The sequence below is a fragment of the Balearica regulorum genome, chromosome 19 (genome assembly GCF_011004875.1).
Source record: "Balearica regulorum gibbericeps isolate bBalReg1 chromosome 19, bBalReg1.pri, whole genome shotgun sequence".
Lineage (NCBI taxonomy): Eukaryota > Metazoa > Chordata > Aves > Gruiformes > Gruidae > Balearica > Balearica regulorum.
Window position 1 is genome coordinate 9,004,101 of NC_046202.1, and position 246,958 is coordinate 9,251,058.

The window sequence follows — 246,958 nt, forward strand, 5'->3', positions numbered from 1 at the left end:
TGCAGTTTCCTAGGAGAGTGGCTGGTTGTGCTGAGCGATGCGAGAGGACTGGAGCTGGTCCCCTGCCCTGCACCATCTCTGTCCCCCTGCAAGCCACTGGGGCCACACCGCTGAGCCCTGGGGCTGCCCTGATCCCAGACAGCAGCCGAGTTGCACAGGGAAAAATAAAACGAAAAATAATAAATTAAAAAAAAATTAATAAAATAATAAAAAAATCTAAAACATTTTTAAAATAATTTAAAAAAATAAATAAAAAGCAGCGGGGGGAGGGGGCGGCCCCATGCACTGGCCAGCAGGACGCCCTCCTCCAGCGGAGGAAGGGAGCCGGGACGTGCCAGCTGCAGCTCTTCGGCAGCGGAGATCCCACCCCAGCCATCGCATCCCGACCCCGACGTGGGTCGCCAGGACGGAAAATAAAACCCGTGCACAGCCCTGAGCCGAGCCGTGCAGGGCAGTGAGCGTCCCTCCTTCCTCTGGGCTCTTTCCTGCCTCCAAACCACCCAAAATGTGCCAAAAGGGGACATTTGGTGGCATGTTTTCAGCGGCGAGGCTTGGGGAAGTGACCTTTAGCGAGGACGGGAACCCCGGCCCAGCCAGCCCTGCTATTTTTAACCCAGTATCAGGCCGAGCGATGCCGAGTTTCCTTCCTCTTTCTCTTTCGTGAGCACTGAACAAAGGAAAACCAGATAAACCTCCACAAATGCTCCACTTTGAGGCAAGAAAGCCCACGAAGAAAGAAAAAAAAAAAAAAGGTAACCCAGCGTATTTCTGTAGAGCGTCGGGATGGACCGTTCAGGCTGCGAATTTCTCTGTCACTCGGGAAAATACAGCAGCGACTCTACTGATGCTTTTTCAGCAAAGAAAAAAAATGCAACCAGAGGTAAGAGGGATTGGTTTGACTGGGGAGTCAAGCTGGAAGGAACAGGGGAAAATTAAAAATCAGCAGGATTATTTTTTTCCAAAAGTCCCAGGACCTTGTTCCAGCACTTCCTAAACAAAGAAAATGGGATTTATTTTTTTTTTTCCCCTTTAAAGTGACATAGATTTAGCTCTATTTAAGAAGGGGAGGAATCCAAAGCAATAAAAATGAAAGGTTTCATTTGTTGTAGCTCCCTTTCCCAAAGTTTTTACTTTATTCTTTGTCTTGAAAGCAGAAGCCAAATCACCACCACCCCAATCTGATGCCTGCACCAAGACGATTTCTGACACCTCCTGAAAATTTGTCATGGATTTGTCACACATATGGATTTGCTCCAGGATACCTTATTCTTCTCGGTGCATCGATACCCTGAAACGTATGGACCACATCCCTGCCTGCAGGATGGGCAAGGCAGGACCGACCCCCTCGTCTTTCCCAGGAAAACACAAAAACGTTTTGCATCAAAAAGCTCTAGAGAATTGGCTGTCAGTCGGCGGTATAATGACTGTATTTACAGCTTCTTATAGTGTCTGTGTTTTGCAGGTAGTCTGCAAAAAAGTGGAAACATTATGTGGAGTGAGATATATATGTATTTAGCTACATATAGCTCACAAATATATCGAGCACTACCAACGTGCAACATAAAAGAAATTGTTTGCCAAATACTTAACATGCTGCTGTTGGTTTCTCTGATTCTCTTCCCTGGAAAAAAAAAAAAAATCCTACATTAATCAGAGAGCAAATATATAGCATGACAGGAACAGCTTTTGGCTCCACAAAGGAAGAACATGTGCGATTGCTCAGTTTGTTTTGGTTTGGATGCCGAGCCCAGAAATGCTGACGGCTGCTCACGCCGAAGGCGGTGGCCTTTGCAGGAGATGTAAAGCTTTTTTTCCCCCCCACCATTTTTTGCCTGGTTTTTTCCCAGTTTGAGGAATCGGTGATGGTTTCCTGGCTCGGACATCACGCCTGAGCATCCCTTCAAATCATGGCATTTTAGCTCTTCTTACCTTCTCGCTGCGCTTGGACCAAACGGGTTCAGGCTGTGCCTGCGCCCAGAAACCAGGGGCTAAGGAGGTCAAAATAAAGAAAAACAACCCAAAAAAATGAACCCTTTGAAATTCTCCTCTTTGCATTGCTCCAGGGACCGGGGCTTTGGGAGCAAACACGTTCCCGAGATGTACGGTAAAGGTGTGAGCAACGGCTCGGAGCCCAGCTGGGCTGACCCCGGGGCGCCGGAGGGGACTTGCCAGCTTCCCGCAGCACGAGCCCCGTCCCGGCTCTGTCCGTGCGGGTCCAGCCTGGGTCCCCAGCCAGGGCTGGTGCTCGCCATCCCGCAGCCTCCCTGCGGACCCCAAACCTCATGCAAAGCTGCTGTGGCTTCACCAAGGGGAAACACCACGTCTCATTCTCCTCAGGCCATGGGCCAACTCTGCCTGTTTTTATTCTTTTCATATTTTTCAACAAAAGGCATGGCTTGCTTTGCGCTCCTCTCGCTCGCCTGAGCACAGAGGCTGGTGCAGCAGCTCCATCCCAGCAGGCTGCTTCCATCCCCGGGCATTCCCAAAAAACAGCTTCCGTTTGCACACAATTCCCCACCCTGGCAGGTGGCTCCCAGGGATCTCTGCAGCGCCGCAGCCGCTGGGGCCGCGCACGGATGAAAGCAGGGAGCCGGCATCCGAAAGGCAAAGGCGCCCACATTCCCCTGGGCGATCAAGGGTCTGCAAAGCACATCAGTCCCCGGCACGTTGGGCAAGGGCGAGCAGGGGCTCTGGGACGGCAGTGGGATGGAGCCAGGCTTCTCTCCTCACCCCCGGCACCGGCACGGCGGAGGCTGCCCTCGGCATGGCGTCACTGCGGTCGGGATGTCGGGAACAACCTTGCCACAAAAATTGAAGCCGGGAATCTGAAAATAAAAATATCACACATGATTTCAGGCTTGCTGAAAGCATGATTGACTGTTTTAATTCCCCCCCACACACATACTCCTTTCCTCCTAACCGGTGTGACTCAGCCCTGGCACGGCCGTGGAGGCTTCTCCTGCCTCCTGCCCTCGCCGCGAGAGCAGAAAACGTACCCTCTCGTAAACGCCGGCAGCGATAATCAAGCCCAGGGCTCGTGGGGCCAATCGACTACCGCCAATTAAAACAGAGCCAGTGGCGCTCTCCCACGCTCAGTCCGGGCGGCAAAAGTACCCGCTGCAGAGAAAACTCTCTCCATCGCCCCGGGCCGCCGCCGCTCCTGCTCAACTGCAAACCACAAGTTCCTTGGCTTGAGGATGCCGAGCGGCTCCGCTGCTGGGCACGGGCGCGCGAGGCACAGGCAGCCGCCTGCGGGACCTGCTGGGGTGGGAAAGCCAAAACCGATCCCGCTTAAAATGCCACCTGGCCAGAGCGTTGCTGCCGTGGGACAGCCTCTGCTCTCAGCCGTGGCCGTGGGAAACGCTCCCCATCAGCCCAGGGCTGCGCTGGGCTCAGCACTTGGCAGGACCGGGCATGCGGAGGAGAATAAACCCCAGAGCTCAAGGGAAAAAATAAGAGACCTGTGGGATAACTCATCGCCCAAAGTCGCTTTTTCCACTCCTGTGCAAAGCTGCAAAGAGGAAAAGCAAGTCAACAATGTGAAAAGCATCGGTCCCGCACCGAGGAACTAGAAAAATACTGCAAAAGGAAAAGGGGCTCCCGTGGGGCCGGCTGGATGCAGGGCTGCCTGCCCCCATCGGGGCCGGGATGGTTTTGGGTTGCTTTGATTATTTTTACTATTTTTAAGTCTTCATCATTTACTAAGCAAAAGTAGCCCACTACAGGTAGGGAAATAAACCCTCGACTGGCCCGGCTCCTCTCCCGGGCAGCGAGGAGCAGTCAGAGATTTTAAAGTTCACTTTTTGCCGATGGCCTCACTGCTCCCAAGCGCAACCCCAGCGACCAGAGCCGGCTCCATCCTCATCCCGCTGCATTTACACCTCCCAGGTGCCATTTCCCTATTCCATCTCTGCTCCCCAGCTCATCCCGGGGCCGGACAGGAGGAGGGCAGAGGGATGCGCTCTGCCCACGGCCACCACTGCGTTTCCTCGCTTTCGCCACTTTGTGCGTCTCCCCCCGTGCCGTGGCTGGTGGGGTGGGATCCCCCCGGTTCCCCAGCAGCTCCCTCGGCGTTTTGGGGCTGTGCTGTGTCCCCTGCGGGGGTGATGAGTGGCTCCGTGCCAGTCGTAGTGCGCTGCGTACACGCCTGCCTCTTCTCCTGGAAGCCTCTCACACCAATCTTGGCTTTCACATTATTTTTACACTCCAAGCTTCTAGCTGTAGACATGCGATGAGTGCTCTCCAAATGCAAAACCCAGAATCTATGCATTTAGAATCCAGGATTTATTTAAAAAACCCCAAATTCATTGCTCTATGGGCCCAACTCACAGCTCTGGAGGGAGGACCACATAGGGTATCTCCTCTTACCGCTGGGATGCGGCCGTAGGACTTGGATTCCTTGACCCCCCTGAACAGCAGCGCCTGGCGGGATGCTCGGCTGTGCTGGAAGTTCCCGCGGGTCGGGGGGCCGCCGGGACCCTGACCTCGACCGCTCTCAGCTCTACGCAGCGGCAGCATGAAGCCGGGCTGGCAGAGACCCTGTGAGTACGGCAGAGGTTTTCCCACCACAGGTGGATTTTCCCTGGGGAGAGTTAATGCAGCAGGGAGACGTTTGCTCGGCCCTGGCAGAGCTGGTGCTCTCCGCGGGCATCCAAAGGCAGATGATTCTGCACAACAAGACACCCCCAAAACCGGAAAGCAAAGGTCGTGGCATTTCCTTTCTGCTCTCCCAGCCTGTAAAATGACACTTGCCTATTTTCAAGCTTCCCTATGAGGCCAGAAGCTCCCTCCCCCCAGTCAACCTGATCACGCAAGACCATGAGTCCTGAAGAGCACTTTCAGTGAAATAAAAAGCCAAATTTACTTTTAAAACATCAGCACCCAAAGACGCACAAAGCCTAAGAGGGTTTGCAAGCGACCCAGCCTTCATCTCTCTGAAGACGGAGTGGAGCTGAGCCCTTGTCTCCCACATCAGAAGCAGCCTGTGATAAAAAGAAAAAAAAAAAAATCACAAGAACATTTGCTGCTGGAAACTGCTCACGGGAAGGGCGCTGTCTGGAAGGAGCCTGTGCACACAAGGCACGCCAAGGAAGGGGACGAGATCTGACGTCTCCGCATCCATGCGTGGTACAAGATGCAAAGAGCATCCCCCAGTTTGGGGCCACCCAGGGCGGACGGACACCACGGTGCCCACCACGAGCACCCTGCACGCCGGCCCCGGAGAAGCACAAACCAAACAGTTAAGTAAATTTAATTTTAACACGGTGAGGAGGCGGCTCTCTGCAGATGGCATCAATGCCAGCTTCACTGCCAGCTCCACGGTGTGTCATCGGTTCTGCTCGGCCTTAAGTGATGCAAATATAGAAAACAATGTCATTGTTGCTAGGATTTTCAGGCTCTGGCTGCCTGGCCAGGCTAAGAACGCACGGCAATGCTGGGGAAGGACGGCCATGAGGAATGGTGTTATTTCAGATGAAGAGAAAGATGAGTAACTTTTCCAAAGGCCGAGTCCTTCCAGTGCACAAATGCATTTTTTAAAGGGCTCAGCTCTCCATTATCAATAACACTTTCTGCTCCCGTGGGCCTCAAGAGCGTCAAAGCGTGCGTTTGCCGTGGGTTTTGGGACGGTGGTGCAAGCCACCCCAAGTGACATGATGTCCCAGGTTTGCTCAGCCCCAGCCCTGAGCTCTGAACTCACAGAAACGTCTCAACGTCAATGAGCCAAGTGACCAAAAATCGGTATTTATACACCACCAGACATCTCTATTTACCCCTGAAACTCTCCCCCAGCGCCAGACCAACCACAACATCAGGGCAGCAATGAGGGGCGAAGCCCTGTTAAACCCCATCACGTCTCCCCACTGCATCCCACCGCACGGCCAACGCACGAGACACGGCACAAGGCAAACGCTGCAGCAGCAGTGACCCCGTCCCAGGATGGTGACAGCGGCTTCGCCATCGCCTGCCCACGCACCCGCCCCAGCCTTGCCCCCCAGACCAGCATCGCTCGCGGCGCAGGAGCCGGCCCCTGCCCGAGCTTCCCCTGGGTGTCTGTGCAGGCACGGCCGCGGGTTCTCACCTCCGCAGGCAAACGCACCTGCAGTGAAGGATTTTGACTATTTTGGTCAAAAAAAGCCATCAGTTTCCCCCACGTCTTCCAAATCCAGACACGCGCAGCCGGCTGGAGAGCTCTTTGCTCTCCTCCTTGCTGCCCCACCGCAGCTACCAGCAGGCCTTGCTGGAATACGACAGGCAGCCTTGGAACTCCCGTACCCTGCAAACCGGCCGTGAACACATCCCCGCACCCTGCAAAGCCGTCGCACGGCCCGGGGCTCCAGGCACACCGAGGAGCAGAGCTCCAGGGCCATTCAAACAGCCACGAGACTCTCACCGCGCTCATGGTGCTCCATCTTTAAGCATCTAAAGCACCTGCACAGGATCCACGGGAGGTCTGCAATTTTTTTGGAGTCTGACCCAGACTCTTTCCAGTCCCTGTTTTGCAGGGGGGAGTTGTAGGCAACACCACCGCTCCACTCAGAAATGGGATTTCTCTCGTAAAAGCTCTGCGCCCAACGACTGCCGGTGCTGAACCCATCTGGGGGAGCACACATCTCCCGGAGGCGATGCACCCTCCTCGCACACCCCACGCTGTCCATGGCAGAGCCCCTCTCTCTGCAGGGAGATGCCAGAAAAATTAATTTCCACCTAATTAACCGATGATCCCCCTGCGCAGCCTGGGAAGAGCGATCAGAGGCTACTTTGGCTGGGAACCACAAACCATCTCACTCCGTCCACCGGCAGCGGGATGCAGGGCGTCCCTGGCATGGGGCCGAGAGGATGGGGATGGGAAAGGCGAGGGGAACGGCCCCGCACAGGAAAGCCTGCGAGCTCTCGGCCGTCCAAACATCTGACATCCAGCCCCAGCCCAACCAGCTTCTTGTCCCTGAAAATACACAACCGTGACCTACTTCCAGGGAATGCAAGCGCCCGTTTAAACAAATCCCTGATAAATGAAGGCAAGAAACCATTTCCGCCCTATTTCCTTCCATTAGAAATGAAACACTGCCATTAATCACCAATAAAGAAATAAACCCCCTAACGATCTGCTAGTGACTGCATGAGTCAGGTCCCTCTCCTCCAGCTCACCGCAGACCTGACCCCAGGCACCGCGGGGCTAATTCTGGCCCCGCTGAGCCAAACCATTGCTCTCTCCTACCTTCACTACGTCAAAAAAAAATAATTAAAAAAAACGAGGATATGTAGTTGTTGTCCCAGGCACGCCATGTGCCGGGGTTAGCTGATGCTCAGCCCTGTACGCACTCCCTGTTTTATTACTCCAATTCATTTAATTTTTTACTCCAATTAATTATTTTTTTTTCCCTCCAGGAAAGCTTGCGTGCAAAAGCCCTTTAGGAAAATCGGGCCCTGCATCAGACATTAAGGTCTTTTAACAAGAGCTGTTGTTTCACAAGCCCTTCTGCAGCCTCCAGCCGCAGTGACCATTTCAGCCTGCTCCCCCTGAAAAGCAAATCCCACCTCCGAGACGGCAGCGAGCGACTGTCTGGGTGGCCGTGACTAACGGCCTGGAGGAAGCAGCCGGTCCCTGGGACACCCCGTCCTGGCCAAGCGATGCCAGGAGCAGCTTGCTGGTAGACGGAGCAATTATCTCTGGCAAGGTGGAGGGAAGACGCTGTTTTTCAGAGGGTGCAGGAATTTTTCCTGCATTTGCAGACTTGGCTTGCAGAGATAACTTTGGGCTGGTTTGCTTTTTCTGAGCCAGCTTAGGATCTTTCTTGTGGACCACGCGTGGGGCTGTTTACCAAACGCTGTTGGCACAACACAGCCCACCACAAACCTCAGCGGTGGCTGCGCTGGATGCGTGCAGCTCCCAACGCCGGCTGCGAGAGAGGGTGCGATGCCTCGCTCTGCCGTCAGCACCGGAGCCAGCTGGGGCAGAGGGGCCTTCTGCACCCCAGAAAGCACCAGGCGTTAGGAAATCACTCAAGCCCTGTGCACAGAGTGCAACACATGCCCCTTCCCCAGGCAGACTGGCTGTTCAGAGCGATGCTGGGGATGCCGAGCACATGGAGATGTCTGTATTTCTGTATCTGGTCAGAGCGATGCCCCCATTCCCCTGCAAAATGGGGGGGACTTGTCTCGCTGGGGTGAGTGCGGCACAGACCTCAGGTGCTCGTGCCGTGACAGTCACGTCGTACCAGCGGGGTCACAGCCGGGATGGTTACGCGGCCGTGGGACGGGGATGGTGGCAGGTGCTGCCCTGCCTCCTCCTGCTGCATCCTCCGGTCCCGCCATACCCGTGCTGGGACTGTCCGCAGGAGGGGACCGTTCAGAAAAGCAGGAGACAAACCCCAGGAATGTCCCCATCATAACCATCCCACCGGCCAGGAGCTCGGGTGCTGCCCTTGGGCTTGCCGCCCCAGCTCCCCCCACGCTGGGGAGCCAAAATTCACCCTAGCCCAGCACGGAGCGAGCTGCTTCCTGCTCCAGCGCTTATCTCCATGGCCAGGCGGCCTTGAGGAAGCCGAACACCCTCGTGCTGTTGCTCGGTGGCCGCTGGCCAAGGGTGCACTTGTGTTTCGCACAAACACGGCGGGACCGGTCGCTCCGGCTGCGCACAAGGCACGCAGGGTTCGGTCGGCAGCGTCCCACGACAGCGGCGTGCCCCCACATGCAGAACAGACCGAAGATAAATATTTTTGACCCGATCTCACTCTTACATCATGCAAACCTGCCTCCTCACTGTGCACCGGGTGATCCCAGCCCCGTGGATCCCGATGCTCCCCGGGGAAAGCCTTTGGGGGGGACACGCTGCAGGGCATTGTGGGTCTCGTAGTTCAGCAGAGGCAGCGTCGCGTCCCCACGCCTGTCGCGTCCCCACGCCCCGGTCACCTCCTCGTGAGCGCTCCAGGGGATGCCAGCAACGTCCAGGGGTACAGATCAAGCATGAACTGCCACCGCTGTGTCCTGGGGGGTGTGTGTGTGGGGGGCAGTAGGGTCCCGGGGCAGGGGATGGGGTCGCCAGAGATACCCTCACCCGCGGCACGTGCAAAGCCCTAAACACCCCCAGGTATTAAACCTCTCGCTGATGTGCCCAGCACAGCTCCCGCTTTGCTCCTGCGTGAGAGCTCTCAAGGGGCAGAAGGCAACCCAGACCATGCCGTGTCCCTCGTCCCCCACCACCCACCTCGTGAAGGTCCAGCAGTGTGACCCAAACCTCGGGCAGCTCACGGGACACGTGCCCGCAGCGCTTGCTGTGACCCACGGACGGACTCTTTCCCTGCTCCTGAAAAAGAGAGGCTCGCTCTCTTGGCACAGGAGACACTCACCTGCCGTAAACATCCAACCAGGGCCCAAAAACTTTCCTGGGAGCTCAGCTTAGTATTGCTCGAGCAGGCAGCAGCGCTTGGCCATGATACTAAACTCACTTTGGAAGAAAGACAGACCGTGCCTCTGACGGCCGGGGTGAATCCTGGCGCGTTTGGTCCTGTCTCATAGCATTGGGTGACCCTGGGGTGGGATGGCTTCCTGCGGAGGCCAGCAGACCCTGACATATGCTGCTGAGGTCTTTCTCAAGGACATCTTTGGGGACAAGGCACCAGAGCAGCCATCCCTGCCTGCACACCCACTGCGAGGCATCTTTGTATCGACTCCTGCACGTATTTTTGCAGACATGCTAAGAGGCAGGGTGGGAATGGCAGGAAGAGACGTGCTGAAGGCAAACCCTGTGTTCTGTACATGAAATCTGACATTCCAGGTCCCCAGGCGTCCCCAGGCTGTGCGAGCAATGCAGGGATGCGTCCCAAGCTGCTGCAAAGCCTTCAGCAACCAACAAGCACGAGCCGCTCGGCAGACCTCAGCTGACAACCCACAAACAGAAATAGTGGGGAATTTGCTAAATAAATTGTGCTGGGAGTCGCTTATCTCCAAGAAAATACCCGCCCCTGCACAGGGGATGCATCCCTACAAGGGGCCAGCGGCACTTTCAGCACCGCGGCCCCTTACCCTGGTGCCGCCGGCATTTTCCACCGTGCAGCCGCCCTGGGGACGTGAAGAAATGCCAAGAGCATGCAAAACCTCGATAAGGTTGGCGGGTAGGAAACGCAGCCGAAATCCTTGAGTTTTGTAAGGGGGTTTGACAATAGCCCGGGGAGCTGCCAACTTTCCTTTCATACACCGAGCGACAAGTGCGCCCGGAAACTTCAGGCTCTCTGCAAAGAAAAAGGGCTGAGAAGAAAAGAAGTTTGGCTGGAGGAGGAAGTTTTGGCCTCGTTTTCTGAATTTCATCACGATTTGCTGCAAGGTGGTGAGAAATGTCCCCTCCAGTGCCACCCAGCCGGGGGCTGCCCTTGCTCATCCCCAGCCCAGGAAGGAGCAAAGGAAATAAGTATCATGAAATTCAAGAGCAGAGGGAACACACAAATTTTCTGCATAAATATTTAGGCTTTGCTATAAACTCTCTGCTGCAATGTCACCCATCGCACCGGGGCACTTTTTGCATTTCAAAGTTGGGATTTTCAATGCAAATGCTGCTGAGCAGCCAAAGTCGGGCTCTGCCGTGGTCCAGGGGACGGCGGGCATACGGGCACCCTCGGCTCCGCTGGCCACCAGCCACGGGTTTTGCTCGTGGGGAAATCCTCGGTCCTGCTGGAACGTGAGATGGAGGTGAAAATCCTCTGAGGAACTTGCTCGGGCAAAGCCATTTCTTGTCCCTAAGGGAGATGGGGAGCTCTGACGGTTGGCGAGGTGATCGCACCATGCTGTTGGGGAAAAGGCAGCTTTTAAACCAAGAGTCTTCATCTAGCAGCAGCAAAAGAAGTATATTTGGGAGCTGAGCTCTGCAGCAGGTTTGTGCCCTAATAGGAGACCCAGCCAAAAGGCTCAGTGAAACATTCGAGGCCCTGGGAGGACGCACGGGTCCCAAAATCCTCCCCGAGCTCCCTCGCTGGAAGCTGGGCACCTGGCACGACCTGGATTTTGGGCAGAGCCACGGGGCCGTACTGCCCCGTCACCCCTGGCACACACAGGGGTTCCATCCTGCCCCTTCCCGGGGCGGCAAACAGCATCCCCAGCCCCGGCAATTAACATCTGCACGGGTCGCTGGGTTTGCAAAGGGTTCGGGATTTGCATTTGATTAAAATTAAGTGCTAGGAAAATAAAAGCATGCCAGTTCCTTATTGCAGCCGGGCCAGGGCGAGGTCTGACGGCACAAGGGAAAGAGCGGGGCTGGGGAGGACAAAACCCCTGAATTTGATGTGAAAGGGGCGAGGGCAGGAGCTGCGACCCGGGGAGGCTGAACGCCAGCCAAAGCGAGCACGCCCGGCGCTGGGAACGACTCACAGAGCTTCTTGGGCTTTGTCCTCTCCGCTTCGGCGCAGAATTTGTATATGGAAAAAACATGCCAGGCGCGCGACAACAGCCCCGCTCCATCTGGATAAATAGTTAACCAAGCAGTCAAAATAGCTGGGGCTACAAAACAGCTGCTGGGACAGGAGACAGCGGCAGAGAAGCATCGCTGGAAAAACGGAACGGGAGGAAGGAAGCGCTGGAGCGAGGGCATGTGCCGGAGGGGAGGGGGGAACAGGCAGCGGCAGACGGCCCTGCGTGAGACAAGGCTCCCCCCCCCCGGCATTGCCAGGGCACCTCGGCCTCCCCCCACCCGCCTCCCCTGGGATTTGCTGAGCCTCTTCCCTGGAGCATCCCCAAAGGGGTGCCGGAGCCCCTGCCCCCAGCGCTGGTGCCCAACTCACACCACAGGGCCAGGACGTGGGGGTGCCCCACAGCAACATGGGGGGCACGGTGGGGCCCCCTGTTCACTCACTGTCCCCCCCAGCAGCTCAGCAGTGTGGGGCTCCCAGGGGGATTGGCGCCGGCTGCAGCTGCACCCACAACCCCAGCGTCCGCGTCTGGAGGGCTCAGACTGGGGCAGCATCCCAAAAAGATCCCCAAAAAAGATCCAGAGGTCTGGAAAACCTGCTCACCAGGAGAGCTGGAAGCGAGGGATGCGGGGCGGGAGGCAACCCTGGAGCCCCTGGAAGCAGAGGGATTGCTCGCAGGAGCAGCGCTGCACATCCCCCCTGAGGCAGGACATCACCGGGGACGTGGGCTCCCTGCAAAGGGCCCTTAAAGGAGGGAGCGGCCCTTTTCCACCCCTACTGATTAGGCAGGGCTCAGCCCTAACCCAGACACCTGAACCGGCTGCCTACACCTGCAAACTTGGATTAGCTTCCCCACACCTGATGCCCAAAGCACACGTTTTTATCAAAAGGGCAGTTTTCCAGCAGAAAGCTGATGGACAGAGAGCTGCCTGTCCCCAAACCCACACCCTGGCCCCCACACAAAACCCACAGCCCTGGGCTAGGTGTGACCTGGGAGCCGGTGATGTCCGTCGGGGCCGGAGCGGGGGACGGTCTCGCCGGCTGGAGCAGCGAGCAGCCGAGGGGCTTCCGCAGGAACCAGGCAGCCGTGGGGGGCGCGGGGCCACCCCGGCCGCGACACCCAACCATGCGCCCTGTTCACAGTGGGACAGGCCCAGCACCCCAACGGCTTTTCTCAAGCATGTGCCTGGGGACAGGCAGGTTTACGCTGCTGAGAAGGGGCTGGAGCCTTGGCATCGGCTGCCCAGACCTCCCGCAGGAAAGCTCCCCATGGGAACAGCTCTGCAGGACGAAAGGGACGGAGCTTCTCCTCATCCAGCGCGCCGGGATGTGTTGCAACACGCTTCGGTCGCAGCAGGAAAGATGTTGGGATCGGAGGAGTTTGGGTGCACAGGAGCCAAGAGAAATTTTGGGAAGGAGAGGCACGACAAGCATTGCAACCCCGGAGCCGCTGCCCTGGGGACAGGTGGGGCATCACAAATTTTGGGATGCAAAACACTCGTGTCCACCTCGCTGCAACCCGCAGAAGGGTTACAGGGCCAGTCACTTCAGCGGGTCTGAAATCCACCTCCCGAAGGAAAACCCCAAGCTGAAACTGGATTTTGCCATGATGCGATACCACGCGGATGGCTACGAGCCGTCACTGAGCCTGCAGCCCGCCCGCGACCTCTCCCATCCTTCACCTCTCATCTACTGCTCCACGAGAAATACGGAGCGTAGTCCCACCGCGGGCAGGGACGCGGCCCCGCAGCCCTCGTCTGGCCCTGTTAATTATGGTCGTATTCCCAGCACTAACTACCCAAATCACTCCCTCCCTCTCCAGTGCGGGGAAAATAACCGCTGTGATCCACACACCTGGAAGGACATTCCAGCATCCGCCCGGGGGCAAAACGCACCCGCGCTCGCCCGGCAAGAGATGGTTTTGCAATAGGAAAAGATTTTCTTTTCAGATGGTGCTTACAAGGTCTATAGGTGCTACCTGCAGCGCTCGTTTATTGATGATGTCTAATGACTTAATTACAGCAGTGCCACCGACAGGAGCAGCAGATGCTCCGGGTGGGTTTGAGCACGGCAGTAGGAAGCGTCGCAGATGGCTCCGGTCCCGGGAACCAGGCAGTGCAAGCGCCTGATGGATGCTGAGGATTGATTAAAAAATTATTAAAAGATTTATTAGCCCTTCAAGAATTATTCTTCTATGATATAGCTGGACAAACGGGGACGAGCTGTCGCTCTGAAATTTCCGAGTTGGAAAAGGTCCCAAAATGTCAACATTCCCAGGGAAAATTAGGAAAAAAAACCCCAAAAACCAAACCAAAAAGTCGTTCTGCTTTGGCCAAAACATTGTATTTCTGCAAAATCACTTTGTTTTTCTTTGTGATTTTTCAAAGTGTGGCAACAGAGTGCAATATAAAACAAATTATTTCCAAACAAGAGTAACTAGAAAATGAAAAAATGTAAATATTTGTCCTGACAGAGTGAAAAGGGCTGCTCCAACATTGTCAAGATCTTCCCTCAGCCCTGGTCCCCCGCCCAGTGTGTTTTGCGTTAGTTTTTATGAGAAATCAACAGTTGGAGAAAGGTTTTGGATTTTCCAATGGAAAAGAGCTGGAGGGACGCTTTTTCTACAAGTTCCGCCAATTAGCGCCTGGCTCCCCAGCCAGCAGCTGCTGTGAATTTTCCATTGCTGGAAATCTTAAATATCAAAACTGGATGTTTTTCTAAAAGACAAATCCAACTGCGGGGCAGGTCAGCAGCCGCTGCCACGCCGCACGCCGCGCTCCCTGCAGCCCTCCCGACAGAAACCTTCAACCCAGCGTCACCGATTTCTCCTGAAAAGCTGCTTTTCCACCCAACAGCAGCTTGGTTTTGTCTGACCGCAGGGTGATGAGCCGGAACATCGCTAAAACACTCCGGCTGCTCCCCCGGCCCTTCCTGCTTACGCACCCCAACACCGCTCCATCCCTCCTGGAGCAGCTGCCCAGATGTGCCGGTGCTCCAGATGTGCAGTGCTGCCTTCCTGCATGCCCCCACAGAGCTGGCATCGGGGACGCGGCTTGTTTTACAGCAGATCCTAACTAGCACGAATTCCGGGGAAGCTTTGACAGATGCGATGCGGTGCTCGGGGTCAGCGTGTGCACGGGGGCCGGATGAGGTCCGAGACCTTAATAGCGTTGCTAAATCCAGCCTTCTTTTATGAAGATCATTTAGTTTTGGTGGTTTTTTTTCAAATGGCAACACACGTACCAAATACATTACATGAATCAAAAATACAATTTCCAACACATTAAATATTTAGAAGTGATGCCAAAGCAGCAGGACAATAAATAGCAATAACGTTCAGGTGAAATAAGGGTTCGTTTAATTATTTCATTGCCTGCTTGTGGCAAAAGTAAGGTCAAATCCTGTAAACCTGCTCCCTGCCTCCAGCCCATGCTTGTCACTGGGACCATCACGACTTTGTGCCCGTACGGGCTGCGTGTCCCCCAAGGCTTCTCCCCCCTCCTTTTCAGCATCGCTTTGGGTCCCAGCGGAAAGGGCTGGAGCTCCGGCGCTGCGGGATTGAACCTCACAGCCCGGGGGTGGATTTCTCTGCCTGGCTCCGGAGGTTTCTCAGCGATCTCGGCACAGCGGTGAGTCAGCCGGCAGCGGAGAGCATGACTCAGCCACGGCCGAGGTTCGGTGCACGGAGCAGGGAAAGCAAATACCGGCAGCACGGCCATGCCGAAACGGTGGATCCCACGGCCCCGGTGCCAGGGACAAACCTCAGCTGCATCTGGCGGGGGGAAGAAATGAAACACAGGAAGAGAAAAGCAGGATCTTTATGGTCAGGTTGCCCCAGTAAAGATCAAGATAAGCTCTCTTTGCTCATGGAAATGCTTTTGATATCCATCGCAAACCGCCGTCCTGAACCTGGTGCAGGAGAAGCACCTTGCGCAGGGCAAGGTTTGCAAATGAAGGGAAATCCCCCCCAGATCGTTTCTACCTCTGGGTGCTTTTCTCTGGGCACGCAGCAGCCACAACTCACGAAGCTGGTGCATACGTTGGTTTTGGTTTTTTAATGTCCCTGCAGGGTGACGCAACCCCCTGGGAAGGCTCCTGGTGCTGGGGACTGTGCAGGGTGCTCTGGGGGGAGAACCCGTGCTCCCCGCCGGGCTGCAGCCTGGGAGCCAGGGCCATCCCTGTTGCTGGAGCAGCCGCCCAAGGCCAATATCCCCAAAGCACTAATTCTTTGGGGGTTTATGCGGGGGGGGGGGGGGATGAAAAAAGTATTCAGCGAGAAAATCCCAGGGTGTATCTGCAAAATTCCTGTTGACGGGCTATGGGGCCATCACCGTCCCCTGCCCATCCCATGGCGTCTGCTTTGCCTGGGGGCCACGCCGCAAAGCACGCTGTTCCCAGCCCCGCTCCACCACGAGCACAACCAGTTTCAGGGTAAAAGGCAGAAAAACAAAGCCGTACCAAGGGGCCCTAGCTGAGCAGGCTGCTTTGAGGCCGCTGCCTGCAGAAAACCAGTCCCGGGGGAGCGAGGAGTTTCCTTAATCGGGAAGGGTGACGAGGGCGCAGGACCAGGGCAGGGCTTTTCTCAGTATTTTTATTTAGGTGGCAGAGAAATGTGACGGCAACAGAAAGGAGCTGGAAAAACAAACAGGTGTGTCCGGCAGCAAAGGGGCCGTAGCTATAGCAATGGGACAGGCCCTGTTGACAAAAGGCTGCACAAAGGACCTTCTTTAGAGATTAAAAGTGGTTTATTAGCTGGCAGGGCTCCCTGGGAAGGTGCTGGGGTTGCCACCGCAGCTACGGGAAACAGTAGCTGAAAAAAGCAGGAGAGGGGGAACGCGCACAGGGCACAAACCTGCCGCCTCTGGCATCCCCCCAGGGCCTGAGCCGGGGTGGGATTCCTCGGTGGTCCGTGGAAGTGGGCTGGACGTGCACGGGGCTGCTCCCAGCACCACAGTGGGGTCCTGGCTCTGCGGCAGGCACCCCAAAGGGAATGGTTTATTTTGAGGATCCCCCAGCTCTACTCACCAGGAGGCTGCTCATCCACCGTCACCATTTGCAGTTGCAGCCTGGGGCTAATGCGTGCTGGCTTTTAGAGGTCTCCAAAGGTTGGGTGGGGACTTTAAGTGCCCTGCCTGGTGCCTTGGCTGGACGCTACGCTGGGGTCTCCCTCCTTCCGCTCCCAGGCACTGCAATGGGAGAGGAGAAACGCTCTGGCCGGGACATGCCGCTGCTCAGGATGCCCGGGCGGCAGCGCCCAACGCAGGACCGTGAACAACAAGTCAATTCCTGAGCCCTCACGCCGCATGCACGGTGCAGCACCCCCGGGGGGTGCAATGCCCCTGGGGGGGTGCAGCCCCCTCTCCTGCCTATCTCCTCCCACGGGCCCTGCAGAGCGGGGGGCTCCGGCTCCGCACAGCCCGCCTTTGGCTGCATCAGATGTGCCAGGGGCAGGTCTGAGCCGGGAGTTTGGCTCTGCCACCAGAAGAGATCCAAGGGCCAAGCTGCACCGAGGCGAGGGCAGAGCAAGGCCTGGGGAGCCAGCGGCTTGCTGCCGGGGGGCAGGCGGTGGGACACCAGAACCAGCCTGTGCCCAGAGAGGTTCACGCTCAGGTCGAGTTCTGCCACAGATGAGGGTTCCTGAATTCCGAACTCAGCTGGGGCTGAGCTGCCGTTGTGTGTTTTGACAGACTCCGCGTACAGCCGCTCAACACCGCATGAACGTGCCTGCGGCTCGTGGCAGCCCAGGGTAAGAGGAGCCCTGACCTCACTGGCAAGCAAATTGTCTGTTTTGGGGCTACTGTGGGAGCCTGAGGGATATCTGAGAGAACAAGCAAGTGGTGATGCCTCTCCCTTCGGGATCTGGCAGCCGGAGGGCTGCCCGGAGCACAGCGGCGCTTTGCACCAGAAGACGCTACACGGGCAAGCACAGGAATGTCGTGGGAATGAAAGGGAAACCGCAGGGAGCTTTATGGGTGCAGCAGGGACCTGTCTCCTTCCCCGGGGAGCCTCCCAATGGCCTTTTGCAAAGAGTGGTGTGAAAAATCAGAAGCCAGAAGTAGAGTTAAGACGGTCACCAGCAGCTTATGCCTGCGCAAGCAAAGGGATTGCCCCTTTCTGGTCTCCATTAGCTCAACCTGGGCTGAAGTCTTGCTGAACCAGGTGAGGCTCTGCCATTTTCTGAAATCCTCAGCGGAGGAAAAGTCTTAAAGGAAAAAAAGGCAAAGGCTGCCTGAGGCAGACGACAGATTGCAGGCATCGGCAGCCTGCAGCGGCTTCGCGGCTATGTCCATCGGGGCAACAAAATGGCTGGTGGGTCGCTCGTGTGCCGGGAGCCACGTCCTGAGGGGACAAACTTGACACGAGCCCAGCTAAGGCCAGCACTGCCATGCAGGGTACAGCACCCCGGGGCGAGGTGAGGAGTAGCAGGCTCCTTTCTGGGGGAAATGGAGAGCAGGACTTTCCCCCAGGGAAAGCGAGCTCCTCCTGCTTGGGAGCCCAGGAATAAAACGCACGTTGCAAAGGGCAGAGCTGTCGCAGCAGTGACATGCATTAGGTTTGCAACTCAGAAAAGCTGCAGAATCTGGTGCATCTCCAGCTGCCCCATGCTCGGACCCCCAGGAGCCCAGGCAGGCACCTAGGTTTCCCCGTGGTGGTCCATGGCTGCCGGAGCCGGGCAGAGCTGGCAGCATGCACCCAGTGCCGCGGGCAGCCGCTCCGGGGGCGGGCAGCCCTGCCAAGGCCGTATGCCACCGTTGTCGCCGTACCAAGAACAGGCGCTTCCCGGTCCCCGTGACGGGACATGCTGTTCCCAGGCGGCGAGCGCCAGCGCTCGGCTGCCTGGCGAGGGCTCTCAGCGTGCTTGAGGCAACGAGCTGGGAAGTAAACGTGTGATTTTTTTTTGCCGAAGAAACCCTCTAACAGCAGCAGCCGCTCACCCTACGGCAGGTGGTAATACCAATGGCTCTTGCACTGCGTGCAGCTGCCCTGCAACCTCCACTCACCCGCGGGCACGAAAGTGCGTTGAGCATCAGAAAGCAAGCAGGCAAAAACCCCCAAGGAACTGGGGGGATCTTTCTCCCACCCTTCTAATGCTGATTTTGGCTGGGAGGAGACCTCATGGAGCAGAGTAGTATCTCTAATTCCTATGGTGCATGGCCAGCCCAAGCCCGGGGGACAGGCAGTGGGACCTCCTGGACATCAGTCCACGGTCCTCATCCATGGATTCCCCCCTCTCGCCTCTGCATGGACTTAATTAAGAAAAGCTATGATGTCTCAGCAGCAGGCTCTGCTGGTTTTAAGCATTATTAATGCAAAATTCAGGAGGGATTTGCTTTATTCTCAGAGAGCCTTTCAGTTTCTGGTAAATAAAGCAACTATTTTCAGCTCCCCAGGTCCTACCTCCACGGGAGGTTTGCCTCCCTCGACCGAATGAAAATGCAGAAGCTGCAGCAGCGAGCCGACGCGCTGGGGAAGGCGGTGAGCGAAAAGCACACCCTCCGAGATGCCGTCAGCTTCGAAGAAGCTGAGACATCTTTCTGCAGAAAAATAAGGTGCCAAAAGATCAAACGCATCACGGTGTATTTTGAGACTGGTGAACGAGTGGAGGAAAATGCAATTTTTCAGAGCAATGCAAGGACAATTATTGAAGGCAAAGAGATGTTGTTTCAAATCCAGCAGTGTATCCAAAATCGACCCCACAGAGGATGAAACACTCTTTTCTCTTTAAATATTAACACTTAAGAGTATGAAGGAACAAAAACGTTTTTTAAAAAAAATACAAAAATATAATTGGTGGGGAGAAAAAAGCCCAACCTGCTACTCCAAGGAACATAAAACCCAAGGTGTGAGTGTGGGGGGGTGGATTTCTGTGAAACCATTGACATTTTTGATTAACGAGTTTTCTGTGGGTGGTTTATGTAAAGGAGAAGGGTAAGAAATGCAGACATGACTTATTCTCAAGCTGATGAGACTAAAGGGCTCCTGACTCAAGAATTCATCTTTTTATTTATCTCCAGTGAAAGCTGGAGAGGGACTGGTGACAAGGGCAGGGAGTGACAGGACAAGGGGGAATAGCCTGGAGCTGGAAGGAGGGGAGATTGAGGTGAGATCTGAGGAAGAAATTCTTCCCTGTGAGGGTGCTGAGGCCCTGGCACAGGTTGCCCAGAGAAGCTGTGGCTGCCCCTGGCTCCCTGGCAGTGTTCAAGGCCAGGTTGGATGGGGCTTTGGGCAACCTGGGCTAGTGGAGGGTGTCCCTGCCCATGGCAGGGGTGGCACTGGATGGGCTGTGAGGTCCCTTCCCACCCAGACCAGTCTGGGATTCTATGATTTCCTGCCTTTAAAGATTTTGCTGGATGCAAGAGAAACCCATACAACTTGTGAACTTCGTATCAATGGTGTGGTCTGTTTAGGCTTCAAGGCAACAAAACCATTTTAAAGCCTACCTTTAAACTCTTAACTAGATGTGCTTAAGATTACACCTTAATTCCATGTTTAATTTAATCTAAGATAAGCACGGTGATGAACTGAAGCCCTAATAAATGTCTAGCTACATATGCATATTGAAGTCCTCCTATTATGTGTTACACCACAGGAGACAACTTACTGGAGAGAAAAAAAATGTGTAGAAGATGCTTTTACTGATTAGAAAATCTGAAGTCATAAGGGGAAGCATTTCCTGCGATTCCTCAGGCATTAACACGGGATCTGTCACCCAGAAATTCAGACCAAGCTCCAACAACCTGTGGTTGCTGGCGTACCTGCACTACAACCCGTACTTGCACGGCCCCACAACGCTCAGCAGCTATCCATCAGCACAGAAATAACTCTGGCGTGCAGTCTGAGGAAACTTACTGGGTCTGGCTAAAAACACATGGGGAATATATTTAAATAAAATATTTACCAAAAAGCGCTGCCCATCACTTTGCCTCTTTTCACTTTGTTTCGCATTTGTCCACGCTCCTGCTGCGGCAGCAAAGGCACTACATGAACAGAGCAGCAGCTCCTTTGGAGTCCAAAAAGGTGTTTTGTTGGTTCCTAGAAATTACACGTGGTCGAGGAGGTTAAAACCTTCAGGTGCCTGAAAGGCAGCGAGGTGAAAGCTGAGCTCCAAGCCAGAGGTGCGTTGAAGGGGAAGGACTCAATACAAAGAGAGAAAAGAATTTTGCGTGTCAGATACTAGGCACGGAGTAGTAAGGAGGTGCGATGTTTAGTACCAACTTTACCCACAGCCCCTGGAAGAGAGTAAACACCATCTGAGAAACGCAAAGGGCTGTCTTCAGAAAAGCATCAGTAGGAGAAGGTCCTCAGCAAACTGCCTAGCAGTTATAGGCGGAAAGACCGTCTCCAAGACAGTCTGGTTATCCTTTCTCCACTTCTTTTCCCGTGTTCCCTAAATCCAAACGTTCTCAGCCTCTGAATATAAAAAGAACAAACCTCTAAATGCTAAAGACCACTACAAAACTGTCTGAGATTTCAATCTACTCATCAGGAATGCTTGTTGATGTTTCCAGTTGGAGGAAATAAGGTTTTTAGAGGGTTTTTAAGTGTTTATTCCTCCTTAGATTGCATACCCATTTATGAGTCCCACCACAACATTGCAGCCTGGGTTTGAGCTCGGTATCAACTTTTTACTGTTTGTGCTTTCTTAGGTATAATTCAGGAAAGATTATTGCAGAATAGACCTGATTAAATTAGAGCCGACAGTCATGGAAAGAATGAGTTTTAATCTTACTTCCTTCACCTCTTACTCAATTCCTTCCCTATTCACAGTGGATTTCTCTCTTATTCGCTTGAATTGGAATTGACTTCTTTGCTTTAAATCCAGAGGTGGGCCAGATTTCTGTTTTCCCCCACAGCTCCTGTTTTTCCAGGCCTTTTTACCAATGTACATTCTTTGTTCCAGTTATTATCCAGCCTGACCTCTTATAGACTAACTGGCCAAGCATTGAAAAGCATCCTCTTTGCACACATTAATCTGTTTTCCAACACTCTAGTAGCTTTACCTAAAGACCAGGTCAAACTTTATATAGGCTCCCATGGCTGGGGTGGTTGCGTGTCCCATGAAAATAAGGTGTGATGCTTGTGCCGATGGCTTCCCCGCCACCGCGGGGCGTTGGGCCAGTTCTGCTTTAAACACACTGTAGCCTTCTCCTAAAATTAGGTTAAAAAAAGATCACCCACCTGTAAGTTAGCTTCCAAGAGATCAAAATTAGGCTGTAAGAAAAATAGTCTTAATTAACTTGATCTGAAGAACAGCAGTTCCCAAACATTATGGTTGTGATCTGTTACATTCCAGTGCCTGGGACCACATGACATTTAATAGCAGATTAAACTCCATTTGTTAGCTTTATCACCCTGAGGCTGAAACCTCAAATCTGATTGTCTCAGGGAACAGTCCCCGCTCCCCCACAACTTCACAGTTCATGCCATTTATTTGTATTTAATAAAAGCACCCATCAAGACCATTCTCTGAGCACGTGGAACCAGTGGAAACAACCTACAGCTTTGGGTAAATACAAAAAGACGTCGACATCCTCACGCTACCCTGAACAAGCCTTTCCTCAAGCCAAAACCAAGGTAAATAAGCTTTTAAACTAGGTACGAGACTAGGTAGGTACAAGCACCTTCGCTGATAAACACCACTAATTAGAATCAAGAGGTAGGAAGGCAAACCTCAGCTTTACATGAGACATCTGGGGCCCCAGATGTGTGTTTCAGGTCTGAAAGTAAATAAGCACAGGAACTGACACCGATGGGTATCCATGGGAAAACGTCGGGTTTAGGATAAGGCTGCTGGAATGTAAACAGCAGGGCTGGGATTCAAGAGACGACTCCAGTAGTACGTATCCTGCACAGTTCGATGCAGTATCAGATCAATACTAACCGCCAAAGGAAAAGCACGTTTGCTTACAGGCACTGAAGATTCCTAAGAAGAACCCTGCATCTCACTGTAAATTCAAGCATTTAACATTCAGTGAGGAGAGGAGAAAAGCAAACAAAAAACAGACACTGTGTTGTACTTTTTCGTTTTTATAGAATTTTTACAATATATTTATCTTCATTTGCATATTTTACCCACATCTATAGCTTTCTTTTTACATGTTGAACTGAAGTGGAATAAATCTAAAGGTCTGATATATTTTAAACAACTGATAAAAATTGCGAAGTAGTAAACCCGTACGAAAAGAAATTATAAAACTCTCTTTTAAGTGTTTAATGAAAGCAAGTCAAATGCATCATTAGGAACATTATGGTTTGTTTTAAACACATCATAGGTGATTCAGGCAGGACAACTTTTTTGTTGTTTTTTTTGTGTTTGCGCTTTTTTTTTTTATATTAGGCACATTTTTTTCAGCATACCTGTTTTCCAGACAGTTTTATACTATTCAATGGTATCATCCGCATCCACTTGGAACTGCTGCAGGACTTTCAAAATGTGACTGATCATGAATATTGATTATTGGTATTCTCTTCCTCTTGCTTTAAAACTATCCGAAGGAAAAAAAAATTAAAAAAAAAAATCAGTGTTTCTCTTAAAAAATCCATAATGAATGATTGAGTTGTAAGGCAGCAACAGATTCAGTGTCAACTCAGGTCACAGTCCTTCAGTTCCATCTAGTGGGTAGAAATTATATTTAGTGGACACTGTTCCTACACAGTCCCTTCAGGGCAAGGTGACTGACTCACAAGGCCAGTTACTGCTGGTAGAGTAAGTGAAGCGGTATGCCTAGTAAGGAACACTGGCCACTCCTGCGTCATCCTTGCAGCCTCACGTCTTCATACAGAAAGCAAAAAGACAGTCCAACGGAAAAAAAATGTGAATATGACAGAGCCATGGCAGGTTCTCTGAATGGTTTATTTACAGTCTTCATCCCTGATGTGAAAAAAGAAAAGAGCCTTCTTTGACTATACCAGGCAGATCTCAGCAGCATGCTACACGCCTTAGCAAATCAGCCCATTGCACATCCTCGACCTCTTAGCCATGGATTCACACTGAGGCAGTGAATAGAAAGTCCTACTGCTCAAGAAGAGCAATTTCAAAACGCTCACCTGTCCCATCGATACGACTCCCTAAGGTACACTTTAAGAACATCTTGTTTTGGTGGAGCAACTCCCCGTTCCCAGAATCCGTTCATGCTGTTGGAAAGTGTGAAACAGTTGGTTCCTCGGGGATCTCTCAGACACCCCTGCAGTGAGACTGCAAACTCAAATATGTGACTCAGATGTGGGAACAAAACGATCCATGAGTTAAAGATACGCCACAATTTTGATAATTCCCTTCCCATCGCGATCTCATTCTGGAAGGAAGGAGGGCTTCGACCTTCAACTACAGTATACCTGAGGAGGTGTTTCAGAGCACTATCTCTCCGCCTCCTTTCAGTCTTTGATAAACAGTATGTTTTTCCTGAATTCTGGCATTCTCATTTGCTAAGAGGGCCACTCCATTCCTGAAGGCAATGGCTTCAGCATAGTGCTTCTTGGTCTTCGGTTTTAAGTCTTTCAGGTAGATTCAACCTCATCCCCTGAAGAAGCGTTCACTTTGCACTCACCTGGCTGAACAGAGGTCAGAACATCTTTAACTACAGCACTAGAGGCCATCCAAAAAAAGGGGATGTATTACTACACGTTTCCCTCTCAGAGGGAGATTGGACCACCCTTAAAATTCCAGCCCCAGCTGAGAAGAGCATGAATTCGGAGGCCATGCCCAAAGCGGTGCTCCTGTGCACATTGTTATTTAGGCACCACTCACCTTTTGGACAAGCAAGGTCAGTAAGCATATTCCCTTCTGACAGAGCCACTGCCTTTAGTTACTTCTGAAGCTTTTGGTTGCCTTTTTTTTTTTTTTGTATTTTAATGTTGAGGTGAGGAAGGGAAGAAGAATATAATTAGCATAAAAAGTTCTCTAAATTCATACTTGACAAGACCAGCTCTACGTACTGTATAATGTATACAAAACACACCCCCAAATTCTTTTATGTTCTTTTTAACTCTCTGGAAAGGGAATAGCCAGTGTAGCTGAGCAGGAAGAAAGCCAATTTATTTCAGCATAGAAGGCCTGCAATTCATTCCATGTTCACTAAGAGTAATGCAGTTATTGCTCTATAAGATAAGACTGGATTGATCATTAACCCCCACCCTGAGTGCTGAGAGTCCGGGTTCCCAACATTGCCAAGAGGGACCTCCTCAGCCACTAGTGTCACAATAATTAAAAAAAAAAAAAAAAAAAAAAAAAAAAAAGCCTTGTGAATAGTATCTTGTAAAGATGTGATCTTCAAGAAACAAGTAAGTTCCTCAATTCTTCATATTACCACTGCTTTGTGAATGGAGGCCAGCCTTTGCTCTCTGCGCTAGAATAACGTATTATTTAGAATAACACATTGGAGATAAATTAAGGTAAGAATAGAAGATCCAGCTGATTGAATCGGAGAACAGGAGAAACATTAACCTCTTGGATGAGGATGCTCTGAAACTGGAATCCTTTAACTGCTATGTGAATCAGAATTTGTTTTACAACCTGTAGTTTAGTAAAAATTAAAGTTCTTTTCCTTGGGTAGTAGCCTTCAAAGCAAAAGTAAACATGACAGGATTCAAGTGTGGACCATTTCTGTATCAGCCCGCCAGATTCCGGTTTGCCTATTTCACTTCAATGATATAGAATAGATGCTGCTGACGGCATCACTCCGAGCTCAGCGATATTTTCAAAGCTGTCACGTTCCATCAATCAAGTTTCCTTGGGAGCAGATGATACGAACGCGGGGGCCTTCATTCTCATACTTCAGCTACCTTCTTTTGTTTACTTCCTCTCAATAAAAAAAAAATATTGTTCTGTTTACTCTAACATGCTACAATATGTGCATACATAACTGTAGGCGACGCATGAGTTACTTCAAGATGTGCTTTGTCATTGAAGTGCGCTTTTACTTTTACAAATTCTACATCAAGGTGGAAGGAAGGAAGGCTGCAGAGTGCTCATATACTGAAGCTGAAGGAACTTTTCCTGAACGGAGTTAAGATGTTTGTTCCAAGGTTCCTATGGACAAACTACTCTATCCCATGCACTCCGGCCTGAGCCAGTATTAAACATTCCAGAAACTTGTTGATTTGTTCGGATAGTTAATGGCAAGGCTGATAGCAGCAATGTTTTTCAGGGCCTAGAAGAGAGAAGGAAAAAAAACCAGAATCACATCAGAGATTCTCCCCAGTCCCAAACTGTACAGAAATCCTTGTATGAAATTAAAGAGGAAGAGGTAAATAACCATCCTGTTTCTACCAGTAATTGTCATGCACCTAGGCAGGCGCAGCAAGGCAACTGCATTTCCAGTTGCTGAAAGACCAGCTGCCTTCCCTGTTTCCATGTTTTGGCAGTTGAGAGGTCAGCTCGCTAAAACAGATACACCTGATACACCCCACAGCCAGTTTGTGGCACATCGTCCGACTGTTGAAGGAGAACAGCGTTTGCGTATAGTTCGTTCACAAATTTCAAAGGCCTGTCATGGCCTTTGAGTTGTAAAGCTCAAGTACCTTTACAACTACTTCATAAAACTCCACTGGGCAATCAGAAATCATTCATTATCTCTGTCTGCCAGAAAAATACCACAAAACCACGCATCTCTGGGGTTGTGCAATCTCATTACCTGTGCTGTGCAGCGATGAAGATGATCTTCAGTATTTAAGGCAAGCAAATACTCCTGTAGAGATCCAAGCTCCTGCAACCAGAAAGCATTCAATGAACACCAACGTTTCTACCAAAGATATAATCCTAGTAATTAACATTAAAATGCTGATCATTGTAGCAGTGCCCAAGAATCGGAGGTACCAGAACTACACACAAGACTCTCCTGGACACAGTTTGCGCCCACAGGAATCAGTTCATTAGGGACTGTTCAGATGTAATGTTCAAAATCAACTCAAGCAGAACCACATTCAAATACCTTGAAATTAATTATTAAATCAGCATTCCTCCCAGAATAAAGAGTGGCTTTAGGGCCTACTGCCTTCATTGCACAAGGAAGAGTCATGACTATTACTTAAGGTCCCACGATGGATAAGGCAACAGTATGTCCCTCCATTAGAACTACCAGACTCCACAAGAGGAAGTTGTTAATGTTTCTGAAGCATTTAATGTTTCTAAAGCTCTGATGAACTTTGCCAAGATAAAGGAAAACTGCATTTAGTTTATCATTCCCAGCACTGGGGAGAGGAGGGATACAAATACAGGAACTGCTTACAGTAACTCTGTTTTCTGTAACGAAGAAGAGTTCTGCAAGTGCACGATGAAGAGGAAGGAGAATACCAGGCTTGGTCATGTCATGACACAAGTTGTTTTCCATATGGGTGAAAAGCTGCCAAAGCGGCTTCAACAAGGTGAGGTCACAGTCCCTGAAAAAAAAGTAATTTAAATGAAATAATGAGTAACCATGATTTTATGCCCATTTGTGGAAGAAAAACAAAAAACTCCAACAAATTTAAGAGAACAAAACCATACAGTTTTGACAGATGTATAAATAAAGGAAGAAACACAAGAAGCCTTTTCAGAATTAAATTCAGTCAGGTGTTTCAGCACAATGAATTTCATTCAGAATCAGTGGAGAAAACCTCATATCCCTGAGTATGCCTAAATGACTTTTCTAAAACTGAGCGGCCTCCTGAAATGAGGACTTTAAAATAACTATATACATCACTTTGCTAAATGCTCTAGGCTCCACTGCTTGAAATTATGCAATACCAAACCACAGCACTGGGCAGGTGATGTTCTTGTTTCAGGCAAACAGACAAAAATGGATATATAGCTTTGCAAACATTTCCAACCCTGTCTCCCTCCTACTCCTGAGTTAAAGCTAGCTAACCCAAAAGTCACTTATCGGACAGATAGGATGACAAATACCTATCAGTAGGGGGGAAAAAGGGGGAAACTCAATTTCAGAACCTGTGTCATCAGATAAACACAAGAAAAATGTAAATATTCTCAGTACAACAGAGACTTGATCTTTTAGCAATTAAATTTGTTGTCCACACGACAAATCAGACATTTTCTGATGAAAAAAACTAAAGGAACTTCAAAAGATAATAAATCATTGATTAAAAGGAACACCAAAATCAGTTTTTCAGATTTGGATGCAGATCGGTGTACTTAATATTTACAGAGAGCCAAGCAATGGTTCTATGTAATTGTCTATTTTTATTACTATATGTGAATATACTTTTTGATCTATCAAAATAAGCTAGTAGGACACTTATTTTCATGATTTTGCTTGTCAGCACTGTTGTGTCTCTTTCCAGCACTTCTGTTGAGTTAATGTGACTATACACATTTGCATGACACTATAAAAACTCAACATTTTTTTCAAAAAGTATTTTCATAAGAAATACCCGTGCCATACATACTTAAGCATTAGCACACCTATCCCTTCTGAAACTCAATTACAGGCTTTGCAGTGGTACAACAAAAAATAATATTTTTAAAGTTATTTACTACATAAGAGAATCAGATCATCATTTCACCAGTTTATTAGTCAATCCTCACCTTAATTCTGAAGTACAATGAATACAAAGAGAATAAATTTCTAGAAAATTGGAATCTATTTTTTTGCCCTGTTTCGGGGTGATATTTATTTATTTATTTATTTTTAACAACAACATTTGAATTCACTGGACCTTTTTAAAAGCCAAGAAGAGAAAATGTTTTCCGAAACAAAAATCTTGTAAGAAGTTTCTGCTATCAAAGCACTGTGAAATCCATTTGAAAGGCAAATTAAGAATTCCTCCTTTCCATAACGGTTTCTGGCTTTGGAATAATATTGGCTTAGGTGCTTTCTTCTCCTGCCCTTTGCCTTTCAGCATGCAAGGCAGAACCTTGTGCTTACCTCTGGGCGCTGCACTGCACTATCTTCAAGAGCAAGTGGATTGCCTTCAAACGCTGGTGACCAGTCTGACGGCATGCTACCCCGACCTGCCATTCCCAGATTTTGGCCAGTGGGAGGTGAGGAACTACCCTTTCCTCAGACAGCATCTGCTTTAGAATTTCAAACCCTGGGGAAAAAAAAAAAATTCAAACAGCTGTTACTTTTGTTGGGTCTCATTCCGTTCAAACACTCAGTTTTCTCTTCTCCATATACTAAGTTTTGCTCCAGCAAGGCAGAAATATCAAAGAAAAATATCAAAGAAAAATACCAAACAAAAATCTGAGATAATTGTAGATTACATCCTGACATTGCAAGTATTTTCTGGGGCAAAACTTAGATAAAAATTAGAAAGAATCCTATCTGAAAATAAAGTTTTGCCTGAATAAGGCAAACAAAACACAGGCCCCCACTATTATGTGACATGCAGTAGAGTTTTGCCGATTGCAAATCATCCACCAGCCTCAATTTCATCAAAAATATTTAAACTCTGAAATAAACTAACAAACCCTTTCATGCTATATCAAGAAATTAAATGCAGAACCAGCCTATTTTAATGGATAAGTAATTTTTAAAAACACAATTACAATTATTTCTGTTTCCAATTACGGCACCTTGGAACGTTTACTAAATCCTGTGTGTAATTATTGTCATATAATGAGATTTTGAATACAAATAACATTATTATAATTGTAATCTCCAAGCCTCTGAAGATTTGGTATTTCTAGCATGAAGTCACAGCAAATAAGAGACACTAGTCAAGTTTCAACTTGAACAAAACTAATCACATTATTTCCAAAACACTGGAGAAAGCAAATTCTAAGTCAAAAAAGGGATAACCACAAGTCTGTCAAAACTCAGCAAAATAACTCCAAAGTTCCTATCAGATACATGCTGAGCAGTGCTTACCTGTCTGGAACCTTCCAAGATGACCAGCTGTCACTGTAAACTTATAACCCCACTCAGTGTTACTCATGTCAGAGGTAAATCGGTAATAGAGTGTGTCTCCTGTGTACAAGGGAAGAAAATCCCCATGAAAACCTTCTGAGTTAGTTTTGCTATCACAAATGCAATTAAAATGAAAAGTTTGTCATTAAAATAAATTAACCCTGGATATTGTCATTCAGGAGAGGTGATCTTTTACTGTTTCATAATTATTAAATGCACAAAACAGTATGATAGAATTATAGAATCATTTAGGCTGCAAAAGACCTTTAGGATCATCAAGTCCAACCGTTAACTCAGCACTGCCAAGCCCACCACCGAACCATGTCCCCCCAGGCACCACGTCTACACATCTTTTAAATACCCCCAGGGCTGCTGACTCCACCATTTTCCCGGGCAGCCTGTTCCAGGGCTTGACAACTCTTTCAGTGAAGAAATTTTTCCTAATCTCCAATCTAAACCTCCCCTGGCACAACTTGAGGCCGTTTGCTCTTGTCCTGTCGCTTGTTACTTGGGAGAAGAAACCAACCCCCTGGCTACAACCTCCTTCCAGGTAGTTGTAGAGAGCAATCAGGTCCCCCCTCAGCCTCCTGTTCTCCAGGCTAAACAACCACAGTTCCCTCAGAACGGTTTCCGCTGTACAAAGATACTTGCAAGGATATCGTCTCTTACATTTTTGTCAACTACACGGAAGAGGGAGTTAAAGAAACCCTATACTGTACACAGTTAAACTTCACTTCTCCAATTGTGTTAGAGATCAGTTATGAATTATGAAAAAAAGAACCTCTACATAGGCAGCCAAGTTCACAGTCCATTATGCAAAAGGTGAAAAAATTGTGAAACTAAAGTTACACTGCTCTTACAGGTCAGAAAATTAAATTGCAGAATTAAACAATTAACAAAATTGTTAAACTTAACCTCTTCCTCTAAGTGGAAGAACTATCAAAACGTTTAATCATTTTACAATCAGGCAGTGGAACGTTCAAGAAATTCTTGTCACCTTAGCAGCTACGGCTTCACAAATGCTGGTAGTTATCTGTAATGCTAAGCAAAACATATCCTTTCCTATTGCGCTCTGTAATATTAGATCAGGTTAAAACTTAGAATTTCCTTCTGTTCCATGAAAAATCTTATCACTCTGGGACAAGCATGCTGGTTTTCATTGGGAAGCAGAATTTTCAAAGTTTCAAGTGGAAGAAAAATTCTGAAAATATATATTCTGAAAAAACAAAACCACAAAACAAAAAAAACCCAAAACCAAAAGCCTGTTCCCCTTCTCATCATGAAATAGAGTCATAGCTCTCTCCCACTCCTAGGAGTCTTGCGAAAAGCCCTACCATCAAATGAAAAGCCCAGAAGGCTTAAAATGCCTGGTTTCAGCTAAAGCCTGCTGAGGGAAATCACATGCCTTAATCCAGACAACCTTGGCTGGAAATGAAGTTTCACAAGGTGAAACTCAAGTTTCACAGCCAAGGCGGCTCCAAAACAATGGGCCTCAAAGTTCAGTTTCTTGGCAAAACCGCTGCAACTATTTGGGAGGAAAAGGAGGACAGAAAGAAGTTCATAATCCAAAATATTTCTACAAAGCACGCATTGATTTCTATCTAGCATGCTGTAATCTAAACTGCTTTGCTAAGAAAGTTCCTAAATCTATTTACAGCCACTGACAGCACTCGAAGTCAAAAGCTTCCTGCAGTGCCACCGAGTTCAGTGGGTTAAAACAACTTAACATAAGAAGCATGGGACCATGCAGTCCTTCAGCGCACCAGCATTTAGTACTACGTTATCAAAAATGTGATTAAAGAATACAGACTGAAGTTGTCAGTCAAATTACTGATTTTTTTTTTTTTTTTTTTTTTACAGCTATGCTCCGTGGCAACAACTGGAGACAAGGCATTGGCACACACTATTTGCTTTGAGCACTAGTACAGCACAGAGACGAGAGATAAGCCTATCTTTTTTGTTGATTTTTTTTTTTTAATGTGCTTCCTGTGGAAAGTAAGACAAGGCAGAAACAATGTAAGTGAATATCGTGCAGAACAAGGACTGTGTTGGAACAGAATCAAGATTAAAATTTGTTTCCAGTAGCTAAGTGCATACTTTGACTGAGGTGTGGAAAAAAAAGGTCAAGCAGCAGAACAACAGATAAGCCTACTTTTAAGAAACGAATGCAAGAGCAGCACGTCAGAGCAAACAGATCAGGACAAGAAAAGGATTCCCGCCCCATATCTCAGGAACATCTGCATTTAACTGTTATCTTTCAGTAGTTTCTCTCAAGAGTCCTGGATACCGGCAATACTCTATACATTTGCACTGTAAAACACTGCGTATTCACCTGGAAGCTCAAAATCATTCCATTTCTGCGGAGATCCACTGAAGCTGTGCCGATCCTGCTGGAAATCACTGCTGCTAGACATGAGCAACTCATCACAGCCTTCTTCTGTATTACACTGAGAGTCAAATTTGATTGAGAGGTAGATAGCACCGGGAATGTGAACTTTATCCTGAGAAATAAACACACCATCTTTGTATACTCTAACGCTATATTACTGAGAAGCCACTTAATAGAAGTATTACAGCATCTCCATGGGAAAATAAAATAAATAAATTTTTTTTTAAAAAAAAGTCTGTTATTTTTATTGGGAGCTAATTTAATAAATGTAATGCATGGTCTATTGTTTGCATTAACTGTTAAGAGTGTAAAAATTGCTAGCAGTGCTTCAGTTTTTTTTTTTAAAAAGCTGTAATCGTTGCTGACATTGATCTCATTGCCAGAACCTAAAGGTTTATATGCATTTTAAGAATAAAAATCAGAAGCGTCAGAGCTGCAGTGAAGTTAAAAATCCCAAGACTGCCCAGAGGCAATAATTACTTAGCAAACTATAGTGGAAAAATGCTTTCAAACAATACCAAGAAAAGAAAAATCAGAAACTGTGTCAGGAGAAGATAGTCTAAAATGAGAAATACAGGAGGGAAAAAAAAAAAAAAAAAAAAAGACTCCAGTCCTAGCTTTTGCCTAAGAGCACAAGGAAGTAACAGGCCAAGTGAAACAGACCTTTGGATGAAAGGGTAGAAATATTTGCTCATTAAGGCCCTGAAACCATTTAAGTATATGATCTCCTTCAAACACACACATAGTAAAACCATTTCAGTTATGCGCTTTTCACGTGATTGAATTAGGACTACGTTAAAGTGCCTCACTGAACGTATTTCTTACTGAGCAAGGCCTCAGTCATTTGGCATCAGCCTCTTCGAAAGCAAGACGGAGGAGGACATTTCGCAGGAGCTTCAGGCACAGAAGTACAGGTACACACATGGTACACTAATATTTTTCCACTAGTCTTCAAGTCATGCAAATCCACTGCACTGTAATACATGTATAACTTACCTCAAAATTAGTATTGTTGTTGTAAGGATGTTTAGATTCACGTGTTTGGACTGCCATTCCAGGCTCCTCCATGAACTGGCAAGCTGTCAATGCCATTGTTCCTAGCATGCTCTCACTGCACCCATGCAGTACTTTCTGTAGAATCTGGGGAGAAGCAACACGTCACGTAAATACAGTTTGCTATCAAAACAACATTTACAAACTTAGATGCTGATGATTGACACAAGACTCATTTTAGAAGAAAGAGTTGAGCTACTGGCAAGAAACTAGACAAATTCACAAATGATGTCTAAAAGCGTCATCATCATAAGTGCAGAAGATTTTACTCTGTCCTCTGTTTCAGATCTTTCAGTCTTTATCTGACAAAAACAATTGAGAGCTATTAGCTACATCTCTTTTCACAAATCCCTAAAGTAATTAATAGTAAACTAAAGCTGTAAACAGGGAAGATAAAGTTTGTTAACATACTAAACAGACACCTCTACCTTCTATACCTACAGGTTTTGATTTGAACAGAACGCGTCATATGTTTTAGCCTGGAAAATGTACAACTCCATGTATAAAAAGGAACAATTAAGTATCAGTTAAGTGGCTGCAGTGTTTGAAAGCACTACGTGCAAGAGCTGCATCTTTAAAAATACAAATAAATGCCATTTAATCTATCAGGACACAGTAGATGATAATTCAGAACAACCTTGATCTCCACTTTTTCTTAGTTTTTCAAAAGCACACAAAAGCTCTTAATGAGGAGTACTGCTACTCAAGGCCCTTTACAGATCATTATAGCAACCTATTCCATCTCCTCATCTGAATTTTCTAACTCCTATAAAACACGAAGCAAGCTCAGGCCAAATGGTTCATCTCCACATCAGCCAGAAATAGATTTCTTGGGGGAAAGGGGCTTAAACACCAAAAGGCAGCATGTAGCATAATTCCCTGAATGTATTCTTTGCCTCTACACACTTGCAGAATAGCCCGAGACAAAGGCTATGTCTTTGTATTTAATATGCCTTAGCAGATTTTTATTACATCAGTTCATCCTGTCATTTTCTGAACCTATATAAACACCATGTGGCAACAATTTCCATGACATACTGTGTCAAGAACCAGTTCTTTCAGTTTGTTTTGGATCTGCCACTTACTACCTTAATCTGACACTCCTTTGTTTCCTTACTGGGAGGGCCAGTGAATAATACTTGGTGTTTAACTTTTGGATGCTGCTTACTGTTTCAAAACTACAGAGAAGGAGGAACAGACTTTTTCATTATTCCTCCTTCCCCCAGGCCCCCACAGGGCAAAGATCCGGGATGAAGAAAACTAGTTGGCTCCTCATACTGACATTATTCCATGGTTATAACTCCTGCCACTTTTCTCCAGACCTCTTCCAGTTGTACTGCATTATTTTTTTATTTTTTTAAAGAGATGAGGGAGTCAGGTCACATACTGTAGTCCAGATGAGAGCGTACTATTGGTTCAGTGGCATATCAATGCCTTCTGTTTTCTTTTTAATTCCCACTTTGAAAATACCCAGCACTTGATTTGCTTCGACTGCTGTGAAGCATTGAGCTGACATTTTCATTACAACATTCTATTATAATCTCAAGATCACTTCCACCACAGCAGCAGTCAGCTCATCAACGGAGTAGCAGGTATTACAATATACACATTGAGATCTAACAAAAAGCAGCTTTCAAAACGGACTGCCTATTTCACCAATTTCTCTGTAAGATTTATTTTCCCACATAGCTCTTTTATAACTCAAAGACTTGTCTCCACAGAGCTAGTTTTTCCATTTTCTGTTAACAAAATCAGTACATTAAGACACTGACAGATTCCAACTGCTTTTTCAGGACTAATTTAAATTTTAGAGTTTCAATTTAGTTTAAAAAAGGAACTGCAAGTATTTTTGTTAGTCAGAGCCTCGTGGCATGTAGGCACAGGGCTTATTCGCATGCATAAGTGAAATCCACTTACTTTTTCCCATAATTGCTTTTCCTCTAGCTGCATAAGCATGTCCAGTATGTATGTCATATGGGCTGGGCCACTAAGATCAAGGATTTCCTCATTTATTGCCACATCATCTGGCCACTCGGCTAACAATGATGCCAGCACATGCCTGGCATAAAGAACAGCAGTTGCCTCATTTACACGATACAGGTAGTCCCTCACAGCCTTTTTACTTCTGGAGTCCAGCTCCTTGTGCAAGAGTATTGAACTCTTCGTGCGGCGTTGCTTGGCGTAACTAAGCTGTAGATCACTCTCTGTGTTGGTTATCAGTTTCTGGGCAACTGGATTGGTTTCTTCTGTTGCTTTATCACAGAGCGCAGGCTTTGACTGCAAAAAAGAAATGCAAGTTTGAAAATAGGCTCTCAACAATTTACTTCCTTATGTTTGGTTATCTGATCAGAACATCAGACAGCAAGCTGAATTTACAAATGAATTTGTCTTTCACATACTGAAAATCAAATGCGAACACAAAAGCGTGATCTCTCACGTACCTACAGGGACAGAATTCCTCAAAAAGACTGTTTATGTTAACAGACTTCACTATACACCAATGCATTCATGACTCTACACATGAGCAGAAACAGCAGTTAGAATTCTAACCAGAAGCCTTAATTTAAGCTGACCTACAGAGGTAAAGCACCAAAATGCTATGCTATTTCTGACACAGAATGAGGCAAGTTGGGAGTGACTTTTGGAGATCATTCAGTCCAAATCTGACTTAAAACTGAGCCAACTCCAAAATCAAGGTTTTGTCCAGTTAAGTTTTGAGAATTTCCAGGGGTGGATATTTCACAGCATCTGTATGAGTGTTGTAAGGCTTTTTTTTTTTTTTTTTTTTTTTTATAATAAAACTACTTCAGGAAGCCCTTGATGCAGTTTGCTATGCAACTGATACACAACTGTGCTGGTGATACCACACAGACAGGAGTCTGCACCCAAAATAAATCAGAGCTGTGGGACCATGCTATTGAATGCAAAACCTCAAACTTGCAAGTATAGTGTCTACTTTACAAGACAAATTCATTACTTCCTTGTTCTGCTAAAATTACTGTAAGATAACAATAATATGCTAAACCAGTAACACCTAGGCATAAGCTTACAGTAATTAGATACAATCTCTCTTGTACAAGGAGAGGAAATTGCAGCCCACAATCACAATTTGTTCTCCTGACTCGAGAATCAAGTTCTCTTACTTCCTTAAGGAAGAAATTACGAGGAAGAAATACTTCCTTCTTGTTCATTTTGACATAAAACATTAACAACAGATTATTTTAGATGTTTAAAAAAGAGTATCAGGTTTGAAGTTACTAAGCAAAAAAAAAAAAGTTATTCAATGCCAAAATTCATTATTTCACAACTACTCCTTTTTGTGGAGATGCACGTACCAAACAGGGTAAGATGATCATATCTGTATCTACTGCTTTTGAACTCTGCTCCTCCAACCTCAGACGCTTGCTGGGTTGCCATTTCTGAGCCAGCGTTCGGATCCTCTCATCTGTTGTAATTACATCCCCATCAAACCTTGAAAGACGCAAAAGAACAACAACAAAAAAACCCCCACAAACGTGTTTAGAAAGTAATGCAAACTAAATTAGTGCAATTAAATGCAAATTAATCTTCTTACCTTCTGCTTTAGAAAGATTCATTAAACTCTACCTATTTTTATCATTTTACGTTAACTAGCTTTCCTATTCTAACAGGTCAAAGATTTTCCACGTTACAAAATCACTCATCTCTGAGAACATGGTGGCTCCACGACCTTGATTACTAGAAGCCACGGGTAAGCTGTCCATTCTTCCTCAATCTGGATAATTTAGAGACATAGTAGATCTTCATACAAGAGTTAGATTGAAAAGAACGTGCAACATATTTCACAAGATGGTGACTCATTTCCATAAATACAACTTAGTAGTAGTTTATTTCTTTGCATTGTCACACATGAAAACCAAGTCGTATCCTTGGCATAATTTCTATTTGATATCTATTAGATTTTAGGTTACCACCCACACCTAGTAACTTTGTTTTTCTGCTGGACCCAGTCTTTCACATACCTCTTTTGAACTTCCAGGAAAAAAGAATCTGTTCTTTTCATTTGCAACTCATACATGGCTCGAAGAATATGGAGAGGGGCATTAAGTGCATCATGTGTCATCTAAGTAAGGAGGGGGAAAATAAAAGAAGAAAAAAAAGAAAGAAAAAGATAACTTTACAGGGGAAAAAGAAAGATGACCTAGGTATTTCCTTTCTTTAAAGATGACTAAGTATTATTTTCCCACTTATCATATAGGTAGAGAATTAATGAACTTAATAATATCTGGATTAGTAAAAATGAAAAGTAATTTAGCAAAAAGCTTTATAATGATTTTGTAGTGTTCATTACTGAAGTCCTAGTAGGAAGTTTTGTTTCCTTTAGATAACGATACATTGAAATCATAGACCCATATTCTGTAAATTTAGAAGAAAAACAGCTATATAAACTACCAAATATTTTATGCAACTAGGAAATTCACAGGAGGTAAAAATAAGTTTAAGTACCAAGAAGCATATTTTGGTGGCTTCATCCAAACCCTCCAGAGGATCAAGTTTGTTCTGCTCTAAATCAACAGGACCGACAATGGGTTGCTCCACATCTTGATCTTGTTCCCTTTCTTCCAGTTCAGTATCCTCACGTTCAGCTAAGGAACTGATCTCTTTCTTTGAGGAATACAGCATGATTGACAAAATCTACACAGAAAGATAGCATATGGTGTGACAGCTGTAGATATTATTAGTGTATCTGCAATCAGCATTTTATAAGAACATTAGAAGATTTGGACAGTGCTTAAACACATGCTATTCTAAAAAGAAGCAGCACCTAAAAATAAGAAAGAAAAAACCCCCAAAAAACAAAACATAAAACCATACCATTTCCTACTTCACAAATGAGTTACACCTTCCAGGATGCTACACAGTCAACTTAAGTGATTAGTCAAAAGCGTAAAAAATTGAGAAAATAATTATTTAACCATTTCAGTACATCAAAGTTTTGAGGATTCTTAGACAAGAACAGAGCAGAGGTGACTATCACCAAAAAGCCAGTGATGCCCCTACACACGCTTCTCCTTTGAAAATGTACCGTTGGCTTCGGCACAGCCAACACCACTTGTACTCAGAGCAGGAAGAAAATAGTGTTACGCACTTCCTTAGTCCTCCAACTTGCGTCAGCCTCAGTTCCAAGGAATAATGCAGGCAGAACTATGGTGAGACATTTCAGTGCTCAGGGCAGAGCATTCGTTTGGTACAATGCTGCCCAAAGGGGAGGAAAGTGGGACACCTCTGAATCAGGGCTGGTTCTCTGGCTGTAGGTCAGAAGACAGCAAGGTCCCACAGTCCAGATCTGATTCTACAGTATTTCTAACCAGCCACTTGGGGCAACTTTTCAGAGGAATGCCAGGGCTTTACTCTCTCTCTTGTTGCTACCATCTAAAGTACAAATTAACACAACTCTTGCCTATGATAAAACATAACTGACAGCTGAATCACACTTACCTTCCAGCAATTAATGAACATTCAGAAAGAACGTGCCCACATGCAAATTGATCTCCCCATATTGCACTGCGATAGTATCTTGTAAAGTCTGTGACTAGTGCAAGTAATGTTTTTCTTTGAGATTGATTATTATTTTTTTTAGATTGAAGAATGGAATTTTCAAGAACAGTCTAAGTAAAATTCATAAAAGAAACTGAGTAGGTGATTAATGCCTCACCTTCAAAATGTCTTTCAAATATGATCAGATTAATTAAAATCAGGTCCTGCTTTAAAGAAGTTAGTCTATTACCTATACAATTACGATGGACAGAGGAAGGCAGATTCAGGGACACAGCTAAGTGAACATTTTTATAAAGACTGATTAGAAATACTCTTGAGGCTTTCTTCACAAGAGGGAAGTGCAATGCCGTGACCTTCCGTGCCTCTGTGTGAAGCCTGACTGTTTACAAAATGTAATTTATTTTCTTACCTCCAAGTCTCTGAGAAGCCAGGTCTTACTGAAGCCAGTTCCTTTGCTACATTTCTTCACTAGAAGCTTGAGTAAACCAGACTGAAGAAAGGCAGCTTGGATCTCCTTAAAACCATGAATCTACACAGACAGATGCAAGTAAATAAATAAATAGGGAACAATACATCACAAAGCTTGAAAGGCCTTATCACATGGCCTCACATAAAATTCCTGCCCAGATGAACTATGGTAGGGATTTTCTTCTTTCATTTCCCTAAAAAAAAAAAACAAACCACCACCCCAAAGCATAAATCCCTACATCAAATGCCTTAAGAGTATTATCTATGACACACACAGAATAATAACTGGATGTCTGTTTTGTTCTGACAGTCCAGAAAAATACAGATCCCCTCTTCAATTACTTCAGGAGTAAGAAAAGGGGCAAGTAAGCTTCACTCCATGAAGTGTTATCCCTATAAATATCTTCCTCAGCTTTCATGAATGGTCAGCCCCCACAAAGGAAAAGCGATCCAACTTTCAACTTAGACTCACGAATGCCATTTAAAGCCTTACGACATTTTCAGCCCCCTACAGACAGGGGATAAAAGGAGCCAGCTGTGAGGGAAACCAACTTGTGTTAGTTCCCCAATGTGCTTGGTCAATATCCAAGTTCCTGTAGTGCAAAGCAGAATACAAACTTTTATTTATCTATTATATTCTGCGCGTCAGGCAAAAGATACCTTAAGTGTTCTGTAAAGCCCCTTTAGAGCGAGTGACAAGACCCAAGTTGCTTCCACTGCCTCAGCATAGCTACTGTCCATGCTGGTTTGCAGGAGGTGCGTGGATATAAGAACGAAGTGCTGGAGGTACTGTCTCAGCTGGGTCTGGGGATCACTGCCTTCTTGTCCGCACTTCTGAATCAACTGGTAGTCTTTCACTACAAGAGAGAAAACACATAATTCACTAGGTTCATCTTAAAACGTTGTGAAATCATCTCCTACCAATAGATATGAGTAGGCCCAGACATGAACATGATCCATACATGAAGTACCTTCTAATAAACACAGTCATATTAAAGAGACTGTCAAAGAACTCCCTATCTGCTCTTGTACTGAAGTTATCTCAGATTCACTGAATAGTCAAGAAAATAATTCATTTTTCAGTGCAGGTTAAAAAAATCCCTAGGTAACTTCTGGCAACAGCTGATTGTCTGCACATATTTGCACATGAACAGTCCAGCATACAAAGCAGCATGTGTTGTATTTTACAGTTAAAATAGGGAACATTCTGACCTGCAATTGGTATGACAATAAATCTTGCAGATCTTACTGTTTAAAATGTGAACAGTAAAAAAAAAAAAAAACCCCAACCCAAAACCCAAAAAACTTTAACATTCAAATCTTTCTTCAATATCAAAAAGCGGCTTAGTCTGTTGATTTTTCCAAGTGTCTTTTAAACAACTTCAATAGTCAAATCTTAGGACAACCTTTGCTTTATTATCTTCTCAATATTAGGTCACGTATGCCAAAGCTGAAAGCCCCCGTTCCTAGAAATCCAACTGATTTGTTATGTGTTAAATGTTTAGTTTGACTGAACTCTTAAAAGTGACATATAGGAAGAAAATTCTCTCTGGTACAAGAAATGGGACCCAGGAGGCAGTGTCTAGCTTTGGGGTTTTGTTGTTGGGGTTTTTTTAATAGCCTTTAGACACCATAAAAGCCACCACACTCTACTGATATGCCCTAGAACGAACTATTCCAAAATACCCAGACACATTCCCTGAAGTATACTCTAAGTCATGCTGTATAACACTTTTTTACATTTCTGTCTCAAATTTTAGGGGTATTCAAACTGTTTTGAAAAGTTCTTCCAGTCAGGGGGAAAGAAGAGAAGATAAGACTCCTGACATCTTATAAAGCACATGATTAAAGAAGTTAGGCCTGTCCTCATGGTATGCTTTTTTACAGGGCCAAACAGTCAACACAGCATCATTTCAGAAGCAGCCAGTCAATATTGGGTATGTTTGCATTTGTTCTTAATTGTCATTTGCTAGTAGGTAGCACATCTTGCCCACAGTGGAAACAGGCACTTCACAAAAATGCAGAGTATTTCTGGAGCAACAAAATGGACTATCCCAAAAACATGCAGGCTCTGAGTACCTTTCCTTTATACACAGCACCTAACTACACAGAGGCAGCATGTGCATTTTTTAAATTTGCAACCATTTTAAAACATTAAGTACGTGTTTGCAAAGGATAAGACACAAGCAGTAAGCAAATCTCAAAACAGAAACAATTGCTTAATCAAAAGCCTATTTCTGAGATTTCTCAATTAATAAAATGCTCTCAACAGTTTCCTGAATCCTTTTCTGAAAAGAAAAAAAAAAAAAAAAGTCAGAGTTTTAAAAAAAAAAAAGAGTCTCCACAACCTTTATTGCAGAAGCTTCACAATTTGGTTTAACCTACGAGCAGAAAATCAGGTGACTTACTAATAACGGAATTCAAACTCTGCAGACCTACACAAAGTGGTCTAGTTAAGATATGCTTTTGGGTATCCATAAGAAACTGTACAAAAATACTCTGTGATTCTTTGATAAAATAAAAGTGTCGCAGAACCTGTTTTTCTCTTTCGGGTTTTGATGTCTACTACAACTGCCCTGTTTTTCTCTGTGAAATGCTTCAGGATGATCACGTTATGAGGCTCATTAGCATTATCCATGTACACAGAACGAGTCCCCATACACAGCACCTGAAATTGCAGCAAAAGTTTCAGTTATGGTTTGGAATACTTACTTGTAAATACATAGCCATCTTTTATATTGGTTACATTTGCTTATGCTTGGTACTGAATTTTTTTAGCTGAATAATCTGCTCGCTGCCAGGTGTTTGCTGATCTTTAGAAAATGGCAGTTCACTTCTATAAAAAAATGCCCACAACAACCAACGCAATGCTACATAGGCAATATATCAGAGTTATGACTATCAAGAGTGAGATTGGATTGTTTCGCTTGTATAAAAAGCCCTTTTCGATACTCAAACATACTAAGCTGGTTTTCTCATGACAGTTAAAAATAGCACTCAAAGAAATACAAGGCAAAACCAGCTACCTTATTCTTCATTAGACAAACATTAATTGTGCGCAAGTGGAAAGATGTGAACTCTGACATACACCGTGTTTTGACAGTTTATAATGGATGTCCCCAATTGATGAAATCCGTAGTATTTAGAAATAGAAACCTAAAAGCTCTAACCAATTTTGTTTCCTTTAGTATCAATAGGCCACTTACCTCAGGAAACCCAACCAGCACCAATAAAGTGAAGATATTGGTGTGCTTTAGCTGGAAGGGCAGTTGCTTAATGCAATGGTCAGTGAAAGCAGCGATCACATTATGCCACTGCGCAGAAGAGTTCAAAGATCGAAGAATATCTGCCATGGAGCTTGCCCAGTCCAGACCTACACGACTGGAAAGCAAGAGCAGTCTGAATTAGGAGGGCTGACTACAGACTTACCTGACACTATTTTTCCTCAAGACAGCATATCACTGTTTATCTGTCATAGCTATGGCTTTCATATCCTTATATAACTGTTCTTCCAAATATTTGAAGCTTTCACGTCAGCTAACACATGAATTCTGTTTTGGTTTTCATCATTAGAGCACAAATACTACTCTGTTTTCTTAAAGGGTTTACAGTCCCAAATCAAAGTGTGCATGAACTTTGTCACCTTTAATTTCTAATTTTAGTTTAGAGCTGAGGAGTTCTTCTTTGCACAACAGCAAGTAGTTTATTTCCCACATACATGACTACCTGCTCTCTTTGTGGACTACACAAATAATCTGATGAGACTGGCATCCTTGCTCTAAAACTCCTTTGCCTCAGCTGATCTTGTGGATATTCTGCCTTTAAATTTCACATGCTTTTCTATTTGCTTATGGACCTTCCCTGTGAAACATAGCTACAATGAAAAATAACACTATCAGATTTAAGGATGATATTAATGTTAGAATGCTTGAGCACTCTCTCAAGATCTTCAAAATGGAACATCTGCCCTGCCTCTCCTTGCTGTTTCCAGTGCAGTTTTACTATACAGAAATCTCTCTTTCTAATACTCTTACATAAAAGGGCCAGATCCAGAACTCAGAACTGGTGATAGTTCTCACATGACACACACTCCTCCTTTCCCAAGTTACACAAGAGATAGGTAACTCCATGGGAGAAAATTAGTGTCACACAAAAAATATAAGACTGTATTTTGGTTTTCCTCCAGGTTTCAAACCTTACTTCTTCCACGATAACATGCTGTGTAGGTAAGTACAGAAAATTAAGTCACCCTTCAACAGACAGCCTTCTTTTGGAAGGAAATTAAGAGATTCTCACTGCAACAAGGGCTGCAGATGCCATGATCAGGGTACAGGTTTAATTGACTTTCTATTAAAAAGCCCCTATGCATGAGGCAAACATGAAAGAAAATTAGTATTAGTCATCAGAGAGCAACTAATAGGTTTAAAATAAAAGGCACCTGTCTAAACACACAGCTCCCAGACTGAACAGAAGATGAGTTGTCTTCCAGCCTTCTGGCACTGTAGACCCATCTCCCGCAGCAAACAGATTATGTTTGGCTGAAAGGACTTTAGCCACTGCAGCATCCACTTCTGCAGGCCTAAGTCTCAGGATTAACTGGCCCAGAAGTCCCAATGTTAAATGATAAGTTTCATTTAGGTGGCCCGCGTTTGAGATTACGACCTGAAACATCAGTGGAAGTATTTGTTCCAGGTTAATCAAAGACATTGTGGAGCCCTAAGGAAAAAGAAAAATCTCAGTAAGGCAGGGAAAGAAAACAAGACTTTTAGTCAAAGCTATAGCATACACAAAAATCTTCTGTTCTAATGTTCTTTCAAATGGGACAAGAGGAAATGAGAAACTAGGTTCCTACTTCTGTTGTTGACCTGTTATGCTGATGGGACACATAAACCCGAGCTGATGGTTTAAACTCTGCAGATGTTGAACAGTTAAGATAGACTGCTTTACAGATAAGCTAAATTTGCCTTCCCTCTTCCCCCCATGCAAGAACGAGCCCTTATATTCCTTAGTAATGCAAAATGTCTTAAGACATTTGATTTGCATTTGATAACATGTAAGCAACGAGAGCCCATCTCCCACATTTAATTGCTACGAATTTTATTCACGTTATTTGTGATATCTACAAAACTACACAGATTGAAAGTAAGAAGGCCTAACCGATTTGAAAGGTGGTAACATAGCCGCCAGCAATCCTAGAATCCTCTTCTGAGAGCATTCAGCAAAAACTTGCTCCTGGCTAGGTATTAAAACCTTCTCTGCTTGTTTCTGGGCTGAATCCTCCAAGAGGCAGTCATCTCCTTTTTAAATTAAAACAAAAGAAGAAAATCCCCAAAATAACATTAAAAAAAAAAACCAACAACAACTAATAGCTTAATTTTTATAATTACAATCTAAGGATAGAATCCCTTTTTAAAAAGTGTTATTAAAATTTGAAAAGTAAGTCTTTATAAATGTGTATAAAAGATAGTAAGTAAAGAGATTTACAACATCTATTCAAAAGCATAAAGGACAATACTATGAACAGATCCATTTTACTAGCATAATTCTAACAATACCAGTCTTTAATAGAATAAGACACTTAACTTCTGGTTCCAAGTACGTAAGAATTCACAAGTATTGTGTTAGACCGCCAGGACCTATAATCTCTATACATGGATACAGATCAGTGGAATTCTACTACCATTTCTAGAATCCTTTAAGCCGATTGCAAGGTAGCAGTTGTTCCAAGCAGTATGCTTGGCAGGTTTTTACAGAGCAGACAGCTCACTTGCATTGAAGACATTTGCAAATACACAAAAATGGGTTAGGAACAAAAAATACAGCTGTTTGCTTTGCATATGAATGGATATTTCTGTGACAGGGAAAATGAGAAATAATCTCTTACCTGTTGGAGAAAGATTATCATCCACAGACAAGTCTGACTCTTGTCTCAAAACAGCTTTCTTTGCAGAGACAGCTTTGCTTTCACTTCCTTGTTTTCCTCCTTTATCTTCTGCAGGAGACTGGATTTCATTGCGAGCATCTCCTTTCCCCTAAAAATAAAATGAAGGCACTAAAAGATTAAAACAGAACTTAATACCTGCAGAAACAGCCATGGAAAGAAGGTGCCAGTCATCTGCATTTGACAAACGTTTTTCCTCAAATATCAAAACCTTTTATTGGTTAAGAACTTCTTGATATATACATGTCATAAGCTTCCATACAGTGAAAATACATTTTTCTATTTTGCTTGTATCTCCATGCATTAATCTATTACAGTGTAATAGTTTAATACACTGTATAAAAACTGTAGGAAACTCATTCTCCTACCTAAACAGTGCTAACAACTACAGGAAACGACAACCCTTTCAGAAAGAACGTCCTTTGCCCCTTCCCTCCAACGCCTTTGTGAAGCAGTTGCCTGTGAGAACATAAGGTGATGCCTTCATCTTTGATCAGTTGGATCTAATAAAAAAAATGAACCTACTAATAACTGTTCCCTTGCCCCCCAACTTTTACCTACAAATGAAATCACGACTATCCATTATTTCAGTTACATATCCAGAATAGGATGGTTAAGCTTCTGAAGAACACACATCATCTAATTGATATCAGGGGTTCTGTAAATAACAGGTACTTACATTACAATGCATAGAAGAGCCTGTGCTTGGTTTCTCATCTCTTCCCTTCACTGCTTTATCACCAGTATGACTTTTTGGAGCACCATCTGTTGGAGGACTGACTGAAACAGTGTCGTTCTCTGAGAAGGATTCACCTTCTGGTAACATGCAGAGGAGAGCTAAATTTTTCAGACCTGAAAGCAAGAAAGTTATAAAAGCTATTTAGCTGTTGAGTTGCAAGACAGGCAAAAAGCAGAACTGAAACATTTTGAAAGAGAACTGCAAACTTCCCCTCACACACTTCTTTTGAATATCAATTCCATCAAAAAGATGTTCCCCATCATGTTCACTTAATTATGTAGTTCCATTAAATAACACTGTGATGAACAGGTGGTGACATTTTCCACCTCACAGAGACACCATCAGGGCAGAAGTCTTAATTAATTTAAGTAGTGTTAGAGATACCTCCCAACAGTGTAAATTATGAAATGTAAATGAAATTTGTCTTAGCTTTTATTTAATCTTCTGACCACTTAAATATTTATACACCAAAACTGTACATTAATACCAAACAGATTAAATAATGGGTATGCATAAGTATTTGGTAGTGATGGTGGTATTTCAGCTGTATTAGAGCTGCTCAAGAAACACACCAGTAAACTTATTTGAATTTGAGTCTAGAATTTTTGATACATTCAACATGGCCTCTATTGTATCACCCTATTTTCTGTAGTAGGTCTCAGTTCACAGAAATCCTCGTTTCCAGACAAAGGGACATCATCCTCAGAAACCTATCTCATACCACAAATAAGGTTAAAAGAAATCTCTTGCCAAGAGATGCAGAACAAAAAACATTTTCCACAAAGTTATTTGCTTTCCTTCAAGTCCTTCAGTTGTCACTAACTCATTACTAACAGAACATGAAGCTATACTGATTGATCCCTTTACAACATCTAAGATGGAAAAAAACCCCAGAAGAGCTGCCAAGTTGTCTTGAATATTTATGTAAGTATAAAATTAATTTTCTCAAGCACCCTATTTTCCACGTTCCAATGACCCTGAACGACACTTGTTCTACATTTGCTTTCTACATAAACAGTTATTCTCAGCGAAGTACACAGTAGCTTCCCCTTTCCTTTGGAAACTTCAAAGTGAGTAATCACAGACTTTTCTGACACCTGCTAGAAACCATTGTTTCAGTGAAGGAGGAGCTGACTCACCTTTTCCGTGCTGTGCTTTCATCAAGCAGTCTCCGATGAGCTGTATGCACTGATGTTGCAGAACTCTGGCATGACTGAGGACCTGTGAATCTAGTTTCTCCCCTTCTACTTCCTCCCCATTTGCCAGATCTGCACTGTAGAGAGTCAAAGCTGCAAACAACAGCCAGGAATAATTGTGGACATATGGCTGGATGAGCCTCTGTCGGTCACTGATTCGAATAGTCACCATCGGGTACACTGTGATGCTGTGAGTGGGCAAGTGACTGAAAGAAGAAGGTACATAATTTTGAAATACGGCTGCTCTCTTGCCAACCAATGTAGTTAGTAACACACGACACCTTTACAGGAAGCTACAAAAAACCCAACGCGTTCCAGAGTTTCAAACTCTAGACCTGGGTTTTTTTTACGATCTTTGGTGTCAAGCACTGAAAGTGATGTTGTCTAACCACAGCAGTGTTCATTTCTTCTATCCTTTCATTCAGGGTTGGTAACTCTCCTTCGACAACTTTCGGAGCCATGGCTAGGAAACAATTGCTGCTAATTACTACAGATTGGGGCAGGTTTCCAAACCGTAGAAGTTTTTGCTGAACTGGTCCTATATTTGCTATGTTTCCCTGAAGGACACCCACTAGATGTTCTGATGTCAGGTGCAACCTTGCAGGAAGCACCATGAGAATGACTGATTGTACTTAGCTGCTAATTATCGCTTTCCTACCAAGTGAAGTGGGAGAAATAAAAATCACATATTTAATACCTGTCAGAGTATTTCTTTGCAGCATAGCATCCATAGCAAAGGTCAAAGTCATCACACACGTTGCAGTTCATTCTCCGACCTATGATAACTCCTTGACAGTGATCACAGGCATACTCCATGTTAACCATTTCATGGTCATCCTCGTGTCCTTCGGGTTTAACTCCACCTGTAAAGAAACATTTTAAGATTTCCTCATAAGTCCTTTTTGAGAAAGGATCTTTCTGAATTTCAAGTTATGTTCAGATTAGGAAAAGAAAGCTTAACACTTCTAACATATCCAGAAGAACAGTCTTTTGCTTTATGTATAATTTAGAAGACACTATTTTGCCTTTGAGTACAGGGTTTTGAGGTGTTGGGTTTTTTTAAGTGATTCTTACCAAGAAAACAAGTTTTACACAGATCCATGTCATTACATTGCAGACAGCGGTAGCGATGCCACGGTGCAATTTCATCACAGCCATCACAGGATATGTCCACATTTAAGAGGTCACAGTAACGAGCAACAAACATGTGCATCTAGAGCAATAAATGGACACAATTTACTTGAGTATTATTTTCCTGACTTTGAGAAAGCCCTTTTTAGACAGAAAGCAGAACACTTCCTCTGCCAAAAAAGGATGGGGATTGTTTCATCATTTTAGACTTTTGAAGGCCTACAGGGAGCCAGGGATTCAACTCATGAAAACTCAGTTTAAGCCAGATTCCTTTCTCTCCTTTAGGCTTTTAAAAGTCTCCTCTTTACCCCTTCTGCAGATAAATAAGCAAATCATAAAGTCACCTTTCTCTGCTTCTCTGGGTCAGCTTGAGCTATCTTTTCATACCAGGTCTCAAACATTACATCCTGACATTCATCCATCCACTCACAGTTTTGCTTGTAGTCTGCAATTTCGTCTTCTTCACTCCACTGACTAAAAGAAAAGCAAGCTCAAAATTAAGTTTGAATACAATCGGGCTTCCCTCTAATAAAACTCTGGATACTTTTTTTTTTTTTTAAAGAACAAAGTGCTACAACATGCTAATTGCGAGAACTCCAGTTCACTTGGTTAACAATAACCATACAGACATCTGTCTCTTGCCTCTGTGACAAGTTTTTAAATGCATATGGGGGACTATAATGCAAAATCAGAAAATCCATACTGCTTTTGGCAATGCTGGTAGATCAGATGAGACGTTTTAAAAGCTTTTTGGCCTTCATATTTGCTCATTTGTAAGAAGTACAACTACTATAAAATTGCAACATGTGGATGTTAAAAACATTTGATATTAATTAAGACAAGAAACAGCATTATCTACCTCCTGCTACGCTGTTAAACAAGTGAAGTGTTCCAGCAGTAATCAAGTTAAAGATAAAATGTTAATAGTTTTTGCACTAGCAATGCTGCAAAAACTTTCAAATACTTCAGTTAGGCCCTTGGACACTGGCCAAAATTTTGCCTTACTTGTTAATAGTACTTATACTGCTTGTTGCAGCACAAAGTTCAGGAGACTTTCTTGGTAAAAATAGCATCAATGGTCAGTATCACGTGAAAGTTGCGTTCTTCCCGACTCACCAAATCACACTGTCATGAATACTTATGTTTTCTTGTGATGTAGCCATAAGAAGATGGGGTAACTGAATCTCAACAAAGAAGGAAAGGTCACTTGGTTCCCAACTCATATCCAAAAGGTGAAGGAGAGTCGTCTGCACACATGATAAGGCAGGAAGCAATGATCTAAATAAAGACACAAGACAATAAAACATGACAGCTCTAACCTAAAGTTGAAATGGCATATTTGGGGAGCATGGACGAACAATCACTGTACACTGATTTCCAGGCTTTACTCTGCATTAAATTAACTATGTGGCAGAAACTCAGGTTTACTAATGCATAAACTCACAGAATTTAGTAAGAAGCGTAGCCCAAACAATTCGAAATAAAGACGCTATCCTCTATGGATCCAGCTGAAACAGAGCTTATGCTGTACCCTGAGTATTAGCAAGAGGGTCTGTCTCTCCTCTGCAGTACATTTTCTTGATATTTGCAGGAACTTGTTCTCTTTGAAACCTTTGCCTTGTTCAGTTGAAACCGCACAGTTTCTTGGAAGTTATTAGCAGGGAAACAAACATTATAGTCACAAAACTCTCATTTCTTTAGGATGCTTGGCTATAAATCCCAACAATTCTAACCAGAATGTTACCAAAACATGAGCTTCAACATTAAAGCATGGTTGCAGAATTGTGTTATTTATTGTGGCATTACTCTTGCCAAAGTATTCCACAATAAATTTGTAATTTCTATTATTTTACTACTAAGCTTGAAAAATTATTGCAAAATTATAACTACAAAATGCAATAAGTCAAGGTTTTAACATTGATGAATTTATTGTCCTTTCCTGAATAGTATTAATAAAAAGATATCTTGGCATTTTTGATCACAAGATCAAGGGTCCTTATTTAGTTCTGTAAATAATGCAAAGTATAGTCAAACTTCATTAAGGCATTAAACAATAAATGACAAATGACATGGGAAGAGGTGAAGAAGAACAGGGGGGGAAAAAAATAAGTCTCACATAAGTAATGCAAACAATGTACTGTACCTGTCATTAATGGTACTAAATCCCTTCACAGAATTTACCAGGAACAAAACAAGCTGGTAGTAGGACTCTCGAATCTCTTTGTGTAGCTCAGCACCACAACCTTCCAAGTTTCCAAAATAGCTAGAAATTGAACACTCAGTTTAGTAGTCTAGAATTCACTGGTACATTTTAGGTAGCAGGCTTTGTGCAAATTTTACAAACAGCCAATTTTCTGAACACTCCCCACAAGTGGAAGGATGCTAGTTTTGTTTAAAATGCAGTCTACCACTTTCAAAGAAAAAGAAAATAATCCTGTACCAGGAATCAGAAGAGACAAAACAGACAAAGAGAATGTTCTTGTGGCACTGGCAATAGAATATTCCTTCAAATTAAAAAGGTGCTTTACAAAAACCTGATCAAGATCTTAAAGGAAATCAGTGCACTGCCAGATGACCATAAAAAGCTCTTGACAAGCAAGAAGACAACTGACAGAGTTCAGACAGCACTGTCCAAACATCTGATAGAAATCTGACCTAAATTCACATGAACCAGAACAGCAGAGTATTAGCTCCTGCTTTAAGATAACACTTTGTAGTTGTATGTGAAACTTAAAAAAAACTTCCAGATTATCTTGCCTTACTTAGAACGACAATTGCATATAAGTATGATCTTTCTGCCTCTTTTTTATCTGTGTATGTGCATGCCCTACAACTGGAACACAGCACTTGCAGGCCTTGGCTGGTACATCCATCGCTTTTCACTCACGTGCCAGAAGCTAATATACCATTCCACAAGAAAATTTGTCTTGTACAGGTATCACATCCAAAGTTAGAAACATTCATGCACATGCAAATGCTTGACTAACAAGATATAGCATGTGCCATTCTTGGACACTAGTTCTTCTATAGTTTGTAAATCAAGATAATACCTAAGTTCATAAAAATTATAAAGATGCAAAGCTATATAAGTAATTAAGTGAGTTAGATCACTGCAGCTTTACTGGACAAGAAACCAATCCAGCATTAGACAGGAACTTAAGCTAAAGCAATAACTACATTCTTTTTGAGTTAGTTGTGTTCTGGTTGGAACTGTAAAGATGTTTCTAGGTATCCACGCTGTGATTCAACTGTGTGATACCTACCAGCATGAATAGCTGTACAACTAAGTCTCACTTGAAAATAATTTATTATTTTTTTTTAAATTAAGCATGCAAGATATGCATAGTAGCCTAAAAACTAATCCTCAAGTCATATTTTTATTATCCACATGGATTAAAAACCAGTAAGTTTCTACTGTTTTCAATACACATGACTGGAAAAACACAAGGACTAAGACATATTATATCACATGGCTGAGATTTGTCTAAATAATTACTTACTTTGTAAAATCTTTCTGACAGGCTAGAAGTTCTAACAGAAATAGTACACATGGTGGATGAAAACAGTGTGGTTGCCCAAGCGAGTCAAGGCACTGGCGGATTGTCTTCAGCACTTCCATAATACTTTGCCCTTGGGATTTTCTCAAAGCAAGAACCTTTAAAACACTAAAAGCAGCAAAAAACATTTATGAAGACTTCCAAATGTTGTGCTTAACACAAATAAATCACAATTCAAGAAGTGCTTGACTAATTAAACACAAGATTGGTATCTAAATTTTCAGCTGTGTTTCAGCAGTGGTATATTGCAGTTGGAGTGAGTGATAAACCTTCCAACAGAATGCAGCACTTCCTGCACCAGTCCAAGTTTTAAAGCCTAAAATAGACAAGCTGAGAATTGGAAGTCTCTCTTTTGATTTACATTTTCAGAATGCAAGGTAATTTAGTGAGAGAGATGCAACTATTCTATATTTGGTATCGAGGATTGCTAGTAGTGATATACCACATCTTCAACTGTTTGTAGATAAAAATTAAAATGCCACTACAAACAGATCTCAGGAAGCAAGACAATAAATCGCCAAGTAATTGGTTTTTTGCATTCTGAAATTCTACATGATAGAAGTGAATCAAAGGAAACAGTACTTTCAATGAGCCCCTACATGGTTGCGAATAACCAAAATTTGATACATGAATCTGACAACTATTCATGTACAAAATGTTTTTCAATACTATCTTGCAGCTAAAATATGTTTTATTCCATCTGAAGAGCAATAAACCTCAAGTTTCTCTATTTTATAGCTGGCAACATTTTCAATTTGCGTACCTTTCATGTGAAAGTGATTGATCCTTAATGAAGTCTAATATGTTTTTCAATATAGGATATTTCTCCTTCACAGTAGGCACAGCTCTTGGCTCTTCCATTGATCTGAAAGACAGCAGCCTTAGTCTTCCACGGCTGAACTGAGATTTTCGTGTAGGAGTGGAAGGAGGTGATGATATATCTTCTTGCTGTGAAGCTGTATTCTCAACAGGCTTACTATGAAATGCAGATGCTTCTTCTGTTTTGAGGGGATCTGGAACTTGTTTAATCTTCGTATCAGATTGTGTCATTTGGCCCCCCTCTTTTGAAACAGGATGAGTTACTCCATTGGAAGGCAATGAATGTGCTGCCTGGAAGTCTGTGTCCACAACAGAACCTTTTCTTTGGCATTTATCACTGACATACTGTTGGATATCATCAATGTCTTGGGCTTCCAAACTGCCTGAAGCAGAAACTTTCGTCTTTGCTCTTACAGGCAAAAAATTCAGTAACAGAAGGCTCTTCTGCATACAAAGTTTTGCTGCAGCATAAAAATTGGAAGAGTTAAGGTCTTGACAATACAACGCCAAACTTGCTATCTTCTGCTTAGGAAGAAAGTGATTTATCTTATTCTATCTGAGCCAAGATAGCTAGAAAATACTGTTTTTCTTGTTATATTGATCATGACGCTATCAGTTACTTAATTCTAGATTTCCAAATGCTAAATTGGAATAATCACACTGAACCACATGAAGCATACAGTAGTCAATGAGAACACATTTTATTCTTGTAACAATCAGCTGCTATTCTAACACCAGTTAATTGTGGTAACAAGTATCTACAAAAAATAGATGAACATAAGTTCAGATCCGGGTGACCCAAGCGAGAGGTCACTCCCCGTAGAATTTTCTCATGTACTATTTTCTGCAAAGAACAGCAGAACACAATCTCAGATAGTTCACATAACATACTCTAGTTTACCTCCTAAGGCATTAAAAAGTAACCCCGGTTGCTAACTTACCTTTTACAGCAAAAATAATGTCTAAGACTTACAAGGCAATGCTTTACTGAACTACTTGGAATGCTTATACATTTGGAAAAGCAACACTTACCAAGAGTTTCTGGGTTCACCTCACTCGCTTCTGCGTTCTGCTTCTCCTCAGTATCATTTCCTCTACCCATCAGGGATTTCTGCTTCATTTCCAACTGTAGACAGGATGTTAATATAGTTAAAATATGACTCCACCTGTATATCTATACAGCAAGGCAGCGTGAAGACTGCGTCACATTAAAGGAATTTAATCTCAGGAGCAGATGACAGTATTTACTATTCCTTACTGCAGAACAAAACACCCAGAAGTCTGAATGTGCAATACCTAAACTATCAGAGCAGGTAACACAGCCTCATATGGAGATGCTCAAGGTGTGTAGGCTGAGACCCCTCCCTGTCTTGCGATTGGATGCGCATCAGCCTTCCAAGAAAAAAGAAGGCTTCCCCTTTACCCCCACCACTCAGGTAAAAATATACATCTAGTCATGGGATAAGATTCTCCAACAGCATCATGTCATCTAACTAGTGAGTACTGTCAGGTGCAAACATCACCCATCACACAACGGGTACAATGCAATTACTCATCTTAACGTGCATCTGCACATATAGCATCTCTAGTGTATCAAGCTACCAGGAATTCTTGCAGGCAGGAAAGAGGAGGGAGGAGGTCACAAGATACTGCAACAGTTAATTTGGCTGGCCCACATCTGACGGGCTCACAAAAGTAGCAGAAAAGCAGGCCATAGACTGAAGTAGCTGTTCTCTAGGCCATACAGCTGTTAACAGTTAGAATTTCCTGCAGACCAGTGAAATCTAAGTGAATTTTGGTGCTCTACAGCTGCAGGTGATGACGCAGACTCCTCTCACCAGGTTGTGAGCTGATGACACCAGCTCTTGACATAAGACTTATGTTTCAAGGAAAATTACGCACAAAAAACATACTCTCAACTGAAGCCAGTTACTTGCTTGTCAAAGAAGCAATTATTTCCTTTTCTGTTAGCACTGCATTACTGCGAGAATGATGTCTAAGACAGATTTCTTTCTATGCTATACCTCAAAAGAACTCCAACTGCTATGTAAGAATCTTCCTAACTAACAACACCCATTCTTGCTGAAAAATAACGCAAATATAATTGATTTTGTGTCAAATTCTGTCCTAAATTCTCATGATGACACATCTGGGGCTGAGGGAAGGAGAGGAATGTAAGAATGCATTTAAATGTTTAAGTTTGAAGTTTAGAAGTGAATATATGTTCTTCCTAAGTGAAAACAGTTGATCTAGAAACACTGAAGGAAAAAATGGTTTCACCCTACTCCTTAACATCGCATTGCAAAATATTAAGGTAAACGACATTAACACATATCCTCCTGAGTGATCTTACCATCCATATTCTAATTGAATCAGCCAGGGAATATACTTGTGCAAACTCATCACTCAAAGGCACCTTGCCTCCACTGTTGACTGGAAATGAAAGAAAGAAGTCCTGTTTATTTACAGCTCCATTTTTACACAACTTGACTACTTAACAAAAATTATGCTAGAGCCTTCCCTTCATCTCTTAGTCAATACTTGGAATTCTGCCTGTAGGACAAACATGGTATAAAAACTGCCAAATTTCACATGCCTTAAATACATAAGCTGCACCTTGACCGAGTTATTTGGAAAGTTAAACGATGAGTATCTTTCTCATCTCTTCCCAAAATTGACCATGGAAAATAAAAACCTCTCTGTATTAGCAAATATTACTAATTAGCAAATACCACTAATGCAAATTGATATCAGAATCATCAAGAAATGCTTAGTGTTAACTTAAGGTTCTATAGATGTATTTCGTTATCAATTTTTTCCCCTTTTGTTTTATGCTATGAATTTCTGGAATGGACTTTCAAGACCAATTTACAAAAACTAAAGACCTGACAAAACAGTTTCCATCAAAACTGGCCTAACAATGACTATGGAGAAAAAGACATTCCTATTCAGGGTCTTCTCTCTCCCATTCCCCCTTTTTATTTTTTTTTTCCTCCTTTTCAGCACCACTTGTACATCACATGGCATAGGTGATCATGGGTCCTGAAATTAGTCTGCCCCGGCAAGACCGACAGATGAAGCTATTAACTAATAGTAGGATGGATATCTTACCCACTCATCAATATTTTCCTGAGCTCCCGGAGTGCTCAATCTTACTCAGAAAATTAGATGAATTGTCAGACATAGACAAAATGACTAAAGGCAATAACAACTTTAGTCATCGAGTCAGTCTTTCTGTCAATCATTTTTACCCATAATTTATAGCTCAGAATAGAAGATGTTTAGCTTCAAAATTGTGACAGAAAGTGAAAGCCTAAAATGAAACCCTTCAAAACCAAGTAACACCTTATCATCCAATACTTCAAACATATCAATAAGCTTCATGGAAGGATGGTGCAAGTCAAAAAGTTGTTCATTTTACCTACTGAAAATATATAAATTGTAATACAATGGATATTATATAAGTTAAAAGCAAAACATCACCTTTTATTTTAAAAAAGTAAAAAATATATTTAAAACCAATATTTATTTTGAGGATGCCAAAGTTAGTTTCCTCAGTATAACATTTGGGAGGTAATTCTCACCTCCTCCCTCCCCATTTTTAAAAACATATATAAGTTGGTGCTTGCTTTTTAGAAAAAATACAGTGAGAGTGGAAAGTGATGGAAGAACCTCTAATCACTTGGAGCCACACTGTTCTGAATTAAAACCCCGGAGGACATCACTACTCCCTTTGGGTATATCCTTATAAGGCTTAATCAGTAGCTTATGATGGTTATTAATATTTAGACAGAGCTCTGAAGATAAAATCATATATTAATAAAAAAGAAACACTCTAGAGACAAGGCTTACCTAGTCTACCTAAACAATGACTTCTTTATACAGAATTTTTTTTAAAAATCACACTAAACTGATTTTTCAAAAGTTTACAAACTGAACTATAAGACAGCATTTTACAAACTTTAAGTCTTCATTATTAAGATAGTCTAATATTAGAGTTACCATATTTTTGAAGCTTCTCATATAAATCTGGAGTCAGATACACCAAAGCAGCAAATGTCGAGTTCACAGCTTGATCAACAGTTGAACCAGCAACTATATCTGTCTTTGGGGCCTGTTTTTTACATGCCTGTATAAATCCTTTGAAAAGTTCAGATTTTTGCCCGCTGAAGTCCTGGGCAGGATCTGATTTCGCAAAGTCAATAAGAAAGTTACGGCAGTCATCTTGGTGACAGCTCCTAGCCTGGAAAGAATGTTAGAAAACATTTATTTTAATGTTATCTGAAAAAATCATTGCGGTTCTTTTCTACAACGAAGTTAACTTGCAGTATATCTGCTGCACTTGAGCAACCTGATCTAATGAAAGATGGCTCTGCACAAGGTGGGGGGACGACGACGTGTGAATTAGACTGTCTTTGAAGGTCCCTCCCAACCATTCTATGAAAATAGAAACTAATAAAGGGCATAGAACAACAGTTTCTTTCCTCCTTGGTATTTGAATTAAACAGCGCAAGTGATGACAACTTTAGCACAATAGCATATGCTTAAGGACGTACGAACTAATTAAGCCTGGATGAAACAGTGTGAAAACATCAGCATTTCAGGCCAATGAAACACAAGTAGCGGTGTAAGTACCTCTTTTTTATCTTGGTGCAGTCTACGGCTCTGACTGGTTCCCGGGAGTGTCTCAGGACACATCTGGTGCCTGAAGACAGGTTTCCACAGAGGAGAATTAAGAACTGATGTTACTTTCAAAGGAGGCAAGTCTGCATCACTACCTAGTTCTGCAAGAAATTCAGAACAGACATGTCCATTACTAAATACTTTTGTTCATTTTTACAGATTAATGAAAATAAGAAATGTTAAACATCCAGTAAGGGAAAAAAAAATGCAAATAGACTGAACAAGTAATATAACAACATTCTCTAACTTCTGTTTCGCTAATGTGGTGCGGAAAAACTACGTACCCTTTCTTTAATGATAGCATCAATATCTTACAGTGACAGCACCAATATCTTACAGTGACAGCATCAATATCTTACAGTGACAGCATGTTACATTATGGAAGTAAACATTTTTGCTGCACTTATATCCATAGAAATTCCTGAACAATTTGCAACAGAGTTTAAAAGCTTCTTCTCCTATAAAAGACATGATAATTTGCTATATGTAAAGAAGTTCATACTAAGGAGAAAAACATTCTATGACAAGAACATTTCAATTAGTTCCCTAAATCCACAGGTAAGTACCTGTCTAATTTTCCAAGGTAAGTACTGACCACCTGATTGCAGCAAGAACTCTTTAACTTTGCTTAATTTCTCCAAAGTGGTGAATGAATTCAGATTTAGTAAGCTAGCTAGAAGTGTTCTTGTTTTGAAATTAAACAATAAACAACTCTTTTTTTTTTTTTTTTCCTTATGGCACCCATCTCACATTTTGTATTTTACTTCTCTTCAGTGGCCCAAACCTTAAGTGTGCTTAACTTTGGGAATTAGCCAAACTTAATTTGGGCAAACTCTGAAATTGCTTCAAAAATGTAATTCAGCTTAGTATGATTACTTTCAGGTCCCATTTCTTCTTAATATTGGCTTCTGACTATTAGAAAAATCAGTGATCCCTGGGACATTTTCAGAGTAGTCCTGCAGAAGAGCGATCAAGCTTGCTGCACAGAGGCCACAAAAAACGGATACAGCTCAACGGCCAAATGCCGTTACGCAGCAATGCAACAAGCCTTCCATTGTCAGTCAAGAAGGACACAGAAGGAACTTTATTTTCACAGGGGATTTGAAACATAAGGTCCTCGTATCTTCTATTTATATGGCAGCACAATTTCTGGAGCTGTTAAGTGCACTCACCTCGTAGAGATTTCAGCGCCATACTTCGGGAAGCCAAGCGCCCCATCAACCGGGATACAAGAAGCTGTAAATCCAAGCCCCAAGAAACGGCAACATCTGGTAGGCCATAAGCAGTGACGGAAAACTTGTAGCCCCACTCATTATTACTGCTGTCAGAGTGAAAGAGAAACTGCAGCCGTGGGCCAGCCTTAAAGGTCACTTTCTACAGAGCAACAAAACAGTCATTTTGCCAAATGTACATGACAGGAAGACGTTTCAGGGTAATGAATTTCCTTCAGCAACTGTGGTTTTTTAGTATTACATTCTGTCCATAACAGATCTAATTTCCCCCACCATCTGAATGAGAAACCCACAATACTAAGCAGATAAAATTTCTATTCAGTAGCTTAATGAGAAATTTCATAGCTGATTGAGCTTTAGAAGTCAGAGCCATAAAGCAATAGAGGAACATCCCATTTGAGTAGGTGTCATTGAAGAAGGCGTAACTGTGGGAAGCACTATGCTTGTCTCACGATGTAAAACAATTGTGAGGACAGAGTGTCAATAAGTTTTACCCATGTAGTTCCTGGCAGTTAAACATGATTATTATTTTTCATTTTGACTAACTGCTCCTTTGATAACAGCAACAAAGAGGAATTCTTTACTCATTCACTCCTTTTATTTGCATCATTGCAGACTTTCTTCCCCACCTCCTGCCCCCCCACCTTTGAGAGGGAATAAACACACACACATGGAAGCACACATGCTTTCCGAGAACAGTTTTTCCACAATAACCATAAGAATTTCATAAGACTGGATATATCACTTGGTTCAGAATTTTAAAAGGTGCTCACCTTAGGCCACTTCTCAGTGCCAACCTTTGTATCGTAACGAGTTTTAGCACCTCTGGCATCGGTAAACTCCAGGTAATCATACCTGTGAAAATTGCAATTCATTACCTCCAAATTTACTTTTTAAGTTTTTGGGGAAAATGTCTGCTTTTGGATTTTCACAAGTGCTGCATCTCAGAGTGCTCTGTCACATCTTTCTGAACCACACCTGCATTGCTTCATGTGACCGTTAAGGAATTTATTTCATGTTTCAATACAATAGTCCCAGCAAACACAGACCTGCTTTCCTGCAGAACTTTCCCAACCCTTCAGAATTGGTAATGGGTGCTAATTTTAGCATCTGGCATATGCTTTAACTAAGCAGTAGCTTGGTATGTTACGAAGAGAAACCAAGCCAGTAGTTTTGCCTAAAGAGGGCAAAATAAATACCACAAACACAAACTGTGGTGGTCACAGCAGTGTTACAAAACAGATCAAGGCCAAAGGAAACAAAGTTCATACCAACAGCATGTCTGTACATTTGCCAGGAGAAGTGGCTTTCAGCACCAGGAGTCATTCAAAGTAATAGACTGAATACTATGCAGGACAATGAAGAAATTGAAATGGCATGCTTGGAGTGCAAGAAGTATTCCTTGCAGATTGAAACATGAATCGCTCCTCTGCAAATAGATATTGGAATCTAACACAGCACAAGATTGAATTACCTCCTTTCGGTTTCACATTTCTCATCAAACTCCACCTCAAAGTAAGTTGCCCCATGACATAGGAAGACTGAGACCTCATGGCAATTATTTTCATAATTATGAGGCGATTCCATTGTCCACGTTCGCAATACTACAGGCTGCTCTTGCTGCCAGCTTTCCATTTCCATCTGTAGAACAAAAATACACACTTCAGATACAAATGTAAAGCATTTAAAAAAATAAAAGTTACCACACTAGATTGTCATGTCTATACTTTCAGTTTGCCAGATGTACGTACAAAGTGGCATTTAAAAGGCTACAGCATTGGTTTACACCTAAACTAGTTATAAAGACCCCCTTGATAACCATGGTAAGGAAGCACTTCTAAAGCAAAATTAATCTAGTCTACTGGAGGAGGAGACAGTCTCACCCTTGAAGTGCCTACAAGTCTCCAGTGATCACAAAGAGAGTCTAGATGACAAATACAGATTTAAACATCTACACTACAGACATACAGACTTCATTTGCATCACCACAAGCAACAAAGCTAAAGATGTTAAGTGCATACTATTTTTAATTTATTTTCCTCTTCATCCTCAGAATCCCTCCTTCCTATCTACCTTCTAAGGTTCTCAATCCAGTTGCACTTTCTGGTCACTTTGCTCACCTTCCATATCAGTACAGATATATTTCTAGTTCTTCACTGAACATTTCATTACACACCCCATGCTTTTAGAAGTTTTCGAGCTCCTTTCAAACACTCTTGAATAGAATCACCCAAGTTTTCTATGCCTTTCTTGCAATTTTGCTTTTGTTTCACTGTACTTAACAGCACCTAGATCTTTAGTTACCTTATGAGGCTCACTACAAAGGCTTTTCAATGGTTCTATCAAAGTGCTGAATCCCTGTAGCAGAGTACAGTATGGAATGTCTAAAGTGCAAAAATCCAACAAGATGACGACCTAGGAGAAAACACAGGTCTCATGAAAATGCAAGTAACCACAGCCATGCTACCAGGGAATAGTACAAAATCCCAATGTTCACTTACCAGCTGACGAGTTGCCATAGCAAAGACAGAGTTACTTATTTTTTCTACTATTGTTTTGCCACTATATTGAGATAAAAGTGACTGCAAAATCGTTCTGATATTTGACAGGAACTGGCCCACATCTAAAGAGAAAAAAAACCCTTAATAGCCACCTTAAGGATTTGCTACCACAACCTGCTTTATCAAACACTTAAGTGCATGGTGATGTGCACAAGACGACAGCAGGAAAGGCATCTGCTGTCCCAAGGCAGTGACACTCAAAAGTGAAAACAGTTCAGAGGAGTTTTCTGTGATATGTCAATTGTGGAAACAAGTAATGCTTATCAATAATATTTAAAAAAAAAAAAAAAAAAAGATGAGTGACAAGTAATTTAATCAAACACCCCAAGATTGTTTCAACAATCTCAGTGTATCCAGTAGGCTCCCTCCACAACTAAGAAATGCGGCTTAAGTAACAAGTGAGGCTAGTAATTTTTATCTATAGCCTTACTCTGTTTTTAAATGTAAGAAAGGGACACAACAAAAACTTATTTATACACAAATAACATAAATATGAAGTAATTTTACATAAAATTACATCTCTGTCAAATACTTGACCCAATTAACTACTCAGCTACTGAGCTGCTGCATTAAAAAACCCCAACCAATCAACCACTGTAGCAAAACACCCCCTAGAAATGTCCAGCTTCTTAAGTTCCTTTCTTCTTGCTATCACAAACATCTAGAAAAAATACATATCACTACACAGGAGCTTATCAAAATAAGGGCCATTTAAAGAAACCAAAATGTTCACATGAAAGTCTGTAACTGTTTGTTGTTTGGGTGTTTTGGGGTTTGGGTTTGGTGGGTTTTTTTCAGTATTTGACCCCAAAACTTAGTGAAATATTTTCTAAGATTCTCACAAGATAAAATCATCAGTATGGCTAAAATTCGAAGTTACTCAATATGCCTACAAATTCCTTCCTAGAGAGATCAGAAGTGCTATGACAGTTACGAGTATGCCTCAGGCAACCACAGGTACACCCTCATTACACTGCAATTCACAAAATCACATTTTAAACTCCCGTATTATACCACACTTAATTCCATATTCAATCCCAGCACTTACAGTTTTTAAGTATTTCTACAGCAAGATCCTTGGCTGAATTATCGCTACCCTTAAGTTGCAGGTAGCACCATGAAAGCAGGCTACCTTGAACAGACCAGAATAAGGAAGACAAGACTGTGCCACTCTCCTGCTGTGCAACATCCAGCATCATCATTTCACACTGAAAAATAAAGAATGTAACAAAAGGATATCCTCTTCTGCTGTAGGATGACACACAATATGCACTAAGTAAACTGTGATGGACATTATAATCCCCCTCGCCTCACAAAAAAGATCAACTGACAAGTAGCTTATAACACCATGAAGCAACTGATATATTTTGTTTTGATAAATCCCAATTTTAAGTAGGAATAGTTACATATGAGTCACTCAATGTTCTCAGCACATTTTTTCTGCATATGTAAATGACCCTCCTCCATTTACACCTCCCTTAGAGGCATGACCTAACCTCTCAATATGGAATGTTACTTCTGTTTCCTAGTGTCGATAGGGTGCCATGAAGTCTTTTCAGCACTATGGAATAATACCTCATCTTACACGTTACATACTCTGCTATTATGAAATGTTAATGCTTAAAGGAAAAGGCTTCAATTGGTTGGAAAACGTAATCCTACAGACATGAATAGCCATGAACAGTTTTATCCAGAAGGACAGGAAAGCTAGTTCTTTAGCACATGTCTCAGACGTGCAGCTTGTGTTTGAATGCATACAAAAATCCCGGCAAAGAAGTAGGAAGAGGAAGAGTGCAAAGACAGTTACCTCTCTTGCCGCCACTAGCAGAAGGGTATCCATGACTGATAGCACTTCACTTATGTCAAAATTTGCTGAATCTCCTTTCTCTGGTAATAACAGGAGTCCACCTGGATCCTGATCACTAAAACACAAGGATCTTCTTACTAACCAAGAAGTAGCACAGTTCCAAAACACACATTTAGTTAGCCTTGTGACAAATCTGTAGAGATCTTACTATATAATTACTATGAAAATCAAAAGTTTGGGTTCTGATGACTCCAGACTGATTAAATCAATACCCAACCATCACCACGGACAATCAATCACTTAAAAAACTGGATGACAGTCAAGGAGAAACCTAAGAGCAATATACTGTGATTTCAGCACCAACCTTGGACGTTGGTTTATATAAGCTATTCAGTTAATAAACATATGAAGTAGTAGTATTCTCCTTTATAAAGCAAAGTCAATTGATTATTTTGGAGAATTATTTTCCAGGGGAATAACATTTCTAAGAAGGATTAAATATGAACTTAGTAACAGATGTGGGGTATCAAACAATTATTTTCCATTTCAGGACCCCTTACCTGAAGTGGGTACACAAGGATCTGAAGGCAAGATGTACAGATTGCTTATGTTCTTGCTCTGTGATGTTTTTCTAGAAAAGGAAAAAGATTTATTTTTATGATATGTTGTTTCCCTCCTCTGTGAGAAAGAATTCTAATTTCTGTGTTCTACTATTCATTTTTGGTAAGAAAGGCAGGGTTAGCTCCTCTTTCTTTGGGTAAGCTGCAGAGAGAGAGAAGGGGGAGGGTAAGAAGAGGCAAAGAAAAAAAAAAAGAAGGTTTTTACTTTAATAGGACAAAGTATACATTATTGGACAACAAGAACTCAGATTTGTCCTCTTTTCTGCATAAAGAAAGCAGGTACTAAACAATCAATTTCTCATTTAGCGGTTTACCATCATGGTGAAGAGCTGGTGTCGCCTGGTCTGTCTATCTGGGAAAAAGATTGCTGCTCCGCTGAGTAAGGTGTTCTTAACTTCCTCTTTTAGCATTTTCATTGGCATGAAGTTACTGTCTCGCATATCCACTACTGCTCATAGAAAAAGGAAACAAAATTACAAGTTTAAATTAATACTCCATTTAATATGTTATGAGGCATAACTGAATTAAACGTGTTCTTTTACACAACTTCAAGCCCTTGCAATCCCATTAAACACACAGAAAATGAGGGGAAACTTTCTGACTTCCAGCAAGAAAGATTTTTCTAAGGATATATTTATTCAATGAATAAATTAATTTTAGGAACATTAAGACCTGACAACCATCGAAGCTAATAAAGCTTTCAAGATGTGACAGATTCTAAATAAACTGGTTTAACTCTAGCTTGCTTTTCAGGAGACTGTTAGGTAATTAACAGAAAAATTATACTTGAATAAAGAGAGTACTTCCAATGAAATCTAATGTGTAATTCCCGTTCTCTTCACTGGCTCCAGAACCTTCCCTGCGTTTCTGTAAACCTTACAGGCTCCTTGTAAGACCATTTATATTTATATGAAATATCAGAAATAAGTGAACCCCAGTAACATTACAGTTAAAGGATCCCATTCCCTGCCGGTCCAAGCAGGTGATGTGTTCAAAAGAAGTTTTCTGTTGCAGGTGTTTCCAGACCACATGTTATCGGAAAGTCTATAAAACCATTTCATAGGATCAAGGAAAGTTTCACTGATACACTAATTAACACACACTGACCTGAAGAAGAAACAAAGCAACAGTAGCTGACTTGGCCTTTCGGAATAAATACCTTTTCCCAAATTGTAACTATTGTAACGCACTTGTAAACCAGAACGGACAAAACAGTTAATATATTCAATATAAATTACCTTCACACAGATGTCTATAAAGCTCTTCCGCAGCTTCTGTGTGACCAGATGTTTTGCTCTGAGAAGTTTCTTGAGGTTTAGCAGTTTTATTGTCGCCAGTAAGTACAGAGAAGCAGCTCTGGAGAAGCTGCAATAGTAGTGTTTGAGCAAAGATGCATTCCTCCCTAGGGCTGTAAGAAAGCACAAACCAAACAGAAGCAAAAATCAGAAAAGAAGCTCTTTTGCACCAAAGAGATAATGCTATGAAAGTCACTGTCTCAGATGGATAAAAAACACTTAGTAGAGAGCACATAGCCAAAAAAAGTATTGCTATCAGCTAAATTAATCTACATCTCAAGCTTCTGCATAACATTATAGCTAAAAACACATATGGCAGCAGTAGGAAAATGTTATTTGTGTAAATGATGTAGTTTAGGAAGAAGAAACTGCTGTAACTAAACTAAACATACTTTATTTATACATACACAGAGATTAGTGCTTCATCACACAATAAAGAAGTGACTTACTTTTGGTGAAGTTTACTGTAAAAATTCCAGAACAGCTGCAAATCAAGGCCTGTGAAATCTAAAAATGACTTGTATTTTAATCCACTCTCCTTCTGTTGAACCTTAAAAAGGCAAAGAAAATGCAGGATTGGAAAATTAACTCTATACAGAACACAGTTGTAAGAAGTAAATCCCTGAGCGCCAGGCTTAAAGCAGCCTAGTTTCATATAAATTTGCAGCTAACAAGAATTCCAGTATAAGTTCTTTCACGGACATTCCAGTGTCTAAACGTGACAGGTCATGCTGAAACCTCCCCTTCACAGAGCTACTAATAAGGACTCTCTCTCCTCTTTCCAGATGCCTAGTCCCCCGTCCCTATCCTCCACCACCAAAAGACTTTACAACTTCAACTTCTTCATCTAAGTTGATGAAGGTAAGTAATGGCCAAAAGGAGACTGCCTGTGGTTCAGAACTGAAGTGGAAAAGGCACAGATGCATGCGCCGTATGAACAACACATGCTTTTGACATATATCCTCAGAATATCAGAACATCACGCTGACGTACATCAGCACACACCAGCCATATCTCTTAGCTGTATATGTCTCACCCTAGATATTTACAGAATTATTTCAGATAAAAAGAGGACATGTTATAATCTATGCAACTTTTCTAGCTACTTCTCTACCCACTTTCCCCCATGCCTGCTTCAGAAATAGCTACATTATCTATTAGACGGTAGAGCGTCCTCCTGTTGCATGTACTTCACCCAGCATCATAACCTGATGTTGAAAAATGGTTCTGAACGCTCTTCCAGACTCAAAGTGAGCATATTCCTAGTCAACTTCAGCAAACATACACAGAATGCTATTTTTCAGAAACCACTTTTTTCCCCCACAGCATGTTTTTAACAGTTACCAGCACTAGTAGCAAAACTTTTCTTTATCAATTCACACTTAATGTTAGCATAGCCTTATTGTTTTCAGCATGGTAAATACACACTTAAAAAAAAATAAGAAGTAAAAATACCAGGTCCTGTGCCAGCTGCTGGATGAAATGAAGTGTCTTCAGGAGAAGAGTTGTGCCACAAACAGTATCATCATCAGTTTTCCTGCACTGCAAACAGTTCATGCTCCTATTGGGCTCATCTCGCATAGGCCGAAGGTAGCCAAGAACATTCAGGCCTTGAACCCCGAGCCGTTCTGCTGTGTCTTGTCTCGTGCACAAGAACTTTATCATCAAGTACTAGAAGGATATAAACACAGCACAAGATTTAGTTTTAAAAGTTAGTACAAATTTAGCTTTTAAAAGGCATGAGTGCACATAGGTGAAGAGACTGCAGGTGGGGTGGGGGGGAGCAACCCTTATTCCCTGTCAATCACCCCCAGAAGTTTAAAATACTGAGCCTGAGATTGAAGCTAAGCTTGAACTCTCCCCATGTCCAAAAAGTCACAGTGATGGTTCTGTGACTTCTGTGAGCATCTGCAAAGTTAGTTAGTTCATTATCAGTTCTATTCATTCAGCATACTTTGTTCCCTGGCTCTATAGTTACAGCATTTTTGCAGGTTAAAAAAAATTATTAGCTGCATTTAAAAGCAAGCAGAGGAGCAACATGTAATATTTAAAACATACTTTCATGCAATCTGTCCACAGTGAGGTACAGAACGCAAAGCTGAAGGGAACAACAAGTTCTGCCATCCAAATGTACTTAGTAACTCCGCACACTCATAAGTCTCGGGGACTAGGGGTTACCGACAACAGCAGAACGTCTTAGCAAGCAGTGACGGTTTTAGAAAAACTCCCAGTTGACTTGTAACTGTGCCACCACTTCTGCTAACTTCCACAGTACAAAAAAGGATTGGGGAACTACGCAACAGCTGACTCCAGAAAGAAGAGAAATGCAGGGTCTGAAAAGCAAAGTTTCCTACGAAAGCACTACAAATGAAAACCTGTATTCTGCCACTCTTGAAACAGAAAAGTCCCACATTCCTCAAGGAAATCAACCTAACTGATGGAACTGCTTAGTAATTGTTTGTCCCTTAAAACAGGGGTTGAAGAACCTGGCTCTGAAAGAATAAGTGCAATAGCTATGCAATAGTTAATTCATCAGGATATTAGAATAAAGCAACAATCATATCATCCTTTTTAAAAATATTTCCTCGTGATAAAACCAGCAGTCTGAGCATTATCATGTAATTTTGCGTTAAATTTGATCCTGAAGCACCATTTAACTACAGCTATATATGTGTACATACAGAGAAAAAAAGAATAAAACTCAGAGGACAAGAGTCAAGTCATTCATTTAACTAAAAACTCACCAATTTTTACCTCTACCCAGAACAGTTCTCCTTGCACAAAAAAAGAGTTATGCGTATTTCGACTGACATTACCACAAAGTGCAGAGATGAGCCTCCGCTCACTCTGACCGGGCCAATGGATTTTCATGGTTTCTTACTTGGGAAATTCTGCATTGTTGCATTTTGACGTCAACTTCATCCCATTCTTCTTCCACTTCAAACCAGCCAATAGGATCATCATCCCCCAAATCATCACAGGAACAACTGCTTCTGTGTATAAAAGAATGTAACAAGCTTTGTAAAGAAAAAGTTTAAAGAAACTGCAAAGCTGTTGATACGCTACCAAAATATTATTTGCATGTTATGGCTATAAAGATGAGACACAGACAACAGAAATTTTCACAAAGCCAAACTCTAGCACATGCAAGGTAAAAAAATTAAGGAAATCTTTTTAGTCATGGTCCTTAACCTCCCCATACTCCTAAGCAACAGTTTTGAGAAAGTAAATTAATAAAGGTTAATTAACATATGATCTTCCTATAAATTGTTTCTGTTATCAGCAATCTGCACCTTAAGTAGAAAGTCTGTTATATCCCTTTTTTAAAAGGGCTTTAAATCAAGAGGCTGAAGACAACAGGTATATACATATTTCTTCAAACACATCAAATTGAGGCTCACTAAAATCAAACAAGTAACAATGAAGTGATGCATAATTTTTAAGTCATTTGGAACAATTCGCAGTAGTTCAAGTGGCATTGCAAAAAGATCTAATGTAACATTTACTTTCCATATATTCCTTACAAAAAGCCCAACAATACCTGTTTTTTAAAAATTGTTTGAATTCCCGCAGCTTCCATTTGTCATAGCTTTCAAATCTTTTGAAGTGTTCCTCTGCGTGGAACTTTTCCGAAGCACTATTATAAGCAAACACCAGCCCGCACTGGGCCCCAATGGCGCCTCTTCGGACCTAAAAGAGCAAATCCAGAGCAATATATTAAAAAGTTGACCATAAAAGAAGGTGTTGCTTTCACAGAAAAAAAAGTTATGGAAAGCAACTAAATACTGACAATACTGATCTCTGGAATTGCACAGAAAAATGACACACGTTTAGAGAAATGTTGCGTAAACTTTTGTAACCCACTGAACCACGATCATGGACATGGGGAATATTTGCTACATTAGAGTTCCATGTAATAATTCTCATTCTAATTTTGTATACTTTATTTTAAAAAAAATAAACAGAACTAAAATTATGTATCCTAGTATCGTTATACTGCAAAACAGCTCAGCTGCCTCTCCAGTTCCAATTAGAATTTACCTGTCAGAAATCCATCCATGTTTAATTCTCTTTGACACTGAAATATGCAGTAAACTACTGCTTTGCCTTAAAATAAATAAATAAATTCAGCTGCAGAAATCTCACTGAAGCTTCTCCTGGCCATGAGATTTAATCACAAGAGCTTGCTTTTAAACCAGATAAAAATCACACCAGGTGATCAAATTACACTGAGGTCTCTCAAAAGAATTTGAAAGACCCTACGTTTTATCTGAACTCACATGCTATATATCTTGAAACTATTCACAGAGTTGAAAAATTATTTTAAGTATAAGGTATATAATCCTACAAATAAATCCATACTCTTTGGAGAGAAACCATACACCTAAGGCTCACTGGCTTGAGTGTATGACAAGATATAGACAAAAGCAACAGAAAATAAATGTCTTTACTACTTGCTTGTGGTACCCTGAAACAATTTAAGACCTCCATTTCCTTAAGTTCCCTGTGACTTCCATAAAAGTAAAACCCCCAAATAACACTATTGCATGACTAATTTAAAGTTTCAGTTCATAAAAAAAAAAAAAAAAAAAATTAAATCTAATTTAACTGTACCATTAGGGAAAAAAGCAAGCCTTCTACTTGAAAAGCACAGAGGAACTACATACCTTTATTCTAATTTGTGTCACTTGAAATGAAGATTCAGTTCCAGTAGAAAGAATGATACTTGCTCTGGTCTTCCCAGTTTCAGTAAGAAAACCTAAAGCAGCAGTGGGAATGGAATGAGGTTGGAAGGACTGCTAGTGCAAGCTGTCTCAAAGAAAATACGACGATTGTGGACTAAAGGGGGGAAACAAAAGCACCATGCTTTTATGGTAAAATACTCATTAGGAAATGTTTCCAAATAAAAGAGTAAAAGACAGGAAAAAAAAAAAATTGTTTCACACTATTATGTGCTCCTACAGCAGACACTCAGGTGTCTCCAGCCAGTGTCTCTCCAGGGAATGCAACACCTACAGCTATTGCAAGAGCGTTTCCCCGCTGAAGTTTACTAGTAACTCCCAAATATTACTTTGACTTAGGGCTCTGTTCACTGATGGAACTCACTGTTCCTCAGTTCTATCCTAACAGCTTTCATTTACCAGTAGCACTCACTGCACAAGACAATACAAGATTTTTTTAAAAAAAAGATTAGGTCGAGAAACACAAATCTCTTTCTCTAGGTTCTATCCAGCACATAAAAACATTGCATTAACAAAGATAGGCTTTAAAGGAGAATTAATAGTAATGCGCAGTCTGTGAAAATTTCAGTGATTTCTACCATATCTCTCCATCAATATTTGGGAAATTAGCAGTGAATGATTCACAGTTTCAACTCACAAAACATGCTCTAGTATAATTTACTTTGTGACAGCTCATTGCTCACTACCATGTAGAACATAAATAATTCTCCCCAAAACTCAATCTTTTGTTTGTTTTGACAGTAAACTGGTTCTTGAGAAATTCACCTTGCTGTAAAATAGAATTTACATGTTATTTTGGTTTGGTTTTAATTAAAGATCTTCCATACCATAAAACTGTCAAGTAGTACCAAATACATATGCTACAGCACCTTGTTAGCAGCCTTTGTGTCTGGTTGAATATTCTGGATTTTAAGTCCTGGACTTACCATCCCCAGTCCATGGCTCTACAAGGAGGTTTTCAGGCCCTGATTTATCTTCTTTTCCCTTTACATCACATGCTTGCAAAGTTAGTCGTAATAGTTTTCCTAAGTAAGAAAATCAACAGGTTTATCGAATTCTTAAAATGGAAAGCCCATTTTCCAGTTTTAAGTTCTTCACACAGAAAACAAATGAAAACAATTACAACACTATGAGATTTTTAACATTGTCAAATAGAAAAAGGGGGAAGAAACTGAAGTATAAGACACACATTAATCTAAAATAGCTCGAGTTTTAGATACAGACAGAAGGACAATGAAAATCATGACGACTAATGTTCCATCAACTGTTTGCACACTTTGCAATTCACAATACATGAAATACCACTCTTGTCTTGCAAAAAGCAGCAGCTACTCTGGGAAAAATGAAGCAATTTTCAAAACATTTGAAACTAAATACTGATACCATAATTATAAAATAATGAATGTATTCTTTGGCACAACACAAGAAGCCCTGTCTTCCTGACAGACTAATGATAATCTCAGAAGTTGACACCCAAGAAAACAGATTTATCAAACAAGTCCAGTAGATACAGCAAAATCTTACTGCCTTATGTCAGACCATAAAGAGCTCTACGCTTCTGATGTACTCAGATTAATTTATAAAAGTGAACATAAAAGAGGTGTAAATTGATGCTAATGACATTACATTTGAAACATCTCAAATTTGTGCACGTGTCTGCAAAAGAGACCACTTACTGAGACTAAACATACAAAAAAAGTATATTATTGGAAGAATGAAAATACTGGATGTCATTTGCCTTTTATACAATACAAACACTATCACCATCTTGATCTAGGGGCCCAAAGTTACTATTTTCTCCCTCAAGATGATCTACCTGGTTTAATTCTTAGATCACAGAAAGCCAATCACCAACTTTTAGGGTAGTCCATCTTCACAGGCTGTATTAATTTAGAAGTCTTGTATAATTTTAAACCCCAGCAGAACAAGTAAAACAACTCAAAGCTGCATATTGTCTTAAGTACGTACATTAAAGGATCCAGCAATCATTCATTTACCGTATTTATACAGCAGGTTCTGTCTAACTGTTGCCATGGAAGCAATAAGGGATGAAGCCTTGTACGGAGTGTCCAGATGATCGGTGATTGTACAGAGGGAACTTATCACTTTAGCAACACTCCCCCTGGCCAAGGCAAAGGCCAAGAGTGTAAGTTCAACCTCCGGAGTAGTACAACAACTGGGGAGGGAAAAAACCAACAGTGTGAAAATAAAACTCAGGACAATTTGTTTTTAAATAAAGTCAAATAACACTCACACAGGAAAAGAAACCTAAGGTGCCTGTTTCTTAATGTCTTTGAATTTTTCAAGACACTAAAAAAGAGCAGGTGAGTAAAAATGAGATACGGTTGCTATACAAATTCTTCTAAACCATTCTGCACTACAACAAATTACCTCAACGCAATCTCACCTTGTTATTCTTATAAGGAAGCTATCAACTTCTTCCAAAACATTTGGAGATAAGAAGCTTGAAAACTCTGTAGAGCCCGGTGTTAGGGATAGAGGTGGCATGTGTTGCAGTGCTTTCCTAGTAAAATGGACAGGATATAACATCAGAAAACCAGACAGAATCAGAGAAAACAGCCTTCTAGAGTGAATTAGACATTTGAATGATCGTGCTTTTTATGAGTAGGTCTCTACAAATACATTCTGAATGCAGAAAATCTATTTACACAGAGAATCTGTTCAAAAGGTAAAAAAAACAGTATTGCATTCTAGGTGGGGAAAGTTCAACGACTGGGAGGTAATCTTGAATCTCAGTCTCATCATCTCAGATTTAATGAGACAAATAAATCAAGGGGTTTTGAATTAAATCTGTGACAGCACTAGAAATAGCTTAATGTGCAAGTACTGCTTCGTTTTAAATAGTTCTAGAATTGAGCAAAAGCCCATCAATAAAGGGAAAATTGCTTTTAAATTCCTTCAGAACAATTACAAAAACCAAGAGAGAAACTTGTTAGCTCAGGTCAGAATTTTTGTTTCATTTCCTAAGATAACATAATAACCTCTGAAAATAGGAATTCTGAAATGGTTTCATCAAAGTCATTCTATCCAATACTAGAGTTTGGGTTTTTGCTTTGTAATTCCAAACACTGAATTTATAATTCCTGAAAGCATATTTTTAGTCAAGATTTCTCCATTATCACTTGTTTAGGCTTTACTAGCTCAGTATTCATGTTGTATTTCTAAAAAATATCTAAATTGTAGCAAAACTGAATGCCCTCAGTTTTAGTAAAACTTGGAACTATGAACCCTCCTCAGACATAAGCACATAGAAAGTTACGTAAACTTTAAAGAGGTTTCACAGATGATACAAATTAAGATAGGCTTACAGGACTTTAACCTACAGTATTCATTAACCTAATGACAGCAGCACTCTTAAGCACGGTGGCATCATGCTAACTAAGCTCTATAAAAGTTGATGTGGGTGTGTGGCAATTTTATTAGGATTCCAGTCCTTCAAGTCATCAAGCAGAAGTGTTTGGCACTGAAACAAGGAAACGTTACACAGAAAACGGCCAACCACCACAAGCAGACATCTGCACAGAGGTACTGCACATACCCGACTACATCCCCACGTAACACATGACAAGGCCTTACACAAGCAAAAGTTTTCTGAAAATTAATCTAAATTAAACTCCAGTCATAAGTGGAAGGTGTCCAATATTTATAATCAATAAAATAATGAAAATTAATTAATTTTAGGTTTCCTGAAATTATTACAAGTCAAAGGATAAGTAAAAATGTGTTTTTCAGTGTCTGTTCAAATCTTGGTGTAACAACTAGATTAGATAAAACAGCTAGGAGAATTACACTTGTTTTGGTATGTGCAAATGGATAAAAGAGAAATATCAAAAATTTAATCAGTGTGACAGCTAAAAAGATGTTTAAACACTTTAATGGAGGGAGTGGAAACCAGTTACACAAGGTAGATCAGTTTACTAAAGCTGGAAGTACTAAAAAAATAATTAAAAATAAAATAAAGTCACACGTCCTGGAAGTTTGGTACTTACTGAGTATTTTGTAAAATAGTGTGAACGAATGCGGGATTTGTTTCCATGGAAGCTGTTACGAGGGAGGTCAGCAGAGACCAGTACCAGATAGCGGAAGCATCGCACACAGAGACGCCCACCTTCTTAACTCTTTGATAACCAACGGCCCTGAGTCCATGGATTCTAGTGTCACATCCATCACTAAGGCAACGCTTGATGTTTATCTGTACATCTGTCAAAACACAAAACAGATTTTTTTTTTCCCATTTCTTCTGCTGGATTAGATCTAGAAAAATCCAGATATTCAAAATAATAATTACCGTAAAACATCTCAGAAAAATAGCAGCAGAAATGTAACAGTACTCCCACGTATAGACAACTATACACATGTATTTCTTCACCATGCAACCCTACGATTTTGAAAATTTAGCCTTGAATGAATATGATCCATTACATATTGAACAGCTAGAAATTAGGAAAAAAGTAGTAAAAGACCCTCGAAGAGGAAAATATAGATTATTTCACCAATACCTTTTTACCTATGTACACAGGAAGTATCTTGGAAGAGGTAGTGGATAGGGAAAAAGAGTAAAGCCTAAAAGCAAATTTTTAAGTTACATAAAAATATTCTCATAAGTTCTTGACCATTTTGCATAGCTAACATTGTCCTAGTTACTTTTGAGGAATGACGTCTTTGCTGCCCGCTTCTGTTCAGCTTAGTGGAAAGTGCCTATTTGAAGTGAAGAGACAAAATTTCTGAAGCTGCACAAACCATCTTCGGAAGGAGCAGCTTTCTTCTGAGTGGTTTCAATATAGCACCCACAGATCTACCAGACTTAAAAATAACACTGCTTAAAAATCCTTAGCATAAAACTGACTTTACAAAAATCATCTGATCAACTTCAGAGTTTTGCTACTCAAAAAAAGAGTTGCTCAGAAGCACATTTTTTGCTAGATACTATTATCCAACATATGCTTTTGCTCTGCAAGCAAAGACATTTTATAATTGCCCAGTACCTTCAAACTGAGAGGCTAAAACTGCATCTTTGGTCATTCTAGCTCTTCAACCCTTAGCCCAAGTGAGATGACATGATAAAGACTCAGAAGACACTTTTAGGCTGGATATTACACTACTATTAAAACATTAAGGACAAAGTTAAAAGTTTCTGCTCTGATGACTGAAATTTAACACATCATTCTATGATCTATCCAACCTTTCACCTTCAAAAATGCAACAAAGCAATATACCAATGGTATCTTTATTGACTCACACATCTGACTAATGTTAGCGTTTTCCAACAGTGTTACGTAGCCAGTGATATTGCTGGGAATGTGAACGTCTCGGACCTCCTGAAGACTGCTGGCATTCCTTCCCACTGCCACCGTAACTTGCTGTGGCATGTAACTCTGGTCATTGGCTGCCACCGCAATGGACAGATGTCTCAAAACAACATCTGGTTTCATCTTTAAACTGCAAAGCAAAGAAGATAAAACACATCTTGCAAAGAGAAGTCAAGCACTTCACTTTCAGCTAAGCTTCACTCATTTTCCACTTCTACAAACACAAATAAACCCAGTGGAAATCAGCTAATGCTTCACAGGTGTTATCAACCCCGTATCATGGTGGACAAGTTAGAAAACTTGTAATTGACTTAAAAAGACAGTCACCTCGGATAGCGAGACTGTACAACTTTCTATTGTTAGCTTTTCAACTGAGAATTCATTCCTCAAGAATAAAAATGTAGTGTCAATAATGACCAAAATGAGATTTTTTTTTTTTTAAAGTAGACATTCTTAGATCTACTACCGAAAAAAACCACTAAACATTTCTGTTTCATGAAGCAGTAACTTTCTAGACACCGGCAAGGCGCTTCTATTCAAGTACTAGCCACTGCATCTGTCATTCAGTTGAGAAAGCTTAGCTACAAAACAAGGGCATGTGACAGCATGGAAGATGCATGCGTTTTACAGGTGAACGCTTTTAATTGGTGATTAGGCCTTTAAACCTCATGCAGAAATTAATGACTTCTGCTTTCAACTATATTCATCTGTCACTCATTAATGCACCAATTTTTTTCAGTTGCACCCCACTGGTTGTAAAACCTAAGGACTAACTGCCCCAAAACTCAGCTGTGCATTGCTGTGTCACTCACCGTATCCAATGTGAGCGAGCACTCCCATCCGACTGCCAGAAGGATGTGGTTTCTCCATTTGTCATCTTATCAATATCAGCGGAATTGGACGAGGTTTCTATGTGAGTGTAGCACTTTGTGACAGACTTCAGTTTGTCCAGCTCCTGATTACTATTCAAGTCACTGGGGTATTCTGCAAAGAAAAGAAATCACTCCTACTATTCTTCTTTTGCTTGTTTTGAGAATTGTTATACCTTTATAATAACTATCTCGTATAAAAAAAACTTGTTGGCACAGAACACAGCTCCCGAAGAAGTGTTTCTGCCAGAAACTAGAAACAGCAAAGTTTCATTCCAGATGAAATCACAATACTCTCAACCTACTACTTGCAGTAGGAAAACACCTACTTTGTCTGGAGTTCAATAGCCTTCATCTCCTCCTTTCATTACTGGCCTCATCAGTGCTTTATTATTATTATGCCAAAATACAAACAGATGAGAGGAAAAAGTAAGAAACCTCAATTCAGCTATTCTAGGGAAGGGACAAAGCAGACTGTTTCCCCAAGTAACTCGATCTGTTTCAACAGAAGTGCAGAGATCTCAAAATATCAAGTCAAGTTGTGAAGAAAAGGAGCCCTCCCTCTAGGGAGACCACCAGGACAGTCCCATCTCACATACAATGAAAGATTCACTACCTCCACCCCAAAACAATAAATTATTTTTTAATACTGAACACTCAGCTTCAGAAAACATTCACCTTCACATGGAAACTAAGTTTCCAGCAACTAGTAGAGATATTTGACTGAATAGAGAATATTGTAAATTAGTAAACATCATTCTGAAACAGGTCAGGAGAAAGATGAAAAACATCCCAGATTGCCAGGCAGTTAGGAAATCAATTTATGTGCCTCAGAAAAACCTCACATAAATATGCAGATCAACTTCAGATCAACTGTTAAAGATTGAACAGAAAAGAAAGTTTTTTATTTTATCTTCAAGCTATGGTTACGTTACCATCCTGAAAGAAAAAAGATACTACATACCTCTCTCTTTTAGAAGAAGTCGATCTAAAGAATCCTTCAGCACAGAAGACCGCATAGTACAGATATTGTTGAAGTACTCCAACACTGGGTAAGGGATGGCAGTACTAGAAATCCGATTCCGGTGCAAGAATCTCAGTATCATTGAGGCATGAAGACCAAGACGCTCTTTCGATTCAGAAAATATATCAATAAAACCTAGAAAGAGACATTATTTTTATCTTTGTTGCAACATCTGACTTGACCAAGCCATCATTTTCCCCCTGTACATCTTATTGCTAGGTGAATCCAAGTTAAACATGGGAGCCAATATTGGAACCACGTTCCACCATACGAAGCAGCTCAAGTTTGCAACCTTTACAGCAGGACTGTGAAAGGTGCAGCCAAATATTTTTGCCAGTTACTTGAAATGCCTGAAGGTGTTCAAAGCAATTACCAAAAATCTTAGTTCTTACGCTTATTTTGTTGTTCCAAAAGTTCCAAACTCTTACCTTTGATATCTAGGTGAAACAGATGCTGCTGGCTAGCGAGCCGATGTAATCACATCACTCACCTCCAGCTACGTTAAGAATCTCACTTTGGCATTGTGGATTATTCCCAAAGAGATGCCTAATGGATTCCACCAACTTCCTAAGAAATTTCAGCTCCTGAACAGCGGTACTCAGAGTCACAGTGCATTTAGATGCACAGAATACTACCCCATAAGTAATCTCCTCTGACTTACCTATTAGCTAATTCTAACACTTCTTGTCTGATCCTCTAAGGCAAATCCCCTTTAGCCACTTATCATCAAAAGCTTGGAAGGAAAGCCAGTAACTGATACTTATCCCAGAAATCAAATTCTGGGAGCTGACACTTTCCAAACTATATGCTGTAAAACATGAACTATGTTTTAGCAGGATTTCAAATGCTAAGTAACAATATAATAATAATAATAATAAAGTATATGACTCATCACCTGAAACAGACTCAATGGAGGATTTATTCCCCCAGTGACCAAGTACCAAACTGTATTAGGCACTCACCAAAGTTTTGCAAGGAACCGTTTTCTGTCTGTGAGATAAACCAAACAAGAAGCTCCCCAATCACACACAGAAGAAAATATTGGTTATTTACAAAAGTACGTTAGCTGGATGTAATTATGGGAAGTTTTTAATTTACAACAACCTCACTTGTTTGATACTAGAGAAGTGAGAATGACTTGGACTATGGTTTTGAGAAGATTAGGAGAGACAACACTGTTAAAGCAATTTATTGAAGCAGCACTCCTTATACGGGGGTAGGACTTGGGAAACCATTTGTGTTGTCACTCTGTTCTCATACCTGGAACTAGTGAACAAGCTTGCAGTTGCCTGATGACATGGCTAAGCTCCCCTTGAAGATTAGCTCCACTGGAATTCTTGAGAGCCTCCAGCATATTCTCCACATCTACTGTGCCATCTCCTTCAGCATCAAATTGTGCAAAGGCCTGAAGAGGAACAAAAAAAAGAAAATTTCAGCATATTTACTTCAAGCAAAAATTCAAGGTATTTCATAGAAACTGTAGCAGTAAACATTATAACACCATTAAATAAAAACCAAATGAATCCTTTTTGCACACTATTGAATTCATGATAACAGGAAACAGCCTGGCTGGAAATCTGCAGTCTTTAGCAAGTTTTAAGGCATTTGCACTGACTTCCTATGAAAGCCAACAGTAGTTATGCTTAGGTGGAGACAGCACATCATCTATACCAGTGCATCAGCAGTATCCATCCACCGACACCTGGGGCTGTGAGGAAGGTGCTCACAGAACACTAAAAAGTTCTTCCATTAAAGGGTGAGTTCGTTCTGAAGGCCATACCATCCGTGACTCATTACTGCTGCATCCATCCAAATTCTTTCAGGTTCTAAATATTTTCTTTATTTAAAAAAGCATCCTTAGAACCAGAATATTTTTTAAATGTGTTTCCTTCCATATACTGTCCCCCTTCACAAAATACCAGTTTAACATAGTTTGTCAAAATATTTGTGAGAACAATGGAGAGTTAGAAAAGATTTTTTTTCTTATTGAAGGGAACCATTGCCAGCTTTATTAACTTTGACCTTAATATAATTTTTTATTAGAGAAAGTTGTGTTCAGCATGTATAAAGTAACTCGCACAGCTACATATTTCACATCTTTGTACTAACAAAAGTACAAGATATTTTTATTCAGCTAAGCCTATAAACCAGAACCAAGCTCATAAACGTAAAATTTTTTAACTAGCCACTTCAGAGAACTCACGATCCAGCGACACACTACTATTAAAAAAACCCTAGCTATATTTTCACAATCATATTTAATTTTGAAACAAATTTCTGTTTAATTGCTAAAAAAAAAAAGTACCCCAAAAAGAAATGCAGTATGTCATCCCTTTTTTTTTTTTCCCCCCATACAAATTGGGAATATGCTTACAAAAGATATTTCTTAACAAGCAAGACTTCAGTCCCCCAGCCCTGAACTTGGTATTTCAAGTTCAGCTACATAGCCAAGGAAATTTGGCTCATTAGAACAGAACATTTCAGAGAGTCAAGAAATCACTGCTGTTTGGGAGGAAGCTTGTGCTTGAATCTCTTGGTTTGCTACCCGATATCAAACTTGATGTGCCATTCAAGGTACTATCCTAGAGAGAAATAATCTAGAATGACTAGATCAAAATAACCTGCCAATTAACCATGACATAATTACACCACTTAAATGAGAGCAAAGTCCTCAGAAGACAACAGAATGGAAATGCCGTACTTTAGCTGACTAAAGCTCCAACGGCACTTCTGCGGCACAGAGCTGGATTTTAGCTTAGCAGTTCTATAAACATTTGTTTATAAACGTTCGTACAGCTGAACCCATGCTAACAACGATCATCTTTAAAAAAAATTATTCTTAACAGCAAAGAGGACTGGTGCTGGGCATCCAGAAGGTACCACAGCCAGTACAGATGGGCGATGCTGGGCATCAGGTAGACACCCAAGCAAAATACTAAGACTTTTGCTTGAGGACAACACCACAAAGGGAATTAATTTTAACAAACTCAGTTGCGAAAACAACTCAATGTACAGTTTTGTACCACACCATTCTTGCCTTTATATGTAACTACTATATTATGAAGTGAGTAAGTTTTATGATGTTACTAGTGAAAACAAACCACACACAAGACTACAAGGCTGGATCTGCTGATAGATACATTAAAGTATAAGAAATTAGTTTAAAGTAAGGAGAGATTACCACAGATATGCTTTTTTTTGCATCTTAATGCAGTATTTTGTTGGTTTATTTTTAAACTATGATGTCAGGAGATTGCAGCGATCCTAGAAGTCTACACTTAATTTTTGACTGTTCAGTATAACTTAAACTCTGTATTTGACACAAAACATACACAATTTCCTCTGCTCAGACAAGCTGCCCTGTTCAACAGGGCTGTAAGCAAAAATAAAAAAAAATTAGTATGCAAACCTGTACTCAGAGCTTTTGAGTTGTGTTCACAACTGGGACATGATACAAATGCAGTAGCAGTTTTACCACAACCCAGCTCCATTCTGCTCCTTAATAAAAGCATCCACACACTTCCTACCCAGTTCAACCCTGAACACGCAGAAACATGAAAGAAACATCTCTCCTGGAAAATGACGACTAAGGTGATCGCTAGGAAACACAGCCCATGGAAAAATCACCCCTTATCTCAGAGCCAGCTCAGGGGCTGGACAGCATGACAGAACAGCTGAAGTGGGACTTGGGAAAATGCTGTATTTCATCCTGCGCGCCCAGTAGAACTGCAGCATTAATGTTTCAAGCGAAAGCTGGATATGTTACATGACAGCTGCTGAAGCACTAATGAATAAAAAAGGAGCCAGAGGTTCAGTTTATCTAGAAAATAGATTTTGCATTTAAACAGAGGTTCATTTAGTCCATAAAAAGTCCATGCAAAGTACGTGTGGGGTTCACAAGCCCCACACTGAGAACAGAAAAACTTCATGGACAGATCAAAACTTAGTCTATGTCAGACAGGATTCTGTAAACATTAAAAAGTGAAACCTGTTGACCTGCCACCCACAAACCAACTTCTCATCAGTGTATAACACACCCTGGAAATCTAAAATACTACAGCCCCTGGGCTAGTGCCAGTTATAGAAACAATGACATCAAGGTTTTCCACACAACTCCCACCATCTCGACTTTGCAGGAAAGACTAGATATGACCACATATCTGTACCATGATAAATCCTTTGACGAGTTTTTTCCCCCTGCTTTCAAGAGCAGGGGGGAAAAAAAAAAAACCCTCTTCATGCTGAGGAGGATGTGCCATACAGACAATCCTCAAAATATTTCTGCAGCCTGCAAAGCTCAGTTGCTTGTATTAACAGAAAGAACCCTGAAGTACTAATTTCACTCTTACTGTAGATAGAAATGAAGAAGTGTTCTTTATTGGCTCTTGTAAAGGAACTAGAAACGGAGGCAGCATTTTAGCAAGCTACTTAAAACAGTCCAGTATAAACATACCTACTGGTACAACAAAATTAACCTCTTTCCAGTTTCCCGGAGTTTTGTTAACATGGCAGCACTGACTTCAAGGAGCGTATGCGTGATTTAACAGCTTACCAAGTTATTCTACTACTCCGGAGCAACACAAAGGCAGAAGGAGGTCACTGGTGAGGCTGAGCAACTGCATGCAGTAAGCGATTCAGACACAACCACTTTCTCAACCGAGTGTGAAATTCCCAACAGGGTATTCTACTGCATTTTAAATGCTAGCTAGAGAGTAAAGCTAAAGCTCAAACGTTCTAGATGTTAAGTTCTCCACATCCCTTCCCACAGCAGAAAGAAAACGGTACTCTCTTCTACCCTTAAAACCTTGCCTTAAGGCCTTCTGTCTGTGGAGGGGGAACTCTGTTACACTACTTTCTCACAAGTTTTCCAAAACTCTTACTTTACAATACCTAACGCGACATCAGTGAGATACTTGACAACTTCACTGCTGATTTGGAAAAGCAACAATAAAATTAAGTCTGGTGAAGTTAGACTTGCTGATACCATTAAGAAGTCTCCCAGAGGAATTATTTGCACAGAATTTCCTATCTGTGCTAGCTGCGCTACCGGTGGCAACACCAGAAATATTGTTCTAAATAACCATTTTAGTCACAAGCGGCTGCTGAGCACAACCGCTGAAAACAGGCATAAATTAAAAAAAAAAAAAAAAAAAAAAGATACCTGTAAGCTGACAGCCCGCCTATCAGTGGCGGCAGCCACGTTTCTAACCGGGCTGCAGAACCCTCCGGCCTGGCCCTGCCCCAGGGACCAGCACGGGGTGACCGCGGTCCCCACGGTCGTGTCAGCGGCCGCGCCGCTCGGCCCCCGTACCACGACCCCGGGGCCCACACCGAGGGCCCGGGAAGGCCCCTCCCCGGCTCAGGGACACCCACCTCCAGCAGCACCCCGGGGGGGGGGGGGGGCTCCACCGCCCCCTCCCCGCTGACCCCGCTCCCCTCAGCCGGGCGGGCCCATTTCCTGCCCCGTACCCCGCCCAGCGCCACCCCCCCCCCCCCCCGGCCCGGGCAGAGGCCTGACCCCGCCGGCCGCCCCCTCACCTCCTCGCTCTCGCCCCGGGAGCCGGCGGCCAGGCGGGAGACGCTCTCCAGCACCTCGCAGAACTGCTCCAGGCTGACGGCCTCGTCGCCGCGGCTGAGGCGCTCCTCCAGCCAGCGCACCAGCGTGCTGTGGTGCCGCGACACCAGCGACTCGGGCAGCGCCGCCTCCCGCAGCCGCGCCGTGGCTTCCCGCAGCCGGGCCTGGTCCAGCAGCACCTCGGCCGGGGGCAGCGGCGGCGCCGGGCTGGCGGCGGCGCCGGACGGGAAGGGAGCGCCGGGCTGAGACGCGACGGCCGCCCCCTCCATGCCTTCCTCGGCGCCCTCCTCCTCCTCCTCGCTGCTGTGGCTCGCCGCCGTCCCCATGAGCCCCTCGGAAGCGCCGACGCTCGGCAGAGCCGCTTCTCCTTCCCTCTCCTCCGGCCGCCGCCGCCCCGGCTCCGCCCGGCCCGGCCCGGCTTAGTCAGCAACTTCCCGGCCCGCCGCACCTGTCAGCTCCCGGCCGGCGGCGGCCGCGCCACACTGCCGCCAAGCGACACCCGGCGCCGCAAAGTCCCGCCCCGGAAAGGCACGGTGCGACCGCGCCGGGCGACACTCGCCGTAAAGCGAAGCCGTGGGACGGATCGTCCCGCTCACACGCGTACACCGTGCTGGCCACGCTGCCGTCGGCCGGCGCCACGCTGCCGTGCGGCGAGGAAAGTATCGTGAAGGGGTCGGACACGTGACCCGCCCGGCAGAGTGGCGCGGCCCCATGCGGCGGGGCGCGGCGGTGGCGGCGCTGCTGTGCCTGGGGGCCGCCTGCCTCCTGGGCCGCGGGTTCGATCCCCGCGCCTGGCTGCTGCCGCCCCGCGGCCGCCTGCTGAGCGCCGCCGAGCTGGCCCGGTACCGGGGGGCGGCGGGCGAGCCCGGGCTCTACCTCGCCGTGCTGGGCCGCGTCTTCGACGTGGAGCGCGGCCGCAGGCACTACGGTCCCGGTGGCACCTACAGCGGCCTCGCAGGTACCTCCAGCGGGGCGGGGAAGGCCTCCGGGGCCCCGGGCCTGGGCCTGGCGGGGGGCTCGGGGGGCGGGCTGGCAGGGCCCGGCTGGGGCTCACGGCCTGCCCGGGGCTCACGGCCTGCCCATGGCCTGCCCACCCCGCAGGGAGAGATGCCACCAGAGCGTTTGCCACCGGCGACTTCACCCAGGCGGGGCTGGTGGACGACATCTCGGCGCTGTCGCCGGGCGAGATGCTCGCCATCCAGAGCTGGCTCTCCTTCTACCGCCACAGCTACCATCCCGTGGGTAGGTGGTTCTGGCCGGGGTGACCGCACGCGTGCGGAGGAGAGCGGGAGGGCGAGGGTCAGCCTGCAGCTGGGTGACGGAAGGTCGGGCATGTTTTCCCTGTGCATAATTCGTCTGCAGCGTGTCCGCCTCGACGAGTGTCGTCCCCCCGTGCTGCAGGTGGCTGCCGGAGACCAGCGTGCTGAAACCTGCGAGCGATCAGCTGGAGCTGCTGCTGAACCAGACCTAGTTTGAGCTGCGCTTTCCTCTGAGGCGAAGCTTAACAATTTTCTCCCCTCGGGCTGTCAGCTGCAGCTTTCTGCCCTGATTTTCTTGGTCTCTGCTGAGCAAAAGGCATGTGGCCAGCGCTGGGAGCACTGAAATCAGCAGGGCTCAGGAGACTGCGGGAGCAGCAGCGCGGGGAAACTGTTTTGGGGAATGAGGTGCATGGATGGGAAAGACTTCTGGGTTCTGCAGCTGAAAGTGGCGTTGACTTTCTGATCTTTAATGAGTCTGCGCCTAAGCTTGTCCTGCGTCCTTGTCCTGGGATTTATTAATATGGGAAAATGACTGTGTGATCCAAGAATGGAAGTGATGTAAGCTCAGTTGGGTTTTAAAATTGAGCCATGCCAAGATCCTTCTTTTTCTGTCTTTAAATACCAAATTAAAAAAAAAAAAAAAAACCAAAAAACAAACACAAACACAAAACTATTTCTTTTCCTTGCCTGGAAACACTGCGGTCTTAATTGATCTTCTCTCCCAGGGAAGCTGGTGGGCAGATTCTATGATGAAAATGGGGCACCGACAGAAGCCTTAAGGCAGGCTGAGGCTGCCATTGAGGAAGCCCTGAAGCTCAAAGCAGAAAACGAGCAGAGGAAGCAGCAGTTCCCACCCTGCAACTCTGAGTGGAGCTCTGCTAAGGGCAGCCGATTCTGGTGCTCCAAACAGAGGTAAACTGCCTTCTTGCCATCATGCTTGGACCCTTTGGAGCAGAGCATTTCTGGCCTTTTTTTGGGATGCTCTGAGCTTTTTCGTTGCCTCTCCTAGCAGGAGTGGCTCCTGCAGCCACCACACTCCGTAGTCTGTAGGTGAGGTCTGGTGACTTCTCTGCAGAAGAGCATAGGTTTGTCCTAATGCGCCAAGTGCTGGCACAGCCAGAATACACCGGGCATGGTCCCTGCCCCTGTCTGCATTCCTCGGGCTGTGCTTTCGGACAGAGGCAGAGCCAACCGGCAAGGAGCAGCGGTGCTGTTCTCCGCTGTGCCAGGCTGAGCTGCCGCCACCGCTGCTGCTGCTGTGTGAATCAGAGTCCCTAGATTTTCTCTGCTGGCCCAGCAGCCGCTGATAGCCTCCACCCGGTCTGGAGTTGCACAGAGGTGTAGGTTGGGCACTTGGGTGAAAATGTTCTCCGGCATGAGGTAGCGGAGGGGAACTCTGCTTACTGACCTGGTGAGTGGGTAAAAGGAAAATAAAGTTTCATCCTGATCATTAATACTTTTAGGAATTTTATTTCTGAGGCAAAAACTCTTCTGTCACAGTGGAATCAAAATCAGGTTTCAGAATTTGCCATGTGTTCACGTGATCCTCCTGTTCTCAGAAAAACAGGACAGAAATCCCACTAGGACCGTTTACTGCATTTGAACAGGTTTTCTCACCTGTCAGGAATGCAAGGATTAGCTTGTGTTTTTCAGACAGTTTCACAGCCTGTCTCATAGGCTACTGCCACAACAGTTTTCACTTAAAACCACATAAAAATGAGGTTGACCTTTGAATAGTCATTTCCTACTTGCCCTACTTAGTTGTATTCCTCTCTCAGTTTAGGGACTATTTTGCTTGAAGATGAAATTATTTCACAGACCACATTTCCAAAGTGTTTAGGCTTCATTTCGGTACACTGGTAGCACCGCATACCTTGGGAGATCCGCTTCCAAGCGTGAATGAGCTTGGGTGCAGCCTTGGGAGATCTGCTTCTAAGCGTGAATGAGCTTGGGTGCAGCCTTGGGACTGGGTGTTGTGCGACAGTTGCTTGTGTAAGAGTTTACAGGCTTAAAAGATGCTGTAGTTAGGGGAACAGGCAGGATGTGGCCCATAGAGAGACACTATGAAGTAGTTGCAGAAGTATTTGAGACTTTTTTTTTTCTCATTTTGCCCTAGTTCTCAAAATCACTGTGTTCATCACTGCGCAGAAGGCAGCGTGTGGTTATCTGTGAGCAATCAGCTACCGCCAAAAAAGGCATTTTACTATTAGACAGGCTGTGCTACATAAGGCTGTGATTCCTTTTCCAGCAGTAGAAACGTGGGAAGCAGAAGTTGGTTGCTCCCAGCAGGGTGAGAGCATGTAGCAGCACTGATGAAACCAGGTTCAGGCCACAGGTTTCTGAAGCACAGCCAATAAAAAGGTAGCAGGAAGCTGTGGGAGCAAAGTCTACCTCAGTGAGTACATTGTTAGTTCTTACTCTCCCAAATTGTCTTGGGTTTTTATCTAATGATTCTCAATTCACTGGAAGCATTTTCATGGGTTTGAATTGTAATTTATTTTAATTTTCCATTCTTAGTGGGGGAGTGAACAGAGACTGGGCTGGAGTCCCCCGCAAGCTGTACCGACCTGGTTCGAGGGAGAGTCACTGTGTGTGTGTGAGGACTACTGGTCCCCCGTGGGGCCAGGTGGGCTCCTCCGAGCACAGCGACAGAGGCGATCTGGATAACCCTCACCTGGAGGAATATGATGGCTGCCATCCCCTGGCCCAGCAGTGTGCCCTAATGGTGTGATTCCGAGTGCTGGATCTGAGGGGGGCGTAGAGTCCTACAGCGAGATGTTAAACTCTGGGCAGTTGCAGCTCCAGCTCCATTCCCTTCTGCCTGTGCGAAGGGAGCAATAACAATTTCATGTTATTTGTGACTCTCTTTTAATGTGTGGAGATGGAGTTGAGAGGAGGAGGAAACACTTTTGCCAAGGTAGTGGCTAAAAAAAAAAAAATCAGCAACAAGATTCTTTCTTAGTGCTTTTTTTTCCTGTGGTATTTTCCCATCTGGCAACAAACTGTAAGATGCATAGCCTGAATGATATTTAAAACCTGATTTTTTTGTGCAGCCAGGAAAGAGACGCTTGCATGCATGGTGATGGGTGCAATGTGTTGTGTTTTAAGGCAGTGAGGTAGTGAGCGCAAGAACTGCTGCAGCATCCCTGCCCCGGCTTTAAGCAGAGTCTTCCAGTCATTTGAACTCTGCCTACTGCATTGTAGTGGTAATTAATGGTCCTTCCCAGTCACCTGGCTTATTCCAAAGAGTTTAAAGGTAGCAGGGAGAAGCCTGAATTTCTCCTACAATTAAGGTACGTAGTATCTAAGAACTTGTGCAGTTAAACCTAAGCTTTATCAAATTCTTGGAGTACAGAAGGCAAAGGTCATAGCTGTATTTCCTCATTTAGTGTTTGTATTAGATAGCATGCAAAGAAGATACCGGAAGCCACCTATGAGCATTGTTGTTTGTATTAACCTCACCACCCTGGTCCTCTGATTCACTGCTTTCAAACTCTGAAGATCAGAAAGCGGTAGTTTTAAATAGGCAGTAACTAAAGCTACATGGCAATGTGACCATGCCCCTGTAATCTGCCTCCTGTTCCTATTCTGGTGTATGACCTCCTCCCACCTGGTACGTGTCCACTGGGCCAGAATCTGAGGCTGGGTGTATCCTCACAAGACCCAGCTCCCTTAAACTCCCTATGTGTTTCATTATAGCTGGCAAAATTCAGTGATGCAAGGGACTCCCAGATCCGTGCTGAGCTGTGTTCCGTTCTTTCCCTTAAGGTGGCTGCCACCTATATATAAATGGCTGGAAGGTATTTATAAACTCAGTTTTGGGCTACTACTGCCTCTAAAGAAAGTCCTACAAATCTAAGTAATTAATGAATAACTAGTGAGAGTACAGGAGGCCTGGCACCATTGCTTCAAGCAAGACTAATGAGTTCATTGCAGTCAGAGCAGGATGGAGTGCAGCACTTTTCACCCATGTTTAAGTGATGCTACAGCTGCCACAGATGGGAGACATACCACAATTTAAGCCTGTAAAAAACCAAAATTATTGTAATAAATGTTTGGGGTTGTTTTTTTCCTTTCACCTGGTTCTGTTGTCTTTCTTTTCCACTCTAATCTCAGAGAGAAGTCCTCCAGACACTTTCAAGCAGCTGTCACAGCTCTGACCAGTCATCAGTGGAAGGTGGAGGTGTAGATGAGCAGCAGCGCCACCACACAGCAGTCAAGGGCTCAGTCACATTTTTAGAACTGAAACTCAGCCCCCCTGTGCCTTGTGCTGTCTTCAGGATGGGAGTGGGCTACTCCCACAGAACAGGCCTGTAGATGAAGCTGAGTAAAATCTGCAGTGCTGCATTGTCTCAACAACCTAGTGGGCATTGTGTCAGGATGGCATTTGCTTTTGGACACCTCTTCTTTAACAAGAATTGCATTTAGAGCTCCAACCATCCCAAAAAATGATTGGCAAGTGTCTTTAAGATAGCTTAAACAGTTGCAGCAAAGTCCACATTATTAATTACTGTAAAAAGTAGTTTGATGTCTCCTTACAATGTCACAAATTGGAGCTCTACTGAAGATGCATCAGCCAAGTAACTTCTGAGCAAGTTTCATCATGCTGTATGCTTGAGCACTATGCAAATAGTGCTGAAAGGCTGAGGGGATGGTTTTGATCATAAGAGCCACACAAAAATCAAACAAGCTGCTGCAGGAAGGCAAGAGGAGATAGAGTGTTTGAACTTAAAGTTAGTTGAAAACCACATTTACAGCTTATTCCTCAGTTTAGTGTTTGGAAACATGGAGGTGGGGGGAAGTTTGTCTTGCACTAGGACTAAGTCACCTATTAAAGCAAACAACTCCAACTCGGAGACTCCAAGCGCTCCATGGTTATCTCATTTCTTCTCCAATCCAAAAGCTGAGCTAGATTCTTCACTGGTAGAAGAGGGTGGGAAGAGAACAGTGACAGCTACACAGGGGTCAAATCAACATAGCACTCTAATAAAGCTCACCATTCATCTGTACTTTAGTAAGTTTTTTTATTAATAAAAGACTAATGTATCACAATCTCACCAAGATGTTTTGGTCAGTTTTGCTATCACTGCAGCGTTCCTGTTCCTGAAGTAAAGCTGCAGCAGTTAACGCTCTTGCAGGAGGCTGAGCTGCCTGAATGCACAGAAGTTGTTACTGTGAGGCAGCTCAGCTTGTCTGTTTAAATGCATCTGAGCCGAGAACTGATTGACTCTGTGAGCCAGCTCCGGCCTGCAGGAAGGTCAGATTGTTTCATAAGAATGACTACAGATAAGTCCAGTATAAGGCATTCAAGATGACTACATGGTGTAAGTTAGAACACCAGACCTTGTCAGCCAAAAGAACAGGTGTAGCAGTTCCACAACATTAAAACAAATACCTGGAATAATTTCAGAATAAAGTTGTCATGCCTAACTGAAGGTGACATCCCTAGTTTTCCTTGTGGCTTGTAAAGGATAGCTTGCAGAGGGACAGCTGTCTCTACAGGAGAAGATACTTTTTTTTATTAAGGTTTCCACCTCACGATGCATTATCTAGTTATGCATTTTATTACAAGTAGAATTATTACACAACAAAGTAATGCATATTGGAAAAATACATTTTTACAATGACTCCAGACAAACATTGCAGATAAAATGCCATTGTTCTAAGACTTCCTTTTCTATTTCACAGAGGGTATTAGAAGTTTCAGAGTTATTTTTGTCACTCATACAAGCTTTGATTTTTCTAGAGATGAGTTTGCTGCAGTACCCAACTCTGCTGATTACAGGAAAAAGAGGACTTGCCTATTAACATTTGATCTACAAACAAAAGAAATCCAGCCTTGGCCTCCCATATTGTTACATGTTAATTCATAAGCAGTATGCAAGAGGTTGTACAAGCCATTGATCTCCAGCACAGGAAGTCATTAAGGCATCAGCCAGCTTTTAGCCAGCAACTTGCTAAGCTCTGTTAGTACCTTCAACAGTGGTGTGAAACAGTGACTACACCTTTTTCAGATACAAATTAAAACTGAAGCCAGACCACATTTTGTGCTTGTGTAAGAGAGCTGGATGACTGCAGTCAAAAGGAATCCAGTCTAAGAACAGAGTGTTACAGTACAAACCACCACAGGCTTCCCGTGCAGCCCTGCTGAAGTGCCCGAAGCCTGGTTTGACAGCATCGCTCCCCAGGGACAGAAGTTTGTTTTCTGTATGCCTATTTGTTCAATGCTTGGCAGACTTGTGTATCAAGTTAATAGATACCACTTAACAACAGCAGGGGTAAGAGGGGTGGGGGTTTTGGTCACAACTGTAGTACGCTACAAAAAAAAAAAAAAAGGAAGAGCAGTCATGTATAGAGTTAGAAATGTGTTGACCACTACTACACTACCAAGTGCCTCCATTCACATTTGTACCCTGCAATGGAGCATTGCCAGCAAAACTCCTCCCCAAAAATCTGAGAGGTCAGACCAATAGTAGGCAGAGTGCATAAAGGACTGAGCCCCACCAGTTTTCTGGTGGGGTCAACCTCTTTACTTGAAGAACTAGAAGAGAACTAACTTGGGTTTTGGTTCAAGTTGTGAGCTTTTCCCCTTTTAACTCTGACAGAAAGCAATTTAGAGTTGGCTGGAAGGAAACTATCTCAAAGGCACTTTAAAATGATCAAATTTGCTGAATTTAATTGCTTTAAATTTAATGAACTCTTCTGGCTGTACACTACTTTATCAGTAACCTTAACTTTCCTTTCAGACCTCAGTGAGAAAGCTGGTACAGTACTGGCTGTAAAGAGCAAACTAGGAGCATTACATATGGTTTCCCAGATATTTCCCAGAGTTTCTGGCAGTTATAATTAATATTCTACTTTTAAAGAGAAAAACTAGCCAGCCTTAATCCTACCATTCAGTTAAGCTGAATTTTCACAAGACCTACATATTTCATCATTTAAAAGGATGCTTGTTCTGCTAGAACTGAGCTCCCTGTTCCTTTGCCCCTTCCATCAGAGAAGTCACTAAAAAAAAAAAAAAATCACACGTTGCAGTTTTCCAATTCAGTTGAAGTCCATGAGCTGTGGCTTTGGAAGAACACTCCTCTACCACTATCTTTCAGTGTTCTGAGCACACACTTACCACTCCACAGCACTGCAGCTCCAAACCAAGAAGGAATTCAACATGTTATCATGGGATGCACTATAGTCAAGACTTCTTTCACCAAATGTACTCTCTCGCCATCATTATCTTTCACTGCTAGAGACTTGCAACCAGTGATATTCTGAAGCCTCAGAAAGCTATGGACTAGAAGTACAATGTTTTCCATCATCTGTTTCACTCAAACAACCCGTAGCTTGCAGTTAAATGATTCAGACACCATTATTTTCCACCTCATTCACCTAAAATAGTATGCCAGAGATGCACCATTTGTATTAGTAACTGTGTTAGAGACCAGTGGTGTTACCCAGGGCATTCTGTTGGAACATGACAGCAGCAGACATTAAGCAGTGAGGCAAATTTGTATTATCATCCATTATTCCTCTCTTCTAGTGTTACAAGGGTGAGATTCCAGTTATAATATATGCATATTGGAAGATCAAAGTGCAGATCAAGTAAGACTTGATGTGAAATTCATCGTGCAAATGTCAGCAACTACACCCTCTCCCATCCTCTTCCTGTACAAGTTTGAGAAAAAACCTCAAGCAAGTCTCCTGTTAAAGCAGCAATCTGGTTTATCATCTCATCTCACTCTAAGACTGACAAGTCACTATTCCAAACAGGGCAATATGTCACCATCTTGTCCGTATTGTACACTGGAGATAACAGTCATTAAATAAATGCATACCAGTTCATGGAGTAGAGATGAGGAATGCCAAGTTGACTCTAAACTAGGTTCATATCTTGGGATGAAGACAGCCTTAACATTGCATGTAGTTTTGCTTAAGTACACACTTTTTTCTGACTGAAGCCTCTGCCAACCAAACCATAGCCTTGTCTATCAGCAAAGCTTTTTCCTGTTTACCTAGACAATGTGGTATTGGATTTTTACAGATTCAGCATGTTTAAGAGAGCACAACCAGCCTAGATTAAAATACTGCAGCTTAATCCCAAATGTCTGGCACCACACTGCCAGTTCAGAAGCTTTCCTTCAAGGCCAGAAGCTTAATATTAATAGGAAGCCTCCAAATACACTCCCACTCACCAGCAATCCTGCTGAAACTGGACCCAAATTTCTGTCTAGAGGTGCAGCACATTCTACACTGACTCTCCTGCAGCAGTTAACCAGGGTCTTTAAGCCAAAGGAAAGTGCTACTCTCCCTCATGGGATTCATAATGCACTTCAGCATTTATTGCTGTATTGCAAGTTAGACTACTTAACCAGTTTTAGTGTTTCTCCATTTAGCATATGCTTAGGCCTTTCAGCGCACTTATGTTCATTTATACATGTTTCATGAGTTGGAAGGACTAGCAATGTAAATATGAAAGTGCAACAAAGACTTTGACGGCTCTAGCAGGTATGATTAAGAGTATTTACTAGCTAAAACAATCCTGCACTTCTCTTGAACACGCTAAAGCTAATGAGTCATTTACTGAGGAGGTATCAAGATGTGGATCTGCAATTCTGACTGCTTTGCATCAGATGTTGTAAAGCTTTCTGTTGTAAGGCCACAATTCTTGAGCTATGCTTAGAACTACCCCCATTTTTGAAGAGTTTCTTGAAATGGAACGGTGGTTGCAACAGCTCAGTCTAGCTTCACGAGAAGTCTTCTCTAGAGAAAGGGAACATTTATCTTTAAGACAAAGCAAAGAAAGATACCTGGTTACCCTGAAACTTAATGCCATCTCTACTAAGCAGCCTGAAAGCCACAGGACTTAATAGAGTTGCTCAGTGCAAAGCACCATGTCAAGGACAGACCTGTGTTATGTCAATTCAAACATCAGCCTAACAATTTTAGCTTCCATACCCCACTGCAACTAGAAGAGGGTCTAATTCTTTTGTCACTTGGTTTCACCGATCCACTTGAATTCCTAGTGAAGTCTATCATAGCCCGATACATTTACAGTCATACAAAGTCATTTATACCAGAATATATCATAACAGGGTCCTTAATTAGTTCAGTCTATTGCAGAAGACATGTATAGGCCTCCTCTTCCCTATCCAGAGGGCTTGTAAGCAGAGCTGCTGTCAGGAACACTGACTGGGAATCCCTTTACTTCCACAGCATACTAGGAGACTCCTCCCAGAGTCAGGACATCAAAGCAGATGTTGCAAACTCGAACTGGCTTGTTCAGATCAAATTTTATGATAGGAATCTCCTTTGTTGAGCACTTATGGCAGAGCAGGCGTCCACAGTGTCGACTGTTGATAGAAGAGGGGTGGAAGAAAAAAAAAAAACAAAACACACCAATCTCACTCACAGCAAACACCAGGATTTTACTTGTTTGATATTCTTTATCAATGATAGTATCACTAAAAATCTACAGTAGCAATTGAAATGCTACATTTTTCTTGTATCTTTTCATATCTCTCAAGTAATAATTGAATACTAATGCCAAAAACCCACATGCTGCTTCTGTAAAGTCAGTCACCTAGTACTACTTCAATGGATGCATGTGCAAGTTTTGCAACACTGGGCAGTCTTACCTGTGCCAAGAGAAAAGCCTTAGCTTAACTTCCATCTAGCCCAGCATATTTTGTACAAGTTCAGACTAGTTAAAGAAAAGACAATGCATAGGTCCACGTGAACGACCCCTGTCAGCACCTTCAGTCATCTCCACATTACAAACACCACCCCTAACCCATGCTGGCAGTGCCTGCCCAAATCTGTTACCCCTTTCAGAGCACATCAGCCCCACTACTGAAAGCAGGCATCTAAATCCTCTGTTTCACTACTGGCACTTTGACATGATTTCTCATTTCCAACAAATCAGAATATTAAGTGCATAAAGTGCTTAAGATAGGATTTTAGTCAGACTAAAAGTTACTGATCTAACAACTAGGACAGGGTGGAATGTTTCAGCTGGATTACTGGTTATACACCTATGTTAACATGGAGCTTTCCTAAACCACTAGAAGGAACAAGCCTTAGCTACATTTAGAAGCAGAATCTATTTCCTTGTAAGCACAGCAAGATGTGTCATATTACCAGTGATGCTTTCTTGTCGTGACTCCAAATTTGGCAGTGCATTCATAGCAGTTGGAGCCATCACACCAGGGAGGTTCTTTTGTCAGCATATCTGTTAGAAGCAAAAGTGTAAAGGCAAAAACAGGCTCAGACACTTCCTGAGTGCACTGTAACGTTAAGGAGGCTTTAAGTTTTAGGTTACATCCAGTATTTAACTACTTGTGGAATAGCTGCGGTCTTGTTTGTAGACCACAGTGACTACACAGCACAAGTTAAAAAGCAGTATCTAAGTTTTAAGCTGCATTAGGCTATGCCACTAGCCAGGAACCTACATGTCTGTCCTTCCAGAAAGAGTAATATTAAAGTCTGACAGGTCTGCATTGGGCAACTTTTCAGTTGATCATGAGAAAAATTAGTATTTCTACCCCTCACTTAAAATAGTGGAATAATCACAAGTTCAGCCCCTCTGGAATTACTGTCATCTAAGTCAGATGTCCAGAGTTCTTTCCTTCACCAAAGGATCTCAGAAGCATAAGCTAAAAACACTTTCCACCTGTAGCAAGTAGTACTTACCCAGCAGTCTAAAGAGAAGCTGTTTTGTAGCAACCTGGTAGTTGAAGATATTGACTCCTTGATTATTGTTAACTCCAAGACGAGCCCCAGCTCTCACTATTGCACGACACAAGTTAGCGTTTCCCTTCATGTAAGCCAACAGAAGCACTGAAAAATAAAAGCCAGACACTTCCCTGCTAACAGAGTGGTAGGTCTGTGTTACACTGAAGCTTAAAAGAACTGAAGATCCTACTCTGGACTAAGTGTAACACTTGCATCTTACTGTAATGTACCACTGCCAATTATTCCAGCTTTACAAGCAACATATCATTAATATGACTTGAGTAACTTTCAAGTTTAATAGCTGTTAAATCTCACCTACCTGTGTTTCCTTCAGCATCAGGTTTGTCTAGAGGGTATTCTGGCATACACTCCAAGAAGAGGTCACAGATGGCTGCTGCATTATCTTTCCCATATTGTCCCAAAATATGCATTGGTGACTGGCCTCTGGGGAAAAAAGTTTGTTATCCTGATCAAAGTCTGCTTGCTACTACAGTTACTCATCCAACTCTCCTTGTTTTCAAGTTAGGTGCAGCATTGTTTAAGTCTGAACCAAACTCACTCAGTACATCAACCACCACTGCATACTTTAGGTTCCTTTTCTTAGTATACATAACTTCCACACAATTAGATACAGCATGCTCTGCAGCCTTCAGTGTAAAATTAGTGTAGAAATACTATAATCCAAGCCAAATCTTTGGATTTTTTATTCTAGTCATACCAACACATACACTACATTGCAGTTCTTTTAGTCTGTTAATATTACCTAATGTTAAAGGCTTCTGCATCTACATTGCACTCTGTGAGGAGGACCCGGATATTGTTTAGACGGCCATGCATCACTGCCAGATGAAGCGCTGAAAAGTAAAAGAGAAGCTTCAGAACACGAAGTAGTTAATGTCGGCAATAATTACAGCCTGATAAAAATAAGCACTCCCATTCCCCCCACCTTCCCTCTCCAAAACTCCTTCTACCAGCTTTGATTTCTTGGACTTTCATTCTTTTTCATCTTTGAAGAAAGAGCCCATTCAGTGGGCTATCTCCACCACTAGGAGACACTATTATTAACAGACCTACTGAAGTGTTCGCATCTACTTGTAGAACTTCAGAAGTTTACCATTATTTCCATTTTCATCTACAGCTGCAAAGTCTACTCCATTCTCCAGGAGGACTGAACAAATTGTAGGCAAATCTTGCTGGGCTGCTAAGTGAAGAGCAGTCTGACGATGCTTAGTCAGTTCATTCACTTGGGCACCTGCAAGCAGCTGTCAAGATGCAAGAAGGAACATGTTCAAAGATTTTTTCAGCGCTATTAGCCAACAATTTGTTTCTGTGAATAAAGCACACAGTACTCCACTGTACAGAGATACTTCTAGGCTTCCGGCATATATAAAATGCTATCGTTACTGAGGTGCTGCAACTTGGGTTCGTATTCAAACCTGCAGAAAGCACAAGGTAAGGTTCTTCCTTTAAATCGAGCCACACTACCTAGTGATTGCTGCAAATCTAACAGGCTCATACAAAGGCTACAGAGGCAGTTCAGCTAGCAGTACAAGCAAAGGGAACTTTATGCAAGTCTGAGTTCTGTTTCAGGAAAAGTGGTGTCACCTTCAACTGACTTCTCCAGCCTACAGCCAGCACACATTAAGGCAGAACATGCATTTTTAAGTAGAGGAAAAATGACTCTCCAGTACATACCAGATTACGCACAATGATCTCTGAGCCAGCTTGTACAGCCAGGTGGAGAGGTGTTAGTTTGGAGGCATCCTGGACCCGAGAGTTTACATTAGCCTGTACACTAATCAGGAACAGCACACTCTCAATATCTGAGTTCTGAACAGCTACATGGAGGAAATTCCGACCTTTATTATCAACCTGTGGCAGAAAGGGCACGTGAAATGAAATCCATTATTTCTGTAAAGCAGCAAGTTATGTAGTAGAACATATTTTTCACCAAGAGGTACTTGCTCCCTTTACTTGAGGGGAACTGTAGAGCCTCGTTCCTTTCACTGCTTGACATTAGAGACTTTGATAGATGTGACTATTAAATAAACTGAGAACTTACCAGTCACAACTGCTCACTCTAGTCTGCTTCAGACTACTTGATTTCTACTTTATAACCTTGTCATTTCCTGACCACACACTGGAGAGTATTATGACAGACAAAAGGTTAACAGCTGTTGTAGTAAGTACTGAGCAGCAGGTAATGATAAACTCTGTTAAATGAAACAAGCTTGAGCCACTCTGGCAGTTAACACTGGAGAAGCAACATGCAATCCTGCCACCCTGACACAAAGTGTATTAATTTTTTGGCTTAATACCAAGTGCATGTTGTTGTTCATCTTTGCCTTGAAGCTGATGTTAAAACATATTTAGAACTGGCTGTATTTGTAACCATGTTTTAAACATATTACAAGAGCTCACTAAGCACTCAAATACTTTACTAGTAATTAAACTTACATAGGGTAGGAAGAAACTCCTGAACAGCTGCCTGAAGTGTCATACCAGAAGCATGAAGACACAGGTGGAGGTTTTATGGTTCAGCAGTGCAGCATAACATCTATTATTCAGTTATTTTAGGTCAGGCTTTCTATCCTGGATGGCTTTAGGAGAGCTAGGTAATAGATTATTTTTGTGCTAGTCCAGCACAAGACAAGAGTAGTTAGAACTTTCTCCTTATGTATACACACATATTCCCATTCCTCAATTTAGTACTGACAAGATGAGATAAGTCTGATGAGACACTAACCCTTGATGTTCTTTTCACATATATCACATATACACCTACAGTTTCCTAATAAATCCTGCTACAGAAGACTGGCATCTGGCAAGTGTCATTGTATGTAAAGCCACAAAAGGATAAAGCAGAATTTGCTTGTGGAACACCTGTTAACATGAACTACTGCAGTAAGAAGAGCAGCATGCTTTGAATACTCCAAGTTTACCTGTTCAGCAGCTCCGGGTTCCCTCTTCAAGATTGCTTCAGCTGCTTTGTTATTTTTATAGGTCATAGCACATGCAAAGGGAGTCATTCCTTGCCTGTCACGTACATTTAGCTTAATATCTGGATGTGAAATCATAAGCTGAATGATAACATTATGTTGGTTGCTAATGGCAACATGGATTGGAGTTCTTCCTTCTGCATCCTAGAAGGAAACCAGGAAGTTTGTTATATGAAGATTCATTAATACATGAATCCTTCCTTCATTCTGAAAAGTCAAGGCAACTTATTAGTTTAGTTCTGCAGCATACCCAGCTGCCTTCAGCTGGGACACCAAACCATTGCAGTGGGAGCTCAAATCCACAGTGTAAGTGAAACAAATTGGTATTTGTTTCTCCAAATAGGCTGACCTCAATCCTGTGCTATATAGCCCTTTAAGTAGCTCAGAGTAACGTTTCCCATGTAGTCAGACATTTTGGGGGCAGAGATGAGCATTCAAATTTAAGTCTAACAAATTCAAATACAGCGTTTAATCACTTGTCTGTATCAAGCAGCAGTTCACAGCCATGGCTGCTCTGTGACTGTGTTCTGTCATTCATTTTGATGTCACTTTCAATAGCATCAGGACTTAAAAAGGTTATACATTCATTTCTTTTGTTGCTATTTGTCAAGCTTCTGTTTAAGGATTACAGTGTAATCAGATATGAACTGTAACTCATACTTACATCACTTCAGTTTACTCAGTTAACAGAAGACACTTCCCAAACATACTAACAGAGTAGGGTATTCTGGAGTTTTACACTCTAGCAGATCTAATGATTAACTGCAGCAGAATACAGCCCTACTCCTGCCTTTAAGTCACACTAAGGACAGAAGAGTTGAATTCCAATCATTACATCAGAAAACTAACACTAAGAAGTTTCCTGTCTCATTTTTTTCCTTTAGTATAACTTCCTGAATTAACCCATCATATTGGCAGATAAATGCTAGATCTGGTAACAAGGGAAAGGAAAGAGTACAACTGCAGTCATTCATAACAGAAGGATTTTTTTTCCTACCAAGCAAAATACACAACTGAGAGGGAAGTTTTCATTACATTAGAGGCAAAGAATCAACTTCAAAGAAACTGCAATTTCTCGACACACCTGAGCATTGACATTGGCACCAAACTCCAAAAGGCACTGGATCACCTCTTCTAGTCCCCAGCAGGCTGCCAAGTGTAGGGGTGTCTGTCCATCATGAGCCTCCTCTTCTCCTTCTCCATTTGGGCCTGGCTTTCTGGGACTGTTCACATCACAACCACTAAAACACAATACAGCCAGTTTATTACATTTAATCCAGATTTCAACTGTTCCAAACAAGGGTCAGAAAAGAGTTTACAAGAGCTGACCCAGCAACTGCTGATACATTCTACATAAGCACAAGTTTTTGGTTTTAGTTTGACTCTTGTCATCAAGAACACAATGTTAATATAGGTAACAGAATGTGTCTTTAAGACTTCCCTAAGTGCCACCCACCCACTCAAAGCATAATGAATCATATACCTGTTACTAGCTCAAAATAGCATTCAACTAATTTATGCCAGGAAAAAAGTGTACATGCACACTAGGTTTGTATTGTAGAAGGGAGTCTGACCTGCGAATAAGAAAGCATGCTATTTGTTCACTGTTTTCATCAATAGCTCTGTGAAGAAGAGTTTGTAAGCAGCCACTTGGTCCTGACCCCCAACAGGTTGAATCACAGCCATGCCTAACCTGGAAGGAGAAGCACAATGAGGCAGCGAAGTGTTTTGGTTGCTTGTTTTTTTTAATGTCTCCTACTACTTTACATGATCTTTGACTAATGCTTCTGAAACATTATTCCATAGAAGTAGAATTTGAGATGCCTTATCTATTCTTGTGACAGTCACTGAATTTCCAGAGGCCACTTTAGTCTCTTCCAAACCAATGTTTTATTGGTCTATACATAATACTTAATTAGGTAGTATTTACTAGCAATTCATATACTCTGAATAGACAAGTCTTAAGCCAGTTTGGGTCACAGTTCCCTCACTTTCACCAATAACAAGCAGCTAAAGTCAAGTAGCACCAGCAGACACTGCCTTTGAAGGTCTGGCCCATTTACTTGCTTTCCTATACATTCAGCTGATCAGAGATAGCAATACAGTTCCAGGAAAAAACTTAAATATTTGTATTTTTCTACTACAGAACTACTTACTTGAGCAATGTGGCACTTAAGACTTGTTCTGCTCCTCTTTACAAGCTATTTACAAGGTTTATACACGAGTAGTTTCAGTGCTGACCCCATGAAGATTCTTATTCAATACCAGCACAAATGGTCAAGTACAGTTACGAGATGTAATTCTCAGCTCATCGGCGTAGCTTTTAAGTAGTTGTCTCCAGCAGACAATAACTGGATATCAGAGACAAAGCTTTCAAGTGACTTCCTTATGAAGGAGAAGGAGGTCTACTTGCATCTCCTAAGAAGTCTCCTGCTGCATCACCTATGCCTGAAAGTAAAGGCTTATATCTATTACTAAGACTATTTAAAGGCCTTCTTCATGGAATTTTAAGATGCAACAAAAACCAGGACATATAAAACACACATATGGGTGTTTAGTTTTAATCGGGAAGCTGATCATTACACAAGTCTGGTATGCTACAGACTGATGTTTTTAGATGTCACTCTTTCCAGAATGAGGAATCCAGACAGCATATTCTATACTTTTATTACAGTGGCTGAAAGATATTTGGCTATGCAGACTACAGCATTTACAAAAGATTTCCCAATGAAAAGGAACTTCTGGTGAAAAAAGCTCTAGAAGTTAAATAGTGGTATAGGACTACTCCGTTCTTTTCATGCATTGAGTTTAGTTTTGCTGATGAGCCCTTTGTAGCTAGCAAGATGCACAAAAGTGAGACTAAATTAAGTCAGCTGACAGTCTTACCAGAGTTGATGCAATGTCTTCCAGGTTATTTTCTAAGGCAAGCCACAAAGGAGGATTTCCTTTCTCATCTGGCACAGACATGTCGGCTCCCCTGGTACAAATAGCATCAACCACAAGAGGGAGCTGGTTTTTTATGGCCAGCTGTAAGGCAGTTTCTCCATCCTGTGTTCTGTAACAGGTACAGTTTGAAGTGTGTTACTACTACATTATAATGTTAGGCCTTGTGTTACAGTAGTTTATTTGCAAAGCCAGGAATTGTGTCCTCACGTGTGTATTTTTGCTGTGCTAAGACCATATCTCCACAGCCAGGCAAATGCACCCTATTAGTAAACTACATAGCTGTGATGAAAAACTACCAAAGCAGGGGCAGGGGTATAAGTGATTGATTCCTGAAGTTTGAAAAGAACGTTAGTGTTCTTAGCTCAGAGACACCATCGCTGCCTTAAGCGCAGCCATTGTTTGAACAGAGTTCCTTCAGAGCAAGCCGACTGCCACAGAAGCAAATAGCTTTGTCTGCACTGTGGTAAACTTCAAGCAACAGTCAGAAATAACAACTGTTAAAAACCTGAAGTTAGAACAGCAATATTAGGCAGTTTTTACCCACAACATTCATTATAGTACAGCTCACCAAATTTCAAAAGACAGCCTGTCAGTCATGTAAGCAGGTAAGTGTTTGTTCAGTCTAATATCAATTTGTTTAGGAGGATACTCAGGAGGCAAGTTCTACTGAAATCTTGTTGCTGGACCTACATCTAATTAGTTTAGATGGTAGAAAACATGGAGCTACGTCTAATTAAGAAAACATGCAGCTCCAACAAACTGGCAAATAGATGAGACTATATAAGTTCAGTACCATATGTCTAAGACTTGAGAGTGTTACAGAGGATTCTCTTCTACCCAGAATTAAGTGGCAGCTCCCTTTGCAGCCTCAAGAGGAGGTACTGACCACCGGAGCTATATGTAGGTCCAAGTTCACATCTGTAACCCCTCAGCCGTAACTAGTGCCATAAAAAGCACCAAATGCATAACTATGCACAAATCACGATTTCAAACCAATTTCAAGCCATTATACAAAGGCAGTCATCACTACCTGCTCCTAAATACATATCCAATTGAGTGCTGTATCAGTTAAGATCTTACCTGACATTTATATCTGCCTGATGTTCCAGCAAGAAGAGTGCACTCTTACTGTCTTGTCTCTGTATGGCCATATGTAGTAGAGTCTGTCCATCTGACATTGTATCATTGATGGACGCCCCAGATCCAAGCAGCTGAGCTGCTATTGTGTGCATGCCTAAAGAGTTACAGCTCATTAGTATTTACCTTCAGTTCTATAAAACAGACATACTGAAAATTAATAAATACAGCTTCAAGCTTTTAATTTTCAGTAATTACAGGAAGGGATGCACTGAATCAATGCTAGAGCCTATTAAAATGTACATACATGAGCTAAACCAACTGACAGCTCCACCCAGCCTGAATATTCATTTACAGACTCACTGAAGATTGATTACTGAGTCCTTTTCATTTTGCTCAAAGACTAAGATATGGTCTTGTATACAGCAGAGTTTTCCCATTAGTTCTGCCAACCTAAATTTAGTAGAGTTCTCCTTAACCATACCTAGCCTAATCCTTCCTATCACTTCAGGCTTTTGTCCAAACATTAACTTTGGTATTATATTCCTAAGCTATTCCCATGAGTATTACTGTATTAGTGCTTAGCTTAGTTCCCCCCTCCTTTATCTCAGAAGCAGATAAGAGGATAGGTAGGGAGAAAGCTACAGTTTTGTTTCCTTTCATTGGAGAGGAAAGTGAAAAACCTGGAGTGTAAAGATGTCTGTTACATATGGATGACATCTAGCACTCCTGTACAGAGCAACATCACTAAGCATTCTGCCTCATCTCTTAAGTCCACAGTATGAGTAGTCATCCCCCATACAGCTGCTGTTTCCAGCTCAGTGAGACCATAGTTAAATTGATTCAGCAGTGACCACACCTCTTTTTTGATGATGTCCTGATACTGTTGAAATGTCACTTGGCTGCAAACAAAAAAAATCTAGTTTTTCCCAAACCATTCCCCTCCACATTTCAGACAATAAGGCATCTGATGAATCAGTATTTCAAGTTTCATTCCCCTTAGTAACTACTCAAAGTAGCTCATCTTCCCTTTGTAAAGATCAGTATTACAGTATTAACCAGCAGCTAAAACAGAGCTAACCATGAAGAGACAATATGGTGATTGGATATGAAAACTACCAGAAAGTTCAGTGGAACAATTCCACAGAACTGCAAGTATAGTTGTGGGCAAGAAGCTCTGGGCTATCTGCTAGTGAATGAGAGAAGCTGTAGGGCTAGCAATCAGCAAATCAAATATGAACATTCAGTTTTAGAAGCTGAAGAATCATCTAAAGCTCTCCTTGACAGCTTCTCACTAGCAGCACAAGCCAGGACATGAGCATACACCTGCTATTTTGTCTTAAAAATCTTACATCATAGCTTCCATATCTTTGTAAATTCTCATCTTGTTTTGAAGGCACATACCTGTCCAAAGAGCCAATCCCAGCACAGTCTGGTCTCTCGAGTCCTTTAGACTAAAGTCAGGAATAATTTGCAAGTTGTTGGTAGCATGAAGAGCATTAGCTAGAGAAAAGTGTAAGGAATTAGAGTATTCTGGTACTTGACCTGCAGTTGCACATTGAAAGCTGCAGGAGTAGCAATGTCACATTTTGAAGTAGGCTGTTGCTTTAGCAGTCAGTTTGAGAGATCTGAGCAAGATACCTTCAGGTTCCCAAATGCGATGCTGCTTAGGATTCGGGTAGCATTACCACTACTGCCTACTCTTAATACTTAAACACATTCAACTTTTTGGCTAAAAAGAGGCTTAACCTGCTCCCTACTACCTCCATGTCCAAATAGAGTGGCCTATATAAAGCTCTGAGAACAAGGAGTGGAGGCTGTACTGCAAGACAGTGGCAGCTTCCCTCCTTCTCAGCTCCCTGGGATGGAGGATATTCTCCCCAATTCACCTACTCTCTCTAAATGCTACTTATGGCAGGAGACAAAATAGGCCTTGCTTCACCTATTGAACTCCCTTCCTGCTCCTAGAAAGAAGCTGAACTAGTAGCATTTAATAAACCGTCATCTGCTAGTATTTCAGCACTCAAGTCTCAACTCTGCTACAATACTAGCATTACTCTGTACAAAATCTTCTTACTGAAGGAGATGAGGGAGGCAGAAGTCTCACCACAGAAAGATGCCTTTACCCATATTTGATTCCAGCATTTACCTGAACTAAATGCTTTGACAGGGAGAGAAAAAGGATTTGTTGTACAGCTAGAAAACAACCTGGGGCTAAGCGTTCAAGTCCATTATCTACAGTGGAGATTTTAGAAAGATTTATGGCCAAATTAGTTTTCTAGTCTTAACAAGCAGATGATTTGAGTTTAAGACCATGTTCAGCCAGTCATACTAATTACTCTACTTCAGTGTTTAAAGGAACACATGCTTTATTAGTAGTTTGTCAAAATACATTTTAGATGCCATCTTGACACACTGATCCACTACAGCATCAATACAGCCTAAACCAGAAAAAGCTTACCTTTTTGTTCCAGGATGACTGACACCACATCTGGGTGATTGTAAGCAATAGCCATGTGAAGGGGAGTTTGCAGATAAACATTCTCTGCTGTTGGAGAAGACATATCCTTCTGACCCAGCACTGCTTCTGCTGTCTGGATGTTTGGGTTGGCTCCTTGTTGCAGAAGTTCTGCTGTCAGGTTTGCTAGGCCATGCCTACAGGCTGTATGCAGTGGTGTTTCTCCCTTTAGTAAACAGAATACTTAGTTAACAGCTTGAGACATGAAACCCAGACAAGAAGTAGCTTTTAAACTGCTATACCCACAATTGGTCTGAAGAGCTTATGTTCTAGTAGTTGAAGCTCCTTAGAACTTTCAAGCTATGTGAGTTAGGCTATATTAAAGGCTTACTACACAGGCACTGAGGGAAGTGTTAAAAGCATATTAACAACTGGCGATGCTTTAAGAACAGTGCCATGAGAATGCAACAGTTGTCTGATCACTAGTAAGTATCTGAAGCATGCAAAAGGCTCAGCAGGTGTCCAAACTTGCTTTAAGCTATGGTTAGCAACAAGAGATCTCAGCTATCTTATTTCTGAAATAAGGAAACTTTCAGACTATAGTCTATAAGCTTCTGCTTTTACCCATTTGTTTTGGTGGTTGACTTTTGCTCCATGAGTTGCTAGGAAGAGAGAAGCTGCCTCATTTCCTGCACCAGCTGCCCTCTGAAGCAAGCAGTTTCCTAAAGAAAAGCCAGGAACACTGTTAGAGTGCTATTGCAACCACACTTTGATACTAATAAGTGTGCTAGCACCTTCCCCACTACCTTACAGCATTAAAACTTGAAACCAACAAGGAAAGTTCTACCTACTAGTTGCCTCGTTGCAATGCTGGACTGTCACATGCACTACCACTTAGCAATTACACGTTCCAAAACTGTAAAGGGGATGTTAGGACCTGGCAAAGACTCCAGACTTTCTGTCACTTCCTGCAAGTCAGGCTCAGCATGGGACCCATCAGTGTTCCAACTCTGGGCAAAGCTACCACCACCTACCATTTGTTATGCAGCAAATACTGTTGATACCTCATTCAGCTCCTCAGTGCAATTAGCATTAAGCAATTAACTTACAAGCCTTCCACCTACACAGAAATGCAAACCTCTATTTTACCTGTTACTGTGTCTGGAGCATCTGTATTGCTGCCTCGTTGGATCAACCTTGCTGCAAAACTGTTCTCATCAAATGAGGTTCCATTTACAACAGGTGCATCCTCAAAAGGGTTTACAGACTGATCAGACGATACAGTGATATACTGAACTGCAAGCCACAAAGCTGTGCTTCCTTCATGATCCTTCAGCTCCAAGTCTAGTCTGAAAATAAGAGTTAGTGTTCCCCAATTTATATCTTAAACAGTGGTTCCCCCATGCAGCTTGAAATTTCAAGTGTCTGAACAGCTCTACTAGTTTACCTAACACCTCACTGACAACTTTTGCTTGCCAAGATGACTACTATAGTGCCAGTTATTTCAGAGAATTTGTGAATACTCTGAAGCAAGACATCTTTTAGTGACTACTGGATTTAAGCTTGTTGCTCCTAGAAGCATGGCCCTGGTAGATTTAGGCTCCCACTAAGTATAATAGAGAGGCAAATACTCTGGTATTTGAATAGATTGTACCCAAGAACTGCAAATTCAACTACAGAGAAACCAAGTCAAATGAAATATTCTGCTTCATCACCCTAAGAAGCCACCTGTATTAGCTTTAAGCAGAACCCACATTGAGCTCAAGAATGTATTCAGACATTTTAAGACTCTTATTACTCCTTTTAGCAGCACTACAAATGAAGTTATTGCTACATTATTTCTCCTAGCCCTCTTTAAAAATTGCTGAGATGCACTTTGCTTTCTCTTTACAGTAGGGCAAAAACTTACTTGGCTTCTGGCATTGTTCTGGCATCTTAAGTTATTACTTTTGCATCCCAAGCCTACTGCTAGCCTTATAATAAGACAAAAAGGCATAGAAGAGTCATTAAACCAGTTTTCATATCTTCACTGTACAGGGTAACCTCAGTGTATTTTACATTTAAGTGAGACTTACTTTTTGCACTGGAGAAGCTGACTGAATACAGGTTCATTCCTGACCACAATTGACACATGTAGCGGTGTCCTGCAATTGGAGCAAAGTACAGTTACATTAATAATACACAAAATGCTTAAGATTTTGTCCATTGTCACCAACATGCCCCTACACATTTATGGGGTTAACTTTGGTGTCTGCTTTCAGAACAGTACAAGCACATCTTGGGGGGGGGGGGGGGGGAGAACAAACTACACTTTTAGTGGACATGATTCTAATTTAGTAGTAAGCAACTCTAAATTTAGACTAATGTAAGAGCTAATCTTCAAGGAAAAAGCACGAGAACTTGACCTTTTAGAACTGAGTAGTTGATATACTCCAAGTCTTCTATATCACTTTATGTACTTGTTTGCCAGCCCAAATTAACCTGTAAAGCAGTTTACAGGCCCTACACTCCAGATAAACACACTGCAGATACTGACTTTTTCAGATAATTTCAGTTTCAGTGACAGCTTCAGAGAGAAGTACCTTTCAGGAATACTATTGTCACCTTAGTTCACTTGCTTTACTGTTCAGTGATTCCATAAAGGTAAATTAATTGTGTGACGTGTTCCAACACAATTATCTCACCCCAGCTTTCTATAGCTGGGCTATGTTTAATTAGTCATGACAGGGTACCGTTCAGCCTGCACAGCTTTCTGCTTTGAGTGCTATCCACAGGTCTCAAGCTGGATGAATGAATTCACCTTTCCTGCTTCCACCAGTATCACCTGTGCTTTGCTGACAGACCTGAGCAGATTATTAGTGGGCTGCATCTAATCGCTACAGTATTATCTGTTACACCAGCAGCAGACTTTACCTCACCCAGTATTTACCTTCCTTTGCTGTCCTGCATATTTGGATTGGCTCCCGCCTGTAAGAGGGACTCTGCTATCTGTGCCATCTCTGCCATGACATCTGGCAAATACTTCTTGGGACTGTATGATGCCACGAGGTGCAGAGGAGTCTCCTGGTCTCCCAGTGTAGCAGCATTCACACGGGCACCATTTTTAATGAGAAAGTTTGCAGCAAATTTATCTCCTTTTGTGAAACAAAATAAGGTTATTTATGACATGCTGGAACCCTATATACCTTATACAAGTCCAGAAAATGGATACACATGATCTCCCTCTATACCATACAACCATTCCAATACAAGCATCTGCTTTTAGAATACCTTAGCAATAGGTAACTTCAAGAACACTTCACTGCAAGGTCAGGATCAAAATATTTTATAACCACCCATTGGAAAAAGCATCACAAGTAACCTCTGGGCAAAACAAGTTCACACACTAGTTTGTTATGGCAATACTGAGTTTGTGAGTTCCTCTATCAAGATAGATCCAATGTTGCTTTAATGTGTAATTGGACACGTTTGAGACTAAACATACAAGTAGTTTTTGAATAAAAGGTTCATCAGGGCATCAGTCAAAAGTACATAGCTGAAGTTAGTCATCATCTGCTCAGTATTGCTACATTAACAAGCAATAACACAGCCTTTGCTCTTGACAGCTTAGGCCCCATGACATGTAGGGTAAGGGTCTCAACAGTTAGGACCCACCACGCACGGCATTCCTAAGAACTCCCTCTTGAGAGCTTCTCAGAAGTCAGAACTTAGGCCCACTTCAGCACATGAAACTTTGGACTTGAAACACCAAGATGCAGACAACGACTTCATGATAACAGTAATTCCCCTGACTCCAAACCTACTTTGAATAGACTTATTCACAAGTTGCTTGTCCTGAATGCAACACTGGAGAAAAGACAACTGTTTGCCTGTATAAGCAATATAGATTGCTATATTATCTCTGCCCACAAAAAAACCAGAATCCCATTTTCTGGTTTCCACATCTGACATTCCTCAACTCTCCAATAATCATAAGAAATAAGAATCATGTGGCAAGTTAAGACAATTTGCTTTAGCTCAATTTCCAGAACATGTGATTGTTAACAGTAATTCACTGAAGCTGTGGCTACTGAAAAGGAAGCATTCATTCTCAGAGCTCTAGCTTAGACTGAAAGCAGACATTAGAACTAGAGGGCAAATGCTAGTATTAAGTATGAAGAGCAGCCTGCTGCAATCTTTCTAGAGCTTTATAGGGCTGCAGCCATCACAACACTGACCTATGCCTAGAAGGTCTCCTACTCCTGCTGCTGAAGTTTCATTCACAGGATCAGACACCAGCATTATCCTGTTTAGATATGTAAGAGATTAAAGGAAACAATTGGGAGCTGTATTTTGAGCTCACAAAACTTAAACTACTTCCAAGAGTCCAAAAGAGCTTGCTGTTAAAAATAAACTTACGCATTTAATTTGTAGCACTATAATACCCGTGAGGTCCAGTCACAGGTAAGGCTCCTGTTGTGCTTGGCCTTCTGAAACAGTGCTGCCAAAGGTATCATTACAGGCAACTAGTAGCTACAAGACAGTCACTACAGATTTTTACCGACTTCAGCTATAGGCCAAGATGTTGCTGCTCCAAAGCCTTAGGAGTACTGTGGCCACAGCAACCAAGTCCTGTTGCGCTCCACTTCTCATAAGATGGATTTCTCACTCTAAGGTGGAGAACAGCTCAAGATAATGTAGTTGTACTCAGACTCCACTGATACTATGCTACTGTTCACAGCGGCTCTGAAGATATTCAGTCTGGCATAGAAGCACCTCCACCTGCTCTTCATCTTCTTCCAGCCAGTTTTTCCTCCCCTAAGACTGCTGTCCAGTAGCAAGGATCCTTGCTGTTAACCATAATCACAAAGAAGCATAATGCTTCATTCAATCCATGTCTAGAAAAAGGCTTCACTTTTATTTGTGACTAGGCTGTTATACTTGATTCAACTATTTGACAGGAAGACATTATGTTATCAAATTAGAATATTCTCAGTATCTCCCTACATTTCTTCCTTTAGCAAACAATACTCTACTAGATTGCTTCTGGATGTCACATAGTATAAGCTAGTTCACCAGCCAGCAGGCTAGTTTTCAGATCCCAAGTAAAAGTTTGTTTTTAAGTTTAAGAAATAGGACAAAGTTCATCCTTGACTACAATTTTCCAACTGAGGTGTCAACAAAGTGACACAGGAATAGACTTTGGAATATATCTTTTACACTGGGAACAAACACAGTTAACAAGGCTTCCTATGCTATTTACTTACCTCTTTGGATGGCTTTATGTAATAGACTCCAGCCTTTCTTGTCTGCCCTATCTACATCTGCCTTGTAGTTGACCAATGTAGTTGCAATACTCTCCAATCTTTGGGCAAGGGCTAGATCCAAAGCAAGATCTCCATTGTGATCCAATTCATTAAGCTTCCCAGGAAGCTACAACAGAAGTTCAGTTAGAGGTATGCTCACCAGCCCAATAAAATATTTTAACAGCCTGTTCCACCTACCACAATATTAGACCTTCAGCTCTAATGCAAAATACTAGTGTTGCATTTAGCTAAGTACATCTTACACAGGAAAACGATCAGAAGACTAGCATCATAACATGCAAGTCTACCCAGAGGGCTGTTCAACGAGAAAACAGGAGTTCTGTTTGCAAGCCTTGTTTAACTCACAGGAAGCAAGACTAATACACTCTTAAAAGATGCTGTCTATATATAACATAGTACTAGGAAGAATTATTCAGTTGTTTCTTTAAGAAACTCAAATCCCAACTGGATTAGCACCTACAGGTGCTAAGTACTGCTCTAGTACCAGCTTCCAATCAGGATTTGAGGCATCTTAAAGGACTAATTGTTTAATTCTTGATAATTAATACTTGAATAATTCTTCCTTACCTCTTGTTGGGGGACAACTTATTTGCTAGCTGTTTAGAGTATTCATCCAAACAGAACAAATACCTGTTATTTCAAACATTCAATAGAACAGGAAAAGCATTTGTTCAAAGAAGTGATGCTTGCTGAACTGCCATGAAGCAGCAAAGATGACTATTATACCATTCAACCTTAAATGTCCATAGCAATATAGCAATATCAAGTACTGGATTTTATTAGCTATGATGTGTTGTATGCAAGATGTTTTAGAAGTGTTATGAATCACTTCTGAAATATGTCTTTATGGAGCCTTTACAACTAGACTTCGTTACATACACAGAAGTAGCTATGGCAATGATAAAACATCCAAGTAAGAATTAATGACAAAAATCAATAACAAGGTTCAGAGTGGTAGTTAGAAACTAGTTATTTGAAACACCAAATTCTAGAAGACAGATTAAGTCAGTCTCACTATACCTGTGAATCCATTTCAATAAGATACAAAAAGACAACATCTTCTCGCTCAACTTTAATAGCCTTATGCAAAGGATATTCTGTCTTTGACTTGAACATTTTATACAATAACTGAGCACTCATGCTACTGAAGTCTTCTTTACGCAAGTCATCCTAGAAGCAATACAAAGAAAAGGGTAAGCAACACTCCTATAAACAAGGCATTGCACAACGCAATTACGAAGCTCACAGAACAAGTTCAGTTAAAAGCTCCATCTTTAACAGCACAAGCAGGAACAATCCAAGATAGCTTTTTAACACTAGGAAGAAACACTTGGGAAGTGCTAAATCTTCCATTTCAGTTTCAAGATTAGAGGAATTTTTCTTTCCTTTTGTCTACACACATGGAAAACTAGCATTTTACCAGACACCGCAGTAAACTAACATTTAGTTTCTAAAACTAATTCTCTATCTGGACTTAAATCACAAATTAGTTTTTTTGACAAAAAGGTCTACAACTATTCTGACAACTCTATAGAACTTTGCTTTTATTCAGAGTTCTGCAAACAGAAACTCAGAATTAGAAAGACCTTATGTTTAAGTTAGTGCTCATTTGAGTAAACAGAAACATCCTCATTTCCAGATAGAGTACAGTGTCAAAAATTAGGAGCCAGAAGAAGGAAAAAGGTGAAATGGCTGACCTGCATGTTCAGATACATGAATCTTTTTTATATTCACACATCAAAGCACTCCACTCTGCTTCCGCATTGGTCATGCAAACAAACATGCACATCTGGATGATACATTCTAGATTTAGAGAAACCTAAATCCTCATGCACTAGCCTGCTGTTGACAAGTCTTATTTTAAAGGCTAATCCATTACACAGTTAATCGAACTTTCCTCAAAACAACAAATCAGAGCAAATGAAACTTCCAAGTAGGTTGCAAGACTCCTTGCCACTCGCTCCATTACAGAAGATGGACTCTTCCCTGGATTATTTTTAGAAGTAAACGCAGGCATGGGATTTGTGATCTGTATAGACAGAGACCAACTATGGATGAACTTCTAAACAGTTCAGAGTCCAGACCTGATAAACAACTCTTGCGTATTAGAATACAGTCCCTTTGGTTTGGCTCATGTTTAGGAAAGTAAGCTGCTTTTTATAGTGAGGTATTTCCAATGAACAGAACAACTCTTCAGGCTGTAAGCTACTTCCCCCCCGTCAAGCCATTCACATCAAGACAGACAAACATAATCTGTAAAGATAACAAAAAAATCCTGGAGAAGGAGCCATTTAATGTGCTTTATTTCAACATAATTATGAATTGGTATTGTAGCAAATACTAAGTAACACGCAGCATCAAAAGCACATATTATAAAAGATAACCAAAACAGCTGGGAAGGGAAAAGCTGAGGGGACATATTTATCAGGAATCCATGTAATCCTCACCCAAATTGTAATGCTTGAACACTAGCATACCAAGAGATACTCCTGAGGTTCAACAGTACAGTAAGCTAAGCAAAATTCTACTGATTAAGTTCCTATACTCTGCAAACATTTTTCTTCTTCCTTCTGACAGTACTTACCCAGTGACTAGCAATTATCTCAGCACAATAGTTCAGAAGAGTGCTAGCATTCAGCTCCTCAGCAGTCTGATAGAAACGAATGCAGTTCCTGACGTTAACTAATGACATAACTCCTTTTTCACATCTGTCAAAATAGGAAAGCCAGTGTTTAGTAATCAGTAAATGGCTTTACTGTAATCACCCTCCCATGCTGTAACAGGGTCCTATATGCTCCTTTTCCTACACACCAGTAGAAAATGGCTTGGCCTTGCTTTACTATAAGGCTAAGCATCATAAAGATAATTTAATCAGAAGCCCTGTAGGACAGTTTCCATAAGAGCAGACTCCTGCTAGAGTCCACCAAGCTAAGGTCCATAACACCACACACTGCAGGAGCCTGCAAGTGGAGACAGACACCCTAGTTCTCCCAGGGGAACAAACTTCAGTTCATTCACCATTACTAAGTAGGGAAGATATCTGTCTTTACCAGTACTACAGTGATCGCAAGCAGCTTTTGTGCCAAAGCTAGAAAAAGGCATGCCAAATACAGCTATTTAACAAAGAGAAAGGATAATCTTTAACGAGAGATCCACCTGATTAACACCAGATTAACACCTATAATCTTTATAGGTGCGAAGCTATTAGTTTGAGTTTATGGGAAGGAAATCCAAGTACCTCAAAATGAAGACGAAGTTAAATATGCCAGTGATCTCCAAGCAGATATTAAGACCAAAAAATGGAAATACTTGTCTTCAGGTGCAAATATACCAAGATATCTATAATTACTAATAGCACACTGTACGTGGACTTGTCACTAGACTACCATGACCAGACAACATTTGAGGAACATTTAGTTAGTACAACATGAAAACAGTTTTAGACTGGTACAAAGCTTGAAGGCAGTTTTAGCATTGGCCTTACAGATGTCAACTTGTTGGTTGGAAGAACTGACAGCATGGTTTGCTCCATGTTGAGTCAAACTTAAATCATAGATTATGAGTGCCATGTACCACTACAGCCCTAGACACTCCTTGGGCAACAGATTATTCTATCAAAGGATACTTTATTTTTCACTAAATTCAAGGCTTTCAAGTTTCGTACAACTTCAAGAGGTTTCAATTTGTACATTCAGGCTTTTCACTAACTCTAAATGGTTATTTAGAGAACTCTGTATGTTCAAGAGAACAACCTAGCCCCTTCTAGAATGGTGTAATCAATCTCCTCAAAATGGCAATGCATTGTACTGTTACATTAACCTTCTTTATGAAGAAAAGTTGCCACCAAGATACACAGAAGAACAGTTAAAGTTAAAATTTTTTTACCTATGATATTTTAATACTGCAAGCTACTTGCCATTGACTTTTCCTAGCAGTCTCTCTAACAATTCCTTTCTTGCAACTCTGCAGAGCTTGTTACTAATATACTGATCTCTACTTCCTCCTAATACCAAATTAGGGTTATTAGTTTGACTGGGAGAGGAACTGGAAAGTAAACATAAAAGCTATGAGAAAAACTGCTACAGTTTAACTGTAGTGCAAGGCTTCATTTCCTGTGATCAACTGAACATCATGCTGTATTACTGATAACCTCAAGACTTTGAAAAGCAAAATTTAATCCAATTGCCAGCAGCCATCATCTTACTTCTATTCAAACAAGGTTGAAGAGTTCAAGAAGATTCACTGTATTTACAAAGACTCACCTTTCTCTAAGCAGCTGGAGCTGAAATTTATTAGCTAGTTTCATGAGCTCTGTCAAGAAGATATCATCTTCTTTTAGCTCAAGTTCATCTGTGTAGATCCACCGCAGCATTGCCATGGTTACCTCTGGGTCAGCATCTGGTACAGGGAGCAACAGGGATTAATAAAATACCCAAAGAACAATCACCTATTCAAGTAGTTGCTAGTTCTCCAACTGTTAAAGTCACAGCTACCATAAAAAAAAAAGACAGTCTCATTGAAACTTTACTGCTTTAGTCCAATCAAAATGTCAAAGATGCAAAACTGGTCAGAAGTTGAAGCTAGTAACAATGCTGGCACCAAGCAGGAAAACTTTTTACCGTTGGAACACTGTGCAGAATGCAGAGAGCCCTACAACACCTCCTACCTGTTATACAAGTATTGCATATTCAGTGGTCAGTGATGGCCCTTTAAAGTCTTTGGTCCCTCACACACAGCTAAATCCACATCTACATTTGACAAGCCCAAATCCCCTTTTTGATTTAAGAATCCTCTCTCTTTTTATTACACCCATAGGCTACAAACTGTTGCTTTCCAGTAAAGGTACCTAGACCTTGGTAATGACTACAAAGTACTTAAGACTGCTAGGAACCATTTCTAGGAAAGGTACAAAAAAAAAGTCAGTTTAAGCTGGTTAGATTTCAGGTGTTTACAACCTGATCACAAGCCTGATGTTTTTAAACAGAAAGAAAACTAGAAACCCACACCACATGACATGATACACCCAAGCCCAATGGCCAGGGACCTTTGTCAGTCAGAAGTATGACAATTACTCCACAACACAAGATCAGACCAATTACAACAATGAAAAAAATAACATTCATTTAGAAAAATAACATTAGTCCCTTAAGCTGTTTTGTTTGGTTTTAAATGAAAACATGTATGTTTAAGACACTGAAATACCCATGCTAAAACATCTCCTTTACATGGAGGGTTGCTCCAGAGTATTTGCAGAGTACCAGACAGTACTTGGCATAGCATGCAGACTGCCTCCTAAGAAACAGGAGGTTTTAGTAATCCCAGTATCTTTTGCTGCACTTGAAGTAATCAGAAAACTGACTTGAGCTGTAATATCGGGTCTGCCTTGGCAGAGATAAGAGTTCATTTTCTCCCTCCCAACAAGAGAAGCTCTTCTATAGGAGTGGAAAATTCTGCAGATTACATGAACTCTGAAAACATTTGATTTTAAATGTCACATGTATTCTGAAGTTACAATTTAGACAATCTTAACTTGCAAGATCTTAAGAAAACCATGACTGTTTTTAGGAAACAGCTTGTTGCTTGCTATGACTATTTCACAACCTAACCCTTGTGTCTTGTAACAAATTTTCTAAAAAAAAAATTATTTTACACAGTGGAAAGTATCATTTACTAGCACTTATTTTAAGCCTCATTCTATAATAGTAAGTATTTGCATTGTTAAACATGCAAGACTGCATTTACATTCGAGATTCTCAGACTAGCTTAAATGTGGAGCTACAAATGCTATGGACTGCCACCTACAACAAAATTACAATTAATAAAAGAGCTTTGGGTAATAATCTTCTGATAGCATAGCACTCAATTTAAAAACTCCTTGGCATCTGTCTTCTTGCAGCTGCAGAAAGATCCATAAATCCTTTTACAAGAAAGCCTGTGCTGTCTCATAAAACTAGCTTGCTGTGACTTGCTTCCTTCCAGTCTGTCTGCACTTACGATTCATGATAAGATTAAGCTCAGAAAGTGAAACCAATGCTTAATATCCAACATGCCAGCCAGCAAACCTGCTTAACTTCATGCCTGTTTTTATTGCTCACAAATTAACTGTATAAGACTCTTCTATACTGTTAAGTACAGAAGAAAAGCCTGTCAAGAGGTTCAATCTGCAGAAATATTGCCCAGTGTAAGTACATGCAAGAAACAGCTAAAGCAGAACGAAACACCATCTCATAGAAGACAGCCTTTTAGAAAACTTTTCTTCCTCCCTATTTTGCAAAGGTATCAAAGTGCCAAAGCAAATAACTTTTTAATAACATATCAGTATTTGTATTCATTTCCCACACACACTAAGTTAACAAGAAGCAAGATATTTCCATGACACACACTGCAGAGAAATTATGCACACTACCTCAAAAAGCCCTGTCCTTAGAAAGGAAGAAGTCAAGCTCCTCCATATAGATTTGTTTTTCATTATGTTTAGTTGACTCTAGAAAAGACAAACAGGCCACCATTCTCAACCCCTGTTCATTGAAGAGAAAGAAGGTCGGTTATTGATTTAACTAGCACTAGCACAGAGCTCACAGGCGTACTGCCATGTTTCAGAGACAGAGCTCCATAATTAATGGATTAAGCACCACTTTTTGGGGATGGTAGAAGTCTGAAAGGTACCTCAGGAACCTTTTCCCAGCAGGCCCTTTCATCAGTCATCCTAAAGTCAACCTAAGCATCATACTGCTAAGCAATGACTGACCTGACAGATCCAGCTCCTCTGTTGAGGCAAGGTTGGCAAGACTCCAAGCATCACTGCGTGCCGCCAAGACAAATTTGTGAGCACTGATGTGTTTGTCCCCAACCTTTATCTTCAGATCACTGGTAAGAGAAAAAAAGCATATACATGTATAATGCAGGCTTCCCCTGTGCTTAGATATGCATGGATTCAGCATCTCTAGTATCTATGTCTGGTATCCACGCTTAGGTTCAAGTTGTTTGAGGCAAACTACATTTAGTTGGTTAAGTAGAACATGTCGCCAAATTACACAATTATTATTTTTCTAGGGAGAAGTGCAATGACACATTAATATTTGAAGTGTTTAGGTATTTGCTTGGGGTTTTTTAAAAATTTCTGAATAATCTGCAAGGGAACTATTGTAGAAGATAGGAAAATCCAACAATCTTGAGGTTAAATATTTATGTTGCAGTGTCCATACTAATACTGTCAGCTAAGCACCAATGGTTTCAGGCAAGACCAGCAAGAGAACAAATGGTGTTTGACAGTAGTTGAATACAAGGCAGACTCCAAGAACCCCCAGTTCCCAGGAGACCAGCTGTCAAGAACACTTCAATTTCATTCTGACCCCTTTAACACCAGGTTATCCTTTGTAGTTAGAAAGGACCTGCCCTGTTATTTTAAAATGCCATAGCTTGTAAATGTTCTGACTACGTAGGTGTCTTTTCCAGACCATTTTCTAAATCAAAGCAATGCTATAAACTAAAATGCAAAATACAGAGATGTTACTTAAACAGAACTTGCATTAGGACTTGCTTCCTTTCTCCTTTTATAACCAGATCGCTATTCTATGCCTTCAATTCTGTTCAGCTTTTGAGTTTTAAAGCAATCCAGCTGTTCTGACATATGTTACCTAACAAATCTTTTACACAACATGCTGTAGTAAGTTCTTGCCAGGCACAAAGCCTCTTCTCAGGGAGGGTCATGAGGAGATGTTAGGAGAAGGAAATTTTAATCAAAACTATATATTTTCCTCTTACGCGACTAAATTCCTTTACTATATTGGCACTGCTTTCAGTAATAGCAAAGAAATTGATAAGTGTCATTGTAGTCTCAGAACAAAATCAGTTAAGGGATTTAAAGTATTGAAGGTGATCCTTAAAGTGCCTATGCAAAAGAAACCATTAAACCTAATTTTGTGGTGAGATTCAAGGATACAATATCATTTATAGCACTAAGTGACACACATCACTAAGACCTGTTATATCATACCACCAGACAAGCCAATTTAATCAGGCTTCTTTACACACAAGAAAAGTACAGAATTGGTTTCAAGGACATATCCTTTCAAGAAAGGAGGGCTTTCCAGTTGACAGAAGATACATCATGTAATTAATCCATCAACTAGGTATACATCAGTTTAAAATTACTTCTGTTCAAGGGGAGCTTTGCTGTTGGCAGTGAAAACTGTCAGTTTTCCTTAAACGTATCTTAAATCGCAGTCTCAGATAAACTTCCGCTTAGAGCTCTCGATTCAAGAATTGAATTCAGTATGCTACCTGATCTTAGCATACTCTTCCACCTGCAATTGCAACTGAGGACCCTATTCATACCAGGCAATAGAGAAAAACTCGTACCTACTGCAGTCAGAGTCAAAGGTTCCTGTAATGCCCCTTTCCCCAAAGGGCAATTTCTTACCTGTACTGCTCCTGCTGATAGAGTTCAGCTACAATGGCAAGAAGTCGACTGATGAAGGTGTCACTGGCATTGTCTTGGTTAGCCTGGGCAGCCAGAAGATTGCATCTCCTTTCGGTATCAGCTAGTTTCTTCTGCAGCTTTACATACTCCTGGCGGAGAAGCATCAGGTGCTTTTCCAGCTTGGCCACCTCCTCTGCAGAGGCACACAGTGTTACTACAAGTTTGAAATGTGCACACCTTTGTTTTGCATCTGTAGGGTTAAGTTACCCTCAAGCACATTACCCATCTAGTTTAACCACAGAACACTCCAGTAAGAGTCTCTCCTCTTCCACACTACTTGAGCATCTCACCCCCAATATTAAACCTTATTTTATATCATTGCGAGCCATAAACACATCAAAAAATCATCAGAACACAGCAATAGAAGCCACTTACAAAGTCAGTCCCCAAATCCTGTCCAGTCAGGAATGCCATAAGCTTTCTAAAACCATGGGAGTCCGTGACTCTGTGAATTATGGTGGGACAGAGGACTAACTCTTTAGTTCCTACCCATTCGTTCAGTTTAGTTAAGATGCTGTTTGATGGCCGAGGCATCAGCCACAAGCAAGCATTAGAACAGTTGGCTGATGTACCATATTACCTCAGAGTACTTAACTGACCTGTTTAGAACTCCTCACACTGTCAGCTAAGAAACTCCTTAAGAAGTGGCCAGAGTGGAAAACAGATTCTCCCCAGAATCTATGCTTTAAAGGCCAGTCAAAAATATACAAAGCTCTACTTACTACTGGCGCACACACACATTCTTCCACTGGAGGCTCTGCCCTGACAAGGCATCACTACACAGGGTCAGGTCATGGTGGCTATTTCAATTCAGAAGTAGCACAGCAACAGTACCTGGAACTCTGATCCCTGACCAAGTACTTCCATCCCCTTTGCAGAACCCACCCTTGCACCACACTTAAATGGTCACTTTACAACATGCCGTGCTAAGTCAGTTCACCAAACTCAATCCAGGCCTCCTGTCTAAAAAGCCTCTACTGCACTGCTGGAAGGAAACATCTGTACAGGTACTTGTAAACAGTTCAACTTATGAACATTTATTTATGAATCAGCTGCCTAAGTTACATGTAGCTATCATTGTGCTTAATTGATTATTTCCCCCCTCTCCCATCATTAACTTGATTTACCAAATGAGGTATACATCAAAAGTCAGCCCTAAAATAAGAGGGGGCAGGGAGGAGAAATGTAGAAGGTAACCAATGATTTTAAGTGGGAAAGTTCTACCAGATTCCTCCCTATCAACCAGGAATTCATTGTTCAAGATTTTTCCCTCAAATATTTACTAAATGGAAATCACTACTACAAACAATGAGAAACCGAACTCTATTGACCAGTGTTTTCTTCTTGCTTCTGTAGGAAAGTTCAACAACATAGCTGACCTTGGCTTTGCTTCAACACAGGTCCCCAGAGCAAAGCATCCTTCTCTAGCTCAGCTGCAGACAGAATGCCTGGTTTAGTCCCTCCTCTACGCACTGCCGCAGCAAATGCTCCCTCATAAGTCTTTTAAGTTAGCTACTATAATGGATAAACAGAAGGTAATTTACCCTATTCTACTCTTTAGTTAATATTACTTAAGCAGGTTTGGCAGCGTACTTCCTTCAACGGCCTTTTATTTAGCTTCATCCTTTAAGAGTTAATAGATAACGTCTCCTTTGGGATACCTTCCTTATTCTATTCAAGCAAACTATGATTTCAGAATTGTGCTACTAATAACACAGCAACCCTCAAAGAGGATTTGAAATTCTGGTCTATTCCTTCTAAAGATAAATGCAGTGTCAGCGTTCCCAGAACTAGAGGGGCATGTCTCAAGCAACTGCTCCTGCATCGTTGATTCATAAGGAAGGTGTCAAGAGTAGCACAAAGCAAGCCCTACTGTTACAGCACAGAGAGCAGAAGTCTGGTAAGAGCCAGGAGTGATCACTGAAAGACACCGAGAACCATGCCAAAAATTAGTGTATGATCACCACCACTGTTCATACAGTGAGATTTTTAGGTGCCACACAAATTCAAAAGCTAGAAACAAGAAGTTGATTGCTGAACCTCATAGCATATATCATCTTAAAGAAATACTGTGTCTTCCAGCCAAGCAATGAGAGTGGGAGTAAAGAATCAGTACCAGAAGATAACATCTCAAATACTCTCATTTTAACAAAGTCAGCTTACTGGCTCCAAATTACTCTGAAGTCAATAGGACACGATGCAGAACTACCTTAAACCCTAACAGCATTACCTTAAGCTTTATGCATAACCAGCAGTCAAGCTTCTTACTGCTGCTGCCAGGGCAATCCAAGACAATCACTACAGGCAGTGAAAATACCTCAAAGAACTGAAGTTTTGAGGAATTCTGTTCAGATGGACAGCATATGCTTCCTGTAACCTCAGTAAGAGGAAACTGATAGGTATTTGCTTACTGTAAGGATTACAAGAGTTGCAAAATAAGAGTTTCTCTTATTCTATACAAGAACACGCACACCAGTTGTGTAGTAGGTACTACTACACACCTGCAGACAATGTTTGTTCTTACAGCACATTTCAGGTGCACATTCAAGACAGTCCTCAATGTCCATTAATCAACATTCACTGCAGAAAAGCAAAGCCTCAAGTTTTCTCTGTACACTGTTAATTTAAGTAGTTCATATTGCACTACTCCTTCAAAAGGAAAACCCACTCAAACTTGGGTAGAAGCATCACCTCTGTTCAAACAAGTGAACCTGGAGTTGTGGTGCTACTGTTTACAGTACTCAAATTTGGAAAGGAGTGGGGGATCATCATCACTTTTTTAAAATCAATGTAAAATGACTATTGTATCTCAGAGCTGACAATCATTTTGACAGAATGCATATTATTGCCAGTCCACATTATGTATGACCATTCACCTGACTGTCTCCCAAGTACAATGTACAATTACTGCATGCATACACACACACGTAATGAAGATCTCTGCATGAAGACACTAAAAAGACAGCCTTACTGGAAGATACCACTAAGTCTCCGGCTAAACATGAGTTCACATACATCAGTGAACAGGATGCCTGGGTTCAGCAGAGAGCTGTACACAAAATGACTCCTTTTCTGAACTTGTAGTCCAGGCATAGAGTTAACAGATGGCTAGACAAGTAAATAGATACAGTGTTTATTTATTAACAGATTTCTGGTAGCTAGACTAGCATCTCGTAAACTGGCAGAAGTCTATGTTCCATATCAGAGACTTTAAAGAGGACTTCAGAAAAGGCTACTGTCATTTTCTTAGATGAGAAGGTACAAAAGTGCTTAAGAGAAACTAGATAGCTGAATCCAAAGAGATAAGCAGGGAGGCAACAAGCAGTGGGGTAGCAGATAACATGTACCAAAAACTAGAAGGAGGGTGTAGTGGAACCCATTACACTGCCCACCTCACCCATCAAGAGCAGTCACAGAAGCAACATGGATAAGCTTTTGTTTACTTATGAAATGGATCCAAGGGAAATATTTTGGAAAAATATGTTATTTCCTTCCCCCCCCCCTCAAGTCAGGTCCTTTGTCCACTGCTCCATACTCTGACCCCCATATACCTACAGCTGTGCAAGTTACTGTTTTCTTGTTCCTCCTCACTTTTGCACACTTATGATCTTTACCCTGACAACAATCCCAAAGTACTATAGCATACTTCTGCTCTAGACTCAAACATTAATCCAACAATTTTTACCCATACCAGCAGGTAACCTAGTATCCTCTGGCATTGGTGACACACAACTCCTACAAAATCACAGAAGCAAGCTTGGCTCTTGTCTTTATAAACTGTTCAATCAATTTGTAGCTAATAATTGCAATAAATGTAATTCAGAACTTCTGCACACAGAAGCAACACTTCGTAAGAAAAAGCACTCAGCTTCTGACCACAGTTTACAAGCCTTCCTTAATAAGCCTTCACTTCTCAGTTGACTCTCCAATACCATCAGTTCTTACCTAGAAAAGTGTTGCTGCAGATAGGTACTCTGTTTGAAGGGACAAAATGAACCCTTCCACCCAGGCTTCGTAAGGAATTGATTAGGGAGAGCTACAACTCCAGCTTATTACTCCTGTTCATGTAGGATCACTCACTGATCACATGCTTTCTTTAGCCAAAAGATAAGAGAATTACTGGAATTAGGGAAGAATCTTTGAGAGGTAAGGATGTCTGAAACAGGAAACATCAACTACAGGTTCGTTCTGCAGAGCAGGACCCTGAACCAAAGCCTCAGATCTTAGAGAGCCTCAGTGGGGAAAGTTTCACCACCTCAAGACATCTTTGATATCTAATGCCCACCAAAGGGCAATAGGCTGGTCAGCTAAATATGAAACTGTGGTATTTCAGCACACACAGAGTTAGGAGGTGCTCTAAGGATTTTTTAAACCAGCTTGACTGCAGCATCTGCTACATCCTAGTTAATCCTCCACAAGTGGTTTTAAAATTCTACCCCTGCCTGAGAGTTGCAGTTCAAGAGTTGAAGGCTGTGCTTTTAAGACTGGAAGTTAGAGCCTTCGTTTCCTTTGAAACTTGGGGCATTTTAGCTCAGCTTGCCAACTCAGTTTCCTCCAGGGAGGAAAAGAGGAAGCTTCTCTCTCGCAGAAAGGAGTAGGACTGTAAAGATTCAAGGGTTGAGGTTTTTTTCAAATCCCATTACCTCAGTTAAATGAATTTTGAAATGGTGTACCTGATAGCCTCCAAGCAAAACAAAAGCAGCCTAGGAGTTCTGCAGATCTCATCAGAGCCCAATTCGACAAAAGGACTCCCAGCAGCCAGTGACCTGGACGCTGCAGCACAGCCTCTCCTCTGTTACTCCAGGAAAAGCCGCCGCCCGCAGCGGCCCCGGCAGGCCTCTCCGGGCTCTCCGCAGCCGGCAGCCCCGGGACAGGCGGCATCACCCACCGCAGCTCCCGCCGGACCGGCGAAGCGCGGGCAGGGGGTCAGCGGGATGTCCCAGCGAGCTCCGCACCACCCACAGCAGCCCGGAGCCACAGCTACCCAAAAATCCCCCTCCTGAGGGGCAAAGGCGCCCGTGCCACGCTCGTCCTACCCCCGGGGGTGCTAGCCCGCGGCTCTGGGCAGGGCAGAGCCCCCCCCCCGCCATTTCACGTTCACTTCGGGGGCGGCCTGCCCCACCCGCCGCGGGCAGGGCCGACCTAGTCCCACACAGGGGAGCAGCAGGAGCCCCACACGGGGGCTGCCCCCGGCCCCCTGCGAGCGGAGAAGCCACCCCGGCCGGCGACGCTCCCCGGCGGCCCCGCCCGACCCCTCGCCCGGGCTCCCCCCCTTACCTTCCGCCATGTTGGGTCCGGGCCCACAGCTCTCGCGAGAGCCCCCGCCCGCCCCACCGCCCGAGCCTGGCGCTCTCGCGAGACCAGCGCGGCGGCAGCGGCACCCCCAGCTCCAGCCGCCGCCTGCTCTCAGCGGGAACCCCGGGCACGCCGGGCCGGGCTCCGCACCGCGCCGCTTTATACCGGCGGCTCCTCCCCGCCTCGGCCAGGGAACGGCCCCCAGGGAGCCAGCTGACGGGACGGCCTCGCCCCGCCCGCTCCCCACCGCTGCCGGTGCTGCCCGTCCCGTCGGCAGGCGGTGGAGCCCACCGGCCCGCGGCTCTGCGCCTGAGGCGTTTCGGCGGGAGCGGCTGGAGGCGGCTGGTTTTAACCGCTCTGGGGTTTCTGTTCTCCCCCTTAGATGATCCCTGCTGGTGCCTCGTGTGGGCTGTGGAGCAGCGCGATGGCTGTGTTTGCAGCAAAACGCCGACAGAGCTGGAGGGCTGGGAAATGCTGGAGAAAACCCCCCAGCACTGAGGGAAAACGCACCCGCGGCCAGCGCACCGTCGCAGCCTTCGCTTCACCTCCCGTTCCACCTGCATCGAAAGCCACTGGCGCGCAGTGGCTTTAGCACAGCCCAAAAGCAATGTGTGCCTTCTCCCGCTCGTCCAGCTCCAGTACAGCTGATGGAAGTGCCAACGTGGGGTTTCAATCTGGCGGGTCTCTATCGCAAAGCTATTACTTGTGTCATTGTTACTTCACTTCCTGCACATAGCGCTTTTGTTTCAGAGTCAACAGTCCTGGCAACTGGATCTGTGCCTGGAGGATAAAAACTGTAGTTGAGAGCAGGGATCGGACACGATCAAGTAACGGTGTCATCTTCTCAAGCCTTGTGTACAACATAGCTCACCACTGTGCTCATTGCACACGATCCTTCCTAGACACAACAGAAATACCAAAAGATTCTATGATGATCCAACAGCAATTTTTTGTGTTTGAAGAGCACGTTTCAAATAACTGTTTGAACACATTATGCACGGTATTGCTTTACAGGCATAGTTTTTTCCTGACTTCACCATTAAGCGATCTTTGAAAAGTTGCTCTGCCTCCTATCTCAGTTTTCTGTGCCTGCTGGATAAACAGCGAAACCAGGACTGGGCCCAGACCCAGGACAGCCACAGACTGTCGTTTCTAGACATATCATGAACCAGGATCCGTCTCATTTTTCACAGCTCAATGACAAATGTGTACGACTTTGCTACAGAGCTTACACCACTGCTTTATGGGTGCTATTGATCACCTTGAGTAACTAGTTGAATTTCTGAACAACAGAGATCAGATTTCAAACTTCTGCTATGTTTTGCATCTGGAGAATCAGCAATCTCATCTTTTGTTGAGGATTTGCCTGGGCAGGAAGCCATCTTATTACAGCCTCTCTTTAAAACCCCAGCGCCTTCTGGTTTGGGTTGAAATCACTCGTACGTGCTTCTGAAGACACGCAGAAATTGTAAGACTTGTGGTGCTCCCTGTTTGCGTTGTGATGGCACCATACCAAGAGCAGTGCACCAGATGGTACAGACGCAATAGAAAGTCCACCCCCCATCGGCCTACCAAAAAGCAAAAATACACTTATAATCACTTCAGAATTAACGTTCTCCATTTATTGATCGTCTAGTTTCAATAAGCATTTTCTAGGCATCACAGCAGGAAAGAATTTCAGAATGACAGCTTAACAGCCCTTCTGATTTTTACAAAGACCTTCTCTGATGCATAAGGGGCAGCCTGAAGAAATATAAAAAAGGAATTAGGATGGCCGTACTACTTTGATATTTATTAAAATTCCACGCTTTTCTTTTCCTTTTCCCCCAGTGATGTGGTGTTATCTGGAAAGCAGGCCACCATGTGTTGGGGGAAAAAAACAGCACAAAAACTCAGCCATAATTACAAACCTCCAGAGAACTAGAAAAAGTATAACTGATCATCCAGTATGCTGACAGCCTACATAAACCAAACTATATACAAGATCTCAAGTACAAGTGAAACTGAGTAAGAATGCTGGTTTACATCATTGTTCAACAAGCGTTGTAGTACTACTTATATGTACTGCATCCCTTCAGTGGTGTTCCTATCTTGAGGCCAAGCAGATATTTCTGGTTATATTAGTAACTGTCACAGCCAGATCCCTTTCGCATGTGGGGCAAGAGCAAACAAAAAGCCAACTGCCATCACAGAAAAGTTAAATAGGCCCTTTCTGTGCCTGCCAGGGGCTTTCTACAACCTGGACATTTGGCACCAGACCCGTAGCTGCCACTTTGAGTCACTGGGCATTAGCCATACCTGCAGCTTGGATGTCTTACCAGTATCTCACAGCTACGCTCCTTCCTTTGAATATCTGGGTCATGTGAAATCACAAACCATCTGAGTAAGCCAAACAGAAGTGGGTTTATATCTGAATAATTTAGAAAGAAGGGAACCAACACTGCTGTGGAATTAACAGTTCTTCCATACCACCAATGCAAGACTAACATTTCCAGGCCTACCCCTTAAAGAACAAACAAGCAGTGCTTCTGCAGAGCAGATGAAAAAAGTTTTAAACTATTTTGTGAGGTTTACAGATGACTCAGTTGTGAAGGATATGTGTTACTTTGGAAGACAAAACAGAGAATACTGTTGCAGCAAGTACTGATTATCTTGAATTGCTGCCAGCTCTTTAGATACACTGTGGGAAGGGAAAAGGAAGGGCAGCCTGTGGGAAGAAGTCCTCTGCTAGGTTTAGGAAAAGTAGGTTCTTCCCAATGTTCTGTTTATTGAAAGAACAGCACCATGCCACTGAGATTCTGCACAGTCCCACCTCTTCAGTAAGTGAAAAAGGGCAGCCAGCTGGTGGGCAAGAAACCTCCTCTCATGCAATTTTAGACAAGCACTCAAACGGGAACTAAAATCACCTCTTGTGTCTGGGCACTAATAGCCCTGAAGTACTGCATACATCTGCCTGCCTGAGCAGGCTAGCCAATTAAAAGCAAATTTAACTAAGGATTTCTCAAAATAATTAGTTACAAAATATGTAAATGTGGACATTAAACACATGTATGTTTATCTAAACCACCTGTAGAAAGAAGTAATACCTTTACTTGTAAGTCACCTTACACTTAATAAATGGCTTTTTTTGTCCCCTATGGCTGTCTTGCCACTAATAACTGTCATCTCCTTCCACCCCAGCCCACCCCTCAGGAAATCTGTATTATATGTCTTTTAGTATATGCGTGTCATACAGCAACCTGAAACAGAGTGCAGCCAGCTAGCAACTGAGAGTCATCTCTTAAGAAGCCTTCAGTACTAACACTGGAACTCTTCATTTATTAGTGGGTTACTCTGTGCTGTTAAAAGCTGTGGTAAACCTGTGACAGAGCAGAGAACAGTCAAGTAGTTGCAAGTTCCTTTATAAAGTTTCTTTGGTAGAAAGGTATTTCACATAGGATTGGAAAACTTGTTACCAGATACTCTGAGATTAGTATTTGCTCACTGGAGGGCCAGAGATGCTTACAATAGGAAGAAAGGTGTGTGTTTTGTTTACTTTTTAATTATTTCAGGATTAAATACAGTCTGTCAAATTCAACAAATGGTTGCTGATGTATGTTGTTGAAGATGCTCAGGCAAGTTGTGCTCCAGCTGCAGTTACCCTTCCTATTTAGATACTCAAGACAGCCAGTTTGACACATTATTATTGGAAAAAATTATATTTTGGAAGAACTCACTACAGAAGGTGACAGAATTCCAAAAAAATCAAATTACATGAAAATATACATCGCAATTTTCTTTGTACATTAGGTGAGGAAAATTCTGAAGTAGAAGGCAAAGAATATGAAGGGCCACAGAAGAGAGAAAAGGGAAAAGGAGGGAAACTATTTTTGATAACAAACCCAGAAGTTAGTTATTTGAAAGCCTACAATGTGCATGCTTGAACTCAACCTTGAGAAAAAACAAGCCTCCCCCACACACACCCCACCCCACAAACAGGCAATGAAAAAGGCAAAAAAAAATAAAATAAAATCACCCATAAAAGCAGCTCATTCCTATCTTGGACTAACTTAGTCAACTGAACTTCCAAATTAAAGCGCTCAAGTCCCTTGGAAGTTCAAAATCCAGCAGGCTGCTCAAGGGTGCTCCATGGCCAGTTTTATTGCTATACCCAATTCAAGAATATGTGCAATTGGGTTAAAAAAAGGGGTGGGAAGAAAGGGGGGAGGGGGAAGCACCTTTGAGACTACAAAGGTCATCATAAAAGAAGACACAAGGAATTGAAAGCAAATCCTTTCAGGGTTTAATTAGGAAAATTTTAAGTTCTGATGAGGGAAATAAAAGGGAGCACATTTCCAAAAAACCAAAAAATACTAAACTTTAATAAGCAAGAGATTTTAATTAAGCCTCAGTGGGTCAAAGGAAGATTAAAAGTGGAGGTGGGGGGGGGAAAAAACAACTTTATCCTAATTGGTTTTAGTTTGACATGCTTCACAAGTTGTTGGTTTGTTTCTGTGGGGTTCTGTTTGTTTGTTTTAACCGATAGGAAACAATGAATAGGGAGAGAAAAACCTGCTAAAATCTTTAGAATTTACACGATTCTACTCCTAACTACAGACAGCATTATTTGGTACAATGTGTATTTGTGGATGTACATGAACAGTATATATATTATCCGGATCATGTTGTGCTATGTACACATCTTTACAATTCTTCCTGAAGGTTAAAGCAGTTCATTAGATTTCAAAATGCGTAATCATCTTGTGTTGGCACTTGTTAGGCTCTTGTCAGCATTGATAACTGGCATGTTTTATTGCAGCCCAGTTCCAGCCAGTGTTTGCCAACTTGTAACAACAGAAGTCCAGCAATAGTTGGGTAGAGTGCAGGAAAAGAAAAACAGTGCCATGTTTCTCAATTGGAGACCTACAAAGAAATCACAGTTATTAAAATAACACTCCTCATCAGCCTCAATTACTTTAAAGATGTTCAATAGTGTTTCAAGCTCAAGGAAGATAATCATTTCTTGAACAACAACTTTACATACCTCTAAACAGAAGAAGCATAAATCCAAAATCATCACCTAAGACCTGAGTTAGTTGAGCTTGGATACACAGTATGCTGAACTATCAGACTTTCAGGCTCCTGTTACTCATGTTGCTTATCAAGTATGCAGTATGTAAACCTTCAATTATTCACACACAGGGCTAAACATTTGTAGATACATCATTTAAACTTCTGTGCATCACTTTTGTGACTGATGGATCCTGCTTCAACAGTGAAGTGCAGTACAAAAATGGCACTGCAGTGCTTCATTAAGTAATACCACCACAGCTACCAAGTCACACTGCTTGTTTGAAACCAGCTATATGGCCCCTCCTCATCCAATTCATTGCCCATCACTTACTTAAGAGGAGTCACCAGGACTTAGAAAAGCTTTTGCCTTCCAAAAAAGCAACACAGCCAATTACTGAAATATTTGTCACGCGCATTGTTTCACTATAGCCAAGTTTAACATGGCAACAGAACTGAGGTTAGTTAAGGATACTCTGGAGCGTTACTCACAGTTACTCCCTTTCTCCAAGACAGGGAAAACTGTCAGCTGCATTAACAATTCTTACATTCTAGATATAAGCAGTTGTATAAAACATTGAGTTCCTTTGTTTAGTCTTTTGATCTGTACTAAGCATTTTCATGCTTTCTCTATACTAGAGAAGTTCCATTCAATCAAAGCATTTCTGCAGAGACAATATACTGCAGTACTAGTTTGTCACAGATGAAGCTTTCTCCCACCCCCAACATCCTTACAAAAGTGTTAAGAAAGGAAGTATCTCCTGTACAACCCTGGCGAAGAAAAACTAACTAGCATTTAGTAAGCTGTTCTAGTTGTTCAGACAGTACAACCTCTTCAAACAACACAGTATCGTATTTCCCCCCACCCCGAGTTTTGTATGCTGAAGCTAACTAGTACATATGGTTTTGGGCTTCTCCAGCCAAGCGGGTCAGAGGAGTTTATTTGCCAAACCAACCATTAAGAAAGAGCAGCTTCAACATGAAGCTCTGTTTTGCTTTGAAAAGCAAAAGTGGGAAATTATTATCTAGTTGAGGAAGTTCTTCCTTGGCATACAAGGATTAAAATGACCAAAGGCCAGGTATTTAAGGGCTACGTTTTAATAGGGAGCTTTCTACAAGAGCTTATTCTTTATAAAAAAGTCCCATTAAAACTAGGATGGGATTGTTCAAATCAGAGAAAGTATCTTGAGTCAGAAGCTCACTTTTAACAGGTTGGCATAAAGTGTAATATCACATCAGCTACTCTCAGGTCAAAACTTGTCCAGGCTCTCAGATACGCTACAGTTCAGCTTCCAAGCAGAATATAGCTGGTTTTCTGAAGCTATTCCTAAGCCTTCCCCAATAAAAAGAGTTTTTCAGGCTGCTGAAGAGAAAGCACTTTTCTTGATATTATTGATGGGTAATATCTCAACTTGATCTTTTCTGATACGCTACTAGATTTTCTATTAAAATTCCCTGTAGGTACCTGAAGCAATCCTTTTCTAATGGTTCCTAACAACCTCACTGAAGTCTTATTTAAAATCTACATGCAACATGCCACCAACATCTGCAAGATAAACTACATATATATATGAACTTAAGATAGCAAGACAGGATGCTTTTAAGATTCAAACAAGTGTTCTTGACAATAATGAACATGAATCATTACTCACGTCTATTACAGCTCCAGTAACCCCTAAGCACTCTTAATAAAGCAGGATGAATACTGATAAAGAGAATTTCAACTTCTGAACAGCACAAATGCAAGAGTACTAGAGAAGTTCCCCAATCTTGACAGAAGGGGCTGTTACTGCACTTGAAAATTCTTTTAGTCTTTAGTATCGCATCCAGCCAAAGAACTCCACTGAGACCATGCATCTGAGAAGAAAGGTTTGGGTTTTTTGGCTTTTGAGGGGAAAAAAATTAGTTCAGCAACACTTAGGCAGGAAATGCTCAACTTGAGTAACTGACTTGTCTGTAGAAGGATACTTACCCTGAAAAAAGTGAAGCTACTAGCTGCTGAATAAGTGTCACTCAAAAGCAGTTTCTTGGCTTTTTCTTACACAGCGGGCAACTTTTCTTTTAAATTCTCCATTTCTGTCTTCTCTCCATTCTTTCTGTAATTGAATAGACAGCTTTCAGATGTCAGTCCTACAACAAGGTACAAGTTCTTGGAAGACTCTTGGTGCTTATGTTTACAGACATTAGCCATCTAGTCAACACCTAAATTTGCTTACAATCATTGAGTCACTGAAAACCTGTGACATTCAGGACTTTTGAAAGCTTGCTCTAGGTTTCTATGCAAGCTGCTCACAAGACAGTGAGGACGCAACCCTTCCCCCTTGGATTTTAGGCATTCTCCAAGACTAACCTGGTGGCTGCTAATATTTCACAATGTCTAGCTTGAAATCTATTCACTTCAGCCTGCAAAGCAGCAGCAAACTCCAACTGTAGACCACAGAAAATGTCTTTAACCACAGTGATGAAAAACAGTACACTGCTACTGTGGAGCCAGTAGTTATTCTGCGATTTTTAGGTCAGTTTCAACTCCCTCTCAATCTAGCCAGGACACTCCAGGATACGAATACAGAAGTGACAGTGTTCAGAAGAGGCACAGCAGTATCCTTAGAAAGAAAACACCTCCTAGTTAGATATGGCTGCAAGATATTGGCTCCATACAGAAGACCTTAACAGAAGACTCAGCACACCTATGGGGATGGTCTCTGGAACAGGGATCTGACTTCAGAACTGCATAGACAAAGATAGAGATGAACAGGAAGACAGGCAAGAGGTAAGTTTGAACGTGGAGATGTGCACACCACAGTATCACCAAAACCCACAGAAAAAAGCGCAGCCAGTTTTAAGGTTTTTGTGCCAGCCTCATGATGAGCTCAGATGAAAGCATAGGAGCTTCATACACTGTGACTAAGGCTGACATGCTGGGTACTGGCAAAGAAGTGGTGCGAAAATATGAAGAACACCTTATTTAATGGAGTAAGTTCTACAGTTCCTAGTTTTTTATATAAGCAATGTATTCTTACTGCAGGGGTGAGGGAAGGCATTTAAAAAAAAAAAGCACAAACCCACACTGTTTTACCTGAAGCAACCTATCACAAACCACCTTTTCACCCCCTACTTGGCATGAAGGTTGTACCACATTTGAGTGGGAGAAAATTAGCATAACTGGCATATCCTAACATTCACCACCTCACAGCTCACCTAGCCAGTCAGCATGTTGGAAAGCCCAGCCTGTCTTATTTATGCTTTCACTGGAAAGATAAGACTAGTAATCAATTTGTTCTTTTTCAGCAATTAATACAGCAAGCATTTGGTTCCTTCAATTGGGACATAGGACAGCTTACACAAGATGGCTTAAGGCCAAGGAAAGCATTGAATTTGTGCCCTCTTATCTTCAGATTCTTAGTTTTTGGTTACTGCCTTTTATATTTGTAGTTCTAAGCAGCAAGTATTCAGAATTGAATAGCAAGCAAAGTTTCCAATTTGACAGCAACCTCTCATCATGAACTACTGTTCTATTTGCTTCTCACAACATCTATTCAGGCTCCTGTCCTTCATTTTTCTCCCACTCCAAGAGACAGTACTCCAGCACGCATGGTTCATTTTTCCAGGAAGCGGGTATATCCCCTGCTCCTACAAAACCGCAGCCTGCCTCTAACACTTTATTCCTCTAGACTCACTTAAACCTAGAAATTAATGAAAGCAGACAAAGTATCTTTTAATAACTGTCAAATACTGTTGCTGCAGTAAACTTGTACTTTATAAACCAAGTAGAAGATGCCTTGATAGCAGCTTGGAATAAAGCACACGAGCTGCTGATTCTTCATTACATCAGTGATGCCTCAGTAGCGTCTTCACAGTTGGATTTGGATTTAAGTTTTCATTCCTTCAAGCTGGGCTAGAAAATGCTGTGTTTCCTTAAGACATTTTCAACTTCTACTCTAAGGTTTAAGAAAACTATCAATTTGTTTACCATCTAAACCAAAAAAAAAACCCCACTCGCTCCTGAAGAGGCTGGCAGAGTGGGACACACTACAGAAAGATTAGCTTTTTAGCTTGTGAGACAATAGGGAATTGACAAGCATAGCTAAAAGTATAAGCTTTCTCCAGTGTTAAGTCAGCTACATTCAACAAACATGAGTCTGTAAACTGAGGAATTCTAATTGTACTTTTAGCATTTCACTAATAACTTGTTCCTTACAGTGAGCTCAGGTTTGCCAGCAAAAGACGTCCATGTGTCCTGGGTATTTGTTTCCACCAGTAACGTGGCTCAAGAAGGTGAGGTCTGACACTCAAGAGAATGTTAAATGGGGGAATTCTTCACTACAACATTTTGTGTTTGTTTTTCTTACCATTAAATTTGTTCCACATGAGACTATTCCCATGATGATTTTTCAGCAGAGCTCAACCACCTTTGGAAATGCTAACAGCATAGTAGATCAAAGGCTTCAAGAAAATAAACTCCCACCCACTTTGGGAAGGTATAGCTAGCTTGACAGAGCAGGTTAAGATGCAAAGTTTTCTAGAAGCATCTTCTGATTACCATCTCCCTTTTCCTCACTACTCCAGTTAAAGACCTAAAACTTCTCTTTTGGGAGAGGATATCACGTTTGTCACTGCTAAACTGCAATTCTAGAGTAATTAAAGTATGTTGGCATATCTCAGACAAATGGGACCTGAAGTCTGTTCCCCTGCTCCCCTCAGATCTGAGAATTTTTTCCCTCCCCACCACAAATAGTTATTAGTCTAATTGCTATTCTGCTATAAACGAACCTCTTCTAGAGAGCTGATAGCTGTGTTTATACACCCACGCAGAACAGGCCATGCTCCAGAAACACTATGCTGCATGAAACTCATATCACTTATGACAGAATCCTTACTGCAGATTAACCCTGGTCTTTGACTACAAACCAGGCCACTCCTCCTCACTCAGCCATTCTAGTCTGGGACAACACTTCCTCCAGAGCTGAAGGCCGGGTGCCCGGTGAAGCTTTCAAATCCACTCTCAAAGCACAGACCTACACAGTCAAACCTACTGCTTTAATCCATGATCTGGGAAGACTGCTGTAGAACAGCAGATGCAGAACATCCCAATATAATTATACTGAGGAACACCACCATGTTTTCCCCTTTCATTCAAATCAATACATCTGTTAACAATTTATATGATTTCCAAAACAAAAATTTTGGTGCATTATACTAATAACATATTAGGAACCAAAAAAGGTTCCAGAATACGTTAACTTGTGCAGCTAAACTTAATGGCAGTTTTAACTGCCATGTGTATATAGCCACACAGGATTTTACAGCCAGCTTCATTGAATTTTAAGACTAAAGGAGTTAAAGTTTATCCATTTAGTACCTCTGTGCACAAGTTATTTACTATAAAAGCATCATTGCATAGGAGAAATTAAACCACTGCCTATGAAATTTGACAGCATCTTTCCTTTGCAATCCAAGAAATTTCCCAAGGCTTAATTAGTAATTCTGTTTCACAACATGACTGCTTTTCCCAACAAAAAGGTAGCCTTAGCCTGTGATATAAAACATTCTTCCAAAAGTTATGTACTGTTTGTCAAACTAGAAGCAAAACTCCACTGCAAGTTTAGGTTTCTACACTGAAAACAATTGGTGGACCAAGAAAAATCTTACCGCTGCATCAACATTAGCAGGAGAATCACCATTGGGATCTGCCAGCATAGAAATAACACTAATCATTATAGTTTCCACTGTGTGAATGGGAAGCCAGCGTTCCTCAGGTTTTTCATAGCCATATTTGTCTTCTCCAGGCTCATGAAGAATTGAAATGCAGACATCGCCATTCTTGTCAACTACAAAATAGAACAAGGCATATTTCAGTAATGAACAACATGCTGGCATTTCCTCAGGATAGTTATGGAACCGTTCATCTTCACTCCAGCTAGTCTGAAAACACGTTAGTGAAGACATTTTATAAAAAGGAAAGTAATTAACTATTACAGAACTCAATCTGTAATAAATAGGGCTTGGTGGAAGTCTATTATTCTGCCTGGACTTCAGGCAGAGAGGGCACAGGGGGAGGAAGAACGTAATTCTAACATCATGCTGCAACTTTCAAGACTATTTAGATAGGCTTCCACTACAGCTTTTTCTGTTAAGTTCAGCAAACTAGAGTGATTTTTTTTTTTCCCCCACAACAACAGCATCAGCTGGATATTACTGCAATATATTGGAATATGATTTAAGCTGCTGGAATTAGAAACTGCCAGGCAAGTACTCTGATATTTCCACAGCTGAAACTGACACGGCATCAAAATATTCCTCTGTCCCTTATGATGGGAGCACGGTGCTGGTCTCCTCCCAGCTTTCAACCTCTACAATTACAATAACAACTTCAGAAACTGAAGAGCATTCCTCCTTCCCAGTAAGAAACTTCTTCCATTTTATTTACTTTCCATCTGTGTCCAGCAGTCCATAAGTAAATGAAACATTAGGAGTCATCTTTGGAGGGACTAAAATATGCTGTTATTTCCTTTCACGCTTCACCAGAGGAGGACAACCTTGGGCCTTCTGTATTGAACTGCCAAGTTAGTAATACTAAGATGAAATATTTGAAGGTATAACAAAAGGCAGCTATGGAAGGCAAGCTTCTCCTCAGATCAGAATTCCATGCTTCGGGAAAAAAAAAATCCCTGAACAGTTACCAAGAATTCAAGAAGCTACTTTCAGTAGCTTCTGAAAAATACTTTAGGAGCAGTCTCTCAGAGCAGCACTATTAAAAATTCTGCCATGGTTATTACTTCTTTATGAAGTAAAGATGGCAAAGTAAACACAGAGTTTCATATTTCTAACATGAACAGAAGTGTATTTATTTGTCTTCACTGCATTTTAGTTCTTAATTGCAAAATGAAATTGAAACTTTGACATTTCTTACCATTCGGATGCCAGATTTCTGTGATGAATTTCATTTTTGGCGGCCTCAGTGGATAGTCTTTTGGAAAAGTAAGATGAGCCTTGAAAACACCACCTTCACTGGGGAATCAAAAATATCTTAGTAGAGTTTCTTGTAAGCTTAAGCTGAAGATTGGAACTTACTGATATATCAAAAGCTCTAAGTTTACCCCTCACACAGCTTAACATCATGTTAGTAATTAACAGTACCATCATTTCCATACGCAATGCAAAGAGTTTCTACATTGAGAAGATCCTTTCACAGGATACTGCCAGTTCCCCAGTACTGTATCTTTTTTAGAATTAGGATGATGTTCCAGAGGGTAAAAAAACCCAACATACACACACAAAAAAGTAAAAAAAAATGCCAAGGAATTCACCATCTGGAATTACAGCTTACTTTTTTTCCTCCCAGTACATTTAGTAACAGCAGAAAGAGATATTGCCAGTAACTCCCTTTCTCAAGTACAGCCCAGTAGATACCTGTTTATCTTCCTCCTTTAGACACCTCAGTCCTAATTTCTTGATACCAGTCTGCAGCAGTGTACCTCAGTGAAAAGTTACACAAAGCTTTCTAAGTTGTGCCTACAGCATTACTTTGTAAAAAAGACTTCCAATACTACCTTTCAACACTAAGCTAAAGAACTCAGACATGAAAGTGAGGTGTTCTGCATTAGTTACCCACTAATCTGGAAAACAATAATAAACAAGACACACCCATTTTTATGTGGGGTTACAGGCCCATATATTAATTAATGTAACAGTTTGTTAGTTGGGTGGTTTTTTTTTTAAAAATAACTAGATTTCAATATCTGGGAATAGTCCCTTTTGAAAAATGTGAAGGCCTATATTAAATGGAAAGCCTTATGGATGAAATACTTCACTAATACAAGGGCAGTAACAGGGCAAACGTTACAGTAATTTCTTGTAATTGAAATTTGTAAAAAACTTGAAATTGCAAAGGCAGATACTACAAAAACTGGAACCTGACCTCCAAAAGGTGGCACGAGATGTGCAGTATGACAAGCTACTCCTCAGTAGCCATGCAGACAAAAGAGTTGGTGTAGAAAAGACAAAGCCATTCAGTGCAATTCCCCCCCTGCATTTGTAAAGGACTAGGAGCCAGTATCCAAAGCCTACAGGCTACTGAGAAAATAACAAGTTTTACCACCACTAACTAAAGATGTGCAATTCTAGCAAGTGTCTCAAGAAATCCCCAAACTCCAAAAGCACTAGATCTAAGCAACTAGGCTCTTAAAATAAAGCAGCTGAGGGGGTCTGAACCCACAGCATTTGTTTCCCACAAGTTTTTGAGAAGGCAGGCAGTTTTCAATGGATTCTTGATCCTGGGAAGGGTAAGAATTCCAGAAACACTGTCTATTTTAACATCCAACTCTCCTTTGCCTTGACTAGTATGGATTACATTTGTTGCTAGCCCCAAACCAGTTAACAAAACTTACTTTCGAAGTTCTTCTTTCCCTTCTTAAAGGAGCAGATCCTAAAGCTACTAGACAGTACGACATACCTGGATGCCCCTCGTCAACTATATATAAATACAGCTCTTTAATTGGATACACATTAGAAACCAGTTAATGAAGTACAGCTGTCAATTAAGGGAGGTCAGTGCCATTTTTAGCAATATTCCTGACAAAGGGGTCTCTGTCAGTAGAGTCATGCACTGAGTCCAAAGTCTTTTTAGATAAACTCAGAATAAAGTGCGACCAGGAATGAGACTAAAGCTTGAAAGTTTTGAACGGCCTGGTTAAATTAAACAATTATGTTCTACTGTCATCATAAAACAGACCGGGGAGGAAGGATTCAGTATAATACTACCTTGAAAAGCAGTAACTAGGGACTGGAACAGAAGAGCTTCTTATCTAAAAAGCCTCAAAACAAGCCCAGCACCTTATTAAAGTGGGGAAAAAAATGCTATTGCAATTTTTAACATATAATAAGAGGTTGAACTAGAAGCAGTATTTCTTTACTGACAGTATTGATAAGATGGCCATGAGAACTTAATGGAACTACAAGACTGTTCAAAAGAGGTCAACACAAGTTGGAGAATTCATCTCATGCAAGACTTGAGAATCACAATGTAGTGAGCTTGAGGAGAAGCAAAGCAACTTGATTACTGTCCTTAAGTACTTATTCAGAAGTCTGCAGACAGAGACATACAACAACTTCATGTTGGAACTAAAACTGACCTCAAGTAAATGTCACTAGGCTTTCTGTATCAGTAATTTATCACTGGAACAGCTTAATGAAGTAGAACAGAGTTCATCTTCAAGAGCTACACTTTAAACTGATCTCTTCTGGGCATAGAACCTTTTTCCAGGAGCTAGAGTATATGATCCTATATAACATCTATGAGAAAGAAATCTCTCTCACAATTAGCCAGAGTTTTTTAAAAAAAAAAACAACACACAAACAAAAAAATCCAACACCACCACATTGCATGTGCCAGAGTGCTTCAAGTATAAAGCAGTACAAAACCACAGTGAACTTAAAGTCTAGGAAAAGAAGTTACTGTATGAACTCCATAGTTTTGCATTCAAATGCCAATTAAAGAACCCAGTCCTTAGGATAAGGATACAACCTTTTTACAGTCCACGGTGCAAGGTTTGCCAACAATTCAAATTTGATCAACAATGAAGTACTCTAAGTCACACTAGGAAGTTCTCCCATCTCAGAGTGACAGGATTTGAGGCTAATTCTATGGCCTGCTGTAGTTTTCCTACAATCACCAGCATGAAGTTGTAATGGTTTAGAACTGTACTATCAGCTAAACTAGAGCCTCACAGCAGTAACAACAAATAATGGATTATTACCTGCCTTACTTAAATGCATAAGAAAACAGAAGCTGCCTCTAAGCATAGCCTATTCTCATTTCTACACAAGTACAAAGGGATCAGTGTTGCATTTTCCCAGGGAAGCAAAGCAGTTCAGAACTTCTATATAGCAAATTCAGCTATTTACAGGTATTTTACTAGCAACAGAACAGCATTACCTAACTTGGTCAGTATGAAGATTTAGGTTAACTTCTCACTTAGACCAAACTAGAACTAGTAAATCCAAGTTCACTTAAGTTTCTGTATAAGCATCAGTACTTACTATAGTGTATCTGGAGGACCAATAATAAGGACTTCCCATCGATAAAGATCATTGTCATCTATTAAGCCCGCTGAAAAGCCTTCCACTGGATTTTTGTTGAGCTCTGTGTAGGAAAAAGAATTTAAGAATGACTTTAGGTGTCTGATACACATTTGCTGTTTTTGCTCATGCCTCTATATGTGACCAAAAAACCCCCATGACTTTCAGTGATTTGGCACGTGCTGATGGACTTATGGCCTGGGTGCGTATCCTCAGCTCCCTACCGCACATAACAGCATGCTGCCAGAGATGAGACCCACACTCTGACTCTAAAACTAAGTACATCATGAGAAGAAGGGCCAAAATAACTCAGAACTGCAGAACATGGTCTCCTAATCTAGATACCAATAGGTGTATATACAAGTCAGAAAACAGATTTTTCTACTAATAAAAAAGCCATACTGCTTTATAAGAACCCTGAGGAGACAGATTAAAGTCTATCTTTAACTCTAGAAAATGTTAACAGAAGAACAAAGTCACACTATGCTTTTATTTGAAACTAACATCCTACTTCCCTTAAGTGATTTTTTTCAATCTGAAAGCATTTGAGACCTGTGCCCAGTGCATTCCAGAGATAATGATTTACTATGTTCTGAACTACTAGAAGAAAGCATAGAAGATAAGCTGTTATGCTGTTTAGGCTTGGGGTTTTTTTATTTTTTCCTTTTGTTTCAGTTTTATCCACTAGTGATAAGCAATAGAGGATTTTATGTTTATAGGCTACTTCATATAGTTACTGGCAGATAGAAGGCTTATCTGGAAATAGCTGTGCAGCAGTCCAACCTAGATGTAGACTCCACTGAGTTTCTGTTTTCAGCCTGCTCCAGGAAAAAGCATAAGAGTTGGAAATAAATACCTCAAATGAGTTCTGCCTAAAATTCAACTTGGGGGTGGGGGTGGCAGAGAACATCTCTTAAGCAATACCTTCAGGTCAAAACCTAATTTAAATGCCATATTGAAATTCCTGATTCAGCATTTCCAACAGTACATACAAAGTCCTGACAGATCTTGGGTATTTAGGACAGGGGAAAGGGAGAAAGAGTTATTCCTTCAACTGGTTGGTTACTTCCAGATTAAGTTAGGGATTTTTTTTGTTTTGTTTTACAATGACTACTGCACTTATTTTAAATCCTGTCAGACATTATACAGCCCTCATTATTATATTCTGCAGTACAGTTAATCTACATATTCCCTTATCTGTAAATCCAATAGCTGTATTTTGTGTTGATTTCTAGGCATTACAGACTTAAGCTCAGAGGTCTTTATAATGCCCTCAGGTACATGCAGAAGAACTTCAAGTGAGGGGCTTATACCTTTATTGAGAAAAGGCTACCATTAGGTCCAAACTGATTTGCCCATAAGCTTGCAGTCACTGTTTGCCAGTTAAGTTATTAACTATGAAAAGCATGGTTTAAAAAAAAAAAAAAAAACCAAGAAGAATCAATTCAAGTCCTACAAAGGAGAGTTTAAGTCCATATGAGGAAAAGAAAGCGTTCAGCTCACACGAAGGACCAACGTCCTGAAGAGCTAGATAGCAGGAATACCAACTTTGGCCATTGGTAATTCAGAGTCAAGTTTATCCGCATAGATGACTCAATGCTTAAATCTCAAGAAATGCGTTGGAAGGGATTTTCTTAGAAGCTACTCAGTAGGGGTTCAGTCAACAGATGAAGTCAACCATTCATTCTCCAAGTTGCAGGACAAAGACTTAGGTACTGAACCAAATCATGTTTTCTCAAGACAATGCCTGAAACTAGAGGTAATATCACAGGCTATTTAACCAAGACACAAGCTTCAAAACCGACAAACTACAGCATGGCCACACCTCCACTAAGCAGACTGGTTTCATAGATGCCAGAGGGCATCTATGAAACTTTGTGGCAACAGCTGCATGAGCTTGAGTAACAGTTCTATTTAATTTTAGGTGAAAAGGGCAGAGAGACTAGGTGTGCGTCTCACATGAAGTCAGGATTCACCAGTCCCCTACTACCTCCCTACCACAGATACTCCTCGGGCATCAGCTACTAAAAGTTCCAACACATTAGTAGTTGAATATACCTGCTTTTTCATGCAGGATTTTATAAAAATATCTATTGCTTGTGCAAAAGAGCCACCTCTGTTCAGAACACTTAAGTCATCCTTTTGGATATTGTATTAGTATTGTAATACAGAATATCCAGTATAACTACAGAAGTCAACAGAAAGAGCACAAATATTAAGTTTCAGTATCTTACCTTAAGACTTTCAAATCTGAATTTAAGCCTCCAGAACACAAGTTCCCTCATTTCTGCATTTCCACAGGGAAAAAACGGTTTATGCCAAGTTCGGTGTAAACTGCTATAACTCAAGCTACTCACATTTAGCTTCCTTATTGTTTGCTAGTTATCACTTCTCACTGATAAGACTAAATAAGCCTGCCAGAAGTTAAGACTCTGGCAAATTCAGCATGCTTCTCTCTAAATATGCCACGCTATTTTCAACCCAACATACACATTTTCTTCTCTATTTCTTAATTCATGCTATTTCCATTTATTTTTGCATCTGTCTCAGCCTCCAAATAACTTTTTTTATCCTTAATTCCTTTGAAACATTTTTCATGTACTTATTCCCAATGAAAGCCAGCTCTTACACTCTGACTCATACCTAAGACTTTGCAGCACTATATTGCAAGAGATCTTGTGAGAAGGAATAAGATTGCTGAATGCCAACTCTTGTAATGCAGAAAGCCTGTAAACTGTATGAAGGGGACAGTCATTGACAAAAATCTTCCAGCAGTTATGGAAATTTGCTCAGTGGATGTCTCCTATAAAGCAAATTATGATGTTACGTCTTTTAAAGGAGGTCTCTGCTTGTAAAAGGTTCTCATTTTCCTTCCACGGTAGCAATACTGAAGCATAGTTCTAATAGCTACTGCTTGCACAAGTACTTTGAGGTAAAACAATGGATATAAGCTCAGGCACCTTCTCCACTAGAGGTATTTAGAATTACCACAGGTGAGTTAAATAATCTGGATGGAAAAAGGTCATTTTATGATAAACTGAACATCAACTAATGGCTAGTTGACAGACAAAAAAGGAAATCTCAGCAAAGTTTTGCACTAGGACATGAAAAACATCATCCTTGGCTGCTTTACCATGGATAGCTAAGAGCTGCTTACTTGTTAAAACTTGCAAACACCGAAGCCTAGGGTTTGTTTGATTTGGTTCCCCCCCCCCCCATATAGCCAATGCTGCAGATCAGAAAAGTTAACTAGTGGTACCATCTATCTCTTCACGAGTTGAAACTCACACAGTAGCGAAATCCATGCACCAAAATCCCAAATGAATAGCAATGCTAATATAGCAAGAAAGCAGCGTGCGCACACATACACGCACTATGCTCACAGGAGTCAGCTGCTAGGCAGAGGGACTTCTGCCCACCAACCAGAGCCTCTAGTGACACTGACACTGCGCTCAAGAAAATGAGACACCTGTTCTCTGCATCTGTCATTTCTACCAACTACAGTAGTTAACTCCTTGTAGCCTGAACAGGAGTTTTCCCAAGATGAACACATGGATGGCAAGTATGCTTCATAAAGCAAAGGATTCAATTCCCTCCCCCAGGCAGGGAGAGGGAACAAGCCCTTTGTGCAGGTCCTCTACAAAGCCCTGTTGAAGAGCTAGCCTACAAGTCCTGGAAAAGCAGAGAAGTCAGACACCTCTGAAGAACTGAATCCCTCCATGTTATTTTTTCAAGACTTAGTTTTCCTTTGAGATTTCTTGTTTAGCTAAAGATATCCTGTACTTTTTAAATGCAAATGAGTATATTAACACATTTCTGTCATGTCCATGCCTAAATAAGTGCAATTTACTTGCTACTATATATTACACACCATGGTTCAGTATTTCTGCCAATATTTTTTGCATTTCTGATTTTTTTTTCCCCCCTAAGAAGAGAAATTTCTCTTATTAAACTAGTTCTTACATTGACTCTGGAAGCAGTTTCAGGTAGAGTCCTTTGCAGCTCAAGCAGCAGCTGACAGCCAAAGCAGCACAAACCTGGACAGCAGCCAAGGAGCAACATACCAGGAAAGAATCCTGTGGCTGCTTATAAATTAGACATTCAGTGCCTTTAATCCCAGTCCCAAATCAATATGTGACTTGGGAGATGAGGAAGACTACAGTCCCATAATCCAACAGAGCTGTTTAAGTCCAGAACTGACTTTAATGGCCAATGCCTTGTCTCCCGCATGATCTGCCAACACAACACAGTGCTCCTTTAGTGGTTTAGCTCTTACTAGAGCAGAACTAAGCTACCATTGCCTTAAACTTGAGCCAACACACTACCATAAGCTGTGCTTCCAGTTTCAGTGTTTAGTCGACACCAAGCTACTGATGTTCCCACACTCACTAAAACTGCCTTTATATAAGCCAAGAGACTTTCACCAATCCAAAAGCAATACGGCGTCAACAAAAATGACTAAGCAGAAACAGCCCCATGGCTACATGCAGCAGCTATGTACGGCATCTAAACTTTTCAGCTTGACGTTTTACCCAGCCAGCCACTGCATGTGAACACTTCAGAGTATTTTAAGCTACATTACAGAACAAAGCTTTCAAAAATATAAGCTTCTACATTATTTTTAATAGCAGCCTCTTCAGTAAGTTATACAGTGGTTGAGTTTTGTACAGTCAGTGGACTGAGTCCAGCACAAAAAAAAAAAAGAGACAGGACAGCCCAAATCCTAGTTAAGGCTTCTGGAGAAATCATCTAAGCTGACTTACATGCAGTTCCCAGAACAAACAGGTATGGGCCATATCAGAGCTTTACATTTGCTATGCATTAGGCTTGTTTTTCTTGGTTGCCTTTTGTGACTCTCAGCATTAGTTCAGGAGCTTCTAACGACTGTACAGACTGAAAATCCTTGTTCTAGACTCTACTTCTCCATACCCCAAACCATGACTTCCATGTAGTTTTATTACCTAACTGAGGTCAGTTAAGATGTCCAAGACTTTCCTTTCTGCCTGCATACCCAGCTGTAAGTCTATGATTCCAGAAGATTAGGGCTGAGATAATGGTGAGTTAACATGATCTCCTTGTAAAGATGCATTTGCAGAGCTCTCCATATTACCTACTTTCATCATGTTCTGTCTTACTCCACAAGCTCATCCAAAAAGTTCTGACAAAAGTTAATACAAGATATGCACACGCTCCTGGTAGCCACTTTGGCAGTGACAAATAAGATAGCAATTAAGACAAAGCAGTTTTAGCCTCAGAAGGACGCTGTAATTATTTTGGAGTGAGACTGAAGCAGTAAAGCCAAACCTGTCTTAGAGAGCTCTACCAGCCAGTTCAGTAACAGCTCTAGATTTGACTCCTAACTTTAGCCTGGCAACTAATTTCCAGTGTTCCATGCGTCACCCCCCGTTGATAAGGGCAGCATTACAGACTTCTACAAATCTAATTTTCTTCTCAGTTCAGAGAATTTGTAGGGAGGGTTGTATAATTAGCATTAACAGGCTCACAGAAATCATCTCAGTGCAGTGCTACACAGCTTCATCAACATGCTTCGCTTGCCGTCTCCTCAGCTACACCCATAGAGCCTTCCAAGGATTTGCACAGCACAGCAGGCTTTGGAAGGATGGAGGAGAAGGCTGGGGGCTTCTTGCTTAATTTTTAATTTTACTCCCATCAACTTCCTAGTCAGGGCCACAGGTCAGCTCTGCAAACAAGAGGACAGCAGCACTAGCCCAAAGTGAAGAGTCAGAAGCTCCTATAACTGCCACTATGGGTCTGGGGATTAAGGTTACAGTAGACTACAGTACAGAGAAATTTGACTAGATAGAGACTAAAATTCTTTTACTAGTAAGGTGTAACTATTTTAGACATAAGCTAAGAATCAGGTTTCTTGGTTGCTGTCCTGGTTTCAGTAAAACCATGACAGTTGTCTATGTTCTGTAGCTCCATGTTCACATGAGTTGCAGCATACCCAAAGACAGCTGAAAGTTCAGGTTAGCTATTTAGTTGAAAACTGACCCTTAACACACTAATCAGAAGCAAGTCTTTGGTACTGTCTTGGTTCTTAAGGGACTATGGGAACTCCTTAAGTCTGTTGAGATGGCCACTGATAGGTATTGTCAATACTCCTTTAGACATTGCTCTCAACTTAGAGGTCTCAAACTCAGCTCTCACGCAGTTTCAATTAGGCCACAGATAGCCAGCTACCAATCTGACCTGGCAACCCAGTTTACTTAGCCCACAATCTGCTCCCATGCACCATTTTACCTGATAGTTGTAGAGACAGGCAAGAATAGGGATGACCTATTTTGAGACATTTTCTTTCTGTACCACTCTTCGTAGAAGCCTTCTGTGTACACACACTCAAGCCAGTCCTTTTCCAACATCCCACACTTACCATACACAAGAGGAAGGTCTCTTTCCCCCTCCCCCTGCTGTGTTTGCCATTAAACAAGTGTCTGCAACTCTAACTTAAGTAACTGCCGAGTGCAGGGTGCATACTAAGCCCACAAGTCTTTTTTCTCAAGATGAATGTGGTGTTTGAGTTACTTTTGTGTCCCAATCAGCTGCCACAGAACACTGGAAACACAAAACATACTGATAAAAATATTTGAATTCCATAATATTGTTTAAACCTTTAAAATAGTTATGCTTCCAGAATTCATGTTCTAAGCTTACTGCTGAGAATCTATCTTCAAATTAGTATCACGTAATTTTGGTAGAAGTTGAGATAAACTGTCTCCTGAAGAGCCCTCTTTGGCTAGACTGCTTGAAGCATACAGTGCATCCCATCACATCAGAATCTAGCACAGATTAAAATCACCCAGATTAAAATGGAGACTGAATAGGTCTGTTAAAAAATCCTAGTAAGGCCTGAATTTTGGGGGAACTGGTATGAGTAAGGGAAGAACAAGGATAGTCAAAAGGATCAGAAGAACTTCAATTCTGAAGTCCACACCTGAAAGGAAGCAAGTATGTCACCAGGAAGCATTCAGTGGTTTGCCTATAAAGAGTCAACTGCAGCACAAGGCCATGTTCATCTATCACGCTCAGTATAACAGAAATGCCACCTTCATTTTGTCCTCAGTGTCCAATACATTTTTCCGCTCTTAAGAGTCAGACAAGCGTTAGGTGGGTACATGCATCTGCCTGTATTTGAGATTGTCACCCTCAGCAGCATTCAACAGAGATCTTATCAGGATAAGTAGTTCCTGAGGCTCCATTATTATCTCATCCCAAAGCAGATGTCAAAGACAGGTCAGATGAATCACACTCTACATCTACTTATTTCTCTCACCTACAAAGGAGCCGAAAGAGTTTCAGATGTCTAACTGCATACAACTGCAATAATTTGGCAAGACAAGTGTCATTCTAAGTGCCAGTCATATTAAGGTAGTTGAGTTTAACACGGACAGCAGGAAAAGTTAATTAATTTAACAGCTGTTTGCAAACCACCACCAGACTAAAGCTACAGAAAAATTCCATCCAAGTATCTTCTGAGCAGTCCTATACACATCAGTCATGAAACAGCACCACTGAACAGAGCCAAGAGCTCTAGGATTGTGTGGTTTATGTACAAGACTAGAACACGATTCTAGGAAATCCACTAGGAAGTCTGTATCACAAGACTATGCCATAGGGAGATGTTAACATCTGAAGAGTTCATCAGAAGCTTTCTTCATCATATGCATAAGTTGTTGTGCAAGTCAAGTACACTTTTCCAGCTTGTTTTCTCTCTTGCTTATAACATGTCTGCATACCCTAATTTGAGCTATATTGTTATTCAGAATTGTTTTAAAACATTTCTCTAAGTGATTCCTGACAGCATCATCTTTTAGATCAGCACCAAGTGCAAGCCAGCTAAAAAACCCAGCCAGTTTGACATACTAGGTATTGTGACGACTGCATGGAAATAGGTTTCCCTTAACAATTCACATACAGAAAGACTGTATGTGAAAGCCTTTACAAAAGGTTTCTATCAAAAAGTCTTTACTATTATTCTAAACCTGTACAAGCACCGTTAACATTCATGCCTAGCAGAGCAGTTATTTTTATGGAATCTTATTTCATTTAGATTGCTATACTTAGTGTTCTTAAAAGGTCTGGATATCTGATCTCTGTTCCAGCTGATATGCCCTGGCCCTAACAGTAAAAAAGAAAAGCAAATATGAACATTTACAGGATGGCCTGAAACTCAGACCTACTACATTCCGTAAGTGAAAGATCTTGCCAAGAGCAGTCTACTGACACATATCCACACACCACTGAAGTGAAGCACAGAGCAGGTGCAACATGGTGACAGCACAGGCCTGCATGTGAAGCATTACCCTGATTCTGTTCCCATACATTGGGACAAAACGCAGACAGTGCGAGTTTCAGGAGTCACGTGCCCTCTTCCTCACCCAAGCCACCTGCTCTTCTTTCTCCAGGCACCTAACTCTGCACACTCATTTTAATATTTGGTTAGTTCATACTTTCAGAACAGCAGCCACCTTTCAGTTCAGTTCTACTTCATTAGAACCTAATCTTTATGCTGGAAAAAATGCAGTATTTTATTTTTAATGCTTCCACCCTGTTCTATGCCAATACTTGAAGCTTACTTCTGCAGAATACCCCATATGCTTAAAGACATTCAAAAACCCCCAGACTGACAAGCGGCAAACAACAACATTTAGATCAAAACAGAGGTTGCATTAAACACATTAGAAGAAAATTTAGCAGAATGCCTATTTGAGGCAAACAAATTTTACCTACAAAGTTCACTTATTTTCAAAATGTGTAGAATAGGGCTTGGGGCGGGGGAGAGGGAACCCAATTTATACCAATACCAACCACAAAAGGGACCAAGTAATCCTACTGGGGTTGAATATGCATATACTATTCCAATTCTTCCTTGTGCTAAAAAAAAATAAATATCAGAGATACAGAAGAGTCAAGGCAGAATCAGTTATAATTACAACACGTGGTTTTATTTCACTCCACTTGATTTATCCCAGATCAGGTTTTTTTGTTTGTTTGTTTAAGAGAAAGACATTTATAGCAAATCAACAAATCCTTACAGTTTACATTTATGCGGCACATAGTTTTGGAATCACTATCAATCACACAAGGCAAGACATTTTAGTGGGATTTGGGCAATTTAACACCTCCAAATAAAGATCTTATCAATAAAGCAGGAATTGTTTTAATGAAAGTATTTTCTCAATAGGTAATATTGTAGGTAAATATTTTACAAGATCTCCAGCAGCATTCTCCCATTCCACCATTCTCTAACAGAACACATCCAGATATGTCCATACTTTGGTGTAACTTACTATGCCTTGTTTGGGGGTAGCAGAAAATGAAAGAACTCATCATTTATGGTAAGCTTGGTTATTTCCCTGAAAAATTAGTAAGCTGACCTAGCCAGAGCCAACTGGCTGTGACTACAGCTGCCCCATCAAGGGGTAAGCTTATGAAGCAGGTTGTTATTGCTTCACTCTGTTCAAGCAGAGTTGAGTCATCAAGCCCCTCTGTTCTGAGGTTTACTTAAACCTCACTTTCCAGAACTGACAGCATCCCTGAACTTTTGCTCTTGTAACTGCTTTCATAAATACTCTTTTCTTTGAAGAGGCAGAGTTCAGCTTATTTCTGCAAGAGGAACATTTAAAAAAAAACCAAAACAAAACTAATGTGTGCAGCTAGTAAAGTTTGGCACACCTCACATTATGTTATTTGCAGTGCAACAGAAATTCAGGCTACTTATACTGCTCAGACTCTAGTCACTGTAACAAGGCATGTGTTTTAGCAGTGATATTATCTATAAAGTCAGCATGAGCAATGTAGTTTTGACACTTCTGTCAACACATCCGTACAAGAAACAGGATTATCTTATCTGCTATAATAATGGACCCTACATCACAAGAGTGTCAAGGTGAGTGGTACACACATGCCATACCCAAGCATCCCAAAAAGCATCACAACAATGAAGATTGAATAGCATTTTAAGTGATACTGAAGTTAAGTTTGACATGTGCAGGCCCTTGGAGTTTTAACTATTCAGGATAATACAGAATATTACTGGTCATACAAACAACCCTCTCCAAGTGGGCCAATAGGCAGAGTAGCATTAATTCAATACTTCAAGATAATCACTTGAGTAGTACTGATCTGTAGACAAACCTACTGTAAACCAGTAAATAGCCAGTACTAAACTGTAAACAAAGGCTTCTTATACCACCAGCCACCCAAGAGATATGCCATCTCAGCTTCAATCTATAAAGTGATTTTAATTCCATAATTCCCTCAGAATTCACTACTCAAGTATTTTAAAAGTAAATCCTATGTAATTGCCAGAAAGTCACCTAGCTCAACATTACAAGATTTTTTTCACACAAGGAAGTAAAAATGGTTGAATTGTCACATTAAGCATTTAATACAGTTTTTCAACCTGTTAAATTTTAATTAGACATTTTTACTTTGAAACAGGAGCTGTATACACTTTAAATTGAAACAATGCCATGTTTCTCATGTTTGAGAAAAACATTAGTGTGATTTTTTTTTAATATCCTAAGTTGGAGAATATTTACAACACAATACAATTTCAGCCAACAAGGGCATGGTTATTCCCCCATTTTCAGTAATCCACGTTTATGTTAAAGAGGACTCGCACTTCTGGTTCCACTGTACACTACCAATTTAACTGCACCCTCCCTACATGATTTTGCTGGATGAACTAGACAAGTCCTGCCTACTCTAATAAGTCCCTGTGTCAGCAAGGATTTGGCAGAAAGAAGAAATAAAAGCAGTCAGAGAAATGCCCAAGTCTGCAAAACCCTTGGGCTTGACAGCTCTGGAGACCACAAGAGTAGCTTTACATTCAGTTGTCTCCTGCCTCCTTTTAGAGAGCATAAAGTTTTGGGGCTGTATAGGGAATACAGTTTATCCTCACCTCCCCTGGGGGGTGAACTCTGCTAATCCAGTGCTACACCAACCTACATACTTGCTATTGACTTTCTTTTGGAAGTTCAGAGGCACTTCATTCTTTTAGTTTTTCTTGCACCTTACTCATAAGAGGAAATGGACAGGTCATGGCTTCTATTTCACATTATTACCCATCCACCACAAAGTACCTTTCTGCAAGGAAAAAAAGATCTATAAGAAAAATATGTTTTCTGAATTTTAAGAGACTTCCAGAAGCTGCTAGAGTTTACAATTACATCGATTCATGAAGAAACAGCCATTTAGCTTCACAGATATCCACAGAAGAAAACCTCCCTTCAACTCAAGCTAGACTAGTCCTCTAACTGGCTTTAGTAGTCAAAGATCCCCACTCAGCAGTTCCTTTAAACACTTAAAAAACCCCAAAACCCACTACACACCAAATAAATAAAAGCTATTCAAAGTTCTGACTATCTTGATTTGAACTGTTCTTGTGCCTAAATGGGGGCAAGCACATGTCAATATAAAAACAGCTACTATACTAATCTGGTGATATAGCTCAGCACTTCATTAGCAAAGGCACTATGAAGCTCCTTAGTATCGGAGGGGACACCATCCAAAAAAGAAATATCAACCCACATCTAACTTGAAGTTATGTTTTGTGACTGTCATTGAACATCCCTTCTCCAAGAGCATTATCAGCATCCAGAACATGCCACTTAAGTTGTCAAGCATGTTGTATATATGGTGCTATGGTACTAGTTACCTGCTCAAGTTACAATACAAGCCAGCTTGCTCCAGAAAAAAATAGAAGTCGCTCTTCATACACTTATTGGAACAACCTGGGATTACGTTGTCAAGTTTCTTCTGTGTTTTGATAAGACCCTTGGTTTTAAGTTTCACTGACAACCAAGAAGACTTACCAGTTGACCTTCACTTTAACAAAGTCTTCAAGAACCAAAACAACTCATTTAAGTGCTACATGTCATAGACACCTATTTTCTTCCCATATGCTTTGGATCTTAATAAAGGCATTATGGAGAAAACAGGTAACCATTCTGAGAATGGTTTTACATTCCTTTGTCCTCCCGTCATTGTTTTTTCCTCTTGGCACTGAAAAGAGCTAGCCAGGGTCTCGCCCATTAAAGAATTTCTATATGCCTCAACTGCTCCATCATCATATGGGTTTCAGATTCCCCCTTCAACCTCCCTCCACTTCTGGATGTCTTGCTCCAAGTCTAACAGCTCCAACTTCAGATCTCTTGAATAATGCTAATTTAACGAGTGAGTGATCTAGAGCAATTTAAATTAGTCTAGATCATAGGACTCATATCCACTGCCTGTTCACTGTCCTCCAAAACCCAACCGCTAGACACAAACCAATGACTCACCACACTTGATATAAAGCAAAAGCTGCATGTAGCAGAAGGACTGAAGTATCAGCCCCACCTGGGGAAAGAATACCACAATGTTGATTTTTGTTTTGAGGTCGCACAAGTAGTGTGGGTGTAAACAAAGGGACACATTGGAGCAGCTGAGACTTGGAAGAAGACAGCCAGCAGTAGGGAAGGAAGATCAGACATCATGAAGCTCAGTCTCTGCATTGTGACTTCAAGTAGCCTGCCATCAGAAAAAGCAGTGTCAGAGTCTAGTTTCAGCTCAGTTCAGAGGTTGCTTAGGTTATCACATATGGAAGGAACTATTTTCTTTCTTAGGTCATTTACTCCAGATAGGCCTTTTGAAGAGTTCAAGACTTTTCTTCAGTACTCACCACACAATTAAGTATGCATACTCACAATCACTTTTAATATGGTTTCATTTTTTTTTAAAAGTACAGGTAAAAAGAATACCAAAGGCACTAATATTACTTAAAACATAAAAAGCCCACAGAAGAGTTGCATGTTACATGCAAATGGCTGCAATACAGAGTCAGCACAGTTGAATCAGTAGCAGTACTAGAGGTAACTGGAAAGGGTTACCAGTTTTTACCATTAGACATGAAGCCTTCAGAAAAGTTTGAGCAGAAAGGTAAATAGCAATTAACCCCCAAATCTAACAGTCTACAAGTCCATTTACATATCCAACCAGCCTGTGCTTACAGAAGTTCTCAAGACAAGAAGGAAAACCTACACAACAGAAGCTGACAGCTAAACGTCAAACTTTGTTTCATGGAGCAGAACTAGCTAGTTGAAAGAAAAATTCCAGACAGCCTAAGAACTATATTAAGTTACCAAAAGCTCATTTTTATCAAGTTAGAGAGCAGCTATTCTACACTATTGCTTCCCTAGAGGGATCATTTATAGGAAGGAGAAGCTTCGCATCAAATCCAGTCTGGAGCTCCTGTAGTAAGCCTATACCTAGTGTTATTAGCATATCCAAACATGCAGACACCTCGATGAATGTCAGTAACAACTTGAGTAGTTAACTAAGGCATTAAGAGGCGCATGCTTATGCTCAGGGGTGCAGCTGTGATATGTTTGAGGCTTTTTTTTTTTTAAAGAATGTCACCTTAAAGGGGTAAAAAAAAAAAATAATCCTGTGCTAGTAGTTAACTCTGTTAAAGTTTCTCAAACTTATCATCAACTAAACCCAGAAGATAGTGCTGGAGATGGAACAAACACACCAATTAGCTTGCTATACCTGGTTATGCAACTTCACCTCCTTACTGCTACCAATATTATTGTCCACCCTTACACTTTCAAAGACATTACTGAAGTCTCAGGCCAAAATCGTCCTCCAGGAATTCCTGTGTCACTCTGTTACCCCGTCCCTTGGTACGGCTACTCAGCAAACTTGAGCCAGCGCTGTATTTGCCCGAGTTTAGGTACACCTAGCACACATTTCCTTATCTGGGTATGAAGCAATTTTTACGTACGGGATAAAAAAGGCAATCGGATTCGCCCAAGGTGCCAGGCAGACCTGTACGTTTTCTCGAGGGGATTACTCTACCCCGGCCGCAAAACCCCAGAAGGCAGAAGATGCGGGGGAACATGTGCGAGTGGGGGAGGGAGAGGCGGCAGGCTCCTCACCGCACCGGGCCGCCGGCTCGTTTCTCTTTAAATCTGCCAGCAAGCGACACATGGAGCTGCATTGTGCGCCCCGCCGCCCGGGCGGCCCCGCGCATGCGCACGACCGGCGGGCCGGGCCAGGTCCCCTCGGCGGCGGCGGCCCAGCGCGCACGGCCGCCCGCCCGGGGACAAAGGGAGGGGGCGGGGGCGCGGCGACAACTCGCGACGCGGAGCCAAGCTGCCACCTCGCTCCCCTCAGCTGCGCTCCCCGCCTCAGCGACGGGGCCGAGCCCGGCGCTCCGGCCCTTCCTGTCCCCGAGCCCGGTCTCCAACTCCTCCTTCCCCGCACCCGTCCCGCCCTCTCGCCCCCGGCGGACCCCCTCGCCCCTCCCTGCGGGCTCCCCCCCCCCGCAGCACGCGGCGGGCAGCCCCGCTCACCCTCCTCAGGGCCAGGTCCCCCCACACCCCCTCCCCGCCCGGATCCCGGCGCTGCCCGGTCCTCTCTCCCCACCACCACCACCCCGTCAGTGCCTGCAGAACCCCCGGCTCTTCTCCTGACAACAAAGGGGGAAGCGGTCTCCCCCTCCCGATCCGCCCTCCCCGGCGCGGGGCACGGGAGGTGAGGGTGGGAGGCGGGACGGGGGCACCTCAGGTCCCCACAGGAAGGTGTGGGTAGTGGGGCGATTCACCCTGGGCCTAAAGTACCGTTTCCAGGGGGGGAACCTTCCCTCCTCCGCTTCTTTTCGGTGCCTGGCAAACATCCCCTCACACCACGGAGACTTCCTCGCACACATCCCCCCACGCTGCGGGGAGGAAAGCTCCGGCTCCTTTCTCTCCCCCCCCCCCCCCCCGCCCCAGGGAAACAGGGCCGCAAGAAAGATCGGGGAGGCTGCCAGGCGCGGGGCGGGGGGACAGGCGAGCAGGCCCGTCGCCAACCCCCACTTCCCTGACGGGACGGGGGCTGCGAAGGAAACGCTTCTCCCCGCCATGACGGCCCTCCGCACCCCTCCCCCCGGCTCCCCTGGCAGCGATCGCCAGGCAGGCTCCCCCTCCCCCCCTCGGCCTAGTTCCCTCAGCTCCCGGCTGGGCAGAGAGCGGCGGGGGGGCCGTAATCTCCCCTTCCCCCTCACACACACACCACCGGCCGCCCGCCCCCTCCCCCGAACCGGCACCCCTTCCCCCAGCGCAGGCCCCGGCCCCTCAGAGGCCGGCCGGCCTCCACTCCCCTCCCCGCTGCTCCCCCACCCCTCCCGCGGCGGATCGCCTTCCTCCCGCCGGCCCCCAGCCCAGCTACCTGCTAGTTGTCTCCGCAGTAGCAAGGCGGATTGGAGCTCCGTCATTCTCCCCCTCTCTGCCCGGGGAGGGAGTCCCAGCAGCGGCGGGGACGGCGCGGCTCCTGGTGCTGCGAGCGCCCGAGGCGGCGGCGAGTGGCCCTCAGCCCGCCCGCACCGCGCCCCCCGGGGGTCTGGCTCCGCGCCGGCCGCCGCCACAGCACGCAGGGTCCCTGGCAGGGGCGCGCGGCCGTGACTCCGTGCCGCCCTCCTCCACCTCCTCCTCCTCCTCCTCACCGCCGCCACCTCCTCTTCCCCCCGCCCGCCAGGAATTTCACTGCACTCCCGGCCGCGACGCGCAGGCGTACTCCGGCCCAGCCACCGGCCCTACCGCGCCGCCATCTTGAGAGGGGATGTGAGGCGGGGAGGCGGGGTGCGACGTCTTTCGGCCGCCATGTTGAGAGGGTCGCTTTCCCCCCCACCACCCCCCCTCTAGCCTGCAAGGAGGGAGGGAGCTACCGCTGAGGACGACTTTCCTCAGGGGGGGCGCAGCGCTCTGTCCTTCCACAGCACGGTGGTTGTGCTGCCGGCTGTTTTCCTGGCTGCCTCTGTTTGGCACCTCACTGAGGGCAGGGAGGTTTGTCTGAGGGGCAGCTGGCGGCTCCCTGTGAGAGACACGTCTTCCCTCAGTTACCACACTGCACAAGACTATTCTCGCCTACAAGGGCAGTAAGTAACAAAAGCTGTCTAGGCATTTTGTCCCTCCTCAGTCCCGCTTGCCCTCAGACTGCAGCTATCTCCCCAACCCAGTCAAATACATGAGGATTTGAGGAGGGGCTAAAAAGAGCAGCTAAAAAGAGCAGGCTAAAAAGAGTTAGCAGCTGCTAGATAAAAGTTGTGCATGCAGAATTGCTGCAAAATGTAGGAGATTTTTGTCTGTGGGTGTGATGAGGATGCTTGTGTGAGGGGGAGTGCACTGCTGCGCTGAAGATGAGAAAGAAAGAGTTATAAAAGGCCTAAGTCAAACCCCTTGTTGTGCTTGTGAGGTAAAGGGACTCTCCTGCCTTAGTTTATCTCTGAAGGACATAGGGTTGATTTTGGATCTTTGGCAAAAAGCCTTCAGTAAAAGAGCTTTTGGGAGATGACCACAAGTCTGAGGACAGGCACTGCTGAGAGGAAGAGCTAAAAATTAAGATAGTTTATGCCAAAGAATTAAGTAAATGGCCAGTGAAGCACTGACAAAAATGCAAATTGACTGTATATTCATGTGTTGACTGTGAAAAATATACTGTAAGAAACAGGTGTGTTTAAAATAAAAGCTATCGGCTGCTCTGCTCCTCTGCCATAGACTTTGAGCATCCTATTGGATTCTCTGATTTTACATTTTAATTCTCAAGGAAATGCTGTTTCTGGCTAAGTGGATGAACAATTATTACCAGTGACAGAAAGTAGGAAACTCCCTGCTCTGTTGCAGAAAGAAATTACTACAAAGGGATTTATCCTGTATCGGTTTGCCAAAATGTTCAAATCCTTTGAAAAAACAGCTCGCTCTCTTTCTTCTACTACAAGGGGTTTATTTTGTTTGGGAACACCAAACTTGGCTTGCAATAAAGGAAAGAGAACTAGCCCATAAGAGAGATGGTTTTAGTTGGCAATGCTGAAATCATTTCCCATGCTGTAATTTGGAAGGCCTAGCGTAGTCGGAGAATTTCAATACTGTGCTAGTACAATTAATCAGAATACTATTCCCAGATATTCTTGCAGTTCTGATTAAATCGGCGTCCTCTTTAATGATTAAACTAGGATGATACAAGACATCCCACGGTGTATGATACTATTACTGAAATTCATCTCATAAATAGTGTTCTTAGCCAAAGAAAGCCTTTGTGAAAGTCTTTCTCCTTTGTAGATTGACTCTAATTCCTAAATATATTTTGTATTTGTATTTTGTATTGCTCCAGTCAGATTCATTCAATCTTAAGAAGCAATCTATCCATTTAAACATAGAAGGCTATCATGTGCAAGTGCATTTCGTAAACTTATTATGCTAAGAGACAGTCACCCAGATTGGAATTCAGGCATGTTGATGGGAAGTGACTCTATTGTGAATGGTATTTCTCTTTCAGGAATAAAAAGTAGGCTTTGTTCACAATGTCCGTTAAGCCAGCGCTAAATTCACTCAACTTTCTGTACCTGATGTCAATTCAGGCATGAGTACACGTTTCTGACAGTTCTATTAATAGAGGACCTAACTACAGTGTTGAAGACTGAAAGGTTATATGAAACAATTCTATTTCTATTGCATTCTATTAATCAAAACAATCCAGAATTGTTCACCATTAGGTCACTCACTGGCAGTGATCTTAGTTAAGAAGGAAGTTTTCTGCGGTCTCCTGTGGCTTATGTATGATTTTCCTTGTAAGGAACATAGGAGGCTGTGCGTTGGGAAAGGATAGGCTTTAAGCTGGCACAGATGACCTGGATTCCTTTATTCTAGCAGCAGATTCAACCCTAGTTTATGAAAGTAATATGTGTTTCATTATAGGAAGCACTGGCAACTTGAAGTACTCTAACCTCGCTCTGTCAAATCACCTTGCATGCAGCTGCAAAACGTAGAACATGGCTACTGCTGGTGAGGGCAGGTGTGTGACCGAGACATAAACTAGTTTATTGTTTCCTTACAGCAATGAAGACTCCATGGAATCCTGTCATGAAAATGAAGCCATCATGCCACAGCAGAGTGGGAATTCTGTTGGCTCACAGTCCATGCTGCCTGTCCTTAACACAACAGGCTATCTGAAAAGAGATAAAAGCCTTTCCCTGGCTAGATGAAGTGATCTTCTGTTCTGTCAATGCCTACTTTCTGTACTCCCTATGCACAAACACCTTATCCTACTGTTTGCTGAGGCAACAAGCAGTACATTTCAGTAAAAGATCTCAAGATAGGAGAGATTGTTTCCTTAAATTTGTGTTACTGTCTCTGGCATGCAGCCTCTCTGCAACTGTCTCTCCCATCTCTGCATTAAAAGGAAGGGCAATAAGAATTTAGATTACTTTCTCTTTCCTGAGACCATTTCTTGTATAATGACTGTTCTGATCTTACAGTCATTTGCCGTGGTCCTTACTGTATTAATCTTTTCCCTCGGCAAGGGTATATTATCATAATTGTTCATCTTGTGGTTAGAATAGGAAATCCTGGAAGTTTTTCTGTCACCTTAAAAAGGATCAAGGTTTCACATTCAGCATCTTTCTTTGCTTGAACATGATGTCTTTCATTTTACTTTCTCCCCTAATTCCTCATTCACAACACAAATCACAGATTACACTAGTAGATAGTTTTTGCTCAATAAAGAGTCTTCCAGCTGGATTCACACTGTTAGCAACATCTGCTCCCCTACTTCAGCTTCTTGGCAAAAACGAAAAGCTGATGGTAAGATAGACATAGCTCCTTGTAACATGTTCTGCAATGTTCATCGAATTTTATATGCTGGAGTCAGTGAAGAGACATTTTAAATGGTAGCAATATGAGTTATCAGTTTTTAGGCTTAAAAAAGTTCTCATTAGGCAAATGGGGACCATTTATACATCCATCATAACATTTGCGGGCTTGAGTTTCTTGCAGTTTACATCTAGCAAACAAGTTGTTTTCTTACCAGTAAAGGCTAAGTATTTTTAAGGGCTTATATTCTGGATCCAAATTGTCACCAGGAAAAAGTATCAGTGTGCTAGCTGTGGTGTACCCGTTTACCCCCTTACACTTGCTTTTGCCGTGCATTTGCTGATATATAAGTAGTTTGCTCTAAGGAGTCTCTCTTTGAATAAGTCTTAACTGAGTTTGCTTGTGGGTAGTAAAATCCAAATTACTTCTTCATATATTGTATGCAAAGGTAACAGTTGGCCAGTATCATAAAGGCAAATGATCTGAAAATCCCTTGTTAAGAGAGAATTTGGGAAAAAGGAGACAGCAATTCACTGTATTTTGTCTTCACTTCATAGCTCCCTGCTGGCTTGAGTAAGAGCGTAACAAGGACTAAAAGCTGTTTTGTTTCCAATTAGGTATGACCTATAAATAAAGTAGGGGACTAAACCTGGGCTGAACACATCAGTCCAGCCAGAAGTATTTTGCCTATGTTGGAGGGTACTCCTGCATAACAGGTTCAAAAGTTTAACTGTTACTCAAATGTTGTTGGGCTCATGTTTCACTGGGAAGTGGGGGGGGGGGGGGGGGGGGGGGTGGGGGGGGGGGGTGAAGAAGCAGGGTTTCCTGGAAAAGATGGACCACTGAATCAGTAGCATGGCAAACAGAGAGAAACCTGGTATGGGAGCTGCTGCAGCTGCTACAACACATCTCTTCAGAACATACCTCCATGCAGAGTATGATGAAAATGTTTATAGTTGCTTGTATTGTAGCAATGTTTAGATTCTCCAGCTAAGATCAGAGTCCCACTGGGTTAACACTAATCCCTGAGGATCTCCTGTAGAGGTAAGACTCTCCATTCTTCCGTAAGAGTCCAAACAGTTAGGTTGGATGTGTGTGGCAGTCCATGGTGCTAAAATGTCTTGCCCAAGGTGCCAGAACAAGCCTGTACTGGAGCCAGAAACAGGACTTGATCCTGACTTCCATTCCCTGATACATGAAACCATAATGGCTTTAATGTTCAAACCTCACCATGTGTCTGTCTGTCATTCCTTAATAAATCCAGCAGTATTCCACCTAGGTCACTGACCAGAGATAAAGGTTTCAGTTGTGGCATGAAGATTGGAAAATGATTGCTTGAGCCAGGGAGAAGGTATGTAGATGTAGACTAAGTTGTTCGCTGAAGGGTGACACCTAAACAAAATGGTTTGATGTGACTTTTGGATAAGATTTCTGGTATGAATCATCCTTGACAGAATGGTCATGGTAAAACAGTCTCTGAACTGCAGGAAATCCTTATGGATTCTTACGGTGGTGTTTACTCAGACTTTTGGCAGGAAGGCACTGTTTAAGACTTCGGTAAACCGGAATGACCTTGTTCTAAACTTTATTTGTAAAAGCTTAAACTATTACTTAAACAGATAACATTCTCAGCTGGGAAACTGAGACTTTGTCTAGTCATCAATGTTAGGATCAGAGTAAAATCCTCACTTTTACACAACATGGACATAATTTCTTCAGAATACATTGGATTTCTTCCCTCATTATTAGTGAGAAACAGTTGACTTCAAAATAGAACAGCAAATGAAAGCAGCAGAAATTAAGGTAATGATGAAAGACTGGCTCAAATGCCAAAATAGTTATGGGAACAGTTAAGCTAAAATGAAAACTGCCATTTCTAGCTCATATTTCTAAAGCACTGAGTGTGAGAAATTTTTGCTTTGCTACCTGCAAAGCCTAACCTAATTGACAATCAGTTTAATATACCTAATGGAAAGCAGTCATGGGATCCACCACTGTGTCAGTTTTCAATCCTTGGAACAAATACAAGGATGTGAAATATGAGGCAGGTAGTAATTGATTTGCCTTTTCTGAAATGCTGGCATGTTACTTGAAGAAAATAAATATCAGTATTCTTACTTGAAGAAAACAAGGACATATATTTGAGAATGGTTATTTGTACATAAATTTGATGCCAGAAATTAAAATACTGTTTTCACTACTTCCTCTTTCTATTGTTGGCTTAAACCAGAGATTTAAATAATTGATTCATGATTTTAAATGGTAGGCAGGAAATCTTAATTTACATGATTTATTTTAATCTTATTTTACATTTGTAATTCTTAATGCTTTTATTAAATAAAAGCAGATTCCTTGTGCTTGGCAGGATCTTATTTCTTGTCAATCAAAAGGACAGAAGTAGTCATTGATTTAAGATATATCAACATATATCTATTCAAACTTTTGATTCTGTTTTTTTAAGTCATTAAGTACTATTTGAGATCTTATTTTTATTAGATGCTGATTATTTCTGTTAAGTTACATTTAGATGGAATTCAGTTAAAATGCACAAAGGATTCATTAATGAGATGAAAATTTGTTTTTAGCTCCCTCAACTTCCAAGATATTAATATTACCAGATCTTATCCTCCCACAAGTCAGAACTAATCACCCTGCATCTTGATTTTGTTCATAGTTTGGAAAAGGGAAAAGCAAGCTGGCTTCCTTTTTCAAATCCCAGTTTAGTTCTCATCTCTGAATGAACCAGTAATCAAAATGAAACTTGTTGAATAAACTGAAATGAAGAATTCACTTTCTTTCTGCACCTGCAGATGAAGCTAGTGTTGTAAAAAGCTGGTTCAGCACTCAACATGCTATTTCTAGCCACTTACTCAGTAACACCCACCAGTTTGGTGTTTTGACTTTCTCTGAAATTTCTGCAGCAAGCCTGGACTGCTTGTATATTTTGTACTTAGTGATTCTAGATTTCACTGTAGTGTATGCTGCCCTTATTTTACATCTTATTTTAAATAGGACTGGTTTTAAAAGGACAGACATACTTGGTTTAAAATAAAGAATGACACTTTAAAAATTGTTTCACCTTTTAAACTGATAAATTCTTCGCTTTTGTTCACACTTTGCAGAATGTCTCATAGTTGATACCACTTACCTCGAATTGTGGCTGATAATTGTTGGTTAAGATTATATATAAAGTACTCTGCAACAAAGTTGATTTTTTCCTGGAATCGTCTAGAACAGTAAAGTTGCAGGTCTTTGAGATACACTCATATTTGTACATGATGTGTTCTAGCACCTTCGCTAGTACAAACTTAGTACAGTGCAGAAAAAGAAAGAAATTATGTATGTGTGACAGGTAGGTATTTCATAGCAAATTGTCATAGAGATTAATGGAGCAATGGATATAATTGTAACCTGCACAAGGGCTGTACGTGAGCATAAGCAACACGACCTATACTGGTACGGTTCAAGTAGCAAATCCTTTAACGTGAATGCAGTTATACAATATATGAGGATTAGTCCAATATGGGAAGCAAAATAGGTTAAGACAGTGTAACTAGAGACATGTGTGGGCTCTAGTGTTATCATATAATATGATATTTGCCTCTACTGGAATATTATGCTACCATAATTCTTATACACAGGTACTCTAGCATTGAATTTAATTTCTACAGAAGCCCAAGGAAAACCGGCTTTGAAGCAGAGAAGGAAATACCAAGCAGACCTGTCGCTGGAGACAGGTGAGGGGGCAAAAGGGAAGAATGCCTCTGACCTGTGGAGTCCGGTAACTTCTTGCTGCAGTCTTGCTACAGTGCTGGATTTTTCTGATCTTAATTTCTTGCTATGTATGACTGGTTTGTTTTTCTGTTAGGACTACACTATGAACTTCTGAGAGGAGGAGAAAAGGGGTGGGGAATGGAGGCAGTGAAAACACAGGTGGCTTGAGTTATATTTGGCTTTTTTGAACAGATTAATCACTTTGCAGATTTATACCATCCTTATTCTGTACTTTGTAATTCTTAAGGAAGCATCTTGATGAACTAAGTCAGAAAACATTTTATTGACATAAGCCTTGTTGTGAGGCAAAGAAAATATTTTTTTTTTTTTTTACAGTTTAGAAAATTGAGTGACTACAGTTCTTCCATGACTTTGATGAAGCTAAAGTCCTGCAACTGCTCTAGACTTTGAAACAAAGATTCTTCTTAGCCTCATTTAACTTGGGAGTTTACAATTATAAATTCTCATAACTTTTTTTCAAATAAATATACGAGCTGAAGTTGATATTAATGTTCTTATTGATAAGAGTCATAGCATTGTGTATTACTTTCTGCTGTGTGTTATTTTTAGCTTAAGACAACAGTGTTACATAACAAAGGAACATGTTTAAAAACTAAATATCGACTATTAATGAAAAGCATCTCAAAAGCTACTTTTTAGTATAGACTTTGCTGGTTGCTGGCTCATAAGAACAAAGAGATAATAGTTCTTTCACTGGTGCTGAACTTGTCTTAAGCAAAAGTAGCTACTAAAGCCATGAGAAAAAAATTCTTTTATTAGCAGCCCGAGATTCTGTATTATTATGCCATATCAAAAGTGTGCAAAGTATGCAAATGCCAGCATGATTCCAGGCAAGAAAGAAAGGTCAGATTTTGTTCATATACCTTTTAATTTTATATGGAAGACCTTTTGAGACCATCTTCAGACCAGGTAAAATAACTGCTAGTATAAAGAGTGGATGGAAAGAGATTATGAATGGAATGGATAGAAGTGTAAGATATGAGTATGTCTACTTTTTAGTTTAGTATTGCTAAGTATTTAATAAATATAAACAATTCATATCGTGGTTTTATTACTGTTGTTGCAAATTTTATAAAGAATATTGTATGCAAAACAGAGCCTGAAGAACCAAGTGCTGAAGCCTGAAAACTTCTTGTGCATTAATTAACAAAAATCAGATGTTAAGTAGAACTGTGTAAGTGTTTCAAAGTTTTAGTGTTTATTGTTTTCTTTCTCCCTTTTAAGGATCGATGGTACTATTTGCTTTAGAGGTAGGGACTTGAGGTCCCTTTGCTTCAGCAAAGGAAATTGGTAACACAGCAGGGAATTCTTCCCAACTCTTCGTCTCCCAGATTACCAATATAACAGATAGATTATCCTTCCCACACTTCAAATTTTTTTGCTCCATGTTCATGGATTTTTTTGGTTTTGTTTCATTAAAAGCAGACTTTTGATTGGCCAAGGTTTTTACAGACCTCTTTATCACTAGCTGATTAAAATCAAACAGAAGATGCCCAGGAGAAGAGTCCCTAGCCACTTTCTGCATTTGTTCCCTTGCTGTTGGAGTGGAAGCTATCCTCTGCCTCAGGGGAGTACCTGTCAGTGATAGCATAGATACGTTTTAATCCCAATTTCCTATCTAAATTGCTTTAAGTATTTCCAAATAGTTGCACAATAGCTGTCATAAACATCAGCATCCTGGGGTTAGTATAACTAAGAGCTTCGAAATGACAAAAGTTTTCTTTTGTTGCTGGCAGAATTTGTTTCCCAGTGCTAGCTATTATGCATGGCTATAGGAAGTTCATGTACTTACCCTTACCACAAGGATGACTACAGCTTGCACTTTGCCTTACTGGAAACATTGAGAGCGACAGTAAATTTTGTTTGTGCAGGACACTCTTCTGGGAAGTAAAGACATTCTTAATACTAAATTAGATTACTCTTAATTTAAATCTATGTTTATTCAAGTTTTTAGTTAACCTTAAGCTTAACATTCTCTGCAGTGATTAAAATACTGTGGTTACTTGCAGAATAGTCTGGACGTAGCGAGGCTGGGTAGAAAAAGGCCTCGTAGGGAAAGGCCTCAATTTTTGTTCTGTCAATGCTTGTCTGTTTGTCATTAGTCATAATAAATGGCTCCTTATCTGTTACCCTGTCTTCTTAATTAAGAAGGCTCTGGTGTATAAAAGTGAAGACTGCAGTGGCAACTAATGGTTCTTCTGGGGATGAATGTTTCCCTGTGGTAGAAAGGTCAAAACATAGGTTAAACAGACATTTAATTCCATAGTTTTCTTCCCAAATCCATGCAGATTTCACAGCTCTTTCCTGCTATAATCCTGGCAGAAGCATTCAGAATCCTAAAATGCAAGAAATCCAGTTATCAGGTACACCAATAAAAGTAAGCTTGAGCTAAAATACGATAAAGGCAAAAGCACTTAAATTAGTTAGCAAAATATTATTTTTGGTGTATAGTAACTATAATACCTCCCTTCTCTCGACCTCCACAAGCTGTTCTGTGCTTGAATAAATCTCAGCTAGAAGAGGAAGCTCTGTTTCAGTGATGTGCAACTTCCTCCTTTGTCTGATGTTAATGCAAAATGTTCTCACTTGCAAAGGTTTTTTTTTTCTTTTTTTCCTTTTTTTTCTTTTCTCCAGAGAAGAAGGAGGGAACAGTTAATAGAATTGGAGTATGTTCATCTTTTACTGCTCTGTGATTATGTGCTAGAACTGTAATTTCTTCTGCTATACCTTTTGAGACAGAATTATGTGGATACAACTGAGGAGAATGTAACCTGTAAAATGAGTTATTTAGGTAAGCACCCCATGAAATTTTTCATAAAGTTGCAGTTTGTTTCCTAATTAAAAAGGTGTGGGAAGAGTCTGAACTAGCCTCCCTGCCCAACCAAAAGCATGACCTGCATTCCAGGAAGTTTAAAGCTATATATAGCTTATTCATCAGTAATAATGAAAAAAGTGGATTTTACACAATAGAGTGTGTAAATTTTATTTGCTGCTATCACAAAGCTAAAGTATGCTTACCCTGGATCCACACTGTGTTTTGTGCTATTACCCAGGTAATGTGAAAGAAAGCATTTTATAAGGAACAGGCTGAGAAGGTAAAAAGGATGCGGTAACTAAAAACATAGCATTTATTGAAACTCACAGAATGACAACCTTCCATGCAGATATTTTCCAATTAAGTGTATAGTGAAACAGGTGGTCCCACTGGTTTTCTTGAAGTTTTCTGGTAACAGAAGATTGCTCATAAAGTGTGCTGGACTCATAAAAATTGTTAGTCCGGATGGTTCAGTCCCTTGCTACATATTTGTTCCACAAGATGCATGCAAAGGTAAGAGATGCACAGACTGTGTAATGGCTCATACTGCTAGTTCTGCCTGCAAAGGTCTGAAGAAAAACTGTTGGCAATCTGACAGTCTTGATTCTTCAGCTACTAAATTTTATTCTAAAATACTAAATATTTCACAACAGTATTTTAAGTCATTAGCAGTTGCTACCTTAATGTTAATCATGACTAAATGTGGCCACAAGCAATACACTGAGATAGAGCAGATTCAACAAACTACAGGTGCAGAATTTCTCAAACTTCCATCAGAAGGAGAGCACTCAGGCTCCCTCCCCTCTGGCTAGTACAGGCTGTATATTCCAAGGAAATAATGATCTGGCAAATGGGCTTTGGTCTGCAGGACTGAAATGCAAGAAGAACATACACATTAGTAAATGAGTTATCCCTGGAGTTTTGCAATATGGTCTTTTATGAGAACAGGATAGACTATTGATTCTATAATATACCTGAAACTGAAAATTGTGCTGAATTTTACGCATGATTGCATTATTTGACTAGCCTGCTCTTGTGTCAGGTCAGTCACTGTTCGGTTCAAACTGTAGGTCAAACTGCCATCCCCCAGTCGTGCAACCCAGCTATTAATGTCTAGGTCCAAGTTTGTCTTTACAGACTGGGTTCAAAACCAAAAGTAATTTATTGTGCAGCCATGGTTTAAATAGAGACTACAGTGACAAACCTTAAAAAACCCCACAGCCTCTTACCTAAATCTCTGTCACTCTGCAGCTCTTTTGTAGTCATTATCATTGTCTTTGAATCTCCTTGGAGTGGAATATTTCAGGTAGGTCCAGACATGCATTTATTAAGCTGTCTGTCTACCAGAATTATGTTGAATTTAATTTTTCTGATTTTGTTAGAAGCTAAAATGACTAAGTCTTGCAGCAATCCATATTTCAATTATTTGCAGAATCTCATGATTTATGAATTTGCTTCCATCACAATAGGTTTAAAATCTACACCTCAAAATGGAGACCATTCCTATATATGCTTGCAAATACACACAATGATACATCCTCTTTCAGCTACTTTATGTTCTCTGTCTGGGTGATGCACAAGAGAGGTAAGATACCAAAAGCAGCTTATTTCTTTCTTCCTAAAATAACTATTGGCAGATCTAGTCAACAATAAGTATTATATCTGTGTTCATTTCTTTCATAGACTTTGTTGCTGTTTGCTATTTAGTGGGTTAATAAGGTTCTTTTTGTTACACGTATAGAAATGGTTAATCAGGATAATAAAATATTCTTCAATTTATGTCTTTCTGACAACTTGGTTCACTATTAATGCCCCTTCTGATGTAGCTTTCTGGGAAAGCTCTGGCAAAACCTCCAAAGCTGTTCATGGATGCAGCAGCATCCAGCATTATAGGACATTTGGATAAATAAATACATTCAAGGGCATTTTGTAGTAAATACTTGGAAATCCTTTCAGGGAAAACTGGAAGCTCTCACATCAGTTGTCTGTAAACAGTCCTGTCTGGATTGCAGGCCTGGCATGTTTGTCAGCAGCGTCTCACCTGGGTTTAGTTAAACTGACAGGAATACACCAGCGGCTGTTTCACTTGCTGCTTCCACAAGTCTCAGTGGGTTAATGTAGCCCTGCCTTTGAGCGCACAAGGCATCTCTTCATTAGCTGCCTCCTACCCACACCACTGCCTTCTTTCTTGCTAGCAAGAATGGCAGCACAGGGTAGGGTTGTGGCAAAGAAAGGGTTGTTCCTCAGTCTCTCAGGCAGAGCACATAGTGCAGAGTGAAGACCCAGCAGGACTGCTGCCCAGATGCTGAGTGGGTGCCCAGATAGACAGGACACTGTAGATGAGCAATAGCCATGGAGAACTTACTTGAATGCTCTAGTTGAAACAAGCCAGCTTCCTAAGCACAAAAAACTCCCATGGCTTGGCCTGCTGACTATCAGCCAACTAGTTGTAGCTATCACCAAATATGCACGTTCATCTGGGTAGTCTCAGTTGCATTTGTCAGGTTCAGCCATCAAAACAGCTTTGGTGTCACAGCCAGATTCAGAATGGTGTAAGAAAATACATTGCTGTGTGTGTGGACTCATGCCAAATGCCTAGAATAAACAGGTTCTGACTTGCTGCTACCGTAGACGGATTTAACTGCTGGGGACTTCTTGCATGACACAGCTATGAGATCTCATGCTTAAATGAACCATCAAGAGAACAGAGCTGGTGAAGGAAGTCTGACAGGAATAAAAAGCTACTTTTTCTATTGCATTGGAACCTGGCACCCCTAGTGTAAGCTATGTGGACAAACACTGCACTTTGTTCCAAGACAGTCAGTCCGTATCCTGACTGACAGTAATGAACAAATAAGGAAAAAAGAATTTGGCTATAAAGAAATGAGCTGTAATCTTGCCTAACAAAAGTTGACGTGTATTGTATAGTGGCATTCTGTAGCTCACACAGCAAAAGTGGATCATCACCAAGTTTTGCAGGAATTTTTTGGCAGAGTGTCGTCTGCATGAACATGAAAATGGTAATTGGAGAGAAGGAAAAACAGGCAGTTAAAGGAAGGATAGCTATCAAGGAATGATGTCTATAAAAGCTGACACAGAAGGGCTAAGTCACAGAGGGCCTGTTAGAAGCGACTGCAGACTTGTACCCAGCAATGAAAAATGGTCTGGCTGGAAGCATACGGCCTGTGACATTGGTAAAGGAGAGAGGGGGGACGATGCAAAGGGAGGGTGGTGTCTGGTACCCCTAACGGTGGCAGAGTTGTATATTCGGCACTGAGGTTCCACAGGATAACCTGGCTCACAAGTTTGGTGCTGCAGACAGAAAAATGGCCAGCTAGTGTAGCATCAAAAAGCATAAAGTGGGAGTGATTTCTGGAAGCTTTAACGAAGGGCAAAAGGGGAAATCAAGAGTTTTAGAAGAGTTTAGAGCTGCTGGTTTGGTGTTCATGAGGAATATTTTCTGTTTAAACTGATTCTATCTTTGGAAATTGTGGAATTTGGAAATTCCATTTTAGGAAAGCAGAACTGAGTTCTCGCCATAACAGTATTAGTTAAAAATCTGTTTTTATCTGTCTATAAACATCAAGTCCAGCAGTAGATGTCAGAAGTTGAGAGCAATCTAGGACGTGCCCCAGAAACTCAAAGGACATTTAGATCAAGGGACATTTAAGCTATCTAGAATGAGAGTTAAATCCTGATGAGCTGCCCTGTGGGGCCTTCCTTACAAGGTTTGAGATGTGGCTGGGCATCAAATATGGAAAATATTTGTACTCAAGGATATAGAGCCCAGATCCACAACTGCCGTGCTTCTGAAGAGAAGAAAGATGAAAAAAACCCAGCACAACTTGGACTGTTTCACTTCCTACTGCTAAGGAACGTCTCTGTCCCAAGCAGCTAAGATTCATCAGTTTAAGTCTCCAACACGCGGTCCAGGTTCTACTGCCTGCTGCTGTTGTTTTTTCTTAAAAAAAGAAAAAAGGAAAGGAAAGGAAGGAAAAGAAAGAGAAAAAAGAAAAAGAAAAAGAAAAAGAAAAAAAGAAAAAAGAAAAAGAAAAAAGAAAAAGAAAAAAGAAAAGAAAAGAGAAAAGAGAAGAAAAGAGAAGAGAAGAAAAAAGAAAAGAAAAAAAGAAAAGAAAAGAAAAGAAAAGAAAAGAAAAGAAAAGAAAAGAAAAGAAAAGAAAAGAAAAGAAAAGAAAAGAAAAGAAAAGAAAAGAAGAAGGAAAAGGAAAGAAAAGAAAAAGGAAAAGAAAATAAAAGAAAAAGAAAAAGGAAAGAAAAGGAAAGCAAAGGAAAGAAAAAAGAAAATAAAAGAAAAAAGAAAAAAGGAAAGAAAAGGAAAGAAAAAAGAAAAAGAAAAAGAAAAGAAAAGAAAAGAAAAGAAAAGAAAAAAGAAAATAAAAGAAAAGAAAAGAAAAGAAAAAAGGAAAGAAAAGGAAAGAAAAAAGAAAAAGAAAAGAAAAAAAGGAAAAAAAAAACCCTAACTTGACTGCACAGGAGGGACTGTCGAAGGGTTGTCACACCGCTCAGCAACAGGCCTCGGGCACGGGACGGGGCGGGCGGCTCCGCCCAGTGCCGGTGTTTGAGCGCCATCCAGCGGCGCGGTGCGGCGCTGCAGCGGCTGCCGGGAGCCGGGGCGGGGGCGGGGGGGGCAGCGTCTGCCGCCGCTTCCTCCTCACACTCGTGTTTGGGCTGACCTTCGCCTCGCCCACCTTTAAAGCTAAATGTCATTCTTCAAAAAAATTTTAATATCTTTTGCAGATTTTTTTTATCCACGGTTGCGGGTATAGATGAAGTTTTTAAGCTCTACAAAATTGTGCTGAATCTTTATTGCTCCTGAGTATAGTCAACTCTTGACTTTGTTAGTTTAATAAACAAGTGGGATGCATAGATAATATTACATTTACTCAGTGAAGGGTCTATAGTGTATAGCAGAGAAAAAGATAGTAGTGATAATATTGAATAGAGAGCAAAAATTTCTTCCCAGTAGTAAACTGGCATACTCTGAATTGTTTTCAGACACAAGTTGACTTACATGGAGCTCCCTTGAGCAGGAGTGGGGAGAGATGCCCATAATCGCTATCTATATCCTCCCTTAGAAAGTTGAGAGCTAAGATGTTACCCCCAAAAAAGACCCCTCTTGAAATAAAAATTAATATAGACTTGCCCGTGATTAAATTAAACATGCCTTCTGGTTCATGAAGAACTAGATCTTCATGAAATGAAGATAGAATGACATACTACAGTGTTGAGCATGCAAAAGTAAAGTAGCCTGGATTTTACAAAATAGCCAAGAATACTAGGTGCTATTTTGTTTTTCAGTTTAGTCTGAAGTGTGAAACACACAGTTCTTAAAAAAAAAAGCCCCATAGACTCTTGTCTTCATGCATGAGTCATAAACTGTAATCAGTACTCATTCCAGTTAGCTACCTCACTCAAACTCTTACAGTTTGCTGTTAATTTTCACTTTAAGCTTTCTTAACAGTGTGCAAGAAATGTTACCTTCTGAAGTTGGTAATCCACAAAATGGCTCAAAAGACATGTGACTAGTTATGTCTCTAAAAATAATTAATATAATAGGAAAACTGATGCTGGAAGAATTAAGAATACTTCTTCAAATCTGAGTGGCCAGAAGAAAGACAGGGAAGAAAGGTGTTTACATGCCCTGAAAGAACAACAACGCCTTCCTGTGTCCTCCTTTCTTCCCCTTTCAGACCCCTTTTTGGGACAGAAAGGGGAAGAAATTCTGTTGTGCAATTCAGAACCATGGAACATGCAGAATTCCAACAGGGGTGAAGAGGAGTGGTTTTGTTTCCATCTCCTTTTGCTTACTGTAGCATTCTGGGCTGGTGTTTGGGGTTCTTGTTGGGGTTTTTTTGGTATTTCTTGCCAAAAAGACCCCAAACCAGCATGTAGTCTGGAGTATGAGTCTTCTGCTTAAATTGCTGATTTGATCTAAAAACTCAGGGACTTATTGGAAAGGATTTTGTTCGTGGGGTAAATCTGGCCAGTGCAAAGCAGATGGGCAGTAGCAGGGAGAAGTGACTAGTCGGGTGCAGGGACAAGGCTAGGTAGCCCTGTTTTAAAGGCCAGGGGTGGGTGGGTGGATGTGTGGCAGGAATAAAGACCTGAGGTGTAGAGAAAGCAAATGACTTGTCCAGAGTTGCACAAGAAGTCTCAAGTCAAAGATAGCTACGTGGTCTAGCAGATAAACTTATTTTTTCTTTCCCTCTCTTCTCTAGAAAGGCTATTTTCAGCTCTAGCAACTCATTGAGCCCTTTGCAAAGATTATTATTAATTTTACATATGCAGTTTCTGTGAGATCATTGCAAAGTTGTGCACTTTTATTTCTTGGATGCACAATGGATTATTTTGTGTTTGTTTACATTTACTTTTCCTTGTCTTCAAGGTCTAGCACTTCAACGCTTTTGCTTTTGCAAAAACACAGGACTGCAGCTTCTTTCTTTGTAAAGTTCTTCCTATTGGAAGGAACATTTAATTTCAGTTTTTAGTGGCTGGGCTTCATTGCCGGAAATGACTGTAGTGATTGAAGTTCCTCATAGCGTGAACACAGAATTGACTTGTAGCTTGGTGCGCTAAGGAAACGCTTCATAATCTATGGTGACTTTCTACTCTGGGAAATATGCAAAACCCCAGTACACATGAAAACACAGGCTTACAGTCCCAGCCACCTCCTGAGGAGCAGAATTATGGAGCTACTGCAGCACATGTGAGACATGGTCTGTCCATGTCTGTGTCAAGGAATGGTCCAGCAAAGAGAAATTACCTGATAGCTGCTGTGCTGTGCTATGCAAATTTAATAAATTTCATGGATTGGTTCATTGTACCAGGTGAGAGCCTATTTTCTCCTTCTAAGGAAAAAGAAATTTAAGTTCTCAACAGCTCTACTTTGTAGTTACAAATGCTTTCTAAAGTAAGGATATGCTTTATGTCTTTTTAATATTTCTCTCTTATCTGCTTTAGCCTGTTGATCATACTCTTAATGAAACTTCCAATTACAAATCTTGAAAGACCAATAAATGATGTATTAGTTATTAATGTTAGGTAGAATGCTGATAAAAATCACATCTGTTAAATGCTTAAGATTCATATTTTTAAATCTAAGTCTCTTATAAACAGACTTTAGCATGCAGAGCAACTACTCTATTTTGTGTCTGAATTCTACAGAGCTTTGACAAAGAAGCTTCCCTTTATTGTATACAGCAGCTTACCAGGCCTTATTTGGATCTAGGAGATTAGATATGGCATCCCTTTATCTGAAGAATAGTGATGCCATTCCCTCCGTTAAAAGTACAACGAATATGTTATCTTTGTGCAAGTTTGTTTAGGGGGAGGCTTAACTTCCTCATGGTCTGCTGGAAATTGTGTGATTTCTGCAATGATGTAGAGTGTAACATGATTGTGTAAAGAGAATGGAGACCCACTTCCACAAGCATTACCTACCAAATTTACAATTTATTTTCTAACAAATAATATCCTTCTTCCAAAATGTGATTTTTTAATTTTTTTTTTTTTTTTTACCTAGCTGTGAACAGCAAAGCATTGCTTCTAGTAAACTGGTGGGAAATCTATGTTTTTTTCCTCCCACGTACACTGTGATCTGTATAAATTCTTCTATTTAGCATCACTCCTAAGCATTACCATGCTTCCAGGGATCTGATTTATAAATTAGGAGGAAACACTTGTTGTGAACTTGTTATATTTTACTTCTGAAGGGCCTGGAAATCATAACTTTTAAAACCTTGAAAAAACCCAAAGGATGGATTGTTAAATTTGGAATTAATATCTAGTAATATGCACAAACTAATTATTTTTACTACTTAGACCATTCAGAATGTTAAGACATTCAGCCAGTATCTTTAAAAATTGAGAGGCTAGTGAGTTTAAGAGTTTAAGCTTTTTTCTTTTGAGTACTTCTTAACCACACATATAAGAGGGAAGGAAACAAGTAGGAGTGCATGCTGAATGATACTGCAAGACTGTTAGTGAAAAAACTTCAATGTGTGAGTTCTATTGCCAAGTAACTTTCCCTGGAGAAGGGCAGGGGACAGGAGAGGATGAAAGTATCTTCGAGCAAGAACTGGGATGCTAGGAGGGTATGCACTTAGAAGTATTAAGTGCAAGCAGTCACTGGGCTCATTCCAGGCTTTGAACTATCCTTTGGCTCCTGTGCATGCTAAGAGCTTAAAATTTTCAAAAAGGCCTGTGAAGTAAAGCTTGCCGCCTTGTTAACATGCTCAGTTTCTCGTGAGTGAGGTACCTTCAGGGACATGTAAGAATTCAAGAGCAGAGGTGGGGCTAGTGTCCAGGCCTTTGAAATATCAAACATCTACTTTCATTGCAATATATAACTAAAACACCTTTTAGTTAGCTCTAGGACCTCTTGGGCCATGGGGGATATCTGTCAATGCAGTTTATTACCACAGCAATACACTGTTCATCTGCTAGAGTTCAGCTGCATTGCAGAATTCTTGCATCAATACTTTTGAGTTTGTCTGTCCATATATATGAACATACTGTTAAATATAAGTTAACAGGAAAATGAAGAAGGAGAGGCTTGAGTATTTGTTTAAAAGTAAGCTGGTGGCAGTTACAAAGTTGTGGTTTCCGGGCAGTTTTGCTAACAGGCTTTGACGGAGTTTGCATCAATCTTCACACAGAAAACAAGCTCTTCCACTTAATGGTCTGCTGGAACTGAGTCTTCAGTTTGTTAAAGATGGTGATCATGCAGACTGTCCCCTCTCTGATCGGTTACTCTGTTCCAAGCTGTTCAGATCAATGCTTTGTAATTTGCCAATAACTGCTCAGGCCAGTTATTCCAGTTATGTGGTGGGGATAATATTTTAATGGTGCTCAGTGTGAAAGTTATTTTGAGATGATGTTGTGGTTCAGTTCAAGTCTTGTGTTAGCTGTCATTTGTGCTAAATACTCTATTAGTCCAAAACTGAAGTTCCTGTAATACAGTATTTCTGTGTGTTGATAATCGGCTACCAGAAAGAACAGATGATTGATTGTCCTGTTTTAATGATGCAAAATGTTTGAATGAAGTCACTGACTTAAACTTCTATTAGGAAAACCCTAAATGCAGAATAAGTTCAAGAGTAACTGAGAAACAGCTATAAATCCTCCAGTGCTACTGTTAGGCTAGACCTTGATCTACACTGACGAGTCACATCAGTAAATGGTGAGGAGACTGATTATGCTGCAGCCACAGGTACTGTGGGAGAGCATAGATTTACCGTTAAGCTAGCTGGCTCAAGAATGCTTTTAAGTGGCTGCAGCAGCATAGTATATGGCATAACACATAAAACGCATGTAGGAGCAGAGTAGGAACCTCTTGCTAACCCTGAGCTCCATTCTGCTGCAGATAGCTTCTGTGAACATAGAAGACAATTTACACCAAACTTATTTTCTTAAGTGGTGGCTTCATTCTCTTAATAATGTTTTGATTTTGACTATTTTGGCAAAACTAGAGCTGCATGAACAGAAATTTCTTTTTTAATTGCTATCTTTCAATATCAAAGTAAAGGTATGCTTATTCAAAGCACTATCTTCTTTTTTTTTTTTTTTTTTTTTTTTCAGGAATATAATGCAGAAATGCAAGATAGGTGAGATGGTAGATCTGCAGCCTTGGCATGATGTAGAGATAAAAATGACCTTTTTGTCTCAACAGCATTCAAACATCCATGAGGTGCCAGATCCATGGATCTTCCCTCAGTCTGTTGCTTGTGTGACTTTATTCCACACTTTTTGACAACTCTTCTAGCTTTTTTTCACAGATATTGAATGGTTAGAAATCGAGATGGAATTTCTGTCAGCTGTTTGTCACAAATAGAAATGATCACTTTTGGTGAAGCTTGTCTGTCATTGTCACCACCAAAAAAGTTAATTTGTAAATCCACAGTTATCTATATCTCATCTGATCTCTGCAAAATTGTCATGGAAATACAAACAGAATTACACAATTGGAACCATGATCTGAATTACAGTAGTATTTCTCTAGCTATGGGCTGATTTAGCCACCATTGGCTAATGAAGACTGTAGCCATTTGCATCCTGAAAAATCCAACATGCGCTAATTTGAATACTGTATATACTGAAAATATTAATAGTATTCTTAACAGAAGGAAATTCAACTCATCTTAATGTTTTAAGGTAATTAGGAAAATTTTAGGATTAGCTGTATGAAGATAGCAATCTCCTTGCTGCAAAACTTTGCTACTGTTTTGTTCTACATAGTGTCTATTAAACATTGAACTGTAAACTGTTTATGTGCTTATGTACTAATGGTGTAAAAGAAATAGAGCAGTTATGATTGAAATAGCGGGTAAACTGACTCTCATAAGATCTATATAGTGGAAGATCATGAATATTATCTATAGTGATAAGAATTTTTAATTCTCTGTGTATCTGTGCTTGTGGCAGAGTAATGGTTTATGTGTAAAGTAGGAAGCTAAATGTGCTGCAGTTCTTGCAAACCCTGTTCCTTGAAATAAATCTTTGAGTTGGCAAATGAATAGAATATCAAGGAATGAGCAGGGTACTTTGCTGTCATTCAATGTTTGACTCTGTTGCAGGGATCCTGTTGGATATACAGAAATACTTCAAGCTTAGCGATGGGGATACAGGTCTACTGCAAACAGGTAATAAAATAAAATCTCTTAAGTTCAGATAGCTTACTTTGCCTTGCATCTATGTGGTCTGTTCCTAAAACACAGTCTAGTTACTTATTTCTTCTAGTTCCTACTCGTGTGGTATTGCTCACTTCCACTTGTGGGCAGGCTGACTATAATGCAAAACTGAAAGTCTTTGGTTCAGTGAAGACTGGAGTTGAGTCCTTCAAAAATCTCACAGTATGTGAATCACAAAAGATGAAGGAATCTCAAGAAATACAGATCTTGAGCAATTCACACATGTTTTGTTTTTGTATAGGGTTTTTTGAATCTGCATTTATCTTCTAAATATCAGTCTACCTACTAGTTCTACAAACTCACCCTGACTTTAACCTCTGCCCTAAAAAATAACTTGAGTTTGTCTGAAGGGTAAGGAGTATGTACAATAAAAATAATTTGACCAATATCGTCTTTGCTCCTTCTTGGATTTCCAGTCTTCATCTTGTGTTACATGCTTGCTGCCCCCATCTTTGGATACCTCGGTGACCGGTACAACAGGAAAATCATCCTTGGAGCTGGTATTTTCTTCTGGTCTGGTGTAACATTAGTCAGTTCATTCATCAGTGAATCGGTATGTTGCTTTTTTAGAGGGTACTATGAAAATAATCTGCATAAGTCTTGCAGGAGTTGATAGAGTCCTTCTGTGATCACATTTGGAAAAGCTGTCCGTGAGCACTCACTCCCCAAGCCTGGACTAAATGCTTTGTGCAGTAATGCTTTATGGGATTGTGAAGTCCAGCCTAGGCAATGGAGAACCCACACATTGCTGTTGCAATTGATGGGACCTTATTTTTGTGCCAAAAGTTTGATTATGACCTTACAGTGCAGCAGCTTGTTTGGCAAGCTTGTGGTCTAGTGACTGTATCCTGTAATTCCCTCTGGATGTCAGTACGGTGCAGAAAGCACAGCAGTGTGATGCAAGGGAAGCAGGTATGAGTAGAGGGAGTATGATATATGCAAAAGGCAGTTGAATTCTTATTTCCTCTGGCACATTTGATCCACTAAAATGCACCTCTTTAATAGTAAGCTTTCTTTCTTGCATGGGCTTTTTTGGACTATATATAATATGTCTTTTGCCTGCAGTATTACTGGATATTCTTTCTTTCACGAGGACTAGTTGGCATTGGCACGGCCAGTTATTCCACAATAGCACCTACCATGATTGCAGACCTGTTTGAGGAAGGAAAAAGGACCACAATGTTATCTGTCTTCTATATCTTCATTCCAGTGGGAAGGTTGGTTTGCTTGCTAGTAACTGACCAGCCTTTTGAAATTCTGTCTGACCATGCCTGCAATTCAATATACCCTGAGCCTTGATTAGATGGATTTTGATGTATATCTGCACTGGCTCTTGCAAAAGGATTTGTCACTTGCTTAGTGTGTTTAAATAGAGCTGGTAAGGTTTATTATTTCTGTATTTACTTTGAAGAAAAAATTTATTTTTTTCCACCAACATTTTTTAGGGAAGATCTAAACTCTGAAAACCAGTAGGCTTCGAATAAAATATTGAATCAATTCTAAAATAAATATGTGCATGGGGGTAGGTAATTTATTTCTGGGTTTTGGAAAACAAAAGCTTTCAGATGTTTGTTTACTTGGCAAATTTTTCAAGAACCGTCCATTAAACGTCTCCCAAGAAAGAACTGGAACTTCCCTCTCCTCTTTTAGTTAAATTGACATTGTGTCTGAAGAAGAGGTGGAGAAGGCCTTTTTAAGTGGTTTGGAGGCATACTCTTTATTAGAGCAGGCAGTCAAGGCTAACCCTAGAAGGCAGATTAAAACTGAAGGAATTCCTGCAGGCTTAATTCATGTGGCTAGCACAGAAAAGAGTAAATAATAAACTGCTTTATGGGCTGTTTGGTCTGGGCTTGCAGTGCCATTCTACAGAATATGTATTCCAAGGGGAATCTGGGACATTATTGCCACCATCTCAAGTCTGCTCTGAGGAGGTTAGACTCTCTTTTTAATACTGGCTGGCAAGTAGACTAGCATAGACCATGAAGATTGTTTCTGTTTACCCATTTTGAAAACTATGACAGAGTGCTTCTCTGTGCTTTCCTTAGCTGGCAAGACATGTCATTTCAGCCAGGAAGAATTCTTTGGTGCCTACTGATTATTCCTTTCTGTTGCCTACAGTGGTCTTGGTTATGTCCTAGCAGCTGGCATGGCAGAGGTCACAGGTGACTGGCACTGGGCATTCAGGGTGAGTTCTTCCTTTCTACTCATGGGGCTGAGCCATTCTCTGTAAAATCAGCATCATCACTGGGGTTTGGATTACTTGTACTCATTGTGTTAAAAGAGGTGAGCAGTGGAAGGACTTTGTGCTGTCTGACTGTTCAGGAACTTGGTGTTTAAGAGAACTCTTCCTGCAGGCCAAGCAGAACATTTATGCTCTTGCATAATGAAAGCAGACATAGGTGAAATTGTACAGCAGCCAGGGCAGGTGCTGGTGTTCCTCTTACCTGAGGACACACTTGTAATGGTTATCAGTGCACCAAGGCCTCCTCAAACAGAGGAAACTGAAGGTAAAATGATCATTACACTGGTAGCACCAGTGTAATTCTTCAGGAAAACAGAGATACTGTTTTTTGAAATGCTGCTGGGAACAACTTCTATGATTTGAGGGTTTCAAGAAAAAAAACCCTCTTTTGTTCTGGTCATGTCATCATGATGTCTCTCCATACTGAACACATACTGAACAGTGCTTTGGAAGTACTTTGTCAGGTCCTCCTAATTTATCTATAAAATTAGTTAGCAATACAGGATGAGTAGGGAAGAATGTTTACTGGAATAACAGTCTGATGTTATTCAGATAACACCGATGCAGATTCTTGCATTTGTGGTCAGAGTACTACGGTACGGTTTTCTTTCTTCATATGTTTTTCTCCAGAATCAGAGGGAGTGATCATATATCTCTGTGATGAGGAGGAAAGATCACTATAAATCACCAAAGTTACTCTTCTTCTTTACAAATATGACCTACAAACAGCAAGTTACATCTATTTCTGAATATATCTGCTATTCTCTGAGATGTAATTCTAACAGTGAATTTGAATTGCTGTGGAGTTTTCACTATAAGAAAAAAAGCATCCTTGATCTAACCAGCCTTGTGTCTACAGATAACTCCTTGCATGGGAGGTCTAGCACTGGTTCCTCTGATCCTACTGGTCCCTCACAGGATCCAGAGAAGGACAGCAATACACAGAGCACTGAGCATCTCCGGCACAATACGAGTAGCAGCTGAGAAACCAGGTGTACAGAGAACTGCCAAGACTACTTGGTGTCAAGACGTCATATCACTTGCCAAGAAGTGAGTGATTTTAGTAACAGAGGTTCTCTCCATTGAGGAACAATCATTCCATTATTAGAAATATGACCATCAAATCCTGCTCTATGCAAGATGATTGAAATGCCATTAATAAAAATCTTTCTTCCACTCTTTTACAGGAAAGGTACACGAGAGATCAAAAATTTCTTTGCTTCTGCTATCCTCCCATTCTGAGGAGGGAGAAAGAGGCAAAGTTTTGATGGCAGTGTGATTCTATTTAAATCCAACTCTGCTTTCTACTGTTTCCCCTTCTCTCTTGCTTTAACACATAGGGTAAGCTAGATTGGTAAAAGTGCATATTTTGCAGGTGTAACTTTACCTGTAATTCTTAGTGCCTGAGGAAGGTTGCATCAGCATGTCTCAGGCAGTCCTTATATGCTATTTGTGAGCCTGCTGTACCTCATATAAGAGGTCAGAGCCTATAGGACCCCAATATGGTTTATAGAGTAATTTTACATGTGTTTTGACCAGCTAGTCTGTTGGCTGGCAGATGCTCCACACAAAAATTAAAGTCCACACCAGCTGACCTGCTGGACAAAGTAAAACGCTGTTCGGCGCAGGTTTCTCACGCCTGTGACCGTATGTTCCGTGAGCCCTTGCTAGGGGCAGGGAGGAAGAGATGGATCCGGTTTGAGAACGGCAGGTGCCGCTGTGCAGCTGTGCCAGAGCCGGCTCCGCACTGCCTGTGCCTGCAGGCTGCTGCCCCGGGGTCCCCAGCAAATGCTTTTGGTTTAAAGACTTGCTTTCCTGGGACCTTGTCTGTCTTTGGACTGTTCCTCTTCTAGAGGATCCAGCGTTTTCTAATTGATGATCAGATTTGCATCCTGTTTGTGTCCAGAATAGCAAGTACGTTAGAGATCCAGTTTGTGGGATCACAATTTGTAGGCAGTACAGTCTGAAGTGAATCAAAAATGAACTTTCCTGAATCAAAAATTAACCTTTTGGACATTTCAACAACTAGACTATCATCAAAGTTGCTTTCCTACAAAGATGTTCCTTACAAACCTTCAGCAATGTTGTAAAAATAGATTTTGATTTTCTTTTCCTTTAGCAACTGATTTCCAAAGCATAACAGCATACTGCCAAAAACCAGGTGGTTCCAATTTTAATCATGTCCAAGAGCCCATTATCTTTAGAAGGTGAAGGATTAGGTTCATATCTTAACAAATCCTCTAGTCTGGTGGTCACCTGGTCATTTGCAGCACTTTTATTTAGTCTTAAGTTTTCATACCTCCCTATTGACCTCACATGGGACTTTCTGCTAAACTATTAACTAGAGAGACTAGTAAAAAAGTTAATTTTCTCATAGAATAGGGCAGGAAGGAGAAGAGATTTGGACAGTTTTTTAAGGTGCTTCTCCTTTTGTCTGAAAACTCTCTGTGCTGACTGAGAGTCTATTTTTACTCAGGTAGAGTTAAGGAGTGCTTCAGCCACTGCATCTTAACAGTTTGGAAGACCCAGATGTTACTCTCATTTATATTGGTTACACAAACAACTTAAAACCCTCCTGAGGCATTTAAACTTTCACATATAACACTTTAATTTAGCTACTAAGGCATTACATTCATTCCCACTGTCTATTGTTGTAGTTCTATCAAAAAATTCATAGCAATGGTTTTAGCAAAAGTTGGCAGCAAAATCTGCAAGAGACCAGGACTGGGATTTTACATTAAATCAGTAGGTCATACTCTTTGCTCTAATTAGTACTTTACTGTTGAAGTTAACAGATGAAGCCTGAACAAAATTTGTATCTTCAAGGGAGTGCATTTTGATTATAAGATGTCTGAATGAATTGTTTCGTTATTGCTTGAAATCCTGGATATTGCAGGTAGGCTTTCCCTTTTTCCTCACACCGCATTCTTTCTAGCCTCTCTCATTTCTTTCTTTTGACTTTCAGTTGGAGTTTTGTCTGGTCCTCGCTTGGTCTGACTGCCATGGCCTTTGTTACTGGAGCCCTGGGGATGTGGGTACCGCTGTTTCTTTACAGGGCTCAGGTTGCCCAGGGCATTGTATCACCATGCCTCCAAGAATCATGCAATTCATCTAACAGGTGAGGTGTGCACGACGGTGGAAACACACTTGGAAACACTGCACAGTGCTAAATCGCAGTTTGTTTCCAAAGACAGAAGGTAGCATGTGACTGTGAACACTTCTTGTCAAGGCAATTGGGAGTGAATGTTAGACTAAATTGCTTCCAGGTATGCTGAGACACTCCTATTTGTTTGTTTGTTTGTTTGTTTATAATCATTTGGTTAACTGGAAAGATGCTGCCAGCCCTATTGAAGTAAAGCGGAAAAAAGCAGTAACAGGAACACTTGCAGGGAAAGGAGCAGCTTTAGCAAGGAGACTTCAGTTGACAATCAACTGTGCACCCCAAGCTACTTAAATACCCTTTTAAGTATGTTTAGATACTATGTTTTGGTCACTTTCCTACTACCTCCTTGTTAGTCTGGTTTTAAAACTTCTGCTGTGTTGGCCAGATGATTGTGACTCCCAGCATAAAGCAAGCTTGATGAATTTGATCTAGTATCATATCATTACATTAAAACAGGATAATTCAGTCTTGTGAGTAACTGCCAGCAGAGCTCTGCTTACAGAGGCTGTCCAGACCAATAAAGATTCATGAATAAGTATCAAAGGTTGGATGGGCAAAGGGAATTTACAACAGGAGAGGACTTTGAAGTAATCATGATATAACTTTTTGGAGATCACCTTCCCCCCAGCTAGGAAGAGAATTTTTTTCTTTACAATGTGTTATGCAGAATAGAAAAATGTATTCTGTGTTCCCCTTGAGTCTTCATGGCTACTCTCAACAACAGTGAGCACTGGGACATTTCTCTTCTATGTACTGACTCCCTATGAATAGCCTCCGTACAAGTGTCCCCACCTTTCTTCTGGAGGCATCCCAAATCGGGTTTCAGTCTGCCTTCATGATGGGTTTCCAAGAACCAACTGCTTATTACATTGTCTTTCCAGGTAAAGACAATTAAAGGGAAAAGCATTAATCATACCTTGAGTGTGTCCTTTGGTAATTGGGTCCTTTTGCTTTTCTGCAATAGAATAACCAAGTCAAACTCAAAAGTGGTTTCCAAGATGTAGTGTAACTGGATGGATTGAATAGGCATTTGCAAGTACTTCAATGGGAAACGCTATCATCTTTCCATGGACGCCACCATTGGCACATCACTTAATAACGAATAATGCTGAGGAAGGGAGTGAACTCAGGAGTGTGGCTCAGGGTAGGCAGAGAAGGGAAGCTGAACAGTTTAAACTGTTAACAGACACAGTTTAAATGCTTCCTTTATTAAGCTGAAGGTGTTAGCCTGGGTTTTGTTTTCTAATCCAGTTTCTGAATTATTATTCCACAGTAGTGTTGCTAGAGCAGACATGGTCTTCAGGGAAGTAAAATGGAGAACCTGATAGCTTAACCTCATGTACTGCTTCTTACAGGATGCTTTAAAAATAACCTTGGCATAAGCTAGCGCCAGAAGCAGCATAACGCTGGTTTTAGACTGTTATTCCACGGGGATGTAAAGAAACGTAATATAAACAACGATGTCAGACCTGTAGCTGGTGGTGCTGGAAGAATTGAGCTGCACATTCCCAGACCTGCCCAGGGCTACTTTAAGGACGTTTTCCCCTCTGGCTGTTCGGCAGTTGCAGGCTTTGTTTAAGGATCAGGGCTGTGTCACTTAGACTCCCTGGAAACACAAATTCAAATGGCACAACAGCTGACTCAGGTCTCAATCCTTTCAAGGTAGATAAATAGGCAGTGTGAAGTTTTTATGCAGGTCTTTGTGCAGACACTTCTGAACAGATCAGATAAATGAGCATTCTCAGACCCTAAAAGATCCCATAGGAGCCTTTCCCCAGAACTAGGCTTCTGTACTTTCCTGCTCCCTGTCAACTGAATGGTGCTTGGATTTAGTTTTGGCGGTTCCCTTTTCTTCCAGCTGTAGGTTTATTTGAACTGCAGTTTACAACCCATTAATCTTCTAAACACAATTCCATGAATGCTTTGATCAGCTAATGCCACCTTGGAACTTGCATCTCCTGGACATATCTCTAAGATAGTTATTCTGCCTCGTGACAATCTATATTGTCACTATCAAGCTATAGTGAGTGATGGATCAGAATCCTGAAGAACTTACAGGGACAGTACAATTATCTTGTATAGCAATACTTTTTTTTTTTTTCTTGTAGGTTTATTGAGTTCTTCCTAATCAGCCAGAAACAAATTTAAAAGTAGATGCACTGTAGTTTAAAGGAATAGATCATATCCTCACTGGTTGCTTTGCAGTCAGAGAAAGCTTAGCAATATGCACAGAACTTACCATGTAGCACTTTGAAATATTTAGAAGCACTGTGCTCAGAACACAATGCTCTTGTCCCCATTTGCCTCGGAAGAATTATGATGCATTAAATAATCAGTGGCACCACTGGTCTTGTTGCAAGAGACTGGCTTTGTCATTAGGCTCCCATCTGGGACAGAGAGAAAAGCATATATGGAAGTCCCCTTGGAAGCTGAATGTTCTAAGCTATTCAAACACATACTTTTAAAACATGAACTTGTCATTCCTGGAGAACACATTTGCATTTGCAGACACAGAAAGCTGAGTTGCATTTGAAATTCTGTGTTCAGAAAATACTACACGGACCTCCCACTAGTTAACTATTCACTATTCTTTGAACTCTTTTGGGAAGTGGTAGATGTTTCCCGTAGTCAGAGAAGTGACTCATCTCAGCTGTGCTAACTAGAGGGTTATAATTTAGATGTATGTAATTCCACGTGATAGGATCCCTTCCAAGACAGCAGATTGTGATACAGTGTTATTCCATCTGTATTTTAGGGATGACTGAGTAGATTGGTTCACAGGGTAACCGAGATGACTGTGTCTCCTCTAAATCACTGGATGCCCAAGCCAGGTCATACTGAGAAGAGGCCTCCTTGAGCCTGGGTGCATAACACCTGCTCTGCAAAAGGGAAAATATCTGCTCCACAGGATAGAGCCTCAGTTGCAGAGGCATAGCTTCAATTGGGGCTTGGGATTAAATCCATTTAGAAGGAGTGGGAGAGTTAGATGAAGTGCAATAAAATTCAAGTTTCCCCTTAAATATTCCTCTGAAACTAAAGGTATACACTAACACCATTTTTTTCCCACAGTATGGTCTTACTATGCTCAACTGAATCCTTTGCTTTGTCACCAGCCTAATATTTGGAGGCATTACCATTGGGACAGGAATCCTGGGTGTCCTTGTTGGGGCAGAAGCTGCAAGAAGATTAAGGAAGATAAACAATAAAGTTGATCCTCTGATCTGTGCCACAAGTATGTTCGTTTCTGCTCTGTGCCTCTACATAGCTCTGATGGTGGCCCAGACAAGCATCCTTTCCACTTTCGTAAGTGCCAACCTATCTAGCATCAGCAAAATGTCTTCTGGGATCCTGGGGAGAAAGGGGAAGGGGAGACGTAAGGCATTATGTTGAGCCCTTGTGCGGCTAGGTGAGCGGGCAGCCCTCAGGACCTATAGAGTCCGCCCGCACTAAAGAAGAGAATAGTAAGCCTAGGTAGTTAGCTGCATGAAGCTAGAGTGTCCCTTATCTAAAAATGTAGTTAAAGGAATTCTCAGTATTATGTTACTTTTTAATGCTATGTGACTAATTTAGTATTCTTATTTATTTTTGCTCTCTGAATACTTAAAGATTGCTGTACTTGTGACTGTACAATATGCACAGTTCTGGCTAAGAATAATTTAGCCATTACCTTTAAAGCCCCAAATCACTAACTGTTCTTCAAAGTCAAACTTTTGGCAATGCAAATTGAAGTATAAATCACTTAAATTCTGTTCTCAATAAAGGGGAAAACAGAAACTTACTAGGAATGATGAATAGTTCCAAAAACTCCCTGTGAGAGGGAACTGAATGTAAACTTTAACTATAATCTGGTAACAGCTATGGAAAGACTCCAAGCTTTTTTCCTGTGACTCCATAGCCACAATTACCATGATTAACATAAATAAGAGGATCCAAGTAAAGTTAATTACAGTAATCAACAGTTCTCTGCAAAAGGGTACTTTTGTAGTTTTTTTGCTTCTAAGAATAACACTTAATCAAAGAGGTTTTCCTTTTGCCTCCTAAGGAATGTGTATTCCTGTGGAAAAACACCTTTACATCAAGGAAAAAACAAATGGATTTGCATGTCTGAGTGTGTGTACACAGAGCAAAATGTGAAATTGAAGATTATTTTTAGATTCAAGAGTGGACATCTGAGTGCCAAAAGAATTAGCCAATTTTCTTTTTCTGCTTCTCAGGTTCCCACATAGTCCCACTCTACATATGTTCTTCAGTTCTTTTTTCTGTCGTTAAAGGTGGAGAACAACAATTTCATTTGCCAGTCTGTGTTAGATGAGTGAATCAATATATTGGTTTTGAATTATCAAAATATACCTTTTATTAGGACTGATAAAAAGAAATTTGTTTAAAATATTTCTCTCCTTGCAAACAGCATTCTGTTTTCACGCAGTGTGTTATCTGGGAGGAAATTCTGAACTGGGGTATGGATAACTGTGTTCCTTAAGTTTCTTCCATCGGGCAGACCAGTTGGTCTTTTAACCGGAGACTTTGCCATTTTGTCTTTTGTTTGATGTGCTTGATTCAGGTGCTCCAACATGTAATGTCAACAATGTGCAGTGCTCATAAATGGTATGTAATCTGAACACCTGATTCTTCTAGTACTTTTACCACTCCAGCTGCTTAACTATTACCTTCTCTGGCACTAGCCGTGCCTCTCGTTGCTTTCTAAACAAGATCTGACACTAGGCATACTGGTGTGAGAATTGGAGTGGCGTGCCAGCTGGTGCGTCTAATTTGAAGGTCCCACTGAAACAAATCTTCCATTTGTGTAGGACACTGTCAGGAAACTGGCTTCCCAGTCACTGTCTCCTCAGGCACACTGACATTAGCAAACCTGTCTCCATCGCTTCACAGTGCAGACGCTACTGAAGCCGAAAAGCATACATGCATCAGCATGCAATTGCGGTAGTTTCTGTATGATGCTTTCCACTGTCTTGAGTGGATAATGATAGGGAACAAGACAGGTTTAATCATTTATGGTCAAAGCTGGAAGAAATGTTTCAAAGCACAAGATTTCTCAAGTTAACATGGAAATATGGCTGGACTTCCAAGGTTTCTGTTTGGGTAGGTGAACTGAAATGTCATGAGATTTCTCTTTCTGGACACCCAGTTCTTCATTTCAAATGCTACCTTTGAAAAGATAGAGAAAAAATATCCAGCTCTGTCTAAATCTGTTCCTGTCTACAAAACAAGACAAAAGATGTGTGCTCTCTGCAGTGCAGCAGGTGCTTTGGAACGTCATGACTAAACCCTGTGACTGGGAACCTTGGACAATATTTGGTTTCACAGTAACTTAGATTTAAACAGACTTACCTTTGATGGTAATGCTGTATCAGGATGCAGTCTTGCTCTACAACTTGCCTTTGAAGGAGACATTCTGCAGCTCTTGTCTTTGATACACCTGCCTGGCATGGTTCTTTTTGAAAAAGACAGAAATGGTTGATCACAATCTAATTCTCTTCATATTATCTTTAGGTATGAATGTAAACAGTCATCTACAAAGCAAAATCCCCTTAAAATTTGGGGTATTATTCTGGCTGTATCCTTTGGAGACCAACTTTAAGTGTTGTCTGTTAAAAAACTTGGGGATCCTGGAGAAGGTGACAGCAATAAAATACAATGTTTCACTCTTTTCTAGGTACACTTAGCAGATTAGAAACATGCCACAAACAATTGCACAAATTTAATGGAAACCTTTTCCATATTAATTTAAAAAAAGAACTTGAGACAGTATGAGGAAGATATAGTATACTCTTGTTCTTAGGGGCTTGTAGAGACTAAATAACTGGGAAAAAGCAGGAAGAGAAAGGAAAACTGGAAACAACACTTTAAAAGTGCTAAACAACACGAGATTCCTATAGGGGGCTATAGACCAGTCTCTCATTTGATGTATAAAGGCAGGTAGTCATCTATTCCATTGATGATATCTAGGAACAGTTTGGAAGTCTTCAGAACCCGCTGCTCTAAATCTAAAGTATCAGCCAGGATTTAAATAAATCTCTTTGTTCTTTGTCCCCTTCCTTTTTCACTTTAACCTGCGTTATCTCTTGCTAGCCATAGCACAGCTGACAGAATTTACATAAGTTTATGCCATTATCACTGTATAGCAGGATTCAATTGCACTTCTACATGCCTATAATTCCTCTGTGAGTCCTGCTTTGACCACTTCACCAGCTGCAATTCTAAGTTAAGCAACAGCACATTTAAAGTTTATTTGTATGGAATCAGAGGGAAACAAAGAAAGGAAGGTCCTTGATGAATTTGGATCTTCCAAGAGAGTTCAGAGAGTATTAGCTTGAAATAAGGCGACGAAGGGCTAATATTTTCCGGTGGCTGCAAATTTTGACATTGTTAGTCATTTGTTATTGGCAAAAAGCTGAGCTGTCTGATATTGTTGCCCATGTTAACGAACATGTTTCATTTTGTGTTTGGCTCAAAGTGTGGCTGAGCTGGCTCTAATTAGTTCTTTAACAAAAGGTGTATCACTTGCTTTCCAGCTAAGACTGGCATGCAGCATCATTTCTGTGGTCTATAGACTGTTATTGCAACAGTCATGGAACTGGAAGGAATGATCGCACTCTGTCTCTTGCAAGGGCAAGTTCTGCCCAGGTTGTATCAGTGGAAAGACTTTGATAGTTGATTGCATAAATCCAAGAGCTAAGACATAGTCAAGGAGCATGTGAAACGAGTGATATTTGTTATAAGACTCAAAGAGAAGTAATTATGTATGGAGGAATAGATTCAGCTGCAAATTAGAAAACCTTTATAAAGCATTCTGAAGGAAAAGATGTCTGGATAAAGGTCTATCCTAAATATCTGTGTACTTCAAGGAACTTTTTCTCCAGACTGGTTTGGAGAACAAAACTCATGAAGAGTACAGGCAAGAAACACAGAGGAGGTAGGGGTATCACAGGAAGATGTATACTAGGTCTGATTCTTCTTAGGGGAATGTAAGCTACCCCTCTGAAAACATCTGATCGTTTGCCCCTGTGCCTTTCTTAGGACTGCATTTCATCAACCAGATACAACGTCTTGACCAAGACCTTACCGAACAAGATGCTGGCATCTGTTGTTATAATGGATTTTGTTTCCTAGGTGCTATCTGACTTTGTGGCCGGTGCCACTACGTAGATATGGCCTTCTAGAACTCTAGCTTAATAGCGTAGATTTAATGCTTTCCTCAAGTATCAATTATTCTGTACAGCCTGCTCAAATCTATGTCCAGGGCTGGCAGAAAGGGTTAATTTTCTCTAAGACCCCAGCTGTATGAACTGTTGGGGGCCCTACCCCTTTTCCTGATGGCTAGGTCTCCATCTGTGATGAATTAGGGAATTCCCACAGGGCACCAAGGCTTTGAGGCTGCCTGTCTCTTGGAGTTCATTTCATTTTAGAAGTTATCTCTCTGAAGGAGCCTTTAAGAATCCTTGTACTGGCACAGAGGTGTTCTATTAGCTTCATTTGGAAACCCAAGCAGAGGGAGATCTTTGAGCACTTTTCAAACCTGTGCTGAAAGTTTCTCTTCACAGGCTCTTGCTTTCTCCTTCTTGGGTTCAGCAGTTCATTACAGTTTATTTGAGAGGGTGGTAGTTGTTTCCTATTTTGGCTCTTCTGCTGAGGATTTGTGACACAAAGCAACCCACATATCTTCTCTGGTTCCTTTCCCCCCTTTTAAGAAGAAGTTAGTGTTTGTAAGCACAGACAGAGGTGTTTAATTTATAGCTAGATGGGTATGTACAACAGCTCTTACATAAATAAGCATAGTCAGTGAGCCTGCCTTCATCTTTACAATAAAGAAGGTCAATGCAGTGTGTATAGTCATTGCTTTCTTCTTTTTTGCAGATTTTTATTGCATTTGGAGAGCTGTTTTTATCTGTAAATTGGGCAGTTGTGACAGACATACTGTTGGTAAGTCCTTGTGAAACTATTTCCTTATTTCAAGTTTTTCAGCTTTTCTTGACTTAATGTTGTTCATAAGCCTGCACTTGGTGGCCAGAAGGACTTCCACTTTCTGGGAGGAGAAGAAGGAACTCTTGCTAAGAATACCCTTATGGGTACCCTGCTAACATTAGAGATGTAATCATGTGCCACAATGTACTGCTGTGCAAGATGCCAGTAACAATATAGAAGTGGTAGTGTAGCAGTACAAGCTCATTGTAAGCTCACAAAGGAGACATGCTGCTTTGGATGAAACTCATGCAAGTGGAACTATTTAGTGCTTCTGGTACCCACAGTAGTGTGTATTTTCTCTACAGCTCTGTGTTTTTGGGTGTCTGCCAGAAGATGGTCTGCACCAGAAAAAGAGTCATTTTCTGTCTATAATCAGAGATTTTTCTATTTGTGTTCCAAAGGTTTGAAAAGATGATCCGAATTAGGGAAAGTCAACATTCTGTAAACTAAAGTTAGTGAATCCATTACAGTTCATCATTCTGTGACCTACTAGCAAGTCCCCTTATTCCAGAATACAGTGCAGATAAATTCTAGCACTTGCAAGTCAAATTCATAAGTGGTGCTACACTGCCAAAGTGTTATGCAAGCAGTGACGCTTAGGAGACTCTTGGGGATTCCAGGACTGACACCACAAGCCCAAAGAATACCAGTACATTATTTCATTTGAATTCTGTCATGTGTAACTTTCTTGCGAAAGGAGTGATGTGAAAAGCTCGCATCTTGTGGCACAGTTAGTTTAGGTATCAATGAGCAGCTAGTTCTTTTTATCATTGCAAAGGCTTTTAGAGTTAGTAATTTTTTAATGTACTTGAGTTTTACTCAAAGGAAAAATACAGCAACCTTTGGTTTATGCTGTAGCTCCACAGTCTCTAATCAGTGTCTGTGTAAAATATGGGACAGATATTGTTGTTACTATCACTGAACTACGCAGATCATCACAGTCTTATGAAGTAGTTTATTTGACTTTTTTTTTTTTTTAATCCATTGTATGAACAGGCTGAATATAGTTTATCAGTCAAATAAGCAAGGACATGGTCTACCTTGTTCATATCTAGTAATCAAACTGCAGAAAACTGATTTAAGTACCAAAGGCAGAGCTAATAAAATGATTGACCATTGCCAAACCCACGGGTGTAAGACAAAGCATTTAAATTGGCACTATTCTTTTCTGCAAAGAGCAGAGTACTGCATTACAAATGAGACCCAGACTCCCTACTTTGAAGAATCTTCTGCGGGATCACAGAATGGTGTTGTAGAATGGTGGGTGTGATTGTAACCCACACACTTCAAGCAGGATGCTATCCTGAAAAACAGAGCGTTGAGACAGGCGTGGCATGGGCAAAATGCTGATGAAGTTGGTACTAATAGAAGGCAAAGTAGGGAAATTGTGTAAAGCCATCAGGACAAGTGAAAGAAGGTAAGGGCAAAGCAGAACAGAAATCTCCGACTGGTTCCCACCCTCGGGCTGATGATGGAGAACCAGTAGCTGCAGAGAGCCTAAGCAAGAGTCCCATGAGCATCTTCCATTTTAGTGAATAGTTTTTCATTCTGAGGGAGCTCAAGTCTATTTGCAGATTGCTACTGCTAACTCCACTGTCATAATAAATCTTTCATACAGAACCACAGTGAATGCATTGATATGTAGCACAACATGCAGTGATGCACAATAACATGTCACAAGAGTCTAGCTCAGTAAAGAAAACTTGCAGCCTGTGGCTCATGTGGAATACAGTTGCCCACAAGGCTGTCATCATTGCTTGCTACCACAGGAACTGAAAATTTACAACTGAGGTTGCTGACACTATGGTCTTAGTTGCTCAGATATGAAACTTGCTTGCTATTCCTAATAGCTAACTAAACACAAGTGGTAGAAAAGCTGAGCAGAGAGAAAAGTATCTCTTTTACAGTCTTCTGTGTAAAAGGATGTGAAAGTATATACCCAAATGCTGAGCACCATCTAGTGACACAAGGGACTAGCTGTGAAGCACTACAGAACTCTCCTTCCACTGACTCGACCTTGCCTTGTTGACATGAGCCTGTTTATCCTCACACTTCATAGCCTGAAGAATCTTTCTTTATGTTCTGATTGAGATGAAGGAATGAAACAACTTATATTTCATGGTTCTTCAACAAGGCACTGCTGATACGGACTGTTGTGTTATCTTCTCAAGTTACTCTTTCATAGTACTGCTCTCTACATGTCAGTTTTCTGCACTCTGGAATTTTAATTTAAAAAAAAATTGCAGTCAGCATTAGTGAATTGATCACCTGCTTAAATCTCAGTCAGCAGGAAGAGGGTTTTGTTTCTTCTTTTACTCTCAAAGAATGGTCAGAAACAATTATCCTATGAGACAAGAGCTGTAGCCTTGAAGCAGTGAACATGTGTGGAAAAACTATTACTGGTCCAAAATGAAATTTTTTATTAGCTTCTATTTCAGTTTATTTTGAAATCATTGGGTTTTTGCAACAGAACAAAGTACTATTACAATTAGCATTCATTTTACATCAGTTGAGGCACCACGGAAGGATTTTTTTTTTCTTAATTTACTTTTCTTTGAACTCCTACACCTACATCTTAATTCACTCCTCTGCCATTGTTAAAGAGGAAGCTGACATCACTGAGTTAGATACTGTTGATATACGATGGGGAAAGTTAGGCAGGTGATTCCTGTCAGCTCTTCCCTTCAATTCCTCTCTGCATCCAAACTGAAAGTCTGCAAGGACCTGTGCTTTTTTGTTCATTCAGTTCCATCACGCAGGTCTCAGCTTGCTTGGGGAATGCTGCATCATATTCCAGCCTGCAGGAAATCCATTTGAAGTGTCATTGCCATATCCTAGATCCATGTAAATCCACAAGGGGAGGAAGTTCTTGTCTCCCAAGTGACTGACACTCCTCATTTGTATTTAATTTTGAATCTTTTGGGTTCAGGTACAAGCAATATTGTATCAATTGGCAACAAGTGGGAAGGTGAAAAGTTTGCAGAGCTGCACTCTGTAGTGGTGGGTTCCCCCTAAGAGCGGACATTCAGTGTATTACCATGAATGTGCTTTGGGTTGGATCCATTGAATTCTAAATGTTACTAATTGTTTTATCAGAAAAATGACAGAATTCAGCTGAATTTGAGGATGTCTGCTCATTCAGTGGCAATCTTATTTGGGAGTTCTGTTTCATCCTGCTGAAAACCCATGGGTTCAATGTATTACTGCTATTACATTGACTTAAGAGTGTCATAGATAACGACAGTGATTTCTCTTTTTGCATTGTTTCCCGTGTGAACAGGTAGGATTTCTGATAATGTGGATGGATTTGCTAATGCATGTTCTTGTTTTGCCATGAAGATGACTTTTCTTTCTTCCCACATGGCACTACTAGCCAGACAATGTAGCTAGGAATTCATTTATCCTACGACCTGTGGAGCTGAAGACAAAGGAAGATGCTGACTGAATGATAAGGACTTTCTTCCTTTGTGGCTAATACATCAAGATGCATTGCATGTAGCAACCTTCCTGCCCCTTATTCAGCTGTAAACATTGAAGGTATCTACTGTACGATTACAGTCAGAATGTGCAAGTGGAGAAGTGCTGGAGCTGCCTTGCTTACAATACTCTGCCTTACTGGGAGGCTGTACATGGAGTGTCCCTTATGAAATATGTTTGCCATCTGTGAGGTAATAGGACTCTGTCTTTTAGGTTTTTGGCAGCTAAAAGCATAGGAGATGCTGGAGCTGGAAGCCAATATGGGCTTTGGGAAGGCTACCAACATGTCCTTATCTTTGTTTGGAAGTGCCCTGGGAAGTATAGGTATAGGAGCGTTTACCAGCCTGTCTGTTCCATCTGCTTTTTTAGCTGACAGCTCTGTCACATAGTCTGCAGGAGGATCTCTAAAACCTCCAGAGACAGCACGACAGGGTTGGCAAACTATATCTGTTTGGGGCACCCTGCTTATCCATCAAGGCATCTGGACTGGGACCTCCTAGGAGATGACAGTGTGTAGGATGCCATCTACAGGGCGTACGTAACTGGGCAGGCACTGTGGACAGGCAGGATGCTCTGGCTATTTCAAAGTCCCTGTGCGGGGGTTTCTTTTTCTCCTAGGGAGCCCTACAGTGCACTGAACTCTTGCATATGGTTTCTTGTGCAGAAGAACCAGAATAATAGCACAGGCAGAGTTTGTATGAGCCTGGTAACTATAGGAAATGTCCTACCCCTCTCTTCCATTTTTCTTGTTACAGCTTTGTTCCAAATGTCTCTTGTAGTTACAGATATGAGATATTAAATAAATGTGGTAAGAAAGTGTAGGGCACTGAGAGAGCAAAAACGCATTTATCTTTCCTCATGCCTGCAATGCCAACAATATATTAAGTGCATAACAATATTTGATTTGTATTTCTCAAACACAGCCTGTCATTACCAATAAAAGAAATCTGAGTCTAGGTCAGAGGACAAGATATCGTCAGAGAGCCAAGAACAGACAGTCTCCAATCTAGTACAGTCATACCAAGGTTTACTTCCCAAACTCAAGAGTTTTCTACTGTAGTTTATCTCTCTTTCTGCACAACAGCCTGTTCCCAAAGTTCAGATGCTCATCTGGCACTGCAGGCAGGTTCTGAGAGAGAACAAAACTTGGGTAGACTGCACACCCTCAGTCTAGGCCAAAGTGTACCATGACCACAGTGAGGAGGAGCTGTTGGACTGTTCCTTCATCCCATGGATGTCAAGGATTTCAGCTTCCAGATCAGCCAATCTCACATGACTCTGTTCTTAAACTGGCAGGAGACTGGATGCAGTGTGATGGCAACATAACACTATCTGTATCTCTGTATCTCTGAAGTGATCTCCAAGACATCCCTGTTTCAATACTTATTATTGTTGTTGAAGAACTCTATCTAAATATTCCTCATGAAAAATAAATGTTCTATCTATGGTTAGAAATATCTACTTTGGAGACATTAGGAATGGAAAGGGATGCAAGCTAGCTGTATATGTACAAAGGAAGGAGGTTGTGTCTTTTAATAAAGCTGCATTGTATAGACTACTCTTGCTGGGAGCAAAGATGCTGTTTTAAGATGTTGAGTGATTTGTGTATCCAAGTTTGTGCCCGTTTCTGGCTAAGAGGGGCACTGCCAATGAGGACTGGTTCTTTACTGATAAACTCTTTGCAATATGGGGTAAGCAGGACCAAGAGGATCCCGCTGAGTGGAATGAGTTATATGAGCTCTTGAGAGCAGATGAAGTCCGGCTGTAGAAAAAAGGACATCACAGCTCATTGCTGTTTCTGGCATTGCAGCAGGGTGTAAGGCATGTTACTGCTTAGAAAACACTGGCTACAAGAAGCGTTTACTGAGCAGAGATAAGAGGATAGATAGCCAAGTTGGCTATAACTTTTGCTAATTGTGTTGGGGGAAATCTATTTTCTTTCTCATTTTAGAGCAAATGTTCTGTTAAATCTAAATTGGACTCATAGTCTCAATTCCCAAGGAAACAGGACTTACTATAGTCTGTGTCAGCTTTCTCGTTAAGTTTTGAAACCATGAATTTCAACCAAGTCTGATGATAGAGTTAGACACCTCAGGAAGACCCGAGTTCATAGAGACCTTGTGAAAACAGGTGACCTTGCTGAGAAAAAATACCTATATTGGCTCCCTCCGTAAGAGCTGTGTTTTAGGGAAAGACTCCGCAGCACATATGTCTTGTCAAACATGAGAGAAAATGATAGAAATAGGTTTGTGAGAGAGACACAGAGCATGAAAACCATAGCAATGGAGAAAGCTTGGCATGATACTTGAACTAAAAGATGTAAATCATGCATTATTCTCTGAATGTTTTTTTATGAAAAATCACTGGGTTTAGGTGTTTTGATTCTATATGTGCTCTGGTCTTCATACCAAGAATGTATAACATGATAGCTCCTGCAGATGGGGGGCTGCAAGAGGGAAAGGAATGCAGTGCTACAGAATTCTCTGTCAATCCATCCCTGAATGCAAACCAATCCATTAATATAGCTTATTGTCCTTCCTTTCTGCATCTGTGCTATGGATTTGTAGTTTCAGTATAGTTCAGTACAGTTAAAATGCTGTAACTTACCGGTACATATAGGTCCTGACTGCATGTGGCACTGAAGGGTTTTTGCCCTTATTCTCACACGAGTAATTAACTTTGGTGTCTTGGACAACGTTGCTTCCTTACCTACCTGTTTTAATGCCCATTGATGGAGTTCCACCTACCCTAAAGATGTGCCATTGATGTTACTATTGTGATATAGCTACATCTTAGTGGTAGATAAATATTTTTTATATAATATTCTGAGGCATCTTTAAACACAAAGAATGATAATAAAACTCTAAGTTAAATGTGAGAGCAGGATCTTTTTTCTTCTAAACCCAGCTTGCCATGCATGTTAGTGTTTCCTTGAAGGTGGCTATAGAGCCACAATATAGGTTATATACTTTGTGTTTGTCTCTTGGTAAAACACCAGTCACACCATTAATTAGTGTGAGGCACCCTAAGTGATGTTCAGATCAGTTTCCAAAACATCAAGGTGGGAAATAGAGGACTGGGAGAATATTAAGCATTTTGTCTCTGATATGAGCAAGTGATTGGAAAACAAAGGTATGAAGGTTAAAATTGCTTCTGCTTCATTCTGACTGTGAATGCTTTTTCTGTAAATGTATTATTGAAAGAGAGAGACGCAAATTATATAGAATCATACTGTACTTCTTCAGGCACAGTTGATCTTCACAGCACAGACATAAAGCCCTTATTACCCCAAAATGACTATATTTGATTTTAAAAATAGTTCTAATCTGTGTGATGCTTTGCCGTGTTCCAGATGTGCACCACATCATCTTCTTCAATTTGTTATTTAAACTGTGTGCACTCAAAAGCATCATCATTTTGAGGTATTGTTACTAGACTAGCTATATCTCAGGTGCCATCCAGTTACGAGCAGCAAACTTCTGCCATCAAAGCTGTCATCAAAGCACCATCAGCCACCTTCTGGTCTGCCAGGCTGGGTCCCCTCCCTCTGTCTTCACACAGTCTGTAAGGTCTCAGCCAACATCCTTTATAGCTCTGGCAGCTACTTCAGGTTCCAGGTACCCCAGTCTCCCCCAGCAGTCTAGACCATGCCTGCTGACACAGTGTCATGAGAGATTTTTCTCAGAGGCTGAATCTCCTCATTAGTAAATCAGTACAACTGGACAGGTTACTGGCTGTTAACTACTGTTAGTTGTGTGGCCAAGTGAATCTGTACAAGCTGCTGTAAGTCTACGAATGGAGGCAGAGGAGTCATGGTTTTCCTACTTTACTGTCACTCCCCCTTGCATGTTGCTTTCTTGAATGTTTTTTTCCCCCAACAAAACATTCAGTGTACTCTTTTGCTCAGAATAACTTCTTTGACACCAAACTTGTAAACGGTATTTGAATATGAAATATATAAAAATGAATATATTAATCTCTCTAGGATGTTATGTAAGTAGTTGGCCATTCATGAGATTCATTCTGTTAACATTCATTCTCTTGTGGCTTGTGTTTTGTTTCAGTATGTTGTGACACCAGGACGGCAGTCTACAGCTATTGCTCTGCAGATTTTGGTGAGCCATTTGCTGGGAGATGCAGGCAGCCCATATCTCATTGGGATTGTAAGTGAATTCTTTGTTTATTGAGCTTTCTTTAGTGTAAAACATCTAGAAACTGAAAAACAGACACTCACAGAATTGTAGGCACTTCCTGGTCCCAAACTAGAAATTACTCAAGTTCGTGGCCTTTGTACTAGAATACAGAAAGACATTTTTCTAAACATTTTTACTTGCATGCAACTTCTGGTCCTGTGACGCTGCAGGTATGTAGAATATAATCCTATACGTATAGGTGTGAGTAGTTCCATGCAGTGTGTAAAAATTTATTTTGATTTTAAATTTGCAAACTCATAAATCTTTGAAGGCATACACTTTTGCACAGATAGTGTCAAGGGTATTGTACTTGGATTTAAGCACTTTCTGCTAAGATTATGAGGAGTTTCATGGTAATCAATCAAATACCATAAAACCTAAGAATCTAAGTTCAAATCTTATAGAATCATAGAATCCCAGACTGGTTTGGGTTGGAAGGGACCTCAAAGCCCATCTAGTTTCAACACCCCTGCCATGCGCAGGGACACCCTCCACTAGCCCAGGTTGCCCAAAGCCCCATCCAGCCTGGCCTTGAACACTGCCAGGGATCCAGGGGCAACCACAGCTTCTCTGGGCAACCTGTGCCGGTGCCTCACCACCCTCACCAAGAAGAATTTCTTCCTCATATCTCATCTGAATCTCCCCTCCTTCAGCTTAAGGCCATTCCCCCTTGTCCTGTCACTCCCTGCCCTTGTCACCAGTCCCTCTCCAGCTTTCCTGTAGCCCCTTTAGGTACCAGAAAGTGGTCTAAGGTGTCCCTGGAGCCTTCTCTTCTCCAGGCTGAACAATCCCAACTCTCTCAGCCTGTCTCCATAGCAGAGGTGCTCCAGCCCTCGGATCATCTTCATCGCCTCTTCTGGACATGCTCCAACAGGTCCATGTCCTTCTTGTCCTGGGGACCCCAGAACTGGATGCAGTACTGCAGAGGGAGGTCTCACCAGAGTGGAGTAGAGGGGCAGAATCCCCTCCCTCAACCTGCTGGTCACGCTGCTTTTGATGCAGCCTAGGACATGGTTGGCTTTCTGGGCTGCAAACGCACATTGCCGGCTCATGTTGAGCTTCTTGTCCACCCACACCCCCAAGTCCTTCTCCTCGGGGCTGCTCTCAATCCATTCTCTGCCCAGCCTGTAGTTGTGTTTGGGATGCCCTGACCCATGTGCAGGACCTTGCACTTGGCCTTGTTGAACTTCATGAGGTTCACATGGGCCCATGTCTCAAGCCTGTCCAGGTCCCTCTGGATGGCATCCCTTCCCTCCAGCGTGTCCACTGCACCACACAGCTTGGTGTTGTCAGCAAACTTGCTGAGGGTGCACTTGATCCCACTGTCCATGTCACCAACAAAGATGTTAAATAGCACTGGTCTCAGTACTGACCCCTGAGGAACGCCACTCATCACAGGTCTCCACTTGGACATTGAGCCATTGACCACAACTCTTTGAGTGTGACCATCCAGCCAATTCCTTACCCACCTTATCTTGAAGTTTGAAATCTTGTAATTAGTCAATGGTCTCTTGAAAATCAGAACAAGAGTGACTGCAGTGCTTCCCTTTTGATACTCCTTGGCATTCAAAGCTCTGGTCTCAACTTAACCTTGGGTTCCCATATTGCTTGAGACCTGATTTTTTTGCCGCTCCTACATTTACTTGGTCTTAGGTGCTTCTGGACAAAGCAGCCTAGTACTGTTTTCTCCTTGCAGTTCATTCGTTCTAGTTCCAGTGGATGATATCTGTCAGTGTTGTTTCCTTCCTTCATTATTTTTGATTTAAGACACAGTAATTCTGCACACAGTAGCTAACCCATCACCCACTTTGATTTTTCTGCTTGGACAGCATGGACAAGGGAGAGAGAGTGAGTCGTCATCGTTGTTGTTGCTTTAAAGTTTTGTTTATATGGAAGTTTATTTTAAGAAGATCACCTCAGGAATATCTGTTCTTTCTTTGTCACATTAACAGTGTTAGGGTTAGACAGGGCCAGACAAATGCCTGAGCCGTGCCTGCAGGCACAGCTGGTGCTGGTCCAGCCGAACAGGAGAATCCCCCTTGTCCTGAGCTGGGTGAAAACCGGAGTCTCAACTGCATAATCTGTCTGGCAGAGAAGACAGTTCTCTCTCACTGAGAGACTCCTCCTGCTGGCTCTCTTTTTTTGGCAAATGAAAAGATCACTTTGCTCATTGGTATGTATTATGAAACTACTGCCCTCACACTGCTTTGCTGTATGCATGGGGGAACATAATAACTGACATCCTTATGTCATGAAAAATGGCTGAAATGATATTCAAAAATGAGAGGCCTCTTCAAAGCTGAAATACGCCTTGTGCATTCTCCCTTCTTTGACTATTCTATTGATTTATGCTTCCTGCTGGAAAGATGAAAATATTTGTCTCTCTTACCCACTGTTCTCTACCATCTTTGAGGCTCAGGCGGAATTGAGGCTTCCTGCTGAATGTGCTGCTGCAGCTGCTAGTAACTGTGTGCAGAATACTTCTTATGCGGTACCTTGCATGCGGTTGCCTTAAATAGCAGCTAAACAAAAAGTGTGAAGGCCAAAAAAGCTTATACAGATGAGATTAACCTCAGGTAACCTTGCAACCTTGCAAAGAACAGACAATAAATCCAGGAGTAAAACTCCTCTATGTCCAAGTGGGGTCCTCTGCAATGAGTACAACATTGTCTTCTGGAATGCTTCTGTGACCCAAAATACCAACGCTGCCCATGTCTGCTGTGATTAACCACCGAATTTTCTGCATTCATGTCTTGCTGTTGTTTACTAACCTGCTTCAGCTGACCCTTTAGCTTAAAAATTGGCTGGAGAGTCAGGGAATAGTCTTTTTCAGAGTCTGGTTTTCTTCCCTCTGCACTCCAGAGATTTTCTTGCTAAGCATTTTAAAGTTAAATGCATCAGGTTTGTATTTTGGCTATTATGCTTGCTGTAGTCCCTAGGTTCCCATTTAGAGTTGATCTTGCTCTTATCTGCCTAAACTGTCATAAATAATCATACTAAACCCAGCAAAGGTTGAAGAGTCTCATATTTGTGTATTTCAAGTCACGTAGCGTATTGTAACCATCAAGAACAAATGTGGGAATAAAAATGACTGTATTCAACATTCATCTTTTTGTTTATGCTAAGAAGAGATTTTAAGTTCCTGGGTTAAGTATTGAATCTTATTGAGCTTCTTGGAATCAGCTTCTCTTTCTGTCTACAAAAATAAAATTCATGTGTATCATTTCTAGTTTTTACAGCCTCATCCTCCAGCCAGTGCAAAATGTGGCTGCCTGGCATCTTCTTCTTCCCAGTCCCTCATAGTGTCACTCCATGGCTCCTCAGATGCCTTTTGGCTCAAAAGCAGACTCCACTCTTGCCTCTCAAATTAATTTCCAGCTCTTCCCTTTTTAATGAGTGTTGCTGCTTGTGCCTGTATTCATGCTAATCCCCTGTTTCTATCCATTTGATGCTGTTTAGGGATGGATAAAGTTATCAAATAACATCAAGAAATGATAAAGGTCTGTCCTGTGCTAGCCATCTGGAGATGGGCTAGAAAGTGGTAAAATAAGTTAATGTTTACCAAACATTATAAACACTGGTTGCAGTATTTCCTACTCTTGTGACTGGAGGCACTGAAGGTATAAAAGAACACGAGGATGATGATGTTATCCCAGATTAATGACAGCCTTCTTCACCCCCTAGATCTCCAATGCTATCCAGGCCAAGAATGCTCACTCATTCCAGTGGAATTTCTGGAGCATGCAGTACAGCTTCATTGTGTGTGCTTTTGTTGGTGTCTTTGGAGGAGGTTTTTTCCTCCTGACGTCTTTCTACATTGAGGAAGATCGTAAGGAAGCGGAGCGGCTTTGAGGTTTCTATATATCTTTATAACTTTTAAATCTGTATCTGATTGCTTTCCTGTTTATACACTAGCCATCATATTGGCTCTGTAAAGTTAAAACATATATCTCTGCATGATGTTAATACCACGTTAGTTTCTATAAAAAAATAAAGGCAAAATCCCAGCAAAGTCTCAGAGTAAACAAACCTCCCATACTGAGCAAAACAGACTGCAGAACACACAAGGATCAGGGAAGTGCTATTAGTGACACCTTCAAAATCTGCAGTCTGTGGAGGTAACAGAAGAGCTTTACTGTAGGTAATGCACCACCACAGACTTCATGGAAGGTGTCGTTCTTTTTCTACTCTGGTCTTTCCGAGCCCAGGTAGAACCAGTCCTATCTTTCTCCCTCTTCCTTGGAAGAAGTCATATTCAAAGTGTGAAAGACTTAAAGAAAACCTATTGAATTGGACAGAACGCTGTCCTAAATCACCTGATTCTTACAACTTCCTTCTGCTCTGACTTGGTTTTCTAGGTACCACAAATGAACACTGTCTTTCAGATGCAGATGAATTCCGGGGCAAGATTCACAAAGAAGAAAAGAATGCCCTCCCCTTTTTCTTTCCTTTTTGCTTAATGAGATACAGCTAGAGAAAAGGCCAAATAACAATTCTTCCATATGGCAGAAAATCCTGCTTACTGACTTTTTTGGATGCTTTTGACTGTGAGTCAAAAATTGCTACTGCATTAGCATATGGCAACCCTCCCCCATCTGCAGAACAGGCAGGAGTATTCTGTGAGCTGGGGAGCTGCAAGAGGTGGTGTATAGAGCTGTCACAGGCACGTCTGCTAACCTGAACGAGACAGTAGCATTTAAGGCAGAATGGCTTGTGGAGATGAGGAAGGGAGGCCTATGAATTCTCAGCAGGGTAAGATTTGCCTGTAGAATTTGGAAAATGTAGGTAGTACAAAAAGTATTTTCAGTTGTCTGAAATGACCAGGAGAAGCAGAAACTATCAAAGTCAGTGTCAGATTCAAGAGTGGAGGGTTGTGATAATTTTATATGTAATATGTTAACGGTCTCTTTATAATCCTTGGAGGCTCTTAGGTGTATCCTCAGGCCTTGGGTAAGTATTTCCTCTCAAGAGTGAACAGTGGTAGCAGTAAAACCACTTAAATATAATGATCCATTTGAGCTCTTATCTCTAAAGTGCATAGGACTTTGGATGTGGTATCTCTTGTCATAATATCATGCCAGGTGCCGAACAGGACATGATTAGTGTGGCCAACCTTCATTGTTTGAAGTGGTGTCATTCCCAGCAGCACCTTAAAGCCGAAGCCTGAGGAAGATATTAGCAAGTGAATTGTGAAGTACTCTGAATCTTGCCTGAATCTCCCAGTAAATCATAAGGATCGTAAAGCGCACTATTCCTGTAATGACTGTGAATATCTAATGTCATTATAAATAGCATAATTCAGCAACTGCAGGTTTTTGTTTCTCCCTCTCTCTCCCTCATTTTTAAAAAATCTGTTCTGAAACCTGACTTAAACCCAGGTAGTGAAATTTGGCCAGAGCTTATGTCATTATGGGAAATAATAGAGAAACTTTTTTATGATTCTCAGTAAGAGTGTAATAATTGTTTTTAAAATAAAAGTTGGTATTCTGAAAGACTGAGCAACTTGTTCTGGTTGTGAAAACTGGGCAAAGCCATTATACCACTGACTTTTTGAAATTCATGTAGTGCCAGAGAACCCATGTCCAACAAGGGATTTTTACTATTGGATATGGCCACATCAGCTTGTAAAGGTCCAAAGTGCTTGTCTTAACATTTTCCAGACTACTTTAAGCTATCTGGTAGCAATGTTTGGATTGAAACCTCTTCTTATATTCGGCAGACCCAGTGAAATTTATAGCATTTGTCTTCCAGCTAGAGGGAGGACGATTCACTTTGCACTGATGTCTTATCATAGGATGAATTTGGGAGGTCTAAAAACATTCTTTAAAGCCTTCTCAATGCATTGCACACGTGAGGTTGGACTTGCGAGACCCTGAGATTCATCTGGTTCACTGTTACTGTCCCATGTGTGCTGTTTGACGATATCCACGTGGCTCTGTCAAACAGCTGCTTTGTCAGAAAGTTAAATTGTGAGATGAGGTGAAACTCTTCAATGCAATATATTGTACAGCAGTACCTGCCCTAGATACCATTTTCTGTTACATCACTTTATGCCCAGAAACTGGTAGAAGAGTTCTGTGAGAAGTGCACATCAGTATTTGAGGCCATAAATTTTGATGTTGTTTAATTCTGTGATATTTGCTGGTGACAACAGTGCCAGATTCTTCCTTAGTATTTTATCAAAATTTCTCAGAAGCTGCACAGAAGCCTACTGCCATGAAGATTTGCATTGTGCTTCAAGTACACAGTATATAGACATGTACATTATGTACAGCCTAATTCTGAAATTTGGAATATTGGTATTAGGTAATGATTTTATTTTGGTAAAGAATTGTAAGGTAACCTGATACTAGGAAAGGTGTTGAGCTTGGATTTACAGAGCTCTGAGGATCAGTAATAGAATCACAAGATTCTACCTCTGTTGCCAAACCCTAGAGATAAAGTTTGCAATCACTAAAATCATTGACATCTGCAAACCAGGTGCCCCCAGCACCACAGCTGATTCCTTGAAACGCAGGCAGCCAGGCCAAGATTTTGAGAATAATTTTCCCCATTATTCAGCTATGGTAGGTTTTAAGCAGCTTGAGAGTACTTCTCCATTGGTATGTTCATGATTTGCACTCTAAACAGATGATGTATTTATCACTTTTGTTAAGTCAGCATTAAATTCTTTTAAAAAAATAAATAAATCAGAAACTGTATCTAGAATACTGTGGAGGCACGTGTTTGACATATGAGCAAGAGATGCCAAATGCTCCTCTGCAGACGGTACATGAAGTCTGTGACAAACTCATTCCTACTCCTACTCTTATCTCCTTTGTGAAAGTCACTGCCTGGAAATTAGCAGGATCGCACTGACTAGTTCAATTCCAGCTTTTCAAATGCTTCTCTCTTTATTTTGTGAGGTAAGGGGAGAAGACTTCTATTTTTGTCAATTTTTTGTCTGCATTTTAGTAAGCCTAACATCCAAGCCAAGAGGCGGGATGCTCTGCGCTGTGCCCGGGCCCTGCTGGAGCTGCACTGTCCTCTGTCTTGCTGAGAACTGCTGACTTAGAGGTCATGCAAAGGTGCAGTGCCTGTGTGAAACAGCCCTGGGAGGCTCTGCCTCCAAAGCAGGGAAACTCTTTCCATCATCTCTTTGGCTCTGTCTTAAATAAAGGTAAAACTTCCTTACTAGGATATGTAAAAGGAGTAGAATTTCTTAAAATTGTTTGTATGTCTTGAATTTGCTTCTTAGCAGGTGGCACCAAATTCTGCACTGGAGGGGTCTGTTGTGCATTGTAGCTATTTAAGACCTCACGCTTTTTGCATGTCATCAAAAACCTGTATTAGAGAAAGTCATGGAGTCCTGTCATGCAGCCAGCAAAAGAACACACGTTCTCTTTAGGCATCAATTGAAATACCAGTTGTTTTCTATGGTTAGAAACTGGGTAGAAGTAAGAAAAAAGGCGGGGCTTAAAAAAGTTAATAAATTTGTCGCTGTATCTAGACTGGGAAGAGCTGCTGCTGGAAGCTGCTGGTCATTGAGATAGTTTGTTCTGCAGTGTTCAAGCTGCTTGGAATCTGTGTCCCTGGCATTAAATGAATGACAATCAAACAAGTTGACAAAACTGGTATCTTCTGGAGCTGTTTATGTGTTCTCCTCCTACTTTGAACATTTCTTCTTTGCTCTTTCCAACCAAAACATTGTGTAAGAGGCACTTCAGAACAGTTCCAAAAGGTGAGATTTTGTGAGTCCACTCAGGTAATGATTTTGATCTTTTCCTCCCCTTCCCTCATTCCCAAAGCAGGGGCAGGTGATTGGTACTGACCTTTAGGGCTGTTTATGTGGATATTTTTTTAAAGAAGTTTTAGAACTCTGCTTGGCATAAAAAATGCCTTCAGAGTCGTGATTATTTCTAGCTTCTGCTAAATGCCTGTGAAGGCATCACGTGGGCAGGACATGTCTAAGATACAACAGTACCATGGTGTGTAACTGCTTCTCCAGCGTGGTTCCTTCCACCAGTGACGTTGTCTGAGATATTGCTATTAGCAGAATTTTAATTGTCAAAGATGTTTGTGTTGGGTTTGTGTGGCAAGGTTTTGGTAGCGGGGGGGCTACAGGGGTGGCTTCTGTGAGAAGCTGCTAGAAGCTTCCCCTGTGTCTGATAGAGCCAATGCCAGCCGGCTCCAAGACGGACCCGCCGCTGGCCAAGGCCAAGCCAATCAGCGCCTCTGTGATAACATATTTAAGAAAGAGAAAAACAGTCAGAGGGAGCTTTTGCAGCCAGAGAGAGGAGTGAGAAGATGTAAGAAACTCTGCAGACACCAAGGTCAGTGCAGAAGGAGGGGCAGGAGGTGCTCCAGGCGCCGGAGCAAGATTCCCCTGCAGCCTGTGGTGAAGACCATGGTGAAGCAGGCTGTCCCCCTGCAGCCCATGGTGGAAGGATGAGGGGGTGTAGCGATTCCACCTGCAGCCCGTGGAGGACCCCACGCCGGAGCAGGTGGAGACACCTGAAGGAGGCTGTGGCCCCGTGGGAAGCCCGCGCTGGAGCAAGCTCCTGGCAGGACCTGTGGCCCCGTGGAGAGAGGAGCCCACGCCAGAGCAGGTTTGCTGGCAGGACTTGTGACCCCGTGGGGGACCCACACTGGAGCAGTTTGCTCCTGAAGGTCTGCACCCCGTGGAGGAGACTCACGTTGGAGAAGGCCGTGAAGGACTGTCTCCCGTGAGAGGGACCCCATGCTGGAGCGGGGGAACGATGAGTCCTCCCCCTGAGGATGAAGAAGTGGCAGAAACACCGCGTGATGAACTGACCGTAACCCCCATTCCCCGTCCCCCTGTGCCGCTGAGGGGGGGCGGAGGTTGAAGCCGGGAGTGAAGTTGAGCCTGGGAAGATGGGAGGGGTGGGGGGAGGTGTTTTTAAGATTTGGTTTTATTTCTCATTCCTCTACTCTGTTTTGCTTGGTAATAAATTAGATGAATTCCCTCTCTAAGTTCGGTCTGTTTTGCTTGTGATGACAATTAGAGAATGATCTCTCCCTGTCCTTATCTCGACCCGTAAGTTTTTTTTTCATTGTACCTTTTCTCCCCTGTCTAATGAAAGAGGGGAGTGATAGAGGGGCTCTGGTGGGCACCTGGCCCTCAGCCACAATGTTTTATGTAACTTTTTCCCTCCTTCCTTCCCAAGCAAGTAGCCCTGTGCACTGCTCCCGAAAGGGGGTTTGCAGCACCTAAGAAATCTTTCTGTACTGTGGCTGAAGGTGTGCAGACAGCAGATCACAGCTTCCAGGCTACAGATTGATATATTCTGTCTAGGCTGCTCCCTCCTAAGAAGATCCTGTGTTTTATTACTCTTTGCCCTAATCACTTGTGCAGCTGAATTGTCCTTTGCAAAATATTTTGCAGAACAGCTGGGATCCTTTTAAAATGCTACGGATGTAGTCATGGGTATCAAAAGCATCATTTAGCTTGGGAGAGAAGGCTCAGGGTTGCTGCTGTCATTCTGAGGGACCTGTGCTGAGACTGGATCGGTTATGACAGAACCAACCCTGATGGCTGTTTTACTGACTGATTCCTAACTCCCACTCAGAAGGCTTTATCACCTTCAGAGGTGGCCTGTGTCAGTGCTCCATCAACGAAGAATTGGCACTTCCACCCTACTATTCTACTGCAGAATAATTGGCTGAATTCTGTCTTGCTGTTCTCCCCTGCACTGGTCTTCCCTTCTACTCCTTCCATTGTCTAGTGACTCAAGATTCACCTAGTGCCTTTATCATGAGGTATATATGTCCTCTTGGTTTAGAATCTGTACAATAATTAACTGATTTCTGTTTGGAAAGTGAGCTAGAAAAAGTAGATACTGTCCACCTGACAATAGCGTAACATGAGTACAGAAAGGCCAGATCAGCCTAATTTATGCTGTAGCTGACATCATTAGTTTTTTCTTAGCGGTAGATCCATCATCTCTGCTTTTTACCTACATTAAAATGCAGATGCAGCATCTGTTGAAGTAAATTCTGAAATAACTAAGAAACCTAAAATTCCTCTGTTATCGCAAAGCCTTTATGTCAAAAGTTTTCTTCAAAGATCCTTCTGCTGTTCCGCAAACATTGTTCACCTCAGGCCTCCCTCCAGTACTGGGTTCTCCTACCCTGCGAGCAGCACTGCTCGTTACTGCTGCCCGGGCGGGTGGGTGACGTGTACACACCTTCCCCAGGACCTGGAGAGAAGCCTCCTCTTCCCTTGAGACACGCAAAACACACGAAGAAAGAACAATGTCTGTGGGTCCCTGCCAAGTTGTGCGGGCGTTCGAGTAGCTCGAACTGGCTGTATTCCATCACAAGAGAGGCACTGGGTTCATCTCCGTTCTATAATTATCTTCATTGTAATCCAATAAAGCCTTGGGAAGGTTCTTAGAAAGCTTTTTGTTTATAAGGAAACAAAGGTCGATATCTCTTGATCCTAATGCCATATAGCTGACCAAAATTGCATTGATCTCACTTTGTGTAATTTAATGTTTGCATAACTGTTTTGTTATTAGTATGTAAATTGACTACATGTCCTGCAGTAATGAAATGGCTGTAATTTTGAGAGATTAATGTAAGCACTGTGAAATCCCACTGCAGAAAGGTCCTTTGTAAAGGACAGTTAAATCTGTACTGGTTTGGAATGTGAGTGAACCCCAGAAGGCCTAACCCTGCCAAGGAGCTAGAGCAGGGCTCGAGAAACAGGCACCGTCGCCGTAAAGTCAGGATTCTATCAGTGAACAAACCTGACCTGGGCAGGACTTGGCTCATGCCGAGGTACTAAGATCTGACTTTATCTGGTCATATACTGTGGTGGATTTTTCCCTACAGTTAATATTTTTCTATATTATTACAAAAAATGCTTTTAAATGGAATTGAGAGGTAAATTCATGCATTCATGTATGCAGGTATAATTTTCTTTTCAGTACGTAATTTGTTGGGCAGTAGGTTTGAAACTGATGTAAAAAGGGTGAAGGTGACCGTTTTTGAAAGTACTGACTTCAAGCTAGCTATTTAATTCTGTCATAACATACCCTAGTAAGTGGCCTGGCTCTTTTCTTTCTTCATTCCCTTTTTCAAAGAGCCTCGCATCCCTCTGTTCCTAATAAAGGCGGTCTGAGCAGCTGTGTGTTCAACACTGAAGAAAATCAGGCCATTTACTTAGAAACTTAATTATGGGTTTAGAAGCCTAATCTTAGGCACCTCAGTTTTGAAATCTGAAAGGCATTTTTTTTCAGGAATATATGCTGCTAAATGAAAACATCACTTAAAGAAATGCAGGTCTGTGACTACTTCTTAATCTTCAATCTGGTAGTTGTTGCAGCTGTTAACTTCTTCATAGGTTTTTGCCTATATAGTTTACATTTTCAGTGAATGAACTTGCTCTCTGTGTGTATTGACCACCCACTGCAGAGGAGATGTCACTGGAACTAGTTTGTCAGAGATGGGAGCAGACAGAGCTCTAGTGAAAGAGGACATGAAGTGAAAGAGGACACCTGAGTTCTTGCTGAGAATATTTCCTCAGTAAAACTGGGTGAAAAGATGTTTCTTCAACCCATTTGGATACCTCTGTGGATTCACCCACAGGTAGAAGAATAAAATGTGCATCACAGACTCCCTGTCTCTGATTTTTAAGAGCATTGCAGGGAGAAGGCCTTGTGGTGTGACGGAAGAGGTACGTGGGCATGAGCACAGAGCTGAAGAGGAGAGGTGATTGATGGAAAATGCTGGTTAAGCAATCCAGTTCTTTTTATAGTAAACATATTAGCCTGGATTTTGTACTAGGAATGGCTAGAGGTGGTTCACCTAGGGACGGTTAATGGCAGCTAGATGGTGTTTAAGCAATATCTTATCCCAGCAAATGATGTTCATGAGCTGATTTTTAGCACAAAATTTTTCCCTCTGCAAGCCAGCAGTCTCTCTTAGTCGTCCCTCCAGTTAATCTGGGTAACCCAGGGTCATTCAACGGGAATCGCATGGTAAGCTCCTGAGCAAGGAAATTATATTTCTTTGGCCCTTTGTTTGCCTGGAAGTCATGGAGGACAGAGCTGCTTGCCTGATCTGTACGGTGAGGAGGCATAGCTCCTAAAGAAAACGGCAGTTCTATTTTTAGAAATGTTTTAATTGGGCATCAGATACGCATATGTCCAACCTATTAACCTGGTCACACTGTGTGGTCTGATCCTCCTCTAACAGCATGTGATTAAATGTGATTCATCATCATCTCTGCTAAGCACATGCAAGTGGGAGAACGTTGGTAGTGAAGCAGATGCATTATTTTCACACCAGCTGCTTTCTCCTGTAAATTTAGTTGGTATTGTTAAACACTGCCATGTTGTCGCGGGGGGTCTGTGTCTCCTGATTTAGTGTGATGACTAATGGTCTTCCCTGCACTTTGCCAGAGGCTCAAAGAGCTTCTGGAGAGGGCAAGACTGACAGAAACCACAGGACTGAGGTGTGGACATCAGTGGCTTTGAAGGAAGGCGATTATCTCTGGCTGGGGGAGAACATTTTCATGCTTACTGGGGTTGCCTGGACTTGCCAGCTTTATTAAGGAACTTTTATCTTTTTTTAAAGGGCAAGGTATGGGAGGAAAGGGGAAAAATTTGGATTTGCTGATATTCCATGAAAAGCAAATGTTTAACCAAAAGAGAATAGCTTGTTTAAGTGAAGACAGAGATCTAGTAGGGAGCTTGTAACTGCCTAGAGAAGAGGTGTGGCCACAGGATGGGTCTGCTTCTACAAGTGATTGGCTGTGTTGTGATCCCAACAATTCCAGAGCAGGCTCACTCCAAGTAAGTGCATTTCACTTCTTGAGTGTTGCAAATTTGCCTTAAAACCAAGCTGAGCTGCCTACGTTAAGGTGCTTGGTTTTCTGCCTGATGTGAGAAATGTCTGCCCTCCGATGGTGCTGCAGGAGTGCAAGAAAAGGATCCAAACGTGCCTCCTCCGCCACCTCCTCACAGCCTTGAGTCTTTGCTCCTAATGGCCCTGGAAAGCCAGAGTTAAAACGCATTTGTTCTGGGGCAGCATTCAACAGAGGGGCTGTGACATCTGATTCCAACGAGCACCTGCACATGTCAAACATGTTGTAGATCCTGAAGGCATTGGAGATTGCCAGAGACAGTTTGAGCTGTTTGTATTTTCTTCCTAGATAGGCTTTGCTCCGTCCTATCCTCCACTGGCCAGAGGCGGTGCAAGGGATAATGAGGGATAACGTTATTCTTTATCTTCAGGCTTCTTTCCAGTCCGAGATGCCTCACTCTTCCGATGTCAGCTGAGGAAGGGTAAAGGTGCTTGACAAGCGCACACCGGAGACAGGTATGTCAGCCTCCTGTAAGGATGTGTCTTCGCTTTTTCTCTCTCTTACACCTTGGAGTCATGGCTATAGGAAATGTATTACAGTGGCCAGGGAGTGCCGAGAGCCCAAACCGAAGCTGTCGTCCGTGTGAAGGTAAGACCCACCAAGGCTGGACGAGAACTGGCACTTAGCAAGGCCCTGAGTCAGATGGAGGAGGGCTGGCAGGCCCTGCAGAAGAGGAAGCAGTGGAGTGGGGCACCAGGAAGCAGCTGGCAGTGTAGGAAGAGACGAGTAGTAATGGGAATGAACAGGAGGAGGAGGAGGGAATGAGAAATGTCCTTGTTCATGCACTGATATCCAGCATCCCATTCAGCAACGATGACATTAGGATTTCAAAGAAATGTCCAAAATAATTTGTACCTTTAAGGGATTTATTTTAATTCTTTATTAAATAGGGGATACGTGTGCATTTTCTCCTCTAGCCCAGTGTTTTAATAGGCTTACCTTTAGCATCACCCTGTGGGCTCTTTACTTCTTCATTCCAAATCTTCTATGTGAAGTTGTCTCAGCAGATCCAATCAGGTATATTTCATTGCTCAACAGTAGAGAGGAAATGAATTTTCTGATGAGGGGAAAGCACAGTGAATAGCTTCATTCTCCTCCCCAATACCATCTGCAATCAGTTTTGTGCTGCAAATGAAGTCAACGTTTTCCTGGGTCAGAGGTGGCTAATTATTCATAGCACTTTCATTTCCAGCAGTAGAGTCATCATAAGTCTGCCAATCATCATTTTAACGATTCCGTGTTTGGTTTACTTTGCATCGCTCTTAGGTTCGCAAGCCTAGCTGCTATCCAAACTTGCACTGTTCTTTGTTGCTTTTCCTGGGCTACTGCCAGTAGTTCTCTCAGCTTCTGAAGAGACCGACAAGAGGGCTTTGGTTTTCTCCCATCTTAGGAAGTCATATCTGTTTAAAAGAGAATGAAATGGGAAGGAGGGAAGAATATAACACTCAGTTCATTTGTAACTAGCCAAAAAACCCCAACTGAGTAGTATTTCACTGAGATGGATCAGTGTCATCCATGGTTTTTTTTAACGGCCCTAGAACCCCAAAGCCCAGAGAAGTGTATTAGTCAAGGCTCAGCTGGGATTGGAACTTGACTGTCTTAAGTCTTAGGCTGGTGTGTTCCTTGCCAGTGCTCAGCACTTCCCTGTGCTGAGTGCCCAGAGCTCGCGCATTGCAGCAACCGCAGGTGGGTTTCCCGTGTCCTTTAGGCTCATCCCTTGCAGTTTTGCCCCTGGATTTACAGCACTGTTCCCAACACAGACTAGAACAGTAACTGCGCGTCACTGCCCATTTGCTGCGGCAAATTGGCTGATGCATTGGTAGGGATGGAAACCCAAAGCAACTACGATCCAGCCTGGCATTTTCAGGTAGCAGTAAGGTTCTCTTTGCACAGATCTGTTTCGAAAGACTTTAAGAGGGCTCCAAAGTAGATGCTGATAATTAAAATGCTAATTAAAAATGTTCCCAGTGGTATTCACTGATAGTGTTGCCAGAGCAGGTGAGATTTCAATTATCTTACTATTCCTTTTAGAACTAGAAAAACATCCTGCAATGAGTTAAGATGGAGTACCTAAGCCACAGTTATTTCATAGCATTTAAGTGCTGACTTTCCTCCAGATTTCTTCAGTTTCTCTTTTTCATATTTTAAGGAAAAAAAAAAAAAAAGTTTGTTCTGACAATTCCAAATGTACAAAACAGCCACCGAGGAAACCTGAAGCCTATCAGCCTCACGGGGGAGTGAGCGAAGCCACACACGTCTTCCACCCAGATTGCTGCGTGAGACCACCTCCCCGTGTTTACCTGCTGCCCTTGCTCAGAGTGGAGCTGGGGAGAAGACTGTTCTGGGAACAACAGTCCCCAGGTCAGCAAAGGGACATCTTCAGATCTTCACAGAGACTAAAGCTTTCAAGCACTCAGTTCTTACAGCCAAAACCAGCAGAAAACAGGTGAGTTTTCTCAGGAGGGCTCACCACTCTGCAGTTTTAATTGGCAGGAATTTAAACATGCTTAATGCTGTAACTTAAAAGTAGGACATGGCACGCAAAGCCAGGATGATAACAAAAAGAGAGCTGAAGATGGGAAAATCCAAGGGGAGATGAGGGTTAGAGGCAGAGAGCGAGGATCCGCAGGAAGGAGAAAAGGGGCTGCCGAATGTCTGGTTAGAAGATGTGCTCTAGTTGGGTAGAAAGCTATTGGCTTTCACCCAGGCATGCCAGGACAAAGATTCAATGGCTCTGTTTCTTGAGCGTAGTGACCTCTGTAACTAGGGGATGTGGGAGTTTCACCAATTTTTATTGAGTAGATCCTGTACCATGAAGGATGTGAATGGGAATTCTGTCTAGCATGGTATGTAAATTTAAATTTTAGAAAAAATGAATTTTCTGTAGCCAAGATGAATCCGGCTTTCAGCCTTCCTCTCAGAGGGTATCTGTAGTGCCAGATGAAGCATTTTCTGAACCAGCATCTTTTAATGGTGTCGTGTCCATCAGGTGGCGATGGAAGCTAATGATGGTGTATAGGAAAAGCATTCAGGAAGGATTTGACAGATGAGGAAGGAATGTAAGAGTGGACAAAAGTGAACATATGCTAAACCAGTGTCTGAAGCTAATGTGATGTAAAATGACTCAGGCTAATGAAGCTTTTAATGAAATAAATTTCCGCTAAACTCTACCTGGAATACTGCACTGCCTCTTCCTTAGATCAAAGTAATTTGTATTCCTCTGGTATTTATATGTAACAGTGAAGAACGTTATAATTGTTATCCAAACATTGTTTTACTTCACACCTTGCGATAACCCCAGGCTGTGTTTGTCTTTTTAAAAGTATTGTGTCTCTGACACCTCTTTTTAAAATTGTGTAGTAAGGTTGGAGACAATTTAGGTCTGTTTATAAAATCAGGGTGTTGTTATTAAGTGTATGTTACTGGTTGCATTGTAATTTTACGGGTACAGTACTAAGAAGATAGCTGGCCTTGAGGCAGTGGAGTAGCTGTAGTAGTAAGATACCCCTGTACTCCGTGACCCACAGTATGGCAAGTGACAAATGTGTATGCATCGCTCACACGCCAGAATTACCCAGCAGAGGTAGTTCCTGGAGGGTTGGGACCCCCAGCTCTGAAGAGGAGACAAATAAGAGTGAAGGGGCGGCATTTGTGCAGTGCCTGAGAGAAAAAAGATTCTCTAAAACTTCGCTGCTCTATCTCCACAACAACGACGCATTTACAGGATTCACCCAACCTCCTTCATAGTAAAGGACTCATCAAAGGATGAAATCACAGGCGGCTATGAAGTTAAAATCCAAGCTGTTTATTTTGTCCTTCCACAATTGGCTTGTGGAACTCCACTGTCCAAAACTATCGTAAGATTTCTTGAAGCAAAGCATTGCCCACCACCAAAATAAAACCTTCCTATGTACCAGCAGTACTGAGAGGTAACTACAAAGACACATTTCCAAAGGTTTTGGTGGGCAACAAGAAAAAAATCTGTGAGATGAACAGCAGTTACTTTGAAATTTCTTAGGGAACGGTTTTATTACAAGATTTGACTAGTTTTAAACTCCACACAGTGTTTCTTGCATTTTTTCCTGAAGTAACCCAGGCTGGTCCCTGATGGAGGCACGATATTAGGTTTTTGCTGATCTGATCTGATAACATTACTCCTGTGTCTCCCCTGATTGAAGATGCTGCCAGAATTTCAGTGGAAGCAAGATTTTTTTGTTAATATCTGCAAAAAAGTGCTGATACACAGCAATGATGTACAGTTTGAGACTAATATTGAATTGTCATGGTCTAGTTGGACAAGGTGCAAGATCTGACTTTAAATGAATCTGACACATCAGGAGTACAGGGATTTAACCACTGGAAAACTCACCGCACAATCTCCAGGAGCCACCTAAACAAATGCAGTTTTCCAAAATATTTTGTATCTTCAGCTGAGATTGTTACACTTTTGGCCAACATTCCTACAGGATGGATAGACTGTTCAGAGTAGTTTGGAAAATCTGGTCACTTACTAATTGCGGGGGGGCGGTGGAGGGAACTGAGTCTTGACTGTTGCTTCCAAGCAGTTGGAGCTTGAGAGAAGCTCACTCTTACTTGAGTTTTACACAGTGCTCAGAAAGGCCATCTGTCTTTCCGTGACAGCAGAAGGGACGCAGGGAACACAGAAAAGTGTCTATTGGCCAGACACAGCCCCTGCTTCTAAAAAATCTAGTGAAAATCAGCTTTGGAAGTATTTTTTTTAGAGCTCACTGGCAACAAGCCCATTTTCTGTACTACAAGAAGAAACACACATTAAAGGACACATGTTGATTACTTTAAAAAATAAATATAGTGACCTGAAGTAGAAAGGGAATTACTTAAGCGGAGAGATGAAATATGAATGAAGGTTCATTTCCAGGTGGCTGGAGTGCACCTCAGTCTGTAAGAATAAACAATCACCGTGCAGGGAGACTTGCCAAAGCCAGCAGAGGTGTTCACTGAACACACTGGTTAAAAAATAAGAGTCTTGATCTGCTCCATGGTGAAAAGACTTGTACTGATAAGAGGCAAAGGAAAAAAATCTATCCACCTGCTTTTAAAGAGAAGACACTAAACTGGCTATAAGGGCATGAAATAGCTACACACTCCTAGCAAGCTAAGGGTGGTGGTATTTTAACATCACTGTGTGAGTCAGCCTGTCTGTCTCTCTCCAGGGTAGGAATTACTCACCCGTGTGATAAAGTCCTGGTTTAACTCCTGGCCTAGCTCTGCTAGAGCGGCAGCTCTGAGTTCTCTATGTCCCTGAGAAGCTCCCACTGAGAGACAAACAGTGCTTTTATTACAATACTTCTCCTTAAAACAGCCAGTCACAGCACTGCTAGCCAAAACAGTTAAGTCTGTCATTTAATTGCACTTCACCTCCAAAGCATTCCATGAGAATTAATAATGTTACATTACGTTTGTTCAGCAGAAACCAGAAGAGGGACGTTAAACTCCTGTTGTAACATCCATGCCCATTTCAAAATCCCAATCTCTTTGACATAGTAGGGGAGTAGCAGGAATGGGTATTCAACACTGATCTCTTTGCAGCAAAACTGCTGAAACCAGAAGTGTTGCTTTAATACATACATTACATCTTCTACATACTTGTAAACTCTATCCTGGGCTCTGTGCTTTGCCCATATTTAGTGTACCTTCATCAATTACTTTGTGTTGCATTTCCATCACTCCTATTTTAAAATTTTATCAAACACACAATCTTGTCAAATATTAACTTTGTGAATGTTTTCCAAAGGGACACAGTGTTCAGACATCCTTACTTTCCAGTTTACAAATGCTCTGAATGTTACAGGTGACTTTAATTATGCTGATTACTCCTTTAATAGCAACCATGTGTTCTCTCTCATTTTAAATTAGACCATTCCAAGCTTACTTCAGTCTTGTCCTAAGTACAGGTAGTCTTGTAAGAACTCACAGGGTTTTTAGCTAGGTTTCTCTGTTGTTTTCTGTTTGCCTGCCTCCCTTTGCAGCAAATGTTTTACTGTAAGTGACGAATACTTTAGTGCAGCTAATGCTGCTTTGTTTAGGAAGCATTTCTGGTTTGTCGTGCTCAGGATATTACCAACTAGAGTCTCCACAACAGGTATGTGTTGGGATGCTCAAGGCTGGTTTTAGCTATACTGAAAGTCAAACAGCTTCAAGCTCTCAGCTGACTGACTGCAAGAAGGTGTAAGAAGCATTACAGAATGAGGAACTGTCCTGGGGGGTAAGAAAAATAAAGCATCCTCTGGGGGAAGTATCTTTGTAGCTACAAGAAGACTGCTGACTATAGAAGGGAAGCTTAGCAATGATGTTGGTAAGTTCTTGTTTGTTAACTACGCTTGGATGAGTTGTTGGCCTGTGACTAACCCATCTTGGGTACAAGAGCTGAAGATAAACTGCACGACTGTCTGTGTGGGAGGTGACCTTACTGGTGTTTATACAAGAAAAGTGCAATGGTTTGTGTGTGACCTCTGCAACCTCAGGGGTGTTACTGGTTTCTGTCCCCCATCGGACTGGAAGCTCTCTTTGTCACTGCTTGCAGGGTCTCGGAGGAGCCTTCCCTTAGGTAGAAAGGCTTGGAGTCAGACATTGCTTTTACTCTCAGTTATGTTCTCTTTATGTCTAGCGTTAAAGTAATACCTAATGAGTAGTACAATGAAGAGGAAAACTAATATGCATCTTGCATGGATATGCAATCAGTTTGGTATTTGTCAGCTAAAAGAGTAAACTCTATGCAGTGCATTTTTTGTCATCTACTTGCTTTACGTGACCACATCCATGCCCACCTGTAAGGGGGCTGGCTGAATGCGCCTCGCCACCGCCCTCGGCTTTGCAGAGCATGGCGAGTGCTGGCTGTTCATCTGGAAGGGGTGTCAAACCTTAGCTGCTGCGCTCGTGAGAGCTGCTCGCTCGGTCACACCCGTACTGTCACGGGTTGCCTCCTCCTGCCACCGGCACGCATGGAGGTCTGAGCGTGTTTTCCTGGCACACAAAGTCAAATGTTGTTGACTCCGCAAAGTCCTAATGTCATATGAGAAATGACGATATTGGTGCTGAACCAGGAGACCTAAAAATGTAGAAACCACGTAGGTGTGGAGAGATAGCAACTGTGTGTTTACATGTGCATATTGTACCTGTGGTCTGCAGTGTGTCCTTTGTAAGACTTGATCATGAAAACTATATTGGATCACTTGGCTGATGCCAGATTGTTTCCTATAGTCTCTTTTCCTTAAATGTCATGTCTGCTTATAGCTTTTAATTATCTGAGTTAAGTGTATCTGTAGTTTTAGTAAACAGCCTTGTGGATTTCGCCATGAATTTATTCTTTTCCCCGATACTCATCGTTCTCGTATTTTAATGTTGTCACACAACTCCTATGTGTTAACCTAAATATTTCCACATATACCTTTCAAACCCTTCTAGTTCTCCCTTGATAACCAATCCCTCTAGTCCTTTTAATTACATTTACAGTTTGCGTATTTAGTTTGTCTGTGCTGCTATAGAACTGTCAGAGTTTTCAGTGGCAATCTTCCTTGGCCTACAGCTATCAAACCAGCCTGCCAGCTTCCCATCTGCTAGGGGAGCTCTCCTGTCACATGTAGATCACTGTCAATAGGCTGTGTGCGAGAATTAGATATTGCCTGAAATCCTTGTTTGGCTGACAAGCCCATTTTCTGTAACATCTTGTTTAACTTGTGCTGTAAGTGACATTATCTAAATGAGAGTACATCACGTGACTGAAAGCACTGCACGCTACATATGGCACAGCCTTTGTTTAACTCTGTTTCCTCCCCAAAGTACTTTTCTAATAACTGACAGGCGGTTGTGGTGGGTTGGGGATCTCTTCTCATGCAGAATTTTTTTTCCCCCATGTGATTTACCAGGGATTTGCTCTGAGCATAACTGTCTGTAATGAAGCACACGCACACCAAAATGCTGTTGCTTATGACCGCGAGGTCTTTGAAGGTCAGATAACGACCCCCACAACACAGAAAGAAAACAGGATGTTTCCCAGCTCCGTAAGCTCTGGGTCCCCTGTGCAATACGAGCAGCTTGTGCGTACTCTCCCCTTGCGGAGCATAATACAGCGGCTGCTATACGTACTGCTTTCTGCTGACTGCCTTGGGATTAACCGGCAGAGCTGGTTGAAGAGAACAAGACGAAATAGCTGTGGCACAATAGCTAATCTAGTGTTGTGTATGTCTTGCTATGTAAGCCATTGCTGTAAGGCTCTCCTTTCTCTAATAATGATAATAGATAACTGGAGATGATGCTGTTTTCTACTTCATCTGGAAAGAGGACTTGAAGGCAGGTTTTCCCACGGTAACTCACTCAATGCCAGCTGATGCACGCTGCTCCATAGGTGCTGCTGTTTAATAGTAAGAGCGAAGATGATGCTGCTTACTGGGGAAATAGGCCAGAATCCAGGATTCTTGGATTTTTTTAAGACAAGCTACAAGTTTATTGTGTTTTTCTCACCTATTGGAGAAAGAGAATGCTTCCTGTTCAGCGGCATTACACCTGCTGAGAGTTTGCCAAGAGGTCCAATACGCTGCTCTAGTAGAAAGGGCTTCAGCTGCGGAATCTCTTATGGCCTATGTAAGGCAGATCCTCTCCAGGTAGAAGTACCTGAAATGGATTCCCATTTCTGGTTCTGCCATGGACAACCTATGTGAGCACTCTACATGTTGGTCAGTGTATTGAATGGAAAGATCATTTTGTGCTGCAGCACTATTCCCAGACCTTGGCAGTGGGGAGGCAACATCTTTAATCTTCATGTAAGTTAGCTGGTTGCAACAAACCCAAGCTTCTCCTAAAATTTATGTCAGGTAAATGCTGAAAAGTAAACTTTACCAATTGTCTAGATTTAAATTAAAAAAAAAAAAAAAAAAAAGACTTCAAACCATGCTATTATCAGGCAGTGAGTATGGGTAGTAGAGCTGTTTCCCTAGCAGGTAAGTGATGTACAGCCATTAGACTCCGTTAAAAACTTCATCACTACACTGCTCATCTCATTTGTGTTTCTAGCAACAATCCCTGCAGTGAATGCCATCAGGACGAACGAAAAGACTCCCTTTAGCATTCATGTAGCTTTTGCAACTTCAAAGCCTCTAATTGTGCATTGCTGAGGTGGGTTGCCAGTCCTCTGAATCCTGCAGGGATAACGCTAACGTGTTTCTGTAGCAGATAAAGGCACCCGAGGCAGACACAAGTAGGAACATTCCCTAGGCATGTGTTTAATTGCTTTGCCCTGGATCCAGCTTAATTTTGCCTCTTATCATAGTGCCATAAATTAAGTATTGGAGATTTGACAGCTCCCTACTGGTCACATTTGTGTTGGTTTCAAAACCAGGGCAAAACAAGCGTGCCTTCTCTTAAGCTGATGGCTCTTGAAATGAGCTAGGCACCCCTATCTGACTGAAGGCTGCGACGGCATAGTAATTCGGGCGGGGTGAAGGGTGCTGGTACCTATCTTGCTAAGTTCATGCCATGCAAAGCATGATCTGATTGAGCTGTCAGCACGCAGACTGCTTCTTGCTCATCAGACTTTTCTTTGAACTCCATAAACGATTTGAAACAAGCTGCGTGAGAACAGCTCTGAGAATCTCAGATGAGTCTGGGCGCGCTCAAACTGCTGCATGTGCAGTGAGTTACAGCTGCAGCAGAAGTGCTCTCTGAGGTGCGTTGTTTACTAAACTTTTTCTATTACTTGCTAAAAATTCACTGCTTCTGTCAAACCTCTGGCCAGTGAGGGGAGTTGAAATGTCTTGTAGTGATCCCCAGCACCCAGGAAGATAACTGATAGTCTATCTGTTGGTGAAGTAGAAGCTATTTTGGGAAGCAGAGAAGTTGTGCTGTCTTGTTCATAGGAGTGCATCAGTGCCTGGTGCTGAAGGATCCCTAACCCAGGCTGGTGCCTCAGGGTACCACTGGGAAAGGGTAATAGCAGTGAATTAAAAACTGGAACAGTTACTTCTGTAGTCTTTCTCTAATGCTAGACTGATCTCTCAAAAGAGAAAATAAAAATTAAATTTGCATTCCAGACTTTGATTAAAAAGTGAGGAAACTGTTCCATGTCATGCATAAGCTTTTGTTGGCAAACAGTGCAAATGAGAATTGGATCAAATATCTTGATTTAACTTTGCTGTAATCATACAATCTCTGAAAGATTGCAGTGCAGCTTCCTTTCTCTTTAATGACTTGTTCTCTCTGCAGCAGCTTCTCTTTACACAGTAAGTCAGTAGTGCTGCTGCAAGACTGAACCAATTGTGATGCTTCATTAAATAAAGGCTTTGCTCATCAGAGAAATGAGATCACATGAAAGAGAACTGATTTCTCTCCTGAGCTCTCATGTGTAATACCTATTACTGCTTACTGACAAAATGCTGGACACTGCTCAAGGAGGTTGCTTCTGAAGCAGTCCAAACAATTCCATTGTCTGACATCGGCTTTAAATGTTATTTCCTGGAAAACATCTGAGCAATTTTAAAAAAATAAAATTCAATTTCAGGAATCATCAATGATATTCAAAAGGCCTGCTCAGGAAGGGAAGGGCTGACATTCTAGAGCACAGTTCAGCACACCATTCTTGTGGATTTGTCTTTTCGATTTAAGCAAAACTTTTTTCTTTAAATTTTTTTTTTAGTTTTAAGTTTCTGAGATTAACTCATGGGTGAAAGCTAGCCTTGACCCCTGCCTAAAGAGGATCTAGGGCCAAATCTATGGTCAAGAGGAGAAATATCCCTAGTTTGAACCAGGATTTTCTGCCTAGTACCTTAGCTAGTGGTTAAGTGGCTACTTTGGGTTGAGGCTGCTTTGTTGGCACTGAAAGGCCTTGGGTTTATTTCAGGTCAGGATGGAAGCCAACATGCAAATCTTGACACTCGTGAAGCTGAATTCCTGTGTAGTTAATGACGCTGGGTCTCTGCTTAGAGGCAAATGCTACTGACTGTTGGAGTGGTCTTATTATTTCAGTAGATTAAAAAGAGTAAAAAATAGATGATCTAATCCCGGGTGCATAGAGAACCACCAACACAAGATTGAATACGTCACCGCCTGCACTACCAGAAGGAGGTATCTAAATAGTTAACAAGAGACTTCCTCCTTTGTGGAATATGTGTGTGGTGTTAGCGTCTGTATGTGCCCTTCTCTTCAAATCAGGAAGAAATTCATACCTGTCAGAGCATTTATTGTGTCATGAGTTTATTGTACCTTCAATTCATGTTGAATGCTGCCTGTCCAGCACACCTGTGTCATTTTTAATACAGTAGTTAATAGCAGTTTAGGGGAGAGTGCGCACTCTTCAAAATATGCCCACCCCTCTAACTGTGGTTTGGAGAAAGAACACACCTTTTTCTAAGGCTGTATTATCTAATGATGATCTACTGCAGGTTTTCTTCTGTTAAGCACCTGGACTTCAGTAGCTTAAAGGTCTGACCTATTTTGCTGTTTACAAGCCTTCTGATATCTGCTCCATGCATTTTCACAGGAAGCTGTAGGAGTCATTATCAAGAGCGCACCAGTTGTGTTTGGCATCAGTGTGATGAAATGTCTTTTCCATTACCCTAAATAGTGCCAGGTATTTTCAATAGCGTAGCACATGGAAAATCACCTTTAAAGGATCTCTAACTGCAAACCCTCTGTGGTGAGTTTGGAGGGTGGTATATTTTTCCCTATCACCCTTGGAAAATTTGAGATTGTTAGAAGAATTAACAATCTAGAGTTGCTGTTGATTTGTCATGCTAACGGTGATTGGCTTCAGTTTCACAGAAGAGCTGGGCTTAGTAATGCTTCCTCTTGCACACAGCAAGTATTTTCCTTGATCTTTATGACTTCCAGTGTGCTGGAACATCTAGAAACTCTTGAGCTTTTTTCCTATTACTGTTAAACTTCTGCCTTCCTACGAATCTGTGCTTGTGAGCCTCAGGGGTTTGCAGGAGACTTTGATGTTGAATGTGAGGACACTTCTCTAGCCAAGCTCCTCTCTTTGGGTACTTCTTGCTCATCAGCAGATGGTAGCTGTTGGCCTGCACTGTTGGACTTAGGCCTTTACCAAGCGCTTGTGCTCATCACATGCAGGTTGCTTTCAGAGGGAGTAAGACAGAGCGCTGTCCTGAAGGGAACAGAATAAAATATAAATGAAGCAGATGGCACAGCAGGAAGCAGGCTGAAAGCTCAAGATGGACCAATGTGCTTTGGAGGGCTGCCTGCTGACTAATGAATAGCCAATCTAGTCATAGGGAGGGCTGCTCTCCCCTTCTCCAGAGCACAGAGTATTTACTTCTTCAAACACATTTAAAGAACAAAGTTAGATGGAAATACCTCCCGTTCCCTTCTGACACAGGCTTATCGCAGCCTGCCTCCGCTTGCTTCTCTGTGGGAAAGGCTGCTCTGCCAAGATTGCACCACACCGATGTAAACTGATGTTATATCACACTGTCAGCCAGCAAACAAAACCAGTCTGTGTTGTACACCTCTATCGTACATCTCGCCTTGCAAACAGGGGAAAGATGTGGCCTGGTAAAAGTCAAATATACTCTCATATCTAGTGCGATACAGTATCTGCCTGAAGTGTTTAACAGCTAAGAACACAAAGTTTAGTGCTTCATTCATCATTAATAACACCCGAGGGGTTTCAGGGTGTTTTGGCAATGGAATGATGTATTGTCACATACAGGATACAGCGTTAGATCCAGTCTGGATTCCTAGACAAATGTGTGCCTGTCCTAAGATTGTGACATAAAGCTGCTTTTGTTATAGAAGAGAGAAAGAACTACCTTGAGAGAGCAAATACTTCTAGTTCCTGACAGTGTTCAACCACTAGCAGTAGCTGGCATGCTTAGTCAGCAGCCACAGTGGAGTCCAAAGATTGAGAAGGTCATGGAAAGTGCAGGGAAGTCTTATTTATCTGGTCAGGCATGCACCCAAAGCTAGACCTGCTCTTGCCCGTTCTGCAGTTCCAGTGAGGAAGCAAAATGGATCAGAGACATCAGACGCCCTTCGTTGGCACCAAAGTCATTGGATAAAATGCCATGCTGAATGTAAAGCTGTTTTGCAAATATGCCTCTTTCTGCTACTCCAACTGCAGCAGAAATTTAAGTGTCTCATTTTCAATGGCTTTCCACTGTCGATGGATTGGCTTTGACCTTCCACAAGCCTTTGTTCTAGTGGAAAGTTCTAGTTTGAAGTAGTTCTGTTGCCAGCATCAGTGCTTGTTGTTCCCTGCCTGCAAACTGAGCCCATACCCCAAGATGGGCACACTTGTGCAGCAGTGTTAGGAGACAGCAAAGCACTCCTATAACTAGTACCAAGTACTAAATGCTGACTGAGCGAGTTCATAGTGCTTAACTGCTGTTTAAATGTGTGGACAAAATAAGCAACCCATTCCTTTCCTCTTGCTGCTCCCAGCCCCCCAAAAAACCTCAAACAAACCAGCCCACAAACTGTCCATTGCTACTTTGTAGGTACCTGCATGTTCCTGACTGCCAGACCCCTGCCTTCTCAGAGTCCTAATGGAACTGTCTCCAAAACCAGAGGTAGGAACGAACATTTCACGGTGGTAGAAAATGTAATTTAGAGTTGCCTTTCACACGGTACTCTTTGGTTACCGTTTCCAGTTTCATCACCCAGAGTCAGACCTTCTACTTTACTAGGATGAAGTTCCTAACCTCTTGGTGGAGATTTGAGTAATTCTGGCAGCAGAGGGCACGGATACTAATAGATGCAAGGATCACAAAGTCAGGCAAAAAGAATTGGAGTTGAATCCTTAATAGCACTATGGTAAATGGGTTTTAAAAAAAAAAAATCTTTTCAGTTACTTTATTTCACCATTATTCTGGTGCTTTTTTTAATATTTTTTTTCTAGCCACAATCTGGTGAGGTTCTGCCTTCCCTGTTACAGCGAAGGGTTGCAGACAAAAATGTGTCAGACAAGCTTATTCATGCTAATGACAGCCATCCGTCTTTTCTAACCAGCGAAGTGCTTTCCTTGCACAGTTTTAATATAAATCCATGGAAAAAAAGCCTTTCTCTCCTAAGTAATATGAAAGGCATCACCATCTCTATTTCTTTGGCCTCGCCTCATTCTCTAGTAGCATAGATGCATCTCTTTCCTCTTTGCTTTAGTGTGTTTCAATGATTTTTGACTTATGAATGGCAAAACATATCCCATTACTTCATAACTTTTTCCATTCAGACAGTAAAGTGTATTTCTTTATACATGTAGCCTCATCTGCCTGTGTGGTAGAACAGGTTTGTTCTTTTAAAAACTTTTTCAGTCTCTGTTTTTTTCTGATTTCACCATTTTTATTGCTGAGTTTCATTAAGATTTGAAGCCTTGGCAAGTCTGGCTTGCAAAGTAGGTTTTGCTGAAGACTTAGAAAGCAGTTTGGAAATCTGAACTTTAGTCTCATTTTGGCACTGATTTGTCCATGTGAGTGACAGTCAAATTCACTTTCTGTGCTTCTCACAGGCTTACCAGATGGGGGCTGGGATGGTGAATGCATTGAGAGGCAGATCCTTGCAGCACTGGGAACGGTACGAAAGCTCCCAGTGTCTGAGATGTGGAGAACCTAGGTGCGTGGAGTGTTCCCTGTTATATCAACAGATGACTCTTGCCTGTTGCATTGCTTGTGTGGTTGCTCAGTCATTAAACATAACCTAAAAGCAATTCTTCTCATAGGGAGATGTAGAAGGCTCCTGCTGTGATTGTTCTGAAGGGGGAGGTCTTTTCCTTCTGCTTATTATATCAGCATTCCCAAATGCTTCGTTAATATGAGAGAGTGAAGGGAAAAAAAATCACTATTTTTGAAGATCTGCTTTGTGATTATGATTCTGATTAGCTTCTCCTGGGCCACAGGTATGTTGGCACCACAGCAATCAGGTATCTGCAAACAACAACAGCCGCGGAGAGAACGTGTGGATCGGACCATTGCTACTAAGGTGTCCATCCAACCAGCTGTAGAAGCTGCTTGACCAGTTCCTTACAACTGTTTCCTTCTGTGCACAAGGGGTGCAGTCCCTTTCCCATCAGCCATCAGTTGAGATAAGAGGTGATTTCAGCCCAAGCTGGCTGGCATACTAGAGGCATGGCAAGTGCCAAAATGCTGGTGGTATGAAGGCTGATATCCTCCCACTTTGCAGGAGAAGTGATTAAATAATTTCATAGTCTCCCAATGAGTTCTTACAAGTCTCCCTATTTCTGCCCAGAAAGATGCATATTTTCCAACAGTTCATGAGGAAATCTGTCCTGGAGCAGCTCAGAGTAGCTGGGAGGAAAGCTGTGGATTGTGCTTCAGCAGTGCACAGATGATCCCTCACACGATGCTCCAGAAGGCACAGTAACTTGGTGATTTGCTCCCTTAGTAGTGATGATCTGGGTTAATACTGCAGTGCAAAGCTACTCTGAGTTAGGGGAAAGCAGCACAACGAAGCAATGTCCCTGCTGTCTTGTCACTGTCCATCTCTTGGAAAAAAATTATCAAACTCTTCACTACCAACCCCTTCATGAGTGTCTTCTCCTTGCTTACAGAAGGTGCACTCTCCCTCATTAGTGAAGTGTTCGCAGCTGACACCTGCACAAAGAAAATTCAGTTGTATGCTATACAATAGCTTCTGTTTCATCTCTGCTGCAGTGATCAGACAGAGCTCTTCAGTTACTTCTTTGCTACGTACCGGTTTAATTATATCCAGATAAAGACTATGCTGGAAGGACAGTTGCTACAGAAAAAAACCTGGGCAGTAGAGACACCATTAGATGCATTCAAACATAGGAAGCTTTAGCCATTCTCTGTCATTCCTCTTATGTACAGGCTTCCTAATCCTGTTGTGCTGACCAGAAGATTTAAGACAGACTAAAACAGGAATTGCAAGGGGCTCCCAGGATATGGTGTTGATACTAGGTAGTCCTTGACAGCTTAAAAGATGTCATCAGACATGATTACTAAGGATGTGTCCGTACAACAATGTGCCTTAATCCCAGGGGACAGCTGCAGTAAGAAACGCCATTGCTGTGTTCAGCACTAAATGCCTGACCAGCTATGCTCTTTCAAATTTACCGAGGAAAGAGAAAAGCAGTTAGCAAATAATTTTAGCTAAAAAAGACAGAAGAACAGTACTTCTAAAATACCAAAGCATTTTGCTTTAAGACTTTCAGTTGAAAAAACTGATTTTTACTTAGGAAATGCAAAATTTGAAATGGAAAAGATATCCATTTTCTCCAAAGTGTTACATACTACAAAAGCAAAGTACAGTACTTCATTTGGGTTAGAGAGGTGCTCTTTGGTCAAAAGCTAAGGGCTTTTTCCTGTGCATCTGGAAAAAAAAAACCCCACACTTGTTTGCTTGTTTAAACCAAAGCAAATCTGTTTCTCCACACCCTGAAATTTCTCTCTCCCACCCCCCAAATTCGTATGTACATGCAATTCCACTATTGGAGAGGAAAAAAAAAAAGAAATCCTTTATTTGCTAATCTTTGGATCCATGGGACATAAAGAAGTTAATCGGTTCTCATGTCACACTGATATATGGAACTGATCCTGTTGCCAGGGCACTGTTGTGGAACAAGGTTTTGTGGCTGATTTGCCAACCCCCTCCCCCTTCTCTACCTGGTCCCATTTTCATTTTGAAAAGAACTACTGAGTCAGTTGTGCCTAAAGACAGTGGGGGCCAAAACAACTCTACTTCCCTCTGAGGTTTTCCTTTGCTTTTTTCTGATACTGTGTGGAGAGACAATCAGAGCTCAAATCATTTCCTTTTCATTTACTGTTGCATAATTTGAGGATACTGTCACCTTGTTGAATATTGCTGCTTTATGGAAGCTTCAGTGATGGAATTACAGGGCTTGTTATTTACCAAGATCTTAGCAGTCCTGCATTCTTTTCACCTTTAAAGTGAACTACTTTAAAGTAGTTTTACTAATCATTCTTGTCCTGAATTGTTGCCATCATTGGGGTGGATTTGCTTTCTCCTCTAACTTCTGTACTTGTTTGGTGGAAGAAGTGTTGCCAAAGGAGTTAGGTTAACCCTGATATGAACCCAGCAACATTTCACAGGTTGCTGTATTTGGAAGGTGCTAGAGTGCTGAACTAAAATAAAGCTATTGCAATTCTGGGAAACAACTGTCGAGCACTCAGCCCAGATTCCCAAGAGTCTCTATGGCCTTGTCTAGCCTGACTCGGAGGTGGTGTCTCTGCTAGATTTGCTGAAATGCATCAGCAGAGGTACAGCATGCTTTAATGCATGTGTTTAAAATGCACTTTTCTATGCTAACATCAACAGACTAGCTACCACCCCATACATTCCTAGTCTAGACAAGGAAATGTCCATAAATTTATGTGCTAGAGGCAATGGGTGAGCCTTGAAAGGCTGGCATATATGGCTATTCCTTCACCTCAAAAAGGAGAATTTTAACCCAAAACTAAGTGTAGAAATCCTAGCAGAGGCACAACCTTGGTGAACTTGATTCCAGCTAGCATCAGTGAGAGGAGGAATGGGGGGTTGTGTTTGGCTTTAACTGGTTGTGTTTGGCTCTGATCAGCCTGCACCTTTTCTCCAGTACAAATTGGCGCAGAAATATAAAAGGTACCTCCTTGCTCTGAAGACAATGCTAAGGAGTAGTCTCCAGGAGTTCTCTAGACTACCCTAAAAGATGTATTTAAAGCCCATTAGCTAAAATGACTTAATTATCATATTAAAAAGGTGAAGCTGGCAGGATGATTTGTATTCTGTGGCTGTAGCCTGAGAAAGCTAGAGTGCTTTCTGGCGCTGGGGAATCTCAGGGCTCTAATTCTGTGTTGGAATGGCCAACAGTTCTGTGCAGAGACTAAAGTAGTCCAGTATCCGGAGTTCACCCAAATCTTGGACAAATCAAAGGATACAGAATCACAGTGTGCATGTAGCTCTTGCTTCTGAGCATCAGCTAATAAAGTCAAGAGCTTTGTTACTTCCCTACCATTGCAGGTTGTTAGGTCAAGTGGCATTTTATGGTTTTAATGGCTTGTGAGCTTGCTTAATATGTCAGAATTGGTGGAACAGACCGTGTTTAAATTCAAATAATCCATTTTCATATGAAATCTGTGTGGGATTTGAGCAGTGTTCAAATTAATGCATGGCACATTTAAATACTGACTAATTAGACTTAACGAATCAGTAAGAATTGGACACTGGTGAGAACTAAACCTGTTAAAGAAACAGAACAGCAGTTCATTTAAAAAAATAAATATATAGGAAAAAAACCCTGATATTTTATGTAGTGTTTTCCATTCACAGAGAGTTTGAAATGCTGATTAAAAATGCAGTGACCTCTGGGATAAGCCTTGGCTGTAATATGCAGAGCACCAAGGTAAAATTTGAGCAAGCAAACAACAGAATTAAAGTCCTGGCTGATAAAGTGCAAAGTTTAAGTCCATCATTGCCGAAGGATTTGTTTTCCAGACAGTAGCAAGAGAAATGAAGTAATTACTTTAATGACAGAGAGGCTGAACTATTGATGTTTTAAAGTGACCCTATGCATCCTTCCAGGGCATAGTGAATATTTGATTCCATGCTATACTAGGTTGTTTTAAACATCTAAAAGATGTAGTCCAAGGAGCTCCTGGTGTATTTTCTCAGTGATTTTTTTGCAATAACTAAATGCTTTCCTAATAGGAAGTGCCCTGGAACCAGGACAAAGCCTCACAGGGAGAGACCAATGGAAAAAGAATTCAGTAAAGCATCGTTTTTGGATGTAAACAACATGGTTTTAAGAGCTTCTGTCAGAAGGGTGTCTTGTACCCTGGAAAGGATGTGTCTGATTTACTGAACAGCAGTGCTGTAGGAGGGGTTGTCTCTTTGGAATTGCGTGCTCCATGTTGTGAAAAGGAAGTTCTATATCTAGGTATCCTCCATGTTTCCAGGTGAAATCTTTTAGGGGTTTTCTTGCTGTGTCCCATGTGTCTGGCATTTGAGCAAGAAGAGGATACCTGAATAGTACCAGGGAACTGGGGGTGTGACTTTGGCTGGAAAACAAAGATCTGTGGTTTGGCCATATGAAAGATGAGTTGCAATGCTTATGTGCAAAAGCCCTTGAGATCTGAGGGAGGAAAGAATGCATAAAGAGTATTTTAGTAAGGGTGCTAACCTGAGCTAGTGCTGTGTTTCCTTGTACTATAACCCTGGAGGTTACAGGATTGAAGAGGCTGCAATGGGACAACAGCCTGCAGAGCAATAAGGCTGATGTGCTTTAATTCTGCACAGATTTCAAAATGCATACCATTAACTTCAGCAATGCCTTTCACTGGGAGTTTCTTGCTCAGGAGGTCTGACTGCAGCCAGCTTTTGGTAAGACAGTGAAGTTGCCTTGGTTTGTACCAGTGGCCTGATTTGCAAAGTCTGTGAGCAGCCAAGTCATTCCCTTCCAGCTGTTTCTCATCTACCATGTGTAAATACTTTGCCATCATGAGCAGTATTGAGCATTTGAGAATACCTGCATTATGTCTAGAATTGCAATTTGAAGTGATATTTTTTTGCTGCAGAAATTAACTCCCTCCCATTATATTCATTTGTAACTTAGTCCTTCCTGCCTCAACAGGATCGCACCGTTGAATACATCATTCACCTGACTGGCTAAATGTCGTGGCACATAAGCATTTCAGACTTTCATTGACTGAGCATTACTGGACAGTGAACCGTGTCTAAGCAGTGATCCTCCAAGGCCTGACTGAGGCCTCTGTCCTCCTTGTGATGAGGAAGTTTTGTGACTTCCAACAAAGCATTAGAATGAGATGCAAGTAAAACTTTTGTGATGTTATGTCTTCTGCTTTTTGCCTGTTTACCGTTGCTCTTAATTTTGGTGGCCCTGGTGGCTCATAATTGGTGGAGGCAAAGCAGGAGACTGAGTGTATTGCATTTTAAGTGAAAGAATCCCAACAGAGCCACAGGGGAGTTCTGCTAAAGGATATCGGGGCTTTCTCTACACATAAAGTTGTAATATTCTTCACTAGTCTTGTGAGGATGCAGCCACGCATGTGTAACCAGTATTTGCATCACTACAGGATGGCATGGGAATACAGTCCATTCTGTAACTCCACCCAAACTATGATTTCTCCTAGAGATTGTTATGCCCCAGTGACAGATGTAGATGTTCTTCCTACACTCTCTGGTGGAGCAGCTTATGAAGCATAAGAATAGATGCAAGTGATAAGATCCAAACAAAAGGCCTGAATTTTCACCAGAATGCTTCCATCTGAGGTAAAACTAAGGGGTGAGCAGACTTGCTCAGCTTTTCTGAGAAAGTTCTCCCTTTCACTGGGGCAAAATTAATCTGTGGCAGGTTTGTCTCACCTAGATACTGTTGTGGTTATCTCACAAGGAAATCTATTTTTACCTACATAGATCTATTGGTTTTCCTTAATATATGTTAAACTTTTTTGCCACCTTCATTTCCCTAGGTAGGTTAGATGATGTAAAGAATTATTTTATTTCGCATCCAAGTAGGCTGCCTTTCAGCCTCAGTATAGTCAGGTTAGCCGCACATGTGCACGGGAAGACCCTTTTCTACTGGACTGTAACATCAGAGGCATTGCAGGATGTCACGCTAAAGCGCCCTAGGTTTTCTTGGAAACAAAGTTTGTTGTTTTTTTTTTATGGAAGGCACAAGGAATGTATAGAATGAAGACATACAATTTCAATTACATTTCTCTTCTTGAATATTTCCCAGAAGGCCACACACAATATATTACCAATCTGAACTGTAATCAGTCAGTAATTGCCTTTAAGGGGTCAACACATTTAAGCAGCATTTGCAGTAAGTATTTTCATAAATACAACCGTATTACAAACCAGTGTTCTTCTAACAACTGGTCTAATTACCAATATGCAGAGGCATTGCTCCTTTGTCAAACTAAGGATACTCACCTCAGATGTACTTTGATTTACTCTTAATATAAGTGAGCCTATTTCAAGAGGATAATTGTGTAGGTTTTGCTTGTTCCCTTGCACAAAACTCAAAATTGGAGCAGTGAGTGCAGTGAGTTTTGGAAGACAGCTTTGGAAAAGAAATGTCCCTATTGTATTCAGCTTTGTTATGTACCTGGAGCTACAGATGAGATGCTACGTGATGTGCAAATTGGAATTTTCAGGTTTGCCTTAGGTAAATTTGCCTCAAAAGCACATGTCAATTATGTGTTAGGACCCCAGATGGCTTAATGAAAATAAGGTACTTAAGGATTAGGCAGGACAAAATAGTTGGAGCATGAAAAATATGGCTTTACAAATTCAAACTATCAAAGAGAAGCAGTACAGAGAACAGTAAAGGTCATGAAGGTGCAATGGAGGAATTTCATATATAATGTATGTAAATAGCTTGTAATGGTTTTTTTGTAATGATTTGTATGCAAATCAAAATGTAATAGGAACAGTAAAAACTTGCTCATTTATAGAACTTGGCTTTAGAAATGTGGAGACACCGGGGCAGCAGAATCTGAACTAAAGCAGGTGTGATAGTACATCATCCCTCAACTGGCATTGCTCCACAATGTCACTGTTGTATGAGGGGGAGCATTGGAGCACCTTTATGTGACCTCTTTGACGGTCAAACGCACACTTACTGTGGTTTCTACTCATGCCATTGGTTGCTTTGAAGTGGTAGCTTCCTATGGAGGATCCCTTCATCACTGATGGCAGAACATTGATTTTGAGTGAACAACCACCCTGTGTTATTGACTAGTTTCCCTGGACCTATGGGGTGTCTCTCATCTGACAAAGAGCAAGCTTGCACAGAGTTTCCAGGCTTCATTTTTATAAGGAGACATTCAATCCACGCTTTTCCTGATACCAAGAAGTCCAGGGATTATTCCTTTGCAGTGAGGCACTTTGGTTATATGCACCCAGTCTAATCAGAACCTGGATTTTAGTCAGTTTGCTTTGTCCTGATAGGTATTTTTTCATAGCTGCAGCCCCAAGAACTTGGATGTTATATAGCAGAAAGACTTGTTTTCTAAGTGATTCTAGATCGTTGTTTATGTGATAAGGTATTGGAATGGCTTTTCTCTAGAAATTAAGGCAGAATATATGTTTTCCTGCCATCTCCAGGTCAAATCCTTGAATTAAATGCATAAATTAACTGGCCATTGATTAATATACTTGGTTATGATTGTAAAACTGTTCCAGTATATGGCTCTGAATAAGAGAAAAATAGAAGTGCTCAACTCCTCGCATGTTCTCAGTATAGAATGGCACTTTCAAACTTGGATGGCTAAAGCCAGACACTTGCAGAAATGGGCTTTATGGGGATGCCGGACTCCTACCGTTCTGTCATCAGTGGGAGGTCAACAAACTGGTCTAATGTAAGTGTGTAAGTCCTATCATCCTTCCCTTCTAGAGGAGTATACTCAGTTCTTAGATAAGAAAAACCTGACAAAGCTAATATACTGCATCACCTCTGACCTGAGAGAAATATCCAAGCTCCCTCACACCTTGCCCTGTTACTGTGCAGCAATCTAGTAATTACTGCTCAATACTAGCAAGTAGTGAAGTAGCACTGATTTTTCTTCACTTAAGTTTTGGTGGGGAGTTTTGTTGATTTGGGGGGTTTGTTGGGTTTTGTGGATTTTCTTGGAGGTTTTTGCCTCATACTTTAGATATGAGCAGAACTAACACTTTAAGATTAGTTCAAAAAGCCTCTGAGTTTTGGTCTAGTGCAGTTGTTTTGCTATTGAGATCTGTGAATGTATGTGGAAATTGATAATGCAGGGAGGGGAAGCATGGCAGTAAAACATCATTTAGCTTTTTCCCAAAATGGACAAGCCAATTATGCTAGATGAAAGACAAATGTGGAATCCTTTGCCCTGTAAATAAAGATGTAATTGAGGATATTATGTGCAGGGAGGTTCCTCAGACAGACTTGCAGAGCTGTGTTAGGATGTCCAGCCTGAGGTAAAAGGTGCCAGCTTTGCTGCCCTGGAGGCAGAGCAGGGATCATGCTGTGGTTTAATCATCCTGAGTCCTTTTCTACAGATGGAGGTAAGCAATGCTGGCTCTTTTGCTAGTTCCAGATCTGTACTAGTTGAGGAGTTACCAGTGAGCTTTGTGAGGTGGAAAAGGAAATCAACATGCACAGGCTTCCCCTGTCTCTATGGGCTGGGAGCAGCAGCTCCCCATCATGCTTTACCTTGCAAAAGGTGTTACAATAAAGGTAGCTCCTGCACAGGAAAAAGTGTTTGTCTCCCAGCTGCTTTCTCCCTTACAGACACGTGCAGGGGAGCTATATCTGAACCTTATTCAAGAATGTGGATTGCACTGCAGGAAGGGTAAAGAGCTCTTGGGAGCATTTCACTGTGTTAGTTCAAGCATGTAATGCAATCTTTTGTGCACAATGCTGTACACACTTGATATCTTTCCCTTGATTTTTTTCATTTATTTTATTTTGACTGCTACAGTAAAGCTTGAGGCTGTCTCTTCCCCCCTTCCCCTGTTAGTTTTTGCTCTAGAAGTATGTAAAATACACCTCTCACTTCACTGAGTTTTCAACACAATTGAGCATTTAGCATCATGTCGTCATGACAGTGTGGGACATGATGGTGTTTCTGTGTGTGTTCTAGACTTAGTAGTATTTCATAAAGACACATACAAACAACAGCAGGCACAAATATTTTGGTAAAGAATTGTTCATGTACCAGAATGAAATTTGTGACATCTGCACAATATTAGTTGCAAATGGATTTATATTTCTATCCATGTATATTGTGAGTCAAAGCATATTTCTTGTATAACCATAGGACTATGGTAAAAATTTGGATAAAACGTACAATTCTTTATCTATTAAATCTGCAAGAAAATGAGACATGCACATGTTCCTGGAGACATTCCTGCTTCATTTTCACTCAGTCTTGTTTCCTGTTACAAGGAGCTTACTCAGGCTACACCCGGGGCTGTTTAATTTCCCAGTTTGTTCAGTTGCACTGTAAATCTAAGCTATTTTCTTTTGAGTTGTTCCATGGTAAGGTACTTCCTGCTGTTACAATGGCTATTAGACCCTGGATAAAATCCTCTCAGTGGCTTCAGAAATTAGCCTCGTAACTCAGACTTGTGCTTGGAAGAGGACTCAACTGGGCAGCAGACATCCTAGCTGATGCTGAGCTTTCATCTAAATCTCCACTAAAAGCCAACTTGAGTCAGTACTGATGAACACTAGCACCTTTTTCATTTATATAATGCAGATTGTGGCTCTTGGCTCAGATGTTTAGTGACAGTAGTGCAAAGAAATAAAATATCCTCCCAATTGGTCTAAATGGGGTGGGGGAGTGCGACCAGCAGCTATGCAAATCATTAGTAACATTGATTCCAATGGTAACAGGATGTGTTAAGCTAACATGAAATGCTTTTGCTATCCCTGCCCAGGTGCTGTTCAGTCATGGTACACATCTGCCTGTCCAGTTTAGAGTACCAGGCCTTGGCCAGTTCCTGCAGGCTGAATGAACCATTTCTTTCCCAGTCTTAAAGCTGCAGAAGTAGTAATGCCCCTATTACTGTCAGCATAGCATTTGCCATGGGCGATTCAATCACCGAAACTGAAGGTTTGTGCACCTGGCTAGGAAATGTTTTGGGTTGGGCTCTGGGTTGCCTTACACCTCTTGCAGTCTCTTTGACAGCACAGCATCAGTCAGTTTGGCTGCTGGTTTGGTGTACTCCCTGGTGCTGAGCAGAGATGGCAGTCTGGGTGGGTGTTTTTACCCTAACTTTGATTTAGCTAGAACGAATAACAGCTGAAAGGCATTTATTTGGATAGTAAAATCAATACAGAATTTGTCTCCATGCTTTAAAGCATGGCAGCCACTTTCCAGGTCTCTCTAATTTAATGTGTCTGATAATAAAGACAGCTCAGCCTCATATCTGCAGAGAAATCAAAGCAAGAGGTTCTTTTCTTTGCAATTTATTTAGCAGGATAGTTGAACAAAATGAGGAGGCATAGCAGTCTAGAAACATTTAAGCTATTGTTGCAAGTGATAACTGTGATGTGAAGGGCAGTGATCTGCTTTGGAGATAGATATACTTCATGCAAATGTAATACTCGCCTAACCTGAGCATACAAGAGCTGTGCAAACTGATTTACAATAAGCAGGAGTTATTTTGCATAAAGCTTTGAGATGTCAAATGTTCTTGCAGCTTTCTTTTCCTCTTGGCTATTGGGATGTAAGGATGAAGGTGGCCAGAGATATTTGTTCTTCATGTGCTTTGGAGCTGGGCAACCTGTGCAACTGTATTCTTGCTCACATGAAGAGCAGCGACATGGAGACTTTGCTTCTTTGCAAGGGGTGCGAGGGGGACACGGCAGTCGATGGCTTCCTTTTACACATCTAGCAGCGCACTTGGTCTGGATTACAGGTGGAAATGAGCAGGGGATGCATGAGCACAACACTGTGTGTAGCCAAAGGGGTTGGATGCGTGGCCAGCAAGCCTCATTTAACATATGGAGCTGGGTTCAGCACTTAGTGCAATGCTCTGTGTGTGGGCTCTTCAGCCATCTCTGCCTAGGTGTAACCTGGATGCTCCTGGTGTTACTTAATTGGTTTGGCAGATGTGCTGACAGTGCCGTGACAGACTCAAGTGAAGCACTGCTCAGTATTGCACAGATTGCTTCCCATCCACTCTGATTCATTACCAGGTTTTCTTCCCAAATGAGTTAAGGTTAGCAAGCCTGTTCCAGTGGCATGGACGACTGAGCATTTCTTTCATAAAATGGAAAGAATTTGGCAGTACAGACAAAGATTTTCTACAGATCTCGGCTTATTTTGAAATGAGTTCTTTAAATTGCTGGGACAACTAGATATGCGTGTTTCCATGTGGTATGTTGGAGTAGTGTAGGATAATGATAGAGAGATCAGAGAGATCACCGCTTTCCCATATTTCACTGATGGGGAGGACTGATTTTTTTTGTGCTTTTGTATGGATTAAAAAAAGTTCAGAAAGGTATTCATCTCTCTAATTTGACTTTTTTCTTTACATTTTGATTCTTTTCTGAAAGTAGGCTACAGAAAGTCTACATATTCTTACTCAGGAAATTGCTTCCCTTAGTCACTTTGCCTTTCAGTGCTCAAAGTCCTGCTGCATTTTCTTATCTAAGTACTAATACAAGAAGAAGTATGAACAACTGTTCTTCCGTCGCACTCTGGAGGTTTCACACACTGAACTTGAATTCAAAAGATTTGGAGATACCTTGAGAATCCCAATTCTGACACAGAAAAGCTTTATCTGAATCCTTCTGCCTCCAAACTTTATGGCATATGTAAGCACTCCTCTAATTACATTGGGAAACTCCCTTTCATGTCAGTCGACGTCATCAAATAACTTAGACTCCATCAGTCCCTCAAAACCCACAGTTAAAAAGGGTGACATTTGGCAGCAAACGTCAGGTGAAACACTGTAATATGCCCCTATATTGGAAGGGTTGGAAAACCAGATAAACTCCAGTTTCATAAAGCTGTAGCTTTTGAGAGCCAAATCATAAGATCAAAATATGCTTAACAAAAATGCCAGTTATTGTCCTTGGGACCAGACATGAGAGGAATAACAGAGAATTTGCTATTAAATAGAGGGCCAAATTTGCTGTTAGTGAAGTTCTGCTGAGGCCAGCTGGATTACAGAAGAGGAGAACAGGGCCCTGTAACATCAAACATATCAAGCAAGCTCAGGGGTGAATAATTCTGTCAAGAATGTTTAAAAACTGGTAAAAAGGCCCTGGATGTATCACCCTGTTTTGGTAAATGGTCAGATCCATGAGATTGGTGTCTTACAGGATTTGCTTTTGCCTTCACCTAGTCATTCATCAGTATGTAAAACTGCATGGGCACCATGCAATAAAATTACTTCCTAACTATTTAAAATCCTTTTTCTTATTTTTCCAATCTGAAACTTACAGTTTAAATAGATCCTAGAGTCAATTTTCAGCTTCCCCTGCATCACATTTCTGCCTTGGAGAAGTACAGATGACAGTGCAAAGTGAATCAAACCAGCCACTTCTCCCCATTAATGGCGTTCATGCAGATATTTAAGGACTGTGACTGTATTGTCCAAAATAACCAGGTGGAGTTACCGAAAGATAACATATTAGCTTGGGAGTGATGTTCTTTCTACCAGATACACTATTAGTCCCATGAACACTGACCTACTTTCAGTGGGGTTTGTATCTCCATATATTATTGATCTTATAAGCTTTAATCCTTCATATTGTCAAACTGACACTGTTCATAAATCATAAATGGACCCTGACAGCTATTTCTATCAAGAAAGAGCCAAGTCAGCTTAATCTGAACTCACCTCTTTTCCCATTCTCCTGCAAGGACAGCCACTTTAGGGTGTGCTTCATGAGCATGGAGCACATGCGAAAGTGATCAAAAGCTACTGTTCTGCCCCAATGTGTTTAAGAAAAGATGCTTGAGCTTCACTCTGAATAGGTAGAAGCCTGTTGGACCAAACTGACAGATGGTGCACAGTGCTAGGAGAACATCATGGCAGAGATGTTCTGGACTTTGCTGGAAACTCAAGTGTGCCAAAGAAGGCACAAACATCAGTAAGAGAGGACAGTGTGTGTCAGGGGCATACAGTTCTGCCTAGATCTCTTCAGTCAGTATAAAAGAAATTAAACAATAATTATGTTTTAGAACCCTAAAATAACCTTTGTTTGAAAAACCCCTAAAGGTGGAAGTGAACTGTTAACCTAAAATGCCTTCAGCTTTGGGGAAAGGGCAAAGATAGCTTTCTGTGAGGGAGGATGTATTAGTGCTCGTCTGCCTCCTGTCTGGCAGCACCCTGTGTCTCTGGCAGTGTAAGAGCGCCCCACTCCCAGATAGTCCCTAACAAGTGCCCTATGAGGCCAAAGGAGGAGGCAGCACTACAGGGGACAGGCTGGACACATGGTGGCTGTGCCTGACAGGGACCTATAAGAGTTGGTTTAGCCTTGCTTTGTTCCCCTGCTTACGAGTGGAGACTTAAAAGGGAGCTGATGTGAAATGTCAGTAGCTTGTGGCACTCAGCAGCTGCTTGTCGGACTTGATTTAGAGAGCACATAGGAGTGGTGAATCCCACTTGTGTTCTGTGGGGATTGAGATGGCATAAGCCTTTGTACAAAGGTAAATGGAGCACTTTGACATTTGTACCTGCTGTTACTTAATGTGCATTGACCTTCACCTGGTAAAAGATCTAACTAAAAACCCTCATACAAATCTACGTTATGGTGAATTGTTTTATAAGTCCTATTGCATGGAAGCCAGAGAATTGAAGGCACTTGTAAAGTTAGAGCCTGCACATTTGGTTCATAATGGTCCATTTAAAAGCAAAGAACTGCGCAAGAGTATAAGCTCAGAAGCAATCCTAGGACTTTAATGGGGACAGATGTGTGGGGAGACACCTAATGTGGTCGATATCTGTCAGCAGAACATTCTTGTCATGTAGCTGTCAGGAGTGAAACAGCTGAGGACTGAAGTTCAGTGGCATGCACAAGAAAGCCCTTGTGAAGCTATAGACTGCCATGCTTTCCTGACAGAGCAGAATGAATTGGGACAGAGATGTATTTATATCACTTGATATTTTATTTAGTGCACATACGTATTTTAGCAAAACCCCGATTAGCTCCAACAGCATGTATCTGTAAATCTTGGTACTGTGCCTTGAGTGGCACTCTTGCTAGCACCGCTGCTTCTTGAATCGCAAAAGAGGATAGTTGCTGCCTTAGCCTTCAGGGCAAACTGTGTCTTCCCTTTCCATTTCTCTACTAATTCACTTCTCTTCCTGTTAAATGCAGAGGTGTACTACTAACCATGGAACCATACCTAAACTCAGCACAGGGTCTAGACCTGTAGCCTGCCAGGCAGCTTCTCTTTACTGACCTTTTTCCCCTGCAACTCAGTAAAATGGCAAGGCAACTGCCCATCCCTCTCTTCCATTAGAATGGCAAAAAGACAACAACTGTCCTTGTACTGTTCTCTTATTCCCTATCCCAGGTAGGAATTCTCTGTTCTTTTCTCCCAGTGCAGACTACTTCTGCCTTCCCTCTACCCATCTAATTAAATGTCATTTATTCCACTTACAGGATTTTTTTAAGGAAGATGAATTTGCTTACTGTGTAAGTTGTGCTATTCTCTTTATATCAAAACGATATTGATGTCAGTACTTAATACTAAGAGAATCATATTGCTGGGCAGTGGTGAGGGATTTGGGAGTATGGAATGCTTTTGGCTATTGAGGGTAAGGTATCATTGTCACCTGTAAAAGATAGTTGCATCTTCACCATGACTTCCCACAAATGAATTAAGAGCCCTGCAATACTAGCTGTGCTTTTTGGAGTTAAATACATACACTTCACAGCTTGCAATTGGCTTTGATAAGTAGCTTCTCACTGTAAGCAGAGTTCAGTTTAAAAAAAAAATAATCAACAAACCAAAACAAACTCCCATGCAAACAAAACAAAAATCCATAATGAACAGTAAACTTTACTCTTACTTCTCTGCATTATGTGAAAGCTTCATGTAGTTTGAGGAAGAGTTGTCATATCTATCACTAAATATACAAAGGTTATAAAAACAAAATGCCACAACAAATCTACTGTTCTGCCAGCATCCCTTTGCAGACTTTATTTTCAGAGTAAGGCTCTGCAATGGCAGTTTTTTCTATTTATCTTCAGTGGGGTGAGAACATGCTCATAGACTTCAAGTTAAGAGAAGCTAGAGTTGAATTGCCATATGGGCTGTTTTCAACCAGTAAATGCAGCTATACCTTTTTTTTAATAAATGTAACAGCTCCACTGGCTGTTTGCACATGGGTTTTGTTGAAGGATGAAGCTGTCTCTTGTGACATGATCAGCAGCTTCTCTAAAACTAAAACACTGCAGTGACCCTAAGCTCTTGCTGAATTTCCATCAAATCTGAATCTGAGGGGCATTTCTCGCTCCAGCTTGGAGTGTTCCTTCACTCCGTGAGCAAATGGAGCAGCCTGGTGTGTGGTCTGCCAGCTGAAGACCAGATACTCAGTGGGCTCTGCTCTATTAACTCTCTGGTAGTTTGATTACAAATAGGAGGAAGCTTTTCATATATTTACTTTGAATTTATTTTTCAGAGTTCATCCTTGGTACCTCTTACTGGCCTTGGCCTCCTGCTTTACTGGGATGTCCTTCTTCCAGCCAACACAAAGATCCAAAGCGTTAAAACAAAGCTGCCAAAGATGCAATGCCTGCAATGTCACCCTCAGTGGCCACTGTTCCACCTGTGACTGGGATATCCGAACCATTTTTTTTTTTTTTTTTGCAGTTTTGTGGATCCAGTAGCCCTGTTTCATCTCACATATTTCTTTTCTTATACTTTTTCTGCTGGGCTAATTTGATCTAGAAAAGTGTCTCTCTATAGGTCCTTGTAACCATGCCTTCATAGTGCAGAAAATTGTGCTGTGGAGTTGACTTCTGTCTCAAAGATACCCTGGTTGGTGTACTGCAAAAAAGAAAGATTTCTTTAGGTCTTCTCTGTCTTGATGATGATGGCACCACTCCATGCATCTCCCTGTAAACATGAAGAAGTTCCACTTCTGGGGGAAAGTTGTGAACTATGGCTGTTAGCAACAAAATTGAGGGGTAATCAAAAATACTTTATGAACAGGGAAACTTATTGAAATAAACCCATGATATGTTAATAACTGATGCTATAGTATACCATGATGTATTGATGCAGATTCTGTTAAATAGGAGATGCTAAGTCAAGGCATCTTATGAATAACGGGATCACTCTTTTTCTCTCCTTTTCCACTACTGCTTGCTCAGAGCTGGAAGAAAGGGAGGGGAGGATAGACAGGGAGAGAGTCCCAGATAGTTGCATTAACTATGGATAACAAAAATCCAAAGTGTCTGGCACACAAAAGTTACCAGAAGCAGATGGTATAAAGATAAATGAAAGGGAATTGGCAGTATACCTAGGGTAACCCCAGTCTCATCAAAACAGGAAAGGAGAAAGAAAAATAATCACTGTGTACCGCTTTGAATTGACCACAGGGAATCTCTTCATTTGCTGGAAGACTTCCCAAATCCACTCTCTGGGAGCTTTGCATGTAAATTAACACTACTGAGGATGCAATCTAGTCCAGTGCCTTCTGGTATAAAGTGAACACCTCTCTGGAGCATGTATTAGCAACATCAATATATGGATGGTTCTTCCCTCATTGGTTTCCTTCATGGGAAAGTACAGTGAAAAAGATTTTTCCTTTCAAATTATTTACATGTATCCCTTATGATTTCAGAGGGAATAGCAAGATTGCAATTAAATTTACCCTTATTAGCACTAAACCCCAAAGCAATCATGTCAAAATAGATTTGAACAAGAAATGCCCAGGAGTATGAAAAGTGAGGAGGAAATTGTTTCTACATTCTTAATTCTGGCAGCTGGTTTTGGTCTCCTATGTTTCTGTGCTAATGAACTGCACATGTTAAAGACCAGTATCCCCACAATGACACCCAAGCTGATGGCAATCTCCTCCTGGAAAACTCCTCAATGCACTCAGTCAGCTCTCCTCCGAGATTTTTTTTTTTTTTAAGGAATTATGGCAGAAAGTTAAGCACAGGGAGTCATTTGCATAGGACTTGGAGAAGCCCTACTCTGCTACAACCTTCCTATGTGATAGTGTTGAGTCTCTTAAACCCAGTTATTCTAAGCTACCAAAGTACCACACTCCTTCCCAAATATAGTGGAGATGTAGTTGTTATGCCCTGGGCCCTCATCGCTGAAATGGGGACACCAATGTTACTGGGTGTTTGTGAGGTCAAGTACATCCAGGAGCATAAGCTGGACAGCAGCTAAAGTAATGAAGCCCATGTAAATAACAGCGAGAAAATGAGGTCTAGTAACAAAATGCAATGGCGTGTGAGAAGTGGTATTTTCTAAAGCATTAATGAATGAGGTGTGTGCTCCCATTAGGTGCATTTAGAAAAATCCCATGCTAAAGTCTCTGGGAACCTGTCTGACTTTAAAGAATGAGGCCAGTGGGAGTCTTTTCGTAGATGTGATGAGTGGATCAGAGTCTGAGTCTCTATGGCAATTTGTTGCAGTGAAATGTAACTGGCAGTATTAACTGATCTAATTCTGCAGGTACTCTTTGTGAAATCGAGATCTGCTGGCTAGTTAAACGCATACAAACTGGCCCTAAATCTCTTGCAAAGGCTATTGCTGTGAGTGAGGCTAAAATCTTTTAGGTGTGGATGATGTATCCTGTCGTATTCAAGGTTAAGCTGATTATCAATTTTGGGTCAGGAGCAAATTTTGATGTTCCCATTAACTGGTACTGTTGGAGCTTATGTCTCCTCCATAGCATGGCAATTTCCTAGGACTGTCAGGGCATTCTTTATTCAACAACGCCCTCTCAGGGACCAAAGACCCTTGCAGTGACCTCACCTTTTCTGTGGTCTTTGTGATGCATGACAATTGTGGCCTTGTTGTCAAATTTTGGGTCTGCCTCAGTGGAGGGTGCATCATGTGAGTATTGTGGATCCCTCTGGACTGAATGTCTGCTGCGTGGTTGTCTGCCCTCACGGCGGGAAACTGGATTCAGGCAGTCAGGCCATATGTCAGCTGCTAAACTGTGAGCGGCTCTTAGAGTGGTGACATTTCTATCCGCCCTTCACTCAAGCCAAGGATATGTAAAAAAACCATATAAATGTTACTTTTAACCCAAATAAATAATTTTCATTGCTTCAAAGCAGTATCTTGAGCAAAAAAAATAGCAGACAAGGAAACAAAACTGAAAGTGTGTGAAAATCTCACTCAGCCGTAAGTGTGAGTCTTCTTGTCCTTTTCAAAAGGCACATATGGCCAAGAAAAGCCCTGCAGTAACGAACCAGGGCAGGAATAAGATGTTTTAGGAATGGCAAGTGGCTATCAGGGTCTCTGCACGCAATGCAAGGGGGCTTGTCTGAGGGGGAGCGGGGACTGATGGGCATTTGGCAATTTTTGTACATCTGAACCCAAGAGCTAGGGTAAGTAAGTTACAGGATGGTCACAATGTAAAGACAGATCCGAACAAAGTCAGCTGGAAATGCCTGGAAGCATCTGGCTGTTTTTCCACTCCTGCAAACCTGAGGATCCAGTTGCGTGGAAGCAACTTTAGCTTTTAGGAGAATAAAGTTGCTTTTACCCATCAATGGGTTAGGTAGAAAAAAGTTGAAAATAACAGTCTCTTCTGGGAACATTCATGGATGAAGGCAGACTCATAAAAAAGCGTTGCTGTAAAGTTTTAAGTGATTTTTCTATTTCTAATAGGTAACAGAATTTCTGTAGAAAAGCTGGAATACTTTGTATTTGTCTGTGCACCCAGCCCCTCTGCTTGTAGCTTGGATGATTTATTTTTTTACATATCTGGTGTTAAATTTCACCTGCCAAGTCCTGTATGACACTTGGATCTTCTGCGGGTATGTGACTAATGTGCAGTTCAAAGCAAACTGAATGGCTGTTGCATCAGCTTCTGCTCATGTCTCTCTCATTCTGGTATCAGAAAAAGTATTTTATGGTGGAAGATAATTTCTCCTTGCTTTACGGAACATAGTGTGATCCCAGGAACAGAGAGAGTTTGAAAGACTGGTTGTAAGGAAAGTTAGGTGAAAATTTGTGCCCTCTTTCCGTTCACAAATGGATCCTCATTCCTGCAAATGGTTTTATTGTTAGCATTACTGATAAGTGCATGCAAAGATTCCTGCTGCTATCCTAATGTTTTACACGTAGCCTGTAAGGACTCTGAAGGTAGTCTGGGATCTGTTTTTTGGCTGAAACTCCAGATTTGAAGCTGGGAAGGAGAGCAGGTGCTTGGAGTTAAAAATAACAAGGAAGATCTGCTTTACCTCTTACTGAGCAATAAAACATCTTTTCCAGGCTCCTTTGTCCACCTTTCTCTTGCTTTTTACTGCATCTTCCATACAAGGAGATTATTAGGAATCCATTTTGAAGTCAATAGCAAATTATGAGCCATTGAGCACCTGGAACTATTCCTGGTTAGAAAAAGCAGAGTCGATTTCTGCCACAATCTTTCCCGTGTCCCTGTTCCTCTGGCAAGGACTGCTTTAGCTAATGGAGCAGAGAGAGCAATGAGCAGTCTCTGTTGGTATTGGCAGAAGGAGGGGGGATGACAGAGCTTGGGTAAGGGCATCACTTGTGGTTTTACCCCAAAATACTGGTAATGAAGGCTAGGGTGTGCAAGTGTTTCTGCAAGGAGCAAATGTTACTCTCATAAGGCCAGTAACCCAGTTAGAGACTTTCTGGTGCTTCAAATATAGCAAGCTACATTTATCTTATTATTTTAATGTTTACTTTCATTAGGTTCAAAGACCTTTATGCCTCAGCTATAACTAGAGGGGAGATACCTGTTCATGCAGAAGACTGAGGGTCACTACAGGTCTCATAAACTACAAAAAAGCATAAATACCAGTGTTTCATATGGCATTGAACTACATACTGGACTGAGTCTGAATTCCAGATCTGCCCATACTGCTTTTTCTACATGCTTCTGTTTGCTTTGCCTGATCTGTTGAGAAGGCTGGCAACATACGGATGCAAAATAACTGAAGTGTAACTATTGGTTCTCAGCAGAATGGGGTCTTACATTCAGAGAAAACTTGGAGATGCTGTAAATGCTCTACCCTTATTATATCTTAGTGTGATATGTTAAGATAATTTAATTAGTGTGCAGTATGCTGTGCCTTCGTGTAACCCTCAAGTAGTAACACATTCCTGTTGCATACTCTAAAAATAGCTTGTTACTCAAAATGTAGGTCTGCATTTTGCTGATTTTTTTTTTTTTTTTTACACTTTTGGCCAGAAACCACTTTTCATTTGAAAACAATGTATGATGTAGAAATTTACTTAGATTTAACAAATTTTTAAATGTGTTCTACTGAAATTTTGTTTTGGTTGTTTTCTGCTGGAAAATAGAAACTAAAAGAGCTAGGTTGTCTCTCAGCAATTTTGGGGGGGCTTGGTTAACTAAAAGAAAAGCTAGCTATCTATAACCTAACAGCCTTCTCATTCTGGCACTAGCCTGAAGAGAAGACAGAGCCCAGAAGCTGATGTAGGTGAATGGAAGCTCATATGCATATGGCAGCTCCAAAAAACCCAGAGTACTCCTTCATCCATCTAAATAACCACAGGAAACACTCCCAGGAGTGAATTAGAAGAGGCTAAGTATCCTCTTTGCTCTGTACTCTGAAATGAGGCTGCCAAGGAAACTGGACAGGAAATGGTGTACTGCATCAAAGGTACTTCAGTACCCAAAGCGGGCTCCTGGACTACTAGTCCCGTGTTCTGGCAGGGACAATATAGCATGACTTCTGAGGCAGCATCACTAGTGGAGGTAATTCCAATATTCCTGTAAGGTTTATCATGCGAGGTGTTCCCCTGCTCCTCACAGTGGAGGCTGTCAAGGTCAGCCGCCAGGGTGAGGTTTTAGTACTTAACAGCCCAGTGAGGTCCCTCATCATCAATGGGTGAAATACATGGAGACAGCAGAAGGAAAATTCAATTTGTAAACATGATCAGTATTAATTATTTAGCATATAAGGCTAAGTGTGCATTGGATTCCTTACAGAACAGAGGCAGGCACTCCCTGAATGGCCTGAAGACCAAGGCAATAGGAGAATATGATGCAGCTAAGAGCATGTTTTGACTGTTTCCAAACGATCTGGATAGGTGAGACAGACTACTTTTTTCTGGGCTTGGTTTGCAGTGGCAAATGTATAGGAAGGGATAGAAGGGGGAATATGTTCTTTCCCTTGCTTTTTTTTTTTTTTTAAGGTGTAGACATGAAATGGAAGAGGAGGCTTTGGCCCAAGTTATGACAGTAAGTTCAGTTAGATGGGGACAAACCCTCCTTTCGGAACTGTGTATGTTCCTTTAGTAGCTCCTGGCTTTCTGTTGGTATATCTGTATTTGTGTCATATAGCAATTAGAGCTAAGGCACAATGACCTTGTAGTTGTCTTTGCAAACAGTGCATTATTTAATTAATTAAATAACCTGGATATCAGGCATGTCTCTGAGGAGACTGTCCGAAGTTCTGATGTCCCTGTATTATCTGGGTTTGTAGGTGCTTCCTGAATTCTTCCCCCTCCCATGTTTAGTCTGCAAGAGGAACAGACGATTCCTTAGAAACCTGCACATGCTTGAGCTTAGGAAGGGTGAAACCAAGGTTAGTATTTCCTCTGAAAAACTTTCTTTGCTTTCTGCAGAAACAGGCTTACAAATAGTAAAAACAAACCAGGCTTGTCTAGTTCAAACTCTCCATGTTCCAAATGTCATTTGGAGGCTGCTAGGATTCGGCTTCTGTTTATGCACTTGTTTTAACTAGAAAAAGACTGCATTTTACTGGGCCAGAACTAGCACAGTCACTTTTCACTTCAGCTTACTCACCCTTCTACTTTGGACAAAGCCTGAACCACTAGAGGTCAGGGGAGGAATGGACAGGGATACCTCCTGCAAAATGGAGGTAAGGATAGAATTTGGCAGGGAAGGGGTTTTTTTTCCATGCATGTATTGTTTAGGTGAATTTTGATAGCCTTGATTTTTAGATAGTCCCCTGGGAGCATTACTGGCATTTGACATCTTTATTCAGTCCTTGGCTTTGGTACAGACTTACAGTGAGACCTTTAGCAAATCATATAATTGCTCTGTGCCGCAGACCCCCATCTGTCATGTGAGGATTTCTACTGCACGTCGTGTTTTCTTTATTCACGTGAAGCACCATGTGGCAGTGATTGTTTTTCACCATATGTGGGAGAGGTGGTACAGGGGAGAAGAACCAGGGCCCCACCATCCACTGGGAATGACTGAAATGCAGATAACTCATCACCTCTTATCTCCAAGCATTTCCTTCACCTAGAACTATTTGTCAAACTAATCTGGCCTGAGGTTCAACTGCAAGGTGAAGGCTATCTGACATAGAGGAAAGACATTTACCAGGTGCTCTCTTCTATTTTTTTTCTTCTATTTTTTGCTCTTCATCTGGAGCATGTTGGTTATATGCAGAGAAGTCAATCTGTGCTTGCTAGATTAGCTCCCATGGGCAGGAGACAGGGGATCGGGGAACTTGGTCCTCATGCAACCGTGTGCACAGGTGAGCTGAAGGTGGCAGATGGCCATCCACCAGGAGAGGGAGCTGCCTGCCCTGTGAAGGAGCAGGCACGGTGATGCAGTCACACGGGTATGCAAGCCCTGGGCAATGCCCTGTCCCACCTCTCCCTGCAGAAGGACAGTTTGTCACCTGCTTCTTAAAAAGCTGGAGGGAGGCCAAGGGGGAGCGAAAGCAGAAAACATGAACAGATCTTGCACTGGCCTTTTTCAAGGCTGAGATAGGTGTTTATTCCCACCATTGTCCTTAGAGCAAAACAATGAGGCTCAAATGCAAGTGACTGGTATTCTGCTGGGATGGCCGCAACAAAACCAGTGGGTACAGGGTACTGCAGAGTATTACCTTTGGGAGCCCTGTCCACATGGGGAAGGAATGCCAGCATACACCAGGAAGCACATTTAAACTGTTGTGACTGAGCTGGTGTAACAACAGCCCTCACTATATGAATATTTTCAAATTGCTTTGAATATTTTTCCCCCTTTCTATTCTGTCAAGTTTTACAAGAAATTGGGACTAATGCAGGGAACCCTTACCTAGTTCCAGGTTGAGCACAGCCATGCAGGGCACCGTATGGTTACACCCAGACAGATGTTCCCCATGAAGGTGCATGCTCTGCACCTGCTGCTGACTTCCCAGGTTGGCTCATGTACAGTGCACATGCTCTCGCTGCCTGTTAGGGGCTTTGAAATGAAAGGTGAGGAAGTATCTGAGGGGATTTTAAGGCAAGTCACGTGCACTGAGGGTTTGGGATTTCTAATGCATCTGGTTGCTCACGCTATTCTGCAAGAAAGAGAGTATTTCCTTGTTCCCACAAGGTTGTTTGATTACAGTACTCAAAGCCTTCTTCTCCCTTACCCCTGCTTCAGAGTAATAGGATTGCAACCTGTCCCCTGGGGGTGGAGGAAAATACTTCACATATTTTTCCTCATCGCTGCTCCTTCCCTGTAACTCACAGCCCTGATCTCTTACAGCTCATGGCAGCAACGAGCCCCTTCCTAACTGTCTAGGGGACCACCTGTGAATAGTATCTTCCTGGTTGCTGTGTAAGGGAAGGACTCTGGCTGTCGTACATGGTAAGCATGCTTTTCCACGCTGAAAGAAGTGATTGCTACTCAGAGGAGTATTAGGTATGTGTGAATGATTGCACCCACAGCTTCAGTGTTAGTGCTGCTCATTCTCCATCTGCTCCAAGGAAGATCTAGGAAAGCCGCCAGGAAAATATAGTAGTAAATAATGTTTCTATTGCACCTGCCATCAGAGACTTGCAAAGTGTTTTGCAAGCTATGCTGAAGTCCTGCTGCCACCAGGAAATGGCAGTACATTCTTGCGCTTTCTGGTAATGTGCATACTGGGAGGTGTGGGGAGAAGACTTAACCCTGGGCAGCACGGACCTGGTGGAGTCTATCTCTATTTCTAGGCTTGCAGTGTGAGCTCAGTTACGGGAGGAGCATAGAAAATTAGATGGATGTCTCAACACAGCAGTTTCAAGAAACTAGAAGTGCTACCAGATTGATCAGTGAGGTAAAAATCCCGCAATAACAGAAATGTTCGTGCTCCTGGGCTTGTTGTACCACAAACGCCCACTGGGCGGGACGCTGCACCTTCCTTCGCATGCCATGGCCATGGCACTTCTTCATTCAGACCCCTGAATAGCTGTCACGTTAATTTCCTAAGAGGTTACTGCTTCATCCAAAACTTTGTGAGCCTCTTCTGCGGTTTCTCTTATCAAACATCTTAGATTCAAATACTTTAACTAAAACTCCTGGCTGCTACTCTGCTCCTGTATGTAAACCTGCAGCTATAAAATGATTTATCCCTGCAACAAGTACCATGGAAGCAGCCTGCTTGCTTTGACACACTCACAGCACTTGAAACAAGAGCCTTCCCACAGAGCAGACTGCGTCATTGTAGTGATGCAAGAGGCATGCTGCACCCAAAGGTAAAGGAATCAGGCCCTCTCCACTATGCAGATTCTGCCTCTCCCTTCACATGGAAATATGTCTCTTGAAAAGAAACCAGAAAAATAAAAGTAAAGATGTTGGTGTGAAAGGCCTTGACTAAAGGAGCGTTGCACCCAAAGGCAAAAGGAGTGTGGGTTGGCAGCTGTGCCCTGCGAGAAGCCCATTAGGTTCTGGGCTTTATTCGAGCTCATGCCACAACAGGTGGGCAAGAGCCTGTGGAGAGCTGGTTCAGAGGGAATTCTCTCTGTCTTGGGATACCAGCACGGACAGGCTGACAGAGGCTTGTCTGGAGGCTGTCACTGAGCCCTTTGGTGAGTAGCTGCTGCGTTTGACTGACTTATGCTAGGTCTTGCAGTGCAATGAGTTCTGGTTGCTCCTTGAGGGCTGGCTACTCTTTCTGGGGTTTTGTTTTTTGGTTTTTTTTTTTCACCTTCCTGCTTTTAGGATCCTTTCAATACATAGGCTCACAGCTGGTACCTGATACATGATGGGTAG

The 246,958-nt window shown here is 42.0% G+C and overlaps 5 protein-coding genes across 7 annotated transcripts; 2 read left to right on the forward strand and 3 right to left on the reverse strand.

The window, feature by feature from the left end:
* Nucleotides 1-22,408: 22,408 nt before the first annotated feature.
* Nucleotides 22,409-82,320, reverse strand: ZZEF1 (zinc finger ZZ-type and EF-hand domain containing 1). Its single transcript, XM_075771813.1, has 55 exons — nucleotides 81,775-82,320; nucleotides 77,497-77,641; nucleotides 76,177-76,371; nucleotides 75,156-75,327; nucleotides 74,274-74,473; nucleotides 73,024-73,234; nucleotides 71,421-71,537; nucleotides 71,011-71,189; nucleotides 69,940-70,038; nucleotides 68,939-69,030; nucleotides 67,813-67,961; nucleotides 67,153-67,264; nucleotides 65,727-65,942; nucleotides 64,721-64,821; nucleotides 64,215-64,384; nucleotides 63,291-63,424; nucleotides 62,917-62,987; nucleotides 62,357-62,471; nucleotides 61,598-61,757; nucleotides 60,490-60,611; nucleotides 60,293-60,403; nucleotides 59,463-59,629; nucleotides 58,762-58,843; nucleotides 57,929-58,130; nucleotides 56,709-56,857; nucleotides 56,076-56,316; nucleotides 54,427-54,506; nucleotides 53,106-53,199; nucleotides 52,018-52,534; nucleotides 51,198-51,362; nucleotides 49,841-49,960; nucleotides 48,814-48,975; nucleotides 48,042-48,171; nucleotides 47,641-47,779; nucleotides 47,264-47,429; nucleotides 46,510-46,772; nucleotides 45,311-45,483; nucleotides 44,575-44,722; nucleotides 43,848-43,987; nucleotides 43,129-43,406; nucleotides 41,897-42,071; nucleotides 41,226-41,358; nucleotides 39,351-39,547; nucleotides 38,632-38,751; nucleotides 37,170-37,358; nucleotides 36,686-36,786; nucleotides 36,020-36,155; nucleotides 34,602-34,961; nucleotides 32,628-32,771; nucleotides 31,575-31,743; nucleotides 29,204-29,302; nucleotides 28,259-28,424; nucleotides 26,624-26,774; nucleotides 26,030-26,101; nucleotides 22,409-25,546 (listed from the first exon to the last, which is right to left on the reverse strand). The coding sequence occupies exons 1-55, from the start codon at nucleotides 82,135-82,137 to the stop codon at nucleotides 25,472-25,474; spliced, it is 8,937 nt and encodes a 2,978-aa protein (XP_075627928.1). The 5' UTR covers nucleotides 82,138-82,320; the 3' UTR covers nucleotides 22,409-25,471.
* A 41-nt stretch (nucleotides 82,321-82,361) lies between these two features.
* On the forward strand, nucleotides 82,362-87,148 carry CYB5D2 (cytochrome b5 domain containing 2). The gene is made up of 4 exons (XM_075771814.1): nucleotides 82,362-82,769; nucleotides 82,913-83,053; nucleotides 83,796-83,982; nucleotides 85,588-87,148. The coding sequence occupies exons 1-4, from the start codon at nucleotides 82,523-82,525 to the stop codon at nucleotides 85,799-85,801; spliced, it is 789 nt and encodes a 262-aa protein (XP_075627929.1). The 5' UTR covers nucleotides 82,362-82,522; the 3' UTR covers nucleotides 85,802-87,148.
* Nucleotides 87,149-88,065: 917 nt separating this feature from the next.
* ANKFY1 (ankyrin repeat and FYVE domain containing 1) lies at nucleotides 88,066-122,503 on the reverse strand. 2 transcript variants are annotated; one of them, XM_075771890.1, is made up of 25 exons: nucleotides 122,341-122,503; nucleotides 117,004-117,196; nucleotides 115,330-115,448; nucleotides 112,844-112,979; nucleotides 111,166-111,289; nucleotides 109,602-109,751; nucleotides 108,522-108,687; nucleotides 106,205-106,409; nucleotides 105,351-105,419; nucleotides 104,425-104,624; nucleotides 103,900-103,997; nucleotides 103,279-103,501; nucleotides 102,222-102,320; nucleotides 100,821-100,974; nucleotides 99,681-99,849; nucleotides 98,369-98,487; nucleotides 97,879-98,035; nucleotides 96,738-96,938; nucleotides 95,491-95,667; nucleotides 94,910-95,057; nucleotides 94,559-94,649; nucleotides 94,115-94,239; nucleotides 93,754-93,900; nucleotides 93,202-93,292; nucleotides 88,066-92,414 (listed from the first exon to the last, which is right to left on the reverse strand). In XM_075771890.1, exons 1-25 carry the CDS (start codon nucleotides 122,348-122,350, stop codon nucleotides 92,282-92,284), a joined length of 3,504 nt encoding a protein of 1,167 aa, XP_075628005.1. In that variant the 5' UTR covers nucleotides 122,351-122,503; the 3' UTR covers nucleotides 88,066-92,281. The 2 variants fall into 2 exon arrangements, with proteins under 2 accessions (XP_075628005.1, XP_075628003.1); XM_075771888.1 differs by lacking the exons at nucleotides 115,330-115,448; nucleotides 117,004-117,196; nucleotides 122,341-122,503 and adding an exon at nucleotides 114,988-115,102.
* Nucleotides 122,504-123,954: 1,451 nt separating this feature from the next.
* Nucleotides 123,955-153,049, reverse strand: UBE2G1 (ubiquitin conjugating enzyme E2 G1). 2 transcript variants are annotated; one of them, XM_075771908.1, is made up of 8 exons: nucleotides 152,704-152,993; nucleotides 149,793-150,021; nucleotides 146,314-146,379; nucleotides 137,446-137,548; nucleotides 134,318-134,415; nucleotides 133,057-133,235; nucleotides 129,380-129,503; nucleotides 123,955-127,260 (listed from the first exon to the last, which is right to left on the reverse strand). In XM_075771908.1, exons 2-7 carry the CDS (start codon nucleotides 149,818-149,820, stop codon nucleotides 129,417-129,419), a joined length of 561 nt encoding a protein of 186 aa, XP_075628023.1. In that variant the 5' UTR covers nucleotides 149,821-150,021; nucleotides 152,704-152,993; the 3' UTR covers nucleotides 123,955-127,260; nucleotides 129,380-129,416. The 2 variants fall into 2 exon arrangements, with proteins under 2 accessions (XP_075628023.1, XP_075628024.1); XM_075771909.1 differs by lacking the exons at nucleotides 146,314-146,379; nucleotides 149,793-150,021 and having other exon boundaries at nucleotides 152,704-153,049.
* A 16,272-nt stretch (nucleotides 153,050-169,321) lies between these two features.
* SPNS3 (SPNS lysolipid transporter 3, sphingosine-1-phosphate (putative)) lies at nucleotides 169,322-198,348 on the forward strand. Its single transcript, XM_010306014.2, has 11 exons — nucleotides 169,322-169,577; nucleotides 173,325-173,390; nucleotides 173,855-173,991; nucleotides 174,504-174,655; nucleotides 175,557-175,623; nucleotides 176,540-176,730; nucleotides 178,646-178,798; nucleotides 181,957-182,146; nucleotides 186,719-186,784; nucleotides 194,368-194,466; nucleotides 198,181-198,348. The coding sequence occupies exons 1-11, from the start codon at nucleotides 169,370-169,372 to the stop codon at nucleotides 198,346-198,348; spliced, it is 1,497 nt and encodes a 498-aa protein (XP_010304316.2). The 5' UTR covers nucleotides 169,322-169,369.
* The last annotated feature ends 48,610 nt before the right edge of the window (nucleotides 198,349-246,958 follow it).

Coding starts and splice junctions, on each gene's coding strand:
- ZZEF1 (XM_075771813.1), bottom strand. CDS start 82,137: ATGGGGACGGCGGCGAGCCACAGCAGCGAGGAGGAGGAGGAGGGCGCC. Junction 59,630..60,292: donor TTTGTAGTGAGCCTCATAAG/GTAACTAAAGAT, acceptor TTTGTTCTACAG/ATGGAAATGGAAAGCTGGCA. Junction 43,407..43,847: donor TGTTACCACCTTTCAAATCG/GTTAGGCCTTCT, acceptor CTTTTTCCTTAG/GGCTCCACAATGTCTTTGAT.
- CYB5D2 (XM_075771814.1), top strand. CDS start 82,523: ATGCGGCGGGGCGCGGCGGTGGCGGCGCTGCTGTGCCTGGGGGCCGCC. Junction 82,770..82,912: donor CACCTACAGCGGCCTCGCAG/GTACCTCCAGCG, acceptor CCCACCCCGCAG/GGAGAGATGCCACCAGAGCG. Junction 83,054..83,795: donor CCACAGCTACCATCCCGTGG/GTAGGTGGTTCT, acceptor CTTCTCTCCCAG/GGAAGCTGGTGGGCAGATTC.
- ANKFY1 (XM_075771890.1), bottom strand. Junction 95,668..96,737: donor AACCCGGAGCTGCTGAACAG/GTAAACTTGGAG, acceptor TTTCTGCCACAG/GTTGATAATAAAGGTCGGAA. Junction 95,058..95,490: donor AGATCATTGTGCGTAATCTG/GTATGTACTGGA, acceptor GCATCTTGACAG/CTGCTTGCAGGTGCCCAAGT.
- UBE2G1 (XM_075771908.1), bottom strand. CDS start 149,820: ATGCAGCTTTTGCTTTATATCAAGTGTG. Junction 146,380..149,792: donor TTTGCTTTATATCAAGTGTG/GTGAGTCATTGG, acceptor ATTTTTTTTTAG/CACAAGGAAGAATTGGAATA. Junction 133,236..134,317: donor AGAAATCTGGCATCCGAATG/GTAAGAAATGTC, acceptor TCTATTTTGTAG/TTGACAAGAATGGCGATGTC.
- SPNS3 (XM_010306014.2), top strand. CDS start 169,370: ATGCAAAACCCCAGTACACATGAAAACACAGGCTTACAGTCCCAGCCA. Junction 173,391..173,854: donor TACAGGTCTACTGCAAACAG/GTAATAAAATAA, acceptor TTGGATTTCCAG/TCTTCATCTTGTGTTACATG. Junction 176,731..178,645: donor GTCATATCACTTGCCAAGAA/GTGAGTGATTTT, acceptor TTTGACTTTCAG/TTGGAGTTTTGTCTGGTCCT.